Below are 251,164 nucleotides of genomic sequence, written 5' to 3'. Positions count from 1 at the left end.
ACCAGCACAAAGTGATCACGCTGGAGGAGCTGAGGACAGTGGCAGCAGCTCAGCCATGCAGGGGCTTTGCAGGATCACTCCTCAGGCAGCATGTGTGTCCTTTCACCCCCAATACGTGTCCTGTTGGCACACATGTGGGTCTGCCCCAAGCAGCGAGGGTAGGGGAGTGGCTCTGGTGTGACCACAAGCCGTTTGGGGGTCATATTTACTCCTTCAAAGGAGGGGGACACGAGAGAGAAGAGGGTCGGGAGAAAGGGAGAGATGTCAAACAATTTCATGTCAATATACTCAAGTCTTCAAAAAATAATCACAGCCTCCTGCTTTGGTACAAGGCATGGTCTTTTTTCTCCATCAATGAATGGAAAAAACCTTACCCCAGGCCAGAAGGCAGCGTGGTAATAGGCTCCGTGCAAGGGTCTGTTTTTCTCTACTCCTGTGCTGGGTTTTGTTAGGCTGCTCAACAGTTGCTAGGTTTTGTGGTTGGTTTTTTGTTGTTGTTGTCGTCGTTTTGTGTTTTGCTTCAATCATTTCCAGTGATGAGAGCATCTGCTGCCATCTGTGCTTGCCTCTCCTCCCCGGGGCAGGGCTGCACACCCATGGTTTGCCTGCAGAGCCAGGTGCTCTTCACTCTCCAACCTGCCACACATCTCCTGCACAGACCTGACAGCATCCAGGGATGGAGAGGAGGGAAGAAACAGTTTCTTTAGTGACCTGTTCTTCCCTTTTATCTGCTGATTGTATCCATTTCTTCCTGCAGTCGCACTGGCTGCAGGATGCCCCTGCTGCCAAGGTTCAAAGCAAGCCTGGGACATGGTGGCTGTCAGCAAGGTTCCAGTTCTTCCTCTGAGAAGCCAAGAACGGATGAGAATGTGTTGGAAGAGAAAACACAGAGGTGAAGAGACTTTGGTGAAGTCACCCAGGACATCAGCACATGGCTGAAAGCTGCTAAAGGGAGGACTCCTCCTCTGGGCCCACAGAGCACCTGAGAAGCAGCGTTAGAACAGCTCTGTCTGGTGCTGACTTAAACACCCCGCAGATGAACAGCAGTTGCCATTTGCTCCTCCAGTTGTTGGTTTGGGTATCCAGGCTGATGGCTGCTCCAGCCCTGACTCCCTGTGCTTTGCCTCCATGCCTGGCACCTCATGGCTGGCATGGGACCCGCTGTGTGCTGGTGCTGGGCTGGAAGGCCGTTCCCTGAATGGGCATCTGATCGCCATCTTTATTACTCCCGGTCCCATCGCAGCGTTGTGCCCGAACCCAGAGATCAGTCCATCCCAGCTAGGGACCCGCTACGCAGAGTCCTGATTCCCGCCCCGGCCATGCTTGGCCCTCAGCCCCCTCTCCCTGCCCGCGGCTCCCGTGTGGCAGCGCCCGGGGCCCGTCCTGAGGCGTGGGCCTGGCTGGCGAAGGGAACATCCCTGCGGGGACCGGGGCTGTCGCCTCGCACCCACTCTCCCCCTCCATTTGTCTCCTCAATAGCCACCCCTTACCCTACGAGGGGGCTCGCACTTTCCCGGCGCTGGGACGGAGGAGCTGGGGGAGTCTCGGCTGCTCGGGATGCCGGGAGATGATGGAGCCCGGCGCCCTTCACGGGGCAAGGGGCACGGAGGCCGCGGGCAGGCCCGGAGCCCTCGGTGGAGCGGTGTGAGGGGGCCCTCTGCCTGCAGCCCAGGGCTCGGCTCCTTCCGGGCAGCTCCGGCTCGGCTCAGCCGTCCCGATCCTTCCCTGAGCTCCCCACAGGTGCTGAGGCTCCCGTGGGGGTGCGTGTGACTCCCCCCCCCCCACTCCCGGCGCCATTTCCTGGCTGGGAGACCGAGCCCTGTTTGCGCAGTCCGTGAGGGAAGGCTGAGAGAGCTTGGGTTGCTCAGCTTAGAGAAAAAGGAGGCTGAGGGGGGTTTGTAAAGGGTTTATCTAAAGGGTGGCTGTGAGGAGGATGGGTCTGGGCTTTGCTTTGAGGTGACAGAGCACAAACTGGCACACAGGAAAACTTCTCACTCTGAGAGGGTAACACAGCCCTGGAATAGCTTGCCCAGGGAGGCTGTGGAATCTCCATCCCTGGGGACATTCAAGACCCGTTTGGATGTATTCCTCTCAAACCATCTCCGGGGGATCCTGCTCTAGGGGGATTTTGAACTAGATGGTCCTCAGAGGTCCCTTCCAACTCCTGAAATGTCAGTGATCCCCTCCTCAGGCAAGCACACCCCTCACGGAACTGAATCCCTTTCGTGTATCACAGGGGCCTGAAACCAGCAGCAATAATTTGGGCAGAATCTCACAATGTCTTCAAAAAGTGACCATCACTTCCCCCCCTTCCCTATTCATCACCTCAAGCTAAAGAAAAAGCTGAAAGAAATTCTCCTCAAGCTGTTGAGCTCAGGTTGCTGAAGGAATACAATTAAATCTCTACGTGGCAACGTGACCATCTCCAAATGGATCCATTTTTCCATCTCCAAAGATGCTGCTCAAGCAGTGTTCGGCTGTTCCTCCCTTCCACCCCCTCCTTTGGGCTGTCTGTCCCACTGCTGACTGTAACAGAGGCTGTGGCATCGCAGCCAAAAAAAGGTGTGATTTGGAGAGAGCTGCACGGCGTTGTGAGTGGCAGGAGTGAAAAGGCAGAGAAACAACCCTCGAAAGCTTGCCTTCTGCTGCATTGGATGTCAGCCTTGGCAAAACCTGAACTTCCAGAATTTTCCTGCAAAATTAAAAAAAAAACCACAACAACAACAAAAAAGAAGGCGGATTACAGGACCTGTTGGATTTGGCTGCTGGTTTTCTTTCCTTTGTTCTCTCAGGATGAAAAAAAAAGTTATTTTTTGCTCAGCAGCACAGTTTGGGTTGCATCTGTCTGCCTATATATATATGTAAGTATGTATATGTGTATATATGTAAGTATGTATGTATTTCAAAAAGGACGAGTGCTGGTTCTTGCACTTTGGCCACAACAACCCCATGGGGAGCTCCAGGCTGGGCACAGAGCAGCCAGGCAGAAAGGGAGCTGGGAGTCTGGATTGACAGGAAGCTGAACAGGAGCCAGCAGTGTGCCCAGGTGGCCAAGAAGGCAAATGGCATCCTGGGCTGGCTCAGGAACAGTGTGGCCAGCAGGTCCAGGGAAGGGATTCTGCCCCTGTGCTCAGCTCTGGTGAGGCCACAGCTTGAGTCCTGTGTCCAGTTCTGGGCCCCTCAGCTCAGGAAGGAGATGGAGGTCCTGAGCAGGTCCAGAGAAGAGCAAGGAGGCTGTGAAGGGATCCAGCAGAATTCCTGTGAGGAAGGGCTGAGGGAGCTGGGGGTGTTGAGGCTGGAGAAGAGGAGGCTCAGGGGAGACCTCATCACTCTCTACAACTCCCTGAAAGGAGTTGTAGAGGGAGGAGCCAGGGGGGGTCAGTCTCAGTAAGACAAGAGAGCACAGTGTCAAGTTGTGCCAGGGGAGGTTTAGGTTGGATTTAGGAAAAAATTCTTTCCAGAGAGGGTGCTCAGGCATTGGAATGGGCTGCCCAGGGAGGAGGTGGATTCTCCATCCCTGGAGGTTTTTGAAAAGAGACTGGATGTGGCACTCAGTGCCATGGTCTGGGAACCACAGGGGGAGTGGATCGGGTTGGGCTCAGAGGTCCTTTCCAACCCAAATAATTCTATGATTCTGTGATATGGGGCCACAGTGTTGCCATCTCAATTTGGGGATCCCCAACTGTGGCAAGGTGGGAGGAATGCAGAGCACCATGGTGCTGCTGTGCTTGGGAGACCTCTGCTTGAATAAACAAATCGTTTTTTTTTTCTTTTTTCCTAAGCAGGCTGGGAAATCTATGTCCCCTCATAATTTTCATCATTTGGGGGGTGCTTTCCTCCTGCTGTGAGTCGTGAGAGGCTCCATTAAAACGGAGAGAGGCACTAAGAGAGAGGAAGGGAAGAGTGCAGGAGTTTTGCTGCTCCCAGTCCAGAACTGCAGGTGGAGCCAAGCAGAGAGCTGTGGTGGAGCTGAGCATCCATCACCTTATCTTCATTCCTGCATCCTCCCCCCCTGTCCTCTTTTTGTCCAAGGCAGGTCTGAGTGGACCTCTGACCTGCTACAGCACAGCTAGATTTAAGTTCACACTTCCTACAACGTGGGCAACAAATAATAAATATGCTGGTTACTAATAATAACCCACTCTCTCCATCCCTGACAGTTTCTGCATGCAAAAATGCTGCAGAGTCAGTTCAGTATTCCCCCTGGTTCATTAAACCAGCATCCATTTTCCTACAGATAAGAGGGGCCATCAGGGGAAAGGATGATGATAACTCATTTGTCACACTAGTTTAATGTAGGTAAGGCTGGCTTTGGGTCACTTCCAATTTTGTAAAGGCAAAAAGCTTTGCCTTTAGCTGAGCAGCCCCATGCCTGCATGCCAAGCAGGGCAGCTCTCTCCTGCCTGGTGGAGGAGATGTGGATGGCAGCACCATCCCTGTAAGATTTTATAGGGTTTGGGGGGTCTCTTAAGTGCAAAATCCCTTGCCACGTGGCTCCAATGAGTCCCAGCTCACAGGAAAATGCTTGTTATTGTAAGAGGTGCCAGATGTGGAGGTTTAATGACCTAAACCTGTGGCTTTGTGCCCCTGAAACTGGAGGCTGGGGTCACCCTCCTGTGTGAGTTGTCCCCCAGAGACAGTCCTGCTAGCCTTTGTGCTGAAAAGTTTGAGAGGCACAATGGGCACCTGGATGATGAAGGACATCGACCCAAGATGTTGGGAATGGGCAATGTGAGCTCAGTGCAGGTAGAGGGAGGAAAAAAAGTGATGCAATCTCATTTGTGTGCTACTCCTAACCCTGGGAGGGCTTGGGGGTGAGTAGTCAGGATCTTGCCTAAACTAGCACAGAGAGGGCTTTAATTTGCTTCAATTATCAGGTGCCAGCTCAGGGTGGCTGCAACATGAGTCACTTGGGCTGCACCCTCTTTGGAGGCACTGCCATCATCATGGGCCACCTCCTTCCTCTGCCAGGGACAGAGGTAACAGCCCCTGGAGATGTTAGGATGAAAATGCTGATGGCTGTGGCCCCTCAAATCTTGCTTCAAGGAAAGGAGCAAGAAGTAACCAGGGGAGTTTGGGAAGAGTCTTCACCTCTGGATGAGTGGTCATATAGCAGTTAATGGCTCAGATACTCCTAGGGCACCATGTACTGCAGAGGTGTCAAAAACATCAGCACAAACCAGAGCCCTGTGATCTGGTCTGGTGTGGAAATGCCCTCCAGTGAGTGGGGAGCAGGTAGGAGAGCAGCTCTTCCCTTCTCTCCATGAAATCCAGGCTGGGGTTTGGACAGGAAGGAGGTAACATCTCATGGGGCTTTCAGGGAAGCATCCTCATGGGCTGTCCCCCTGGCTCCCTACGGCACTCACAGCCCAGAGGCATCGTGTTAATTTAACCACACACTCTGCAGAGGATAAAGAGGGATCCCATGGTGGTGTTCCTGCATTCCCCAGCTCTTGCTGCACTTTGCCTTCCATGAGGGGCACAAAGCTGAATGTTGGAGCCTCCTCCCTGAGGCAGCTGTGGCCTATGAGATGAGACAAAGGCTCAGAGGAGCTGAGAAGCTGTATTTTAGTCCCAGTTTTCCCATTTATTTGTGGTGTTCTCAAGCCAGGGCGTGTTGATTTGCAGCACTGCAGGCACCTACTGGGCTTCAAGCTCCTGCCTTAATCAGGGGCAAATGTGCAGCATCTCCCAGGTCTGGCTCTTGGGAACAACCCTGGGAAGTGCTGCAGTTGCAGCAGGTTCAGACTCTGATGATTTATTTCTGTCTTCAACCTTGGTCCCAGCAAGGGAGGGGGGACCTGCCTGCTCAGCTGCATTTGCTTCCTTGGGATTGATGAACCCTGATGGGAGTTGCTGAGGTCTCTGCTTGTAAATCTTTATTTGTACCCCCTTTTAGGGCTGTGTGCAGCTCAGACTTGCAGCAGCATCCCTTACTCCTTTTTTAAATCTTTTCCAAGCAGCCATAGGTGACATTAACATTTTTTTCTTCCCAGCCTGTAGGGACCAGGAGCCCAGCCCCTCCTGAGGAAGGAATTGACCCAACAGCATCAGGTATCAGAGGTATCTTTATTGACCATTTACAGAAATACAGTAGCACTCGGTTTTGGGGGCTTAGTCAAGTTCTCCAGAGGGTACCTTCCTTCTCAGCACTGCCAGGAAATCCTGAGGAGAAACCTGCCCTTTAATGCTTTGGGGTTTCTCTTGAGGCTTTGGGGCTCCCTAACTTCCTAACACCCTCGGGTGGAATGTTGGGAGTTATTGGAACCAGGGGATGAGACTCAAGAGAGGAAAAGAAACCCCTACATGTCAGGGGTGATGGGGTGGTCTGAACACATCTGATATGTAGTGAGCCAGCTCTGCTGTGGTCACCATCCATCACTGCACGTGTGTCCCCTTTGCAGGACCCTGCTGCTCCCCAGAGCTCAGCTTTCTGCTGCCAGGCCTGTGTTGCTTTCAGCTCTGCACACTCCTGTCACACAGCTTGTTGGACACAATATAAATATTTCTTGGTCTGTTTTTCTCCCTGTACACATGTAAGAGTGAGACTGTTTGAACAGCAGACCACAAACTGGGAGCAGGAAGGGTATGCTCAGCTGGGCTGATAAATCATTTAATTGTTATGTGTGTATTTTATTTAATTGGCGCTTTTTAATTTTTTTTTTCAAAGTGGAGTGGCTTTTGGGGTTTGTTTTTTTGCATTCTTGCTACAAGAAACAATTGCAGACACTTCTGGCATAGAGGCATTTTGGCGGTGGCCACTGCTCTTGGCCTCCCCCTAGTAGTCAGTGAGGGGGTATCGCAGGAAGATGAAGATAAGGATGATACAGAAAGTGGCAAGGGCTGAGCTGGTGATGTTAAAGAGTCGGGCTGTCTTGGCATCTTCAACTGCTCCATTTAAGTCATTGAGGAGTTTCTTATCCCGGACCTGAGATTAAAAAAACCAAGAAATTAAAAAAAAAAAAAAAAGGAGATGTAAAAAAGACAACTTGTTTCAAGCAGCACCCACACTGGGGGGGGGGGGAACCTGTGCCCCAGATGGGGCTGGACTGTTCCTCTTTGCATTTGAATGCTTGAAGTGTCTTGAAGCTCCCCAAGGTCAGGTTTGCACCCCAGCTCTGCAGTGAGTGGAGCCTGTGAAGCCAAGCACTGTAATGCATGTGTGCTGGAAACTCCTGGGAGTGGAGAAGACCGAGAAGAGTTCCCTGTTGCTGCTACCAACCAGGCATAAACCAGGTTACTTGTGGCCCCTGGAGTGTGGGGCAGTGCCACTGGGAGCCTGAGGCTGCAAAAGGGAGCTGAGGTGCTGTTGTGCACCCCACACCCATGGGCACTAAGGCATCCTTCCCACCACCTCCCAGCCCTCTGGCTCTACAGCACTCAGCTCCAGCTCCCCCAGCCCCTGAAAGTCCCTGGCTGTGGCTTTGGTGTGCATCCCTGTGCCTCTGTGCTGAGGGGGTGAAACCTGGCACAGCATCTGACTGCAGCTCCAGGGCTGCACACGAGCCTCCAGCATATTAAGCAGCCCTGGGTTAATGAGTTCCTTTTGCAGGTTTTATGCAGCTGGTGTAGCATCTCTGCCACTGGCAGTGTTCAGTCCTGACAGTCTGTAGTCTGCTCCTTCCATCATCCTGTGGGATGGAACCTTATGGGCTTGCCTAGGGACAGCTCTGCAGTGGGTAAGGGTTGAGCATGTCCATGTCACCAGCACTGCCAGGCAGTGGATGGCATCACCAAGCAGTGAATGGCATCTCCAGGCAGTGGATGTAACCAGTAGGTAGTGGATGGCACCAGTAGGTAGTGGATGGCATTTTCAGGCAGTGGATGGCACTGCAAGACAGCAGTGGCAGTAGCAAGCAGCAGATGGCACTAGCAGGCAGGAGATGGCACAACCAGGCAGGAGGTGGTGGTAGGAGGCAGGGGACTGCCCAGGCAGGCAGCAGTGGCAGTAGCAGGCAGCATTGCCAGGCAGCAGAGACCACTGGAAGGCATTGCTGGCAGAGCCAGGCAGTGGCTGGCACAGCCTGGCAGCAGCAACTCTGCAGCTGGAGCTCAGCAGAGGAGTGCTCTGGCTCCATCTCTTGCTATCAGGGATGTGCCCCACCCCCAGAACTCCCTGCTCAGTAGACCCAGGCAGCTGGAGCCACGAGGATGTGGGATGAAGGGATCAGGAAATGTTTCCCCTCTTCCCTTTCTTGTTCCTGAGCAGGGTACCCAGGGCCTGGCACAGCCTGGCACCACCTGCTTTGCTGCACACTGGAGGGTTGGAGGCTGTGGGCCCTTGGCAGCCCCCCTGCCCTGCTGGCTGTAAGCAGAAGGTCAGTGGCAGCAGCCCCAGAGTTCTACCTGGAAATATTCAGAGATTTTACTGACCAGAAGCTTTCCAAGAAGGCTCCTGTGATGGATTTAAATCACCTCCTGGTGACTTTATCTCTCTCCTGCTCTGCTTACCTATGGCTCTGTCCTGGAAACATTCTTGCAGCCTGCAGGATATGGGGAAGAGCTCCTGAACCCCTCATTCCCACAGTGGCTTATGGGACCTCTAAACCCGTGTCTCAGGCCCTCAAGCAATGTCTCTTCCTCCATCACACCAGTTGAGACCAGTTAATCCTGGCCTGTGGGGAACGAGGCTGCTGCTGACATGAGGCCCACAGGACTTGGAGGCACTTAGGCAGGAATGAGAGCTGTTTTCCTGCTCACATTAAATCCTGTGGTGCTGTGCCCTCTGTTATGCCTTGCTCCTTGGAGCTTATCATAGAACCATAGAATTGGCTGGGTTGGAAGGGACCTCAGAGATCATCAAGTCCAACCCTTGATCCACTCCCCCCATGGTTCCCAGCCCATGGCACTGAGTGCCACATCCAGTCTCTTTTTAAGTATCTCCAGACACGGAGAATCCACTACTTCCCTGGGCAGCCCATTCCAATGGCTGATCACCCTCTCCAGAAAGAAATTCTTTCTAATCTCCAACCTAAACCTCCCCTGGCACAACTTGAGACCCTGCCCTCTTGTCTTGCTGAGAGTTGCCTGGGAAAAGAGCCCAACCCCCCCCTGGCTCCAACCTCCTTTCAGGGAGTTGTAGAGAGTGATGAGGTCTCCCCTGAGCCTCCTCCACCCCCAGCTCCCTCAGCCCCTCTCCTCATAGGATCTGTGCTCGAGTCCCTTCACCAGCCCAGTTGCCTCCTTAGGACCTGCTCCAGCACCTCAATCTCCTTCCTGAGCTGAGGGGCCCAGAACTGGACACAGGACTCAAGCTGTGGCCTCACCAGTGCTGAGTACAGCTTGCAGCCTGAGCAAGCCTGGGAGCCCAAACACCTTTCAGTGTCAGCTGCCTGTCCAGGGTGCCTCACCTTGGGAATTATTCAATAGGTTGAGCATCCTCCTGAAGCCTGCAGGGTGCAGTACTGGGCACCCAGCACCTCCTCACTCAGCCCCGAGAGCCACAGAGGTCCCTGCAGGCAGAACCCCAGGGGTGCTGGAATTCAGCCCAGAAATCCCACCCGCTGCTCCAGGCAAACTCTTTGAAATGCTCCCGGGCTTTCTTCTTCCCAGTGGCAAACCCTCCGCTGAGCAAATGCCTTCTGCTTCTTCCTTTCCCCCCCCCCCCCCCAACGCAGCTGGGGCTGGGAGGGGTTTGTTTTGCTGGAGGCAAACTGGTGTTTGCTGGTTTCTCCGGTGTGGCCGGAGCACCGAGCTCTGCAACCTCCGGCCCCCGAGCTTCTTGCTTGCTTTTGTGGGCCCTGTTCCCCTTGGCCCCAGGAGCTCTCCCCAGCTCCTCGCCTTCTGCTCCTCCTGTCCCTGGGGCGTCCTCCTGCCCTAATTTCTGTGCCCAGCCCTCTCCCAGTGCTCCCAGCAGCCTCTCCCATCTGACACCGGCTGGCACTCGTGACTGACGCTTCAGCTCTTTCCCACGATGTGTTTCAGCAGCCCCTGCTGCTGACTTCAGCACAGCTTTTCCCCCAGCCCTGCTCCAGTCTCCTGCTCCTCACCATCTCCAGCCAGGGGTGCCTGGGGCTGCCCTTTTCCCAGTGCCACCATTTGCTCCCAGTTCATTTGGTGACCTTCACATTTCTTCTCTTTCCTGCTGTTTGGGCCCAAATGAAGGGACAGACAGCAGCCTTCAGCTCCTGCCAGAGGGTACCCAGCAGCCTCCAGCCAGTCCCTCCTGCTTCTCCTGCCAACCCCTGATGCTCTGCTGCATCCCCCATCCCTGGCAGCCCCTGCCCTTTCCCTTCCTTCACTCTCCTCCAGCTGCTCTGACCTTGGATGCCTGGATCCCCCCTCCCTACTGAGTCCTTGGTCCCCTTCCTCTTCTCCCTTATTATTTCCCCTTTTTGCTTCAGTGGTGACTCTCATACCAATCATCCCCTCTTGTCCATTGTAATTTATACTGCACTGGAGCCTCCAAGTGCTGACCAAGTGCCTGGGTCCCTGCAGCTCACACACACCATGAAAAGGTGTTTCTCCTTCCACACCACTTGCACTCCCAGCCTCCCCCATCTCTCCAGGGTGGCCTCACCTCCTCCTCTCTGGCCTTGCACCCCCAGAGACTCACGGATTCCTCCTTTCTGTGCCTGCTGCAACACCCAAGCTGGGCCCTGGAGAAGGAGCTCTCCTGGAGAGCAGATACACATTTTGGCTCCTTCCCTGCTCTATCCTTAAGGAGATGTCAGTGTCTTTCTCATAGCCAAGCCTCAGCTTTTCCTCTTTTCATGCTCCTGTGGCCACCATCACCATAATGTGCTGGCAGCTGGTGTCTGAGCTTCTGGGAGCCCTGGAACTGCTTCCTTCCACAGCTGAGGAGGAGAGACAAAGGGATGAGAGGTCCTCAAGGTCACAAAGCTGAACCTCCTCAACCAACCCCAAGTGTGGTGTTTCCTAAGTCACAGACTCTTCACTCATTGTCACTTTAACCCTTCTCACCTTGCCTAAACTAACTTGGGGATTTTTGGCCCTGCTTTGCACTGAGATGGCTGGTGTGGAAGGATAATTGTTCTGCATCTGCTATCCTGGGTTTCCCCAGGCATCCCAGAGCACTGTCTGGTGATCCTTTGGGAGATTCCTTCCTAGACAATGCAGAGCTCATCTCTGGGCCAACTTCACAACTTAAATGTTTCCTTTCCTCCTCCATCCTCAGCCTCCCACAAAACACAATCCACACCACATTCCTCCTGCCCTCTCCCACTAACAAAAGGCAGTGGTGGCCTTTCCCTCTGCTCCTGCCTGGCTGTCACCTTCATGCTGGTGCTTCACTGACTTTGTCCTCCAGCACCTCCAGCTCACTGTGTTCTCCCAGCACCTCCAGCACCTGGTACCTGAGGGCTCTCTACTCCCTCTGACCTTCTTTTGCCCTTCTTCAAACTTCCCTCAGCTTCCTCACCAAGCTCTATCCTGGACTCTGCCCATCCTGGTCCTTCCCAGTCCCTTGCTCAGCACCCACCTTCCCTTTCTCTGCTGTTCCCCTCTCATTTCTGGGAGCAGGGAACTTGCTGCATGGGTAGAAAGTGCTGGTTCAGCTTGGAGGAGGAGACAAATGGTTTGTTGATAATGAGCCTAATGAGGCTGTATTGAAGGCAACCCAGCTTTTAGCATGCAGGCCCCAGCTGGCTGGCTGTACACCCATTTCCAGGCAGAGCTCTGTGTCCCTGCACATAAGGAGCTCTGGAAGGGATCCTTGGATTTATTTGCTCTTTGAACTGCCCAAGAGCTCTCCAGCCCACATTCCTCCACCTCTGTGGCACTGGCATCATGGGGCTGTGGGTTCTGTGTTTCATCCACCTCCATAAACCATTGCTCCTCCTGAAAAGCAAGCTGAGAACCTGCCTGAGAGGTTGAGTGCCACTCTGCTTCTTGAGGTTAATAAATAGCTAAGGATTGGGGCTGGTCAGCTTCCACTTGACATGGGGAAGGTCAACACACAGCAAGGAGGGAAGGCAAACAGCCATGCCCAGAGCTCTGTGCCAAGGGCCAGGCACAGAGAGGGGAGGAGAGCTCAGCTCTTCAGGAGTGCTGTTACACCACGAGTTTCAGTGGCCTCAAGAGGCAGGAAAAATCTGCAAGCAACCCTCTGCACTGCTGGTGGGGCTTCAAAAGTCAGAAGGGCTTCTTACCATCTCTGTCACTAAACAGCCACAGTGTGGCATCCAGAATGTGGGATCCCAGCTCCTGGGATCTCATCTATTGCCTCATGGCATAATAGGAACCTGGAAGAACTTGGCTCACCCTGCTGGGGTGAAGATCACCTGTGGAGATGAACCTGCTAACAACTGCTGGATCACTCATTCCTGCTTGGAGCTGGGAAAGAGGAGGGGAGGGAGCTGCTGAATGTCAGGGCATGGCATTTGGTCCTGCAGGAAAGCACTGAATACAAAGGACTGCTGCTGGAATGATTCTGGCATCTGTGCTGGGCTGAGGTTAAGGTTATTTTAGTGTCTCTGACCTCCCTGGTCCTGCTCTTTATCCCTTCTTCCCCAGCACCATTGGATGCTCACATGGGAGCACCGTGCTTGCACTCTGGGAAGCTGACCTTGAGAATCTTGAGCTGCTAGAAATATTCCCTGGAAGGATAAGGGAGTCGTGCAGCTCCCCACAAGCTCCATCTGCTGAGGATCTGGCCCACTAAGGGTGTAAATAAAGATGGGGTGTCTGTCACACTGTTCTTCAGAGGGCCTGGTTGGGGTGTCTGTCACACAGAGGACTTGGCTTGGATGTCACAGGCTTTGCCCTCACCTAACTTAATGTGTTTATTTGAGGAAGAGCATAAATTATTTGGTGCTGGGGTGTTTTGGTTTGGTTTTGGGTTTTTTTTCTGCATTTTTTAGTAAATGGTGGTCACTGTGGGAAAAGATTTCCCTGCAGAAGGGAATGGAGAAGGCTGGAGCTCAGGTGCAGGCAGACATGGAGGTACTGTTTTACCAGCTGCAACCAATAAAAGTGAGCATGGGGAAGGAGACAGCTTTATGGTAACATTCAAGAGTACTTAACCATCCAGCTGGTGGCTTCCAGTGTGGCCACTGAGCTGCTGAAACTGGTGGAATCCCTAGGATGTGCTAAGGTCCATAATGAAACTGCTCCTGGGCTTGGAGCACAAAGGAGCTACTGCTTCATTAATGGTATGAATGGTATGGTATTAAATTAAGGGTATGAATCTGGCAAAAGCAGGTTGTGCTTATGATTGAGTATTGAAAATGGCATTTCTGGGAATGGAAATGATGATTCCTGAAGCTGCTAGATGTTTCAGTTCTTTAAAGGACATGGGAAAACTGTAACCTAAGAACTGTTTAATGCTATCAGCATCCTGGTGGCCCTTCAACTAGGAAACCTGTGCTAAGGGCTCTGCCATCAGAGATGCCAGAAGGGGCTCAGAGAGGGGAAAGTGCTGCTCCCTTCCCTTCCCTCACTTGGACTCTGCAGAGTATTGACACCCTAGAAAGGCTGGGATTTAAGTTATATTCTGCTAAATTGTCTATACATTTAGTTGCAGAGGAATGAGAGAAATCTGTTTAAAGGGAAATTTGTTCCCAGGGCATTCCTTGCTTGCTCTTTCTCTGAACTTCTGAGGAAAAACTTTATTGACCGTAAAAGAGATGAAAACAACAGGATATGGAAAAATGACCCTAACATCCAGCCTGGCTGGGATGTTGTGAAGGTCTCTGCAGTAGCTGTGAGTGAGGAGAGATCCTGTCTTGTCTCAACGTCCCAGTGATCTTCTGAGATCAGAGCTGCTGCCCCAGCATCCCCATTGCCTCCCACAGCCTATCCCACCAACAGCCTCTAAGAGCATTCTCCATCCCTTCAGCCACTTGCTAGCTCTGTCCTGTGCCTCTGAGAAGTGTTCTGGTTTTATTTCACTCCTACCATAGAGTCACAGCCACTGGGGAGCTCCAAGACCAGAGCAGGGTTATTTCTATCCTCTCAGCCCTGCATCTGTCTGGGTGCCACCATTATATCTCAGCAGCTCTTGCCTCTGCAGTCCAAAAGCCAAGGCTGGGTCTTGACAGCCATCTTCTATTTTCCTTTCCCTGATTTGGACATATTAGCCTGTTTGCTTTCCTTCACTACTGCCTCTTTTTTTTTTTTTCTTCTTCTTTTTTTCTTCACACACTGGAGTTCATGTCCTCTAGACCTTAGCCGCTGGATGCTGAGCCCACACCTCTGGGTTACTTTTCCCTCCCTTCTACCTCGTGTCAAGGGTAGTGAAAGGTCCAGCCTGAAAAATCCTTGTAGGTGGCAGACCCCAATCCATCCTATCCCATGGGGACTGCTCCTCAGGCTGTCCTGCACCCACTGCTGGCTCCAGCTGAGGGACCACATCTCCCCAGATCCCCAAGTCCCTGTGATGTGAAACCCTTTCTCAGCCCTCTGTGACTGTGCCTCTCGCGTGGGGAAGATGCTGATCCTTTGAGGCAAATTCAAATGGGAAACAACAAAACAAAACAAAAAAAAAGAGAGGAAGCCAATTTCTTCCCTTGCTGGCTAAAGGAGTGGGAGTGTTAAGGGACTCCCTGCCCCCCCAGGCTGCCTCTGCCTGGATTTGCCCTTACACAGTCCTGCTGGTGGTGATGCTCAGTTAAGCTGTTAAATGCCTCTCCCAGGCAGCAGTGAAGCAGATGGGTGTTCATCTCCCATCTTGGGGAGGGGGAAACTGAGGCAAGCACCACTGTGCCAGTGCTGGGTGAACCCAGGGTGTGGGTCCACAGACTTTTAAGTCTGAGCTTTTCTGCTGGAGCCCCTGGAGCAGCCTCCTTGCAGTCCTGGGCACTGGCAGAGCAGCTCACAGGAGCTGGATGGGGTTAATTGATCTGCTTCTGTGATGAAGGCCATCTGTGCACTGGCCTTCCTCTAAACACTGCCTGCCAAAACAAATCAGCCAGCTCCTCACCCAGCTGCCCCGGGCTCTCTGCACATCCATTCAGCTGGTTTGAAGGCTGGCAGGCTGGGAAGCAGAGGGCAGCCCAGGCCCCTCTCTCCTGGCAGTGGCTGAGGGGCTGCTGAGCATCATCCCTGCCAGGTTCTCCTTTGCAGCTACTGGGAGTAACCCAGTCCCATCCCCTTTCCTGGCTGTGCTCCCTGTCATTGCCCTCTCCATCAACTCTACTTCCCCTCAGTCCTGGTGCTGTGCAAAATCCCCCTGCACTCTTTTCCTCTTCCTCAGCTACTCGGGGCTTGTTCCCACAATGCTGGTAGGTGTCCAGGGCTTGCCTTGGGATTTATAGGGTTTGGGATGGGGGAGCTGGCCACAAGCTCTGCTGTTTTAATTAGGGAGAGGGCAAGAAGGAAACAAGCAGGATTGCCCTGCACCTTAGCAGCCTCTTCCTCCCTGCACCTTGCTGGGCACCAGCTGATCCTGGGGGGCTGCTGCTTGATTCTGCCTGACCATCCAACCCTGCCAGACCCTACTTTGACAAGATCTCTAACCAACAAGATCCTGAAGAAGGGACTGAGTGCCAGGGTGCCAGTGGGCACAGCACAAGCCAAATCAGCTCTGTCTTGCCTGCCCCATCACCCTCCCACTGTGGTACAAGAAGCCTTCCAAGGCACCCAAAGTCAAAGCACCTCTTCTACCCCCACCCAGAGCAACACCCCTGACTCCAAAACACCCCATGGCTCCCCCCCATCCTCAGCAGCTCCAACTTCTCATTTGGGTGGCAAGGATGGGATTTACATCAGGTGTGACCCCCAGACACTCCCCCCCAACACCTCCCCCAGCTCCATCCACCCACCCACCCACCCCTGGCCCTGTGCCTCACGCTCAGTACTCACTTTCAATGAATAGGCCAAGGCAATGAAGCCCAGGCAGCAGAAGTTGAGGTATACGAAGTTGAAGATGGACCAGAGGTAGTAGTCATTCACCTCGGTGGTGTCGGGGTAGATCTCGATGACAGTGGTGGGGTTGGTCATTGTCTTCTTCTCCACTGAGTGCTTGCACGGGACTGGTGGCCGCAGGCTGTCCCCTTTGCAGCTCTTGCTCTCCATGAGATAAACGGCAGAAGAAGGAGAGAGGACAGGAGAGGCTTGCTGGAGAGCTGGGGGCTTGGAGATGCAGGTGAAACAGCCCTGCGGAGGACCCTGGGGTGGTCTCGGGCTCCAGGCCACCCCCTCGAAGGGGCAGGGTGGGCCCAGGAGGGGGTCCTGCGTCCTCTCCGTGGTGGCTGCCACGGTGTCACCGTGCTCTGCCCTGGCGAAGTGAAAAAGCCCCCCTCGTGAAAAATGGGGGTGGGAGGATGGCGAGGTGGGATGGGGTGGAGAAGAAAAAAGGGGTAAGGAGAGGAAAAGGGGAGACGTGGGGAGGAAAGCGGGAGAGAGAGAGGGACCGGGAGACAGAGGAAAGAGCGGGGAGAGGAGTGAGGAAGTGGGCAGAGGAGAGAGGGAGGAGAGGAGGGCAGGGGGAGGGGGAGGAGGGAGCACCGCTACGCCCGGGGACCACGGAGCCGCTGCCTCGGCGCGGAGTTGTCGCCGGCCCCGGCCCCGCGGCGAGGGGCAGAGGAGCGGGCGGCAGCGGGCAGCAGCGGGCAGCATCCCTCCCCCTCTCCCCCATCCTCCCTCCCCCCTCGTCCGCTGTCCTGCGTGACCCACGCACGAGTCACGAGTGGGGAAATAAATAAATAAATAAAAATAATAAAAAGGAATCAAAGAAAAGCAGAAAGAAACACTTGGGAGGAGCTGGGGGTGGGGGGGTGTCCAGGGGAGTTGCCAAATAGCTACGCTGCATCCCTCCCGCAGTCCTCCCCGCCCGCCTGTCGCTCTGTCAGTCGGTCTGTCAGTCGGTCTGTCTGTCTGTCAGGGTCTTCTGCTTTCTGTCCCACTCCGGGATGGGAGCGGGTCTCTGGGCTGTAGGGCGGCGGGCGGAACGGGTCTGCTGGTGCGGCAGAGTAGCCTGGCCCCTCTCTCACCCTCCCTCTTGGGTTTTTTTTGGTGGTTTTTTTTTTTTTTTTTTTTTTGGTTTGGTGTTTAGGTTGGTTTGTTGTTGTTTTGTTTGGTTTTTTCCCTTTGGCTGACTCCTCATCTCTGCGGGATTCCAGATGGGATCGCATTTCCCGATTCTTTCCACCTGCCAGCAGGTTCCCTTCCTTTCCCCCCCCACACCTTCCCCCCACCCCCTCCCCGCCTGTTTCTTTTTTGGAGAATATCGTGGTCGGAGAAGAGGATGAGGGGATGAAGAGAGAGGATGGGGAAGGGGATGTGGGAAGAGGCTCCCCCCCCCTCCCCAGCTTTGCAAATAGGAGAGACCAGCCCACCTCTGGCTGCCCGTCCATCCGTCTCCTCCGAAGGCATCAGGAGGAGCGAGGGATACTCACAGGGAGGGATGCGGGGAGTCGCTGCATATCCGGCTCAGCACTGCCTCCGGCTCGGCTTCCTCGGCGCTGGAGTTGCGGGAGGAGGGGAGGGAAGGAGGGGGGGCACCCATCGGCTAGGGGTGGGCGAGGGGGGAACAGTTAGGGGCTGGGAAGGTCAACCTGCAGCTTCCCTTCTCCCTCCAAACATGCTCCACGCACGACAGCTCCTCCGTGTTTCAGCCTTTCTCCGCTTGTGTCCCCCTACAGGGACGTCACCTCCTGCTTGGAGCATCCTGGTAGCTCCCGGCTGGAGAAAAGCATCTCCCGGGCCCGGCCGAGCAGCTTCCTGGCTTGGCTGGAGGAATGCTCTGCCCCACATCCCCCCAGCATCACTCCCAGGGACCTTAGCAGTGGGGACTTGCTGCAGCCCGGGTTGTGGGTTCCCTCCCGTGGGCCTGGGTAAAAAACCTCAAGTGAGGATGGCAGGGGGTGTGGGGATGATGGGAACAGCCTGGCAAGGGGAGGTGGGGGCCGTGCAGCACTGGGGGGATAAAAGTGCTATGGTTGTGGGGGATGGATGCGAAGGGAACAAATCCTGCCTATGGGACAATAAATCCTGTCAGCACTGAGCAGAACCAAGTGCAGGCAGAGGTGGGAGCACCCCAAGATTAGGATGTAGGGCATGTGGCTACTTTAGGGGAGAGAGATGGGGGTTTCACTATCTGGCTGTGCCCAGGCTCAGCACAGGATCAGGAAAATGCTTTCTTGCTGCCTCCCATTGCCAGCAGCTCCTGGGAGCTGCATGGAAAGCTGATTCTGGGGTGCTGTGGCAGCATCCCCCGAGGGAGGCAATGCCGGTGAGAGCAGCTGGTGCTGTGCAGGGACAGCTTGCAGGTCATCTGAGAGGACACTGCCATTCCATGGGGAGGGTAAAAGGACATGAGGACATGCTGTGTCACCTCGCAGCAGTGCAGGTGGCCTGGAGGCAGCAGCCAGTTTGGTTGGGGTGCTGGGGGCAGAGATATTTCAGAATACAGGAAACGGGCCAGGCAAAATAAAAGTTAATGTGAGCACTACCTGCAGAAGAAGGGAAATCCACTGGAAATGCCTTAAGCCTACCTGCAAATTGCTGAGCTGAGAAATAAGGATGGCAATTCACTCAGCTGTTTGCAGACAGGTTTGGCTCCTGCTCAGGGGCACCCACCCTGCGTCCATCCCCGTGGGTTGAAGGGGGCTTCTCATGCAGCCACAGCACTCCCAGGTTGGATGGGGTCCAGTTTGCAGAAGGCCAGTTTTGTCTATCTGAAGGTGCCTGCACTTGTTAGAAAAGGACAAGTTGCCCTTTGGTTTGGGATTTATTGCTGCCAGAGTGGTGTTGGGTCCTGCCAAAGCAAAGAGGGTTTTATTAGTGCTACGGTTGCCTGTGACAAGACCCAGGTCTCTCTCCAAAAAGCTGCTGGAGAACAGAAGCAGCTCCTGTGGTGTTCCCATGAGATTCAGATGTTTGCAGGAGAGGCAGAGCCATGGTCAGCTGTCATCATTTTTTTCTGGAGGGCTTGGACATAATGGGGCAACCAGGAGAAGCAAGGAAACCCCTTGGATGCAGATTGCTGTATGCTGTGGGAAGTGCTGCTGTTCATTTGTCTGGGGAAAGCTGTGTGGGTATGACTGCTCCTCTTCTTAATGCTAGGCAGGGATGGAGAGTGAGCAGAGAAAAAGACCAAAGAGGGGGTATGAGAAGGCCAGAGGAGGCAGCAGGGTGGTGTAGGGGGATGTGGGACCAAGAGAGGTGGGTGTATTCCCTGGTGTGAATAGGATTGAAAGGTCAGGGAGGTTGGATGGCTGCTTTTTCTCTTCTCTGCCAGGTCAATTCTGCTGTTTGCAAAGCACTTTTGGGCCTTTGGGTTGGTAATTAATTTTTTTTCTCAATGCTAACAGTGAGCACTGAGAGGTTCGTTACTGGGGACCACAACTGCAGTGTCACTGGTTCAAAACCCATTCATGTGACCCTTCAGAGTTAGGGAACTAGCTTGAAAAAATGTCACAAGGAATAAAAACCCCTTGATATTCTGCATTATTTTAACACTCCTGTTTTCTGGGAATCTTTGAAGGTCATTCTTGACCTTTAAATGGTAAGCCCTGGCAAGCTCAACCATAAGGTCCAGGACCACTTGCCTTTCAAATAAAAGCTGGGCTGAGTATGAATAATCTCCTGTATTCCTGTGGCATCAAGGCCTGCATTCCCTTGTGCTAAGCATGGGATGAATGGAAGAGAAAGGTGTTTCCTGCCCCAAAGCAATTCTCTTGTAATCGTGTTACAGCCACGTGGGCTGTAGCACAATCAAGTGCTGTAAGACTCGTGAGCAAGTCTTTCCATCTCAAATCCTACTCCAGCTCTCTGGAAAACCATTAGCAGGACCTACCCTTGCATTTTTATGAAGGAGAAAGCCCCAAACCTCCTGAATCCCCCTACAGAATTCCTCAGTGTGTTGCTAAGCCCCATAAGGAATAAAGTGGCCTGAAGATCAGAGGGGTAAATCCCATCTCCCCACTCTCCCCTGATCTTGGTCTCCTGTCCTCTAAGCTTGCAGTCTGCACTCCACTTCTTTTCCCTCCCAGAGGAACCTAAAAATAAACCCAAGAAAGAGCAGAAAAAGCCACCAGCCCCCAAAACTGTGTTCTTCGTCACTGATGGTGAGTAAAAATAGTTTCCCGAAGCAGCAAATTGCTGTGCCAACCAGATGAATAAATCAGCTCCATAAACAAGGGGTCTCATCCTCCTTCTCCTTGGGCACATCCTTGTCTGAGTGGGCTTTTAACCAAGCCCTGAGCAGAGGGCATCCAGAGAAGGATGAGGCCCATGAGGACAGGGTCAGGGCCAAGTGCCCGACGACTCAAGAGGACACAGAGTGAAAAATTTTATCTTCTTTGCATCGCTGGAGACATTTAATAGAGTGAGCTATCCAGCTGTCATGTGCCTGGAGTTCTGCAGAGACAGTGCAGTGAATTGGGGGCCTGGTGGAAAGCTGAGGATTTGCTGGGCAAAACAGGCTGGGGGTGTGTGCAGGGGGCTGGTGGGGTGGGGGATGCTCTGCTCCCTGATGGAAAAATGTGGCTGGATAATCTTAGCTCTTGGTTTCTCCAATCTCTTGGCCAGGATCAAGCCTGTGATTGTCCTCACTGAGACAGAAGGTTCTGTGGTCATGGCAGGAATAAAGGCTGAGGGACAATCCCCCCAGCAGATACAATGCCCTCCTGTTCCTGGATTTGTTCTCCCCTTGGGCTATTGAGGAATTTTCAGGACAAAGCCAGCCCTTCTGGGTTAAATCCATCTCTTTAAGGTAGGAGAACAGCTGATCAGGGCATTAAAGCATCCTGGGGGAACAGAGGCTTGGGATGTGCCAGCCAGGAAATGAGTTGAGTTCTCTGTGTGCTTAGATCTGTGCTCAGAAAATGGGATGGAACTTGACTGCGTCTTGCTTATGTAGATGATGCTTTTTTCAGAGCAGGGATTAGCTCTTATCTTCCACCTGGCACACGGGGCCTTCATTCTGCATCACTCTGTCCCTCCTGCACAGCAGCACTAGGACTAAAAACTGCACAGCCAGGCAAGAGGGATGCATTTTTTCCCTACATTAAAAAAAAACCAAACCAACCCAGCACCTCATGTTCTTCATCACCAGGGTCATAAACTCCACATCCCAGTAGGTTTTGGGTTGGATTTAGAAAACTAGAGCCATGCTTTAGCTGTTACAGGACCACTTTATGTCCCAGGTCAAGCAGAAGCTTGTTCTAAGGAGCACCCTTGGCAACAGCCAGGGAGATGTGGCCCCAGGAGAAGGTTGTAGGGTGGGAGAGATGCTGGAAGCTATCCTAGTGGTGCTGGCTCAGGCAGGTGACACTGTCATGTGAAGAGGATGACACATTCATACATTTCTTCTTACTAGAGAGAAGGGATGGAGCCTTTCTGAAACATGTATGGGGCCCTTGAGTGGGCACCCAGACCCACTGACCCAGCAGGTCAAGGAGACACAATCACTGGACACCAAGAGACTGGCATCTCAACCTGCTCTAAAGGAAAGACCACTCTCAAGAGTTCAGGGGGAAATACTGTATTTTCATTTCAATTTTCTATGATGAGACAGTAATTCTGACAGCAAATTAAAATTTTTAAAAAAACACAGTCACACAGTTAAAGAGATTGGTTTAAAAATGCAAATAAAAGGGGAGGAGACCCATTCAGGATAGACTACAATGAACTGCTCCTCCAGCTTATCCTAAGGTATCACTCAGGGCATCATTTTGGGCTGTGCAGTCTCCTGCCTGAAGCCAGACATCCATCAGCCCAGCCTTGCCTTCCCATGAAGGCTATGACAGCATAAGGCATTACATGACCAGAACCAGGACCCAGTGCCTTGTTTCTGGGCTGTGCTCAACATCCCACTTCAATCTGATGCCAAAGATGTTCAGCCAGCTCCATGCCAAGCTTCCCCTTCCCATCAGACCTGGTCACAGGGTACCCAAGAGGCTGTCTCCATCTCTGGGCTGCAGAAATCCTGCAGCAGGACTTGGAGGAGCTCCGAGGGTGAAACCAGGGCTCTCGGGAGAGGTGCTGGAGTATCTGCTGATTTTGGAGTAGCTATTGATGTGGTTTGGTGTTTGTTTTGGTAACATGCTACTGTTCTTTTGCAGGTTGCAACAGATGTCCTCAGGTGTCCAGATGCAGGGTTGCAGGTGAAGCCTACAAGCTTTGGGAGCAGCATTTGTGGCATCCAGGGGTGCAGGGACAACACAGGCATCAGAAATGTGCCTAAGACTATTCCCCACTGCCCATGCCAAGCCTCTCCAAGGTGTGAGGTATGGTTCTGAAGCCAAACTCATCAGCTGCAGAAAGTGGGGACAGGAGACACAGGCTGTGTGCTCACCATCCTCCCCCAGCTCACCCTGGGACCTCCTCCCCACGCATTCCCCTGATGCTTGTGGTGAATTCAAATCTGAGGATGATGCATATGCATTAGACTCTGCATAACCAGCTACTCACCCACTGCTCAAAGACATTTTTGAGGAGTTTCCTGTGCTAGTACTGCTGGCAGGATCACCAGTGACTTTTGGTGAGCCAGGATTTTACCCTCTGCTTTGTGGTGGGCTGGTCTTCTGGCCCTCCCTCAGCTTTGCCCCTCACCTGCTGCTGCTGCTCCCTAACTTCAGGACCTGATCCAGCATGCTGGGAAAACAAGGAGTCTTGGCAGACCCCCTTCTGCTTTCCAGTGCTGCTTAAAACTCACTTTATGGTACTCCCAGCTCCACCAGTGTTTGCCTACTGACGCCAGCCCAGTGCAAGAGGCTCCCTGTGTGCAGATCTTGGCTCTCCAGGAGGAGCTGTGAGCACAGCTACCCCATCTCCAAAGCATGACTGTGCCTCACTCTGCCTGCAACATGGAGTGAACATGAACAGAGCTCTCAGCAGAGTTAGTAAGGTGGAAAGCAGGTAAGGAGGGTGTTAAAGGCAGTTGGATTTTGGGACAGGGCAGCAGGGAAGTGAATGCAAGTCCAGCAGCTGCCATGGCATCCTCCAGCCTGGGAGGCTTGCTGGCTCTGCCAACTGTCTCTTGAGTTTTGGGCAGTTCAAAAGTGCTGTGAATAATGTTTCCAAAAGGTTTCACACGGCTGACAAACACCTATGGGTTTGATCAGCATGATTTCAGACTGTAAATCAGTTGCTTTTGGAAACATTACTCTCAAGTCACTGGCTGCAGATGAAGCTGAGAAGATCTGTGGTTTGTGGAACCCAGGAGAAGTTCCCTGAACTTGAGAGAATCTGCATCAAGTGGCTTTGCTGAGCAGAAAGCCTTCAGGCCATGAACTGAAGTGGCCTCTATTAAATCTTATCTTGACCCCCTTTACATTCTTACTCCCTGAAAAGTACCCCTGGCTGGAGCTCCCCTACAAATCCCTGCCTTGTTAGGCCAGGCATGTGGAAATCATGCCCCACACTCTCCCACTGGTGCCACCACAGCCCAAGCACACAGCACTCAAAGCCCTCAGGCTCTGAAACTCAACCTCTGGGCTCACTACTGCAATCCACCTGGGATGTGTTCTCCTAGGATCAGCACAAACCTGTTGAGCAATGGCCTAGAGGTTGCTGCCTCAACTCATCATGGAAGGGTGAAGGAGACAGACTCCCCCCTTCTGTTCTGCTCCCCCACTTCCTCAGAGAAAAAGCAGGGAGTCAGGAAGATGCTGGGCAGCCTTCCCTGGCCCTCTTCCCTAGTGCAGAAGCCCAAACCCAAGAGCAGCCCCACAGCCTCTCTGCAGGAGCAGAGCTGCTGGGGACTGGCTCCAGCCAGCTGCCTCCTCAGGGAGGACACCAGGGCTGTGACATCTGAGAGGGTCTTCTTCAGTTCTGAGAATCATTCTTAAAAACAAAGACCTAGCAGTAAAGCAAGGGGTTACTCCAGCTAGAGTTGTCACCTAGAGACCTCCCAGCACCACTTACTGAAAGGAAGAGGAAAATTAGCTAGCAGGGCACTAATGACTATTTCCCATGGAATTTTAAACCTAGTTCCATTTTTTTTTCCCCTCTTATCTTTTTTTTTTTGTTTTTTTGTTTTTCTCTCTTTCCTATTTCCACTCACTGGGTTTCTAATCCTGGAAATCTTTCTCTACAGCTCCTGTGGAAGTGTGGAAGTGTGTATGTGTGTGTGTGTGTGTGTGTGTGTGTGTGTGTGGCAGAGGCAGTGGGGGCCAGGCTCTTAAACACATTTGGCAAAGCCAACAGAGTCATTATCCCTGTCAAAGACAGTGTAGTAGGGGCCAATGAAAACATCTCCCAGGATCCAGAGTGGGCCCCCAGGGGGTGGGATGTCCAGGCCTGAAAAGCCACTCAGGCAGATGGTCTCTCCTTGGACAGTAACCTAGGGAAAAGAGTGAGAGCTTCAGTCTGAGGAGGTTCTCTCCTTCCCTCAACCTCACAGCCTCAGCTCTGCCAGTTCCAGCTTTCCTTCAGCCTCTCCCAGCCTCAGCTTCACACCTTGCAAAAATAATTCCCAACTGGCTGCTCCCACAGCTCCAAATCCAGCTCCTCCACCCCAAGCCCTTACACAGCAAAACATCAAGTAAAGCTGAACCTCCCAGCCCACACAACTCTTAATTAGAGCTGTTGTTGAAATGCTGCTAAAGATGGTCCTTGCAAGTTGACTTGGATGGCTTAAATGCCAGCCTGGTGGCCACTGCTATGACAAGGCTGGCTTCACAGCACCAGAACCCAGACAGAAAGGGCAAAATGCTTGTGGTGCAGCTTCCTGCCTGACCTTTCTCTCCCATCCTCCTGTTCCTCATGAGCATCATGCAGGAGAGCTCTTCCCTGCAGGACTTTGGTGAGGTTGCCTGCACCCATCAGCCAGTGCCACCACTCTGTCACCCCAACCTTTCAGCCTTTTTCCCCCTCCAAGTGCCAGCTCCAACCTTGCTTTTGCTGCTTGTGCATTTTGGATTTGAGGTTTGACTGGAGAAGGCAAAAGTTGGGCCCTGGGGGAGAAATGTGAGGCTCCCAAAAGCTGCCTGTACACACCTTGAAGACATACTGCTCTCCAGTGAGCTGGTAGGGCTTCCCTCCTAGTGTGAGGGTGATGACAGGCAGAGAAGACACCTTATCACAGGGGATCACATACTGAAACAGAAACAGAAAAGGTTTTAGACTTAGATGGCAGCTACCACCCTCTCAGGAAAAGGCACAGTCTGTCCCCAGGCAAAACCACATCTTTACTGTGGTTTCTCCCCCAAAACACTGCTCATCTCAGGGTGCAAAAGAGGGTGAGGAGGCTGCTCCCTGCCCAGGGCTGTAAGCTGAGGGGACAGAGGGTTTTAGAGACAGGGATGAAGCCACAGGATGGTGGGTTCAGCTTTAGGCTCTGCTGAGCCCTACACTTGGTCCAGCAAAGCTGCCCCAGGAGAGGAGATGTGACTGAAAAGAGCCTGGTGACACAGACAGGGACTCCTGGTGTAGTAAAGTGACCAAGGTGGTTTAATTAACAGTGGTGTTTTGGGATGGGTGACAGGTCTAAGCCAGTTGCTGCTGCAGCATGGGGCCTCCTCACACTGCAGAAAAACCCTACAGGTCCTCGTGTCATCTGGGAGGGGTTGGAGGGAAGAGCATCCTTCCTAGAGGATTCTTATAATCCCTGTTCCTCCCCAATTTCAGGGAGAAAAGATAACCTTGGGAGATTACCTAAGATGGTCAAAAACTTCACAGGGAAGGGTTGTAATTTTAATTACATATAATTGGATCCAAGTGCCTCTGGACTCATATTAATGTAAATTCTTGACCTCAGCTGCAACTTGTTCCTCTTCCTCTGCCTCCCAGAGACAGGTGGCAGAGAAGACCCAAAACTTCCTGAAGTTCACAGGACTTTTGCTCTTTACTGAAGCATGAGCAGGGTGCTGAATGCTACCCAGAGTCAAAAGATGGAAGGATCCCTGCTATGCTGGGAAGGGAGAGCAGAGGGAGCAGAAGAGGTATCTAGAAGCATCTGAGTGCAAAGCAGGGCATCAGAGCAGATCCCACAATGGCCATGGACTTCTGCTTTCCTGCCCAGCCTCACCTGGCCTTTGATGAGGGGTTTTGCACCAATGGCTGTCTGCAGCTCCTTCACTTCCTTGGTGGGACCCGTGATGAGTGAGGTCCCGGTGTCCACGATGGCCTCACAGCCCCCTTTGCAGAGTGTCAGCCCATTGGCAACATCCACCCTGGGGAGAGAAGGCAAACCTTAGAGGCCTCTCAGCAAAAACAGGGGCAGGCAAAGAACTGAAGATGGCTGAGGGGCTGCAACACACATGGAGGAAAGACAGGCACTCAGAAATCCTGGTGCAATTAAATTTAATTTAATTTAACACCAGCTTAGTGCTCAGAGCCCCTGGGTCCCCACAGAGCCCTTGCCCTTGCTCCCGACAGAGCAGGTGCCTTGGTGTGTTACTGCCCTTCTGCAGGGCCAGATTGCTGCCTGCTGAACACCACCAGGTACTGGGCAAGCTCAGGGTGATGCCCCAGGGCCTCGTGTGAGCTGTGCTGCTGTAGAAGAGGCTGAAGGGGTGGGTGAGAGCTGAAGGGACCAGGGGCAAGGGAAGCTGCTCGGGTTCCTCACCGCGTTTTGCAGCAGTGCAGACAAAGCCTTCCAGCCAAGGGCTCACCAACACTTTGCCAGCACAGCAGGGCTGAGGGAAGATGAGAACTAAAACCCTGCACCAGGGAGAGATGTGATCCCTGGGAAAAGGACACTCTCTGATCACAGGCTGCTTTTAAGTTCCCGTCACGTGGGAGAGCTCAGAATAGAGCGTGGGGCTGGCGGGCCAGCAGCTCAGCCCCTCTCTCCTCCAACAATGTGTGCTGATTGCTGCACCCTGCCCTTCACTCAAGGGCTGCCTTCCTGGGGCCTCATCCTGCTCCTCCAGAGCTTTCTGCAAGGCAGCCACACAGCTCTCTTCTGAAGTTCCTCACAGAGAGCTCAAGAAAGATGGGGTTTAAGCTGTGGGGCTCGCCCTGACTGCAAGGAAGGCACTCCAGCTTTTTTTCCCCACTTTGCAGGGATACAGCAAGGGGCAAACTATAAACAAGAAGGAAGGATTTTGCAGAACATCCATTTGCTGCCTCTCCTTCCCTCCCAGCAAAAAATGACCCAGGCTTAGGGTGGGATTTGCAGGGACACAGCAAGGGGCAAACTAAGCAAGAGGGAAGGATTTTGCAGAACATGTTTGCTGCCTCTCCTTCCCTCTCAGCAAGAAATGACCCAGGCTTAGGGTGGGCTTTTCAGCTACATTTTGCAGGAATAGAGGAAGATTCTTTTTCAAGGAGGGTCTCAGCACAAGCCTGGGTGTGAGGTGTCCCCAGGCATGCAGTAATGTGGAGAGGAGACTCACGCGTCCATGTGGACCTGCCAGTAAGCCTTGCGTGTGACATTGACCCAGCTGAATTCCCCACTGTAATACTTGGGGTCTGTCCCTCCCAGGAGCAGCTCTCCACCAGGCTGAGCAGTGGGGTCTCTGAAAAAAACCAAAAAACAACAAACAAACAATAAACCCAAACCTTTGAACATCAGAGGCAGGGTGAGAACAACCCCCTCTGCATGCCTCCCCCCCCCCCAAACCACATGCCAGGGTGCTTGGTGGTGAAGTCTGGCATTAGCAGGATTGGAGGCAGGTGGCTTACATTGTGCTATGTCAGTATGAAGACAGATATTATGAGACAGGCTGAGGAAATGAGAATATTTCAGCCCATTGGAAGCATCTGCAGCTTTTTGTCTTGTGCTTTCACATGGACAGCTGGAGAAATTTGCAGAGAAGGGGGAGAGCAAAGGGGAACTGAGCACTGACACAGGGATCCCCTGAATTATCAGCTTGTAACAAGCACCCATGCAGGGCTGGACAGGACTGATGCAGCTTTAGGTTATCTGCACCCAACTCCATGTCTGGCAGCAGCCTCAGAGCTGAATCCTCAAGGTTACTGTCAGATAACAGCCTGCTGCTCAGCAGATGGGAAGAAATATGGTGCTGGGGGAGGGCTGGTACTTGAGCTGCCAGCAGCAGTGCTCTCTGCCCTCCCCACTCCAGTGTGCTACTTTTTGGGCTGAAATAGTTCATTCTCTCCTCTGGTGCCAGGAAGAGGATGGGGTGTCCTGGAGGGAGCAGCAGTGGGTGGGAAGGTGCTATGAGCTGTGTGGGATTTCCTGGGGGTTTAGGAAATGTTGGCTCCATCATGAGTGATGACTGGTGCTAAGCATGCTTGCTCAGGGCTTGACACTGCTGGCCACATGGCTCATGGATTTTGGGAACAGGCTGGGGCTGTGTTTATGCCCCTAGCAGGGACTGCACCAGCAGAGTGCAATCTTATGATCACAACCCTGCTTTTTTTTATTTCCTTTTCCTCCAGATACATCCTCTGTCCCTACATCAGTTAAGAAATCTGGTAGCTAATCTACCCTGTTTTGTATCAGTAAAACAGCTGCATTTCTATCTCCCTTCTTTCTCCAAAGCAGTAAACAGGGGAGATTTGGGCCTGACTGCTCCAGCAAGGAGACTTTGACAAGATCTCCCCCATTATTGCTGGCACATGGCAAGAGGTGCTACTGAGAGGCAGACAAATGCTCTAAGCTCTGCCACCAAACCCAACACTACCTGTTCAGGTAGAAGGAGAAGATGTTTTTCTCTATCAGCTTCTGCTGCATGATGTTATCGAAGAAAGGGGTGACCTTGTCCACAGAGATCCTTGGGAATGCCATGCCCAGGATGCCATCGAACTTGGCAGCAATGAAGGTGATGCCTGGCTGCTTCACAGCCTCCCCAAAGATCTGGTTCTTGATTTTCAAGTTCCCAAGCTGAGGAGAGATGGGGAGGGAAAAAGCAGATTGTAAAGAAAACCCACTCAAGGGAGCAGGGTGGAAAGAGGATCTCCCTGAGCACACTGCCACGCTCCTCCTGCTTTCAGCCTTGCTTAGGAAGGCAGCTGCAGACACCAGACACCCCGGTGCCACCCCTCTCAGGGGAGGGCCAGGCCACTGTGACCACACAGTGCCACCTCCTGAGCCCCTGCAAAGCCCAGAACCCCTCTTTGCCCACCTCATTCAGCACTTTCAGCTTTCTGCTGGGTCCCAGCACTGGCAATAGCGTTCTGCAGCAACTCTTATTTCAGCACGGAGGGCCCAGTAATGCTTTGTCACCCTTCCACCCCCTTCTCCTATCGTCCTCTCAGTCTGCAAAGCTCTTGTGCTGCACCTTTAATCCTCTTCCCCACCCTCCTTAAGCCATCTGTGTCCTCCCTCCTCGGGTGCTGCACCCAACTCCAATGGAGAGGCCAAATCCCTCTCACCTCTGCCACTGACCCCTCTGATCTCTCCTACCTAAGGAACATCCCGAGGATATCACTGAAACTCTTGGAAGCCCCTTTAGCCTGCAAAGACCTCCTGTGGGAGGGGAGAAGACCCTAGGAGGAAAGCAAAGTTGAACCTGAAGCACAAAAATAGCAAGTGGAGTCCCATGAATGCAAAGGTCACCTCTCTCAGCAACCACAAGAAGGACTGGAGTTCCCTGCTGGAAAACTGAATGCCCAGCAAGTGCAGATCCCCAGAAAGAAGGGGACAGAGCAGGAAGTAGGCTGTGACAGGGAGCAGAACATATCTGCTGGCTCCTGGCTTCAGCAGTTCAGGAGGTTTCCAAGCTTCTGGCTGACCATGGGACAATTTTAACATCCGTGCTAGGACAATTTCAGCTTCTCAGCCTGCAGCCCTGTAGTGAACCAGGCTGGAGTAAAAAGCTGGGCTCTGCTACCTGCCAGCAGCTAACGATCCCTGTGCATTATTAATATCCCCCCAGGGGCAGACTGGGCAAGGCTGGGATGGGTGGCTGTGGTTTTAATGGTATCAGAACCTTATGTTAGGAAAGGGTGATCGAGCCTTGCAAAAGCTCAAAGCCCCAGGGCAGGATGTGGGGCAACCCAGCTCCCAGCAACGGGCAGTAGCCACAGCTCTGGGTTGCAGGTTTGTAAAAGCCACTCAGCACAGCTCCTCCTGCAGCAGCTCAGAGGCTTCCATTAAAAAAGAAACCCAAACCAACCCAGAATGCAACAGACTGATCAAACTGAGCACCAGGTTTGTTGGAATATTGCTCCAGTTGCCCATCTCAAGAGGGAGGAAGGTGTCTGCCCAGAGATGGGGTCTCAGCAGTCCCTGCCCACTTGTGGACATCAGCAGGACTGAAACCCAGGAGCATCTTTAGCAGGGCACTGGCACCAGGTGACAGATCCTTCAGCTTTGTCCCTCAGCTGGCTCCTGCCCAGACATGAAGTGACCAAAAATCATTACTAGTGGGTGGCTCCTGGTGGTGGCCACCCTCCAGCACTTTGCAGGTGGGTGTTAGCAGCCCCCAGCTCACCCAACCTCCTTGTTAGCAGCCTCAGCTGAGCACCCAAATGGCAACCACAGACCAGAGGGGAGAGCCTCAGGGGCACAGTTTGGTACCCAGGGCACATGGACCCCCTTCTGCAGAGGCACAGAGGAGATGTGAGGAGTGGCATCTCCTGTTGTACCTGCATGGCAGCACCTCAGGAGCCAGTGATGCTTCCTCTGCTGTCCTTGAAGGACATCCCAAGGTCAGGCTGTGCTAAAAGGCTGAGATGCCTGAGAAGCAGTGGGCTGACTGAATCTGCTGCTCTTTGGAAATCGAGCTGTACTGAGGTGTGCAGAGCTATGAGGTATCATTCCCCCACAGAAGGAGAGAGGATGTTCAACATGAGCTCACCACTCTCAAATTCAGGCTGAAGGACTCTGGGCCACCTGCCAACCAATAATTTTTGGTCAGATTTCAGTACCACAGGCTGCTTCTACCCATTAGGACAGCTGGAACTGAGAGGATCACTCTGAAGACTGTTTCAGTGGCTGTATTTCCAGACTACACCCAACTGGGAGCTTGCCTATAGGATGTTGTGCTTTAAAAGAACCATCTTGGTGTCCAAGCTGAAGGTCCTGGACTCTCTGAGTTGCTTATCATCCTGCCTACTGAAAGTGTGACACTTCTTAGGCTTCTCACACAAGAGGTTTCTCTTGCTTCTGCCCAAATTCAATGCTGGAAACCATGCTGGCTGCCAAGAGCCATCCCCACTTCCCAAACAAACTCAGGCACAAAATCCTTCCTCTGAGCTGCTGGAAAGTGGAGAGCTAATTATCAAGCAGGTATTAGGGTGATAATTACAAACAATCCAAAAAAAAAAGCTGGAGTTTTCTTCTGACTGACTTCAGCCCCTGAATTAAGCCTGAAAGTGCCTAAGCCAGCCCACACTCTCACAGGATAATGAAGTTCACTGTTTGCCTCACTGCCCTGCTATATTACTGGGACAAATGCAGATGCTGCTGCCAACTCCATCTGTATTTTGCAAATCTAATGTAAGAGAATCCATTAATGCTATGTACAGGGTGCCTTCATTTGGCAAGAGCTGTGGGAAGGCAGAGTGTTCCTAAGCAAACTGAGGGATGCAGGAAATAAATGGCATGAGACAAAACTTCAGCTGCAGGAGGCAGAGGACAAAACCAGAGGTGGAAAGCTGCTCCCAGCCCACCAAGACTCTCCCCCACAGCCTTGGCTGCACTGCTTGTCAGGGTTCACCAAGCCCACCAAAAGCTCTTCCCCTCAAAGAGGGTCCAGTACCCAGCCTGAGGTTTGGGCACAGCAGAGAGGCAATGGCTGGTGATTCCAGGCTAGCCTAAAATTTTCCTGCTCTAAGGACAGGCTACAGAGTGCTCCTTGTATGAACCACCCGCTGTGGGCTCCTCTAGGATGTTTTTTTTTTGATCCTGGTGAAACTGGTAAGCCAATCCTTTTCAGCAGAACCTAACACAGAGAGTCCTAAATCCCAAGACTTATGTGTTTACTCAAAACTTTTGCTTTGCCAAGCTCCTTCCCCCCCATGAAGCAAACATATGTTCTTCTGGCTTGCCAAGAGACCAAGTAATCTGGGAACACAGGCACCACTGCTGTTCAGTGTCTGGAAAACTCTCAGGAGCATCTGTCCCTGGGAGGCAGCTGCAGAAGATGCTCACCTTCTCCAGGGCAGCAACCTCAGCCTTTGCTCACCAAAAGGGAAAACAGGGAAAAGCCATCACCAGCAACTCCACGACCTCAAGCTGAGCCCTGAATGCTGCTGGGGAATGCTCCCCAGGCAGTACACAACCTTTGCAGTGAGAAGAAGTACTTCTCTCATCAGCAGACCAGGATGGGGGGGTCTGGGCAGCTGCCTAGCCTGGCTATCAGCCAGGAATAAGCTGGGGACCACCAGCACAGCACTGCTGATCTGCACTTGGGCTGGGAAATCTCTGGGCTCAGGGGGAAGAAGGGTTGAAGGGATGGCCAGATCCCAGGTCTGCAGGGCACCAGGCACGTGGCACCCACTCCTAGGCTGCTGAGCTCCTGATTAATCCCTTCCCCCTTCTCTGCCTGCCTTAGTCATCATTACCTCCTCAGTCATCATCACCACTTTGTATCAGAGCACTTAGAAATACAACACTGGAGCACACTTGATGGGGTTGGGACACTCCAGAAGCACAGCTCCTTGAAAGCAAACAGCTTTGAGCACTCTGCTGAGAGCACAGTGGGGCAGCTCAGGGTGAGGGCAGTTGTTACTCACCGTGACAGTGTCCTGGCTGAGGTACCCAGAGAGGCTCCCTGTGCCATAGTGGATGGCAAACTCAGTGCCATTCTCCACGTAGGTGCTGGATTTGGAAGCATCATATTTGTGGTGCAGCACTGCAGGCAGGGAGGGGACACAAGGAAACACACATCAGTTCTCCTGGGTAGCAAAGGCTCCCCAGTATTCAACCCTATACCCTTTGGCACATCTGTACCAACACTCAATAATGTGAAGGTGAGGGCCTGCAACTGGCATTTGCCAAGCCCAGACTGCTCAACAAAGCATTTCCAAAAGCATGTCTGGGGAATTAGGTGGGTAGATCCAATCTGGCTGTTAAATCAGATTTGGCTCCCAGGTATTAAGAGCCTAAAGGTTACATGGCTGCTGTGGCATTAGACAGCAGGCTGAAACATAACCTCCATGCCACAGAGAACCAGGATGGCTGTGAACAGAGCCAGCTCTGGGCATGAATGGTCATTTCTGCACAGAGCAGGCTCAAAATATTCCTTTATGTGCAGAGGAGAAAGATTTTCCCCTGGGCCAAGCTGCTTTTCTCCTTGGAAGTGTTGGGAACTGTAAGATCTCTCATTTTATGGTAGGGCAGACTCCTCCTCCACAGATTCCTCCCAAGTCACAAGTTGGTAGTGAACTCCTTTTCAGACCAGCTCCACAGCTGCTTATTGAATGGGGCAGACAGACAGGCAAGCCCTAGGGAAACCAACATGCTAGATGGGGACTTCCTGGCAGAGCAGCCTGGATCCTCACCTGGCAGGAGCTTAGGCTCATTGCATACTCATAAAATGTGTCCTTCAGTCTCAGAAACACCCTCACTGCTGGCCTGGGAAATCAGCTGCCTGCTAGACACCCCCAGGATAACATGAAATCTGGACCTCACCACCCTGCTGGTGCCCTGAATCTCATTTAAGAGGCAAGAAAAGTGGTCTGTCTCCTCTCTGGGTGCTACAGGGCTGTCCAAGAAGTCCAGATTTTCTGCCTACCCCCAACAAGCACTGCAGGCCATCTTTCAGAGTTGCATTTGTTGGCTCTACAGGTTTCTCTGCTCTGATTAAGCAGCACAGCCAGCAGATTTTAAATGGCATTTTGCCACAGCGGGGTTTGACACCTCCAACTTGCATGGAAACTCCACAGAGGAAAAAAAAAACCCCTTGTAGTCCTAAGACATTCTTATCTTAATGTGTCTACCTGGCTCTTGTTAATTATAAATCCATAAACATGCAGACACATGCTCCATGCAGCAATAAGCCAGAAACTAGGACAGTTTATATCAGATTTGGCAAGAGGCTGATTTTTTTTTTTTTTTTTTTGTTACCAGCCTTGCGCAATGGGGCAAGAGCAGTGTCAGTCTGTAATTTGGGGAGAAACATCACAGCCTGTGATGCTGCTCCTTGGCTGCATGGCTGAGGCAATTGAGGAAGGTCTGAAAAAAAAACAGGAAGGGAGAACTGAAGGCTGTATGCAGGAGGTTGGGGTCCCTGTTTCCAGCTCTGACCCTAAAGAGCTCATCAGCCTCTGGCAAGCCCTTTTCACACTGCTGCCTCAGTTTCTTCTCTTGAAATGCCAGGAGCTGCATTTTGAAGGGAAGGGAAAGGCTGCTGAACTGTGGCTGGCACTGGTGACACTTACAGCAGGCAATGTCCAGGAGATGACAGTGCACAGATGGCACCCAGAGGTTGGAGGAGCCAGTGTCAAAGACCACAGTGAACTTCTGTGGGGGTGTCCCAATACCAATCTCACCATAATACTGGGCCTGCAAAGAAGAAGAAGGGAGCTGTGAATAGAGGTGACTGCTAAAAGCAGGGATTAAAGACCAAAAAAGTCTTCAAAGACTGAAAAAAGGGGACCAGCTTCTTATTTAGACACTGCTCTCCTCTCAGTTTTGGCAAGGCCAGGCTCCCAGCCCTGTCCTCTGGAAGGGAGGCTCCCCTTTGGTGTTCACAGCTCATTTCAGTGGGTGGGAAAAGGATAAATTGAGGAGGAGAAACAGGATGAGGACTTGCGGGGGAGGACTTTCAGGGCAGGGAAACAGGGCAAGGAGAGAGGAGGGCAGCCTGCAGGCTGGCATGCTGCTCACTAGAGGGAAGAGATGAGAGGAAGCCAGACCTGCATTATTGAAAAGCTGAAACTGACTGGGAAGCTGCTTTGCTGGCAGGCTTGCAGAGGAACACGAAGTTGTAGCAAGCAGAAGCTCTGCCCACTGCAGGTGTGGGAAAAACCACTGGGGCTTTTTGGTATGGGGACTGGGAGAGCTACTGGGGTGGAGAAGAATAACCAGATGCCCATCTGGGGGTGTTAAAAAGACACTGGAGGAGCTGGAGGGAGAAAAGGGCTTCAGCAGTACTGCCAGAGAGGAATTGAAGGGCTGTGAGGTGAGAGTTTGAGAGAAGTCCCTGTAGATACCCCTCTGCCCTGTGAGTGCTTCTCTGCTGGGTCTGGAAGAAACCTGAGCAGCTGAGATGTTTGCAGGGCATCCCTCGAGAGGAGAGGATGAATGGGGAGTGCTCAACAGGTGCCAGACAGACCCATTTCTCCCCAGCCCTCCCAAAGGTGCAGAGAGCTGTACCACATCTGGCAAGCAGCTGGATCAGGACCCTGGAGACACCTCTGCCAGGAAGGGAAGTCAGACAGTGGCCTTTCCCAACCCCTCCATGTGCTTAATTAAGAAAAGTGGAAGGGGGAGGGCAAGAAAACAGGATTACAAAAGCTGCTCACCTCCTGTGGGCTTAGTTTGCCAGGGTTCCTTGATGAGTAATTAATAATCCATTGCAATTAGCCATAGTGAGGAGGCAGCATTTGCTTCCAGTGAATCTGTAACTATTGCTGGGGTTTGAAAATCAACCCTGGGTATAAGGGCCCCATAAATCCCATACCTAGACCCATGAGGGGGGGTCCCAGGGGCTGCTGGGGACCATACAGGGCAGTCTAGGGGAGGTTGTGCCTTTCCTCCCAACAGCTCCTTTGGCAGCAAGAACATTATTGGCCAGGCCAGGAGGGACCCAGTGGTCCCTTATCTCCTGCTGCAAGTTGGGCTGTTCCCCCTGTGACAAGGTGACAAGGGAGCAGGGCCCTTCCCTGAGCAGTGGGCACAAGAGGAAAGGCTGTGATGCAATCCCCACCATTCTGGCTTTCAGCACTGCCAATTAAAACATTGGTGGCCCTCCCCAGCACAGCCCTGGCAGGACAGTGCTGGCTGGGTGGCAAGAGGTGGCTTCCTCCCTAGGGAAGGGGAGCAGAGGAGAATATCCTGAATTAATGCCCAGATATCTGGCTCCAGCTTTACTCCTCTGGCCCAGCACTCACATCCTCCCCCACTAAAAGCCATGAGGGTACCTAGTGGAGAACTCAGAAATAGGAAACCCCACGTGTCCAGTAGCTGGGCAAGGGCAAACTTCACGTGTTTAATCTGGCTTCTCCTTTCATTGCTGCTTCACCACGAGGGTCCCTTTGCTCCCCAAGCTCCTGAGAAGGTGCAGAGTGGCTCTTCCCAAGGCCGTGCAGAAGATGAAGGATAATGAGAGGAAGGGTCCTGGATCCTCAGTCCCATAGCAAGCTGGTGCTAACTCCAAGCCCCTTCCCCCTATGCGCTCTCTCTTTTATCCTCCAATGCCTCAAGGAATGGAGTACAATTTTTATGCCAGTGGAGCCCAAAAGGGCCAAAAAGATGCTAGGAACCACACAAGCAAGCAAGCCCCCATTAATCAGTGACAAAGGGGAAAGGAAATGGGTTACAGAAGCTGCAAAGCTCCTACCTGGGTCGTAGCAGGCAGTTTATCATTGTAATTATTGTATTTTTAGTCTAACAATAATGGGACACAACTTTTGGCAACCACCCACCAAGCCATGGGGGGGCATAAAATCTCTCCTAGAGGATCAATACCTTCCCCTCCTCCTCCTCCCCCCCCCACTGGAGGGCAAGGCTGGTATTCCTCACCACCCCCCTGGGAGGGGCCCCCCAAAAGTGACAGCCACCCAGCGGGGGGGTGGGCAGCAAGCTGGGGTTACTTACATCCATGTAGTTCTTCAGGAGCTCTGGAGTGGGCTCGGCCACCTCAGAGAAGCCAAACTTGAACTTGAGGAGCTGGGTGAGGGCATTCATGTCGGGGATCTCACTGCCCACCTCGCTCAGGACCCTCCTCATAGAGGGGAACTTGGTCAGGGGGATCCTGGGGGGGAAGGAGAGAACCCACCTGTTAATTGGGGGTGGGGGGCAGCAGCACAGCTCCACTGGAACCTGCGGACCCCCAACACTTTGGTCCCCCCTGTGCTCTGCCACCTGTGGTGTTCCTCCCAAAGCCAGGGCGTGAAGGATTTGGGGGGGAATTAGGAGACCACCAAAACTTGCTGGGGGGGCATAAGGGGACCAAAACTCACCAAGGGGGGAATAGGGGGCTCACCAAGGGAATAGGGGGCTCACCAAGGGAGGTATTAGGGGACCACCAAAGTTCATGGGAGGGAGGGGATTAGGGGACGACCGAAACTCACCAAGGAGTGGGATTAGGGGACCACCAAAACTCAACGGGAGGGGGGGTATTGGGGGACCACCAAAGTTCACCAAGGGGGGGGCGGTATTAGGGGACCACCGAAGCTCACCAAGGGGAGGTATTAGGAGACCACCAAAGTTTACTGGGGGGGGGTCGGGGGTATTAGGGGACCATCAAAGCTGACCACGGAACAGCAGCAGGGGCAGGACCCCCCATCCAAGCCCCGAACCCCTACCTGGGGGGTGACTGAGGGGGGGTTCCAACCCTTCTCCCCTCCGCATTCAGCATGCTGGGGGGGTGCGTGCCAGCCGAGCCCGCAGCCCACCCGTGCAGCAGCCCCTGAGCCCCCCTTCCCCTCCCCATTCCAGGGGGGGGGGAGGGCTCAGCCAGACCCCCAGGACCCTCCCCGGGCTCACCTGATGATGGCAGCGCAGGGCCCCAGCAGCAGGAGGAGGCAGAGGAGGAGGAGGCCGCGGGGACTCATGGCGATGGCGGCGGTGGCTGCTGCGGGGCCGAGGGGAGATGGGTCGGGAAGGGGGGGGGGGGGTGGGTGCCTCCTATGAAGGCCGCGAACACCGGAGCCCCTCCGCCTCTCCCGTTTTTGTAGCGCGGCGGCACAGCCTCTCCGGAGCTTTTCTGCCGTCACCTGACGGCCTAAAATTGCACCGCCGGCGTCACGTGAGGCCGGGCCGGACCGGGGCGGAACCAGAGCGGGACCGGCGGGACCGCCCCGCCCCGCCAGCCCGGGGGCCCCAGGGCTGACCCCCGGAGCCTAGGGCCGTGACTCAGCCTCCGGGAAAAGGGGAATAAACAGCAGGAGCGGCATCACGAGGTGTCCGCCCGCACCCCGTGCTCGCTTTTCTTTTTGTTTTCTTAGGGTTTTTTTTTTTGTTTTTTTCTCCTTTAGCTTCCTTTCCCTTGCCTGTTTTTCTCTTCTTTCCAGGTTTTCTGGCTTTTCCCCGCTGTCACCAGGGCGGGGGGGGGTTGGGGGGTGGGTGGGTGACTGCAGGGTTGGCCGCAACCCGGGACCCGTTCTTCTCCCTGGTCCCCGGGACACCCCCGGTTTGAAGGGGACTTGTTGCTCCGGGCTGTGTTATTTTGGGGGAGGTGGGCACGTCCTGGTGGTCACATTAATACCTTGTGTGAGAGGGGCTGGGGGGTGCCAAGCCAGACGTTCCAGGGGTCCCCAAGTCCCCTTGAAATGCCATCGTGCCCACTCCCAGCCATTGGGGATGATGCTGGTGGCAGGGGGGATACCTGGCAGGGTGTGGAGCTGAGAATGGGATGCACCAAGATGGGCTCTGAGACAGCCTTGGGGTGGCAAAGGGTTTCGAGGTGACACCCTGGTGGCTTGGGATGGAGCTCATCTCTGTCTCACTTCTCCCTGATGAGAGAGACATGAGACCAACTGGGGAAAAAAATAGAAAATAAAAACCGAGTCAGATTTACATGTGGTGTCCCTTCCAGATCCTAAGGGTTAGGTTTGTTTTCTCCTCCTGCCTGTGCCCACCCTTAGGGACAGGAGAGCAGGGGCCCATGGACCAGCAGGGCATTGCTAGGGTGGGGGATCCCAGACTTTGTGGTGGGGTGTCTGTCCCTGTCCCTTGTTCACCTCCTTCGTGGTCATGCAACTTCTGGAAAAATTGCTGAGTCATGTTGGTGGCATCTTGCTCCTTCCATCTCCTCCCCATCCTTCCTCCTTCAGCCTCTTCTATACTCCCATGGCCTCATGCAGCATCCTGCTGTCCTGGAGCTGTGCCCACCATCCCCCCTGTGCTGAGGGTTTTTAGGGGGTGCTTTAGCCCTGGGTCTGTTCCCACCATCCCTCTTGTGCTGAGGGTTTTTAGGGTGGAGTTCTGTCCTGGTTCTCTGCCCACCATCCCTCTTGTGCTGAGGCTTTTTAGTGGGTGCTTCTGCCCTGGGGCTGTGCCCACCACCTCCATGTGCTGGGGGATTTTAGGGGGTGCTTCTGCCCTGGGTCTCTGCCCACCATCCCTCCTGTGCTGAGGGTTTTTAGGGGGTGCTTCTGCCCTGGCTCTCTGCCCACCACCCCGATATGCTGGGGGATTTTAGGGGGTGCTTCTGCCCTGGGTTTCTGCCTGCCATCTCCTGTGCTGAGGCTTTTTAGGGTTTGCTTCTGCCCTGGCTCTCTGCCCACCACCCCCATGTGCTGAGGCTTTTTAGTGGGTGCTTCTGCCCTGGGGCTGTGCCCACCATCTCCTGTGCTGAAGGTTTTTAGGGTTTGCTTCTTCCCTGGCTCTTTGCCCACCACCCCCATGTGCTGGGGGATTTTAGTGGGTACTTCTGCCCTGGTCTGTGTCTTGTCCCATCAGCTGTCCCCATCACCATGCCTTGGTTGAGCCGGGGGTCTCAGGGAAGCTGCCCACCTCCCCCTGGGGACACCTGGGGACCTGGGTGATGTTTCCTGCAGCCATGGCTGGAGGCACAGGCTGATCCTGGCCAGGTCCCGTTATTGTGGCCAGGCTTGTTGCCAGCCCTGCTTCCCTCCTGCCCTGTGGGTGTGTGGTCAAGCTGAGTGCCACTGACCCTGAGTCAGCAGAACCCAGCACCCTGTGGGCCCCAGGCACTCTGTGACTCAGCAGAACCCCACACTTCTCTTTCCAGGCAAGGGGCCAAGGCACAGTGGGTCCCATGTCTGTAGCCTGACCCCAGAGCCATCACTGTTGCCCTTGGGGGTGTCCTCTTGTCCCCCTGGGTATGGCAGCCCCAAAACGGGGAGCCCACGACTGGGAGCAGCATGTCAGACATAAACTAACCCAGCTGTGGTCCCACTCAAGCAAACCCACCCTCCCCAAGGGCTCTAAACCCCTTGGCAAATGTTCTTTGCAGATAAGAGGCCTGACGCCAGGTCTGGTGCTCCTCTGCACCCTTCCAGGCTCTCCCAAAAGCCGTGGTGGAGCCGGTGAGGTACCAACCCTCCTCTTTGAAGTGGTCAGGAAAGCAGCCTGCCAGGCACCATCACCTGGTCCCTGGGCTGGGGCACCTATGGCAGCTCCTCCATCAGTGTTTCCAGTCTGCCCAGTCTGTCACTGGGAGGCTGGAATGGGCTCCAGGGTGCAAAGATGGGGTGGTGAGGGTATAAAGACAGCATCCCGTGCTGGTCCCACACCATCCTGCACTGCAGAACAAAGGCTTTCAAACAGGGCCAAGCAGTCCAGACCCTGTCTATGTCTGGTTTTTTGCTTTATTTTATTTTTTTAATTCCAAGGGATTGAGGGCAAACCATGCTGTTAGCAAAGCTGTTGTAAACACTCCTTGTGTCTGCAGTTGGAGCTGCTGCCATCCCAATGGCTGCTGCTTTCAGATGGGCTTCTCTGAAGTGACTTCTGCATCCACCACACCAGTGAGCCCAGACACTTCCCAGCTGTTTTATTGGGAAAAAGGGAGGACAGGGCTGGGAATGTTACAATACTGATCCCCTCTTGGGTGCTCATAGAATGGGATGGGACTGGGGGATGTATCCCCAGGGTGTTTAATTCTACTCCAGCACTTGCTGGAGTGGGTTTGGGGCTGACTGCTGTGCCTGTGTGCTGGGAGAGTGGTGGCCACAGCAAGGGCCCAGGATTTCTGCATTCTGGCTCCCTCAGCACATCTGTGGGATGTTTGCCCTGATGTCTAGACCTTGAAAGGTGCAGCGGTGTTTAACCAGGAGCTGAGAGCATGTCTGGGTAGTTACAGTCTGGGGCTGTGAGAGTTTCACCGTGTTATCTTCAAAAGATAGATGGGCAAGAGCCCAGGCTCAGAGGTTTTTACACATTTTTTTTTTTTCCTCTTTGTGGAGCAAGACCCTGAGAGTGCTGTCGGTAAAGCATCTGGAGGAGGAGGCCAAGGTGTGTGAGAGACAGCCGAAGGTGCTGTCTCTCCTCACTCCTATTTTTGACACCTTTCCTTGCTGGTCTGTCTCCCCAGCCAACCACATCCCCGTGTCCCCAGAGGGTGAGCTGGGGTGCTGTCCCTGGCAGCCAGGCAGTGGGTGTGGGGTGACGCTCCCCTGGGAGCGGGCTGCACTTTCGCAACCTCCATCCCTGCTGGAGAGAATTCCCAAGGTGTGTGTGTGGGGGCAAATGACTCAGCCTGAGCAGCTCCCCCCGGGGAAGGTGCACCCCAGTCCCAGCCCTGGCAGACTGGCATCACCCACTTTCTGGGGACACCAGGATGTGCCACCTGCGCTCCCCACGTGGAAGGGACCTGACGCCACTGGAGTTTCAGGCACTTTGTTTGCTGGGGGAGTCTTGCAGCTTCCCACCTGCAGCCTGCCAGGGATGCTACAGCAGCCTCTTTCTGCTTCCATTTTACTCTACATTTGCCTTTACCCTTTTCCCCAAGATCTTGTGGGTTTTTTTTTTTTAATTTTTATTATTTTTCTGTCATTCATGTATCACAGCAGTAGCCCAACCCAAACTGCAACCAAGCTAAAGGGGGAGGAAAGCTCCAATTCAGAAACACTGATTATTTTTAGAGCTGTTCAAAGCAAAGCTGTGGGGATGAACATCCCCACGTTCAGCAAAATGCACTGGAGATTTTGCAGCTGGTTCCTAAAGGAAAAGAGAGAAAACTCTTCCTCGGTCTGAGCAGAGCAGAGCAGAGCCTCCGGGCACACAAGCCCCGGCAGGTCCGCTTGCAAACACCCTGAATCCCGGTGCCGAGGTGAAGCTGTTGGATGCAGCTCCTGAGCAGATCCTGATTCACCGGCCCCCAGCCCCCGAGCAAAGCCCTGGTAAGTTTTTCCCGGCGAGGTGCCAGGACCTCAGCCACACCCAGTGGCATTTCCTAAATCCAGGTACAGTTTGCAGGGTGAGGGTGCATTTTCCAGTTGTGCTGGCTCGTCCCAAATTACACCCTTTTTTTTTTTTTTTTCTGGGAGACACCCACAAAACCCGACCCGAAGGTGCTTTGGTGGCAGCTCTGGCTGATGGGAAACTCGGGAGCAGGGGAGGGGTTGTACTGAGCATGGCAAAAGAAGGAATCCAGGCTCTGCCCATCCTGCCCCGGTGCTGTGGGTGCTGGGTGTGATGTCCTGGGCATCATGGGTGGTGGCAATGCTTGGTTTGGTGGTGGTGCCAACTGGCTGGGGCTGGTTTGGAGGCAGAGCTGGCCAGCAGCCACCATGGGCTGCAGTGACCTTGGGGTGATGCTAAGTGAAGTTGCAAAAGGCTTAAGCTGGGTGGTGAATGTTCCCTGGATGTCTCTCATGCTGCACACCCTGAGCTCAGTGGCAGCCACTGGCCAGGTGACACAGGTGGCTGTCACCATGGGCAGGAGCCCTGAATGTAGCTCCAGGCCCTCAGGGATGTCTGCAGCAGTCTGAGCACGGGATAGTTTTGGCCTAGTGGTCCTTCTCCATCATCTTCTGCTCTCCCAGCCTTTTCTCCTGTTAGTAAACCCCCCCCCCCCAAAAAAAAAAAGGTTTTGTGCAGCACATGGCACTGGTGGCTTCACTGGGGTTTACTCATCCACTGCTGTGCATCAGCTGGCTGCTGCCAAACCCTGCCACTGCCCATCCCTGTGTCCCACATGCTCTGTGGCCCTGCCCAGGTCCCTGCCACCCCCACACCACCTGCCCGTGCCCTTCCGCACCCCCCGGCCCATCCTCCCCCACCCTCAGGGACACACCTGGCACCCACCTTGTGGAGGAGGAGGAGACCTGCCTTACCCTGGCCCCATCTGCTCCTTGGGGCAAGGATCTCGTGGTGTTTGCCTCATCCGAGTTATTTTGCAGCAGCCTGAAATGGCACCTGTGCAGGGAACAACAACCCTGGCAGGTGGTGGCAGCAGGCAGGGTGACTGGTGGCTGACAAGGGGTAATGGGGTGGTAAGTGGCAGTGATGGCATCAAGTCACAATGCCTCCCACGCCAGGATGTGATGGGGAGCACTGGGACACGACTCACCTTGTCATCTGACTTGAGCAATCCCTGCTGTGGTCCCAGGAGCTGCACGAGCCCAGTTTGGGGTGGGGGGGTATCAGCTGCATGAGCCCAGTTTGGGGTGGAGGGGTATCACCTGGTTTTCCTTGCCAGCAAAAGATGCTGTTTAATTATTTCCTTTCATTTCCAGCCAAAGCTGCCTCAAGAAAACCATCATTTATGCAATTACATCTGCTCTGTGTGACCCAAGCAACTCAGCCTTTCGGTCCTGGAAGGAAGGTGGGCTCAGAAAGATGAGGGTCAGCACCCCATGGCAACCCAAAGATCAGCCTAAAATTTCAATGTGTGTCCTTGGAGCAGGAGCAAGCACCCAGCTCCTCTTTGATGAATCAATCCCAAGCTCCTGGAGGAGGTGTTGCTGTGTGAGTAAACCCATAAAATCTCATCATTCCCACCTATTTATTCCTAGGCACTGTCTCCCCTTCCTGCTGCAGTTTGCATTTTCCAGTGTGTCTGCTCTGGGTTAAGATCTTGGAATCCACGTTTAAGCACCTTGGCAGACCTTGGCAAACATGGTCTGCAGCTTTGCAGACCCTCTCTCTGAACTTCTGGATGCAAAACACCCTGTTTATAATTTATTTGCAGCAGGGGTATTGGTGTCACAGCCTCCCTGACTGGGAACCCCTGAGTGTTTCCCAAGGAGCTGTCACTGGTGTGGCAAATCTATGGCAAAAAAATATGGCAAATGCTCTGCCTTGTGCTTGTGGTCAAAGGGCCTTGTAGGTTATGGGTGGAGGGAGGTGTGGGAGCATCCCTGGTGGGTACCACAGCTGCACCTGGATCCTGCAGTCTCCATCACCCTCTCCTGCTGCAGCCAGGAGCCAATAAAGCTGAACTGCTTGGACACTGCCAATGCAGGTGTCTGTTAGCAGCTAAATACCTGCCAATCTTCCTTCCCTGCAGCACCACTGTTTCATAAAGAATCCCTTTCTCTCTCGTAGCCCTAAGTTGCTTATTTTATTTATTTATTTATTTTTAGCTTTGCAACACTAAATGCACTGGTGCAGTAAGCAGGGGATTAAGGGCATGCTCCCGGGCAAAGGTCTCCTGTAAAACTCCTCAGGGCCAGCCAGGCAAAGGCTCCAATCCCTGGGGGTCACACACTCCCCCCCTGAAACAAGAGCTCCTTGTTCAGCACCACCAGCAAGAGCTGAGCTGGGGGGAGGAGCTGCCTGCAGCTGAGGGGACCAGAGGCATCACCCACCTCCCTCCCCACATCAAGAAGGTGCGCTGGGGGTGTCCCATGCAGTGGTGGGTCACCATCAAGCAGGGGGGGATGTGACCCTGACAGCAGAGAGCTTTGGTTGGGATGGTTGTGGGGTTGCTGGAAAGCAATAGCCAGAATTCTTGGAGTCCCCTTTATTTCTTTTCTCAGGGTGGAATTGAATGAAACCCAGCAGGGCCCACCCTGTGGGTGCCATGGTGGTGTGAACTGCTCCTGCTTTGCCCTGGCCCCTAAGCCCTGAGCTGAATATCAAAGCAGCATCCCACAACCAGCCCCAGCAGCAGCAAAAAAACCCCTGGACACCAGCAACCCCTCAAGGGAGGGAAATTAAAATGCCCCAGAAAGCCAAGACCCAAGGAAGACCCTAAGTATTAATGAACTTATTCCAGATGTCTTTAAGACAGAAACAAGTTTGTCCTTGCAGCAGGGTGTGGAGCTGCAGCAGCCCTTGCCAGAGGATGTTTTTGATGCTCCATCTTCAGAGCAGGGCAGAAAAGGGCAGGTTTTGATGCTACACCTCTAAGCCATGGCCTAAAGAAGTTGCACTTGGCCCCATATGATGCAACCTCACAAAACCTAAGCTTCCTTCCCTTTTTCCCCATTTTGGGCATATTTCACCATGTCATCTCCTGCCATGCTGATGGTGCTGGAAGAAGGCACGTGGTGCCTTCCCCTTACCTCAGCAACTCGTGCCCTGCAATGGCTCACATGGTTCTGTCCCCATCACCCTTGACTCAGCTCATTTCCCCTGGCCCAGGGCTCCTGCCACTGTGGTCCAGACATCAGCAAAAGGGAGCTTTGGCAGAGGGGGATGTCTGGGACCATCACTGCCACCAGGTCCATGTCCCCACCAGCAGTTGCCACTGAAGCAGCTGCCTGTGGATGGTGAGTGGGGCTGGAGATGGGGACTTGGATCCCCATGCTGAGCCTCCCAGGAGCTGACCTGCATAAAAGTGGGACAGAACAGCAGTACCTGCTCACCAGGGCTGTTTGGAGCATCCCCTAATTAATGTTTGCTCAGTGATGGAGCCTGATGGGTGCTTAGCATTATTAACAAACAATGAGTAGCTGATGATGTTGCTACCTCCAGACATCTAATTTCAGTTTCTGGATGGAGCAAACGGGCCAGGGGCCAGATTGCCAGTGCCAAAACCCTGCTGGGCTTTGTTGGAGGTGGCTTCCTACCAAAGCCCTGCACACAGCCATGCCTGCCCTCCCCAGGGTGGCAGGGACAGGACCTGTGATGGTGGCACAGGGGGACAGCAGCTTCCCCTGCTAGGATAAGATGTGGAGAGTCCCCAAGCCCAGGGAACCCGGGAGGCGAGAGTGAGCTTGGGGACATAGGTACAAGAAGATACTCAAAGCTTTAATCCAAAGCCCACTGAAGGTTCCTTGTGTATTTAACCCATCTTGAAGCACAAGAACAGAGAAAATAACTGAATGTCCATAAAGGAGCACTGAGTAATCCCAACCCTCTTCCTGTGCTGTTGAGTGTGGGTCTGAGGGCCAAATGCTGACACAGGGATGCTCATTTATTTTTTAATTTACTGGGAGGAAGAAAAGCATTATTGAAAGTAACACGTGTGAAGCCTTTAAAAAAAAAAAACCAACCAACCAACAACCACTTTTTGGTCACACTGAGATTAAAAAAACAGAAGGCCACCATCATCTTCTCTGTCCACAGTCCCACTGCACCCCAGCAGGCACTGCCCTGAGCAGATCATTTGAAGGTAGTTTTTTTTGGGTTTTTTTTATGAGGCTGTTCTGGGAAGGTGCCAGGGCTTTGGGGTGCTCTTTGGGGAGCACAGTGGCCTCTAGTGGCAACCTCTCACCCCCAGCCTTGGGTAAAGAAACCTCCCAGTGAATCCTGAGGGAGTGCTTTCTCCCTAAGAAAACCAGGAGCAGAGTCACAGTAGCCAGAGGAGAGTTGCTTGTGCTGTAGGCAGCCCAGCTCCAGTGCCCTCCTGGTGGGACATCCATGGAAGCTCTGTCTCCTGAAGGGACATCAGACCTGAATTGCAGCCTTCTCCTTGGCCCATCTCCTGCAACTCCAAGAGCTGAATGTCCTACAGGTCAGGGTCTCCTGTGGGCACTCTGTGAGAAGCCTGCTTGCCTAAGGGAAGGTGCCTTGTGCTGTTATCTTTCCTGTAAGGGGGGAACAGCTTTCTCTCTTCAACCTGGGCACCCGTTTCTAAAAAAAATAGAAGTCTTTTACAGCTTTGAAGTCTCCCTTGCTCTTCTGAGTTTGGCTGGAGCTGCCCAAAGGCCTCCTCAGGAAACCAAGCTGAGGGTGTCTGCTGAGGTAGGGTCTCGAGGGCTTCCTTTGGGCATTCCCACATTCCTGGGGATGTATCTTGGAGATTGCCGGAGCAGAGCCAAAGCCAGGGTGTTTAAGTGCTTGGTTTCACACCTTCTGTAGTTCACGTGGGGGGCAATAGCTTCATTTATTTCTCTGAAGAAAAGCTGTCCCAGTGGATGTAGGTGGTGATCCTCAGTCACAGTCAAAGGTGTTCTTCCCTCCTGGAGTAACAGCACTGCTTTGCTTTATCCTAAGGAACCTCATGTCAGGAGCAGAAATGAGCATCAGGTCTTGCCTGGTAGTCTGTACTCTCATGCAATACTCTTGCCCCCTTTCCCTGAGGCTTGCTGGAAATCCCACCCCACCAGAGGGCTTTGCCTTTAAGTGTCCCAGTCCCCTGGGCTGCTCTGAGCCCATCAGCAGCAGGAAGGGACCCAGGCAGAGGGGACACCCACGTCCTGAGCCCCCTGGATGTTATGAAGGCCATCATCAAAGAAAATGTGGGGCTGGATTTGGGCGAGGATGGGACCCTTGGGAGCCCCATCCATGAAGAAAGCCTCATCAATGGCCAGACCCCACTCCCTGAGGGTCTTGATGGCTCTGATGCCCATGTCCCGGCCACTGCGGGCGGTCACCAGGTAGGTGCGGATGGGGGATTCTTCCTGGCTGAACTTCTTGCACATCTTCCCAAGGTGCATGGCAAAAGCCTTCAAAGGACCCTGGAAGCACAAGGAGACACTTGAGAGCAGGTGGAAAAGAGGCATCTCTGCCTCTATGAGGCACTTTGTTCCACTTCCAAGGTTTCTTAGCACCCGGACACCCGTCTGGTGCGGGAATGGGCAGTGCTGTGGCTGGTGCTGTGCACTGGGGTGCTCAGGAGGAGGTGAGCATTGTGGTGATCATCCTAATCCCAAAGTGAGCAGGAAGGCACAGCACAACAAACAGTACCTCTGGATCCAAATTCTGCAGGGACATGCACAGCAAGAGGCCCCAGCCTACAAAAGGTGACACTGGAGATAACCACAACTCTGGTTATTTGGGAGCTGCTGCCCACTTATCAGGCCAGCTCCATCTCCAGCCCCATCCTGGGATCCCAAGGGAATCTATAAGGATTTCTGCTTTTTTGCTTTTTGCTTTTTCCCTGCAGCTCATGGCAAAGCCCTGGCAGGAGATGCTCAGGCTGGGTGCGAAGCCTCTGGATGTACATCAAAGAGGGTGGCTTGCTTACCTCTCCCATAGGCACGGCCTCCATTGCCCTCTCATACTGCACTGCCCCCTCCAGCCCCTGCTCCTGGAAAACCTGGTCTGTCTCATCAGAGAAGAGCACAGCATCTCCATCAAACACCACCCGGAGGGGAGTGCTGGGGGCCTGCACCTCCTGCTGGAAGACAAGCGCTGCCGAGACCCCTATGAGACAGAGCAAGGGGGGGGTTCAGGAGGAACACCCCCATCCTGGGGTCAGCTCCTGCATGGAAAACCCCATCCCAGACTGCAAATGTCAGGGGGCTTTCTGTGGGAGCCAGCCCAGCCTTTCTAGGTCTGTGTTACTCGCCAGTGGGATGGGGATGGATGTAGGAGCACTGCTGGTCAGGGACTGCTACCTGGAGAAATACTGAGGGGTGGTAAGAGATGATGGATGGTTGTACAGGCATGTGCAGCCCTCCTCCTCCTGATACTCACCCTGCCACGTCTGGCTTGAATGCCCAGATTTAGCACTACTTGCTGTTGAGCAACAGGGACTGGCACCTCCAGTTGATTGGGGTAATTGGTTTAATCACAGGTCTCTTCCCACAAGCTGCTCCCTGCCTGTCCCCATCCATGGACCCAGCCCCCCGCCCAGATGAGACACTTGTGAGAGCAAGGATGCTCTTCAAGGAGGCTCCAGCCATGTGCTGTGTATCAGAGGAAAGCCCAGGCTGCAGATGGCTTGCTCCTGACCTTGAAGGACCTTGGCCAGCTGATGTGCTCACGTCCAAGCAAATTAATAAGGAGGCAATTAACCCCATTAGTACTGCACTCCCTCTGATCCAGGTCAGGCATGTGCTTAAATCTATCACTGAGGACATGGTAACTCTGCATGTCCCAAGAAAACAAATTTCTATGGAAATTTCTGATCCGGGGAGCAGAAATGGGCAGCATCTTTGGTTAGAAAGGCTTGCATGTCAGACAGGGAAGGCCCAGCTCAGTGCAGAGCTATGGCCAGAACTATGCACAAAGCCATCAGTGACTTGTGAAGGTGTCTGAGAAACCCCTGGGTGTTTGCAGGCTCCTGGTGGGGACAGAAGAGACTGAACTATTGAGGACTGTACTGGTAATCACCATGTCCCTGGCAGAGCCTGGGCTCTGGCATTGCCTCCTGGTACTGAGCTGCTTGGGAAATGTGTGGGTTTGGGGATGTGGGATGGAGGGGAGAACAAACCTCTGCGGAGGGCATTGCAGACATCTCTCCTGTCAGCTGAGAGGAAGAGCTTGACCCTGTGGGACTTCAGGTACTGTGTGGAGTCCTCATCACTGACAAAGCAGAACTTGGAGATCTCCAGGCCTTCAGGGGAGGGGATGTGAGCAAAGTCTGTTACGGGGCAACATCCCCCCTGAAATCCCCTCCTGCCCCTGGGTCTCACTGCTGCAGAGCCTGGGGCAATTAATTTTTCCAGCTACTCACCCATGTTCTTACTGCATCTTCTTGCCCTGTTGCTCCTACAAAACTGCAGAGACTGCAGCCAAATATTCCCTCCATCCCTCCCCTTAAATGACCACTCCTGGCAGCACTCTGCTTCTTTAGCAGCTGCTTGAAGTGCCCCAGGCTGAGCAAAATGCTTGGCACACCGAGCAAGCTCCATAAGGCTGGCAGAAACTGGGCCTGTTCCCCAAAGAACCCCTTCCCCTGGTACCCCCTGGCTCTGTATTTGCTCCTGATGCTTCTCTGTGCTGCCTTAGCTGCTTTGCAGCCCCCTGGGGAAAAGCAGCCACCTCCGGGGTGTGGGGGGGTCTCCCTTACCATAGTGCTTGGTGCTGTTGATGATGCGAGTGCCACTCTCTGGGCTGTTGTTGGAGAGCACCAGGATGTCAAAGAGGTCCTTCTCTGCTGGGTTGCTCTCCAGGATCTTTTTGTTCACATACTGCACTGCCTGTAAGGGGAGGATGAGGCCCTAGTGGAGCTTTTGGCCAGGGCTCTTTTGCAATCCAGATGTTAGTGGTTTGCTGCATCTGTCAGTTACAGCAGGACCAGCACCTCATGGAGAGCCAGACAGCCCCAACCATCCTGCAAAAGCCATCACTAGGAGGGCAGGGAGCAGAACACCCCACCAGGGAGGAGATGCACATGTGGGTACTAGTGAGGAGCACAGGTCTTGATGCCCTGCAACAAGACCAAGAGGCCAGAACAGGCACATCTACACCCCATGATGGGAGCTGAGACCTGAACTGGGGAAGCTGAGCCTTCCCCCCAGTCTATGAGTGCCTGCATGTGCTCCTGTCCAGGCATGGGTCTCACCTGGATGAAGGCAAAGGCTGTGCCTGGTGGCAGGGGCTTGTCCCGGTTAGCCTGCTGGTGCCTTGTGTACTCCTCCTTGCCCTTCTCCAGGTAGAGCTTGTGTTCCTTCTCCAGGTTGAAGATGGCCCTGGTGGTCACTGCAATGACCAGTGCCTCACTGGGATCCTTCTGCAGTACAGGGGGAAAAAGAGGGGTTGGGGGAAAGCAAAGGAAAGAGATTTGGGGTGAGCAAAGGGACACAAGATTCCACTGAGCAGGGTGATGGGGTCAGGCATTGGAGGCATCACCTATGGCTCCTGATGCCAGAAGGCCTTTGGAGAACAGGTACTCAGCCAAATCTTTATTTCCAGGCCACCAAGGATGGGGTAGGCAGTTGTGAAACCCTAACCTGTTTGGTAAGTGGCATAAGCTTTGAGCTGGCACATACCAGAGGGGATTGCTTCATAACTGTGGTGTTTGTGGGCACAGCACAGCCACAGCCGCCTGTCTGGGTTTCTCTACATGGACTGGTGGTTTTATCCTTTCTGTCTGTTCTGGAGAACCCAATAAAGTCTCCGTGTACAAGAAGATGCTGCTCCCTCCCTGGCCACACCAGGATTTAAGTGTGAGCACATGCACCCATTCTGCCCATGTAACTGGAGGTTCAGCCCTGGGATCTCTTCCCATGTGGAAATCCCATGGAGCTCACTGGGACCAGGTGCCCAGCAGCCCTGGGACAGGTCACTGCTGCTGAAACTGAGGCATGAGCAATTCAGGTCACCACAGCTCCAGGTTGTGGTGCATCCATCCCCTCCTGAGGGAACATTTCCAAACCTGCTTAAGAAATACAGGATGAGCACTTTGTAATGAGCAACCCTTTACCTGTTTCACAGCAGTGTTTAGGACTGTGCTTTCAGGCTCTGCCATCTTCCACTTTCAGCCTTGAAGAGAAAATACCCAATTAAATTGAGACACTTTAATAGAGACAATCCAGAAAGGGGGGGGAAGAGTGGAAAAGACATGGGACATCCTAATCACCAAGTGGAGCACCCCAAATGAACCTGCTTCTGCTCTGAGAACACCTGGTCCAACAGTTCTAATTAAGTATGATGAAAAAATCACTTCATCTGTGGCTTTTCGACCACAGATCCCACACACACCCCTGAAGAATATTTTTCTCTGGATGGAACTGCTGAAAATGGAGCTGCTTTCCTAACAGTGTAAGTCTGTCTTTATGCACTCAGGCTTGGAGGTTCATTGGGTCTAAAAACCCCAAAATACATCAGATAGACCAAAATAGATTTTATAGGTTCACATCCTTACTGCCTTCCTTACTAATTTTTTTTTGCTTGAATGGTGAATTTGTACCCATAAATAAGCAAGTTCACTGTATAAATAAGCAAGTTCACTGTGTGAGCAGCTCATCTGCAGCTGTATAAGGTCTGAGTAAGTCGAGATGTGTGGTTAGGGCTTGGGAAAAGCACTGGTGGGGCTGGGCTGTCCTTCCACAGCCCTACATAATCCAGGCTCTACACTAAAGGTTTGGTGTAGGCTGTGCCTAACCAGGTCTGGCAGATGAAAGTCATGGGGGGGTTTATGTTCTATCTGTCTCCAGCAGCTGAACAAAAAATCCTATTTATTTTTGTAGACCCAGGTCCTGTGGTTTCTGTAAGCCCCGTGCTCCACACTTCCATTTCTGTGCATTAGTCAGTGTTAAAAGTGGACATTTAGGATTCAGGTTGTGGGGTAGGAACTATTCCCAGCAAAGGGGATGCCACAGGGGTTTTTTAACTCAGCAGCTCCTACAAGTATGCTGTGGGGTTTCTCTGGAGAGCAGAGGCAGCAATGATGTCTCTGCACAGATGTGCTGGGAATGGGCACAGAGGTTAAAACCCCATTTATCAGATCCTGCCCTACCTGATTACTGGGGTGGGGGTCTGTGCAAGGACAGCCCAAAGCCCACATGCAGTGTAAAGGCCAGGTCAGGCTTTTCAGAGAGACCTTTCTTTTGCCACAATGTTCTTTAAGTAATTTTTATTATCCAGGGGCTGTGCAATCTGTTGCCTGGGCTGGCAGAAATTGGAATGGTGTCCCTGGGGAAGTGGGGGATTCCCCCACTTTGCAAAGTTTTAAGCCTCAGCTCGGCAGGGTGCTGAGACAGCTCAGATAAAGGATAACATGAGGAAGGGGAGCAGGTGATCCCTGAGGTCCCTTCCAAGGGGACTTGGAATTTCTACGGAATGCACTCGGCTGATGCCAGCCCTGAGGGCTGAAGCCTTTGCCACAGGGGTTCGGTTCTTGCATGTGCCCTCCTCGGGGATCCGAAGTGAAGGGGGGGAGCACCAGATGCTGAGCACCCCCCTCTGCTCCCAACCCTGCTCGGAAGGATTCCAGCGGGGATTTCAAAGGGAAAACGATGCGAGAGGAGGAGAACAGAGCTGGGGAGCCTTTCCCGGAGAGGGAACACCACCTCTGGGGTCCCTTCTGCCTTTTCAAACCTCGCAGACCCCACACTCCCCGACTCCTCCCCCCCCCCGGTTCCGGAGCGATCCGCAGTACGGAGCGGGACCGCCTACCACACACGGACCTGGACCCACACACGGACCTGGACCCGCACACGGATCTGGACCCGCACACGGATCTGGACCCGCACACGGATCTGGACCCGCACACGGACCTGGACCCGCACACGGACCTGGACCCGCACACGGACCCGGACTCACCTCTGCTCCCGCAGCAGCCCGTCCGCCGGCACCAGCCGGACCGGGCCCCGGCCGCAGCCCGTTTATATTTCCCCTCCCGAACCGGCAGGAAGGGGCGGGAGCCGGGGGGCTGGAGCGCAGCTCCGCGTCCTGACGGGAGTTGTAGGCACGGGCGGGTCCGGCCCAGATTCCCTCTGCAAACCGGCACCGGGACTAGTCCACACTCCCTCTGCCCGCCGGCACCGGGCCCGGCCCAGGCTCCCTCTCCGAACCAGCCCCGAACCCGGCCCAGACTCCCTCTCTCAACCGGCACCGGGTCCGGCCAACGCTCCCTTTCAGCCGGCACCGGGACCGGCCCAGACCCTCTCCCAGCGGTGGCTCAGGCTGCCCTGACCTGCTCTGGTCTGGGCCAGGCTGGTGGGAGAAGAGGCTGGGCCCGGTTCTGGTTCAGAAAGTGATTGCACAAAGGCAAAACATATACAGAACTGTCAGGATGTCCGGACCAGCAGAGGGGTGTTGGACGGAACCAAATCTGCCTGGGGCCTGGTCACAGGTGGTGGTTCTGGTGGTCACTGGGTCTGGTTCTGTAACATCATCAGTGACCTGGGAGAGGGCATGGGGAGCACCTGGCAGGTGGTACCGGGTTAGGTGGGGGTGTGAACCTGCTGGAGGGCAGGGGAGCCCAACAGTGGGACCTGGGTGGGTTGGATCAATGGGCCCAGGTTCATTGTGTGGGGTTCGGTGGGGGGCACTTGGGTCATAACAACCCCATGGAGAGCTACAGATGTGGGGATGGGTGGTTGGAAAGGGACCTGGGGGTGTTGGTTGACAGACAGCAGTGTGCACAGGTGGCCAAGAGGGCCAGTGGCATCCTGGCTTGTGTGAGGAACACGGTGGCCAGCAGGAACAGGGAGGTGATGGTCACCCTGTGCTCAGCATTGGAGAGGCCACACCTTGGATGTTGTTTTGGGTTTTGGGCACCTCACTGTGAGGAGGACACAGAAGTGTTGGAGTGTGTCCAGAAAAGGGCAGTGGGGCTTGGAGCACAAGTCCGGTGAGGAGATGCTGAGGGAGATGGGGTGGTTCAGTCTGGAGGAGGGGAGGCTGAGAGGAGACCTCAATTGCTCCCTTCAACCACCACCTCAAAGGGTGTTTGGTGGTCTTCTGCTTGGTGGTCTGACAGGACCAGAGGAAATGGCTGCAAGCTATGCCAGGGGAGGTTTAGGCTGGATATTAGGTTGTCAGACATTGGAATAATCTGCCCAGGGTGGAGTCACCATGTGGTGATGGCTTGTGGACCTACTTGGTCCTTAGGAATGTGGTTTAGTGGGACAGTGCTGGACAAAGGTTGGACTTGGAAGATCTTGAAGGTCTGTTCCAACCAAAAGACATTCTATGATTTTGTGCTGTTCAGGGAATCTCAGAGCTCACTCATCACTCACCACCCGTGGGCACTGTGCCCGTGGCTGTTTCTGTAGTTGGGGTATTTCTAGCCTGCCACCAGACCCCTCATTTCCCAGCCCTTGAGTTACTCCATGGTTGTAGTTTTGAGCAAAAATATAGAGGCACCTGACCAAGGGCAGCTTGCAGAGGATGCAGGCAGAGGCAGGGAGAGGAGCTGGTGTGGAGTGTGGGGTTTGCCACATTCCCAGTTTTACTGTAATCCAGGACCCTTACCTTTTTTTTCCTGGATGCTTCCTGATAGGTGCTGCTGGGCTGATTTTTGGGCTGGGAGCTTGGCCAGGCTGTGCATCTCCCAGCCCTGTGAAGCTTGTTATTTCACGTGCCCTTTCTGCCCTGCAGGTATTTGGGGGGACAGAGGGGGCTGGTGGAGTGGGGTGGCTGCCATCCTGCAGCTTTTCCCTTGTCCAGCAGCAGCACGTCCCTGCCCTACTGCTGGAAAATAACCCAGAGCATCACTGTCCCCAAATCTGCCTGCATCAGAGCTGATGTAGTGTTTTATTTAGTGTTTTCTAGGGTTCTAGAGGTGACTGTGGCATGTTTATATGCAAATCATACACTTCTTTCAATTGTTTTTTGAGGGTAAAACCAGCTTATTCTTGACACTAGCCAAGGAATCAAGTATGAGTGGAATATGCTCAACTATAGGGTGTATTCTGCAGCTTGAATTTTTCATCAGTTACTGAAATCCATTTTAATGGAATTGGGAAACTAAGCTTAATCCTGAAAACAGGCTTCAAGACCTTTCCTTTTAATTAAGAAAAAAAAAAAGTTCTAATGACTGTCATACTAATATATTCTCAAATGCAGAAGTTGGTAAAGATTTTTAGCATTTTTGTGACTGATTGGCTCCTGGCTCCTGCCATAGGAGATATCATAGAAGCATTGAATGGTTTGGGTTGGAAGGGATCTTAAAGATTATAAAATCTCTGCATGCTCCTATAGGCCAACGAGCTGGGTTCCTTGGGACCAGAACTCACCAGAGGTGGATGCAGCCATGGACCTGTCCTCTTACAAGTATCCACACTCTTCCAGGTGTCTCTCCACACTCTTCCAAGCATCTGTCTGTGCACTTTTGTGCTTAGTGCCTTCAGCCACATGGTCCAACCCAGCACCACAGCAGAAATAACCTGAAGAAGCAAAAATCCTTGGGAGGGCAGAGCTGGGCAGTGATGCCTGATGGCTTCAGCAAAAACAGCTTTAGTTTCCTGGTCCAGCAGGGAGTTCCCTCCTGGCTTTTAACCTGGGTGAGCACTGCTTTGGTCACCTTCAAGGAGGGGCTGAAAGAGTTTCTGAGCTGCTGGGTTCCGGTTCCTGGGCTGACAAAGCTGACTTTCCTGTTTGGGAAACAGCCACCATCACTGTTGTTCCCTGGGCTCTGTGCCTGGCAGGTCCCATCTCAGCCTGCAGCATGGCCCTGGCACACAGAGCTGGAGCAGGAGGCCAGCTGGAGGGGAAAACAGCCTGAGACCCACTGGTAAGTCTGGGTTTAGGGTGGGAGTGAGAAGAAGGGATGTCCCAGCTGCTTTTCCAGGAGCAGGGATGCTCCAGTGCTCCCTGCAGAACCCCCTGAGGCTGCACTGCCTCTCCCAGACCGCAGCAGGGCTGTCCCCAGTCTCCACAAAACGGGGGCTCAGGCCACCCTACAGGGCTGGGATGGGATTTTTTAAACCAGGGCCAATGTCACACTGATGTGCCACAGCCCATAGAGGACTGGGAGCAAAAAAATGCTGATTCTGTAGCAGGTGGGTGCTCACCTGTGCTGTTGTGTCCACCCAGAGCCACAGCCCAGCTCCTCCTAAATATCACAGGTGTGTGGGCAGCCACCAATTTCCCTTTGTGGCACCAGAAGGAATTGATCATTAAAGCTGCTGGTGATGAAGCTGTAAGTGGAACTTGTGTGCCCAGTGACACAGATGTCCTTGGTGGCCCTGGACAAGTCACTTAACCTGCACATCACTGACCCAGCCTCAGGGATGGCAGCAATTCCCACATCCTTTGAGCTGTGTGCCTGCACCTGGCAAAGCTCAGTGCTGGAAAACTGGAAGGCTTTGTTGGCTTTGCAGGTTCAGAGAGAGAAGCACAGAGGTGGTTTCTCCCTGGGAGGATCTTCTGGAAGGATCCATGGCCCTGCAGAAGGGGTTCAGCATGGGCAGAGTGAGGCAGTGGTGGTAAAGGGGGTAAGAAGGATGTTTTGGCTATGAGGAAGTGTTCAGCCTTGCTCTGGGGGGAGCAGTAATGAAAACTCCTTCTGCTTGAAATGTGAAGCCTTCCATGAAGCCATGGCAGTGTTGCCATCTGCACTCGTTTGCTGAATTCCTGAGCTGGTGTGCCAGTGGTGTACCACTGCCACCTGCAACATGGGCACCAGCCTCCCAGCAAGACCAGGAGTAAACCTTCTTGCTCTGTGTGAGGGGGAAAAACAGCCAAAAAATGTTGTTAGCTAATGGTGGGGCTTGCCTGGGGCTGGGCAAACCCTTGGCAAGCTCCGTTGCCTGGCCAGGGAGGAGCCAGCACAAAACAGCTCTTGTTTTTTCACCCCTTAAAAGCCAAGTGATTCACCTTGAAAATCAGGGAAACTCCCTAATACATCCCCCCTGCTCCCTGCATTTCTGAATGCAAGCTTGCAGTGATATAAATAAAAAGCCCATGGTCAAGAGGGTGTCTGGCACAGAGCCTGTGGCTCCCTCCTGCTTCATTTCATGCCTCATTGCCCAAGTGGCCAAGCCCTAAATACTTCCTCAGGGCTCTACCTTTTTAATTGTGTTTGCTTTCATTAGAGCCCTGGGCCACCAGCTGCACGCACATGCCTCTGGAAAGGAAATCCTCACCCTCTGAATTTTTCTTGTATCCCCAGGTGATGGCAGCCAGGAAAGGGAGGGTGACAGCCACCCCAGCCAGCCCCATGGCCACCCCAGCTGGGCCAGGCTTCCTGGGCAGCTGGTTTACCCAGGTCCCATGTGAGTATGGTGGTGATTGCCTGGCTCTCCTGGGCTGTGTTGTTCCCAGGCTCTGAGGCTTCATTTCCACTTCTTCCTCTCCTCAGCTCCCTTTCTTTCCAGCAAGATCTGTGGGGGTGGGGATGGGGATGCTGCAGAGCTCCAGGACAGCAGGTTGGTGTGGTGCCTCTTTGGGCCATGGGCTCCAGTTGCAGTCTCCTTTCATGAAACCTATCTGGGGCTGTGGGGAGAATTTTGAAAGGAAGCTCCTTAATGCTGAAGCTCGGGGAAAGGGTTTAAAGACACTGTACATGGTTTTGCTTGTGGTTAACTCCTCTGTCCATCTCCACTCCCTGAACTTTGGACCAGTACCCAAATGGGCACTCATCTCTGTGGCTGTGGCAGTGGCTGTTCTCCTCCTCCTCTTGCTCATCTGCATCATCAGCTGCTGCTGTCACAAGAAGAAGCCCAAGAAGAAGGAGAGAGTCAGCTTGCATCCCATCAGCAACTCCACCATGGCCAACCTGGTGGGTTCTGCTTCCCTCTCTCTTACCTCTCCCTTCTCCCTGGCAGGTTTCCTGCTGTGCTGCGTGGTCCCAGGTGTGATGGGAGCACATCCTGAGGGTACTGCTGCTCTCTGCCACAGGTCCAGCCTGAGATGGAGGATCTGGAGCGGGGTGTGGAGCAGACAGGGCGAGGAAAGCTGCAATATTCCCTGGAGTACAACTTCCGTGCTCAGGAGGTGGGATGCTTGTGGCTATGACATGGGAAGGAAAGGGCTTTGCTCTTGCATTGCCCCTCTTTTCCACCCACTGAGGTCGACCATACCTGCTTGCACCTTCCCCCTGCCCCCAGGCTGCTGGTTTTCATCCCCATGTGGGGTGGAAGCATCCTCCCTGCTGCGTTTGCTTCTTCCTCGCTGAGCCCCTGCTCATCTGGCTTCCTCCTCTTCCACCTGGTGATCTTGTGCATCCCTCCGTTTAAGCTGAAAGTTGGCGTGAAGCAGGCAGCAGAGCTGAAGGCCATGGATAGTGGAGGAACATCTGATCCATACGTGATCCTCTACCTAACTTCTGATACGAAGAAGAAGTACGAGACCAAGGTTTTCCGCAAGACCTTGAACCCTGTCTTCAACGAGACCTTTACTTTCCAGGTAGGGAACTGTGGCTGCTGGTGGTTTTATGGTCCTGTCAGGAGGGTTCCATGGCCATTGCCCCCTGGACACCTGCCTCTCCAGGCAGGGAGTTGCCTTTGCAAGCAGGATGGGGGACGTATCAGAGAGAAAGACCTATTCTTGCATTTGCTGCCCCATGCCATGAGGCAGGGCTGCCACCGAGGGTGAGTTCTGGGCTTTTGGGTCCCCTTCTGCAGGTAGCCCAGGCAGAGGTGCCCGAGTCCACCCTGGTGATGCAGATCTATGACTTCAACCGTTTCACCAAGGATGCCATCATCGGTGAGGTCCGCTTGCCCCTGGCCAGTGTCAGCCTCCAGCACGTCATCGAGGAGTGGGGTGACCTCGTGGCAGCCAGGAAAGTGGAGGTTGGTCCTGGTGGGTGGGAAGCTCTGCAGGGAGGGCTGCACTGTTGCTTTTGCTTCTCTTCCTCTCACCCCCCAAGAAGCAACCCCTTGGGGGTTAATCCTCCAGCCCCAGGGCCAGCTCCTCTGCCTGGTGCTCATTGCTGGCATCTCTCCATCAGGAAGAGCAGCTGGGGGAGATCTGCTTCTCTCTGCGCTACGTCCCCAGCACCAGCAAGCTCACAGTGCTTATCCTGGAAGCCAGGAAGCTGAAGCAGATGGATTCCCGTGGCCTCTCAGGTCAGCAAGGACTGCTGGTGTTTAGATCCCCCCCTTAATGATGACACCCAGAGCTGCAAAGCCTTGAGAGCTTTTGGTGCAGGAAAATGTTTCCCTCTCCCACCACCATACCCAGCCCATGGCCAGCTTCTGGCTTCCCCAGCAGAGATACTCCAGCTTTGGGCAGAAATGGGGGAATATTCCAGGAGGAGACATCATGGTTGGGTGACATGGGCAGCTTGTGGAAGGAGGAGGCAGGAGGAAGTGAGCTCTGGGCTGGCTGGCAAAGGCAAGAGGGGTGGATGCTCACCAGGAGGAGTGACAAGCACAATGCAATGCTCTGCTTGGGAATGGCCCAGGAAAACTGTTTCATGGCTGAGCTCCTCAATGGAAATGGTCACTTGTACCAGCCATGTCCTCTCTCTCTTCAGATCCTTTTGTCAAGGTGCATCTCATCCTGAACAGGAAGAAATGGAAGAAGAAGACAACAAGTATAAAGAAAAACACCTTAAGCCCTTACTTCAACGAGGTGTTTATTTTTGAAGTGCCTTTCAGTCAGATCCAGGTGGGTTTCCCTGCAGCACCCAGGGGTGGACTGGGTCCCCAGGGCAGTGACACCCCCTCCTCCTGACCCTCTTCTTTCTTGTCCCCCCCCTTTCAGAACGTGGATGTGGTCATCTCCGTCTGGGATCACGACAGAGTGACCAAGAACGAGCCCATTGGCAAACTCTTCCTGGGCTGCCGGGCCACAGGCAACCAGCTGAGGCACTGGGCTGACATGCTGGCCAACCCACGCCGGCCACTAGCCCAGTGGCACAGCCTGCAGCCTCCAGACCTCGTTGACAAAACTCTGGGGTTGAAGTCCCAGCTCAAGCTGCCCCTGCCCTCCAGATAGCTGAGGGGCTTCTCCATCAGCCAGTGGGGAGGTTGCAGAGGGATGAGGGGCTTGTGGTCAGCAGGAACTGGCATGTTGGTCCAAGATGGGTGTCAGCAGAGAGGGGACTGGGTGCTCTTTTTGGCCAAGAGATGAGCTGGACTGGCAACCTGGAGCAAGGCTGGATGCAGAGCAGAGGATGGTGGAGGGGACAGCATAGGTCCAGCTCATCCCAGCCACTTGGGAGCCAAGGGGAAATACACAGAGCTCCAAGCTCGTGGAAAAACACAGAGTCTGTTGATGTTTTTGAAGCAGAGGATTGAACTGCCAGCACTTCAGGGTGGGCATTTTCTTTGGGTCTGAGTAGCTCTGCAAGAGGTGAGTTCTTGGGAAATCCTTATGTGTCCTGGGAAGGCTTTTAAACAAGACTGTGAGCTTGAAACCTCCTAAGAGGAAAGAGGATGAGCAGATGAGGGAAGGTGTTGGACATACAAAGCTGTCTCTCCAGTGTCTCTGGGATGAGCATGATCCATGTCCTGGCTTGAGGCTAAATGAGATGGCAAAATCAGCCACTGATTGTCTGCATAGCTTCATCCCCAGTCCATGCTGACTTGTGCACCCCAAGATATGGCTCAGAGGATGGGACTTGCCAGTGGCCATCCCCACGGACCACTCAGATGAGGCAGCACAGTGCTGGCCCCATCCCCCTGGAGTGGTTCTGCTGTGGTTCAGCTCAGTTTGCACTCCTGCAACCTGGAGGTGCTGTCAGGGTGGAGGGGCTGAGGGTTTCATGCCATGAGCAGATCACACAACCCTGATCAAGGCTGGGTTGCAGCCCTCATGTCACTTCTGGGCAGGTTTCATGCAATCTGGAAGGTTTTTGTGGCCACGTGTTCTGCCCTGCCTTGGAGTTACAGAAGTCAAGATCCCTCCTAGAAGGATGGAGACATTGGAGGGGTGGCCCTACCTGTCTTTGGGGACACTGCCTTTGGGGTGGTTCAGGAGCAGCATCTCTGGGAGGAAGCTCTACATTTGGCTGGAGGAGGGAATTGCTCTTGCTCTGTAATACTGGTGCTACCAAGCAGCCATGGCAGACAAAAGATTTGGACTCATCTAATTGTATTTTGGCCCAAAAACCTAAAGAAAAGTATAATAATAACAGCTATTGCCTGGGCTCTGAAGGGGAGAGAGCCTGGTGCATTAATGAAGAGCCATTAATATTGAAAAGCAGTTAATCTGCAATTACTCAGAGCTCCACAGAGCAACCATCTGAGAGTTAAACAAACAGAATAAAGCTGGAGAAGATTGGGAAAACTCTTCAAAGAGATTAATGATCTATGCTGAACTATAAAAAGCTGCTGCATCTGCTTCTTGATAAATATTCTTCAGGCTTTGTCATGGCTGCAATGAGGGAAGAAATGACAGGGTAGTTTCAAGATGGCTTTAACAAGTCAAGTGTGGCTTCTGCTGGGGAAGCAGCATCTGCTGGAGGCTTCTAATGAGATGAAGGAAGAAATCAGTCACCTGAGAAAAGACTTATAAAGGGATTCTTTAAACTCTCAAAATTCAGTCCTAGCCTTAAATCAGGTTGGAACAGCTGATGCAGGAAGGAACATCTCTGAATTGGGTTTTGTGCCTTGGGTAGGGCCATGCAGGACCCAGAAGGGCATTTGAAGGTCTGGGAAACGGGGGAACTCTGTCTGGGTGCTTTTTCCAGCTCCCTTTTTTGAAGTCATGGCATGAGGCTTCACTGCATAATTTCTGTGGCCAGGCAGAAAAGCACATGTACATCAGTAACAACACAGGGGTGCTTGAAGAAGGTGCAGGGACATCCCCTCCTTGGGCAATGTTATCCCCATACCAGTGGCCCAGCACTGCCCCTTCTCAGAGCCAGAATCCCAGCCCAGTCCTGGGGGGCCACAGCTGGTGAGAGAAGGCTGGGGTTGGTTTTGGGGTGAAGATGGGGAACCTGAGAGCAAGCACCCAGCTGGGGCAGCTCCAGGCAGCCTAGGCTGAACTTTGGTGCTGTAAAACTCAGGAAACTCCTGTGTTTGCTCAAGAGGGAGAGGCGAGTGGATGGGGGTGATGGATCTACAGCTCCAGTTCTTAATGCACTGCCAAGGCTCCTTTCTTCCTCCATCCTTGCTTTTCCTTCCCAATCTGCTCTTTCAACAAGGCTTTGAGTGCTCTCCTCGTTCAGCAAGATCCTTTTCCAATCTGCCAGGAGTAGTTTGAAGCAGGTCTGGTGGATCTGGGCTTAAAATTTTGTGGCTGATTTCACTCAAAATGAGTGCAGCCATCTTGGGGGTCTGTCCATGGGAAGGAGGCAAAGGTGGCTCTAGGCAAACACCTTCCCATGCCCTGGTGGCCTTGGCAAGGCTACTTGTCCCTTATCTGCCAAGGAGAGGTGTCTGAACATCTCTTGCCTGACTGATGCTCCTCATGGGCTCCAGGAGGAGGATTCCTCGGTGGAAGATGCAACGAGAAGTTAAAGGAGGGGAAAACCAACAACTCCTCGGTTTGTATCTGTGCTGGGTTCTTCCTTCTGCATCTAGAGGGCAGGGCAGGTACGTGCTCCGAGCTGGGTCTCGGTGTCATCTGATCTGGGCTCCTCCTTAGAGCCTCAGCAGCCAGACTTCCTTCTGCAGATGGAATGGCTGTGCCTGTTCCTGCCCCAGAGGGGCTTTGCTGCTGGGTGAAGAAGAGCAAAAGCAAATGTCCAACCTGCAGAGTCTGTTGTGCCCGGGCAGTGCATGGGGGGTTTGTTTCCACTGCCTCAGGAACAGCCCCCCTGCACTGATTTATCAGCTTTACAGGTTGATTTTAAGACAAAAAACCAAGCAGGGTTTGGGGCAGTCTGTTAAAGGAGACAAGAAGTGCTGAAAGTTGACATGTTTGCCATTAAGATTTATAGTCTCGGTTATTTACATCTAAATCCAAAACCTCTGACCTCCAGAAGTCCCCTCTCTAAGCAAATTATTCCCTCATTCAGTGGTTTTTAGGAGCTTTGTCCCTGCACAGGAGAGCCCCACCAGGAGATGGCCAAGCCTCATAGGTGCTTGTTGCCAGTCATCTGCTGTGAGACAGAAATGATTATGGGCTGTCATCCTCCAGCCTGGCTATGTGCTGGCTGTCCTCCAGCCACAGATTTTTTGGCTAATTTCACAGTTTTGGAGAGCTGGAGAGTGTCTAAGCTTTTCTCACAAGGACCAAGCATGCCTGGTTTATAAATACTCTCTAACAACCATCACTATGCCTCGCTATTTTAGGGCAAAACGTCTACTTTGCCATGCAACAGTTGCTTTTTTTTTTACAAGTCACAACTCCTGCATTCGCAGATTTCTCCGGCACCTTTGATTTCCCTTTTCAAAGCACATTTTGTGGCTGCAGAAGGAGGGGGGGGCAGTGAAACCAGGATGCCTCCAGGCTCCAACTCCGGAGGCAAAACCTGAGGATGCCTGGGGCTTGTTTGAGGCACAGGAGCAGGGGGGACTCTGGGCTGTCCTAAGAGGGGGGGACGGAAACCCTGGGGAAGGAGGGAGGGAAACCGGGACCCGCCCCGGCTGGAGCAGGGGAGGGGCCCTCAATTATTTGGTTTTTGGGGTTTTTTTTGTTTTGGTTTGTTTTTTTTTTTGCTTTTTTTTTTGTTTTTTTGTTTGCTTTGTTTTTTTTCCCTCAATTACTTTCTCGATTCTAGTTTCTCAGTTGCTAGTTAGCAGCTGAAGATCATGATTATTTTTTTCTTTTCTTTTTTTTTTTCCTCTTAAACAAACGAGAAAACAAAAGTCATGCTCTCACAAATTGTATTACAGTAGTCGAATTTTTTATAACCACAGATACAGTTAAAAAAAACAACCAAACCCACAACCTGGTAAAACGGTTTTTGTGTGCCCTATTTCTTTAGTGTTTTTTTTTCTGGTTTTTTTTTGTTTGTTTGTTTGGTTTTTTTTTGTTTTTTTTTTTTGTGTTTTTTTTTTTTGTTTGTTTGTTTGTTTGTTTTTTTTTTTTTTTTTTAGTTCTGTTTTAACACAGCAGCACCTGTCAGTTCTTAACACCCACCAGGGACTTTATGACCAACAGCGAGAAATGTTTCCAGGTTACAATAACAGCCAACGTGATTAAACGGGGTAAAATCAAATTTGGTGGAAAAGGCTGGAAGAGAGCTCAGGGACACGCAGGGCTTCCCTGCCGAAACTACATCTCCCGGGCTGCCCGGGGAAGAGGGGAGGGGGGCAGAGCAGCCCCCCAGCATCCTCCGGCAGAGCCCTGCGGGGGGAGCGGAGGTGGAGGGGGCGAGCATTGCGGAAGGGTCCGGAGCTTTGCGGGGTGGGAGGAGCGGCTGCTGCCGGCCAAGGGGCCTCTGGGAAACTCCGGTGGGAAGGGGAGAACCCATCCCCGCTGGTACCGGTGGGAAAGGAGAGAAGGGAAGAGGTGGTAGCTGGGTGCTGGGGGTCTCTGGGGGAGGTGCCCGGGAGGGGAGGGAGGAGTGGAGGAGTGCGGGGCTGCCCTGCGGGGTGGTTGATTCCTCCTCGACCTTTGTGACTTTAAGTTTCTCAGAGTGGCGATGAGCCCTACCCTTCTCTTTACTTCTTTTCCTTCCTCCTTTCTCCTACCCTTTCCCCCCTTTTTCCTTCTTTCCCCCCTTTTTCCTCCTTCCTTTCCTCAGCCCCCTTTCCCCTGCCCCCACTTTGTTTTTTCTGCCCCGACTGCTGCAGGAGCTCTCACATCTGGGACTCTTCCAGCCCCCGACAGGGCTTGTTTTGCTTTATGATCAGTCTGTGTTTTTAGGTGTTTTTAGGACTGCTTTAATCCTGGTGCCCCTTTGACTGCAGTGGATGGAAAGGGAGGAGGGTTTCCCATGTGTGGTTGCAGCTTCCAGCACCACAGGGTCCCATCAAGAAGCAGGACTGATAAAAACTGCTGTGAGATGGTCCCCAAGGGCTCCTTCTATTGGAACTTTGTGAGCAGACCTAAAAAAAACCCATAAACCTTCCATTTCTCTCTATTTCAAGTTTCAGCAGGATGGAGCCAGTGAAGAAGCAGCACCAGGATTTAATCACTGTCACACTGCCAGGCAAAAGATGCCCCCCAAAGAAACTTGGCATTAGGGGTGAGTGGGTGCCCTTCTGTGATGATTTATTGTGTGTCACCAAGGCAGGAATTCCTTAACCAGCCTTGCTGACTTCGTGTAAAACTGATGAAACCCATGTGGGCTCTTATCTGCTCTTCATTTTGAGCAGAAGCAAACAGGGAGTTCAACTCAGCTGTGATGAGGTCTTGACCTGCAAACACCCCATCCCATATCTTCAGTTTTGTGAGCAGTGTCTGTGGAGATGGTAGATTTGCAACAAGGGTTTCATCAACCTTGGTTATGAACATGGGCATTTCATGGGCTCTCTGAGCCAGTTATCTGGGGGCATCAAGCCCTCTGTGGGAAGTGGGCACTTTGAGTAGTGAATCATTTATCATTCCTGTAGGATGAGAAAGATTGCTCCTTGGGAAGCATCAGTTCTCTCTGAAGGAGGTAGCTGGCTCAGGTGAATCTTCCTGTCCAGTCAAGAGAGTATTTTCCTCTGAACTTGTGTAAAAGAACAGTTTTGCCACAGGAGCCTGAATTTTGGCATGAAGGGTGTCTGATGGACTCAGTTAAAACACTTGGCCTTGGTGTTACAAAAACCTAGCAGGGAACTTCACTCTGGATGTGCCAAAGGAATGCTCACATCTGCAAAGTCCAGAAAAAAAAACTCTCTTGAGGTTTCTCTGCTTTTCTTGCACGCATCCCACACCACTCCTGACATTTGGGTAGGTGCTAAACTCAGCTCTGCCTCCATACAAAAAAAAAAAAAAGGTCCAGATACACCCTGAAGCAAGCAGCATGGGGGTGGTGTTGAAATGTTCTTGATGGGGTAGGGCTTTGAGTTTCCCTTTGAGTTTCCTAATCTGATCTCCTTCCCTCCCTTCCTAGGCCTGATTGTGAAGCACCTTCAGAAGACCTTCCAGAGACCCGTGGCCTTTCAGCTCTATTCTCCCCTGGTCCATTCTCAGTGTTGTGCAGGTAGGGGAAGCTGCTGAGGTTCAGAACCTGGCTGGTTTGTAAGAAAAACAAGTGAGCCTGAAATAGAGAATTTCTGGAGAAGGATTCTCTATGTGTTTGTAGGGCAGTCACTGACCTTGGGGAGAGAAGAGCTTGGTGCTTTATTGCTCTTGGGTTTTTTTGGAGCCTTATGGCTACTTTTTTTTTTTTTTTTTTTTTTTTTTTTTTTCCCTTCTAGTGCAATGTTCTCAGTACTGCTTCATTTTGGCATGGAGAGCAGGGAGATGTTGCAGCCACAGACATCTGAGTACACAGGGATCTCAGCTTTTTCTCCAGACATGTTCTGGGATCATGTGCTGGTCTTCAGCAGGGTTTGAGGACACGCAGACACATGGTGGATTGTGATCAGGTGTTGTGTCAGTGCTGTAATACTATCCAGAGGAAGCCCTGGTGGGAATGCTGGAGGCATCACCTCAGCTGCTGGGCTCTTGGCTTTCCAGAGGACCCAGCAAGTGCAGGCTGGGGCCATGGAGAAAGAGCCACAGAATGTTTAGGTTGAAAGAGACCTCCAAGATCTCATCAAGTTTTGACCAACACCATAATCAAACTACTAAGCCCTGTCTTTAAGGACCAGGTCCAAATACCTTTTAAAAACCTCCAGGGATGGGGACTCCACCACTCTCCTGGGCCATTTCAATGCCTGGCAACACTCTCAGTGAAAAAATGTTTCCTAATATCCATCCTAAACCTCCCCTGGTGCAGATAAGGAATGGATGGGTTTCCTCTGCCAAGAGGTTAAAAACACCCCCATCAAACTACATATATATGCTCCTCAGTCTTTAGAATATTGCAGTATGAGTTGTGGGGAGTTTTGTTTGGTTTTGTTTTTTTTCCAAAGCATTACTGTTAGAAATTTACTGTGCCTACATGAAAGATGGAATTTAAACTGTTGTAATTTGGCCCAGACAAAAGCAATCTTCAGGAGGACACAAAAAAAGCAAGTATATGCTTATTATTACACATTAAAACACACAGACACAGAGCCTGACAGTTCCTTTCTCAAAAGAAATATATTTGAAAGTAAATACATTGCCCAGTTGAGCCAGACCACATCTTGCATCTCTGCTTTCCCTCCTCTGATCCCTACAACAGTGTCAAGGATGTTTTCATCAGCTTGGCTGGGGTAGGTTCTGAGCCAACTTCTGGTCCAAGTGTCCTGGGTGGAAGTGGGAAAAGCTCCCACTGGGAGGAGTGCCTGAGGCTGAGCTGGGAGCTGAGTGAACCCCATTATGAACCCCCCCTTTCCATTGCTGGAGACTGAAGCTCCCATGTGCTACTGTGGCCTGAGGGGGCTTCATCCAAAGGGGTTTTTTTGGCATTTGCCCACTCCCTGCAGCTGTTTCAGTTTGAAATCTTCTCCTTCCTTCTGATTCCAGCTTGCAATGAGTTGCAAAGCCCTCCAGCAGCCCACACCAAAGTGTGTCCCTCTGGAGTGGAAGAGGTCATTAAAATGCCTTGGTTCTCTCCAAGGCCAGTGTTGATATCAACATCACCAGGGTGTGAAAACTTGTGCATGGCCACGTGGAGTTGTTGTGTTCCTACAGGCTCTTGTCCAAACTTGGGGATGAATGAAAGTGAAGCACATGAAGAGAGAAGTGGGGATGTGGTGTCTGTAGCCACGCAGCCTGGCAGGACACCCCTCTCATTCTGCTCAGTGCCAGCCCCAGGAGGGGGTGACCACTCCAGCACCTCAGCACCCCAGGACTGGCAGGGCAGTCTGCAGGTCCAGGTGAGCCTCTGGGGTGTGGTGGGAAGAGAAGGGCTGGGTGTTGGAAAGATTTTCAGGGCCTTTGGTGTCTCCAAGTGGTGCCATGGGCAAAACCAGCTCTTGCCTCCTTGTCCAAGCAGCTGGAGAGCTGAGTTTCTGTGCTCTCACCCATCCTTTCCCTTTTTTCTTTTCTTTTTTTCAGATGGAAGAAGAGGCTGAGAGTGGAGGGGAAGCCCCCAGCACAGAATCCCTGGCACAGGCATCCAATTCTTGTGCCCTCAGATCCAGTCCCACCCCTGCTCCTCTCCTGCCCTGTCCAGTGGACTCCCCCTCCAAACCCAAACTCTCCAGCTGCTTCTCCATCTTCTCTCTGCCATCTTGGGGCTCCAAGCTTGATTCCAACCTCCTGCCCCTTGCCAGCTCCAAGAAATCCCACAGTGGCAGCTGGAATAACCCACATCCTGAGGATCCTTGTCCCAGACCAGGAAAGCTTCCATGTTTTCCTTTCACAGGACCTCTCATTGCTCAGATAACCAACTGCATCTACCTGGGGAACCTCAGTGCTGCCTACAGTGGGCAGGCCCTGTGCACCAACAGCATTGACAGCATCATTGACATGAGCAGCCTGCCCTGTGACCACAGCCTCAGCATCATCCCCTGCACCTGCCAACGAGGAGGCTTCAGACACACCTGGTCACGTCTTAAGGTTGACATCCAGGCTCCTCTCCATGGAGATCAGCATCAAATGAGACAGCCCTGCTTCCAGGACATCAATGAGTGCATTGAAGCCTCGCTGGAGAAAGGGAAACGTGTCCTTATCCACTGCAGGGATGGTTACTCTCTAGCTCCTACTTGTGTCATTCAGTACCTGATGGTCAAGCACAGGATGAGGCTGCTGGCAGCCTATGAGTTTGTGAGGGCAAGGTACCCACTGAACATCCAGGAGTGTCACCAGGACCTGCTGGTGGCTTTGGAGATGTCCCTGCAGCCTGGGGGCATCAACATCAGGTGCCTGAAGCACTCCTTGTCAAGGAAGCTGGCATGGAGCTAAATGGACAGGGTGGTTGTGTTGTTTGGCAGTGGCCCTGAAGAAAAAGAGCCAAAAGCTTTAATTCCATCTTCTGGGTGAATGAGGTGACTGTGGGACAGCACTGGCAGAAGATGAAAAGGCCATGGGCTTCCTTTGTAGCAGTACCTGGAGACTGGAGGTGGCTGAAACAGAGTGTGAGGAGCTCCTTCTGGGATACACTGGGGGTAGAGGGACTGTTCTGGTCAGGAGCTGCTTTCTTTTGGTCTGATACTGATTTTGAGAATGCAAAGGGAAATCAGACCCTGGGTTGCTGCCTGAGCTTTTGCCATGAGCTCAACTGCTGCTGAGCAAAAGGTTTTGTTGTTTGCTAACAGTGTCATCCTTGGAAATAAGCCATAGTGGCATCTGGTGTGATGTTATTCCATAGTGTCTGTCCACCAGAAGGATGTTGAAGAGGAGGCAAGGTGTAAGGATGTAGGAGATGGCCATGAGGGACAGCTTGCATGAATCCATCAGCCTAATCCTTCCAACACAAAGTGGTTCCCTGGAGGAGCCTGGCCAAGCAGTGCCACACCTGGGTCTCTCTAAAGCATAGGGCAGAATGTCCTGTAGAACCTTCTGTCTGGCTTTGTAGGATGGTGAAAGGGCCCTGGGCATGGTGGGCATTCCTCTGGCATGAGTGGATGGGAACAAGGGAAGGGAACAAGGTCATCTGCTCCATGGGAAAGGTTCTCAGGTGTGAGTGGTGTGTCCAGGCACAGTCCCTGGGCAACATCCTCACTCATATTTCATATTCACAGAGCTGAGCACCTCTCTGAAGGACTTGCCTGGAGCTTCCTTATGTCACCCTGGAGTTTTTCTGCAAGGAGCTTGTTCATTCATCACTCAGACACTCAACACTACCACCTTTGGAAGCTTCTGCCTCTTTTGGTGATAACTTTATCTCCTACTTTGTGACATTTTTAGTTTTCTGTTCATCCTGGTCCTCACTGGCTTTCTTCCTCATAAGTCTGGAGCCTCTTTCTTTTTCTGGAAGAGGTTCCCCACAGCTTAACCTCTGTGCAAGGCTTCTCCAGGGAAAGCCTTAAGTGTATTATCACAGCTCCCCATCACTCCTTCCATATCCTACAAACACATCTGGTTTACCTAAAATTTTGCTTATGGGACTTCTTTCTTTGAACTTCTTTATTCAGCTGTTTCAGGCCAACACATCTGTATCCCTAGGTGATAAACCAAAACCTTGGACAGTTTTGCTGTGCTGCATACTTGAACTTCAGGAGGTTCAGAAAGCCTTGATTTGGCAGGGCTGAAGGAAACCTCTTGGGTGTGGGTAATTGCTGAATTTTCCTCCCAGTTTTGATGCCTCCACCAGGAACTGAGCTGCTCTTTGGAGGAATCAACAGTGGCTGGAATGTGTAGCCATGTAGGGAGATTAAAAAAAAATAGCTGTAGAGACTTTGGAAAGAATAATAAAGCTTTGGTTTCACTCTAGAGTCATCCATGGCTTGTGGGGTTGGCAGTGAGAAGTGGCTGAGCTGTCCCTGAATGGGTGATTTCTGCTTTTGAGGATGCTGCTGGCTGTCTGCAAGTGGGTTTGCTTTGGTCTCTGTGATGAGAAATTGGCTTTAGCTGGGACAAGCAGACATTCCTTCTGCCAAGCTGTTCTTAAGTCCAGAGAGGAGATGGGTGCTGGGTGCTGTGACGTCTCTGCCAATGAGACTTCCTGAGTGCTGGCAGGGAGGAATGCTCCTGGGCGGACAGAAGCTGCTGGAGTTTAATTTCTGTGTTTACTAGGGATGCCTGGAGCTGCAGATCCTTGTCTCACCAGCCTGGGGATGTGGATGAGCAGGAGGTGAGTGAGGAGGAGGGTTGGATCAGGCTGCTTCTTGTTCCAGCTCTTCCCAAGCTTGGATCCTTCATCAGGTGCTGCCCCACAGCCACTCCGTGGGAGCCCAGGTGAGGGAAAACCAACCAAAAAGCTGGGCTGAGCTGCACCTTCACTCTTCATTTCCAGGACCCATGGTGGATTTGCAAGGGGGTAACTCAGATCTGGAGCAGACATTGACACTGAGATGTTCACAACCCAAACCTTCTCCCTCTTAACATCACAAAGGATCAAATCCTGATCCCACATTGGAGCTTTGTCCCTCCTCTACCTGTTTGGGGACAAATCCCTGCAAGACACCAACCCTGTCTCAGGGACTTGCTTTTCCTTCACCAGCTCCTTCTGGAGGTGCTACAGGGGATGGTTTTGCAGTTATTGGTTGTAGGGTGGATGGTTGAGCTTGGTGATCTCAGAAGGATTTTCCAACCTTGATGATTCCATGATTCCACAACGCTCAGTGTGGGGAAACGGGAAGTTTGCAGCAGCAGATTTACCTCCATCCATAGGATCTCTGAGAGGCACCTGGAAAATACTGTCAGGGCTATGTCTGAACCAGCCTAAAAAACCCTGGCTGAGGGGGGAGGGAGTGCCTGGGCTGGGGGAGGAGGGCAGGAGCTGTTTGGACTCCTGTCTCCATGGGATCCCCTACACACACACACACACACACTGCATGTGCTGTGACTCTTGCTGGTGAATATTTCCAGCTACATTTCCACCTGCCTCTTTCTCAGCCCCATGGAGATACAGATCTGGGGTGTCTGGCACTGGAGGGGGGGTGGGTTTCTTTTCTTTCTTTTCTTGCTGGTGGTGTGGGGCTGCTTCCCCCATGCCCTTCCCCAGGCCCTACATTGCAGCCTCGGGGTGGGGGGTAGGTTGTGGTCTGCTGAGGCTGCACAGGTTTCATCAAAACCTTGAGTTGTGTTGAAGTATTTCAGATGGGGATGAGCTGCAAATGCTTCCTCTGTGCTAAGTGGGGTAAAAGGACCCTGGTAGGAGGGGATGGGGTTGCTCTGGCACTTGCAGTGGGTCAGGGGGTGATTCCTGAAGGACAGAGCTGCTCCCAAGCCCTTGGGGGATAACGGAGCTGTGCCTCTCTCCATGAAAAAGCCACTTCTTGTGTCTCCAACAGGAAACTTGGATATATCAGAGACCTAGCAGATGGATGGCTGTGTGCAGGCAGCCTGGGCTCCCCGCAGCCTTGAAGCCATATCTAGTGGTGCAGGTTGCTGGGAGGAGGAGGAGGAGGAAGAAGGCTCCCTCCTCAGCACTCCTGAGGAAGAGCAGCTCCCTGGGTGGTTTTTCTTCCCCACCATCTGGGTAGGAGTTGTCCTCCCTCTCCCCACGCCTCCAGCCCCTGCTTGCTGCCCTCTCCTCCAGGGCTGCCTGCCTGGCCTGCCCCAGCCAAGGGAGGTACACAAGAGACTCTTGCACATCATTGGTCTGAGAAGGTCTCCATGCCCTTAAAGAGAAGGTGGATTTTCTGCTGAGCCACCCGAGAAGCCCTTTTATACCTCCTTACTCAGCCAGCTGCCTGCGGCTGCCACTCCGTTCTCTCCAGCCAGCAGCACTCTCTGATTTTCTCCTCCAGACTTGGGTGAGCTGTTTTGCATGACTCTTACTGACCCAGCTTGCTCTTTGAGGGTGAGGGGGAGCAGATAACACTCACCTGAGGTTTAGAGAGAGAGAAGTTCCAGGTGGTGTGACCTGCTGAGAGAAAAGGGGGGGATGCTCATAAAAACCCCCTCCTTTGCCTGCAGGAGAGGGGCTCTGTGTTGAAAAATCTCTCTTTTCCAGTGACCTTCTTTCTCTCTGGTTCCATGCCTTCCCTTCCCATGGTTGGCTTTGCCCCCTGGATTGAGTGGCAAGGGCAAAGGGAGCTGCAGCCTCCCTGGCACTGACCTCCCCAGGGCCATGGGGTCCTTGCCTGGAGCTTGGGGATTGATGCTCCCTGCTCACAGCAACCTTTGCAGCACCTCCTTAACCCAAAACAAGCCGTGGGGCAAGGATGCCATCCAGAAGTTCTGTGTCCCCCACTGAGGAGCAGGTGACTTAGAGCCCAGGTTGCAGGCAGGAAGCTGCAGCCTGGTGTTGGCCCCTGACTTCTGCAGGACTCCCAGCAAAGGTGCTGCTGGAGAGGGGCTGTGTGGGGCAGGGATGCAAGGAGAAAAATAGCTGGAGTGCCTCGGCCACCCTGTCCCTCAGCTGCAGCCCTGCCACCTGTGGTGGCTTTTGCTTTGCATTGCCCTGACCTCCCTTGGCTGGCACAGGGGAAAGGCTCTGCTGGCCGAGGAGACAGCTGCAACTCCTGTAGCTCCCTGACCATTTTTAGAAGCACTTGACTCCCCTCCCCCACCCCAAAATAATGTGATGGGCCTGCACATTTTCCAGGATAAAATTTCCTTGGCCCTGCAGGCTGTGCCTCCTCCCTTGGGCATGAGCCCCTGTTAACACTTCACCTTCCAACAGAGCCTCCCAGGTCTGCAGGTAGCTGGGGCTTGGGGCTTTCCCTGCTCTGCAGACATTGCCTTGGGTTGGGCTTGGCCAACACTCCAGCCTCCTCCCAATAGGAGATACAAGATGGAGAGAAATGCCCTGCTAGGAGAGCAGAATTCTATTTACAGGGAGATAACTGACAGCACAACAAAGGTGACATCTCCCTTGATGTGCTGCTTTGTCCCTGCTGATGTTCCACTGAAAGGAAACACAGGGAATTGCTTGGGGAAACTCCTTCTGCCTTCACCAACAGCATTCAACCCCATTCCATATGCTGAGGTTGTTGCAAGAGGTTCCCATGCCCCACACAAGGGATGCATGTGCTACCTCTCAAGTCCTTCCTTGTCCCTTGGAATTCCTGCCTCCCTCTTTCCAGGTTGTCCCAACCCTCTGCAGCCTTTGGGATATTTCTTGATGAAGTGGGGCAAAACTGCAGGGCCCAGTGAAGCAGTAGCTTCAAAATAGCTTCTTCCTCTTTTTCTTTCATTGCACTGGGGGTTAAAAAAAAAAAAGGTGCTTGCAGGAGCTTCTGTCACACATCTCTGTGACCAAACCAAATGCTGCTGGGCCAGGAGGCCCTGATGCTGAGGCCTCTGTGGCTGTGAGTAAGGTTTGTGTTTGGCTCTCATCCCCAAGCTGCAGTCTAGTTCCCCATATGATGAAAATTTGGAGAAGTTGGGAAATCAGAACAAACCTGTTCCTCTTTTTTTTTTTATTTTTAATTTTTGTTTTCTAGAGGAATCTTGCTCTGTTTTTAAACCTGAGTTCACCAGTGTGAATAGTTGTGAAACTTTTTTTTTCTCTTTGGTTTTCATTGCAGGCTTACAACCACCTGAAGCAAGATGTCTGAGTAAGTTCCCATTTCTCTGTCTTTAACATGTTGGCATCTAAAAGCTTTTTTTTCAACTGCCAGCTTTTTATACTTGATAAAATTATTCTGCTGCTTTCTGATGAGGATGCTAACTGCCTTTTCCTCCCTTTCTCTTCCTTCCCTTCCTTGTCCATCTGCTCCTCCTGAACAGTGAAGAGGTAAGTGTGCCTTGCTGGGGTTTTTCCTTGAGCAGTTCCCATAGTTTTAGTCCTGGTTCCCCATTCCTCCTTAGGAAAAGCAGCTGCTGGGATCTGGGGTGGTGTGGGGTATGGCCTGAGGGCAAGGGGGAAGTTCCTATCAAAGCCTTCTTGCTGACTGCCTGTGATAAAGATGGGAAGCAGAAGGAAAGAATATCCCTTTTGAAGGTCTTTTTTACCTCCTGGTGTGGAGTTAGCTGCTTTTCCCCCTCATTTCTTGTTCCCCTGGCCGGCCACGAGATGGTGCTGGGAAGGCAGTGGTCCAGAGCCTCCTCCATCCCTTGTCTTTACACCCAGCCATTGCTCAAGCATCCTCCTGTCCTTTACCACACCCAGAGCCTTGGTTTGGTTTGTTTTTTGGTTTTTTTTGCCCACCAAGCACTGCCAAATCACTTCTCAAAGTCGATCTGGACTAAGGGCAGGATGGAGGTTGAACCCTTAGCAAGTTCTGGGCTGCCCTTGAAACCTGGGGGTGGCTGTGGAAATGCAAGGGAAGGTGTAGGAGAGTTGTGAATGGCTTTGTCACTCCATCTTAGCAAGCTGTTCCATCCTCCATCTCTCCTTGGCACCTCTCCATATGTCCAGAACACCACAAGCTCAATCTTGTCCTCACCAAGAGAAAAGAGGATTTCAGGGACATACAGAAACTTCACAAGAAGGTGCTGATGTCCCAGCAGATTCTTCACTGAGCCCAGGCCAGGCTGGGAGGACACTTTTTTGCTAAGGTGCCACTTTTCAGAGGGAGAATAAGCCCTGCACTGACAGTGCTCAGGGCATCTGCTCTCTCGTGGCCCATGGCCAGATTCATGATGAGCAAAATCCTGCCAGCTACTGACATCCTGCATCTCAGAGCTGGGTGCTTTGCCCCTGCAGAGCCCTTCAGCCCTGTCAGGAGGGCCTTGGCACCATTTGCATATACAAACCAAGACAGATGTTCTGACATTTAGCTCTGCAGATCCTTATCCACTTCCTCCTCTCTGCAGCACAGACACACACACACACACCCAGTGCTGCTTTCTCACTCCCCCACCAGTATATCACAAGTCAGGGTGAGCTTCCCCTTGCCCCAGCCTCACTCAGCTTTGTTCAGTCTTTTGGGCAAAATGCTGCCAAAACGGCTGCACACCAAGGTTGTGGCTTTTTTTTTTTTCAAGAATTGAGAGCTGTGGTCTCTGTTCCTGCACATCACAGGTGCAGAAGGGCAGGCTCGGTCTTCCAGGCTTTCTCCAGGGAAGGAGGAGCCAGTTTGCATTTGCAGCCCCAGCCTCATGGCCCTCCTGGCCAAAGCAGCCTCCAGAGCTGCAGATCCTGTGGCTGTGTCTGTCCTCCAGCTGGGATTCATCCCTGAGGCCCTGGACCTTCCTCCCCACTGCATGGGAACCCAGTGACCTGGGGAAAAGTTGCGAAAGGGGTTGGTGTCTGTCATAGTATCATGTGCAGCATCACCTACCCTGGGGCTTTTCAGCTCCAGAAATTCCATAGCCTCCATGTTGACACCTGCCTGACCATCTTCTTCACCTTGTGTGCCAGGGACTGCTCAGGAAAATCATCCCCCAGCTCCAGGGTGCCCAGGGGCATCCAGGATTTTGCACTCATCCATGGTTGAGTGCAAAGCAAAACGTATGTCCTAGAGAAAAGGAAGTGAAAGAAAAAGCTAAAAGCCCCAAGAAGCCAAGTTTGAAGCTATACACAGATCTTTATCATCCTCATCATCTTCTCCTGAGGCACTCTGGAGGTTTTTGCTACCTGAGGTTGCAGGGCTGGGTTCATAGAGAGCCTCCTCTTTTGGGTGCTGCTGGTTTGGGGACCAACCATGTGTCGAGCCATAGATCCTGGTTGAAGCCAACTCCCTGGCATGGCTGCAGGTCCTTGGCAGACTGGGGGGTTGTATGGGGAAGGGGAATGGGCACCCTATAACCTGTTGCTCTCTCATTCCTCCCCCTTGCAGAAAAAGAGGAGGGCAGCCACTGCCCGTCGGCAGCACCTGAAGGTATGAATGGCACTGCTGGTTGTCCTGAGCATCCCAATCCCATCCTCAGCCAGCACTCTCCCTCCTGGAAAAGGCCATAGTGCACAACCTGGGAGCCCTTCACACCCTTCCCCACTCCTTATTGGGTTCCCACCACTATCCCTTACGTGGAGATGCTGGTATTGATGTGGAGCTCCCTGAGCTGCCTCTCCATCAGGGCTCTCCCTTCCTTTCCAACCCCCCCTTGCTGTCTTCTCTTGCCTCCACTCCATGCTGACCATCTTCCTCCTGCCTTCCAGAGTGCTATGCTCCAGCTTGCTGTCACTGAAATAGAAAAAGAAACAGCTGCTAAAGAAGTGGAAAAGCAAAACTACCTGGCAGAGCATTGCCCTCCTCTGTCACTCCCAGGATCCATGCAGGAACTCCAGGTAGAGACTTCTTGAATGTTTTCACTCTGCTGGAGCAGAAAAACTGTGGTTGCATCTGGCAGCCTGGTGGATCTAGGCTGTCCTCCCCATCTCAGCCCCCTTCTTATCTGTGGGTGCCCTTGGGGTGGTTGGAGAGCCAGCTGTGGTGTGAAGGGGTCTGTGCAGGAAAGCTGCATTTTTAAGCATGTGTTGAGGCAGCGTTTCCTTGAAGATGGTTTCATGGAGACCAGGAGCTGGCCTATGAGCCACCCTTTGCCATCTGGTCTTGACCCCATCTGGTATTCTGGGTTCTTTCAGAGCCAGAGCAGTCAGGAGAGCAGAATCACACGTGTGGCTTTCACCAGTCAATGACTGTCTCTGTTTCCCCTCCCAGGAGCTGTGCAAAAAGCTTCATGCCAAGATAGACGCAGTGGATGAGGAGAGGTATGACACAGAGGTGAAGCTACAGAAGACCAACAAGGAGGTGAGTTTCTGCCAACACCATCCCTCAGGGGAACCTCCAGCCTCTTCCTGCCCCCCGGGTCCATCTCATGAAACCCACGCCCTGCTTTCTCCCTATTCCCTCCATCCCTCCATCCCATTTTTCTCCCCACAGCTGGAAGATTTGAACCAGAAGCTCTTTGACCTGCGGGGCAAGTTCAAGAGGCCAGCGCTGCGCAGGGTGCGCATGTCCGCAGATGCCATGCTGAGGGCTCTGCTGGGCTCCAAGCACAAGGTCAACATGGACCTCCGAGCCAACCTGAAGCAAGTCAAGAAGGAGGACACTGAGAAGGTACTTCCCCATTTTTCAGGGCTCACACCTCCCTGGGTGACAGGCAGGGTGGGGGGTGAGCTTTTCCCCATAATGTTCCTGCTCGCTGTGTCCTCCTCTGGTACCCACGATGTTGAAAAAGGAGAGAGCAGCCAAAAAAAAAAGATGTACACGGGGGTGGAATTGGGTTCTTCTTGCTGATAATGGGTTTTCCGTGGGTGGAAGGGCAAAGGGCCCCACTTGGGTGGGTTCTCACTGCTTGCACCCCTGTGCTCATCCCTCCCCCAGGAGAAAGACCTCCGTGATGTTGGTGACTGGCGGAAGAACATCGAGGAGAAGTCTGGCATGGAGGGCAGGAAGAAGATGTTTGAGGCTGGCGAGTCCTAAGCACCTTGGCTCTCTACACCCATCCTCTGCTCTCTCCTGTCCCTGCCAGCACCCTGGGCCCAAGGGCACTGGGTGCCATTTTTCTCTGGTTTTGCCAAGAGCTGCCCCCGAGCAGCAGCGGTGTAAATAAAGCTTTGGTGGGAGAGGCAGATGTCACCTGCTTGGGGGACAAGACCCCAACCCGTGCCGTGGGCCAGCAGGGTCTGTCCCCACCGTGGGGGTCCTGGTGGGGTCAAGAAGGCTTTGACAAGGGCTGTGCTGATGGGGTGGGGACAGAGGACACCTCTGCTGTGGGTCTCCCCCTGAAGCTGGGTGTGCACATCCCCCTCACTGCAGGGAGGGAAGGGTGAGGTTGTGCCCTGCTGGCATCCTCCTCCTGCCAGGCTGTACCACTGCCTCCTGGCCATGTCCTTCACCAGCTGTGAAGAGATAAAGAGCCCAAACCCCAGGAGGTTCTGCAGAACCTCCACCCGTGGTTCCAGCATGGGGAAGAAGCAGAGGTAGGCAGGGAGGTGACAGCTGCAGGGCAGAAGCCCCTTTGGCTCCAGGTGGCTTTGAGAGGTCTGGACAACCTCAGCAGGTCCTGCAGCAGGACCTTGGGAGCCAGTGCACTGTAAGGTGCTGTGGTTTGGAGATGCTGTTGTCCCAAAGTGGTGTGGGCAGCTGGGGGAGTGGGGGGGTCACTCCTCTCCCTGCCACAGTGGGGATGTTTGTGCCCCCTCCTTCCCCTTTGAATTACCCCAACACTTTTCAATTTTAAGCTGGTGGCAGAGGAGAAACTTTGAAACAGTCCAAATGGTTTAAAGAAAAAAACAACAACAAAAAAACCCCTCCAACAACAAAAAACCCACAACAAACCAACACACAAAAAAACCCCCCAAAAAACCACCGCCCAAATTTGCCTTCCTTCTGCCCCTCTCCCATCCCCCCCAAACCCTCAGCCCATGAAGTTTCCGGCACATTTCACTTCTGCTGAGCACAGGAAAAGCCAAACAGAGACAGCACCCTTGTTCCCCAGCTGTCTGGGGGCCCCAGAAGATGTCAGACCCTGAGGGGTGCCAGGAGGGTGCAGAAGGCTTAAACCCTGTAGAAGACGAATGCCCCAGGGAGAGTGAGAGGTAAGGATTGGGAACTGGGGACCCCAACATCCCAGCTGCCTCCCAGACCCAGAAAACTGAGGCTGGGAAGCTGGGAGGGGTGATGGTGGGGAAGGAGGATGGTGAGGACAAAATGGTCATGATGAGGTATGAGGCTGAAATGGACCTTTTGGTGAGGTCCTCCAGCTAGGGAGGGGTTTGGCCTCCTAAGGGTCTCATCTTCTTTGGGCTTCAAAGACTTCAGAAGGGGGGGAGATGGTCAAGGGGAGAGCCAGAGCTCCAGCAGCAGGCAAGCTCAGCAAGGGCTCTGGCAACCTGAACTTGCACTTGAAATCAGCCCCATCTTTAAGACCATTGGGTAGAAACCAGCTGCCTTCTCTCCTTGCAGCACCTGCTAAAGTTTCTTGACTCCAAGTTAATGAACCTGATGAGGTTTCAAGCTGCTTGCTGTAGGGTTCTCCACCTCCACCAGCCTACACTCTGGTTTTTTATCAGCAGAGATTGTAAAATCTGGGGTCTGTCTGCACCCTCAGGGACAGCTTTCCATGGGGTTAAAAGGGGATGGACCAGCATCAGAGACCACATCAGTCTGAGGTGGAGGCAGACAGAGATAAGCTGGGGTATAAGCAAGGTTCATCCCCCCCAAAGTGGTTTGGACTAGATTCAGGCTGAGCATCCAGGGGCTTGGAGGAGGGGGTTGCCTGATTTTCTACCTCCAGCTTCAAAGCTTGCATTAGCATCTTTCCCTAGGGCTTCTGAGAGCCAGCACAGTTAGTGCTGATGGGGAAAAAAACCCACTTTGGGTGACAACAGGAGGCGAAAGCTGTGTCATCTCCTGTAGTGCCAGCTTGTAGTTTTGCCTGACATCTGACAGCAATTATCTTTGGCTGAGGGCTTGACTGGAAGCTTCAAAAGGCAGTGGAAGGCTCTGTGCATGGCTCTGCTGAAACAAAGGGGAAACCTTGGCTGCTGGAGGGTTCCTCAGTGTGCTCCATGGTATTCCCAGCATGGCTCCAGCCTGACCATGCCTCTGCTCCAGGCTCAGTTCACCTTGCAGGAGCATGGAGCAGATGGTCCCTGTCCCCTCTTGCTGCTGCAGGTGCAAGGGAGATGGGCAGAGCCAGGGCCAGGTGGGGACACAGGGGCAGCTCCTTCCCTTCTCTGCTTTCTGCTGGAATTTCAGCAAAAGCAGAGGCTGGCTGGAGGGGTCTGGTCTCTACCACCCCAATCCTTACAGCCTTTAGACATTTGTTTTAAAAAAACCAGGGATATGACTGCTGATGGCAGGATGGCACAACCCTTCCTCCTTAGCTGCATTTTAGAATTACCACGAAACAAGAAGCTTGATAGAAAAGAAGTGGCAAGCAAATGGTAACTTCCTTTTTTTTTATTTGTTTGGTTTTGAAATATGGAGAATTACTTTCCCCCCTGACTTGTGTAATAGTTTCATGTGTAGCTCTCAACTTCTCCTGCTTTTACCTGTGTTATTTAAAGGCTTGCTGGTTGGTGCTTTGCACTCTGAAAAGGGAGGAAGGAAACCTTTGGGGTGATCTTTTCTCCCCCTGTGTCTAGCTCAGCTCTCTGATCTCCTCTCCTTGAGGACAAAGCTCTCTGCAAGCTGCCCTGGGTGTGGATGGGGTCAGGAGGGTGCTCCTGGAGAGGTGAGCAGGGAATCCTGAGACAGCTGCCAGGAAAGAAATCCCAGTGTAAAAGCACAGTGAGGAGCTAGGGGCTGAAAAATGCTGTCAGGTTTGCTTAAAGGAGGAACTTTCTCTATTGTGCACAGTGCCCAGTGCATGCAGAAGTGGAGCTTGTCTTAGGAAATGTCCCAGAAATCCTAATTTGGGCAGGGCTTGCTCTGTTTCCCCACACAGATGGGGACTTGCTGGCAAAGCCTTGCTGACACCAGTGTAACACCACCTGAACCAAACTGGTGTTGTGCTCCCTTCCTCAAACTGAAGTGGCTGCATAAGAAACTCCTGCAGTGTAAGCCTGGGCTGAAGCTTTTCCAGCTGGGGTGGGCTCTGGGGAGGTGGCTGCTTGGCTCCTGCTGTCCTGGTGGGACAAGAGGGTGATGGATCAAACCCTGGATAGTGGGAGCCTGAGCTGCCTTCCACCAGGGCTAGATAACCCAGTAGTTATTGGGGCTGTTAATTAGGGCACACTCCATAGAGCTCTGGATGCTCCAAGCAGCCCCTGACCTTAGTTGCTCTCCCACTGCTGTGCTTGAGCTCTGCAGGATATTGGCACCTGAGAGCAGAAACCTGGCTCACCAGCCTGATTTCTCTCACCTGTGGGCTCTGAGCTGAGAAATGGGTTTCTCCCTCATTCCCCCATCTCCTGGGGCTCCCTACCCCATGTGCTGCAGAGAGCAGCCCATGAATGGGCACTGCCTGGGGGGAGGTTCTGCTGGGCTGGCAGCCTCAGGCTTGGCTTTGTCACGTCTTTCCCAGCTGTCTTGGATTCTCCAGATCCTTAGAGGAGTCTGGGTGAGTGCTGTTGCTAAGTATACCCAGGACTGGAAGGAGACTAGCTGGGAAAATTGATAGGTGGAGAATCTTTGGATCCTTCAGCTCACCAGAGTCCTTGGGGGAGGGATGGAGGGATGGAGGGATGGCTGATCCCTGCTCAGTCTGACCCAGCTGGGCTCATTAAAGCAGAAAAATGGTAGGGAAATGAACAGGGAAGCACCAGATGGAGAATTTAATGAAGCTGGGCAATACTTCAGCATTTCCAAATTGGCTACAGGTACCCTGGCAGGGGCATCAGGGCTAAGGAACAGTCTCTAAATATAGGGGAGGTATCAGGTGGCTTCACTGCCCCTTTCTCCTTGAAAAAAAACCAACTCAAAAACAAACCACCCAAAACTTGGCTTGCCTTGCCTCACCTCTGAGCTTATCTTGCAGTGTGAACCTCTGGGTTTGGAGGTATGTGTTAAAGTAGGGAATTGCCCAGCAGCCTTTCTTTGAGCTTTACCTTTTCCCTTTTTTTTTTTAATTTTATTTTAAACCACAGCAGACTCTCTGCTGGTTGGAGGGTTGGCTGTTTCCAAACTCTTGGTGAGAAGTCTGGCTGTGTAGCCTCTGGGAATCCTGGATTTTGGAGAGACCTGGCTGGGAGGAAAGCTCTGCTGTCCCAGGAACCAACCTGGGGAGTAAGGAGAGGAGGTTTTGCCAGACCAGCATTGCTGGAGTGGAATCAGGGAGGTGCTGCTGGACGAAGGGGAGGCAGAGGCAGGGTCCAGCCTGCATCCCTGGGGCACCCACACCCACCCTCTGCTGCACCCCAGAGGGAGAGCTCTTCTGGGGCTGGTTTGGGAACAAAGCAGAGATGTTTGGGCCTGGCAGGACCTGACTGCATCCCCCAGGGTGGAAATAACCCCAAGGGAGAGTTGCTGTTGGAGGATACAGTGGTGCTTAGGGGGTGTCCTGGCTTTGGGATGGAGACTGGGACAGCTCAGGGTTTATTGCACGCAGGGTTTGTGCCACTTTGCATCAGCTGGATGCTTGTCTGCTCCCTCTGAAATCAGCCCCTCTGCCAGGGACAAATTCTGTGTTACCAAAAAGCCTCTCTCCCAGCCCTGTTGCTGTTGCTGTATTGCACAGGCAGTGTGTGCCATGCCTTTTATCAACTCCTTGCCAGACACTTTGGAAAATATGATTTCTTCTTCTCTGCTTGTGCATACGTGTGCTTTTCTGCTGCACAAGCACTTTCCTTTCCATTGCAAGCTTGCTCCAGAGCCATGAGCATTGACAAACCTTGAATTATTGACAGACCCCAAACCATCACCACTGCCAACCTTTTGGGAGGGGCAAAGTCCTCCCTCAGCAAAACTGATGGCAATAATTGCTTCCTCTTCAAACAAGTGTCTCCTTGCAGTTGTCCCCTAGCTTCAGGAGCTGCCAGCAGTGTGTATGAGCTGTGCTCAGGAGCAGACTGATGTAACACAAAAGCTGCTGGGGTTTCCTCCTTCCTTGGGGTGGCATTTCCCTCTGCAGCTTCTTCGCTGCAGTTGCCATCTTCCTGGACACAACCTCAGCTCCCCCTTGTGCAGAGGGGCTCTTCTTAACCTTGGGGTGGCCCTCACTTTGAAGTATTAATGACCATACCCCCCTTGATGGAACCCTGGGTTGGTCTTCAGGCTTTTTAGATCCCTGATGATGGATGGATATTGGCAGGTTGAGATCAGGACAAGGGACAGCTTGAAGTGAGGGTACAGCTCAGAAGCAGGAGCTGCCAGATGATGCTTCAGGATTCCTTCTTATCCATTAGACTTCCCATTGCCATCCTGGCAGTGGGAGGCAGGGATTGATGGATGCTCAAGCTGCTTGGGGTGCAGTCTGGGGCTATAGCTGAGCCTCAAGCCAGCTGCAGGTGAGGGATTTTGTACCAGGCAGAAGATGACCAGGTTCAGGCACAGGGCTGAACACACCCAGCAGTCCCACCCTGCAAAGTGTGTTGTTTGGTTTTGGGTGATACTGAACACATCACACGGATGCCACTTGGTAAAAGAAGGTGGTGCCTCTGTGTCAGATTGAGTCCCTCTCATGTAAAACATGAGAGGTGGCTGAAGGAGTCTGCAGCTGCCCAGTGTCCATCTCTCAGCTGGACCAAAGATCACCCCATTTATTTTAAATGGACATTCAAGCTTTACATTCATTCAGCAGCAAACTGGTGAGCAAAGCTCACCAAGGCAACATGATGGGGCCTTTTTTAGACATTTCCTTCAGTGGAGGGACAACCTCTTGGCACCCAGCTGAGTATGGCTTCTTCAGCCCAACCAAAATCTTTTGTCCTCCTTCTTGACCCTGGCTGGAGGGACATCCCAAAGAGCTGGAGCCAGTCTCTTGTCCTGTAATGACCCTCCTGAGCAGGCTGGGAGTGTCTTATCTGCAGCCATTGTTTTGTCTTCCTGCCTCCCAATGGCTCTGTTGTTTTAACTTAATCTAAAGATATGGTTCACCCTTCAGTGCTGGCTGGAAGTGTTGGACCAGCTCTGCTTCTCCAGGGCTTGGCTGAGTCATTTGGCCTTGGCCCTGGGCTGCAAAACCTGAGTGACAATTCAGGGCAGTGACTCCATGGCATCTGTCCCTGGTTGCACATCCCCTGGCTGATGCTCACACTGCTTCTCTTTGCTTCCCTTCTCCCCCTTCTAGAAATCCAGCTTTTAGTCGTTCCTTTTGGTTCCTTAATCCTTTCCCTCATTTGTGTCACCCCTGGAGCAAAGCAGCTTCCCTTCCAAGGCTTGAAACTTCCACCTCCACTGCCACTGGGAGGTGATTGGGATTTTGGGATTGAAGAAGCCCCATAGACAGGGTCCCTCCTCCATTCTGCACAGAGGAGAAGGGTGGCAGAGGAAGAGGGATGTCCCCTCCAGACCCAGCTTCCTCCCCCTCTCCTTTCTGCCTCTTTGGATGCCACAGGAAGAAAGCAATCATGGATCCCAAGCCAAATACTTCAGATTTAGTGTGACATGGTGTTTGCTGACTTGCTCACAATTCCACATGTTCTTCATGATGCTTTTTTGAGGTTGTGGGCCAGGGAAAAGCAGCTCCCACCTCGAGCACCCCCTCCCTTGGGTCATGTGTTGGCTTGGAAATGCTCCCTCCTGAGTCCCAGCCAGGGCAGAGGGAGATTTGCAGGGAAATATTGCTGGGATTTCTTCCCCTGCACCCTCAGCTAATTGCACAGAACAAAGAATCCCAGAATGGTTTGGGTTGGAAGGGACTTTAAAGGTCATCTAGTTCCAATGCCCCTGCATAGGCAGGGGTATTTAGTTGAAGGTATTTCAAATACCTTCAATTATTTCTTGAATAGTATGACTTTTAAAAACTAAATCACAGACAATTTTAAGACAAAATATCACTTGTAAAACATTTTGGAATATCCCTTAAAATATTTTTCCACCTCCAATCACCTCTAAAGCACAAAAAAAGTCTTCAGAAAAGCAAGACATCTGCTCTAACTTTTATACAAGTTAATCCTACTGACTACTGAGTAGGAAAAAAACCACAGACAAGACTTCACTTCAGAGCAGTACTTAGTTAAAGATTAATTAATTGACCTTTTGGCAGTGTACAGTGGGAGAGAAGTCACAAAGAGAAAGCTGCACGGGGAACTCCAACCAGCCCAGGTTGCTCCAACCCCTGACCTTGGACACTGCCAGGGATGGGGCACCCACAACTTCCCTGGGCACCCTGGGACAGGGGCTCAGCACCCTCATGGCAAAGAATTTCTTCCTGATGGCTAACCTAAATCTCCTCTTTTCCACTTCTAAGCCATTACTCCTTGTCCTTGTCCATGCCCTTGTGAAAAGTCCCTCCCCCAGCTCTCCAGTAGGTCCCTTCAGGTACTGGAAGGTTACTGGAAGGTCTCCCCACATCATTTGCTGAGGTGTCTGACAGCACATTTTTGTTTTAAAATGGTTTTGGTGTGTTTTTTGGTGTGAAAGAGACAAGGAGCTGCTTTTGGCCACGGGACACCCTGTTTCTTGGGATTCTCTCTGCCTGCCTCTTTTGGCCTTTGTATTTATTTGGCAGCCCAGAAGTGAGTGCTGGCAAAATAAGCTAATTGGGAATTAGGGATGAAGGTGAGCTGGGCAAAGCCTGGCCATCAGGATAACACATTAACCACACCATCTATACAACTGAAATACCAGTGGCTGTGCTCCTCAGTGAACTGGGACTCCCAGGGTTAGGGTCTGCCAGACTGGTTTTGAAGTGGGGTTTTCATGTGCGTGGTGAAGAGAGCTTAGGGAGGTGTTGGGCTGGGGTGAGAGGTTTGGGATAGCAGAGGGAAGGATACATCATTTAAAAGGCAAACCAGAGAGACCCCCATTCTGCTCCATCGTCTTAGGAGGCTCCATCATCTTATGGTGGAAGTGCAGGGTCCCCTGCTGAAACAAAGCTGCTTCATTCTTGCTGGGGAGCCAAAGCTCTTCATGCAAGAACATCTTCTCTGGGTGGGATCCCACCACTGACATGGCATGGACCTCTAGAAACCATGCTGGCAGCTGATGGCACATTTAAAGGACTGGCCCTCAAAATGACTGCACCTTGGGGCTCATGCAGTGCTTTTGCATCCCACTGCAGAAAGTTCTTTGGGCTGCTTTTCTGTGCTAGCAGGACTAGAGTTATTTTTTCTTTTTGCTTCTTTTTTATTTTATTTTTTAAATTTTCCATTTTTTTCTTTTATTTTTTTTAGATCATGTGTTAGCCTCCAACTGATTTTGCAACCAGTCCTACATAGCAGAGTGATTGTGTCATTGGTGGGAACTGGTGCAGCCCTATCTCTCTGGGAATTCTGCCCTCCCTCCCTCCTCCATGGAGCCAAATTCACTCCCTCCTGGACTCTCCCCTTCTCTCCTTCCCCTGCTGCAGGGAAGAGCTCTGGAAGCTCTCCTCTGCTCTGCACCCTGTTTCTGGGTGCTCCAGGCATCCCTGTTCCTCTAGCAGGGTGAGGTTTGTGCTGCAGGGATTCCTGGTGCTGCTGCTTCTTTAAACAGTGCTAAAAAAGATGAATTAATCCTTCATTTTGTTTATCCTGGGTCTGCTGCACTCCTGCCTGCTTCCTGGGGGGACCAGGAGGTTTGTTTGTGGGAAAGCAGCTGTAGGACTGATGATGTAGGACACTGACCTCCCTGCCCTTGGTGTGTGTCAGCCTGGTGCACCTGGGCTTGGCAATGAGAGAGGGAGAAGAGGGGCCAGAAGGAGCCCCTGTTTTGCAGGGTGATGGATTTTTCCTCCACTTCTCTTTTCCTGTGAACCCTTAGGTCCAGCCTTTCAGCTTTGGAATAGTGGATTTAAGTGCCCCCTGTCCCACAGAGATGGGGACAGTGACCCTGTTAATGTGCTGCTGAGGGTGCATGGTTCCCTCCTCCTTGCAAACTCTGAGTTTAGGAAGAGGGTCCTGCTCTGTCCTCCTCTCCCTGGGGCTCCTGCAAGGACCCTGGTGCTGTCAGAGGAAGAATAAGCTTTATTGCCATATCTGCTGTCTGTCTTAGAGATGAAAGCCAGGAAGAAGGGCAGGAAACCTCCCAAGAGGTGGAGTAGCACAGCTACCTTGTGAAGGCAGCAGGGAGGCAATGTAGGGACTCCTTTCCTCAGTGCTTCACAATTTAGCACCTTAGATCAGTAAGAACTAATTTTGCAACCTCTCTCTGGTCCTGGATTTCATCACCCAGCAGGGGTTTTATTCCCCCTGGTTACTGAAGGTCCCTGTCACTGAGAAGCAGTCAGTCCTGGGCTTGGGGTGGAAGTCTGCTTGAGTGCTTGCAAGAAGAGGACCTCATGCTGGCAGCCCCCAGGAGACAAATTCTGGTGTCCAGGCTGGGGGAAACAACAGCTTAAGTCCCTCTGCCCCTTTACACAGAGGATCTGGCATCCAGTAGGTAGTGGGGGGCTATCAGCTCAGCCCTTCTCCTGATTCCCCCAGCTCCTCCTCAGCTCCTTGGGGCTCACCTGGCATCTCTGCCTGAAATAAAAAAGCTGCTGGGATATTATTCAGCCCCCAGTTGCTGCTGGCCCATGGCTGCTCCTCTGGTTTGTGTTTTTGGCTGGCTCAGGTCCTGGGAGTCAGTGGCAGGTTTGGACCCATTCTCTTTGCAAGGAAAGAAAAAAAACCCTGGTTGTGCATATTTCATTTCAGCTCTGTGGGCAGTTGTGGTGAAGTCAACAGGAGAGTTCTCATGCTTAAACCTCATTACTCCTGTAAGTACTTGCAGAGCTGGGACAGGCTCTTTTTTTGAGCAACAGATACCTTTTGTGGTGGATTCTTTTGCATCTTCTCACCAGATTTAGAGAGCAAAAAAAAAAAAAAAAATAATATAGCAGTATGACAGCATCTGAGCAGTCCACAGAGAGGCCAACATCAGTGTCTGTGCTTAGTGGGTTTTTTTTTTTGTCGTTCCTGCTCACTTTGGGAGTGCTCAGTAAATATCTGAAATGAAGAGATAGTGAGGAGGAGGGCAGGCACTTCCTTCTGCTCTGCCTTTAATGCACTTTCTTTTTATTGAGATTTCTGGGTGTATTTCATGGGCAACTCCCCCACTTCAGCTTACCCAGGTGACCAAGAAAATGGTCAGAAATGATTGAAAGGGACCATGTAAATGCAGTGAGAGGGGCTGAAAGCAGAAGGAAGGTCTAAGCAGGGTAGTCCCATCATAACTCCTGTGACACCTGTACAGCAGCAGATCTCTTCCCTAATAAAGGCTCATGTGCTCCAGGAGATGCAGATAAGGAAAAAAGACCTTTTTTCTATTAAAAAAAAATTAAAATATTTTTTTTCCTAAGACTGCTCCCATGGTAGCATAAAGAACACTCATCTGAACATATGACAGATGGGCATTATGTTTTAGCAGGTGGCAATGTTGTTAGTCCCTCATCAACCACTCTTGCATTTTTTAAATGAATTATCAGGGTTCCATGGAGATTATTTTTGCCAGATTATTTTTGCCCATTTTGATGGCTAGGGAAACTGAGGCACGGGAGAGTCTGTCACTAGAGCAGGGGCAGATTTAAGAGCTGCATGCAGTTTGCCTGCCCGGTGGCTTCCAGAGAATCCAGCTGCTATCTCCATCCCAAGAGAACATCTTTCATCTGTCTCTTCCCAGCACAAAGCTTTCTCTGGATTTAGCTGGCTCTTGGTTCAGCTCCGAGCCTTTGGGGAGCGTTTGGAGACGAGTCCTTCGAGGAAGAATTCTGGTCCAACGGACCGGGACTGACCTAGAGCCCAAGTTGCCAACCTGGGCTCCTCCTCCCGAGTTTTTTTTGGGTTTTTTTGCGTGCTCAGGAAAGCGGTGGTAAAGGTAGAAAAAAGGCGGTGGAAGGGGAGGAGGATGGGGGGAGGGATTGAACGAGGGAAGGAGGAGGGGGCTGGAGAAGATGAGGGAAGGGAGGGTTAAAGCGGAGAAGGGAGAAGCCCCCCCCTTGCTGAGGAGTGGGGAGCTGCGGGCTTTGTGCTGCGGGACCCAGCGGCTGCGCCCCGAGAGGCTTCCCCGTGACATTTCCACGGGGCGGGGGGGGAGGAGGAGGAGGTAGAGGTGGAGGAGACAAACCGGGGGTGTGGAGCAGGGGGGGGGGCGAGCAGAAACAAAAGGAAACCAGCTGCAGAACTTCCTGAAGGCGGAGAGGGGGGACGCGGGAGCGCGCAGCCGGGCAGCTGCCTGAGGCGCTGGGGAGGGGGCGGCAGCCGGGACCCTGCCCAGAGCTCAGCCCTGGTGCTGGTGATAGTGGTGATAGTGGTGTGGTAGTGGTGATAGTGGTGTGGTAGTGGTGATATTGGTAGTGGTAGTGGTGATATTGGTGGTGGTGGTCACCATGACCAGCGCGATCCTGAGGAGGAACTCCAGCAAGCAGGGTCTGCAGAACCTGATCAGGTGAGAGCCCACCTGCCCCGGGGGGAGCCGGTTCCGATTGGGGTGGGGGCCAGGGGGAAAGAAGGGAAATGGATTTCGGAATAGCCAGGTCTGGGTCCCTTGAAATCAGCTGAATTGCTTTCTCACCGCCGTTCTCCGGCAGACGCGATGCGCTGGGAGGAAGGAAAAGAGATTACACCCCCCCCCCCCGAGCCCCCCCTTCCCAAAAGCAGGATGAGAAAAGCAGATTGGAACTTACTGATGGCTTTTCCAGCAGCACCCAACTGGAATAACTGAGCATAAGTGTCCTGTGACACTTACCTGAGCCGGCTGATTTCTCCCCCCACTCCCACCCCCCCTGTGTCTCAGGATGTGTCTGTTTGTGTCCCCTGAGTGCTGGAGGTTTCTGCCTAGAAAAAGGATTTTTATTTTTATTTTTTCTGTAGGAAATGCACATGGGGCATGGGTGTGATGTGCATTTTCAATTCAGAGCTCTGTAAAGGGCCAGGTCCTCCCAGGGCTGGGAGCTGACGCTGCTTTTCTGATGTGATGAACTGCAATAGTGCTTCCAACCTTCCTCTTGGAATGGGATTGCCAGGGCAGGGAGGTGGACAGGACATTGGATTTATTCCATTCATCAGCTCAGGGCTGAGCCAGGGAGGGCAGCTGCAGTGTCTGCTGGTACTGGGGTTCCCTTCCATGTGTTTTTTCCCTGGGGGATGGAAATGCTGCTTTCCTCTCTGGGTCTCCAAGACCCTCCCCTGGCTGTGGATGTTGGGGGAGCTTATGCCATGCTGGTGGCTCTGACCCATCAGAAGAGAAAAGCGTGTTTAATTGAGGACCTGGATGGCTGAGAGATGGAACCAGGGTGTCCTGGGCTTGTATCCTGTATTTTGGGCACCTCTTGGCTCCATTGTGCTTGCTGGTGCCTGGTTTTTTTCCAGCTGGGATGTAGAAGATGTCAAAGTGGGGGCATGGGGTTCATTTGGAGAGGTGTTTTCCTTTCAGCTTGGGATTTCCCTGCCTGGTATTGCAGCCTCTAAACCTCAGTCCTTGGATGCATTTCTTTGCCTTGCAAGGGGAATTGTCTCCTAGAGCCATCCAGTCCCCCCTGCCTTTTCCTGAGGCCTGTTCTAGACCCAGGGGAGTTGGCAGGAAAGCTCCCACCAATTGCATGGACCCCTGGGATGGCAAGGAAAGGAGGAGCTGACTCCTCTCTCTCTTCATCTCCTGTTTAGTCCTTTGTGCTTCTTCCCTGGTCTCAGCCCAGAGGGACTGGGAACTTGGTTACAGATCCCTGTTTCAGACCAGGGCTTGGTCAGGGGCTGATGAGGGTTGAGGAAACCTCCATTTGCAGTAGGCAAGGATGGGCTCAGATTTGGGGGAAAGCTGTTGCTTGAGGAGGGCCAGGCAGATCAACCAGAGTCAGAACCAGCTGTGCACAGCTGCATGGCAACTTATTTTGCAAGAGGGCAGATGGAGAAGAGGCACATATGCCTCATACACAGAAAAGGGGTGCCCAAAGTGCTGTCTTTGGCACAGCCCAAGCCAGGGGTGTTCTGTCCATAACAGAGTTTCCAAGTTCCTCCTGCTGTGAGTAAGGGACTTTTGATGCCCTTGGGCCTGATGGGGCTTTTCCCAGAGAAACTCTGGGATGAGTCCAGCAGAGGGCCATGAAGATGGTTGGAGGATTGGAGAATCTTACTTCTGAGGAAAGGCTGAGAGAGCTGGGACTCTAGCCTGGAGAAGAGAAGGCTGAGGGGAGACCTTATTAATGTCTACAAATGTCTAAAGAGTGGGTGCAAGGAGGATGAAGCCAGACTCTTGTTTCCTTAGTGCCCAGTGACAGGACAAGGGGCAATGGGCACAAACTGGAACATGGGAAGGTCCATTTAAATCTGAGAAAAAACTTCTTTAAGGGTGCCAAGGCACTGGCCCAGGATGCCCAGGGAGGTTGTGGAGTCCCCTTCTTTGGAGATGTTCAAACCCACCTGGATTCAGTCCTGAGTAATGTGTGCTGGGTGATCCTGCTTGAGTGGGACAGTTGGACTGGATGATCCCTAGAGGCCCCTTCCAACCCTGACAATTCTGTGACATTTGTCCTGCACTTAATCTGGTTGAGGTTTGGCTTTGTGGCTGTGCTTTACAGTCCTGCTTACAGACAGGGGGAGGGGAGATGGGATGTGAAGATGTGTGAGGGATTTCTTCCATAGTTTGCACCCTAATGAACCCCACCAATGCTCCCAGGGGAATCTGCTCCATGCACAGCCCAGCCTGTGCTGCAGTTGTATTTTCTCCCAGGGAATTCCTCTCCTCAGCCTGATCCCAGGGCAGGCTCTGCAAGCCCTGCCAGCCGGGGTTCAGGCACAAACTCCTTCAGTTGTTAAATGGCTTGAGGCTCCTGGCTTGAAGATTCATTGCTGTCAGGATTGCCATGCTCTGCTTTTATCTGTCCCAAGGTGAGCACAGGCAGAGTGGTTCTGCTTCCCAGGGCCTCTGATGTGCCCACTCTTCTGCTGTACCCAAGTGCATTGATGACCTGGAGCAGAAGAGTGAAGATTGCTGCTCTCCAGAGTCCTGTTCACAAGCCCTGGGGATTTTGGTGTGATGCCAAGATCAGCTTGGCCACTCCTGCTGTAGAGCATCAGCACTGATAGCCATGGGATTCCCTTGTCTGAGCATCACTCTGCTAAAAGAGCTGCTTCCAGGCTGTCCTACATCTGGGTTAAGGTATCCTGAGCTGAAACCAGTGTAAAAGTCTTGTGGATTTTGGGTAGAAGAGCTGAGTCTCAGTGCTCAAGCATCCAACCTTGAGCTTGAGACAGAGCCCCAGCATTTCAAGGTGGCTCCATGTATGGAGCAGGAGTGCCTGGCTGCCATCACCCAAATGTTGGTCCCAGGAACCAAATTTGTGGGAAATGGCCTTTCCTTGGACCATGCTGGCAGTGTTCTGCAGGCTGGGTTTCAGGGCAGGTGTGTGTGCTTGAGAGCAGGGGCCATGTCAGAGGCATTGCAGGCTGAAGTGCTGTGTCAGCACTTTAGGAACCATCCTTCAGCTTTTCCCAGCCTGGAAGTGTGCTGAGAAGATTCCCCCTTCTTGTTGCCTTTGCAGAAGGATGTTACAGCTGCAAGGTTGGAGGCTGAGAAGAGCCCAGGGTTATACCTTGGACCCAAGAACAGGAGTGGCTGAATGGGAAAGGTGTAGGGAAGAATGGGCAATTTCAGGGTTATCTTCCTCCCCTCCTCCCATATCTCTGTCAGGATATCCTTGGGGGAATATTTCTCCCTTTGTAGCTTGTCAGCAGCCATCATCCCTCACGTGTGCCCACAAGACTTGGTATTTTTTCAAGCCCCCTCCAATCATCAGAGCCTTTATCTTGTTATCATGGGCTGGTTTTCCTTATCCTTCCCATGACTTCCAATAAATAAGACAGAGCTCCAGCTCCTGTCACGTTGATTCATTCAATTTGTTATCTGCTCCTGCTGGAATTTTACTCTCCCTCTATTGAGCCTCGAGTGTTTCACAAAAGAATATGGCTCTTTAATTAACCTACAAGTCAGCCTGGCTGTAAATCAGCCCTGCTGCTCCTCAAAACTGGATTAGGGGCCTCTGAGTTGACACAGCTCCCACCAAACGTGGTGGTGGCTTTGCTGAGCTCTGGGTGCCTGCCTGGGGGGTGCAGCCTGGGGAGAAGGCTGAGGATGGGGGGGATGTGCAGCAGAGGAGCTGCCACTGCTTTGGTTTTTATCCAGCAGATGGGTGAATCCCCAGGTGTAGGATGTGAGCTGGGAGCTCTTCTTGGGGAGAAAAGCCACTTTTCAAGTGTGCTGCTCTCCTGCTGCCCAGCACAAGGGGTGACCTGGCCCAGAACAGGGGGTCCAAAGTGTGGCTGCTGCACAGGCAACAAGTAAACCCCTGTCTGTAAGTCCAGAGCTTTGCAGTGCTGTAGAGTCTGAGGTGCAAATGATTCTGTGGGGAAGGAGGATGAATCTCGGGGATGAAAAAGCTCAGGGGAAGCAAATGAGACAGAAAATTAGATTGGGTGATAAACCTAATTATTTCCTCTGTAGGGTGGGACTTTTGCTTCTTTCTCTGCTGTGGAGCCATTAACATGGGAAGCCAAAGTGTGAGATCTGCACATCCCTGGGTTTTGGCCTGCCAGATGAGATGCTTTCCATAATCCATCATCATGAGATGCCAGCACTCAGGCAACACCCTGGCAATGCTCAGGACCCCCCAGAATTAGGGGTAGCTTTAAAATCCTTGAATTTTGGCCTATGTCCTGAGTGTAATGTTTAGTTGGATGGTGAACCTCTGTGGGATGCCTTCTTTTCTGCCTGCACGTGATGATTCCTGGAGCTTGCCAGGATGTGTCTCGGCAGGGAAGCTTCAACTCCAATATTTCTGTCTTGACTTCCCAAGTGCTGAGCTGGGAATGAGAAGCTCCAAGCCCTTGGGAGGGCTGGCTGGTGCTTGGAAGGGGCAGGATGATTTTTTTAGGGGTGGTTGGTTGATGCCAGGACATGGTCTGGGCATGATTTGTTGCCTGAGGTTGCTGTCTCCAAGGGCACCTCTTTCCTCCACCTCCCTGTGTTGTGGAGAGGTACAGGGAGTTGGGAGAGCTTGGGGCAGCTCTTTAAGGGAAGATGGGGTGAATGAATGTGCTGGAATGAGCCAGCTGCTTCTTGGGGACAGCAGGGAGGAGGGACAGCTGGCATCAGGGGACAGAGCATCTTCCTTTGTGCAGTTTGTGCTGCCTCAGCCTTTCACCAGAAGCCCATGGTCCTTGCAGGGCTTACCCACCACGATGCTCCCCTTCTTGAGCCCTCCCTATTTTGATGTTTTCATGAGTAGCCAGTTTTTAAACCGCTCTGTGTCTCATTGCTGGGGCACCTTTGGAAGCCCCGTGAGTGGTGGGGAAGGGAGAGGTGAGCAGATGCTGCTGGAGGGGAGGAGCAGCTGGGAAAACCCTTTGGGTCAGACTGAGAATCCAGTGCATGCCCCGGGGCTTTCCACATTCCAGCATGGCTTGGTGATGCCAGCTGCTTGGGGAGTGGTGTCACTGCATTTTGCAGGCCATGAGGGACCAGACTTTGCAGCCCAGCTGAATCCTGGGTGGGAGGGAAAGTGGGAGGTGGTGGGCACCCCATCCCTGGGTGCCTTGTGGGATGCCTGCCCTCTGCTTTCACCCCAAGGAGGGCTGCTCATCTTTCTCTCTCCAGTGGCTCATCCATCCTCTCTGAGTACCCTGTGGATCCATTCCCAGATTTTTCCAGCCCTGGGGCTTGTTCCATCAGAAGTGCTCCACCCACCATTGACTTTTCCCAGAAGCCAGCCACTTGTTTTTGTTTGCTCTCAACCTTGCTGGTGTCAGACTTCTACCTGCTCTCAAGCAATTGAATAGTTAGGGCCTCAACTTCAACCCAGGGGAATTCTGAGGAGCTGTAAGTGAGTTTTGGAGCCCCTTGTGGCTGCAGCTGCAGGTTCTGTGCATGTTCTGGTTAGGTGGAAATGGAGCATCACTGAGCATGGTTTAGCTGGGGATGCTGGGGTCTGAGGGTTTGCAGCTGGGATGATGTGTGGGAACAATTTTTTAGCTTCCAGACTTTTTTTTTTTCCTCCCTCCCCCCTCTTTGCCATCGGTGTGACTTCACTCACTCGATTGCATGGGAATTGCAATCAGTATTTTGGGGCAGAGTGGTTTTTCCCATGCAGACATTCTGCCTTAGCACAGCAGGGACTGAGGGCTTGCTGCTGACTCTGGTTCCTGTTGCAGCACAGCTCACCAGCCATGGCCATAAATGAAGAAAGCTTCAACATTCCCAGGGAGTGGAGCAGAGCATTCCCACGGCTTCCCTGCTGCCTCCTGCCCAGTGCTTGGGTAGCAAACTCCCTCCTGCTGCTGGGGGCTGCAGGGGTTGGGGACACTTTGTCACCCTGGGGGCTGCAAAATGGACTTGTGGCCAAGCTAGCAGTGCTATGAAAATCAGCATCCCTGGTAGGAATTTTGCTCTTCATCTTGGGCTTGAAGAAGGGGTAAGGCTGTTGCTGGCTTCCTCTAGGCTCAGACTTGTTTTCCAGCCTATCAGGGAGGATGCTGGCTGACTGTAGCCAAGGCAAAGAGGCTACAGAGCCTTGCTTCCCTTTGAGAAAGAGAAAAAATCAAGCACAGAATTTGGGTAAGGCAGTCTCAACCTCGCTGACAAGTCTTGATTTTCTCCTCTGATGTGTGCTTTCCCCTTGCAAAAAGAAAAGCAGACTTCCAGCTCTTTGGAAAAAAAAACCAAAAACAAAAAAACAACTCTGATGTCTTGAACCTTGGGGCTGAAATGCAGAGACCGTGAGAAAGGGCTGTGGATCCAGGTCATACCCAGCACTGATTTCTCACACCTTCTGAATACTGTGGAGCTCTGGGAGGGCTCAAACTCCAGCCCTTTCCTCCCTCCCCTGCCAAATTCCTGACCGGTGATGTTCATCCATTACTGCACCAACCTATCTGTGCACTAAGGACCCCCAGTCCTGGGGGTGCAATCCATCATCCTGGAAGGGATTTGTTGGGATTCTGCCTGCCACGATTAAAACCAATAATAAGAACAAGAAGCAGTTGTTCCCACCAGCTTCTACAAGTGGCCTGACTATTACCCACAGCACCTGAAAGCACATCCCATGGGACTTTCTGGAGCCATCATCCCATGAGATGCAGGAGGGGAAAGAAAAGGCTTGTGCTGAGGGACCAGCCCTGTCTGCATCCCTCCTTTGGGGTCTGGTCCTGCAATTTGCCACCAGCTTTCTCAAATGTCTTTTGTTTTTCTGGTGGAAGCTGTAAATGACCATTTCCTGGCCAGTCACACCCCAGTGACAGTTCAGCCTTTGCAGGGAATTCAGTGAAGGCTGAACCAGGCAGAATTTTATACCTGGCCCATTGTGGCTGCGTGGCTGCACATCTTTCTTTGGGCAGAAATGGGAGCTGCTTTTGTGGAGAAACCCCAAGATTAATTTAAAGGGGAAGAGGTTGCTTTTATGCAAGAGTTGCTTGGTATGTCCTTATCACTCCATGTCTGATGCCTTTCCACACCAGCAGCTTGGTGGGGACAGGCTCTGTAGCCTGGGTGTGAAGAGGCCCTACCCTGCAGCTTGCATCTTGAGGGCAGGCTGTGATTTATAGGAAGAACAAGGAGACGTGGCTGAGATAGCAGAGCTATGGGTGGGGAAGCTTGGTATGAGAACAAGGCTGAGGGTGAAGCATACACAGACACTTTTTTTTTTTTTTCTCTCTCTCCTTTTCCCTTCTTGCTCAAACTCTGAAGCCTGGACTCGGAATGGAGCAGTGGAGCTGAGGAATTGCATGAATGTACGGGAGGGAGAGGCTTGTGCAGCATCTCTCTGACTGACAAGCCTTTCAGAGCTGGGATAACCATCTCCCCTGAGCCTGGGCTGCAATAAACTCCAGGCTCTGACATAATAATTTTTGATTCTATTTCTTTTCCAGTCTCCCTGTATCGTACTGTTATCCACACCCCCTTTCTTGTCCAGTGGGATGATCACCCAGCTGTAGCCTTTGCTATCAAGCCACATTACCCCTAAAACACAGAACCTCATCCATCAAGAGGTGTAGCTCTTGCCTGGCATCTGACATGGTGCTGGCCATAACCTAGAGGCTTTGCCAGCCCCTGGCCCTGGTGTCAGCAGCTGTGGTTGCTGGCATTCAGCACCAGCCCCTTGGGCAGGGTGGTGAGCAGGGGCTTGGGGTGCCAGCTGGACTTGCAGCCCATTCCCTACATCTCCTTAGCTTGTACATCTTCTTACCTTGTGGTGACCTTGGACAAGCCCTTGGGTTTAGGGACAGGTTTCTGAAAGCCTATTGATACCTGGGGATAAACCTGGCTCTCAGAGGGATCTTTGGGAAGGGCTGAGATGCTGGATTCTGATCCCTGACACTGGTGTGAGGGATCCCCTGGGTCACTGCTCTGAGCCAGGGCACGTATGGTCTGCAGGGATGGGGACAAACCCAGGCATGGCAGCATCACCCTGTGCTGCACACCAAGCTCTTCAGCAATGACTTCTGCAGTGGCCTAATGCCAGATCATCCTGAATGACACGAGCAGAGGCATTGTCTGGCTCTTTTAGCATACTTGACTCAGTCACACAGCTCCATTCCATGCTGTTTCTAGAATATTAAGAAGTGATTAATTTGTTGGTGTAAGGTCAGGCGGGTGAGGGAGTTGCTCTGTTGGAGTCCTCCGAGGGTGTCCTGTGTCCTGGGATGGGCTGAGCTGCACGTTTCAGTCCCCTGCCAGTTGTGCCCTGGCCCTTTATAAAAGGCTGATAAGCGTAATCCTAAATAAACTTAGACAGCTCTGCTTAGCAGCAGGATGAACTTCTTCTTGGTCCTGGGCCAGGTTCTGGTTCATGTTGCCAGGAACCAACTTTGGCTGCTGGATGGCAGTGGGAGAGCATGGCCTGGAGTGTGCTGTGGGATCTCTCTTGCTGAAGGGCAGCAGATGGATTATGTGGGAAGGGGAAAGTTCCTTGCACAGGCTTCTGGTATCTCCCTTTTCCCCAGTCTCAAGAGAGGGGCCAATGGGGATGGCTGCTGGGGGCTGCTGGCTACCACTCTGAATCCTTTTCTAATTCCTGAAGCCCCATCTCTTGCAAATATTTTTTGAAACTCTACTGCTGAAAAGACACTGCTGGTTTTGCAGGTGATGGGAGCTTTACCCTTGCTGGCAGCAGGATTTGCCTGGGGTAAACAGGCTATGGAAACAGCAGCCTTCATGTCAGGAACTGTGCATGGCTCCTCCTAAACCCATTCCCAAAACCTCTTCCCCCATGAGCCCTGGCTCTGAGGGCAACCTGCCTGACAGTGACCAAAGTCAACACCATCCTGGCCCAATACCCCAGTGAGCTCAGAAGGCAGGAATGTCCAGTGTACTGGAAGAGGGATCCTGGGTTTTTCTGGCACACGTCTGCAAAGTCCAAAGCTTCTGGGAGGCATTTAATTTTCCTTTCTGGAATCAGCCTTAGTGCTGAAGTTTGGCTTTGGGCCAGCAAAACTTCCCTTGAGCCATCGTCTCTGCAAAAGGCTCCCCAAGTGTACAGGGTTTCCCTTCAACACAGCTCCTCTGGTGCCAGAAAATTTCCCTTTCCTGAATATTATAATCTTCTCAAGTAGTGGTGAGGAATTGCCCAAAGGAAACGTGACCTTTCCAGCAATCCTGACTTGTCTGGAGCAGGCGTTCCAGACTCTGTGGAACAGTGGAGCCTGGAGGGTTCTGTGGGAGGAGGAGGAGGTGTTTTGTAGAGCAAATGGAAAGCAAACCCCTCCTTTGCCTGGGGGTCCAGAGGGAGGTGAAGTCAAGACCTGGATCTGAAATGGATCTGAAATGGGCAGCTGGCCCTGGTCAGAGCAGAAGTTTGAGCATCCCAGCTTGGCAAGCTGTAGCTCTGTGGCCAAAGCTGAACTGAGGTGCTTCCAGCCTTTCTTTAGACCTGCAGGATGTCTTTAGAAAGAGAGAAAGCCCTTCCAGAGAGAGAGCATTTCACCCCAAACCAAGACCTCCAGAAGCTGTTTGCAAAGATGAAGGGACTTCTAACAGCTCAGCTTTGTGATGGGGTCCTGATGGAGCCTCATCTGCTCCTGTCTGCCAGGGCAGCAAAGTTGTCTCTCCACCCTCCCTTCCATTTCCAGTCCCCTCTAATCTTTGTGTGAGGAGATGAATTTCCTTTCACCTTGCTAGAAAACCCAGCTCTCCAGGCAGGTGACAGAGTGCAGCTGATCTTGCAGAGCTTCCAACCTTCATGCTTTCCATTTTCTTGTTGGGTAAAATGAGGTGGGGAGCTCTGGGTTCCATCACCACCCATGCCTCTCTTTCTTTCCCAAAACTTCCCCAGCCTGGGGCCAAACTGGGAGAGTGCTGGCTGGAGGTGAAGGCAGAGGTACACAGTATCAGCCCTGTCCTGAAACCCTGGGTAATTATTTCTAGAAACTGGAGAGGTGGTTGTGCAACACAGCCGAGCACGTGGAGTCACCGAATGTGGTCGTGAGCAATTAGAGCAAAGGGGAGACTGCGGCCCCTTCTTCGAAAACGGAACTGTTTGGGAATTAAATCTTTCCACTTTTTTTGCTCTGAAAGGCAATTTACCAGCTGACCTCCTCCTCACACTTCTGGAGGCTTGGGCTTGTCCAGGCTCCAATGGCACATTTGCTTTGCGGTCCAACGAACCCTTGTAGCTGACCCAAAGGCAAAGTTTACTTTCTCATTTGTTTAGATTTTTTTTTCCCCCCCTTTGCTGTTGTTTGTTTTTCCCTGAAGATAAATATTTGTGCTGCTAAGAGAGCCCCAAAAGAACCCTTCTCTTCCCTCTGCTTGTCAACATGGATGCTGAACCCCCAAGTGTTGCTTATTAAACCTTACTCTGCTGCCAGCCTGCTGGAACCTCAGAGAGAGCTCTGAACCTGCCAATAAATGGGTTTTAGGTGTTTGCTGGAGGGTGCTGATGATTCTGGGCACTGGGTGGGGGCTTTATCTGCAGCCCTTGTTTCTGAGAGGAGCAGCTCTGGAGCTCCCAGTGTGGCCCAGTTGCATCCCAGTGGGGCGGTGGGGAGCTCGGGGACCGCTTTGCAGCAGAGGGAGCTGGAGGAGATATTTCCCTGCTTTTGCAGGAAAAAAAATGCTTCTCCCCAAACCAGTCGCCCCCCTGCACTGTCCTCAGTCTGCTCAGAGGATGCAGGGACAGAATAGCGAGCCGGTGAGGTCATGGGGAGAGAGTTACTCACATCCAACTGGGAAAGGGAGAGGGCTGCCAGCTCCTGCTGCTCCTGCACCACGGAAAAGCTCCCATGGTTTGGAGGGGACCCACTCTGGGCTCCCCCATATCCCAGGGGTTTGGTCCAGCACTGTCTCTCTCGTGGCTTCCTGAGGAGCTGGAGGAGATAGCATGGGAATTAAATAGAAATCAATTATTTTATTTTTTTTTTTCTGGCACAGATGTGGACCTTGTGGCTTCTAACTGGGGTGATCTGGGCAAGCAGGGGTTAAGAGCCTGTCTGAATCAGAGACTTTCTGGAGCTGTGGCACAAGGGAGGGAGATCATGGCAGACTTTAATGAATGACTTCATTTTTATATTAAAAAAAAAAAAATAATAAACCCCACAACAACATGGTGGCTTCCTGCCAGACCCAGAGACAAGGGTTTCTATGGGAACCTGGAGGAAAACAATAAATAGGAGTGTGGGACTGGTAGAGAGGGGAGGAGAGGAGCCTGGGCTCTAGTCTGGGTCTTCTTTGTTCCCCATGGAGAGCCAGGTGAAAAGGGGAGACAAGGAGGGAGATGTGGAAAGGGCATCTGAATTTGCTGCTTGCAAAAAACCCCAAACCCCACCCTAAATAAAGCAAGCAGGAATTATTGTATGGGAGTGGAGTGGTCTCTTGGCCAAGTCCAGGGTGTGCTTCATTCTCCTCTAACCTGGAGGCTGATGGGTGACCTGTCCTCAGCTGCCTCTGCTGCCTTGGAGGATTTGGGTGTTTGGGAGGGCAGGGATGTGGGGAGACTCCCAGCTGCCTGGTGATGGGACCACTCCCTGAAGAGCTGCTAACAGGGCTCAGTGATCCAGCAGTGCCACAGAATAAAATAGGCTTGAAGTGACTCTGTCCTGGAAAGGTTCAGAGTGTAACTAGAAAAGTCAAAATTTTCTTCAACAAAGCATCTCAATCCAGTTTTCTTTCTTCATTTTTTTTTCCCCTTTGCTGGGAGAGTTGAAGGGTCTGGCCTGAACCTGAAAGGCAAACAGCATCTGGGTGATGCCCATGGTGAAGTGAGCTCTTCTCTCACAGTTCTGAGGCCAGGCTGTGGGCAAAGCTGGGCAGAGTGGGACCTCAGGGGTCTGCTGAAACCTGCCCCTCCTTCATTCTCATTGGGCTGAAACCAGTCTCAGCTAAGGCATTTCTGTTTCTAGTTTGTTTGGTTTTTTTCCATTTCCTTTTTCTTCCCCCAAGCTCTTTGCCCCAGCCTGACCCAATGTCACTCTGCATCTCCTGCAAAGAGAGATGCACACTTCATCCCTTGGGGACTGCAGGGATTCAGGTTCTCAGGAGGGACCTGAATGAGGCAGAGAGACCCAGGGCAGGAGATGGCTTTCCCAACTCCTCTGTGGCTGCCTTGCACAAGAGCAGTTCTGTAAATGGGCTTTCCAACAGCAGGCAGAACAGCTTTGGGGTCCCTTTGGGACCTGGCTGAACCAGGGGGCTGAGAGGACTGAGGGAGCATCTGCCCCAGCATCAGCCCTGGGTACCACGAGTCAGATGGGCCCTGCCCTTCTCCAGCTGCCACCACAGCCCCTTTGGGTCAGCACTGACCCTGTCACCCTGATGTGTCCCTTTCTGTCCCCATCCCCTGGTGCCTCCAGTCCTGGAGCAGGAGCCAGCCCTGCCTGGAGCCCAACGTTATCACTGGAGGAGGAATGTGGCAGCTGCCTTATCACTTCCTCTGGGATGTGAGAGGCCATTCTGCTGACAGAAGTGTTGATACCCAGCAGCTGAGATGCCTGGGAGAAACCAGGGAAGGTTTGTTTTTTTTTTTCTCTGCAAAGGGGAAAAAGAAGCTCGGCAGGGCAGAGCAGGACACAGCTGCTGGCAGGAGCAGCTCAGCTGCTCAAGGAAACTCAGTCCCAGGGTGCAGATCTTGCCCTCTCTGCACCAAAGCTTGAGATGGAAGTGTGGGATTTCTTGCAGCACTTCAAGACCTTTTGTAAGTCCCTCCTGGGATGCAAACCTGCCTTGCAGGGAAGGATGCTTCTCAGTCAGCTTCCAGCCTGCAGGCAGATGGGTGCTCTGCGAGGTGAGGAACATGAACCCCATCTTCCTTGTGGTGGTGGGGACTCCACCTCTCTCCCAGTCCATGTGTCCCACCTTATCCTTGCATATTCCTGAGTCCCACTGAAGGAACTCCAGGAACTCCTCGATGACCACCACTCATGGTGGGAGCTCTTTCCTTCAGGAGCCTCCTGCTTGACAAGAGGGAGACCAAGCACCTTGGGAATGGGTATTGCCAAGCTTTGCAGATGCTGTGTGATGGGATTAAGGATGTGTTTTCCCTCTGGTCTGGCAGGCTGACAGCACAGTGGAGTGTGGAAGATGAGGAGGAGGCGGCGAGGGAGCGGCGGCGGCGGGAGAGGGAGAAGCAGCTGAGGTCCCAGGCAGAAGAGAGCTTGAATGGCACTGGGTCCTGCCCTGAGAGCACGGGTCCAGCACAGCAAAACCAGTAAGAAATACCTACAGCTAAACCCATCAGTGACATGCCCTCTCCCTGCAGTAATACCCCTCTGCATCCATGAACTGGGGGTCTCTTGTTGGGGATGGTTTGGAGAGAAGTTCCTTAACAGGTTTGCACTGGGAGATTTAGTCCAAAGTAATAAATAGTGTTTCTGGTTTGGGCAGGAAAAGCCAAAATCCTTATTTTGCTTTCTTTTTTTTTTTTTTTTTTTTTTTTTTTTTTGGCTGGAGGCTGGGTGTTTTACTGCCCTGCAAGTTTAAACTAAGACAGCTTGGGTGATGCTGAGCACAGCCATGGAGTCCCCATCCCCAGGAGTTTCAGAAGATGCTTGTGAATCACCCTGTGCTGAAAGCAATGGAAGTTCCTGACATGCTAAACCAGAGATGTGCTTGAGGATGAACCCTGGGCAGATCTCAGTGCTGATGGGGAACAAGAACCCACATCTCCCAGCCAGGCTCCCTGCTCCTTCCTTGGAGGATGCTGGGGGACCATGGAGCAGCTCCATGGGACAAAGTTCATGTGATGCTTCACAGGGCAGGTCCTAAATGCTCAGGAGGCATTTATGGAGACATTATGTATTTATTTACAGCTATCTGCTGTCAGAGAAGGGATAGGATGAGCAGTCTTGCCTTAGCATCTCACCACTGCCTCTCCATGGCCATAGTTCAGCAGCCCAGATGCTGTGCAGCATTGGGGCTGGCTCAAAAACCAGCCTGCACTTTGAGTTGCTAAACTCTGTCCTAAAGACTTCAGTCATCCCACTACTTAGGTGTTCAAGTTATTCCTAAATGTATTAAAGACAATGGGAAAGTGGGAGCAGGGTTTGGGATTGCAGTCAGAGCAGCAGCTTCATCCCCTGTTTATAAAAATCTACTTTTTTTTTCCAGGAAAAGATAATTTTTTTCTCAAATACTTTCAGAATCATCCAGGTATCTTTGGGTCAAAAAGCTTTGCAAAGAAGCCTCAAAATAATTTGTGGAAATACACCCTGTGATACTCTACAGTGTGATCTACAGTTTATCACTCTACTGTGATAAACCCACCCTAAAACCAAAGAGAAGATCTGGAAAGTAATAATGATTGTTACCTTTTCCAAACTCTCACACAAGGGCTGGAAAAAAAAAATCTCTAAAAGTCTTTAAAATGGCCAACAAGATCTCTGGTCCCTGCTTTACTGGGAGATGCTGTGTGCTCTCAGGCAGCATGAAGCAGCCTCCAGTAACCCTGCTTGCAGGGTCTGGTCTTGGGGGGAAACATCTGTGAAGATGTGATGGTAAAACATCCTGGGGTGCTGAAACATCTGTGAAGAGAGCAGTGAGAACTCCTAAAATGAGGATTTTTTTTTTTTTTTTCTCCTGGCTCCACAATGCTTGAGCTTGCTGTGCCAGGCTTCACTGGAAGGATGTTTCTTCTCTGGGCATCCTCTGGTTTCTTCTGCAGCTGCTGACAGCCACCTGGGTTTGCTCATGCAGCCAGGGTCAACCCAGGCAATTAATTTCCTGAAAAGCTTGGGCTCTCTCTGTGTAAACATTGCCCCCTCTTCCTACACTGGGACTCATCCCATCCGTGTCACTCCTGTTGCTGCAGAAACACCCTCAGCATTTTCTTCCCAAGCTCTTCTCCTCCCTTCCCCCACTTAAAAGAAAAAAAAAAAGAAAAAAGAAAAAAAATAGATAAATAACCCCCAGAAGAGTGGGTTTGCAGAAAAGACCCTTGTAGCCTTGGGAAGCAGAGGGCATCTGCACATCAGGTTAGGCTGATGGAGCTCAGTGCTTCCTCTGGGCTCTGGCATGCAGAGTGGCACAGGGAGCAACCAAACAGCATTTGGCCACTTTCTGTCTTTTCCTGAGAGTTTTGCTGATAGCCTGAGCAGGGTAACAAACACCAGAGTGGTTCTGTCTTAAGCATCATCAATGCTGTAGCTCACCTGAAGCCCTGACCTGGAACTTGGCAGCTCTCTGGTCCCATCCTGGCTCTGCATCACAGTTCCTGAACATTATCCTAGGAACTCCACACACTACTGCTACACATACACTGGAAAATAACCCAGTTTGGGTTGTGGTGTCCTGGACTAACACAGTGTCCTGCTCAGAAGTCTTAGGGAAGGCTGAAGTGTGGCAGGAGTTGGGCTGAGGATCCATTTTTGGTGTGCACCCCCTACTACTCTCTCTGCTGATCCTGGCCAGGGAATGTGTTTCTTACAGCCCCTCAGCTCCTGCAGTCTGCAATATGAGACTCCTGCATCTCTAGAGAGTGAGGTTGAAATGAAAATGCCTACATTTCAAGCTGGGGTCCCAGAGGCATCTCCTGACACCTCCTGAGAGCCCAGAAAGGCAAAGAAAAGACTCCCTTTAATTACGTATTTTAAATCTCCGAGTTTTAAACCAATTTGTGGATCCCTAATTCCCAGATGGCATGACTGCCCTGATCCCAAACACATCTCTGAAGTCACCTCCTCAGGCTGATGCTTGCAACACAAATGCCTGTCTAGAAACACCAGCAGGGAGGTGTTTCTCCTTGTGAATGCAAGGAAAGAAACAGGGAAAAACCCCCAAAATCCCCATGCCCAGCCAGCCCACATCTGGCACAGGCAGCTGTGTGCCCTGGCAGGGCTGTGGCTCCAAACAGAAGTTGGGTTTGCACAGGTTGGGAGCCAGAGTCGTATAGGTGGATCTGAGAAGCTCAAAGCTATTGGGGAACAGAAGGATCCAAGCCAGAACTTGAGCCAGTGTCCTAATTTTTGGTTCCTCATCCAGTGGTCTGTTCAGGCCAGGTCCTCCTGCTGATTTCTTTTCTTTGGGGCTGTGCAGGCTGGTTCTCTGTATCTCCACAGGCAGGCAGAGACATGGAGCTGCTCCTTCTTCCTGGGTATCTTCCAGTGATGCCCCAAGAGTCTCCCTTGGTGTGCAAGGATGGTCCTGAGCACCTAGAAAAGACATCTTTCCTGTAAAAGGGGATAAGTGGAATTTGGGAGCAGTCAGAAAAAAGGAGATGCAATACCCGGAGGGAGAGAAGGACAGGATCAGGTTGGGGCTCTTTCAGGCCAGGCTTGGAGTACTTTTTTTTTTTTTTTTTGCATCTCTCTTATTCTTATTTTCCTCCTTGTTTCAGCTATGACTTCAAGCCATCTGGGACTTCAGAGCTGGAGGAGGATGAAGGGTTCAGTGATTGGTCCCAGAAGCTTGAGCAGCGCAGACAGAGGTGGGTAGGACACAGAGAGAGCCAGGGGAGGGGACCTGGCAAGAGGATATCCCCAAGGAATGGGAGGATGGGGCCCACACTACTGGGACAGATGCTCTGTGCCTGCCCTTTGGGCTAGCAGGGAGAAACGAGCTCAGGAGCTGCCCTGAGTTTTGGGGATGTTTGGATTAAACTTTGCAGTCCCAAGCAATGGCACTTGGCCAAGATGCCTGGGGCTGGAGGAGTGACAAGAGGGGATTGAAGCCACCTGAGCTGCTCCAGAGCCTGAAATGGCCTCGAACATAATCCAGGAAAGCTCAAAAAGCTGCTCTAAGTTATTGCTGCTTCCTGGCTCGTTGTGGGTGTTATGACCATTGTGCTTGGACTCCATCAGTGGTGGAAAACAGGCAGCAAAGAGCCCTGAGAGGTGTTTGTGTGCTGGCTGTTCAGTCCCCATCTCCTGTCACTCTCCTCTTGCTGAACTGGTCCCAACTCCTGCCTCAACCACTTCCCCTGGATAACATTCACCACTTGAACTCTGCCACCCAGCTCTCAGCAGCTTCATTTTACAGGGAATTTTACCCTGTGATGACACAGCCTCTCCCTGCCCACCAGATGGAAAAAAATGCTCAAGATTAATATTTACTGCTGAATAAATAAAGCTCACCTCTTGTTTTTTTTTCCCTAAACCATTTTGCAAACTGTCCCTTTCCAGCCCTGACCCCACAAACATTGCTCAGGCACTGCTGATCACAGCTGGGTGAGCAATCAGACATCAGCCCCATCCACTTTTCAGCTTGCTGCCTCTTTTTCCACTTCCCTTTCAAAGAGCTTTTCTGGATAGAGAGGCTGCTGCTGTTCCCTTTCTCAGGCTTTCAAAAGAGAATTCCTTGGAACTATTGCATTATCCTCTCCAGAAACTGCTTCTTGGGTTGTGATGCTTTTGTTTATTGTGTCCTGGGGCAGGAGGGTGCTGAGCTGGGGAGGTGGCACCCCTGGCAGGTGAAACCCATCAGCAAGGGCTGGTGCTTTAAAAGCAGTGGCTGGGGGGAGGTGGTTTTCAGCTGGAGGCTGCTGGAGGACTCAGCCCCCAAGGGTTTGCTGGGAGCAGGAGTTTGGCAAAAGCTGGGCTTGGTTCCTAGGGGTGGCTGTGTCCTGTAAAGTCCCTTCAGCAGCTTTCCCTTTCCTCCCTGCTTCACCTGAAGGACAATCTTGGGGGGCAGCAGGAGCCCAGGTAGGATTTATGTCTGGCTGGCACATCCCATGCTGGGCTAAGCAGCCCTGTGGCCACCTCCCCTCTCTTCCCCTTTACTGAATATGGGGCAAACCCTGCTTTTTCATCTGGTTAGGCACTGGAAGTTAAGGGGATGGGGATGGAAATGGTTGCTCTCCCTTGGGTGGAGCTTGTGCCTCCCCTGACAAAGGCAGAAGTTGTCTTTTTTGGTTGTGTTTTCTCACTTTGTGGGGTAGATCCATGCCCCACCAGTTGCATACAAGAGGGTGGAAGCTGAGTGGGACTGGGTGCCTCCCATACAAAAAATTGCTGCAGAGGAAAAGGCAGCCTATAGACTGCCTGATATCACCTGCCCTGAATCCTTATTGTGAATTTACACTTTAGCTGGAGGCATCCTGGTTTAGAGGAACTGGTTACCTGGGCTGGAAAAAACTTCAGAGCCTGTTTGCTGTTGGTGACTCTGCTCTTGGGGGAGGATTAGTGGGGAGGCAAGTGAGCATCAGGTTTTTCCCTTTGTGGTAGCTTGGGGCTCTGGCCAATGGTTGTCCTGTGAGCAGTGAGGTGGGTGGAGAAGCATCACTTGAACTCTTTTTTATTTTTTTTTTATTTTTTTTCCCATTTTGGTGCTGAGGAGGCAGAAATGGTGAGTCAGTCTTGCCCTTTGGCAGGTGCCCTCTTGCCTTGCTGTCACAGATTTTCTAAGAAATGCCTGGGAGGAGAAAGCTATTCTCTGGCCAGAGAAAGTAAGGTGGCAATAACCTCTTGGTGATGGTTGTGAGCCAGGGAGAGCTCGGGGGTTATTGCTTCTCTCAGCTCTGTGCCCAAAGCCATGGGCTGCTCTGCTTTTGCAAAGCTGATTACTTAACCATACTGCAGCTTCAGAAGCCTGGAGGGAACCTCTTGTACAAACCCTGCTGGGTTTTTTTGTTTTTAACCTAAGCCAAGGGGTGACCCTGGCTGCTTTGGGACTCTGTTTTGCTGTGAGCTGAGTAGAGGTGGAACTTATTCTGTGCAGGGTCAGGTGTGGGTGTAGCAGTGGGTGCAGAGCTCTGTGCCTGGCAAAGAGGAGGAAACCCCCCCAGGGGGCTGTGAGCCCAGGTGTAAAACACCTTGCAAGTTGTAGGCTTGGAGCAGCAATCAAAGAGGATGTCTTGAGACATCCTGATGGTGTCTGTAGGCTCCTAACAACATAATTTGCTTTTTTTACCTCTCTTCCCCCACCTCTAGGTCTCCCCAGCAGTCATATGAAGAAGAGGACAGTGGTGTGAGGGAAGCTGAAGTCAAACTGGAGCAGCTCCAGCTGGATCGGGAGAGCCCGGAGGAGATTCGGGAGGAAAATGCAGATACTGGGGAGGAAGAGAGGCTGGGCCAAGAAGAAGAAGTGATCCCAGAACAGGAGGAAGAGGAGACAGCCAAGCAAGAGGTGGGATCACCAGTTGTGTCCCTGCAATACCAAGAAGGAAAGTGCTGCCACATCTCCAGTGGTTTTGTGGGCAGGGAGAAGCTCCCTGGGAGAACTCACATTGAAATTTTATTCCTTGCTTTCCTCTCTCCAGCCTTTAATGCACCTTTGGAGCACTTGGGCTTGATGTACCTCTAAATCTTACATTGCTCCCAGCTGAGTTTTTCTTTCTCTGCTCTTCAAATTCCTGGTAAACAAGAGAGGCAAAGCTGGAAGTGGAGTGGTGTGGTGTGCGGGTCCATTGGGGTGGCTGAGCTGCAAGGATCAGATGATTTTCCTCCCCCAGATCAACTCCTGAGCTTTTTCTTGGATGTTTCAAAATGAGATGATGATGTGAGCACTGAGACTCGGAGTTCACTTGTTTATTTAGTGTGAAGCACTAAAGCACAGGAAGCTTGGGAGATGGGGGTGGGGAGGGGAAAAAAAAGATCCCTTTGCTTGCACTTTGACCAGCTCACATCCTGCTGTGTTCATTTTCTGCACTCAGGAAAAGAAGAGAAGGAGAAATGAAGAAGAAGAACCAACAGCAGAAAAACGCCAGAAGGCCCCAAGCTCTCCCAGCTTGGAAGAGGAGGAGGAGGAGGAGGAGCTGTGCTCTGAGTACCCTGTGGGATGCTCCACCAAGGTTTGTGTCCCTGGGGCCCCTCTCCTGGCAGTGGCAGCTCTTGTTGTAAGGAATAGTGAGGCAAGGTGACCCAGAGCTTGGGGTAACACAGAATATGAACCCTGTTGTCCCACTCCTGCTACAGCCTGGGACACATCATCTCTTTCTTTCATCTTCCCTGGCTGGCAGCTTCCTCTGCTCCTCCTTTGCCTTCTTGTGCTGTTGGAGGCCTCTGTGTGCTTTGCCAGTCACCCTAAACATCTAAAGTTCATGGCAGGCTCCAGGGAATATAATAATACTGAAAAAGATGTCTGTGCTTCAAGCTTGTGAATTTGGTCAAAGGTGACACATGAGCTTCACCAGAATATGAGATTTCCCTTTAAAAAAACCCACCCCCAATAAGCTGAAGCACTGGAATTTCCTTATCATAGAATAAAAGCAGAAAGTGTGACTTCAGTTTTCAGAGAACTGGGGATTCCTCATCTCTGAAGTACTGTGTCCTTTCCAGCCACAGCTGCCTGCACTGATGCTCTTGTGAAACTCCCATTTTTTTTTTTTAAAGCCACCTGACTTGCATTTCATGATTTCTTCTGCATTCTCTCCAAATCCTCAGTCCTGTGCATGTGTTTTTAAATACAATAACTCCAGATAAGTGGTTTCTACAGCCAATGGCTTTTTGTCTGGTAAGCCCTGATGGTTATAGCAGTAAGGTAAAGGCTGAGGAGCCTGAGCAGCCGGGTAATTCACTGTAGTTATTATCTTTACCTTTTTGCATTTATATCTGTGCTGTTTGCCTCTTAGCCAATATCCCCTGGATGGGGGAGGGTTGTGTGAGCACTCCTCTTGCACCAGAGGAAAGTCACAAGAAGGTTTCATCATCCACAACCATCAGATTCTTGCTCTTTATGGAGAAACCTTTAAAAAAACCCAGAGATTGAAGACAGGATGGGTTTGGATGCTGGCCAGGTGCTGGTGTTAGGTTTGAAAAGTGGAAAGTGGAGTGGGCAAAGCATAGCCCTGGAGTGGGACTTGGGACTTGGGAATGCAGGAAACACTTCCAGTGCTGAAATCCTCATTTTTACAACCCTAAAACACACATAGCTTCTTCACCTGGACTTGACTGCTGCTAGGATTAGGCCAGGGAAAGCTTTAGAAATCCAGTCTCAGGGTGGTGGTGGCAGAGCTCACCAGTACACAAAGCTCTTCAGGAAAAATAGGAACTTGGGATATTTCCAAAGGAAAGGGGCTGTTGACACCCCAACTAGCAGGGCTTTATGTAAACACTAAGAATTAAGCCTACTGACCACCAAGAAGGTGTTTTGGCATGGGATCACTCAGCAGAAACACTGCTTGTAGTGGGGAGATGAGAACCCTGGAGCTTTTTGTTTTGGATTCTGCTCACTGCCTTGGAAAGGAGAAGGAAGGGAATTGCTCAATCTGGGAACATGGGACTGAGTGAGGGATTTCTAACCAAAATCTGGGGGAAGGGAGCAAGGAAGAGAAATGTTTATGGTCAACTAAGCTGACCTACATGGAGAAAAAGTAATCTTTTCATCTTCTCTCTCCCCCTTTAGATCACGGACAGAACCGAGTCGCTGAACCGCTCGATAAAGAAAAGGTATCTCCAGGGTTGGTTGGGCCTTGGGGGAAAGTAAAAAAAAAAAAATCCTTCCTCTGAACAGAGGATGCCAGAGAGCACTGCTGTGGGTGTGGGCAGAAGTGACAGTGACAGGTCCTTCCTTCTGTGCTTCTCCAGTAACAGCATCAAGAAGAGCCAACCTCCCCTCCCTGTGTCGAAGATTGATGACAGGCTGGAGCAGTACACACAGGCTATTGAGGTGGGATGCTCTGCTCTCTCTGTCCCCATTTTCCAAGCAATACACACAGGCTATTGAGGTGGGATGCTCTGCTCTCTCTCTGTCCCCACTTCCCAAGCAGCCCTCTTTGCTGGCTGTTGTTTTCCTACCCCACCTCTTATCCTCACTCTCTGGGAGGGGAATCATCTCCCCTCGGATGGGAGCAGCCCCATCTCCTGTCTTTGTTCCCCTTCACAGTATAAAGCAGGTTTCTTTAGCAAGCTGTCCCATCCTTGCTTCATATTTCTTGCTTAAAGGGTGGAAGCATCCTGCAGGAACTAGCAAAACCCTACAAGTCTCCTTGTATAACCTATAAGGACCTCCAATTACAGGGCTGGGGCTGCGGGAAGTGAGGAACCTCTCACTCCCTCACTTTGTTTTTTCCTTCATTTATTTTCCAGACATCCACAAAGGCTCCAAAACCTGTCCGGCAGCCTTCTCTTGACCTTCCCACCACCAGCATGATGGTAGCCAGCACAAAAAGCCTCTGGGAGACTGGAGAGGTGGCAGCTCAGTCTGCCACCAAGCCCCTGCCCTGCAAGGTACGGCCCTGGCAGGCTTTGCCTTGGTGATGCTGGGAGAGAGGGGCTGGATGTGTGTTGGGAAACTCATTGATGGGGCCCAGAAGATCTAAAAGCACCTCTGTAAGAGCTGCAATCTCCTTGGTCAGCATACAAAACCTTGTACCTTAAAGATTTGCTTCCTCTGTGCTCAGGTTATCCTGCATCATTCCTTGGTGGGACTGCTTGGGAGTCCTCTGTGCTTTGAAATGGGAAGAAATTCAGCTGATGTGGCAGATATCTGTGTCACCTCCAGGGGTTGGGACTGAGCTGCAGTTGTTGAGCAAGTTAGATTTAGTATACCAATGATAAATCTTGGAAAACTGCAAAATGCTGAGGGTGTTGTGCATGGCTCTCAGTTGCACTTTCTGGTCGTTGGCAGTGAGGCTGATTCTGAAACACGTGGGTTGTGAACCTGTGTTTACATGAGCAAATTTCTTTCCACATTAAAAAAAAAAAGGATGTTAGGATGTCTTAAATGGTTACCAAGCTTAAGAAAATAAACATATTGTATCTCTGATCCAGGTTCTTGTTGAAGAGAGAGTGAGAGGAAAACATATGATATGCTGGCAATAGGAAGGAGTTTGCACAGTCGAGGGTTTTAGCTGCAGCTGTTGTAGTTCTGATGATACTGGAAATAAAAAAGAGCAGATATGTAGGTTTGAAAGGGATGTGAGCAAAGGTGCATTCAGCAGCATTAGCACTGAAGGGTAATAAATTTTAGAATCACAGAATGGGTTGGTTGGAAGGGACCTTAAAGCTCACCCAGTCCCAACCCCCTGCATGGGCAGGGACCCCTCCCACAGCCCAGGGTACTCCAAGCCCCATCCAACCTGGGCTGAGACAGTGCCAGGGATGGGGCAGCCACAGCTTCCCTGGGAAACCTGGGACAGGGGCTCAGTGCCCTCAAATTAAAGAATTTCTTCCTAATGTCCAACCTAATGCCTAACCTCATGTCATCTCAGGATATTGTGGCTGGAGACATTGTGAGTAAAAGAAGCCTTTGGGAACAGAAGGGCAATCCCAAACCTGAGACCAACGTCAAGGTGAGTTGGTACCTGGGTATGAAACACTTGCTGGGAAAAAGAAAAGAGCTCTTAGCTGGGCTGGAAAGGCTGAAATGATGGAAGGATCCCTTGGATAGCATGAATAAAACAGGCTAAAACTGATCTGTGAATGTGAGTTACTTTGCTGTTATGCATTTTAATCTTGAGATTAAAGAAACCCTGCAAAGCTACCTGGAACTGACCCTAAGAGAGTATTAACACTTGGGGGCTTGTGCCTATTTGTGGGAATAGCTATTACAGTGCAGCAACAGGAACTCTCCAGGCTAGGATGGGTTTGGCTGTTCCTAGATCAGAGCTGCTGCCAGGATGTGGTACATGGGGCTGAGGCTCTCAGCTGAGCCCTTCCTTGTGATGGATGCATCCCACCTGGATGGATGCTTGGCATCTTCCCCTTCCAGTTGCACAGCCCCTGCTTCCTGGGGTACCTTACACTTGGAGAAAGTGGTGGTCAGCTTGCTCCAAGAGTTTGTGTGGAAGGAGCAAGAAGGGAATACAGAGCAGTCTGTCTCCAGGCCCTCTGGGATGACAGACAACTGGATTGCATCCTCCTCTGGCTTTATGTATTTGGTTGCCTGTTTGAGGAGAAAAAATGCTGACTTGGGCTCTTTCTTTCCCTTCTCTTCAGTCCACTCCTTCTGGCAAAAAGTATAAATTTGTTGCAACAGGCCATGGCCAGTACAAGAAGGTGTTGATAGATGATGCTACAGAGCAATAGCATGTCTGGAGAGCTCATTAACCAGGTAGGTGTAATTAACCTTATGCTGTGTAATGAATTCCTGGGGCTCCTTTATGTTTTTTTCTGCCAACTACACTTTGGGTGAGTTGGATGGTGCTGTATGGTGACAGCAAGACCCTTGGTGCTGGGCAAATCCCTTTGGGGGCTGGAAGGGAGTGGGTGAGCAGTGGGGAGTTTTGGTCCTGGACTTTTGGATGCTGCTAGGAACTGGATACCTGTGTTAGTTTAATCTACAGAATGGGTCCCTCAGCTCTTGCTGCTTGGGTGAAGATGTGTTTGCCTTTGCTAGTTCAAAGGAATAGTCTGTCTGCTGTCTTATGCTCTTTCATGTTGGAAGGAGAAGTGCATGGTTGGAGGTCATGCAGGCTGAGGGTGGGGGCTGATATACTCCTGAAATTCAGATGCTCCTAATTCCCCAGTTTACTGATTTAATCAGGGGAAAAACTTCTAATGATTTCAGGAACTTCTTGGAATCAGTCCATGATAAGGTTGTAGTGGGGAAGTCATGAACATCTGCTGTGCTGAGGAGACCCAACAGGGCAGGAAAAAGTCCCGTGATGGGAAGCAGAGCTGAGCTGCTGCCTCTGCCCTCTTGGAAAGGATCTTTGGATCTCGTGCTTGTGTTGTGTTTGTGTTAATAGATATCCTGGTGTTATCCTGAGTGGCTGCAATAAGGAGGAATGGTATAGAGGAGATAACTGGTTGGATCCAACCAGGCAGCATCTGGCACTCTGAGAAGAGAGGAAGTTGTCAGGGGTGAAAAGAAGCTCATTCTCTTTTTTCCTATGATAAAAAAGAAGCTTTATTTCGAAGCCAAGTTTAGAAATAGCTCTGTCTGCTACAAAACACCTTTTGTTTCTGAGTTCTTATGGGGACTGTGCTTCTTCTTCCATTTTGTTTGGTTTGGTTTGGTTTTTTTTCTCCCCTCAAGGAACTGGCTCCTGAGTGCAGCATATTCTTGTGGTTTGGGTTTTTTTGGTTTGGGTTTTTTCCTTTTTTTGATGGCCACTTAGAAGAGAAGCTCTTGAGTGCCACTTTAAGACTGGTAGCAGTACAAACCCCAGCCTGCCCAAAGCTATGTTTTCAGATAGACTGCACTTGTATCCTCAACTTTCATCTCTCCCTGTGGCTTTTGGAAACCTATTTTAAGCTTTCCTCTATGATCAGTCTGCTTTTTTTTTTTTTTCTTTCTTGAAGTCTGTTTTGATGCACCAGGTGGGATCCTACTGAGCACCAGTTCTTTAGAGCAAGCAGGGTTTTGCTGGGTTATCAGCAGGTTTTCTTTACCCTACCTGAGCATCTGCAAAAACCTCAAAGGGAAGGGCCCTCATCTCTGATCTTTTTCCAGCATCTTTTTTGGAAAGCCCAGTGGCTGTCATAGGATCCACCTGCCTCACAGCACTGTTACCCTGTGGGTTTCATCACAAGGGAGGTTTGTTTTGGTTTTTTTTCCAATTGTGAATAGCAAAATGACTGAGAGCTTGGAGCATCGTAGCTTATTTCTTTTTTTGGGTTTTTAGCTGGCTGTTTTGTGTGCTGAGAGGACCCTGCTCCTCAGCTCCTCTCCATCTCCCTTTTTCCATCAACCTTTTTCCCTACTGCTGGATCCTTTCATGGGGCCTTTTTTGCTCCCAAACCCTTCTGGCTCACTGCTGTCTCACTCACTCACCACCTTCTCAGCTTTCTGGTTACTTGAACACAGTTTTTTTGTTTTTTTTTTTTCCTTTTCCTCACCCTTTCTGAGCTGCAGAGCCTCTGAGCAGGCAACAGAGCAAGAGGTTTTCTGTAAGGAGCAATTTGGGCTCTTACCAACTGCCTGCAGCTGTTGGACACTGAAAAACATCCAAGCTCTGTGTCCAGCAGCATTCCCCTTGAATGGCTCAAGCTGTGACATGATGCTCCCAACACATCTACTGGTGGAGCCCTCCTGCCTTCTGGCACCTCTTCTGCCAGGGATTCTGCTCTTCCATCTCTGAAGGGTTCCCCAGGTCTGCTGGATGCCTCTGCCCTTCAGTCCTGAGGCAGAAGCGCTCAACCATACAGCCAGCCCTGCTTCCCAGCCTCTTCATTGCTCTCTCCACTGGCAATTCTCCATCCTCTGGCCCTGTGCTGGGGGGAAGCCCATCAGATGCAAGCCAGGAGCCTTTCCTCATCACCAGGAGAGCTGCTGCTTTGTCCTGGGGGGTTGCTTTGATCCACTTTGTCCTGCAGAGAGGACACAGTTGCTTCTGAAACCAACTTCTTTGGCCAGGTTCACTTGGTCTCCCAAGTATGATCAATATTGGCTGTTCTGCTTCAGGCTAATGCTGTGGGGCTTTTGAAAGACTCTTGTGTGTGGACATCCAGTATCAAGATTCAACTTGATCACCCTGTGATAAGGTCATCTTTATCTGCATTAGGTGTTCTTCATGTTTTAAGCAGCACTTGGTTTTGGTTTTGTGTTCCTCTTGCAGCACACTGGATTCTCCTGCAAAAGCTGAACTGGGATCCTCCCATGATACTGGTGCATTCCCAACCTACTTCTTCTCAGCTTCTTTCTGGAAAACTGGGGTTGGAGAAATCCAAACCTTGGATACTTGAGTTATATTCTTCCTTCTCATTTTTTTTTTTCCCCTGGAACAGGGAAGTGGTTACAGAAGACAGGACCAGCAAAATGAAAACTCCATTTATATTTTGGTTATAACTGAGCTCTTCTGATAAAACCATTGCAAAACTGGAACATTTCAAAAAGGCAAAGGGGGGAGGTTGTTTTGGTTTTGTTTCTAAGTCTATTTGCAGTTTGGCTTGGGGAAATTTTGGCCAGCTTCAGATCCTTTGCACACTAAATGAATCTAAAGAGCTGTGTATCAGGCTTTCTGTTTGGATTAAACATGGCAATTGTACTGTTGCTGTGTAGGAATATCCCAGCATATTCAAGGGAAAAAATCCCTTGAAAAGCAGAAACAGCAGATCTCCAGTTTTCATGCTTTTTTAGCTTGGTTTGGTGGTGATGGAGATGCAAAGGGTAACTCATTCTAGAAAGCACAGTTGGCTCTGTGGATGGACAGAATTGGAGATATTGTTTTAAACACCTTTTTTTTTCAGGACATAGTAGTTGCATACTTACTGGTGCCTGATGATGCCCCTAAAAATGGGACTGGATGTGATAGCCCCAGAAAACAAAACCTTGGTAAATACACAGCTGGATCCCCACATGCTGAAGCAGACTTGCTGCTTATCATGGATAAGCTCCCCCCAAGCTGTACTTAAAAAACCCACAAAAATACACAGCAGAACTTGATCACTGCAACAAAATCAGTCTTTTGTTTGCTCTGATTTAGCAGACTGTTGGAGGAGGACATCAGATGATGATGTTTTAGGCAAGGAAATTGCTGTTGTGAGAGCAGGCTGGATTTATTCTCTTAACCCTTGCTGGTGCCTTCAGTGACAGGATGAATTCCCACCTTGTTCCCAGCAAATGGGGATGAGGTGCCCCCCACAGCACTTTCAGAGGTGATGTGTCCTTTCTTTGAGTTCAGCTTCTAAGAATCTCTAGAGGAGACGTGGTGGAGCAACCCAGATTCCTTTATGTGGCCTTATCTACACCTGCTTTCCTTTATAGGATTTCTCTTAAACACACTAAAATCAGATTTCATCATCTTCCTGGGCTTTTTCTCCAGGCCGTTTGTCCTCATCACTCTGTGTCCCCCCCCTTCTTTCTCCACCTTACTCCACACTGCTTGTGGTTGGCTCTTTTTAGAACAAATGCACGTTTGTTTTCCTGACCTGGTGTGTTATATATATTTCAGTTTCTATACCTCCAGAGAGTAATCCTTGAGCCCCCAGCATGAGCTGCTGCCTTGGAGGGGTTTTATTTCATTTTTTTTTTTTCCTTATACTTGGGCAGTCAACCTAGACATGGGTGTCTCCTGGAGGAGACTCTGGACGTGTGGAGCAGCCTGGCTTTAGTTGTTTGACCCACCCTGATGCTGTTCTGTTGAAGCTGGTGCTGTGCTCCTCAGGTGGCTTTGGTTTCAATCGTCCCACCTCAAACACAGTGGTGATCTTGGTCATGGGTTTGGCAGCCAACTCCTTCAGCTTTCGAGCATCAAAACGGGGTTTGTGGAGCAGGATGGGCAAACGGCGGGGCAGAAAGCAGTTTGCATCCTTCTGCAGCTTTTTCTCCTCTGCTTGCTGCTTCCTCTCCTTGTTGGTTGCCATCTGGTACAAAATGGCATCCCACATCCTCGTGGCCTTGGATTTAAAGAGGATGCAGGCTTGGCTGGGGCTTGCTTGAGGGCTGTCCTTTTCCTTGCTCTCTTTCTCCTGTCCCAACTCATCCAGGGTTGGGAAGTTGGGTGCTTCTGGCTGCACCATCAGGTGCTTCCTGAGGCGGTGCCAGCCACCAGCATTGCCTCCTCCAGGACCTCTTGCTGCTTTTCCTGATGGCTCAGCAATGGGGAGAGGGCTGGTGTTGGGCAAATTAGGGGTCAAATGAGGTTGGATGACACCTTCTTCCTTGGTGGCTCTGGAAGTGGGCTGCATACTGTCAGCTTGGGCTGGTGTTGCCCTACCTCGGTGTTTTTTCCTCCAAGGAGCACTGGGGTTTGGTGGTTTAGGGATATTGTTGTCTTGCTTGGGTAATTCAGGAGCTCTGTCTGATCCAGGTGGTTCTGTGTCACTTCCATTGGTTGTAGATTTATTGGTGTGGGCACTGGGGGGGGTGCTGGGCTTGGGTGAAGGGGGCCTGATGGACTCTTCAGTAGGAGCAAACTTGGGCTCCTTAGGAGCAGAAAGGAGAGGAGGAGGAGGAGGCTCCAGTGGGGGAGCCTTGATGTCATTGAGTGGAGTGAGTATCTGCCCTGGAGAGAATTCCCAGGAATTTGTTCCAGATGATGGAAAAGGCCTTTTGTCTTCATGGCTGCTGGCTGCTTGGGGTTGGTTTGCTATGGGTGTCCTAGCCCTGGGTGGATTTACACTGTGGAAATAAGCGTGCACCTTGGTGACGTAGGTAACTCTTGGTGCCCTTTCTTTCCTGGGCATACTGGGAGGAGGAGGAGACTGGGGGAAAACAAATATGGAAGTGTCACCTGGAGAGGAAGGGGCAGTGTCCATGCCTGCAGGCTGCTGGGGGGTCTTGGGAGCACCCATCCTGTGGAGCAGGGACATGGGTGGGGAAGCTGTGAGCTGGAGGTGTTGGGCCATGCACCTCTGCTCAGTGACCTTCAGCGTGGGGGGTTTGTCCCTCTGGGAAGGGGAGGGGACCCTGTGGGAGATGGAGGTGGCAGAGAGGTGGGAGATGGAGGGGGCTGCAGCTTCAGGGGGCTCAGCTGGGGGGAGGCTTTCCTCGTGCTCCAGGTCAGAGCTGGCTTCCTTCACTGGGGAGAGGCTGGACCTGAAAGACTTGGTTTGTTCCAAAGCTAAGGCAGCATTTTTCTTGGCTGCCTTCTTCAGCAGGCGCTGGAGCCTCAGGTTGTCCTTCCCAGGCTTTGGGAGGGTGGGAGGAGGAGGAAGGTGGTGATGGATGGGAGCAGGCTGGATGGAGGATGAGACTGTCACCAGCATGGTCATCTCCTGGAAGGAAAAACAAAGCTTAGAGTTGGTGTGGGCTTAGCCCTGGGTGAGGCTTTGAAATGTTCATGCAAAAAGCCTCCTCTTCCTTGCTCCAAAAACTCTGAGTATGGAGTCAGGATTGTGGGAGAAGAGTATCAGTCTTGGGTTCCTGGGTCTTCTAAGGTAGCCTCAACCAGTCTGGAAGGTGATGTGGCAGGAATGTACTGGGAGGAAGCTGTATTGTTAAACCCAGAGCCCCTGCTGCTCCTGGCATTAATGCAAAACCCAGTGAGAGCTCCTTGGGACCCCAGATGTTGCTCTCTTGGCAAGTCCTAACAGGATTTGGAAGAAAATGTCAAGAGAAACAGAGCAGGTCTGAAATTTTGAAGCTCTGAAACATTCTTCAGAGACAGAATCGGGGATGTTTCATGGCTTTCCAAATGACAATTATTAATACTTTGATACCACATTCTGTACACCAGAAGAGCCATGATCTAATTGCCTGATGGTTTGAATCAGAGTCAGCACTGGCTTTGACTGATTTCAGGTGGCAGAAAGAAATCCTAGAAAGAAACTCAGGACTTGGAAGCTGCATTTATCTGATGATGATTTATCTGATGAGAAGGTGCTTTGTTACAACACTGGCTTTGATGTTTCTTTGCTGACTCAAAGCACAGTGCCAACCATCTCTTTCTGCACCCCACTTCAGAAAAAAACCTCCTTTCCATATTGCCACTGTCCTCACCCATTCCTCACCCATTCCTCACCCATTCCTCACCCATTCCTCACCCATTCCTCACCCATTCCTCACCCATTCCTCACCCAAACACAATTAATTGTGCTCTGGGTTTTATCTCCACTGGGAATTACAGCTGGATCCCCTTTGGCCAACACAGCTGTTCCTGGGGGGTACAAAGCTGCTTTTTTTCCTCTGTTTGCTGCCTCACCCCAGCTCTTTCTGGTGTGCACTGGTCAGATTTCCTGCTACTCAGCTAAGGATCTGTGTTTGGGGCTGGAAAGAGAAAACTAGTCTCAGTTTCTAGCAGTCACTCATTCTTTTCCTGCCTAAAGCTGGGGAACACCAAGCTCTGACCTGCCAGGACTCTTGGGCAGCCCCTAAAAGAATTCTGACTCTGCCCTGGCTCTCACTCAGCAGAGTTGCTGAGGTTTTTTGTTTTTTGTTTATGAAATGAAGCATAAATCACTGAGCCTCCTAATCCCTGGTGCTGGATGCAACTGAGCTTCTTGAAACAGAGAAGAGGAGGTGGGATGATGTTTGTCCAGAAGGGACCAGTGCAAGTGCTCTGCTCCTGGTGTGCTCTGTGTTGCCTTTGGGCTCTCAGCACTGGGCTGGGAAGGTGATGGTGTGTCTGCCAAAAGTGATGCTGGGCTGGAGAGAGAATGACTGTTCCAAAAAAACCCCAAAAAACCAGCAGAAAATGAGGTGACACAACCTGCAAAGTCCATCCCCCACCACAGTGGCCAAACTGGTCCTCAGAGAAAGGGCTGTGCTAGGCACACAGCTACCAAAGGATGCATTTTTTTAGGCTACAGGCATAAGAAAACCTCCCTCTGTTTTGGTGGGGAGCTTGAAGTGGGTTTGTGCCAGCTGGGAGTGACAACTCTTGGCCATTCCCTTATCAGCTTCGTGCCTTAGGCACAAGGCTGGCATTAAAACATGTTCTGTTCCAAGAGCTGTTCTTGCAAACAAGCCCACACTGGCCCAAAAAAAAAAAGGCTGAAGGCTGATTTCTTGATCATGTGTCTGCTCTCTTCCTCATCCCTGGGTCAGAAAGCCAAAATACCTCAGTGTGAGAGGTGCCTCCTGGCTCTGGTGCAACATTACTCTGGTTCTGGTTGTATAAGAATTGGTAATTGGGTGATTTTTTAAAAAAAAAATTTATTTTTATCTGCTTCAAGGTGAGCCAGTACATGCATCTGATGTTAGGATTGATTATGGAATGATTTCATCTTCTCCTGCTTAATGTGGACAGGGGCAGCTTGTCCTACAAGATGAGCTGTGGTCTAGCAGCACTGATAAGCCAGAATTCTAAGGCTGACCTCAGGTTTGGTGTGTTGGGAATACTAAAGAGGCAGAGCAGTGAACTTCCCATCTGCTGCTCAGCTCCTGGAGTGTTTTCCTTGTCCTGTGGACTTCTGCAGCCCAGAAAAATGCAGTTTCCACGTGGGGCAGAGCAGGGTCTTGCCTGGGATGTGCTGTGAACTGCCAGAGGCTACTGAAGGGGTATGGGACCCCCTTCCAACAATCCAGTTGTTGGATTTGGAAGGTTAGATATAATCTCCATATGGAGTTTCAGGCCAATCTCCAACTTGCCCTCTGTTTCCAAAGTCAGAGGCTGCTTTATGCCACAGAACCTCAAGATTTGTGGTCTTCTAAAATAGTCTGTGCTTTTAAAATCACCCTTGCTACTATCCCAGCATCCCATCTCCCTTGCAACCTGCTGTGCTGTGCTCCTGGAGACCTTGTGGGTAGTAACTTCCCCAGTGTGTGTGTGTGCCAGAACCTGTGTGTGTCTGCCTAGTGAGGCAGAGAGATGCTGAGAGACAGTAAAAGGAAAGCAGCTTTTAATTTATTTGCCTATCCTGGCATGCTTGGCTTTGTTTGCTGAGTCTCCTTCAAAGCTCTCTGTGTTCAGGAGAACTTCTGCAACCAGTAAGGTTTGTGTCTTGCCTCTTGCCTTTGCAAAGACAAAGGGAGGGGTGGAGTTTTTTTGTTGCCAGCAGAAGGCTGGAAACCCACTTGGAAAACACTGCCTGAGAAACTTGGGTGCGTTTGCAAGAAGCTGGAAGGAAACTGAGCCAGAAGCTGAGCCAAGAGCCTTTCAAAGGGTTAAATCCCCTTGCTGCTGGTTTGAGTGCCTGTGGCTCACCTCTCTTGGACCCCAACTCTTCTCCTGGATCCTGCTCCATCTGCAATGGAGCCCAGACTGGGGTTGGTGCAGAGAAAGTCATTTCTCATGCAATGGGGAAGCTGTTGGTGTTGGATGGAGCAGCTGCTGGGTGTGGAGCAGGTTGGGAGCTGTAGGAACCCAACACTGCTGCAGATGGAGAGCTGCAGTGCCAGGGGTGATGGCAGCAAACTCTCTGCTTTAGTGGCTTTCTTGGCCTTGAAGGAAACCTGTTCATCCTCTCCTTGGGAGGGGATGGTTGGGCAGGAACATGTTCTTCCTCCTGCTTGCCCAGTCCTTCCCTCTGCCAGGTGGGCACCCTCAGCATCTGCTCTGCCATGGGCACTGCTGGCTCTCCCCCTTCTGCAGTTTTATGGGCTGATTCACAGGGATTTGTGGGAATGGGTGGGAGAAATCCACCTGGAATTGCTAGACCAGATGCTAGATGACTGCAGGTGACAAGCCAAAAATACACATGAAGTTGTTTTCTTGTTTTGCAGCTGAGGTTGGTCCTCTCCTGATGCAACGCTCGGTGCCACCTTTTCCTCTGCTCCCCAGAGATACCTGAAGGATTTTTCTCTCCTGCCTGGTGTCAGTCTCTCCATGGGTACAGCCTGAGCCTCTGGGGGGGTGAGCAATGCCCCATGCTGCCTCTGCCTGGATGGACAGAACTACATCAGCTGGCAAAACCTATCCCTGTTTTAACCTTCTTCTCCGTGACTCTTTGGCTTCTTTTTGAATTTTGATTTTCTCTGGCTCTGCTATGGAGGTGGGAGGCTGTGGCTCTGCTCCCTCTCTTCTTTCTGAAGTGTTGGAAGAGAGGGATCTGCTCTGCCAGGGCTTTTGCTCCATGATGAAGAATTTCTACTTTGGTGGGTGGGTGGTGGGAGAGAGGGAGCTCAACAGAAACCTGGTGAAAGAATCTGTGTTTGAGAAGAGGGCCATGGGCAGCTCCTGAACAGGAGGGGACTGCAAGGACTGCTTGTCACCTGGCTGGTGCCAGCTGGGGGTCAAGTTTTCCCCTGTTTCCAGTCAAGCCTCTGTTCCTCACCAACATGTGCTTTGAAGGACTCTCTGTTAATTCTGTGTACATCAAATCACATTCAACTGGTTTTTTCTTTTTTAATTCCCAGTTTATCCTTTAATGCATTCCTGCCAAAATGTCCCTGCCACTTGTCTATCTTGGCAGTGGCAATAGCAGCTTTGTCTTAAATAGCTTCTTCCTCCCTGTCCATCATAGACAGGAGGTCCTTTTTCCAGGTGAGGAGTGCTGATCACTGGCATTCTCTTTTTTCTTTGGGAAAAGGATTTGTTATCTCTCCTGGGCTTCAATGACTGAAACACTTCAGAGGGAATATTATAACCTTCCTGCTCTGTCCCTGGAGAGGGACAGGATATCTAGGAAACCTCTGCTTCTCTCCTGCTGGACACTGCCTTGGTGAAAGAGTTTTTTGGGGAGATCAGGGACTGATGTGAACATGGGAAATGGAGCTGCTGAAGTGTGGTACTCTGATCCTGAACTTAAGATCCTAAAATCAGCTCCCAGGGCTGTTTCTGAGCTTTCCCACATCTTCATGATGTTAGCATGTCCCCCATCCCTTCTTTAAAGTCTTATTTCTCTCCTCTTTCCTTGCCAGCATCATTTTGCAACTTGTTTCTGCTCTCCTGGAGGGAGGGCACCTTCTGGCTCTTCCTGCATCAGTTTGCTTTCTGCTAAAATTTACTCTGTGTCCTGGATTTTTTTTTGGGGGGGTTTTGTAGGCATTTAATAAAATTTGTGAAAGATGTAACAATGGCAACTCTGAGAATTTTATTGATACAGAAGTTTTCCAAGACCTTGCAGCTCTCTGCTTGAGTGGAAAGTGGAGGGGAAGAACCATCAGGCTGAGTGCTAAGAAGAAAAGGAGCTTGATCTGCTTGATCTACTCTTATTTGGGGGGGCTATGGTCATACTGAAACAGGCTGCTTGGCTTTCTGAAGCAGGCTTCAGGGCTGGTTTTTTCCCCCAGCAAGCTTTACCAGCTGATTCTATATGAATATGTGTGAGATGGGAATGAAAAATGTGGCCCCAACCAGCACAGTGCAGATTTCCAGCTCACCATAAACCAACATTATCTAAATTTGGGAAAAAACAATTTTTTAAAATTTTAAACCATTATTTATATTTGGGAAAGCTCAAGTCCATTATTAATGTTGTGGCTTTGTATAGATTGCCAGGAAGCTGAACGTGAGCCAGCAGTGTGCCCAGGTGGCCAAGAAGGCCAATGGCATCCTGGGCTGGCTCAGGAACAGCGTGGCCAGCAGGTCCAGGGAAGGGATTCTGCCCCTGTGCTCAGCTCTGGTGAGGCCACAGCTTGAGTCCTGTGTCCAGTTCTGGGCCCCTCAGCTCAGGAAGGAGATTGAGGTCCTGGAGCAGGTCCAAAGGAGGCAACTGGGCTGGTGAAGGGACTCGAGCACAGATCCTATGAGGAGAGGCTGAGGGAGCTGGGGGTGTTGAGGCTGGAGAAGAGGAGGCTCAGGGGAGACCTCATCACTCTCTCCAACTCCCTGAAAGGAGGTTGGAGCCAGGGGGGTTGGGCTCTGCTCCCAGGCAACTCTCAGCAAGACAAGAGGGCAGGGTCTCAAGTTGTGCCAGGGGAGGTTTAGGTTGGAGATTAGAAAGAATTTCTTTCTGGAGAGGGTGATCAGGCATGGAATGGGCTGCCCAGGGAAGTAGTGGATTTCTCCGTGTCTGGAGATATTTCCAAAGAGCCTGGATGTGCACTCAGTGCCATAGGCTGGGAAACTGCAGCAGTAGTGGATCAAGGGTTGGACTCGATGATCTCTGAGGTCCCTTCCAACCCAGCCAATTCTATGATCCTATAGCACTTCTGCCTTGAGACTGGGGGATAGATTTCATCAGGCTCTTGTTCCAGGTATAACATAATTCTAGGCTCCTTTTTATGCCTATCCCTATGTCCATGAGCTGTTCTGCTCAACCCTTGCTTGCAGCTCTGCCCTGAGCCTCCAGGGAGGTGGTGGACATCAGGATCTAAAGTTTCCAAGTGACTTTCTTCCTTGAGGAGTGTCTGAAGTTTCTGCTCTTGGAAGGAAAGGTCAGGCTTGGAGACACCTGGACCTGAATGTCAGAGGTTCCCCTCCTGCCACCATCACCTTAGGGAAGGCAAATAAACAAGCCCAAAGAGCAGGGCAGCTATAAATAATGAGGTGACAGCTGATATGCTACTGGACAGGGCTCTGAGGGCTCTCAACACACTTTTGGTAATGCTGTGTATGTATATTTTAATGCTGGTAAAGAAGGGAGCTGACAGTGAGAAGAAGAATTGGATCTAACGTTTGCTTCAGAAATGATGGAGCTCTTACAAGGATCCTGATAATGAAACAGACCACAAGTGATTTCCCTCTGATTTTTGCATTAAGTCCCCTGAGGCTTTTGGTTGCAGTGGAACAATTTAATTTAGAGCATGAGTTTCAGAATGGAGCTAAATCTCTTCACAATAACTCTAAGTAGTTGTGGTTTAGCAATGCAAAAAACATGCACTCTTCATCCTTCAAATAATACTTAATAAAAATATGTCAGGGGCTTGAGGCTTTTCACAGCTGGGGGAAGAACAAGGCAGAAGTAAAGTAAGGGGGAAATATAATTGGAATTTGTATCAGGAAGCATGAAAGTACCAAGCTGGGTGGAAAGGCTGTGGTGGCACCTCCTCTGGGGACAGACCAAACCAGCTGGTCCAGGCTCCCATCCTGCTGCTCCCTGCCTCTCTTCTCCATTTAGGTGTAAATAGGCTGAGAATGAGTTCCTGGGTATGTCTGGGTTTGTTCAGCCTGATCCCTTATCTTCTGAGAAGCATCTAACCTAGAGTGTCCAAGGGGGACATCCTGAGGCCCTCAGGGATTTTGTCTTAAATATCTGCAGCAAGCTCATCTCCCAGAGCAAACAGGGGAGTGATGGAGCAACAGCCTACCAGAAAAACTCAGGAATTAGTATTAAGAGGAGAAAGATGAAGCTGAGTACTTACTGAAGTGCAGTTTGTTTCCATCTGCAGTCACTTGCATGTTGGGTTCATCACGTTGCTCAGTTGGGTTCACAAGACAACCAGCTCATCCTTCCTTTGAGAGAATTTCAGGTGCTGTTTTGTGATTTGGTTTGTTGGTTTTTGGTTGGTTGTTTTTTTTTTTAGAGCCCTGGAGGTGAGTTGAAAGAATCGGATGGAAAAATATTTAGCCAGTAAGTACAAGAGTAAAAAATAATAAAAAAATAAATACAGCATGAAAAATTCCATCAAATAGAGCTAGCAAGAAGAAGGGCTATCAAGTAACAGCAGTGCATGCTCCCTAGCTTTAGCCCTGCAAAGTTTGGCATCTGTAGTCCTGGGGAGTTGAAGGGCAAATGCTGATGAAGTTGCCAGGACAGATATTTTAGCAGAGTAGATCCAGGTGATGAAGACAGAGCCTTTTCAAGTTTGCCAGTGAGATTGACTGGTTTGCAAAAGTCAGGGTTGCAAAATGCAAATTTGAAACTGTGCTTTGATTGTTACTGTCCCCAGAGAGGGGGAGTGCAATTTCTGGCTCCATCTCTTGCTTGTTCCTGGCGAGGGATGTGCTGGATGCAGAGCATCCAAGCAGAGAAAATGCTGTGCTGGGAGCAGAGGGAGTTGGGAGGTGGTTGGGTTGCTGACTGCTGGTTGGGGGTTTGCAGGAAGTTTGGCTCAAAGATTGGGGCTGGGACTGCTAAAATGAGCTGGTAAGAATGGCACCAAATACCTGCCTTTGCCCTGGAAAAAAATATGTGAGCTGCTGGAATTCCAGGCAGTAATTTATCACCTTTTGGGCCCTGGGTGTTTCATCCCTTTTCCCAGCTGTCATTCAGGTTTAGGCTTTGTTTTTTCACAGCCTTTCAGGGGCCTTTAGTGTGGGTGCCAAGGCAGCTGGTAGGTTAAATGTGCTCACAGGGAGATGGGGGTATTCAAGAGTGATTTATCTGGAGGTCTCCAAGCAGCTTTACACCCAGGTTAAGCTTGGGCTGCTCCATCTGCCTTTTGGAATGCTGCTGAGCTGGGCCAGAAAGCCACATCTGAAGGCGAGTTCTTGCTTCCTGCCCAGCACCACCCTGCAAAGCCTGGATGCTCATCAGCCCTGGGTGGTAACATGTCCCTAAGCTGCCTTGGAGTCACTTTCCTGTGCATCAAGACAGCGTCTCCCACATCCCTCAGAGCTGGGACCCATCTGATGAGGTCAGTGCTCACGGGAGGGATGTAGCTGCATCTCTGGGTTGGTGTCAGGGGCAAGTTCTCCACTTTTTTTCTCCCTCTTTGTCTCCCTGATGAGATCAAGTTTGGCTCTGCAGGACTCCTGGGAGCAGTGCTGAGCTCTTAAAGGTTTGAGGGGTAGGTTCTCCATCCTCATGGAGATCCCCTAATGCAATGAATTCCTCTTTCACCACTGAACAACTCAAAACTGGAATTGTCTTTAGGAGCACTGAGTGCCTTTGGGTGTTTCTGATGGGTAAAACATTGCTGGGGAAATCCCAATCTAGCTGACAATAATGAGAGCCAACCAACTGGAGACTTGAGGGGAAAAAACCCATTATGGATAACCAAATTTCAACAGAATTTAACAATGCCCAAGGACAGCTTGTACCCTGCTCTGCCACTGTCCCCACCAAAGCCCCAGCAGGGCAGGCAGTGTGTTGCTGCATGGACTGGGTGGGTGACATGGGTGACAAGGGGGGTGCTCACATCCCTTCCCATTTCTTATGCAAACACCTGGAGTTTCTGCTCCTACAGACTGTGAAGGGATAAGCCAGGGGCAGATTCTCCTACTGAGCCAATTCCCCAGGAGGAATGACACACTACAATCTTCCCTGGCTTCCTTCTCTCCAGATGCAAGTAGAAGAGCAAGCAAACAAGGTGGATGGAGGCATACATTGGTAATTTGGTAATGAGTTAATTAAGTCATTTGGAATTAGATAATAAGAGAAGGCTGCTTTGTGGCCCTTCCTTCTCTTCCCTGAACCTCTGAGATATCATGAAGCCCCATCAGGAGAAGGTGTTGGCACCCAGAGGTTCTCAGGTCTCCCTGCAGGATTCAGGTAGGTGAACCCCCAGCCTGATTAAGTATTTTTTCTCCCCTGTAGCTGAGTTTCTGCTGCATGAGGTGCCTGGCAAGCACTGCTCCAGGTGTCTTTTAGCTCCGGGAGGGAGAAACAAACCAAGGACTGACCAACAACCCAAGCCCAAACACCAAGCAGGGTTCTAGGGGAAGCAGAGGAGAATTGCTGGTCTTTGCTCAGCCCCTTTGAGTTGTGTTTTAGATTTCTCAGGCTCCTGTTATCACGAGTGAAGTGGCAGAGGTCTGCTGAGACCTAAAAGAGCTGATTGGAAAGTTTAATCTGATCTCTACTTGACTGGCTGCATAAAACAGATCATTGGATTTTACCTAGGAGCTGGAAATAATGATATATATCCTGTCCTTTCTCTGAGTGCACTTCCTCAGTCACTCCATGATCTGCTTTTTATTGGCAACTGCTTCAATGAAAATGCAAAGAGTGTTTGGGTGAATGTAGGGCATCTGCTCTAACCTTGAGCTGCTGATTCAGCCCCACTGCAGAAACCCTTCTCTGGAGTGGAATAAAAAGAAGAAAGATGGGGAAATGGGATAAGAATTTAATTTGCCTTCCCAAGTGGCTTTTTGTGATTTTTTTTTTTTCTTTCCCACCTGCCCTAAACAGTGGTAAATATAATTGAAAGTGTCACAAGACAGAAACACATCCCTGGACTTCTTCAGTCAAAGGACTTGAGATGTTTTCATGGGTAACTTCAGGTGTTTCAGTGTTGATGCCTTCAGAAGTGAATGAATGCACCAAAGCCAGAATAGCCAGATTGTGCAAAACCCAATCAAAAGATGTTAAATTTGTTCTTTGGCCTCAGAGAAGGGGAAAAAAAAACAAAACCCAAAAACCCCACCACTGGCTGTGAACAATGGAACAGCTCAGGTAAAACACATTTTCCTGGCAAACAATTTCACTTTGCATTACTTAACCATTTTTTTTGGAGGAAAGAAGGTGTCAGTGGGAGTTCCTCTGTAGCTCTGGCATGAAGCTGAAATTCCAGACTGATGGGAGAGTTTGGGTAAGGAAGGACCTCAGGAGGTCCTCCAACCCCCTTGCATGCCCAGGAAGCATCATCTTCAATATTAGATCAGTTTGCTCTGTGTTGGTCAGTAGTAGGTGAATAAGGGATAGCCATTTTTTTTCTGGGTTGTCAAAGAGCACCTGTTTATGGGAAGGATGTAGCTGATTTTATTTACAAACTCTGCAGGCTTTAATGAATGTGAATCTGCAGGTAGGATTGCAGACTTCCAGGGCTGAAGAGGTTTTAGATCCACTTTCAGAGCACTTTTTCAGCTGGGTGCCATCCAGCTAGAGGAGGCAGAGGAAATGCCACCCACTGCCTGGTGTGTAATGAATGAGCAAAGGGGGTGAAGGTATTAAAAGAAAAAAGAAAAAAAAGAAAAAGTGCCCCATCTTCATGCAATCTGTAAAATCACTGGGGCTGAGGTGTGAACACTGTGTTTTAAAGCATCTCCTGCTGAGTGCTCTGGCTGCTGCACCACATCAGGCAACAGCCAGAAAAGGTGAGAATGGGCTGATTACAGCTCTCCCCTCTGCAAGTGGCCCTGCTCTGCTCTATATTCTTGTGGCCCATCTCAAATGACCAACCTGTGTGCTCAAATAACAGCTCTGGGTGCTCCTATCTATGAAAAAAAAAAAAAAAAAGGTAAATGCAATAGTGGGGAAGGTTACCTAGTGGAAACTTCTCTAGATCTCTGCCCCAGCCTCTGGTTCCTGTTCCAGGAGGAATGCTGGTTTGTTCTATCCTTTCCCAGGAAAAGCTGCTGTCCCTGTAAAAGCATTCCAGGCTCTGGCTGAAGGGGGGAAGGTGGAGGGAGTTAATGCAGTGTGAGATGCCCTGGTTGATGCTGTGACCTCCCTGCATGTTCTCTTTGGCCTTGCTGCTGCCTCTGCCTGATGAGCAGAGCCCACAAGGTTGGTGCTGATGCTTGGCTTGCTCTGGCATGGCCAGGCTGGAGTTGTCTCAAAGACAAATCCAAAGTGCTCCTTGTTACTGATGGAGGCAGAGGAGATGATGTCAAAAATACATATCCTAGAGCAAGGACCATCAAGAGAGGCAAAGCCAATGAGAATGTTTCAGGCTGGGGATGAAACTGGGGGTGTAATGGCATCAAAAAGGGATGGGTGAAAAGCACAGGGTAGGTGGCTAAGGGATGAAACAAATATTTGGGAGGGTTCTGGGTGCATGCTGACTGCAGACCTACAAAGGGAGAAAGTGCAAACATAAAAATGGGCTGTGGGGAATGAGCTGTTGGCAGAGCAAATGGAGGGTGGGTGCCCTCTGCCAGGGCAATGGAGCTGATCCTCTGGGTCCTCTGGGGAGAGGGAACCAGGCCATGCTAGGGCTGTAGACAAGATGCTAGACTTGGACATGAGCACCCTGGCAGAGGATGCACAGAGGTCTTTTGGGGCTGTCCTAAGCAGTGGGGCCATGCTCACAGCTGGTGGTGATGGGAAATAGAGAGCAGGGGCATATGATGCAGGATGTAAAGCTGAGTGTTGTCTGGACTGGTTTTATAATGTCTCTGAGCACAGACAGGGCTGTACAAGAACTAAGGGAATGCTGCAGGCAGCAGTGTTTGCATCTCATCAATTTTCAAGTAGAGCTGCTGCAGGTACAAACATCTGGTTACCTGTCCCTCCTGTAGCCTGGATCAACATCCCATTTTTCAAGATGCTTAGGGGGGGGATGTGAGGGCTGTGGGGTGCTTCCCTGCCACTGGTGCAGCAGCTGCACTGCTCTGGCAGAGGCTGTTCCACCCCCGAAGATGCTCACATTCCTCCTGCCAACTAATAGACAGCAAATGAACCAGATGGGACCACAGGAGTGTTCAGCCTCTATGCTGAGATAAGCCCAGCCTTCATATGGGCTTGCACACACATCTTTCCTTTTTAAGTGACTCCCTTGGTGTGGGAGCCCTGAGTCCTGATGTCCCATCAGCAGTGGGAACAGCCTGTAACTGGCAGGCAAGTGAAGGGGGTTGGTGAATACCATTGCCAAACTGGGGCCATGGCAAATATAGAGAAAGGAGAAAGAGCTGGGGGACTTCCCTCCCACAAAGCCCTGCTCTGCTGCCAGTTTGGGAAAGTGCAGGATTTCTTGGAGATGTGCCCAGCAGGTGCAGCACCGGGGGAAAAGGAGAGAGGGGAGGGTGGCAAAAATGCTCCTTGGGGCAGCCTGGAAGGTTGGTTTGCTGCATTAGGGCTTTTGGCAGAGCTGGGATGGGGGAGCAGATGCTACAATACTGACTGACTGTACTGACTTCACATCCCCATGCATGTGCCATTCCCCTCGGCAATATGAGGCACCCACCACACTCTTACCCCAAACCCCCCACCCAAAAAACCCCTCAAACTCCTCCTGGCCAAGAGCTGGCTGATGTGCTGTCCCCTTCCCTTCTGACAAAAGCCATTGGCTTGAGCTGGGATGTGGGAGAGAGGCAAGGGGGGAAGGTGCCAGCCAGGCAGGGAATGCACACTGGAGAGAGGGGATTTTGGCTCATGCAGGTTACCTGGTGACCTGGAGGCTGTAGCACTGCACTCCTGCTCCACAGCTTTAAAAGCTCCTCTCTACATCCTCAGGTGGGGACTCTTTTCCTGCAAATGGCAAGGAAAGAGTGGGCAGGGATCGATCTGTGACCCAGGCCAAAAATAATCTCCTTCCCTGCAGCTCCTAAAGGTTTTCTCTGCTCTTACAGGCTGGGAGAAGGGGGGTGCTGGAGCTGGCAGGCACAGCAGAGGACATGCTCGGTGCTGCCAAGGGCAGAGGGGAGGAGGGATGGGACCTGGAGCCTGGAGGTTCAGTGAAATGGAAACCCTGAGCCAGGGGGTTGTCCAAGACACAGGAATCCTCTGCCAGCAGAGCCGTGGAGCTGCAGAGGGGGCTGGGGTGGCCAAACCCCTCTGGTCAACCAGAGGCTCCTAAGTGGGGTGCAGGGGTTCTCCCTCTTTACGATGTCCTTGCTTAAAGAATGCTTTTGGATCGTGCTCAGAATGGTTCTTGAGGTCGGGCAAGTTCTCCTGCTGCGTTCTTGACTTTTCATCCCAAGGCTCCTCAAGTTCTGGGGCAGGGCAGAGCCCTGGCAGTCTCGGCGAGAGGTGGCACCCCCGCACAACCCCCCCGCATCCCCTGCTCCCCAGTTCTCATGCACATTCCCCCCCCCATCGCTTGTTTCTGAGTGCGGGACGGAGGAAAAAGTCCCTGAGCCCTCCGCAGGCTCTGTCCCTGCAGTGCAACCAAAGCCTTTACAGATGAAGAGGCAGCAGAGCCCCTGCCCGGCTGGGAGAGCAGAGGCTGCTCCTGGGATTCCCAGGGTGCCACGACCAGGTCTGAAGCAGCAACCACGCACCCCAGAGCTGCGGGGTTCAGATAATTTGTTTCCGAGGTGCCTTTGCCTCAGATACCCCTCTGGAAGCTCTGCCTGCTTGTCGAGCCTGTAAATATAGAAATGGAAGCCCTGGAGTTATTTATTTTTTTCCCCCTCCAAACACGTCCCTCCCATCTTAGCATCCTCAGTGCGATTCCTCCAGCTGCTCCTATACAAGGCGTGACCTTTTTTTCCCCGTTCCTTTGCTCCCCCCTTGACCCTCCCATCCCGCCCCCCTCCTCCTCCTCTCCCTGCCCAGCAGGCCTGGGGCCAATCGGCTCCTCCAGCCGATCAAATGTCACTATAAATTGGGAGCTGCATCACCTCGGGACGCTGGCAGATCCCAGTCCTGTCCGTCCCCTGCAGCAGGGAGCTCAGCACTTCTCTCCGCTCCTCCCAGGTAAGTGGGAGCCCTGGAGAGGCAAGTGGGAAAAGCTGGAGAGGGGTTGAGCTTGGGTTTGAATGGAGAAGCATCAGGGGATGTGGGGTCCACGTGGATTGATGATCCAGCACAGGATCCCAAGGAAAAGGAACTTTTCTTTCTTGAGTGGTTTTTTTTTGGGTGTAGTGTCACATCACTCCCAGAGATTCAGGTGCTCTCGACTCCTGACGATCACTGGTGAGAGAAAAATATTCTTCCAAACCCAAGATCTGGGGCTGGGAATGAAGTGGCATCTCTCAGGGCATTTGATGGAACACAATCCAAGAGCAGGAGGGAAGTGCAGACCTTCCCTCCCTTGCCACCTGGAGAAAGAGGTGGCCAAGGCACCATGGATGAAGGGCTGGGGGGCTATAGGGACCCCTGATAAACACATAGGTGGTCATAGAAAACCTCCCTCTCCTCTGGAAAAGATGAAAATTTGGAGCACAGAGGGGTAGGAGGAGGGGGTTAAATTCAGAATGGTGCCTGGGAGCTCCCTGGAGGCAGCATGGTCCTGGCCTTTTAGTCCTCTGGTTTTCCCCTGACAGAGACCCCAAAGGCAAAGAGAAAAGGCACTTTTGGGGCAGGTTATCAGGATTTTGCTGTTGTGCTGGGGGAGCCTGGAGCAGTGGTTGGTTCCTCCTTGGTAACTGGGGTGGACACCTTGCTCTCCAGCCCCTTAGGAGGGAAATGCTGGAAACCACCCAGGCAGGCAGAAACAAAAGGAGGAGGCAGAGGGACAGAATGAACATAGACTTTAAAAAGTATAAGCATATACTTTTTATGCAGAAATGGGTATATTATTTAATAGATCTGTATTATATATCATACTACATATTATAGATATATTAGATATATGATATAATGGGTATATTATTCATACATCTGCATTATAGATAATATATATAAAATATATATTATATTTATGATACAATGAATATATTACTTATAGATCTGCATTATATATAATGTATCTATATAAAAAAAGAGAGACAGTGGTTTTGCAGTAACTCCTGCTAGGAAAGCATGTCCACGTGGTGCTCTGCAGATCCCATCCCTAGTCCTTGCCTGAAAGCTGTCCCTGTGATGTCCCATCACCCGTGCATGGCCACTTTTGGCCTCCTCCCTTGCCTTACTGGACTTACTCCTTTGCCTCCCTTGTATGGGCTGGCTGGGGAGGGTATGATTGATGGGCAGGTTATTTCCAGGGTGGGCTGGAGGTGCAAGGCAGCCCATTCCCCCTCCCGGGTGCATTCTCAGCTGCTAAGAGTCTTCTTGGGATGTGCTGGCTCAGCTCTTTCAGCCAAGGACAAGAGCACTTGGGGCCAAAAGGGTTCCTGCCCAATCTGAAGAGTTCTTGTCCCCACAAAATCCAGAGAATAACCTTTGCTTTCACCTTTGAGGGGTGGGAGCAGGCAGGAAGTTTTTGGTCTCACAAAAGTTTCCTGTGTGTTTTGATTTCCTTCCAAACAGTGGGCTAGTGTTAACTAATTGGTTTTATTACACCCATAAATCTCAGTCAAGACCAGACCCTGGTTTTTCTGCCATTGTGTGAAAAAAAACCACAAACCAAATAATTGCCTTAAGGTGCTACCAGCCTTGATTTTAGGCTGTGTTTGCTGGGTATGAAGTAATTTCCCCCAGAAGGTAATCCAGAGCCAGCTGGAGATTTTCCATTTCCTTCAGGAAATGTAATCCTAATGGCAAAAAAAAAAAAAATTAAAAAAAAATACTGCTCTTAGCAGATTGCTTGCTTTTATTGCCTTCTGGATGTAAATACAGTTTGGGTTTCTGGGCTGCTTTGATGCCAGTTGGTTACATGGCCCCAAGAGCCTTCCTCATCCTGGGATGCTGTTGTTATCCTGCTCTGCCTCTTGCCCCTGGTTTCAAGGGACCTTTCAGATGCCACAGAGTGGACAGATAACTGGTGCTTTTTCAGGCAAAAACCTTTTTGGTTTTACAACCAGAGCAGCCAGCTACAGCCCCAAATTCCAGCTCCTCCAGACAAAACCACCAAAGCTGCCCCTTTCGAGGCTGAAATCTGCACCTCCCCCTCGCCTTAGCCTGGGGGTTTTCTGCATCAGGTTTATCTCTGCGTTCTCTGCCAATGCACTTATTATTAATTCATTTTCGTTGGGCCTCAGGAAACCCCTCAGGGTTGGGGTCTCATGGTGTCAGGGATGCTGGCATCCTCCCTTGGCTGTCACAGCAGAGGGCCAGATGCCACACCAAATCCCAGTCGCATTTTGCAGCGCTGGGATTAACAAATATGGAAGGGTGTAGGGGAGCAGCCAATGTGACAACCCCCAGCAAGATGTCCTTAGAGCTAAATTGGAGCCTGGACGAGCTCATTCCAATGACTTTGTGGAAAGGCTGATTGCAAAGGCTCCCATTAACTTCAATTGCCTGGGAAAGAACAGCAGGGGCTGCAGCGTGTGCATATCCCCCAGCAAACAGACATTTGCTCTCTTTATGCATACTCAGGGCTCTTGAGCTGATTTCTTCTCCAGTATTGAGCAGTATTATTCATCTTCTCACTGGAGTGAGAGGGAAGAAGAGTTTAGCCCAAAGCCCTTTAAAATTCAAGTCCTCTTCTTTTTTTCTATTTTTATTTTTTTCCCCCTCCACCTTGGAGGAAGAAAATGTGGGTTCATAAATTACAGGCAGAATCTGTGGGAGGATTGGCCATTGCTCTGAGTCTTTATAGATCAGGCATTTTGGAAGAAGCCAACAGCTGGCCACTTTCCCCCTTCTGGCTTTTGCTGGGAGAAGCTTGATGTCCCCCTGCATAACCCAGCACACTGTCAAGAGCTATTAGCAATAGCTGGAATATTTTTTGGAGTCTGAAATGAGGTTGCAAAGCTATTACACTGCTGGCTACCATGCAGAGAGCAAGTGGCAGTCTTTATTCTGAAGATTTGATCATCTAGATAAAAAAAGACCAGGGGAGAGGGACCAGAGCTGTTGTAGCATCCCAGTAGGAAGCAGCAGGAGTTGATGCAGCAGATCAGCACTTTGAAGAGCTGAATTTCCTCCCAAATATGAAATTCCTCCTGCCTAGCAGGGTTAGAGTCCCCAAAGTACTCTTTGGGATGGGTGCTGCATTTGAGGAGTGGGAAATCACAGCTACAACCTTAAAAGCAGCCTGGGACCAAGAGTTCACTGACCCCAAACCTTTTGTCCTCTTGCAGGAGATCATCCTCCTGTCCAGCTCCTCAGATTGGGTCATAACCCAGCATTGCTGGCACGGCTTCCAGGGCAATGCTGAATTTCAGAAAGAGGATAAATGAGGAACTAGCAGAAAAAAAATGCTGGCTGTTTGTCACCGATTAAAACAGGGGGGGTTTAAATCCCTTTGGTGCTAACGTGTGGTGCCCAAGGTCATTGCTGGGGATCAGAGAGGATCCCTTATAGGGCAGGGTTGGAGCCTATGGGATTACAGCCTTCCTCTGAAATAGAAAGCTGCTGAGCTGCAGTTGTTCCTTTTGAACCCAAGTCAGCCCACCTGCTCCTTCAAGATGTCTCTCATATGTCAGCTGAGCAATGAAGTCATGAAAGCCAGGGTTCTTCTAATTTAAGACCCACTGGGGATTTGGAGGAAGTTTTGGGGTCCCTTCCCCTCCCTCTCCCCCTCACCTCAGGGCAGAGGCTGCTTTTAGCTGAGCCCTGGCATTGCACTGCTGCTCCCCCACCATCCTGCTGCAGGGGGGATGTGACCAGGATGCTCCCCAAAGAGCTGCACTGCACCCTCTGAGTGGCTGGGGCTTGGCTACACCTATTTTGGGGCTGTAAGGATCAGCAGAGCCCACATCAGCTCATCAGAGGGTCCATATTCAGTCCTTGCACTGCTCTGCTGCAGCTCTCTGGGGGTGATGGGCTGTGCAGAACTGCAAAGGGCCACGGCTGGGGTCATTTCTGCCCCATGGTGCAAGGCTTGGGTGGGATAAATCCAGCTGGTTATAGCCACATGAAGCCCCATTTGGGCAGTTCTCACCCTAAACTAATCAACAGATAATTATTCATTCATTCAGTAGCTCTATAAGCCAGACATTGCTACTTCAGGCCCTTTTGGGTGCTGCCAAAGAAATAGTTATGGCTGGGTATATTGCATCTTCAGTTTTTTTATTTAGCTCTGACTAATGCTTTGGAGCTGGTGCCTTCCCACTTGCAGCAGTGTAACAGCAGAAAAAATTTCTCTGATCTTTCTGGAGTGATGGAAATGTCAGATGGGTGCAAGAGGACACCTGTCTCCCAGAGCTTTGGAGTTTTTGTAACTTAAAGCCAGGTTGCTGGGGCATGTCTTTCCAGTTGATCTTTTCCTCTTCCCTTCTACTTCTCCTCTGACCTGGCTGGCCAAGGTTTTGCTGCTCCCAAATTGGCAGTGGTGGTGGGGAATTGGCTGCTGGGTTGAAAAGCAGGTGCTTGTCTTTTTTTGTCCTCAAATGTCAACCCATCTGCTCCTGCTTTGGCATTTTCCCAGGAGGCACTCCCAGTAATAACACCTTTTTCTCTTCCTTTTTTTTTTCTTTTTTTTTTTTCTTTCCTCTTCATCTTTTGTCTAGGAACTCACTGCCAACATGTCTGATACCGAGGAAGTGTAAGTAGAGAGAAAGCCACCTGCATGTTCAGCTGCTCAGCTTGGCTCCAGGGATGGAGCAAGGGCATCCCCATGGGGAGGAGATGTTGGGTACCACTCCGTGCATCCCCTGAAGCAGTGGGGAAGAAGCAGCTTGGATCTGAGGTGTCCAAGGGTCCCATCAGTGTTCACCTGACAGCCTTCCACCTCTCTCTGCCTGTCCCCAGCAGCCATGGCACTACACCTGGAGGAGGAGGAATGAAGCAGGGTGGGAGAAAAGGCACATCCTGCCCTGGTTTAACAAAACAAATTTAACAAATAGACCAGATGCAACAAATGTTGTGCCCCCCTAGCAGATTATTCCATATGGAATGAGGAACAGGATTTAAAGCAAAGTGCAAACCCTTTACTTTCCTGATCTTTCCACCAAATGGCTGCTGGAAGAGCCCAGGGAGAGGGGGGAAAGAAGAAACAGGCTTGAAAAGGCAGTGCACTGGGTTGCTTCAGTATATGATTTAAAGCATTGCAATAATCCAGAGTGGAAAGAATATTCCTCTCGTTTCAATAACCTTTTTTCCTCTCTCACAGGGATCAAGGAGAGGGTAAGTCTGCAATCTGTCTCTGCTTCCATGTGGGTCTGCAGCATTCACAGGCTGTGTCTGTCTTCTCCTTTCTGCCTAGTGGTGATACTTTACCAAAAGCCATGCTGATTTGGTTAGACAAAGCTGAGATATCTTCTCTTTGTTGTTGTTGTTGCTTGTTGATCTGACTGTCACCCGTGTCTGGTGATTTTACACCCCTGGCCCCAAATTGCTGTCCTGGTTGTGAGGACACTACGGTTTTTGTAGGGGCACTGCCATCTGCTGGCTATTTATTTTGCTGCTTTTATGTGTTTTAAAACATAGAAACCGACAATATATGCAAGCAGTAGACATAGAAATATATGTTTGTTTTCTTTGATGTTTTCTTCTTATACTTTAAGGCCCTCTCTGCCACCTCCTTCCTTCTATCCTGCGTGTATGCCTGAATTCCCATGAGAAAAATCTATACAGTGTTGCCTTCCTCCCCTTTTAGACTTCATCTTTTCTAAGTATATTTATTTGCTTATTTGACTTGGAAGTGGCCTCTCAGAGGCCACCTTGCCCAGCATCCCTGTGAGTGGTCAGGGCTCTGCCATGGGTATCCTATGGGGGCATTGAGGCTGATGGTTGATTTGTTTGACTTTTTTTTTTCTTCCCCCCCCCCTATTTCAATGCAGAGGAATACGAAGAAGAAGGTAACAAATAACCTTGGAATGTCATTGATCTTTCTTCCATTCATGGCCCTGCTTTCTCCTTGTCTGTCTTCCACCCTTCTCTTTGGGGCTTGCCACTAAAGGCCACCTGAAACACTTGATCCGAAATCAGTCGGAACCCAGAAAACAACCAAGCTGGAGCTGGGAGGTTCTGAGCATCCCATTGTGGTGAAGTCCAGTCCTGGTGGGAGCTGTAGGGATGGGCTGTGAAGCTGGAAGCCAACTTAGCCTTAAACTCAGAGCATTTTAAAGCAGGGACTGGCACAGAGCCCACACATCCCAACATTTCCATTTCACATCCACCTCTCGAGTTCCAACTTGGAAAAGAAAAAGGAGGGGGGTGCCCAGCTCCTGAGGAGCACCTGGCAAAGCACTGCCAGGGGTCTAAAAGGTGAAGCAGAGAACCGACTGGCAAAGATGAAGTTTTTTGACATGCTTTTAGCTGGCAAAAGGAGATTTGACAAGCTGTGAGACACAGAACGCAGATCTGGAAAGATGGAGCATGAAAAGCCTCTCTCACCTGGGCTGTTTCAGGTGTTGTAGGAAGCAGGGAGAGGAAGATTTCTGAGGATGTGTCAGTGTCTTTGCTGGGCACTTTTGACAAGTTGGCTTTAGTTGAGGCAAGTGTCACCCTTCATTGTCCCAGGGTGTCTGGGACAGAGGTGAGGGTCAAACATTGGGCTTTTCTCCAGGATCTGCCCTTGGATCTGTCCAAGGCATCTTCTAAGGGGTGAAGAGCAAAACCTGTGGCTGGGAGGTGGAATATTTGCAGGTGGAAGGCACGAGATAGCTCTGAGACACAGACTGAGCCCTGTGTGGAGATGTCTGTCCTGGGGAATTTATAGACAGATGTCTGTCTTGGTGACTTTATACACAGAGGGGAGTTTTATGGCCATGAATTTCTCCAAATTGCAGCAGCTGACTGATTGTCAGCAGCAGTGGTGGGAACAGAGGTGTGACTGTGGCTGAGCTCACTCCTACCCTATGGAACATGGGGATGTTCCTACCCTAAGGCACATTTTTCTCTCTCTGGATGTCTCAAATCCCCCAGTGTTGCTTCCAAGGGAATCAAGGGCTCAAAAAAAGAAAACAGTGATGCTAAGCAGGTTGTTGAGATGCCTTCAGCCCTCATCATGTCTGTAGTGTCATCATGTCAGAGAGGGACAGAGGCAGGGAGGTGAAGGTGATGTTCATGCTCCATCCTTCATGCCTTGTCAAACGTCCAAAGAGAAAGCAAAGGGTGTTGCATCTCCAGACAAGCCTTCCCCAAAGGAGAACCATTCCTTCTTGCCTTTCTCCTTCCTTTGCTAACTGTCTTCTTCTGAGTTTCAAGACTTTAATGATTAATATGAATAGGCAGGTGACTTCCTATTTTTTTAATCTGCATGACCATCACTTTTGAGGTTTATCTTCTCCTTGCTCCCCACTTGTGCTTGACCTTTGTGCTCTCTTCCCAAGTCATCCATTTCCTTTCCATGTAACATCATCCCATCACCTTCTAACCACTTTTTCCTCCAGGCCTGAGCTCACTCCAAGATCAATTTCTAACAGTTTTCTGTTTTCATTTTCCTGCTTTGCTGTTGCTTCTGGTTCCATGACATTTGCCACCTGAAGCTCAGGCAGAAGGTATGTGACATGACTTCTGCTTTCTTTCTCATTTTAGAGGAAGAATGTGTGTGAGAAAACCCAGGAACTGGTTCATACCCAGTGGCTGAGCCTTGGTCCTGAGCCCCAGACATCAATGCCATGATGGACATTGATGGCATTTATTGAGCTGGTTGGAAATCAGGCCTGCTCTTTGGTTTAAAAACCAAACCAAACCATATAGAATATATATACACATATTTACATATATAAAAATACAATATACACCCATGTATATAAATAAAATTATACATATATACTTGTCTGCATATGTATATATTTTTCCATATACAAATATACATATCTGTATATGGAAAACATGTATTTATTATTTTAGCATCTATTTCTTTATTTTGGCCTACCACTTTTACTCAACTGCCTTTTTTTTTGTCACAACAATGTCCAGTTCCTTTCTTTCACTCCAAAAATTGAGATTATTTTTTTTTTTAAAGGTGACACCCTGCAAAGTTTGTGTCCCTCTGCTGAAATTCAGAAATACATTTGCAAAAAAATGGATAAATGTTGGCAAAATTTTTCACCGTTTCAGGAAAAAAAAAAAAAAAGATTCAAGCCAAAAAAAAAGGCATTTTATTTTTGGTTAAAAGTCAGTTTTAGAAACTTTCAGCCAGCTCTAATAAAGAATGAAATATTGGATGCTTTTCTTAAGATAATTTTCATTTGTGGCCACAACCCCATAGTTCAGTAACGTTTAGAACCCCATATAAAAGGTCAGTAACCTTTATAACCCCATAATATGCCCATTAAAAGGTGATTTTTAATCCTCTCTCACCCTGTCATTCCATCATTTCATTTTCTTGCCCATAACTGCCTGGGAGCTTGGTAAACCTCAAGAATGTTCCAATAAGAGATTTCTTGCATTAATTTTCTCCTCCTCTTCCCTTTTGCTGCTGTTTCCCCCGGGCAGAAGAGGTTCAAGAAGAAGGTAAGTGACAGAGCTTCCCAGCCCCCTCCTTCCCAACACCAGGGCTCAGTTTTGGGAAGGTGGGAGAATCAAAACAAGAGGCAGGAGGAGGATGCTGGGGCAGCTGAGCACCCCCAGAGGGTTTGTCTTGCATCTGTTGCACCCCATGAGCAGCACACGGGGGCTGTGCTGACCCCACTGCTGCCCCCCCATCCCATCTGCAGCAGGAGTTGAGATTAATTTTAATTTTATTAATTTTTTTTAATGCCTGCAGACAAATAATTGGTTTCTGTCAGCTGTCAACTGGTTTCTTTTTGCATAGCTTGTGGCTGGATTTTGAAATAAAAATCCATCTGGGGTGAGCTGTCTGTGTAGCCGTATGTTGCATAGCACAGGTTCTATAGCATCTGATGTTATATGGTGTGTAGAATTATATACACTATAATAATGTATGATGTAAAATAATAGGAAAGAATGTAAAATATAAAATGTTTTTATAAAAGATAAAAATGTGAAATAATTATATATAGTGTATATAAGTATATACACTATAATAATATATAATATATAAAATAATATGATATAAAATATTTTATAAAATAAAAATATGAAATAATTATATATAGTGTATATAATTATATACACTATAATAATATATAATATATAAAATAGAAGATATAAAATATTTTTATATAATATAAAAATATGAAAGAATTGTATATAGTGTATATAATATACACTATAATAATATACAATGTAAAAATAATATAAATATTTTTATAAAATATAAAAATAGGAAATAATTGTATATAGTGTATATAATACTATACACTATAGTAATACATAATATAAAATAATATAAAAAGAGGAAATATTTTTTATAAAAATACTATATGAAATAATTATATATAGTGTATATAATAATAATATATTACAATAATATATTATAATAGCTATAATAATATATATTATATAATAATACATTATATTATATAATAATATATCATGTAAAATAATATAAAATATTTTTATAAAATATAAAAATATGAAATAATTATAGTGTATATAATTATATACACTATAATAATATACAGTATAAAATAATACAAAATATTTTATAAAATATAAAAAATATAAAATAATTATAGTGTATATAATTATATAGTGTATATAATGTATATATCTATAGATAATATTCCATGTTACAGATAACATGGAATATTCTATGCTGTGTGTGGCATATAATATATTTGCAGGCTATAATACATAGCAATACAATCTAAACAATATATAACATAAACAACAACACCAGATTTTATTACCTATATTTCTGTAGACAGGAACCCCAGTGGGGGCCCCACTTTGCATGGGGCAGCTGGGCAGGGGGAACAGAAACCCACCCTTTGCACTGAGATGTTTGGGACGTGGTGCTCCGGGCAGAAGGAGCCAAAGGGTGTGTTGGTTCTGGATTTGCAAAGCTTTGTGCCCCAGGGTAAAGCAGGGAACCCACACTCAGGGGTTTTGCAGCACCCAGGTCCTGAAGGTTTTACATTTCTTGTCCCTGTGTGTGTGCTTTGGTTGCTTGCATCCACTTCATCTCCTCCTCTGTTTCTCCATTTCATCTCCTCCTCTGTTTCTCCATTTTATCTCTGTTTCTCATTTCGTCTCCTCCTCTGTTTCTCCATTTCATGCCCCCCCCCCCCGTTTTGTTTTGGTTTTTTTTTAACCCCCCTGTTTCATTCACCCACCCTCCCATTAATTTCTTCTCATTTTCCATCCCATTGCTCTTGCTCCCTGCTGTGTTCCATCTGGCAAAGCCCAAGAAGCAGGTATGTGCCATGGCCTTCTGAACTGCTCCTGCCATCTCCCCGGGGAGGATGGGGGGGATTCGGGGGTGCTGCAAGAGGAGCTGGACCCACTACTTCGTTTTGTGGCTTTTTCATAGAATCATAAAATTTGCTGGGTTGGAAGGGACCTCAGAGATCATCAAGTCCAACCCTTGATCCACTACTGCTGCAGTTCCCAGCCCATGGCACTCAGTGCCACATCCAGGCTCTTTGGAAATATCTCCAGACACGGAGAATCCACTACTTCCCTGGGCAGCCCATTCCAATGCCTGATCACCCTCTCCAGAAAGAAATTCTTTCTAATCTCCAACCTAAACCTCCCCTGGCACAACTTGAGACCCTGCCCTCTTGTCTTGCTGAGAGTTGCCTGGGAGCAGAGCCCAACCCCCCCCTGGCTCCAACCTCCTTTCAGGGAGTTGGAGAGAGTGATGAGGTCTCCCCTGAGCCTCCTCTTCTCCAGCCTCAACACCCCCAGCTCCCTCAGCCTCTCCTCATAGGATCTGTGCTCGAGTCCCTTCACCAGCCCAGTTGCCTCCTTTGGACCTGCTCCAGCACCTCAATCTCCTTCCTGAGCTGAGGGGCCCAGAACTGGACACAGGACTCAAGCTGTGGCCTCACCAGTGCTGAGCACAGGGGCAGAATCCCTTCCCTGGACCTGCTGGCCACGCTGTTCCTCAGCCAGCCCAGGATGCCATTGGCCTTCTTGGCCACCTGGACTGCTTGGTGCAAGGTCCAGCAGAGCTCAGCTTGGTGATAACCCAGCTTCTCCTGCATCTCTAGAGCTTGCCTTAAAGCCCATCCAGGCAACGGCAGGAGGTTCTTACTATAAAATTGGAATTAGAGGGAAATTTCAGCATGTGTCGTTTGACTTTGTTAGGTTTTTTTGTTTGGTTTTGGGTTTTTTTTTCCCCCCCTCCTCTCCAGTATGTTGTTCCCTGTTCCTTTTACATGGTGTATGGCTTCCCAGGCACAGATGCCTCAAAAAATCCCTTCCCCATCTGGGCATTAGTGCCTCCTTTCCTGGGATCAACCTTTTCCCTCTGGCTCAAGAGAATTTTCAGCCTGGGTAATATCAGCCCATGAAATAATGTGTTTTTCATGTTCCTTTGCATCCTGTCCTGTGGCACTTTCCACCTCAAGAACCTCAGGAGGAAGGTATGTGGCATGACTCCTGAATCCCTGCCTTTCAAAGAAAGCTCTGGTTTAGGCAGTGAGCCTGAAGATGGTAAAAGGAAATAGCAGCTATAAATAGGGATATTAATGCAGAATAAAACTGGCTGCCATTTGGGCTTTTGGGCTCCCTTCATGTCCTGTCTTGCTTGAATGCCCCTGCAATGCTCTGTGGTAAATGTTGCATGAAAAAAAACCAAAAAAAAGTATGGAAATTGCTGGGAAATGTAAACTTCTTAAAAGGATGAAGTTTGAAAAGCCAGAGACTGGTTGGGTCTCCCTGGTAGGGTTATTTTGGACTATTCAGGGTGGTTTGGGTCTCTGGCCAACGTGCATCTGTGCCCAGGGTTGCTCTGCTGCCATTGCAGCTGCAGGGAGGATTTGTGCCCCTTTTGGGGATGGATGTTCTTGGGGTGGCCTTTCCTTGGACCCCTTTTCCAGCTGAAATCCTGTTGTTTAAAGCACCATTTCACTACTTTAGCTTTGCAAATGATTCAAGGTGGTTTTCTTCCTCATGCAAGGCAGTGTCCAGGCTCTCGTGTCACAGCAGCCACGTGTCACCAAACCCATGCTGGCCTCAGGCTGGGAATAAATCCACTGGGGAGAGCATCAGGGTTGGGAAGTGAGGAGCATTCTGCTCCTGGCTTTATCTGTATATAACTCAAATGACATCTGATGTGGCCACTTCAATCAGGTTTATGTTATTAACACATCAGACCCTTTGTGCCCTAACTTTCAGGAGGGCTTTTCATATCCAGATTTTTTTATTTCCTTGCAAGATGTTCCCAGGTGTTCCCTCCCCCTTAACTTTGTGAAATCCTGCTCTAATATTTCCAGTGCTTTTTTCTTCCTTTGTGTTTTGCTCTGTGGCTCTTCCCACCTACCACAGCTTGTGAGGAAAGGCTGTGCCATCCCAATTCCTGGGTTTGTGTCCAAGGAATTCTGGAGGTGGTGGAAGAAGGGAGGATGCAAAACTATCCTCTTTATGCTCTCTGATGGCTCCTTCACCCTTGTAGGATAAGGATGAGTCCCAAGCACTAACTCCTGGTTTGAAAGCAATGCCTGAATCCACAGGCTTGTGGATTCCCAGTGTTCCCATTTCCCTAACCAATCTATGGATATGGATACCAGTTGATAGGGGAATAGTGCTCCCCAAAGCATTTCCTCTACACCAGGCACCAGGGCTGGAGGTGGGACAGCCAGACCCTGTGGCAATGCCACATCTCTTGGTCAGGAGCCCCTTTTCCTCCTGTCCCTCCCCCAGTGCCCGGAGAGAAAACTTTTTTTGCAGCAATCTGTGCTTGCAGCTCGAGTCAGAAGCAGCAAGTGACACCACCTCACACCTGGGGTTCTGCTGGGCTAAGGACTGAACTGAGTTGAATAATTCTGCTTGCAGTGCATTTCTAGAAAACGACAGTTCAGAGAAAAATCCCTGTGCTTTTCCCAGAACTCTTGGTATTTTTCTGGATTAACGTGCATGATGCAAAAACAGGGTGGCATTTTTGCTCGACTTCATAATGTCAATTACAATCCAGATCTGGTAAAACAATCTGTGTAATTAACCAACCATGGGCAAGCTTCCTAAAGCATCACCCTATGAGCCCAACCCCATTTCCCTTCCAGTTGCCTTCCTGCCCCCATCCCTGCATGTCCAGCTGGGTTTTCCCTGTATCCTTTCTCCCACAAATCAGCCTTGCACTGAGCTTCCCTCCTGGGTGTGCAATCCTCCCCACCAGTGGTGAAATCCTGGGCACTGAGGAAATCCATGGCAGCTCCATTGGTTTCTGCAGAAACTGGGATTTCTATGCACATGAATAAGAACAGGTTGTATCCCTTTTTTTTTTTTGTTCAAACTCAGGGGTAAAGGATTTGGCTTCTACACAAGTAAATATTTTTGTCAGCCAAAAGCTACTAATGGCCCTTGATTTATTTCATGGTGAATAGCTAGGTCAGTCTGCATCTTTTATCTCCCAGCATCCTCTCACCCCCTTATCCATGAGTTTCTGTTTGACATCCATATGTGCCCTCTATTTCTCTTTTAATCTTATTAATTGTTTTTATCCCTTTAACTCCCCCACCCTGGCTAAAAAAAAAAATAAACAAAAAAATTGTAAGTTTTTTTTTTAAATCATCCTCTGTTTTTTCCTCTGATTCTTTTATCTTTCTTTGCATCTCCTTCCCTGCTACCTCCCTCTTAAAGAAGTCCATGAACCAGGTATGTGACTTCTGAATTCCTCTGCTCAATCTGAAGGGTTATTGTGTGCTGGACATTCACTTGCACTTGGCAGTTTCACAATTGGGTCATGTTCTGAATTGGGACAAAATGGAACTTTTCAAACAAACGAGAAAAAAAAAATAAAAAAGGAAGAACATCTTGTTTGGCAGATATTGAAAATTAATTTTTGTTTACTTGAACCAAAACATTATATTCCAAATTTTTTCTTCCCTCAAGGGAAGAGTTCCAAACTTTGAAATAAATATTCAATTTTAGATGCCTCTGAAAAATTTGTTTTATGGATTATGTGGGGTGTATGTAGTGTAAAGCATGAGCAAATCTGTAATAAGAGATTGACACAAGGCAAAAAACTCCCCAAACCACCCAGGTTTTGTTGTAAAGATGTTAATTTCAATGCAGCCTTTTATGGCTTTGAAACTATTTTTTTAACCAAAATCTTAGCTACATCTACGTGAGTTTTGACATAGTGAAACTGAATAGAACTGTGCAGAAATCCATTTTGGTTGGGAATTGATACCAGTAACTCGAACATTATACTCAGGAATTCAAAGGTGGTGGAAGGCAACAGATAAAAATCAGATATTAATGATAAACTGTAACTTGCAGCTTCCTTACACCTTCCACCAGCAATCATTTCCTCTGCTCTGTGATGCTTAATAATGAAGATAAGAGCTAACTGTTGCATGAGAAGTATAATAACATATTTGTAAAGAAATAGCTCAGTGTGTAAGCTGCAATCACAGCCCTTGAGTGGACTCAGAACCATCCTTACACTGCACATGGGGAGGTTATAAGGTTCCTTCCCTAGGAAAGGAACAAAAAACTTGCAGCATCCTTTAAACTGTGATTACTCTGTGCCATTGGGAACAGATTTATGGAAGTTGTCCCATCCCAGCTGTGTCTCTGCTGTCCTCTGGGGGAGCAGCCTCTTCATTTAGACAAGATCAGAACTTAGAGCAGGGTTGGGGTGAGGTGACAGCTCTCTCCTTGATCTTTTCATGACTTCACACTTCAACATTCACCTGGGCACTGCTGCTCATTTCCCTCTCTGCTTCTCCTTTCACATCCTCCTCCTCTCCTTTTAACCCCATTCTTTAACTGTCTCTTACCTGTCCTAAGGTTTCTGACCTTGCTTTGCACAAGTTATGGGTCATTGCTGCCATCTCAGCTGCTTTGTCTGCCTCTGGCCCTCTTTCCCTTGCTATTTATTGCATTGCTGCTCACTGCTTGTGTGTTGCTCAGGTATTGGTGTCATTTTATTAACAATAAAGCCAGACCTCCAGTCTCCCCATACATTCTTTTCCCTCTGTAACACAAAGCATAACAAAAAAGGAGACTTTACAAAGAAGATGGACCTATAACAAGCTTAAAAGACAAAGTTGTAGGTCAGAAGGAAACTGTCCCAGCTTTTCACATCACTGTATGATTATTAAGTTTCTCTGTTACTAATGCTGTCTTCCTCTGCCATGACTTCTCAAGCACAGCCTTGGTCTGTACAACCTCATAGCTGTTGCTGTGATGTGATTCTTGCCCTAATTCTTTTCCTTTGCTGAAAAAGTTTCCACCTAACCAAGCATCTAAATTCCTCTGTCTTGACCTGAAGCATTCCTGTATATAGGAATTAGGAGTTGTTGAAGCAAGCCAGTCATGAAGAATATTTTTGTGATTCCCTCAAATTTATTTCCCCTTGAGAAAACAAGCAGAGTTAGTGTTTGTAACTGAAGCCTTGCCTTCTAAGAAGCTTTTTAGTGCCCCTGGAAATTTTCCAGGCTGGGAATGTGCTGTGGGCAGGGCAGGAAGCAGGTCCCTGAGCTGCCTGGAAGTTATCACCTACTGCAGCATCCTGGCAGCATCCAGGGGCTTCTACTCCTTTGCAGCAGAGAAAAGCACTGAGTAGATCTCCAGAGCTCCTTGTATTTGCCAGGGGAAGATCTTAGATGGTGGAGCTTCAGCTGCAAACACAGAGATCCACTCAAAGCGTGCCCTCCTTGCAGGAGTTCTCCTTTCCCCCCAGCAGCTAAACCAGCATGTGCTTAGCTGCCACACAGGTGACACTGCCCACTTGTAAAATTCTCTTCCTTGGCATGTTTGCTTTCCAACTGAAGGGTTGGAAAGTGTTCCTACAGTGCCCTCTGTTTAGATATTTGCATGCTTGAAATTGCTGCAATTCATCAACGTTCAAGTTTTATCATTCAATTTCATTTGACCTTTCATTTCTATGCCATCCCCTCCCTGTCTACTTTATACTCCACTATAATTCCTTCCCTTTTCCACTCTTATTAATAATCCATCCCTATAACCCACCTGCAAACGACCCTCCTTCAACCTACTCTTACCAAAGTTTGAGGTGATCCCTTCCTGAATAACTTATTTCTAATTCTTTTATCTTCCTTCCTGATGACTTTCCCCTGACACCTCCTACTAAATGAAGCCCCCCCTCCAGGTATGTGATTTAACTTCTAAACTTCCCAGTGGCTGGCTGGTGGGACAGTGTGTGTGTGTGTGGAGTGAATGCAGGGGGACAGGAGATCCAACCTAGCTGCTCATGGGATCTTGTAACTTGCATTTCTTTGGGGTTGATGTTTTTAGGCTTTAATTTCTTTCTTCCTCCCTCAGCAAAATGCAAGCAGCAGGAAGCAGGAAAAACCCTGTTGGATGAACGTTGTACTAAAGGAGCACATGCACTGTAGGGAAAGGATAGCTCAGCAAAACCTGTAAAAAGGTTAAATTAACCTGTTAAATTCTGAACTGTGATAGGAGAATGAGTGTTTCTTCCTATAGTGAAAGCTTTGTTTCAAATCTCAGGGCAGAATTTGACCCATTGGCTGTACTCAGGGCTGATAAACCCTGCAGTATTTATCTGCCTGCTTTGCAAAACATTCAGCAGTGTGTGGATGAGGGAAAAGCAAAACCTGCCCCTCAAATCCCATTGCTGATTGATTCTTGCATTTGCCAAAAAAAGCCCAAAAGAATAAAATGCAGAACTGCCTGAAGCTTTTCTTCCTATGAAGTGATCTGTTTGTAATTCTACATTGCAAATGGATGTGAAGAACAGCACTAAACTTATATAGACATCTGAGTTGTCTTCAAGGAAGAAAATGGCTTTAGCCATAGAAAAGAGAACTGAGCTTCTCTGGGAATCAGCTCCACACTGAGAAGTTGCAGCAAGTATTTCAGGAGTTCTCTGAACCACCTTGTGTGTATTCCAAATGTCTGAAATGCTGCTCTAGGGAAGGATCTGCTCCTGCTTTGAGAGTGCTGACCATGTTCATGTGCATATTTCAAATTGAGGTGAACCCTGGGACACGATGCTGTCAGTTTTTGCTTTATGTCATATAATGCTCTTGGGTTTTTTTCTCAAGCACTGCACTATCATCATCAATCTGCCTGTTTGACCTGACTGAATTCCTTTCCTGTGACTTCTGTTTGGGAGCTATTTCAAATATAATTAATTCATTGATTTTTATCTGTGGTTTACCTCTTAGCTTTTCCCTACTCCCCTCCCTCCCTCCTTTTCCTCTCCTGCTCCTCTTCCCCCGTGGCTCAAAGCTCTTCAGGTGTGTGAAATAACAGGTTTCTCGTTCTCATTCTCTTATTTTCCATTGCACCTTGTTCCATGACACTTCACACCCGAAGTTCATGAGCCAGGTATGTGACACGACTTCTGATTTACTCCACTTAGTTGCTACACAAGGGTGTGTGTGAGTGTGAGTGTGTGTGCATGCAAGCTGAGAACAGGAGTGGGGTTGGTAGAAGAGAACAAAACATGAGAAACAAATATTAACTATGATGATCACTTGCAGCCCTTTTCTCCTTTAATCTCCATGCTTACTACTCCTTTAACCTTACAGCATTGTTAACTCCTGGCAGCCTCTCCAGACACCTTATCTCCTTGCCTTAATTCACTAATTCCTTTATTCCCCAGCACTCCCCAACCTTCGTGCATTCCCTGGTCTCTTTCTTAGGCTTCCAAAACCTTTAAATATTTTTTTCTTTTGTGTTTCTTTTTTCCTCTATTTGCTGTCTTTCCATCACTGCTCGTCCCACAACACCAGCAGAGGAAGCCCCTGAAGAAGGTATGTGATGCACCTACAGCCTCTCACCCTTTTTCTCTTCCAGTGATGGGGAAACAGTGTTAAAAACACTGTTCAAGAGCAAAGAGAGCAGGGGGGGGAAGTGGTCTCTCTAGCTGGCTTTTGATGAACATGGAGAAAAATCACCAAAAAAGTGGGTTTTTTTGGTTTTTTTCTTGTTTGATCTCCAGAAAGTCTGAAGTTCCCAGAATAGCAGGGAGAGAGAGGGGATAGTAGCTCTTAAAAGAAGAGTGCTGGCTGGGGATTCACCACTGTGCTTTTTCTCTTTTGCTTTTTCTTTTTTCCCCTTCAAGCTCCAGCTGATGAAGAAGGCGAATACAATGATGGTAGCTCAGTGTTGTCTTAGGACAACCAAGTCATCTTTCTAACTCTCTTTTTTCCCCTCTATTTCTTTTTGTCTCTCCCTTGATTTTAACCTCAGGAACTGGGCCAAAACATCTCTGCCTCAAAGAACTGCTTACTGTGGATATCCAACCACCCTTGGGGGGGGTGTGAGGGTGTCACTGGGGAATGGAGAAGCCAGTGCCTTCCATTAGCATAGCAGGTGGTGAAAATCAGGCTCTAGAAGCTTGTTCTGGGTTTCTCTCTTAGTTAGAACCTGCTGTGTCATTCCTCCCTCCCCCCAAAACGAGGAGAGCAGCTCTTAAATCCCAATGGCCTGCTTGAAAATGGAGCTGAGCTCTGCATAAATATTCCTTCCTCACCCAGCCTGGAGAAAGTCCTGGTCCTGAATCTACAGATATTTAAATTTCTGCTCTGCATTTTTTTGGATTTATTCATCCTGGTAGGGCAGAAGTGAGAGTGTTGGTAATAGGGAGCTGGGTGGGCACCCATGGGTTTGTGTCCAGGGACCAAATTAAATGTATGCAGGGTCAGTTCTGCTCTTGGGTGGGGGCAAGATAACTTCAGGCCCCCTGGGCCAGGTTCAAACCCAGTTTAAATGTCTGGAAAGACTCTCGTGACTTTTACAGGCCTTTGAAATAGCTGTGTTCTGACTGCCTCACCAGCTGGCCAGCTCTTTCCAAAGACAAAGCCCAATGCCACTTGAAACCAACCTGAATTTTCTTTGTTTCCTTGTTCCATTTGTAGGGTTTTTGTTTGTTTGTTTTCATTCTCTTGCTCCCTTTTCAGGTTGCTTTTTTTTTTTCTTATTTAGGGAAATATCCTGAGGACTTCTCTGAGCCCCTCTCTCTCCTTTGTTGGTTTTTTTTTCTCTTTTTCAGAGCAGATTGATTTTTATTCTTTTTTTTTCCCAAGGACACACTGCGAGTTACTTCTGAGAAATGGGATTAAGGGAGGGTATTTAGGGATTTCTGAATGAAGTAAAGGCAGTCCAGCTGGATTCACAGGAATGCTGTGAATATCTCATAGCTTGGGCAGGAGAAAGCAAGGTTGTATTCCTGGTGGTGTGGACTCTCCCTGGGCTAACCTTTCTGGAAACCAGAAACTCAGAGTATCCCTAATTCCCAGGGCACTGAACTTGGATTTCCAGTGGCTCTTGCCTTCTTTTGGCAGGGTTGTATGTGGGGATTTTGTCATTGCCCTGTGGTTCATGACCAGAACATCAGTCAAAATCCACCACAGGAACAGGAATTTGTTGTGGCAATTCCTGCTTGTCAAAAAAAATTTGGCCCAGTTCCTTGACTTGGTGTCTTGAAAGAAGGGGAATCTCAAAATAAATCACATCCCTGGGCTGCTTTTGGTGCATCCAGTATGGATCATGCTGGCTCATGCACTTCAAAAGACAGATTTATTACTGTTTGGTTTTTGAATAAAGGTTCCTATTGGTTTGTTAACTTGTTTTCTGGTTTTCTGGAGGTACCTTTCTAGCTACAAACTCTTATTTCAAGAAACACTAACCTGATTTTTTTTTCCCTTTCTTCTTTTTCCAATTGTTTGTTGGTTTAATTCAGTTTCAAGTGCTGACTGGTGGCAGCTGAAACCAAATTCCCCCAAGTCAGGCAGACAGGTGTCAATCCTGGCAACCAAGATCAACAAACAAAAGCAGTCATTTCATGTCTCCTTTTTTCTTTCCCTGTCTCTCTGAAATGTCACTAACTGAGAGCTTTAAGCTTAACAGGAATGTTTCTGTAATTTAGCTGAGTCTGTCACGAGGGAAGGGAGCCCTGTGTGAATAACATCCCGGATAGACTGGTTAATTGTAATTACTTTTCCACCCTCCAGATAAAAAAAAAATGATTTAACCAAGGTGTTAAGAAGCTCACTGGCTTTCTCAAAAGCAGAACAACTAAGAAAATAACAGGAGAAATACAGAAACACACTGCTGGCCAAGGGTATTTTTCTTCAGGAGCAATTTGTGGTTTCCTTTCTGCAAGTGCTCTAAAACACCTCACTTCATGCTGTTTATTTTATTAGCATTGCTTTAGCATCTCAAGGTTTCAATTGGGATAGGTTTTGGTAGGCAGTGTTCTTGCAGTAAATTTCATTCCTGAAACTGGTATGGGAAAATGTGAGAGAAAATGAAGGTTGGTTTCTCATCTCTCACATCTTCCCTCTTAATTCCTGCAGTGACCCAATCCCAGCCACTTCCTCAGTTTATTTATTATCCCACATCCTTCCAACTGATGCCTCCACTAAATATTTTCCAGTTGCTATTTTTTATTTATTATTTTTTCCAGTGTTTTTATTTTTTTCCCCCCCCTTAAAAATATTTAATTTTATTTTCTCCTACTCTGCTGCATGTGCTATTCCCAAATTCCTCCATCAGTCCCAAGCCATCTGGGTCCAAAGAAGCATTTGAAAAACCAGACCAGCTTTCTGTATCCCTATCATGATCCCAGGGCTCCTGAAGGAGACTATTATTATTTTGCCTTTACAAAGCTGGGGTTTTTAGTTGTGGTTTTGTTTTTTTTTTTTTTACCAGCTTCAGCAAGCTGTGAGCTTTTTATCTCACTTGCTTTCTCTGAACCAACCCAGGCTGATCCTGCAGCATTTCTCCAAGTTCAAAGGTGTGGTTATGAAAGTCAACCTGGGTCCCTCTGAGATTGGGCCAGAAAAAACACAGAGGTTTCCTTTACTTCTCTTTCAGTGCTGAATTTACTGGCATGGCACTGGGGTTAACAACTCTGGTTTTAAGAGCATAGCAGGGTGGGGAATGGATCACAAGCACAAATGTTAAGTGAATAACTCCTGAGAGCACAGGGAAAGGTCCCTGGTTGTAGGGGAACTCTTCTGACAGCCAGAGAGCCCAAGCTGACAGCTCTTGGCATTCTCCTGGAGATGCCAAGAGCATTGACACCATCCCCATGGGAACAGTGCCAGGAGGGGATGCTAAGGGAGGATGGGTTTTCCCAGCTGGGTTTGAGGAGTACCACCCAGTGGAGAAAAATCAGTATTCCTCCCATGGCACCAAGGGATGGGAGCTCTAAGCTACCTTGGGAGTCCACAAACCTGGAGGAACTGGGTCCTGAAGCTTTTCACCTCTATGTGAGGTATTTGAGCAAGGCTGGTGAAACCTGGCTGTGCTGGGCACCACTGAAAGTTCAGGTTAACTTTAGCAAAAGAAATATTGATTAAAAAAAAAGCAATGCTTTCTTTTATCCTCTGGCCCAGCTGTCCTCCTTAGAGCTTTGGTCACTGTCACTATGGTCTGAGAAAAGTTATTTAGCATTTACATGAAGCCATTGCCTTCCAGATGCTATGTTTGGGACTTTTATACAGTCTGTTGAGTCTTTTCTGCCAAATTCCATTTCAAGGGTAAAAACAGTTTCACTCTTAGCAAAAGGGGTGTGTGAGTGTGTGTATTTCTTTTGGAAGTGTTTGAGATTTAACCAATTTATCTGGGATGTTTCCCTGAAGATTCAATTTCCCTTCCCTCTTTTTACTTCAGCTGCTGGCATGATCTCTGTTGTTCTAACTGTTCTCCCTCTTTTTCCCCTTCCTCTTTCGTGCCATGTTTCCAAACACAGAGGAGAAGCCCAAAATAAAGTAAGTATGAAGGGCAGGGAGTTTTAAAACCCTGGGATCATTTTTTCTGATGTAGCAGAAGCCCTTAGATTGTTTTTTGGGTAAACTGCTCCTGGGAACCTTTATCCAGTCCTCCCTTCTGCACCATCCACCTCCTCCTGCCTGCTTTTCCAGGGTATCTGCTGCTGCCAGAGGATTCTTTAGCAATTCTTGCTGGCCAGGGTCTTAAGCCCATCTCCTGATAGAGTCAGAGGACTCCTGAACTCTACAGTCATCTCACAGTACCCTAAGTTATATTTTCTACACTAAATCCTTTGGGAAAGTCCATGGCTGAGAAGCTTCCATCCAGCTGGCAGTAGGAAGGATGGAAAGCATGGTGCTGGGCTGCCTGGACCTTAACTAAGGGTTCCTATGGACCTTCTGGCTCTGGGCCCCAGCATCTTCCCTTCCACTGCCTAGAGAGGAGGGGGGAGCACTGTGCTGACAGCCCCCTGGCCAACATCTTACTGGGTGGTGGGGAATGGAAAGAGTTTTTGGGGTGACTTGCTGCCCTGCATCACCTTTCACAAAGGCCAATGCTCCTTGGTGCTATTCTGGAGGAGTTTTCCAGTGATTTATTTCACCCCTCTTGTACCTCCATCCCCAGCTCTCCTTGTCAGGTCAGGTCCAGCTGTGCTATTTAAGATAATTGCTCTTTTAAGATGAAAATGCTTTTCTTTTGTTCTTCTTTTTTTTGACTCTCTGCAGACTGACTGCCCCTAAAATACCAGAGGGTGAGAAAGTAGATTTTGATGTAAGTATTCCTGAGACTGTCTGTCTGTACCTAAACCAAACCTGTGCAAGGCCACATAAATCTTTCTCTCTGGGATAAAACTAAGGAGAAAGTCAAGGACAAAAGTATGGATGTTTTGCCACCTCTTTTCCATGAAAGGTTATTCTCTGCTCCCTGAAACTCTCTGGATATGTCTGTTGCTAACATGACTATGCTAAAAGGTTAATTAATGTATTTCTTCTTTTTCTCCTTGAATCTTTGAAGCCTATATATGAAGAAAGGAGAAAGTGTGGGAGCTCTCATCTCCTGGCCCATGGTGTCCACCTATAAATGGTGTGAAAGTTTTAGGTTGAAGCAAAGCTGAGAAGCATTGCCTAAAACGACAACATCATTTTAATAATAGAGCTCTAAATACCTTCCTAGAAAGTAGATAGAAAAATTAGGAAAATCTAATGATGCAAATCTCCACAGAAATACCTACTTTGCCCCAAAAAATGCAGGAGCATTTTCTAGGTAACATTCATAGGCAGCAAAGCAAAGCCAGGGGTAAAATATGGTGCAGGGGAATGGGAGATGTGGATTCTATTCCCATCTAGGCTCCTGACTGTCACCTGGATGAGCCTCTGATCTGCATCAAAAGCCCTTTAAATTAATCCCATAGAACTCCATGGATATCTGCAAGCAATATCTTTTCTTTCTCTGTGTAGGCAGGGTGCTGGGAATGTTCAGGGCACATTCCTGGAGAAATATGGGCTGGCTCAGTGTCTTTTCCTGCTTTTCTAGGACATCCAAAAGAAAAGGCAGAACAAAGACCTGATTGAACTGCAGGCCTTGATTGACAGCCACTTTGAAGCCAGGAGAAAGGAAGAAGAAGAGCTGGTTGCCCTCAAGGAGAGAATTGTGAGTCCTGGTTCTGCCATTTCCTCATGCCAGACAGAGGGATTCTCTGTAGATAAGAAATTAAATCCAACACTGTTGGGGTTTGGCAGAGAGCTCTATTGCAATGTACAGAACTCACCATTAAATGGCTTTTCCTGCCTCTGTTGCCCTCCCTCAGCCTCATTTCACAGCTTAGCATTGCTGATGAGAGCCTTCTGCATGTTCTGGCAAGGGAGTAGGTGGCTCGTTCTCTATGAATCAAAAGTGGGGGCATTATTCCTGGAGGCAGATGGAGCCACCACAATGACTCCAATGCTTCTACCAATGCTTCTTGCAGGAGAAGCGCAGAGCTGAGAGAGCTGAGCAGCAAAGGATCCGGGCTGAGAAGGAGAAGGAACGTCAGGCAAGGCTTGCTGTAAGTGCCTTTAAATGTCTCTCTTTGTCTCAGTCAAACTGGAAGTGACCTCTAGAGATAGAAAAAAAAACCCAACCCAGAGGTTCTCTCTGTCTGGGCCCAGAGAAGAAATGCCCACCCTACTTAGAATCATAGAATCGGCTGGGTTGGAAGGGACCTCTGAGATCATCAAGTCCAACCCATGGACTTGAAGGGAAGCAGTGAAGGGAAGTGTGGTTGTCAGTTCTCATCAAGGTGTTTCTCTGCTGCCTGCTGAGGAAGCTGTGAGACTCCCCTGGAGTAACTTCTGTGTAACTCCACAGGAGGAAAAGGCACGGAGAGAGGAGGAAGATGCCAAGAGAAAAGCTGAGGATGACCTCAAGAAGAAGAAGGCTCTGTCCTCCATGGGTGCCACATACAGCAGCTATCTGGCTAAGGTAAAAAGCATAGATCAGGGGAAGAAATGGGGAAGGATTAAACCATGGGGCTGGCTGGGATTTGCCTTGACTGCAAGCTGAGAAAACAATTCACCTTTCCTTCCTCCGGATCCCCAGCAACTTGTCTTATGTCACTGAAATAATGTCATTCAGCCTTAAGCTCTGCAGTCTGATGTTAAATGATGTTTTGAAAACAGGCTGATCAGAAGAGAGGGAAGAAGCAAACAGCCAGAGAGACAAAGAAGAAGATCCTGGCAGAGAGGCGCAAGCCCTTGAACATCGACCACCTCAGTGAAGACAAACTGAGGTAAGGTGTTTATCCTGACTCTGTCATCCATGGAATCCACTGGCATTTGGTGTTACTGTCCTGGACTCTTCTCTAGTGAAAAAAGGAGGTAGAGGAAAGGGCCTTCCTTGAAATCAGTCATGGTTCAGTGTTAAGTTGTGGCCTCCTCTGCTCTGGAGAACAGAAGGGAAATGCAGCTGTAGCCATACTGCTGGCAGAACTTCATTACCCTCTCCTCCTAATTAGGAGTAGTCATCTACAGGACAACAGTATCACAGAATTGTCATGGTTGGAAAAGACCTCTAAGACTACCATGTCCAACTGGCAATCCCCCTCTCTCCCAAGAAAAAAGAAACACCAAAACCAAACCAAACAACTTCCCCCTTCCACACCACCACCATCCCACCCAGAGCATCTCCTGAGGTGCCTCATCTACATGGTTTTTAAATACCTGCAGGGATGGTGACTCCACCACCTCCCTGGGCAGCCCCTTTCAGTGCCTGAGCACTCTTTCAGTAAGGAAATTCTTCCTAATAACTAGTCTGGTGCAACTTCAGGCCATTTCCTCCACTCTTATCATTATTTACTTGGAAGAAGCCAACACCCACCTCTCCACAAAGTCCTGAAAGAAGGTTGTAGAGTGACAAGGTTTCCCCTCAGCCTTCTCCAAACTACACATTCCCAATTCCCTCAGCCTCTCCTCACAGGACTTGTTCTCCAGACCCTTCACCATCCTGGTTGCCCTTCTCTGAGCTTGCTCCAGCAACTCAGTGTCTTTCTTGTAGTGAGGAGGCCAGGCACAAACCTCAAATCCAGTGCCAACAAACAAACCTACACATTGAGAGCTGTAGGACTGCCAGGGCTGAGCTGGGTGTACTCACACCTTGTGAGTACAGCTCTGTACAGAGGATGGAGGCTTGGGAGCTGAGTGTTCTGGTGCAGAGCAGTTATCACATGGTAGTTGAGACTCCTAATGTTGGAATTTTACACATAATTGAAAGATGAGGTTGGCTCATCCCATCCCATCCCATCCCATCCCATGTCAGCCCTGAAACAGGTGGGATTGTTCCCTGCTCCTAGGGGTGGCCTTCAGGTTGCTTCTTCCTTCTCACCAGATTGCCCTGGGCTCTCTTGTTTCATTGAGAGTTTGGGGGAAACATGAAGTCTGTAGGAAATGAGTGAGTGTGTGACACTTGCAAGAGTGCAAATCTAACAGGTTTTTAAGGGAGAAAAATGTATCCCTGAAAATGGTGAGCAGCTTTTAGAGGGTGGAAAAGGTCTACAGGAAGAGAAATAAATAAAGCATTAAATAAAGTGTAAACAGCCTCATTACTAATGATGTGGAAACAGTAGAAAACATATGATGTGATGTGTTTCTCCCATATTCTTTTCCCCATAAACACACAGGGAAAAGGCTAAGGAGCTGTGGGACTGGCTATACCATCTGGAGACTGAGAAGTATGACTTTACAGAGCAGATCAAGAGGAAAAAATATGAGGTGAGTTGAGAAGACATTTTGCTGATGGCACTGAGTTTAAATGTAAAAAAAATCTCTGTGACTCCTCAGGCTAAAGCAACGTGGTGACATCATTTGGGTCTCCAATGTCCTTTTTCAATATTTAAACAGTAAGACACTAAGAACTGCTTTCCCCTAAAGTACTTACTTGGTCTGGATTTCACATGTAAGGCTGAAATTGAATATACCACTCTCAAGGTTTCCAGTGCCCATGGAAAGGCAACCCCAACAGAAAATGGACTCTCCACCCTCTGCCCAAACACATCATGGTCTTTCTTGTTTAGCTGTGGCCTGAAAATTCACTCACCTCCATTGCCAAGTAATATTTTTGTAAACTTGCATTTGATTTCACACTTGAGCGTTTTAAGTTTTATTCCTATCCCAGACAGATTCTCTGTGGACTGAGCTCTCTGGAGTCACTGAAAACTGTCTCCAGACAGGAGCATCTGCCTGAACTGTCCTTTTGGTGGCAGAAAGTGGAAATGTTTCCTTCCAAGCACTCACCTATGTCAGGTTTCAGTGGCTGAGAAATCCTACTGGATCTCTCTGTGTCTCGCTCTCCTTTTACTTGCCCATCACGTAGACAGATGCTGGCAGGGAATGAGCAACACCAATGTAATTATCTCAATCTCTCTTAGATTTTAACACTGCGTTGCAGGCTGGAGGAGCTTTCCAAGTTGTAAGTACAATGAACTTGCCTGTGCAACAGCAGCAACAAAGGCTACCAAATGCATGAGCCTGCCGCATGGTCCGAGGCCAGGTGCCAGGCAGAACCTGGCACTTGGCTTCAAGTGCAGAGAGAAAAGAGAAAACCTGGATCTTGTGTCTCTCCCTTTCCTTCCTTTTTCTCTCTCCTTCCATTCTTTGGAAAAAAAAAAAGAAAAAAAAAAGAAAAAAAAAAAAAAAGGGGGGGTAAATAAGGAAAAAGAGGCAGGGTCCAACAGGGATGTGGCTAAAGAGCAGAGCATCCAATTGACTCGGATAATCTCTAAAATGATTCCCTCTCCAAACCTCTGGTGTTGTGCCTGTGGACGAGTCACCCTGTTGCACCTGGGATACATGAGGAAGCTTAAGGGTGCATGTGTGGTAGCTTGGACTTGACAAAAAAGAATGGTATGGAGTTTGGAAAGATTCTCCATCTTGTGGGCACGTGCTTATCCAGAGCCAAAGTGATGGAGAGGCTCGTTGAAGGATAACAGGTCAGCCGGGTGTGGAAGAACAGGAATTAAGGCAGTGCCAGGGGAGATGTGCACACTTTGGCAATGAAAGCTCTGCCTGAACCAAGAGGTGGGTGGCTGCTGCTGAAAAGCAAGGAGAGGGAGTACAAAGAATGAGCAAAATAGATGGAAAAAGCACAGCTGAGATATTAGATGAATAGTGGAAGAAGGGAGGATGATAGCAGGAAAAAAAGTTAAGAGAAAGGTAAGTGAAAACAGGAAAAGGAATGAAGGAGACACAAGTAAAGATGCAAGGGAGAGACAAAGGAAGGAACTGGGACACACAGGAGTGGAGCTGTTCTTCAGCTCTGGTGTCTGTTGCTCTTTGGTGCTGCATAGGAGAGTGAATGTTACAGTCAAATCACAAGGTTATCAGTGAAGGTAAGTCCTAAGGTCTTGGGTCAAAAAGAAGCCAGATGGTTCTCCTTCACTCTGGGGGAAAATACTTGGTTACAAACACATCAATTAAACTGCTGCTGCAGATTTAAAACTTCCATGAGTAAGTACAAAAGCAGGGGATCTTCTGATATTTCCTTCCTTGTGTTGTCCTGGTCTTGCTAATGTTTCTGTCTCTTTTGTTTCTGTTTGCCATGGAAAGACACGAGTCAGAAAATACTGGTTGTTGAGCCAGCCTGAATGGATAATTTTTAAATTTTTTTCTTCCTGTTGCACATGTGGGGAATGTCAAGTGCCTAATGTTGGGTCATCAGTTCTTGGACCTGTAGAGCCAGTGGAGAATTTTAAATTACACCAAAAGCAAAGCATGCATCTTGCCAAGTGCACTTTCCCACCCCAGGAAAACTAGGTAGAACTTTGAATTGGTTAGAAATGAGATGCTAAAGGGACAAAAGTGCTCTTTCTATCACGTCCTGGTTCCTGTGGGGTTTCCCAGTACCTGAGTTGGAAGAGTCCCAGGATTTCAGTAGTGAGTCCAGGGCTATGGGCCAGGACTGAAGGCCTAAGATAGGCCATAAGGTGCTCATCCTGTGCAAGGTAGGTGTTTGCTCTCCCATGCATCAGGTTGAAACATGGAGTTTAGCTATGGTTAAACAAAGAGACACTGTTGTGTAGGACTGACTGGTGGCTTGCAGTCAACAACAGAGCTTGGGAAGGTGTTTAGAGCCCCAGCTCCAACCTTTTCCTCTTGTGGTTACTCAAGCTCTCTTGAATATTTTCTTCTTGAGACCCTTTAAAAGTTCTCTTCTCTTAGAAGATGGGTGGCTGAGAAGGTGGTGACTGCCACAAGCTCTTCACCAACTCCTCTCCCAAGCAACAAAGGTCTTCCAGCAGAAGGTGGCATCCACCTTCCATTCTTCAGGTCCCCATCCAAAGTCCACCAAACTTACACACTTCAGAACGTGTAGGAGTAAGGAAAGAGTAAAAAGGTGAGGCTGACACATGGAGGCAGATGGGGTTATGCAAGATCTTCCCAACTGGCCAAGGTGATGTTCATTCCAGTTCACTTGCCTGCAGTTTGACCTGGGAGTTCACAGGAGATTAATTTCCACACAGAGGAACTCTTCTAATATGGGTTTTAAAATTCTCTCTCTTCTTTTCCTTGGCATACAAAATTGGCTTGCAGATTTCTTGCCAAGGAGCAACATTTCTCTCCTTCAAGCAAGGTTGGAAGGAGAGGCATTCAAAGGAAGTCTTACTCCCTACCACAAACTCTTTCCATCACTTCAGCAGGTAAAACTCCCCTCTCTGTGAGGGAACAAGGTTTCTTTATCTCTAAAAACCCTGGTCATATATGTTATTTGCAGATTGTCACCCTCAGGAACCGGATCGATCAGGCTCAGAAGCAGTAAGTACCTTTATATCCCCTTCCCAACTCCTGGCTTGGGGATATCTCCTCAGTGTTCAAAGTAATCACTTCAGCCTTAACTCTGACATTTTCTTGTTGCAATGAAATGAGGCTGGAGATGGAAGGGCAGCTCCCATCCTGCCTCAGATTGAGAAAATGAAAGGAAAACTGAAGTGAATTTAACAGCTCACAAGAAAAAAACCTGTTTGGGTTTTTTTTTTTTTTTTTTCCCCACACCATGGCTGCAAAATTTCCATCTGCTTATTGTCAGGGTTTTCAAACACTTGACAGAGGTGCTCTGAATACTTAAGAGAACACAACCCTTGTTTACAAAGGACAAACAAGTGGTTGCTAAGATTTTAAGTAATGGTGTGTAACAAGACTAACACCATGGGATTACTGTTGTGAGTTCTTCTCTCTCCTTATCTTTCTTTCCTTTCTTCCTTCCCCACATGACTTTTATTCCAGTAGATTTTCTGAGTCTTAAATCTTTAACTGTTCTGGGTGTTTGGAGTGAACTTATGAGAGTGAAGAGCCAGACAAAGCCTGATGGTTGGGGCATGTAGAAAACTTAACAGAGGCAGAAAATGAAGTGCAGGGAAGGAGAGCTCTGCAGTGGTGGGATTTGCTTTTCACTTTGCTTCTTTATCTCCTCAACAAACTCATGTCAGGAGTGAAGTGGAGGTCTCTGGTGACATCTTTGAATGCTGGCAGTGACCAGACACTGCCCTCCCACTTCCTCAAGCCACCCTCCCTTATCAGATGAATGGGGTTCATTTGTCTGTAAATGCCAAACATAAGGCTTGACCTTCTTGTGGGATTTTCTGTCCAGAGCTGTAGGCTGATAAACCTCAGCAGAATGTACAGGAGGATGCTACGGTATGGCTGGGTGTTGCTGCTCTTCTCAGGGGCATGATCACACCACCTACAAGAAGCAGCAGAATACTGCATGCTTGGTACCCCCAAATATGTGATACTCTCAGGACAGAATCTGAAAAGATTGCACTGAGAAACCTGTGAGATTTCTCTGTATTTAAATTTCTAGCCACACTAGACTAGACCATTCCAAAGCAAAGTCTGCTGATGTGTTATACCAGGATCGAGTGATCTTTTTGCTTCTGACTTTATTAGTCTCCTTAAGAACACTCTAAAGGTTAGGCACAACATCAAACCTCACTGGTGCTTATGGAGATAAAAGGATTCTGCCTTCATTTGAGGAGCTGTGCAGTTCCCATACTGGGTTTTGAACCTGTGGAAAGGCTGGCAAAAGGGACACTGAGATAGATTTAAGATAAGCAGAAAACTCTCTGCTCTCTTTCATGTAAAAGGTCAGTTTTTCATGTCTGCTTTAGTCAAAAGGTAAAGTATCCACTATGTGTATGTTTGTGTCACTGTGTCACTTTCCATAAATATAGATAATGCTCTTGGACCAATCTGTGGGGCAGGAGAACAGCAATCTCCCCAGATGTGTTGTTGTCATCCCCAGTTTTTTCCTGCCCCCTGGAGGAACCAGTGGTTCTGCAGTAAGCCTCTTTGCTGATAGAAAGCCCCCAAGCCCAGGCTTTCCCATGTCAAAGAGCTGCTTCCAATTTGCATGTGCTTTGGTTCGAGGAGCATCATCTCATGTGTGAAATGGAAAGGTTTGGTGGTGTGCTGAGCCCCAAAAGCCAAGGTGCTGCCTGCAGGAGCCAGTGCAGAATCTAACCTAACCTCACTAACTATGTGCCTGGTCCCTCTCTGACTCCAGGCATGCTCAGCCAGAAGGTAAGTGGCTTGCATGGAGGATTGTCCTTCTGTGTGCAAGAAAATCCTATTTGGAGAGAGTGTCCTCAACTGCTTTGCAGGGGGTGGAGCTGGGCTGCCCTCAGACACCCCACGAGCAAGATGGGGATATTGATGTTGAGAGGAGATATTGATATGAGGGGAGTCCTAAAAAGTTGTTACAGCTGGTTTGGAGGCTCTTGCTCTCATGATATTAGGCAGAAGGCACTCTGCCTTGGCTGGAACAAAGCAATTCTTAGTTGTATGTATTTAAATTCTTGCTCAACTTTTTGCCTTCACTACTATATGACCAGAGCAGCTGGAGAATTTGACCTGAGCTCCCTGTTGATGGAGGAAATTTTCTCTAGAAAGAGACCAAAGTCCTAAAATCCAGCTAACAGCAGATTTGAATGAAGAACCTGATCTGGTGGGAGGTGTCCCTGCCCATGGCAGGGGGGTTGGAACTGGACGATTTTAAAGGTCCCTTCCAACCCTGAAAATTCTATGATTCTATGAATTCAGGAAGCATCCAGTCTGTGGCTGGACAGCCTTGCCATTTTCAGACCACCTGGACTTGTGTCCTGAAGATGCAAGAATCTGGAAGGATCCACCTCCCTATTTCAAGCATGCACATCCTGACCTTTCACTAAGAATCTGAGGAGGAATCTCTTTCCACTATATCACAATCTTTTTCTCAGGATGTGCTCTAGGGCAGGCGTGCCCAATATTTGAGAGGTGAAACCAGCTCAATCTTCAGCTGAGAGTCAGAAACCTTGCAGTGGTCATGGAGCTCCACTCCTGCAGCTATGCTGATGTGGTTTTCTTTCCTTTTTTTATTGTAGCAGCAAGAAGGCAGGAGCCAAAGGCAAGGTTGGCGGGCGCTGGAAGTAAAGAACCAGGCAGGATGGCTCTTAGTGGCATGCCAAAACCCTGCTGGTCTCCTTTCCTTCTTCACCCATCACTTGTGTTCCCATGCCTCCACCATAACAAAAATTGCAACATCAGCCTGGGTTGGCTATTGCTGCTGCTTTTCTTCTTTTTCTTCATGGAGGGGTCTGGTGGCTTCATCAGGCAAAAGGAACCCAGGCTCCCTGAGCCATCTTCAGTTCCTGCTGAGCTTATCCTTCATCCTCCCAATTCCAGCCCTATGCTGTCCTGTAGATTGCTGTGTACAAATCTCTGGATTTTGTAAATAAAGCTCAACCAGTGCCTTCTCCAATGACAGCTCTCTGGAATGGTGTTTCATACTTGATTTAATGGCATCCCATTTTCTAAGGATTTGGGAGTTGGTCCAAATCCTTATGTTATCATTGGATCCAGCTCTACACCTGGGAATAAGGCTCAGGGTCATCATCAAAGATGAAGGATCAGAGGAGGGTTTTACAGCCACCATACAGACAGGTAACAGCCAACCCTCTTCTGGGGAAGCCAATAATCCTGGTGCCACATTTAGCTGAAATTTAGTCTGAGTGATGGGAGAAATCAAAGAATTGGGAATAAAGGTACAAATCCATAGAAGTAATATTTTTCAGCACATGGCATTTCTTAAATGAGAAATTATATAGAGAATGATTCCTTCAAATATTTCATTAAAATGTTTATTGACACACTTAATGTACATGTAATATTAAAATTCAATACTGAAGTGTGAATTACTTGGTTAATTCAGTATAGATGTCAAAACACAAAATGTTTTTTGCTGAATTTGGGATGTGAGCTATTCTGCAGGGCTTTTTCTTTTTGCCAGCTCTTGAAATGCCCAGTTGGAGAGAAGCCCACCAGGTTCTTTCCCAAATTTCCAAACTTCAGGTGCCTACATTCCCACTCTGGCTCTCTGTTAGCACATACTGCAGTGTCACAGATTCCTATAAGAGGTTTAGGTGGGAGAAGACCATAAAAAATCATCTTGTCCAACCTCCCTGCTGTGGTGGGGGATAAATGTCCCTAGGTCAGGCTGCTCAAAGTCCCATCCAGACAGACCTTCAACCCTTCCAGTGGGATGGGGCATCCTCAGCTTCTCTGGGAACCTGACCCAGCGTCCCTGTTATTAAAGGTTTCTTAAGTCTGATCTAAACCTACCCTTTCCTCAGCTTAAAGCTGTTGTGCCTTGTCCTGTCACACCTTGTAAAAGACTTGTAAGAAATCTCTTTTCCTAAGCCCACTTTATACATTGCAAGGCCATGAGAAGACCTCCCTGGAGCCCTCTTCTCCAGCCTGAACACCACCAACTCTCTTCGCCTTTCCTCACAGGGAGGGTCCCACTTTTTGTGCCCCATTCTAACACCTTCATGTCCGTCATGTGCTGAGGAATCCTGAGCTGGATGCAGCACCCTTGCTGGGGTCCCACTGCCACCGCTTGCCCAGGGAGGTTGTGGATGGAACTCCCTGGAAGAACTCAAGGCCAAGAACTCAAGAACTGCTCTCCTCCTGCCACCAGGAGGGAAAGACCCCGCCGAACAGCTGCAAATTCTCCAAGAGGCGTCATTTCCAGAGTGCTTCCCTCACCCCTTCACCCTGCGGGAAGTTCCCCTATCCTGGGGCTGTGTCCCCCCTATCCCAGGGCTGTGTGTCCCCTATCTCTGGGCTCTGTCCCCCTCAAGTGGGCCCACTGGGGTCGGGGTGCCGGGGTGAGCTGTGGCTGCGGGAGGTGGCTGTGAGGATGGGACTGAGGGAATCAGCCATGAAGATGGGGTTGGGGGTGTGAGAGGCGGCCATCAAGATGGCGCTGGGGCTGTGGCTATGGCAGTATCTGCGGGTATTAGAGTGTCTGTGGGGTGCAGCTGTTGGTCTGTGGCAGTGTCTGTGGCAGTGTCTGTGGCTGTGGGGTGCAGCCGTGGGGTCGGGCAGTGTCTGGGGCAGTGTCTGTGGGACGCAGCTGTGTGCCCGGGGCAGTATTTGTGGGGTGCAGCCGTGGGTCTGGGGCAGTGTCTATGCGGTGCAGCCGTCTGTGCCCCTCAATCCCCCCGAGGCTCCCACCCTGCCCTCCTCACTCCTCCGCTCCAGCAGGGGGAGATCTCGCCCCACCGCCCCTCGGGGTCCCGCTCTGGGCCCGCGTCGCTTCCGGGCCGCAGCTCGGCCATGGCGACGGGAGCCAAGAGAGCCGTGTGAGCGGGCCGGGCGGGTTCGGGTTGGGTCGGGTCGGTGGGGTTTACGGGGGGATAGGGGGTGTACCTGTGGGTCGGTCAGTCAGTCAGCACTGTCATCTCCCCTCAGGTACCCGCTGTTCCAGCTGGGGGGTCCGCAGCTGCGGATCTTCCGGCCCAATTTCTTCATGCTGGCGGTCCGGCCCGGGGTGCCGCAGCCCGAGGACACCGTCCAGTTCCGCGTCTCCATGGAGTGAGTGCGGGGGGAGCGGGGCTGGGGACGGCACAGCCCCCGCTGCCAGAGCTCTCGGGGGGTACCGAGGGGACCTCCCTGACACCCCCCTCCACCCCCCCCTCAATGCCACCGGGCCCGGCCCTGCCTTGGGGTCTCCTCCCGGGGTCAGGGTGAGGGGTGGGGAGGGGACCCTTGTGGGGTGGGGAAAGCGGGTTCTAAGGCAGGGAGACTTGGGAGAGGGCTGCGAGGACACGGGGTGAAGGACGAGCTGTGCTTGAGACTTCTTCCTGTGTGTGAGTGAGGCTCTGGGGCTTGGGAAAGGCTTGGGAAGGCGTGGGATGGCTTGGGAGGGCTTGGGAGGGCTTGGGATGGCTTGGGAAGGCTTGGGATGGCTTGGGATGGCTTGGGAAGGCGTGGGATGGCTTGGGAAGGCTTGGGAAGGCGGGGTTTGTGGAAACAACCCAGAGAAGAGGAGGTGTAACTGGTATTTGTGAGGACTCCTGCCTCCTGGTTGCTCAGACTAAAGCCTTTGGCAGGGCTTGACAGGTTTAGAAAATGCTCCTTAGAATGTTAGAAATGATTCTTGGCCTGCCCACTGTCCAGACTCTGTCTGAGGTTTTGACTGTTCTGGCTCCAGAATATAAAATTTTTGTCATTGTTACAGTTTATGGGCAATGAATTGCTGTAGCAGGGTGTGATTAATGTTGCATTTATACTTTTGTGCAGTACCTTGGTTAAAAAGATGTATTTATTCCAGCATATCAGTCTGTAAATGCTCTGGCTCAGTTTTATTTTCTATAAATAGGTGAAATATAAATATATTTGTTCCTTTTTTTCCTTCATGCTTTCCCCAAAATTATTTTTCATTGTCTAGAATGACAAAAGTGGATATCAAGAACTACCTTGAAAAAATATACAATGTACCAGTAGCTGCTGTGAGGACCAGGATACAGTATGGTAAGTGCAGCTGAGTCACCCAGAGGGATGAATCCATTTCTGCACAGCCAGAATACACTTTTCCTCTCAAAAGATCCATTGGCTTTCAACAACCTTTGGTTCCAGGGGCTTAGCTGGTGACATCTGCCAGCTTGGTTGTTTATATTCCCCTTCAAATGTTTATGCACCACTTAATGTTTGAGTGCTCTGATTAGATGATGATGTAAGTTCAGTTTTAAAAAGAAAAATCTGAATTTTATAAGGCTTATATTGACAGTTACTGAGCTTGTAGTTGCTACCACTTCTCCTTGAAGGCCAGTGGGTGTCTCATTTCAGCAGGAGCTGCTTCAGGTGTTGTAATAGAATGAGGAGTTAAACTTAATTCACCAGTAGCCTTTTAAAAAATAAAAATATATGCACTGAGATTACCTGGCATGCACGTGGAGGAGGTGTTATGGCTGTGGACTCTATAGTCTATGGCAGAGTTTGTAGAACAAAGGAAAATATTCCATTAAGCCAGTAAATAATGTCAGAAGAGCATCTTGAAACATCTTGGCAAGCTTTCACATTTTCTTTACCTGTTGTTATCACATTTCTGCCCCAGACTTGGATGCTTCTCCTCATGGTGTTTCCCCCCTGTGCCAACCCTACAAAAAAATTTCCAAACAACAGAAAGCAACCCAGAGAAACACCATAAAACCAACCAAAAAAGAAAAAACTTTGCTAGTTTAAGTTATGATGAACTCTGACTTGGAGCAGGAGGACTCACCTCTAACTGGAATAAGCTAAATTTATATAAGGTCACCTTTATGTATGGATACTTCCTTCCCCAGAGCTCCTCCTACTGCAGTTTGGATGCAGTGCAAAGGCAAGAATATAATTCTCATGTTATTTACTGTTTTGATCATCAGACAGTGCATTAATCAAATAAAAAGTGGCTTGTTGTTGTTCAGGATGTCTGTGATAGCTGGATTCTTCTTTTTTTCAGGCAGTGACTAGCAAAGGAATTGATTGATCTGCTCATAGTGGTAAGAGCAGGGATGACTTTAAAAAAGGAAGAGGAAAAAAAGAGCTAAGATAGTGAAAAATGGGCTCTGAACAAAAAAGCTTCAAAATAAGGTTGTAAAACTCAGAACATACAAAAGAAGAATTAAGAAAACATCTGTAATATGCTCATGTGGAAAACAGAAATAAATAAAGTCTTAAATACCAAGCACATGCAGTTCCTAACAGCTCTAAAAAATATTGATGCTTGTGGTCCTTCGTGGTCATTTCCTCCTTGTCTTCTTGAGGCTGTTGATGTTGGAAGGAGAGCTGATCACTCCTGGCCCTCAGGGGATTTCTCTCTGTGCTTCTTTGCAGACTTTGTGTGGGGTGTGAAGGCACAGCAGCTGTCAGGAGCTTGAGCCTGGTGGTGCCTCAGTTGTAGAGGAGGAGAGGAGTGTCTGCCAGTTTTGGTAGATATTAGAAATCCTGATTCTGTGGTGGTGGTGAAGAAAGAAAATTCCTCTTAAGAGTCAGTGAGAACTAGTAAAGTCCTTCTGTCAGCTTGGCCTTGCTTTAGGGTGCTTGGATGTCCTGGGATGTAAAAACTGGGAACTCTCTTCATTTCTGCAGGTGCAAACAACAAGAGGAATCACAAGAATCAAAGAGTGAAGAAACCAGATTACAAGGTTGCCTATGTACAACTGGTGAGTTAATATGGATACTTGTGGAGAAAGAGGAGGGGACCATTAACCAGGCAAGCAATGCTCAGTGAGTTACCTGGCTGGCTGAATATTCCATTAATACATTCTGGAATGTATAGAGAGACTTAAATGACCTAGTCTAAAATTAAAATTAAAATAAGTGGTTAGTTTTCAAAGTTGAGGACTGTGTGTAAGTTCTGGCCTGATGACATCAGGTGCTGCTGTGCCAGGGAGTTTCATGCTGACCCTGGACTCTGTGTGCTGGAAGGTTCATGACTTTTGTGGTTGATTACTTCAATGTCCAGTAAGTGAAAGAATATATTGTAAGGGTAGAGAAGTTCTTATTAAAGCTTTTTGGATTTCAGAGAAGACTTAAGGCATATTCCTTGGAGAGCTTTTAGTCATGTCTACCAAGCATACTTTGTGGCTAAACTGGGTTCTGAAACGTGTGTTGGTTGCCCAGTGGAAAAGGAGCTTCATGTTCTTATGAATTTCTGTCATTAACAGGAGCATATTATAATCTAGACTTCTCTTGGGCTTACCTGCCTCTTTGTAAAGAAGAAGTGCAGCCAGTGACAGAGAAGCCCTTTGCATGCCAAAATGACATTAAAGGGATGCTATTTATAGTTGTAAATTCATAAGCTCAAAATTGCTTTTGGCAGCACAGCCTCAGTGTTACTCCATCCTGGGACAAGGGTTCAGTGTGAGGGGAACACTGTGTGATCTTAAAGACTGCAAAAGAATTCCTGTGTAGTTGGGGTCAAACTAAAGAGACCCAGACAGTGGGAAAAAGGGAGGGTTTTTTATTTTATTTTTCAATTTCAATGTGCTTACAGGTTTTTCTTCAAGCCTCTTTTGGGAAGGAGGGTGGAAAGAAAAGTGAGGAGAGTGGGTTTTATTCTAGACAGCCCTTACCTTTAAAAGAAGAGGATGAAGTACAGTGTTAATAGAAAGCAACAGGGTTGTATTTAGTTGATCACTAACCTATGTACTGTGCTGAAGTTCTAGGCAGCCTTATCTCTGTGAGGATTTTGCATTATAAATGGCTAAAAAAACCACATTCCTCTTTCAAGGAAGAGCCTCTGGTGGGCAAATTCTCTCTCCTGGATTGTCTGGGCCAAGTTTTTGTTTTTGAGAGATCAGGTAGGAATGATTCATTAAGAACAGAGCTGAGGAATTGAATCCCAGCAGTGATGTTGAGTCCCACAAGATGCTGTCTCTGGAGTTGTTCTTTAGTAAGCACTTCCCATTGTCACCACCTTTTGCTGGGGACTTCTTTGCTTTTAGGGACTTTTTACCCCAAAGTGAAGCAGTATATTGTCCTTTGCTGCACTGCCTTGGACTATGGGATCTAAGTTTTGTAAGAATGACATGTTTTCCATCTTATCCATAAAAGGAGGGTCAGGGGACCACCTTTTGGTGATGTGCTTCTTCCTGAGTGAGGGAATCCTGACCATACACTCAACTCTTTTCAGTGAAGCTTGGTCTGTGCATTTTTCCCTCATCTCATTCCTAGTCTCTTTGCTTTTTTTTATTTTTTCTGTCATAGTTGGTGTCTGTTAATGCCTTTAACATTCAGGTTTTTCTATCCTTTTTTTCTTCTTTTTTTTTTTTTGCCTTTTGGTCTTTACTTTTCATCACTAGCTCTGGTGTCTCAGACAGAGCTTCCAGTTCAGTGTTCACACCAGCTTTAAACAGCAACCCAGTGTCATTTCTGAAACTGAAGGGTTTTCCTCTCTTCTGATACATGATGTGATTCAGATCACCCCATTGGTAGTAGCTGCCTAACTTAGGAAAGTCTTGGGCAACCACTATAAAAACTTTATTTTCATGAGAATTACTTTGTATCTGCCATAAATCATGGTTGCTGTGCTTCCCCACCTTTTTTACCAGCTGTGTTTTTTCTCATTAATCCAGTTTCAAGTTCAAACTGCTTATGACTGGAAAAATAAGGCTGTGTTTTTGGAGTTCTGGGTTAAATCTCCTATTTCCCACTAGGTGGGAGTATTGCTCTTTCCATCCTGACTCGGTAGGGACTGTGGTGTGGTTTACCTGAATGAAATTGACTATAAATAATATCATGAGCAGTTATGCTTCTCAGCTTCATGAAAGATCACCTTATGTGTCCCTGAACAGCACACAAATCCATTTACTTCTTGCATGTGTCACAAAGCTGGAAGGTGGATGAAGTCATAGTCAACATAGCCTTAGGTGTCAGATCAGTGCCCCAGCTGTTCCACATGTAAGAATTGTTGTCCTTTCTTTTCCAAATACTATTTCTTGGAGATTCAGAGCTGTTTACTTTATTCTCAGGCTGTAACTGGACAAATACATGATCTATCCAAGCATAATATTTTCACACTAAAAAAATACCTCAAATCACAGAAGGCTGTGGATCAACAATATCTTGCCATTCCAGAACCTGCCTGCTTTTTTTTTCCTCTTTTGGAATGTGGTGAGAAAGGTTTAAGTTAAAGACTTATGGCTTTGGGTATCAAATGCTAGTTTTGTACAGGGTTTTATTTTTTAAATTAAAAATGAAGCTGTAGATCTTTGAGCAGTAGATAAAAGGAGTGGAACACAGCAACCTTTCTCCTTACTACAGTACAGTTATAAGTATCTTGATAATATTGAGAGGAAAAAAAATAGATGAAAAGAAAGCCAGTGGGAAACATTACAGTTGCATCAACAGCAGGGAAATTAAAAAAAAAAAAACCCAACAACATCCCCTCCTCCTCCTGCAGTGTTCTCACTGGTTTAGCTCAACAGGTGTTGGCACCCGTGGGAGCACAATTGCAGCTGAGCTTCTGGAATCCAGACCTATTTTTAATTAAACCTGTTTTGAGAAATCTAATGGAGATGGCTGTAAAAAGGAGTCTGACCTTGTCAACAGGAGGACTAACACCTATTTAGCTTCATGAATGATGGCACTGGAGGGAACATTTTTGCAAAATGTTTCTCTTCAGACCCTGTTTGGAGCGTCCAGTGCATTCACAGTCATTAACCCGTTGACACATCAGCTGCTGGAGCAGTTTTCTTGTGACATGGGGTGAATTCAGAGGAAAATTGGATGTTCCATAAGCTCTCACTCCTGTGTGGGTCTCTGTGTTGCTTTCTGTGCTGTTTTTGCCATACATTTTAACATCAGATGTTACCACTGCAGTGCTAGCAGAATAGTTCAGATGCCCTGGATTATTCAACTTTCTTGCATTTGCTGCTACTGCTGGACTGAATCCCGTGCTGCTGGGAGTCCAACATTTTTTTTTACTTAACAATACTATAAACATCACTTTTCTCCTAATTCTGAAGGACAGTAGGAAGTGCTTCAATTATCTCAGTAATCAGAACATCTCACAGTTGTTTACATGATCAGTGTTTGCTGCGTCATTCCCACATCGGGACAGCTCTGCTGACCTCCCATTCCTAAACTTTTCAAGGGACAAAAAGGTCAGAGAAGTCTTAAGTGAGTTTGTTGCTGGATAATCCTTCCAGCAATTTTCTGACCTGAGGCTCAGCAGCTGAAAGGCCAACACTTGACTTCATCGAGCTAATAATGGTCACTTAACCTCTCATTAAAAGGAGTGGAGGCAATTAGTAGCACTCGGGGTGATGATGCCTTCTAAGGACTCAAAGGACAAGGTGTGTTTTCAGCCTTTCTAACAAACAAACAAAAAAGGCTTGAAATCTTAAGATTTTAATTCTTAGGTCACTTTATGTCTTGAAGGATGTTAGCATTGAACAAATGAATCCTCCTAAGAGCTTTTATATAAATCAGCATTAAATTTGGGTAGAGAAGCACGGATTAGAGTTGTGGAGGAGTAGAAATTCAGTGGCTCCCATTTCTGTAATCTAAACACTGGGCCACACATCTCACTTGTACATAATCTTAGGATTTGTAGGAAAAAGGGAGGTCTCTGAGAAGACTCTAAATAGAGAATAGCAATGCATAAAATCATCACGTTGCCTTTCTTTTTTTATGTCTTCTAATAACTCCTCTCTCACTTGCTTTCTCAGTTTTGTGGTTTTTGTATTTAAAGAGCTCACAAACTCATGCTATGGTAGAGCTTATCCTGACAAACTCTGGAGTATCAGTGTATCACCTCACACTGGTGAAAAAGGTGGTTTTTTTTTGCTGGTGGTGCATCATCCAGTTCCAAGATTGACTTAATTAGCCAAGCAAAATTATTTTTTTTTTTTTTTTGCCAGTGTCTGTCTTTTTTACAGGATTTTCTTCTAGCACAGCTCTGTCAGGTGGGAAGAGGTTCTTTTTTTCTCTTTCTCTGTGCTTCTAAGTGAGATAATTAGGCTGGCAGAAACTCTAAAGGAGAACCAAGCCCTTCTTAGAGCCTGTTTCAGATTGGGTGAATTTAATAAGTTGTTAAAAGGATGACCTTTTAAGGTTAAGTGGCTCACAAAGGGTAAAACAAACAAACAAACAAAAAAGGATGAACAAATGCAAGGTATAGGAATAAGCCAGAGTTTTGTTTTCTGGTTGGATATTCCAGCCTTTCATGTCCCAGCACTTTACAAACCAGATAAAAACCCTGTTGAACTTGGTAGATATTTAGCAGTTTATTTTGGTTAGGATTTCACTCTGAGGTTGCATTTGTCACATGATTGCCAAATGGTTGCTGCATGGCAGGGAAAACTCTTACAAAGTAAAAGTGTGAGAAAAAAGTAGCACTGGATAAAGGAGGAACAACCCCTCCATTTCTTTGGTTTGCATTCTTTTTTTTGAGAAGGTGGCATATGAACTTGAAACTCGGGAGCCTCTGGAATTGTGTGGAAGATGCACTGAATGTAAACATGCCTGGACAGGCTCAGAGTCCTTTATGTAAGCTGATGCCTTTTAGTATTTTTGAAATTTTGAAATACCCAAGATACAGGCTTCTTCTGAAAACCAGCTACTGAGCAAGCATGCACAACAGCTATTTTTCATACAGCTTTCATCACTTCAGAGTCTTACAGTGCAGTATTACTGCAAAGTATTGTTACTTAAGATTTATCAACCTTCAGTTCTCAGGGTGTAATGTCTTGGCTGTTTCCAATCGTGTCTGGCTGCCAGCCAAAATCAGAATTTCTTTACAAAACAAGAGCTGGAAAGAGCCAACTTGTCTCTGCTGATTTTGACTTATTAAAAGACTCCAGATACAGATTGACATTTTCAGCTCAATACTTGACTTTTCACCAGCCTTGAAATGGGAGCTGTGAGCACTTTGATAAACAGCTAGAAGGTTTGTCTGGTTTCACTACAGCCTCTGTGCCTATCTTTTTTTTCTGTTGGTCTTTTTTTTTTTTTTTTTTTTCTCTCCCTCTTTTTAAAATAATAACTGTTTTGCAATGCTTAATGAATTACCATGGATGTTGTTAGTATGCTTTAGGGACAGCTTTCCTTCTTTCTTCAGTCAGGGAAGTACATTTGTGCTGGAAGGATACCAGAATGGAAGTGCTGCATAACAAGAACAGTCCCTTACTACACTGTTACCAATATAAATAGCTCTGAAATTTTCTGTGTAGGTTGTGTGCCTGCCATGTTAGTTTGACTTGGTTTTGGACTGGAACTAAAATATTTTCCTCTCCTGGGCAGATGGGTCCTTAGAATTGGCCCTGTCTGTTCTATAGGTTCCACAGGGCTGAATGATCTGCCCAGAAGTGCAGTTGAAAGGATAGTAAATTTTCTTTTTTTTTAAATCTAAGCAAATTCTTTCCCAGATGCTTCAGTGTGTCAAAATCTTGGGCAGTTCTTGGCCTCCAGGGTGCTTGCTGCTGTTCCTACAGCAGGAAGAGTTTCAGGAAGAGTTTGGGATTGCTCAAGGACATTGATAAGGGCAGCTTCTGTGCCTTGAAGTGGAACTGTGCTCTGATTGTCACAGGACAGCTATTATAAGCATACCTGTTGGTAATTTAAAGGTACAAAAGAGCTGAAACCCCAGAGTGTACACAGTGGAAAGGAAAACCTTGGTTTGTTCCAGTTGATCTTACCCAGACTAGAATTGAGGACAGAGCAGTGTACACAGCAGTTTGCTTCTTGTTTTTGTAGTATGGTCAGGCTCTTAGGAAACCCCTAAGAAGTATGCACTGCAAAAACAACTGAGGCATTGCTGGGCATGAGTTGATATTTCCTAAATTCTAGTCTGGATAAGATCAACTGGGATAAGTCATGTTTTTTTCCTTCCAGAGTGTATGCTTGAGGTTGAAATTCTTTCACACCTGTAAATGACCACGTTGAGTGTATATGGCTAAATGAAACATAGCACACATTCAGCTGGGTCAGGGGTAGGGTAATGTTTTTTTTGGGTTTAGTTATGTCATGTTGCTGATCCCAAAATGTAGTGTAGGCAGCTATGTTGTGGAAGGCTCCTTTCATGTCTTTTGTGGGACCATTCCATAACTGGGCCTCTTTTTTGATTATATTTATTGCACAAATGTAAAGAATGGCTAATCTGAAAAAAACCCCTCTGGTTTCATCTGAAGCAATTCAGTGGTTTTGTTGAGATTTCTGGATGTGGTGTGCTGCCAAAGAAGTTAATGTATGGTAAGGTTTGTCACTATTTTGGAGAGTAATCTTCAGAGTTTTATTATGCAAAGTCCCATATGGAATGGAAGGGCTGATATTGTTGAGTTTAATGAAGTTGTGCTCAGTGCACACACCACTAAAAAGTTAGAAGATAATGTTAATGGGGTAGAACATTTCCACAGAATAATGGTTTCCTGCTGTTAGATAAAAACCAGAGACCAAGCAAATATTTATTTTCCAAGTGGGAGACATAGATCTGGTGATGATGTTTCACTAAAATGACTTCTCTGTTAGGCAGAATGACTGATGCAGATGTAATCACTTTAATCTCATCAGTGATGTAGTACACAGATTGTTCCCACTGTAATTGTTTTACACCATAGCCTTTATTCCTGTTGATAAGAGACCTCTAAGATCTGTTACTCCATATTCCCACATTGCACCCTTCAGTAACAGCTGCCAGGAGTGTTCTTTCTTATCCTTAGCTGGGATCTAAACAACTGTAACCACTGCCCATATCCTGAGTGTTAACATAATGAATGCCTGCTCCACCATGGATTTCCCTGATGGTGTTACTTGAGCAAAATCTCTTATTTTGCTCATCTTGCTTTTACTGGATGATTCATGTAATATCTCTGAGCTGCTTCAGACTCTTTGAAGAGGTCTACATCTCCTGACCATTCATCTGTTAGGAAAAAAAAAAGTCAGTATCTTAATTAGCACCCAAAAGAACAAACTGAAAGTTAGCTTTTTTTTGGGGGGGGGAGGGGGATGTTTGGGAGTGGGTGGGATATATGAATCTTGGGGAGAGGGGTGGAAAGAGATCTGGGGAGGCAAGAGGGACCATTTTGCACGAGGAGGAACTTCAGGGTGGTCTTTCATTGTAAGTGTATGCATCACAGCTACTGCAGAAAGGCTGGAATGTCTCTCTGACCATTTGTTTTCTCTTTAGGGCCAAGGACAAACGTTTCAGTTCCCCAACCTATTTCCAGAGAAAGAAAAAGACACAGAAACTCAGTCTTTTGATGACTTCAGGAATGAATATATGAAGAGAGAGAAGCAGAGGCAGGAAGGTGACCCCAGACGAGGTGGAGTCCCTGATTGGTTTGGACTTTGATGCAACAAGCCAGCTGCCTTTCTTTAGGCTCAGAGGGATTTTATCAGCAGAACTTGCAGTCTTCCCTTCTTGTAATGACCCAATGTTTATTCTTGAGCAGCCCTTGCTAGGCTGTCCTTTTTCCTGGCTGTTTGTGCACCACTACAACAAAATGGCCCTAAAGAAATAAAAAGGTAAAATGAATGTCTGCATCAGATCTTTCCTCTGAACTTGTGGACTAAAATATGGAATTGCTCCTTGTTGTTTCTGTGCATAGCTTCTTCCTACCTCTATTTGTTGTTTTGAGTAGAAGGAGGAGGCATTTGATTTCCCAGGGTAGCTGTAGTGTGCATTGACCAGAATGTGTAAAAACCAAGGTAAGGCAGTTGGAGGTGGACATGAAGGTGTAGATAACTGGACCATGGGGTCTTATTGTCACTTCTGCTGTCCTACTGTCTTGTAAAAAGCCTTTGTTGCAAACTGGAATCCCCCTTTCCTAGGTGTGATCTGATTGCCCTGCTTTGTAAATACTTGTGTGGCATTTTGGGAAGGGGGTTTGGGAAGGGATGCTCCTGTGACCAGGCACGTTTGTGTTTTTGATCCCCAGAAACACCACAGAACAGACAGATGTGGGGCACAGCCTCTCCTTGCTCTTGTGCAGTGCAGGTACCTGCCTTCTGGGGCCTTTCTGCCCTAGGAATGCTCCTTCCCCTGAGCTGCACGAGTCTTGTGTGGACACAGTTGTACTGACATGGAAATGTTTCTCTCAGTGTAGGCTGCTTTGTGCTCAGGACTAATAAACAGACCCTTTTTTTACTTCTTCTGGTGCAGCTCCCTCTACTTCCAAGCTGCTGATGCCAGGGCAGTGGTAGAACCTCTTCAGGCTTTCAGGGCTGTGACGTTCAGGTTTTTAATTTCTTGGCAATGCAGCTGTTTCTCCTTGGTTTGATGAGGTTATTTCCTGGTGTTATTTCTGGTGTGTCAGAGACAGGCAGAGGAAAAGGAGGACCAGGAAGGACTTCACACAGGCAGAAAAAGCTGTGTTTCTGCAGAGCATTGGTGGTACCACCAGCACGTGCAGGGTTAAACGTAGGGTAAAGGTTTCCCCAGCTTTTAAATCCTGCCACTTGGAGCAACTGGCAGGGTAGTGAATGAGCCCATGGCTTGCATGCTTCTGCCCTGGTGCTCTCCTTTATTGTTCTGTGTCTGAACTTCTTGTTTGGACAGCTAGCAAGATGTTTACAAGGAAACAGCTGTTCCCCAGAGAGGCAATCCAAGGAGGATTTTACGAACCCCCTTCTGTTCATTAGTCACCTCTTTTCCCTTGCTACTTCCTTGCTGCATGACAGTCCATCTCCCTCTGTGATTTGTTGCTTCCAACCCTGGTGACTCTCCCACCCCCTTCTTTGTCCATTTTCCAAGGGGGATTCTGCACGATGATCTAAGTTAGCTGGTGCTTCAGCTGAGAGATGCTCTGTGAGAGGAGGGAGATAAGTGAGGATTTGCTACTCCCAGCTTGCCAGCAGAGTGACAATAGTAGATGTGGAAAAATACTGAGTTCACTGGAAAACAGTTCTTACGTTTGGCATATCTGCAAAGCCAACATTCTGGAGTTTTGTAGTGACATGTGAAACTCCAGGTTAAATCAGGAGCTGGCCTGCAGTCTTACCGTAAGATGACTGAATTTGTCTAACTGCACAGGTCCTTCTTCAGTTCACAGCCTCTCCCCTGCCCCCTCCTTTATACAAGGTATTTTCTTAAAGTGACTGTTCCTCAAACTCCCAGCTCAATGTGGAGCTGATCCATTTTGAGGTTAGGGCTTTGTTCCTACAGTCTGATATTTTTTTTTCTCTTCACTTTCCTTTGTGGTCACCTCCCAGTGTAGGAAATTCCATTTTCTTCACCATGGTGAAGATAAAATGAATTAATCTAGTGATGCCATATATCTTCCTGATGGGTTGGCTACCCTTGAGCAAGCAGTCAGGGATGTGATAGTTCCAGGGATGTGCAGTTGCCTGTGTCAGCCAATCAGGTGGGCAAAGAATCACAGAATTTTCAGGGTTGGAAGGGACCTTTAAGCTCATCCAGTTCCAACCCCCCTGCCATGGGCAGGGACACCTCCCACCAGATCAGGTTGCTCAGAGCCCTCTCCAGCCTGACCTTAAAAACTTCCAGGGATGGGGCATGCACCTACCATGAGCTTTGTGTCCCAGAACCACCAGAGGGAACACCCAGTTGCTTTTTTGTTTGCTTGTATTTATTATTTCTTTCAGACAAGCCAGAATGGAACTGCAGAAGCAGTGAAGTGACCCTGTGTAGGAGTTTTGTGCTGTCAGTTCTGCTCACCTGGCTGTTAGGAACAGGTTCCTGCTTGGCTGAAGTGAATCCCAGGAGGATGTGTGGGTGTCTGCAGGTGACAAAATTACTGTGTGTTGTAACCACTTGTCACCTGAGCCTTGCTATACCTCAAAGAGTGCAAATGTTTGTCTTCACAGCTACCTTGAAGTAGGTGGGCAGCTCAGGTGGGAAGAGGTTAGGCACAAAACTGTGTCAAAGATTTAAACATTGCCTGTAGATCAGTGACCAGTTTTATGGTCCTGTGCATCATTCTTTCTTTGTCAGTCTACTGATGAAGAAGAGAATTAAAAAAATAAAAAAATGATAGGAAGGAAGTACAACCTTGTGGGGAGATTCTGGAAGAAGGCATCTTCTAATTCATTCATCTGATGTTCCTGCTCTGTGCAAAGAAAAGCTAGCAGGAAAATTATGTTTATTTTACCCAAGGCCATCTTGCTGTGGAAAATGTCTTCATGGCTGGGGACTGCCCAGTCATTCCAAGTTATCCAAATTCTATCAAAGTTGAGTTTTTTTTGTGTTGGTTTGGGTTTTTTTCAGGAAAATAATTTTACTTACCTGAATTTCTAGGTTGTAGGACAGGCTGTTGCTTCTTCAGCTCTGGCATGTTTGTGGAGAGTGCTAAAGGTTCAGTGGAGGATGTCTGCTTGGTGTGTGAAGCAGGGCAAGGTACACAAAGCGAGCACTATTTTTGTTAGGGGAACTGAAAGCTGTATAACTGTTATCCTGACAATGCTGCTTTCTCCTGTAGAGTTCAAGAACTTCTCAGGGTCCAATTTGAAACAGTTGTCTGAGATTGGCTTTCCAGGGTGGGTTGGGTGCCAAGGCTCAGAGGTACCACGGCTCAAAAGGAATGTTGTGATAATCCCTTTTGACCTCCTGAATAACACAGACCATAAAATTTCATGCTGTAGTTTCTGTGTGTAGTCCAGAAACTTGTGGTTGAATGTTACCTGGGATGGATTTCAAGACCTGAACTTGACAACTTTCCTTGGATAAGTTGTGCCCAAACAGCATGGAACTCAGCAACACGTTGTTGTAGAGAAGTGAGGTGATTTTTGTAAGTCCTGTTTTCTTTAAATGCAAAAGGTTTTAGACAAGCTAGGGTGACATCCTGACTGAGCCTTTTTTATTAGAGTGATTTATGGCTGTTGAGGCAGAATTTAGCTCTTTGTGTCCAGTCCAGCTTATCCAGCACTGCTGCTGTGGACACTTTGCAGAATTCCAGAGATATCCCACAGTCACTTCCTTGGTGGCCTGAGGACACAGTGAGTAGAGCCTGGTGCAAAACTGATTGTTTTTAATTACAAGCCAGAATTATCAAGTCTCATAACCTTTCCTGCCTTCAGCCATGAGTAAATGTTGCAAAGGAAAAGTGATTAAAACTTGGGGGAAATTGCACCATGCAGAATCATTCCCTGCATTTTCTGCTGTGGTGAGTGAGCCTTTAGAGAGCCTCTTGAGGCCACACACAGGGCTCTAGGTAGGCAGCTCTTGCCTGGGATCTGGCCCTCTCTTAGTCCTACCTACCTTGCATTTTCCAAAGTTCTTGGTTTAGGAGTCAGTGATTCAAGGCTTGGAAGGCTTCCTTTCTTTAAAAAAAAACCTTGGGAAACTCCCTCTGTTGAATCAGCATGGCCTGAAACTATTTTGACTGCTGTCTTTCTCTCTACCTGGAAAAGAAAAAATTCCCAGAGGCAGGGCAGAGTTTACTATAGTTAAGCAAGTGCTATGAGCCAACTAGAAAGGGAATGGCAGGTAATCCTATTATAAGTGGAGAGAGAGAGGCCAGGGAGTTGTTCTGGATTGTGCAGTGCTTTTCCCAGGAGCCTGTGCTGAGCACAGAACTGGCAAACTCCTCTCAGGTCATACAGTCCTCAAAGGAAAAGGAGCTGCTGCAGATTGAGCTGTGCCAGTGCTTGCACACATGGCAAACCCAGTGTGTGGTGTGTCACAACAGCTGTCAAAGAGTGGTCATCATACCCAGAGTCTCTAAACATCCTGTTTATCCTTGCAAGGAGGAACACTTGATTGAAAGATAAATACCAAAATAAAAAAAAAAAAGCCAACCCAAAAAAACATCCAACCCCAAAACTAGTGCTAGGAACAACATTTGCCCTTGGGCTAACAAACCTGAAAACAAAAGAAAATAAACATAGGATGGAGGCAAACAGATTTCCACACAAGGCTAGATTCTAAAAGGGATTTAGGAGCTTAGCTTGTTTTGGCATGCTTGAAAAAGAAAAAGCCCTCTGGATGCCAGGATTCTTGGGGCTCCATGTGTGCAGCAGAGGAAGAACATGGGGGAAGATGGGGTGTCTGTGGTGTTGGGAGGGGGGGGAATGGAGGACGTTGGAGCTGCCAGAAAGCTTTTTGCAGGGTCACCCTTAGGGCATAGCTTGCACATTTTAATTTTTTAAGAAAAATCAAACATGCCAGAAAAAGGAAAAAAAAAAAAATCTCCAAGTTGGCAGTGAGATATTTTTTTTTCTTCCTCCTCTGTTTGTTGTTCATTTGTCGCTGCACGGGAGGTCTGTTTACTTTGCTCTAGAGAATGAGGGACCCAAGAGACACTGCTCTGCATGCAAAGCTTTTATGGAAGGGGCTAGGGGAAGAGGAGGGGAGGAACTTCCAAGCCTTTGAAACAGAACTGGAAGAGTTTCTGGGCTGTTTCTTTACCCGGTGAATGGTGGGCGATGGACTCCAAAGATGGGTCCTGCTCTTAAAGGCTGATGAGGCAAGAAAGGTGAAGGTGAGGAGGCCTGAGAAGCTCTAAAACTTGATCTTGAGGCTGTGAGTAGCTCACACCACAGTGCTCCCCACTCTGCCAGTGGAATATCTCCTGGGAGGTTGCTTTCAAACCAGAGCTGGTGCTGCTCCCCTCTCCCACCTCCTTCTTGAGCCTTCAGAATGAAGTGGCCCTGAGGTTAGGGGTGAGTTAATCCCTTCCATAAGATACTCTCATGGATGAGCCAATGCAAGGCTTTCATCCCAGGGATTTAAGTGTTTTAAAGGGGACTTCTCCAGAGCTGTGTGGCAGCCTGATGCTGCTGATCTTTGTAGCTTTAGGTGAGTCAGGCAACTTCTGAATGCTTTGGTTTCTCCAGCTGGGCTTGGATAGTGATTGTCACCTGGCTGGAGATCCAGGAGAAGGAGAGGAAGGGATTTGCATGGCTCTTGCTTGTTGGCATCTCAGTGAATTGGGGAAGCTTTGTCCAACCAGATCCAGTGTTGTAAAGATTAAAAAAGGAGAGTGGGGAAAAAACTTAAGGATGCTGCACCAAGGGGGTGAATGTCTCTGGATTAACAGATGGACACATCCCTGGGGATACTTCTTGGATGTGCAGTCTTCTAGGTTCTGGGCTTACTGCAGTGTGAGGGAGATGGAGGGAATGGATGAAAGCAATGGGTAATTCAGCTGGAGCAGACTCTGGAGTTCTGTGGTGTTCTGCCATTTGGAGTTTTCTTACCCTTTTTGACTTGTGAAAGGGCAGGAATTGATGGCTCTGCCTAGAGCCTCAGTCTGGGCTTTGAAACAACAGATTTCTCACCCAAGTCAGTTCTCTATAATGCCCTAATGCAGAGCAGAGCAGAGAAATTTCAGTTGGCAGAGTGATTTGATATCTTTTATCTCCATGTTTCTTGTTTTGACCAGCAGGGAAGGTGCTCAGCAATCCTGGGGCTTTGTAAGGGATCCCTTAAATACTGGGAGACTCCACTTTGTTTTAGCCACTTTGTCTTTAAGAGCAGAGGGTGCTCAGGAACCAGCTGTGATTGTACTGAAGGAAACAAAATAGGAACTCTTGTGCAAAGAGATGAAAAAGCCTGCAAATAGTTGTTCTAGAGGAGAAGGGAGTGTGAGGCAACACTTTTAGAGATGGGCTCTCCAGAAGGACCTCCCTTTGCCATACATGTGACGAGGGGACTGTCAGTGAGACAAAAAAGATGGCAAGATAGAAACCGCCTCAGAAATATTTTCACTTGACGTTGGGTTAGATTAATGTTGTGCAATTCTTTGCCACAAAATATCCGGGCCAAGAACTTTGCTGGATGCAGACACACTCTGGCTGTTTCTGTGGATAACCAAGATATCAAAGAGCTAATGGTAACATTAAAAGAACAAGAGTTTTGGGAAGTCTTCGGTGCCACATGCGTCAAGGCACAAGCTGACTCCAGCAGATGGAGGTGGGGATAGGAAGAGACTTATTTCCTTGGGAAGCAAAGAAAAAAATAGCCTGCAAGCTGTCTGTTGCAGGGTTTCTTTTTCAGACCTCTGGATCAGTCTGTGTTGCAGAATCCCAGCTGGGATGGAGCTTGGGGAAGATGGGAACTTGGGCGACTCACAGGTACAGAATATTTAGATGTGTGCTGGACCTTGTGGGAAGGTAAAGCACCTTCTGCCTTCTTCCATCTGTGAGTTGGGAAAGTCTTGTTTTCCTCCCCAAAAGAAGGGCCATTTCTGTGGCCTGTGTGAATTTTAACTTCCAAACTGCATTCATCTGGGGATGGGTCAATCCCTAAAGCTCTCTTTCTGCCCTGGTTTTGTGTTATGGAAACTACCTAGGGATGATCACTCTCCTCTGCTCCCCCACTTGTCTTTCTGGCTAACATCTAGGGGTGCTTCGTGAGAAGTGCCCCCTCTGTTCCCTCTGTGGTTGACTGGGACACACTACACAAAATACCAAACTGCTGAATTTGAAGGCTGGTCTCATCATTTGCTTTTATTTAATCACTCTTGGCTCTCTAGAAAAAAAAAAAAAAAACGAGCATAGGAGTTTTGAACACCTTAGCTGTGGAGTTCAGTAACAAGTCATCAGTAAGAGACATTTATTTTTATTCTATTTTCCTTTCACTGCTTTTAATAGCTATAAACAACCTCTGTGTGGAGCGTGTCTTGGAACTGGTGACCAGCTGGGTGAGGGGCCTTGGTATTGATTTCAAGCCTGTGGAGAGGAGAGCATAACAGGTCCCTGACTGCTCCAGCCTCTTCCTGCCTGCCAAGGAATTCTGGAAACAGAGGTCATTATTGCACAAGTAATTAAAGGTTCATCAGCCCTACCTCTCTAATTTCTTAAGGCCATTGTAGTAGGGGACAAATACTCCTGCTTGCCCGCTGTTATTTGTTTTCTCCTTGCTCTGTTTTTCTTGGCTTCAGAAGAGGATTTATGAAGACTCTTGAGTAGGCTGGGAGTGGTGTGGTCTAATGCATTTGGCTGTGGCCCTGGGTATGTTGTGGAACATGCTCGTACTGCAAAGTAGTGTCTTTAGGGCCCTTTCTCTTCCTGCTTCTTCCCCACATCCCAACACCAGAGAGATGGTTCTCAACAAACAGCTCCGAGTTGCTCGGGCCCTGACCCAGATTGGGTGAAGAAGCCAGGCTTGGATTTATCCATAGATGGATGTCTCTGCCTGAAATGCCTCCTGACCTCACTCTAGCATTTACAAGGATTTTCCTACAGCTGAACTGGACTCCAAAAAAAGTGAGACTGGCTCATACTGGGAGGGTTTCCTATAGATTTTTCTCAAGGGGTTTCTTTTTCTGTGGTTTGAACTCTGAAGTCGAGATTTTGGGTATGTTTTCTCTCTACTACTACGCAAGAAATTACTTGGTTTTTATTTAAATAGACACTGAGCTTCACATATGGGCAGGAGCCTCTTAAAAAAGAAAGAACCAAATACTATGAGTCTTCAACAGAATCACAAGAGCAGGGCAGAATGAGCCACCCACCCTTTAACCATCTGTCCCTTGAGATCTGGAGAGACTTTTCTCTCTGGGGAGCACAGCCCACAGACATGAGAAGTCATGTTGCTGTCCTCCAGTTTTTCCTTCATGAGATGAATGATCATCACCACCACCAACTAAAAGAAGCCCCCATTGTACTGACTCTCCCTGTGCTTTGAGAGCAGCAGCAGAAGAGCTGAGAAGGAGAACAGATTGTTGGTCCAGTCCCATCAGGAGTAAGCCTTAGAGGATGGCTGGAGCAGGGTGGGCATTTCCCTCTGTCCTGGGACTGCAAAAGCTTGGGCTGTGCTCACTGCCCCAAAACCTCTTTTGCTGAGGATGTATTGCCCCAGAGAGGTTTGCTGCAGGGGCTCTACTGCAGCTCAGGAACAGCTTGAAGGGCACATGGTGGGTAGGCAGATGGAGATGCTCTGCTGGAGAAGGGGGAAATCTGGAGTGAGAAGGGGAATGATAAAAGGGGCAGCCATGTGGGTGACCCTGTGGGAGTGAAGGAGGGCAATAACTTCTCTCAAAAGGAGTGAGGGGCCCAGCTGCAAAATTGCTCAGAATGAGCAGCTGAGGCAGAAAAGAGCTGGTGGAATGGTGAAGTTTAGCAGACCTGAGGTCATTCTTTGTGTGTGTGTCTGGGGGTGAGTTAACCTCTTGGTCAGCCTGCAGAGGTTGGCCGATCAATAGCCCCAGTGCTGGACACAGCCTGGGGTGCTCCAAGGTTACACTGACCCTGCTGCAGAGCAGAGAGGCATCTTCAGAGGTCCCAGGGGCACTGAGTGCATCCTGACACAGCAACACAGCCCCAAATGCAGCAGCCCGACGACACGCTGCAGAATGGCCTGGTTTGCATTTGAATTTCATTTGCTTCCCATATGGGATCATTTTTTCCCCTTTATTTTCTTTTTAATAGTGTTTTTCCTAGTCATAATAATCAGTATTTCCCTGCCTTCCCCTCCCTCTTCGTTTTTCACAGCTGGCTTTGATTGGTTTCAGTCCTGCAGATGCTCTTTTGGACTGAGAAGAAGGGGCAAAGGTTCCTTTCCTTTGCAGCACAGCCTTGCAGGAGGGGTCAGGGAGGCTGATGTGCTCCCAGCCCAGCCAGTTCTTTGCTGTTGTCTCTTGTGCATCTGCTGAGCTTTGACAAACTGGGAGAGAATTTCCCTGCCAGGAGCCTGGAGCAGAGCAGAAGTTGCTGCTGGTGTGGGTGCCCCTTCCCTTGTGTGGTTCCATACCAACTTTTCTTGGGTGAGAGAGGCTCTGGCTCCCCAGTGCCTTCTGCTCAGAGTCCCTGGGTCCAAAGGAGCAGGGAGCATCAGGGAGCTGCAGAGCACAGCACCAAAAAACCTGGAAGATGCCCGAGGGGAAAGCACCCAGAGTGCATGAGTTGGCATGGGGGGGAAAACAAGTCATTACTGGATGGATGGGTGGATGGGTGGATGGGCAGCCTGTCCTGATTTTTAGGGCATGATTCCAACATGGATGGCAGAGTGGAGAGAGGACGCTTCCCTCTGAGGCAGCCTAATCCCCAGTTTCCCAACGTGGGGTTTCTAGCAACTTCCTTGGAAGCAGCTTGTGCTGGTCACTGTCAGAGAAGAATGGTTGAGTCCAGAGTCCCTCTGCTGATGTGCTATGGCTCTTCTTGCATTCCAGGCACCATCCAAGAGAATGAGACATCATATTGCACAAGACCAAAAGAAAGTAAATGTTTACAGGCACAGCGAACATTTCAGCTTGTTACATGTTCCTGAGCAGTGAAAGAAATGAAACAATAATTAAAACAGGTCCCAAGTCTCAGTGTGTATCTTGGCTCAGAGCACAGTCCTCTTGGAATGTTGCCTCTGCCTTTCTCTGATCCCAGCCTGAGCAGTACCACTGGGCCATTGCATCCAGGTCAAAGTCCTTCCAGTCATTCCAAGTACATCATCTTCTGAGAACTGCAAAAGCCTTTTGATAAGGTGGCTTCATGGCTTGCAATGGATTTGGGTGCTTGGTGTTTTCCCCATGCACAGCAGCAGACAGGGGCATCTCCACAGATAATGAGGAGATCATAGAATCATAGAATGTTCAGGGTTGGAAGGGACACCTCCCACCAGCTCAGGTTGCTCAGAGCAAGAACCAAGCCACAGCCATTGCCAGCACCATCCTTGCTCCTGGCAAAGATCATGAAAGCCATCAAGATCAGTCAGAGCAAACCAAGCTTATTTCCTCTGCTCAGAACACGTAACAATCCAACAGCTCCATCCACTTTATTCCAGCAGGTCCATCTATGAGCCCAAGCTGATGCTGCTTCAATTCCCACCTCCTCTGGTCCCTTTTGTGCCATTGCTCAGGCCTGACAAGTTCTGGATCTCCAAACACTCTGAGGGCAATAAACTGTCTTAAAAGGCCTCAGTCTTTAAAGAATCATAGAATTTTCAGGGTTGGAAGGGACCTTTAAGGTCATCCAGTTCCACCCCCCTGCCATGGGCAGGGACACCTCCCACCAGCTCAGGTTGCTCAGAGCCCCATCCAGTCTGGCCTTAAAAACTTCCAGGGATGGATGGGGCTGCCACCACCTCTCTGGGCAACCTGTGCCAGTGTCTCACGACCCTCATGGGGAGGAACTTCTTCCTAACTTCCAATCTAAATCCCCCCTCCTCCAGTTTGAATCCATCCCCCCGTGTCCTATCACTCCCTGATATCCTGAAAAGTCCCTCCCCAGCTTTCCTGTAGCCCCTTCAGACACTGGAAGGCCACAATGAGGTCTCCTTGGAACCTTCTCCTCTGCAGACTGAATAACCCCAACTCCCTCAGTCTCTCTCCACAGCAGAGATGCTCCAGCCCTCTGATCATCCTCCTGGCCCTGCTCTGGACACCCTCCAGCACATCCAGATGTTTGCCTTGAGTAGCCAAATCGTCAGTGTTTGGGAAATTAGTGACCAATTTATTCCCATGGTGGGAAGAGTGGACAAGGGAGAAGAGCAGAAGGGAGGTGAGCACCTTTCAAATTATTTCTTCCCAGGATTATCCCTTTTTTTAATGGTCTGCCTTGGCTCTGTGTGCATTCAGCAAAGCAGTCTGGGTGGCAGGAAGCAGATGTAGTGAAGGGTTGTGCTGGCATGGCTGGAAGTTATCCAGGAAGCCAACCTGAGGAGGTACTTCTCCTTTCCTGCTCTGAGCAGAAGCTCAGCTTGGAGGTTTTTGGATATTTCCCTGCAGTGAGCCAGGTGGGTGGAGGAGAGAAGGAGACCTCTGCTCTGGCTCCTCTGCCCCTTCTTTCTCCATGGAGAAAAGTGGAGGACCATGGTGGGAGGACTTGTGATGCATGAAAGGATGAAGCAAGGGATGAAGGAGAGCAGGAAATAGGAAGAGAGCAGAGAGGTAACTGAACCACCCTTCTCTCAGAGGTGCTCTTTGGGTGATGCTCCCATTTTTCCCTGCCTCCCAAGCTGTGAAGTCCTTGTAGCATTGTCTTGGCCTTCTAAGGAAGAGGAGAAGGTCACCCTAAAGGTTATTCCTTGGCAAGGGGAAAGACCTTTTTACCAATGATCAGCCCACATGTCCTAGGAAAGGCAACCTCCACACCTTCCTTCCACTGCTCTCAGCTAAAAACTTCAGACCCACTCATGAGCAATAGCCCTGGCTGCTGACTCACTCACAGCACTTCTCTTGCTTCACTTAGTTGAGCAGTGAGCTGGCCAGATATTATTCATTTGACTTGAAATAATAACTGAGATGTCTACTCCGAGTATAAATGTCTAATTTCTGTAAGAACCAGAGCGAAATCCAAAAAAGCCTGTGCAACATCAGAGCACCACTGGCTAATAAAGCCTCTATCAGGCAGGAGAAATGTCCACAGCCAAGGCTGCAAATAGGTGAGATTTGTTGTTTAGTTAGTAATATTTGGGGTACTTTGAAGAAGTGGCTTTTTATATGACTGTGATTTAAAGTTCTTGTTGTTCTGGAGAAATGCTGACTTTTCTATAAGGCAAGTTGCAGCCTGCTTCTATGCAATGCTCTGTGACAGCTTTTTTTCTATCCTTGGGAAAACCAGGTTTGATTTGAGACTTGCTAGACTAATCTGAAAGCAACTGATGATGTTTGAATGAAATCAGGGAAAAAAAAAAATGGCCAGCGTGCTTGTCAGTCACTAAGTTATGAAACATGTTTTTGATTTGAAAATTTGACATTTGTGTTCCTTCCACTCAGCAATAACTTACCAGCAGCTCTTCAATTTTTTTATACAGTTAAATCTCCTTAATAACTTGGACAGCAGCTGTTTTTTGAGGAAAATGCAAAACCACTGAGCACCATGCTAAACACTTAGTGTTGTAGAGAGTGTAGGGAGTCAAGCCTGGGAGTTAAGGTCCCAAACCTAGTCCTGTCCTCTCTTTAGCAACTGAATTTTCTGTGGATATAATACAGGGCAAAATAAATGGGCCTGATGACATTTCTCTAGCTCAGAACTATCAAAAATCTATTAATAATTAATTAATCAACATTATCTGCCTTGGCCTTATTGGCTTGTGCTTGTAAAGTTAAAGAGACAGCTTTTCAGAAGTTGGGTTGGGTTTGTTTTTTTTTTTTTTTTTTTTAATTCTGGGATTTTTGGTCCCCTTGTTAATTTTTCATGCTTTCAGATTCTTGGAGCTAATTTTCATTGACAATAGGAACATTCCTTGAAAAATGCTGATGTAATGAAGTACGTGCTACTTGAGATTAAGAGCTTTACTCAGTGACTCCTCTTTGCAGCTCTTGCGAACGGTCTTAACATTTTTATGTTTCTCCAACTGCCAACAAAATCACATTGCACCACACAGTTTGCAACATTAGTCAGATTTTGACACTGGCTCACGCAAGAGGCAGTTTTCACAGTCAGGAATCATAAAATGTTAAAGGAGTTGCCATTATTTGAAAACTCGACCCAATTCAGTGAAGCAGATGGAGCTGCTAGCGGTGACTTAGGAGGTCTGTAGCACAGCTGTGTTGACATGGATTACAGACAATCAAAATTGTATATAAAGTGCATGCCATAGTTTGAGTTTGAAGGGTATTGCTAACATTTAATGAAGGATGTAACCTTATATGGTTTATGTATTTTTTCTTCTCTAGCTGCAAGTTCTGCTCAGGACTTGACGAAACCTTCCCAGAAAGCTCTCTTGCCATTTATAATGCAGGCACCCAGACTGAGAGTGCCAAGAAGCCTTTGATTGAAGCTTGATTAATGTAAATACATGAAGCCTGTAGGTGCCACTCCAGCCCAGGGAGCTTCTTACAGCTTTTAACCATGACTGCATCAGAGTTAGAGCCCCTTGGAGTGAGATAATTTCCAAAGACCAACTGGAGAATGTCTGGACTCGCTTGTGAAGGATCAGGGATAGAGACATTTCCTGAAGCCCCTGGCTGGCTTGTTTGCAACACCATCCCAATAAAAATTAAGCCCCCGGACAGAAACTTAGGAAAGGAAAGAAGAAAACAGAACTCTGATATGTTTCACAACCTTACTTTCTGATCCCAGGAGAAAGGTTGGGTAAGAAATGCTGTGATCTCTCTTACATGTGTATCTGTCTTCAGAGTTTTCAGCTTGTTCTCCTGCACTCCTCAGGTCTCTTGGGTTAGGTGAACAAGTTGCCTAATTATTTCCATGCTTTGCTTTAACTAATTGGTTCCTCATCTAAGCAAGCAGAGAGAGGATGTAGGAGCCAAGGAACCAAGCAGAAAATGGGATTTGTGGTGGGGGGAGGAAGGCATCACAAAATAGTAGGTTGCAATGGGATCTAGATGGGTGAGATGGATCCAAGCACTGAGTTCTCCTCCTGGCTGGTGCATGATAACATCAGGTGCCTTAATACCTTTTTTTTTTTTTTTTTTTTTTGGTGGGAAATTTTGCAGATTTGAGTTTGACAAGGAAATGTGCTGAGCAGAGAGAATTCCTGTGTGTGGAAGGGGACAAGGCAACTCCAGCATGGGCACAAGCTTCTTCCAAAATAAATCTTTGTGGGAATAAAGCCTAGATGGCTGCCAAGCACTTGCTAGGTGTTCTGTAACTGAGCAAAACGTGATGGGAAAGAAGGAATAACAAAAAGGAAATATCCAATGGGTTTTGTCCTTCCTGCTCAGGTAATGCTCTGCAGTGTCTTCTTCTTGTGGTTTGTTTCATCAAAGTGAAAGCAGTGGATGGAACTCTGAAAGTTGGAGCTTTATGCAAAATAAATTATCTGTATCCCCTCCCACCCCCTTCTGTCCAGGTTCTGTATGTTACAGATAACCATGGGTCAGTAGTACTGCTGATACCAGGAGTCTGCCCTTACTTGCCTTGAAGGGAAAGATGTTCTCTGGCATTCCAGGATTTTACCTGGATAATTCCACCTCTTAGTGTGGTATCTTGTGAGACACTGATAGCAAAGTGCTTCTTTCCAGCCCTCTCCAACTTGCTCTTCCTCCAACACATCTCGTGTCTGTCTTTGGTGAGCACTCTCAGAGATTTTCATCCTCATCTTTTTTTCCATCTCCTTTTGCCTCTTGCCTGCTGTATCCGAATACCACCAGGGTTCTTGGGGCCTCCCTGGCTTTGGGAACCTTTCTACATCAACAGCAAAGAGCAGAGACTGATATCCCGGGTTTCAGGCTGGCATTTGGCTGCTGCTTCAGCTCAGCTTTCTGTGGACCTCCTGGTCCAATGGTCCAAACTCTGCAGCCACTTTCCCAAGCCCCACGCTGCTCTGATCTCTCCCACCTCCTACCTACTCCGGGTGTTTTAGTGGCCTCTGGCTTAGTGTTCCCAATGCTTTTCTGCCTTTCTCTAGGGATTATTTTGGATTTTCTATCATGTCAGCAGTGTCTGAGCATTGGCCATCTGCCACAAAGTTGGTGTTGGGCTGCCTGACTGCTACCCACTTCACCAGAGGGATTTTTTCTTTTCTCTGAGTGGTCCAGGTGCCAGTCATAGTCCTGACCCTTCTTAGAGTCTTAAGCTTCACTCTTGAGGAGTTTAAGGCCCTGACTTCCTCTTTATTTGTACAAATGGGCAGATCCTCAGGAAAGCCTTGTTTAAACCTCTGTTTTTCCAAAAGCCTTTTTTTGTTTTTTTTTATATCTTAGCCTTGTTTCAGCTCTCCTATTGCATGTTGTTTTGTGTTTCTTGGTGCCAAGGAACCAGAGAGAGCCTATTTTACTGCTTGACTTTTCAAGAGCTCCAGAATAGGCCTGTGCTACCTAAACCTCTTTATTTTTAATGGGGCCTGTCCAAGGTATGGTTTCCTATCCTCATCTGGCCTAACTGGGTCACTATTACACCTACTGCTAGAACAGTGCTGCAAACACTTGCAGACTGATGCCAGTATTGTGTGATGACATTTCTCTGGCTGTCCAAATATTTCCTCTGACTTGTATGTTCTGTAACATTAATTTTTTGTCCTGTTTTCTATGGCTTACTGTACACTTCTCTGCTTTCTCTTTCTTTTTTTCTCCATCTACTCCTGCAAAGTGCACAACTGTCAAATATTATTGCAGGCCTTTCTGTGGCTACCTATCTGTTTGGCTGCAAACGTTCTCTTCCCTTGCTTTTGCAAAATAAACCTATTTAATCAAAGAAGAAATCTCCCTGGAAAAGAAAAAAAAAAAAAAAGAAAAGCAGCAATCCTGTCACCCTTTCAAATGTGCAGGGCCTTGATTTGTGGTTCCCATAAAATCCTGTGTCTTCAGCCAGAGTTAAGAGCTGAATTACTGCCTGAAGTGGCAGAAGAAATGACAAATGGTGGAACCTTTTTCTGCCTCTAACGCACATGGTCGGGGGGTCAGGAGTGATGTCAGATCTGCTGCTGTGGCCCTGGGGGCCCAGCTTGTGATTTTGAAGCAGAAAGATTATTTGTTCATCTCAGGAAAATAACCCAGAGAGTGCATTGTGGCATAATTACAGTCTCTGCAGTTGCTGGAGTTCTTCTGGCTTTGGGGGCTGGAGGACCACTGCAATTGTTTTCCACTCCCCTTGATCTGCTGCATTGCCACCAAGGGCTGGCTCATCATGCTGGAAGGCACTGTAGGTATGTTTGTGTGCTTATGCTGATGCAGATGATTCTTTATTATTTTGTGGAGAGAGAGAAAAAAGCCACATGAACCTTTTTGAAAGGTTTTAAAGCCTTAGACTGCAGCAAAGGTGATGCTGCTGCAGCTGGAAGAGGTGTCTGGTCCCACTTGCTCTGCTAGCCAAGGTTTGTACACCATGCCCCAGCTCCTCTCAAAGATTTGCTCTGAGATCTGAGGTTGCTTAGTCTGGAGAAGAGGAGGCTGAGGGGAGACCTCATTGCTCTTTTCAAGCATCACCTCAAAGGAGGTTGGAGGGAGGAAGGAGGGAGCCTCTGCTCCTTGGTGGTCTGACGAGACCAGAGGACATGGATACAAGCTATGCCAGGGGAGGTTTAGGCTGGATATTAGGAAATATTGTTTTCTTTGACAAAAAAGGGTTGTCAGACATTGGAACAGTCTGCCCAGGGCAGTGCTGGAGTCACCATCCCTGGAGGTATTTAAATGGTGTGTGGACCTGATCCTTAGGGACATGGTTTAGTGGTGAGCTTACAGTGTTGGTCAGAGGTTGATCTTGAAGGGCTCTTCCAACCAAAGACATTTTGTGACCCTGGGACACTCCAGAGCACAGTGTAATCCAGACAACAAGGGCTTTTGAAGCCCCTCTGTGCAGTGGCCTTGAGCCACTGTACCAGGGACCCTTCCAGAGCAGGGATGGAAACACCTTGGCAGTGCTGCTCAGCTGCATCATCAGCCCTGGGATCTGTGCTTCACCTTTTCTGCCCCTTTCAGTGTAACCTGAGAATTCTATCTGATCTCCTCTGTAAAATCATAGTAAGAGCTTTAGTGATGCCTCTCAAATTAAATTAAATTTTGCACTCCAAGCATGACTTAAACATTACTCATGCAAAGTTATACCATGTCCTCCCCAATTTAGGCCAAGCATTCCTGGAGTACCAAATGATGCTTCTGAGAGGTTTGTTGGTTTTGCAAGTAAAAAGGGATCTGCTACACGATACAGGGACAGCTTTTAAAAATGGTTTGCCTAAAGCTACTAAGAAAATGCATCTTTTAAACCTCTTCTCACTGAGGTATCTGTGCTCTTCCTGGATTTAATTTAAAGTTTAGTGACCATGGTGGGAAGGAAGGTTCCTAATCACTTCACTCATTTGGGTAAGGAATTTTTTTGCTTTTCTCATTCAGCTTTCCTTTGCTGAAAGCAATGAGAAGTGTTGATGGGGAAGGAACTGCTCTCATCTCCCAGATGAAGTTCAGCTTCTGTCTTCAGTTTAGCTTGAACCTGCTGTGTGAGCAGTTATTAGGAACACCCCACAGGAGGCTGGAGAACGAGGCTCTTTGCTTCAAAGATGGGCAGTGATAGAGCTGGCAATGAACTTCAGTTCCAAAAAACCCCACTCCTATTTTATATTATGAAAAAAACCCCAAATGGGCATCACTTGTGGAACATCTCTGCACCTGGGCTTATCTTTGCCATATCTGCATAGCAAAGCAACTCCAGAAGTGAGTGTCAATTCCATTTGCCCTCACATAACCAGAAGTCAGACCTGAACTTTCTCTGTATGCCTACTTTGAAAGTTTTGGTCAAATCCTAGGCCAGATGCTTGCATGGGATACAGACAGCTACATAAAAACACTGGTCTGTAATGATGGTTGGTGGAGACCACCACCAAAGATGCTGGAACACCAACACCTGATCCCTGCCAGACATTTGGAAAATGGATGTGTCAGGTTGTGATTGGAAGCAGCATAGCTCCTGTCATCTCAAATCTCCTAAAAATAATCCTGTCTCTTTCTTTCTCCATGATATCCATGAGAGATGCTGAACATGCAGTGAGTGTTCAGTGTTTTGTGCTGAGCCTCTGTGTTTATCCCTCACTTGTTAATTAGCCAGCAATTAACATGTACTGGGTTTGATTCTAGTAAACTAGCTGGAAAGAAGCTTTGACAAAAGTGCCTTTGGATCACTTTTATTGGCCTGGCTTGAATGTAGCATTTTTCAGAAGACAAAAAAAGGGCCAAACCATCCAGTGGCTGTTGCATGGTTGTCTCAGTTCAGAGGAAACTTCTGGTGCCTGCTTCCAGGGAAAGGTCTGATGGTCTGTGAAAAAGAGTTACACCATTTTATTCAGGCTGCTGCTTTTAAAGCAATGATTTCCCATCCTGGTGAAGGAACAGCAGTCTCCTCCTGATGGGATGGATATGGTCTGTGCCTTCCCAAGATGCCATCTTTGCAAGCAACACATCTGCCAGGGAATGCAACACACAGATCTTCCCAGTCCAAGCACTGGTTATGATTGACCTATCCACAAATTTACATTTGTTAGAATGAAAGTTATGGTTAAAGAAGTCTGTGAAATTCTTTTTTTTGGTACTTTGCAGGTGAGTCAGGAAGTGGTGCAACCAGACTGACCTGGATCAGACAGATCTTTGCCCTGATGTAACCAAATCAATGTAAAATTCTGCATGAAGTGATACTTAAATTGATGCTTCCATCAGAATATGTGTGAGCAGGTTTGACCCTGCTGGGAAAAATGAACAAGATGACAAAGTGCCCTATCAAATTTTGATGGATTTTTGACCCATTTGTTTTTGAACTTGTGTTGTGCTTTCCTTGTGCTGGGATTCCAGTGGAGCTGGGGCTTTGCTTTGGGAGCAAGGCTCAAAGTTTGTCTGCAGAATGTGTGTCAGGGCTGTGGGGTTTAGTATTCCCTGGGGATGAGGGCTGCCAGAAGGAGCTGGGAGCAGAGTTGCCCAGTTCAGTGAGGACAGAAACAATCTGGGCAGGGGAGGTGACCGTTCTTGGTATGCCAGGAATGCAAGGGAAGAGCCCTCTGTGGCACAACTCCATCTGCTTTTACTTATTTCTCCCTTTCATATTCCACAGGGTTTTAGTTGCTGTTTGTTGTTCTCCTCCTCTGGACCTTCCTCTAGGCTCTGTAAGCTCCAGAGCCACCCCTCCCACTAGGTTTGGAGCCACTTCTCTCCCTCCAGCTGGGAGCATGGCATTCTCCATCCACTGAGTCTGGGGCTTGGAGCCCACAGCACCACCAGGGACCAACATTTGTCCTTTCCTCAGGAGAGCAGCCAGGTTGCCTTCACTCTTTGGGACCTCTGGGGAGGGGACATCATTCCCAAACCCACAGACCAATGCAACTTGGTGTTGTTCTTCCACTTGTGTTTCAGGATTTTTTCCCCCTACTCCCAAAGTCACTTGTGGAAGATATGAGTTTAGCACTATTGTTGCTTATTTTTTGGGGGGTCCTTCTCAGGTCCCACTGAAACCTGTGGAGTGCTTTCCATCAGTGGAAGCTTTTTGATGGTGATAGGAATTGAGTCAGACATTTAATAGCAGTGCCAGAGCCAGCCAAGGAATAGCTGGTGGGTCCCTCTGTGAGACAAGATTGTCTGCATGCTTTGGTGAAGTGAGGAGGGACCAGTCAGGGGGTGGAAACATTTTTGTAATGAATACTAAAGGTCTTCCCCAGACACCAGCTCCCTCATGTGGGATGAGGAGACCCTCTAGGAATGAGGAAGTCCTCAGACATCGCCAGAAGTGGAGCTGAAATGGGCAGAGCATCCTGTTTCCAATCAAGGGCTCACACGCACCCTGGCCTGGCTGCTCTTGCAGGATGCAGGCTGCCTCCCATTGCAATGGATTTGGGAGGCCAAGGGCATCAGTAGCTCCTGCTTTTTGCAAGCCGTTAGCCAAAAATCCTTCCTTACTCTGTGGTCTCCACTGGACAGACCACTCTCAGGCACGTGAGACTTTCCTTTTCTCAGCACACTTCCCTAAATCATGACCTGCTGAGTGCTTCCAAGGTAGAGGTTATCCAGAACCCAGGCTTTCAGGATTCTCAAGACTCTTCTTGAGTCCTGTCTCCTGTGAGGAGTTTCTTTTTTATGATGGACAACCCCAGTTTGTTCCACATCTTTCTTTACAGGTGAGGTCTTCTTAAACCTTTGATTATTCCTGGTGCTTCCCTGTTTCCAGCTGGTTTATATTTTTCCTATTTTACTGTCCTGAGAGTGGATGGGATGCTCTGGCTAAGGCCTGGCCATGCTGACCAGAGCAGAAAGGTCACTCCACATATATGGACTTGTATTTGGACAACTCAGGGCAACCTCTGTCCTTTTTTTTAATTTTTTTATTTTTTTTGTAGCAATGAGATCTACCTTACTAATGTTCAGATTGCAGTCCACCTCAACTCCACAGTTTGCTGAGGAGCTGTGGGCAGATTTTCTCCATCCTTATCTCTACTGAATGGGATCCAAATTATTTTTTTTTTCCCCATATTGCCAAGAGCAGAATTCAAACCTGTCTTCAGGCAGCCCTTCCCAGCTCCAAAGCAGCTGCACTTTTTACAAGCATGCAATCCATCTCGTGGCCCAGGTTCTTAGAGAAAACTTTGAAGAAAGCTGGACTCACAACAAACACAATAAAACTCCACTGGGTTAATCCCTCTGTTTTGACAGTGACCCATGGACAATTTGCTTCCAAGGATCATATTTCCAGTCAGGTTTTGCATCTGTTATGTGAAAGTTTATTTGAGACCATTTATTTGATGTCTTCTGAGGATGTTATGCATCTGAAGCTTTACAAGTCAAGACCTGTAACGTCAGCAGCCTCTCTGCAATCCTCACAGCCTGTCAGAGAGTGAAATTAGCTTAGTTAGATGCAATTTGTTTCTGATTAAATCCATATTAGCCTAAGACTTTGCTTTATTATCTTCTCTGCTTACGAATAGTTTGTGGTATTTACTCATAACTTATTTATGTTTCAGGCTTTCCCTCTGGGAATCATACCTAACCTGACTTTTCCACCTTCTGCAATCCACCAAGCTTTCTTACTTCATTTAGGGCATGAGGTTCACTTTGTTTTCTCTGCTCTGCACCTCAGCCATGGTCAAGGAAAGAGGAATTGGGAACTGCTCATTGCTTTAGCCAGTTCCCTAAGTCCTGTGAGCTGAAGCTCATCATCAGGTCCTGCTCTTTCCCTGTTTTAGGCTGAGGTCCTGCACTTCAGGCTCTGGTTTGAGTTGTACTTCATGCCTCTGTTTAGCAATCACTGCTGCTAAGGGGCTGGGCAGGTTTCATGTTTCTCAGATGCAAGATGAGGAGCAAGTTGCAGGTCTCTCCCTCCAGGCTGGTAACCCAGTAAGTAAACTGGGAAGATGCAGGTTGGAAGGAGAACCTGCAATCACCTTGTAGCTGAAGGCATTTACACGTGGTAGTAACCCATGAAGCTGTCCAGGGCTCTTGCTCCAGATCTGAGAGTCCAGACTGGGGGATGGACAAACAGAGGTGACTCAGTGGAGCAAAGCTGTCCTGGCTTTTCTGAAACCTTCCCTGGGGGAAAGATTGTCCTTAGTTTGGGTCCACTTTGGCACTTTTTTGATTGCTGCAGGTCCTGTCCAGCCTGGAGGTCTTTATTGGACCTCTTGGTCAGAAGGGGTTATTAAACACTGGGCCAACACCTCCTGTGATTTGTCTTGATGTCTGAATTGGTCTGCAGTTCCCCATCTCCTTTTTATTTAATCCAGGTCATGCTGGCTGGAAGCAGATCTTGTATTCAGCAGGGGATATCTGCAGGGTCCAAAAGTGGATCTAAAAGAGATGCAGGAACTTCTACAAAGCTCCAGCTCAAAAGGTTGTTTAGGGGTTTCCATCCCACCTACTCTTTTAGGAGCTGGAATAATACATAACCTGGCTGGCTGTAAATCAAAGTCCTGCACAGAGAGAATCCCACTGGGCTCTAATTCTTTTTTGTGGATTCGAGGGCTTTTGGCTTCCTTGTTGCCTTCTGGCACTTTCTTACTCTTCTGGATAGTTGGTGACTTCTGGCTCTGCTCTTTCCCTCCACTGCCATGTCCTAAAACTCTCACTACCTGTGCTGCAGCCAAGCAGAGAAAAGCTCCAGTGCTAAGGTAAGAGAAGCCTTTCTGGCAAAGGGCTCACAAAAAACCCTTCTTGGGAGCTTAAGACCCATCCCCAATCTCAATTCCTGTTTTTGGCCTGGCTCCAAAGCCCATGAGGAGGGACCAGAAATGTACTTGTTGCAAAACTCTGGGCTAAATAAGCCAAAGAAAGAGATAAACCATTTAGGAAAAAAAAAAATTTAGAAAACAACTTGATCTCCTGATTAATTTTGCTTTGGGAATCCCCATAGTCTTATGTTTCTAGGCCTGGCCTTGTTTCCACTTCATCTTCCCTCTCTGAAGAGCCTTTTTGTCCTTAATTGCAACTATAAATAAATCATTGTAGCCAGAAGTAGTATTTTTCCAAGTCTACAATTCTAGTGTCCAAACCCTTCAATTTCCAGGAATTTACTTCATCTTCCCCAGAACTTGTGACAATGAGGTGCAAACCACACTGAGCCTTTCTAGTGCTTGCTCCAGGATTGCTGTTATTTCACTCCAGGTATTTCTCTCCTAGATCAAGACCTGGCCTGCAAAACAGCAGCCCTCTGTCTCCCCAGCCCAGCTGCTCCCAAACCTTTCCCAGGCAGCCCTGCAAGTGTTCTCAAGGTCCCACAGCACCTTTTCCCTGTGGAATTATCCTCAGGAAGCAAAAAAAAAACATTGACCATGGGGGACAGACCACAGCAAATCAACCGAGCTGATAAAGGACCCTGCCCTAATACTACCTTCATGTGAGCACAGGTAGTATCTGGTTTCTCATCCACTATTGGTTTCTCATCCACTACTGATTTCTCATCAACTATTAATTAAGCTGCACAGGCTCAGATAAGGCAAAATTTGTAAGTGGGCTCTTGGCTTGGCAGTGCAGGGCCAACCAAGTCAACCAGCACCATGGAGCTTGTGCCAGAAGGTTCAACCTTGGGACTGCATCAAAAAAGGGGTTTTCTTGGAGCTTGTAGCACAGTTTTCAGTGCCTGAAGGTGAGTTAAGGGATCTTAGATCTGCCTTTTCAGTGCTGCTGGAGCTCTGCTCTTAAGTTCCTCAGCTCAAAGGAGAGCAAGTGAGTATTTACTGTGCTGGGAGCCACGGAGGGGACTGAAACCCTTTTGTATGTGGGTGGTGGGTATGTAGGGATCTCCAGGACATGGAATAAGGTGGATTGGTACCAATTAGAAGTTTGTAATGTGCTTTCTTTTTTTGCTGGTGGATTACTTCATTAATATCTATGTGCAAGTAAGTCCTTAAGTAAAGGGGGGGAGCACACTGGGAGTGAAAACTGCCTGGTAAGGATAGCCACTGGTCTTTGTTTCAGTCTAATTCCCTCATTGTCACAGGAACATGTGTGATGGTGGTAGTCATCCTTGTGGATTGTCCTTCAAAGACCATTAAACACAATTACAAGAAGAGAGATCTTTGTTTCTGAGCAACACTCAGCTTTTATATAAGTGTTCCACATTTTCTTCAAAACGCTTTACCCTGATCGTGGCTAATTTTAACCATTTGCTTGGCATGAATATAAACCCAGCCCTTTTCTGCCCGCTGATTCCCATTTGGTTTAGTGGGAATTGAGTATCTGGATCCTTAAGTCACCTTGGAATATGCCAGCTTCACATCACATTTGCTTCATGTGGCTTTCTTGCTGCTTCGTGTCTCCAAGTAAAAAAAAAAAAAACCAAAATCCTCCCACTTTGGATAGTGATGGTGAATTCCTAGGGGCCTCTCTGAGGGCTGAATTTCTTATGTCCAAATGGAGAGAGGTTATGTAGTAATGAAACCCATCTTCTTTCTCTGGCCCTGCTGGTGGTGTCCTGAGTGATCGTGGATCATAGGTGCCCTGTGGACCTATGGATGAAGGGGAGTGGGATTGTCTTCCTTTGCCAAGGGGTATTTGGAGAGAATTTTGGGGAAGGATGGGGCTTGGTGGCACAATAAAGAGAAGAAAGGGAGTTTGAGAGCCTGTGGCAGAGGGAGGACTGGGCAGGGACTGAAGTCTGCTGAGGTCCAACTCAGACTTGGCCCTGCAGTTTATATATGTCAGGGCATGGACCTCTTCATTGCCTGTAAAACTCATTTGTAAAGTCCCTTCCTGATCAGTGGGGTTTTAGTGATGGCAGCATTGTCCAGCAAAGGTCTCTGTTTAGAAGATGCAGGTTTTCTAAGCTGGTAGAGGCGATGAAAAAATAATCATGAAAAGGTATTAAAAACCTTGCAAAGCAAAGAGAAGGAGGGCAGAGCCACTTGGAATGTGGAAAGTATTTCCCATGATGAATTATGAAGGCAAAGAAACATATTCCTGTGCTTTGAAATTTCTGCAGCATTTTTTTCCCCCATCAGAACTGCTAAAACCTAAAAGAAATTAAGTTAAAAAAGAAATAAATAAGATCTTAAGCAGCTCCTCCCTTCAGGAAATGAACTCGTCCATCTCCCTTTTCTATGAAAATGTGTGTTTAGAAAATAAACTGGTTTTCTGTTTGAAAATAAAACAAACTATCAAATATAAAAGGTTGACCAACTCTAGGAAAGTCTGTTCTTGTGCTTAAGGCACTGATTTTTTTCGACGGAGAGACCTGGGCTTAATTTCCACTTCTGCTCCAAACTTTTCCTGCCTGACCTTGGGCTAATCCTTTAATCTCACTTTGCCTCTGTTCCTCATCTGTCAGATGAGGCTATGACTTCCCCACCTCACAGGGGTGTTATGAGAGTAAACACATTCTCCATGCCCTGCACCTCACCTTCCAGCCCTCTCCTCTCCCGAGGCAGGGGAAGCGAGGGAAATCTTCTGTGCTCTGGGAGCCACTGAGCTTCCTCCCTCCTTGGCCATCGGATAGACTGATGAAGCCAAGGCTGAGTGGGACCCTCAGCAGGTCCTAAGTGTCCTTGTTGAGCAAGGAAGAAGGGAAAAAAGCTGCTAAAGGATGTGTGAACCACGGGAAGGAGAGATTTGTCGTCGCTCTGCCTTGCTTTGTTTTATCCGAAGGTAGCTCCATCTGTAGCTGTCTAACAGCATGAGAACTGACCCTATGTAGGGCTGGCTAACTAAATTAGTCTTCATTTGCAGCAATTACCTTCTTTCCTTTCTAGTCAAATGTTTCTCTGAGCCTGAGGCCCAGCTAATTTTTTTGTCAGCTCTGGTTGCGCCGGGCAGCCCCTCCCTTCCATAGGGGGAAATATAGAGATGCCATTCAGGCACCTCAATCCCTGCTTTCACTGCCTCACTCGTTAAAACATTCCTTTATTTATTTTAATTTTATTCTCTCCTCCCCACCACCTTTTCTAAACAACCACTTGCATTATGCTTTTAATTGCCTTGAGATTTCCCTTGTGTAACTTCGCCGGCGTCCGCGGAGCCGTAGGCAGAGTGCGCAGCGCCGGGAGCCTCGCACGTGGTCTGTGGGCTCTCTATTGACTCAGTGGCATGCTGTGAATGAGTCAAAGATCCGTGGGGATTGCTGGGGGTGGACAAAAGGGTGGGAGGATCGAAAGCAGGGGTGGAAGGGGGGGTGGGATGAGAAGGAAAAGCCATCGAGACAAACGCGTTCCGGCGGAGCATCTTCCATCGGTGCGAAGAGAAGGACTCTGGCCGGGGAGCCACCAGGGTTGGGGGGCAGTGAGGTCTGGATGATGGCTCTGTGAGCACGAGCTGGAATATAGCATTATAGAGGCATGACTTCATCTGTTTCCATAAGATTGCTTTCTCCCTCTCCCTTTCTTTGGCTGGTAATTGAGAAAGGCATGAGCTCACCTCCTAGGAGCGGGAAATGAGAACCGCAAGAGGAAACGAGCTGGAAAGTATACACGAGGCCAGAAAAAAAAATATGCTTTAGGTGGAGAGGGGAGGGGGGGGAAAGAAGCCAAGACATGGTATGGAGAAAAGGGATTCCTCTGTGCGAGGTCATCACAGCCCCGGTGACATCTGTGTGACCACTCTTCAGCCTTGAAGGGTGAGGGGCCTGGGGGAAAGGGTGGTGTAACACAGTGGTTGTGTCTGAGCTTGGTTTCTTGGTGAAAACAACCCAGCTCTTCCATGTGGTGCAGCTTATGGGGCCTGCTGGTGAGGAGGTATCCTGGTTTGAGAGGACCAGGACAGAAAAACCTGCCTGGGATCCTCCAGGCTGTGGCTGTGGCAGTGATGATGAGGAGCAGCTGAGATGGGAGGAGAGGATGGGCCAGGTGACCCAAATGGATCAGTCCCAGTGCTCCAACCCATGGTGCTCGGTATAAAATGGCTCCCAAGGGAACACACTGGTGGTTTCTCTCCCTGGGGTAAGGCCTCTGTTTGCTGCTCCTCATTCCTTCACTGGAGAAGAACATCATTCAAGAGAGGTCACCTCCTGCCTTCCCAGGTAGGACCAGCTTGGTTGCTCTAAGATTTTGTGAGCTGTCACTGAGACCCTGGGCTTGGGCACCCCCAGCTGCTGCCCAGTCCAGTATGGGACTGTACTGGGCACCCCCAGCTGCTGCCCAGTCCAGTGTGGGACTGGTCTGGCTGGGAAGTCCTTCCCAGCTGAGGAGGGCAAGCTCCATGTTTACATATTTGTTTACACATTTATAATTGGCTATTGCTACCTCATTAAACCTGCCCAAGTTTTTTCTTCCAACCTTAAAGTCTCTCTCCCTTCTTCATCTTCCCCTGGGAAGGTGCTGGGGATTAGCAGAGAGCATCTCTCACTGTCTCAAGCTGTGATGGGAGGGGTGTAACCTAACTGTAAATGGGAGCAGGGAATAAACCCACCAATGTTACAGAGTTTTAAAGGATCTGGGGGAGAAGGAGGAGACAGGAGTGATGTTTTAGCTGGAGTCAGTTCACCTGAGCAAGGTCTCTCTTGGGTTGGCAGGTGAGGGCAGCACATTGCTGGTGATGGCTCTGCTGCTCTGTGCCCTTGAATCAGCATTCACACCACTCCCTCCCTCCCCCTCCAACTTATCTCTTTGCCTCTGTTTTTTCCCCAAAGCAACCATTAGGATTTAGTGCCTTAATTTCTTCCCAGACACTCCCTTTGCTCTCTTTATGGGGTGCCCTGCTGCTGCTTTTGAGGTGCAGTTTTGAAGGAGACCAGCTGCCTCCTCAGGGTTAGTTTTTGAACCTGAAGGACTTAAGTCTTTATCCAGTGGATAGATAGTAGGTAGAGCATCACCAAAATGAATTCTTTACCCTGCCTGAGACTGGGACCCCCCCAGTTTGTTTTCACCCAAATGCAAATTATTGCAACCGAGGAAAAAGAGACAGATAAAATGAGGAATGCTCATTATCCCCAGAAAACTGGGCTCTTGGAAGTCCAACCTGGAGCTGAGGAGGGGATAAAGCTAAAGAGCTGAGTGCCTGAGCTGGGGAAAGTTTGCAGCACATCCTCTTGGCTGCTGCCATTCAGCCAAGGCAGCCTGAGGGGCTTGGAGCTCTGCAGGTTCACTTTTTGTTCATCCCTAGGACCTTGATTTCAAAGTGTAGCAGAATAGAATAGAATAGAATAGAATAGAATAGAATAGAATAGAATAGAATAGAATAGAATAGAATAGAATAGGATAGGCTGGGTTGGAAGGGACCTCAGAGATCATCAAGTCCAACCCTTGGTCCACTCCCCCCGTGGTTCCCAGCCCATGGCACTCAGTGCCACATCCAGGCTCTTTGGAAATATCTCCAGACACGGAGAATCCACTACTTCCCTGGGCAGCCCATTCCAATGGCTGATCACCCTCTCCAGAAAGAAATTCTTTCTAATCTCCAACCTAAACCTCCCCTGGCACAACTTGAGACCCTGCCCTCTTGTCTTGCTGAGAGTTGCCTGGGAAAAGAGATCAACCCCCAGGGATCAGGGCCATCTGTCCTTGGCATATTCATCATCTCCTTCAACCTGTTCCACCTCTGTATGGTGATTCTGGATTTTTATTTTTTTTTTTAAAGCTTTAAAAGGAGCTTTAGCTGAAGGAAAGTCTCTGTGATGTGTTAGGGCTGGCACAAGTGGGTGCCCCATATACGTTATAAACTATTTATGTTTCCATTAGATTTTTTTCCCCCCTTCTCTTCACCTTTTTTTTTCTTTTTTTTTTTTTTTTCTTTTCACAGTTTTTCCTAAGTGAAACACTAATGCAGTAATGTTCAAAACCCACAATGTTTGAATGGCCTCTAAATTAGGCAAAACAAGCTTGCCCAACCCTAGTTGAACAGACTGGACTAATTTTCTAATTCATACACACTCTGTTCATTTTGCCCTCATAAATACATTTCTGTCCTAGACTGGGAGCACTGGGAGACCTTGGAAAGTTTAATGTTAGCAGAAGAGGAGCAGGTGATCAGGGGAGACAAGGAGAGGCTGGATTGCTATCCATGATGCATCCAGATGCATAATAGGAGATGCTATATATCCCAAACATGTGTGACATGGAAATAGGAGTAAGAACCAAGTTCCTTGGATGTCACTCTTATTTTTCAAGGGCTTGTCTTGTACTGGAGAAACCCAGAAGGTACTGAAACTATAGCAGCAGAGCAGCCTGGGGTGGTTTCTGATAACTCATTGAAAATAGGCTGGGTTTGGACCTGGTTTTAGATCTCAGAGCCCAGGCCTAGTTTTGTTGGATCTGTTTGCTTTTATTCTGAATGCAGAGTATCTAAACCCCAGCAAATATGTTCCCTGCAGTGCACATCACTCTTCCTCTGATGGTTTTGGTTAAGTAGAATTTCTTGGGACTCTGAAAAGGATGGGAGTGCATGGACTGCTCTTCCTTCTCCTAAACATGACCACAGTTGTAATAAAGCTTCCAGCTGTGACTTGCAGCCCTAGCAGATCTTAGGAGAGACTGAGATCCTTGGCAAAGCCTCAGATCCCTGTCCTTTGTGTACCTGAACTGAACTGTGGATGCCACCAGAGCTTCTTGCATTTGCTGTCCTGCTTTTTGCAGGTTGCTGGGAGTTTTGGAAGGTCCATGGCCCAGACCTGACAGTCCTCATTCCTGCTGTTAACTTGGGAGTGGGCCATCAAAAAGACAATTCTGGCAGTGGGTGATCCCTCCTGACTGAAATCTGGGATTCTGTACCATGTTTGGTCCTGTGACCCAGCTGTGGCACCTGCCACTTTGATGCCATGGGGAGGAATTGCCTCACCCCAAGGGTTCAGCCCTTATCAGAAGTGGTTTTAGGGCTCAGATGCATTAACTCTGAGTATTCAGTCCTCCAAGAAGGAAACTGAAGGGCTCTGTCTCCCTTGACCTGGAAAACTAACACTGGTCAGTTGTTGTGCAGCTTTTTATCCAGTGGTGGCTTGGATGTGGGACTCTCCTGGGACACAGTAGGTTGGCAGGTCCTAAGTGCTGGTCAGGAAAAGGAGTTTCACTGTGGAGCTGTTTTCTCTGGTGGCCTCCTAAGGAAGCAAACACAGCTTTAGAGTAGGGCACAGCTCTGTGGTGTAGTCCCTGCTCTGAGTTAACAGGTCTAGACTGGTGATGAACCTATTTGCCTCTGTTTAGGCTCATAGTGAACACCTAAGCTTTTCCATGAAGCACACCAAATGATAGCATGGCCTAAAATAAATATTTATTTCTGCCTTCCATGCCTCTTCACCCTTCCTTTCTACCTTCAGGCCATGGGGTATGAATCAGAACCTGTTTGCCTGGCCTTTAAATCTTTGCTTTTCTGACCAATACCTCAATACCTTTGCTTTTGCCCTTCTTTCCTCCTCTTCCCTATCTGGCACATTTTTTTTTTCTTTTTTTTTTTTTTTTTCTGGTAGGCCCTGTGCCTGGAAAAAGCATGCTGTGCCTTCTCCCTTACACACCTGCCCTCATCAGCATTGGCCACTCTGGTATTTTAATTTCTTGGCTCATCCCCTGTGTGTTGATTTACTTCGCAGCTGAGGTCAAGGAATTTCCATGTCGTACTTGGAGAAAGGGTTTCCCCTTCACAGCCTTTGCCTCAGCCAGGCACCAGTTCATGTAGAAATAGCTTGGCCACTCTTGGAAATAGGTCTGTGTGAAATAATATTGTCTTTTTGAGGTCAGGAAAAAAAATATGTCCTTTTATACAGTCATGCATACACTCTTAAAAAGGATCCCACAAAGCTTGGTCTGTTCCCCACTCTCACACTTTCTTCCCTCCCTACCTTTTTCCTAAAACACTGGAGAATTCAGCCTTGGAGCCTGACAGCACCGAGCATACAGCATGTACTGTGCCTTTGGAAATGCTGGCTGCACATAAAAGTCTCGCTTAACACTGGACTCTGTTGCTTTATGATGTTGTGTGCATGGTGTGGTGGGGATGAGTTTTCCCCCTGGAGGGATGAGCAGTGAGAGGTGTGGAGAAGAGACGTTTGGGCAAGGTGGGAGAGATGTTGTGGGTCCCTGAGCTGGGGGCTCCTGCTTCCCAGGCTTGGTTCTGAAGGTTGTGGGCTTGTTTGGGGTTTTTGCATAGTTGTTGTATTTTTTTTCTTCTGGTTGCAATGCTCCAGGCTCCTTGGGAGAAGGAGAGGTGGAGGTGAACCCATGGGAAGGAGGAAGAAAAGGTCCCAGGACTGTAAGACAAGTTCTTACCCATTGCTCTTTGCTTTAAGGGGGGGATGGTTTCAGCCAAGAACCAGGACCACAGCCCAGTGGGCATGTGCTTGTAAATCCCCTGCCATCCATATGTATGATCAGAGAATGAGGGAATGTCTGGTTGGAAGGGACCTCAAGGATCATCTGCTCCAACTCTTCTAATAATCTTCATGTGAGATGTCCCAGCACCCCTCTGGGCTGAGACTTCAAACTTCCCAAAGTGGGAGAATCCACCACTTCCCTTGGGAGACCATTCCAAGGTCTGACTGTCCTCAGAGTGAAAAATTTTCCTCTTGTGTTCAGTCAGAACCTCCCCAGGAGCAACTTGTGCCCATTGCCCCTTTTCTTCTCCATGGGACTCCTTGTACACAGGGGGGGTACTGGAACATCATAATGTCTTCCCTATTCCTTCTCTTCTCAAGGATGCCCAAACCCAGTTTTCTCAGCCTCTCCTTGTATGAGAGGTGCTCCAGTCCTCTGATTATCCTCTTGGTCCATCTCTGGCCCCTCTCCAGCCTGTTTGCATCTATTCTGTAGACTGCTTGCCCGGTGACACCTTTCCAGTTCAGGCCTGTGCTGATCTTCCTGAGTGGGCACCCACACCAGTAGGCTTGCATGGGGAACCCAAAAACCCCACTGCCAAAAGTGCAAAAGTGGGGGAGAGCCCTGCCATGGGCATCCTATAGGAATGTTGATGGACAGAGGAGCAGGAAGCCTTTTCCCTCTAATCCATGTGGCTGGGGCTTTAATGCTTTCCATGTGTTCCCAGGACTGCCCTGCCTGCTCTTGTTGCTGCAGCTGGGGAGAACTTAGGGGAAATCCCTGAACTCAAAGCCAAAATTGCTCTATTTCAGTGTCCACAAGGGTGTTTCTGCCAACCTTGCCCACATACTCATTCTTGAAAAGAGGGGTCAGAGCTCTGGGAAGATTGGGCTGACCCTTACAGCAAAGACAGAGCCCATTCTCTAAATAGGTTTCTTGGCTCCTGTAGGTAGGTAATAGCTGGGACTCCACACAGTGATGTACAAGCAGTGGTATCTGATGGGTTGCAGGTGCCTACAGCTTTTCTGTGCTGTTGTTGTCCCCTGTGGTGGTAGAGGAACACCCCACTCTGTACCTGTCACAGAATCACAGCATGTCAGGCCTTGGAAGGCACCTCTGAAGACCACCAAGTCCAAACCACCTGCCAAAGTAAGACCAAAACTCAGGCAGGTGGCTCAGAAATGCATCCAGATGGGTCTTGAAAGTCTCCAGAGAAGGAGACTCCACAACATCTCTGGGGAACCTGTTCCAGGGCTCTGTTACCCTCACAGTAAAGAAATTCTGCCTCGTGTCAAGATGGAACCCCCTGTGCTTTCTCTTTCATCCATTGTCCCTCATCCTCTCACAAGTGAGAAGAGGTTGTCCCTTCCTTCTTGAAGCTCAGCCCTTGTATATTTCTACACTTTAATTAGATCCCCTTTCAGTCTTCTCCCCAAATACACTTCAAATCTGTGAGATCCACTCCAAGACCTTGAGGCTCTTGGATGGTGGAACTGGAGTCACCTAAAACCAGGTTATTCTGTGGGTAAATGGTTTCTCCCTCAAAGTGCCTGCTGCTGGCTTAGCCCTTCTTGGTGGCCAAGTGCTAAAGCTGCTCTATCTATACCAGACTAAAGCCCAAATGAAGCCTCAAATCTGCAATGCTGCCTGAGATGTCCTGGGCCTCAGGGTGTTCATTTCAGAGGTTCTCTGATGCAGCCCAGCAGAAATTTCATTTCATTTTCAATTTCCCATCTCTCACGTGAAGTGTGAAGGAGGAAACCCCCCCAAAACCACCTCCTTTTTCCCCAGATTGTTACACGGGTTTTGTCTCCTGTTTTCTGGGTGCCTTTTTTTTTTTTTTTCAGCCTCTCCCTGCAGCCCCAGGTTCTTCCCTGACTTGCTTCATTGCCTTTGATTTCTCCCTCTCTTCCTAGCCCCAGGAATTCAGTGCCTGCCCAGGTACCTGAGCCAGCAGCCACCTCTGCATCCTATACATTTTTCTATATATTTGTATCCTATACATTTCTCTGTATATCTGTATCCTATCAATTTCATTCATCCTCAGGTGAGGGCATCATGATATCCAGATTGCCCTCTGGATATCAGCTTAACTCTTAGCCTGGGACTTTGCTGCTGCAAGTTCCAGGTGTGACCAGGGCAAGATGCAAAACATGGATGAACTTTCTTTTTCCTGTTGTAATGATATTTTTTGGAGTGGTTGATGTGGCCACTCTTTCTTCAGCATAAGAAAGGGCACATGGAGAAACCTTCACTCTTCCACTCATCATATTATATATTTATTAGTGCAAGATTTTTAATTTTTATATATATATATATTTTAAGTCTGGACCTTATTCTCTCCTCCTGGTGACCTCTGAAACCTTGAACAATTTTTTTGACATTCTTTTCTGGCCTCTGTTCCTAGTATCCTCAGTCTAAAACAGGCTGAGAGACTTCAACCAACTTCTCAACATGTGAATGTGTCATTGATTTATGTGGTGGCATTTGTAAAATTTTTGGTATTGTTCTTTATCCTATTCAACCTTTTTTTTTTTTTTTTTTGATGGCCTCTGTGCACAGAGCAGATGTTTTCATTGAGCTGTCCACAGTGCCTCCTAGATCTTTTTTTCCTGAGTGGTTACAGTTAATTTAAAACCCATCAGTGTATTACCTCAGCAATCCCTTGATGTCACTGGTTAGAAGATCCCAGCTGGCTGCTGCTCTTAATTCTGCTGCCTGTCTGGTTCCTATTATTTTTTTTATTCTGCTTACATTTACTCACATGCTGGGCTGGGTTTTCAAGCACAGGGGTTTTACAAGTGGCTCACCCCCAGGTTCTTCTGTTCACCTACAGAAAGGCAATGTTTTTGCTGAGGTTTTTTACAGAGAATGGAAGCACTTTTCCTCCAGCTCATCCTCCTGAGTGATGCTGGCACAAGAAAACAAACAAACCTGGCCAGATGTTTGCCTGGCTTTGAAAGCTGCAACCTCACTCACTGCACACCAAGGTGGATCCCTGGATGAAAGAGAAGCTTTGTAGAGGCTGATTTTCTGCATCTTGCCAGCAGGCAACCCATGATGGGCAGCCCTGGAGACCTGGTACTGTGGTCTTCCAGGAAAAAAATTACATGGCTTCAAGGAACTAAGAGGGAAGGGGAGGAATCCTGGATGCACGGCAGGTTGAAAACTTCTGGGAGATCAGAACTGTGCCCTTGGAGATCTCTGTGGATGGGTTGGTTTGGCTGCTTATCTGCTGCACGGTTCTGAAGGTCTTTAAAATCCTGCCTGATACTTTTCCAACTTGTGGAAGATCCTAAATAATGCCCTGGGCCCCACAGTGCTAAAAGCAGCAGACCAAGGGGTTGCTGTGGTCTGCCATGGTCTCTGGGGAAGTCCCATAGCCCAGAATAGGGTTTGCATGGGCATTTCACAGGGTTTGCATTAGAAAACTCCAATTTTTCATCCTGGAAGGCAGTGGAAATTTCACTCTTGAGTCGCCAAAGAGCAGCAGTGTTAATGAGAGGTACTGGGAGGAGCCAAATGCTGGAACTGCTGAATGATTGGAAACTTTGTGAAGTCCCCTCTTGGTCTGAGTGGCTTTGCAAACAACCTTTGGCACCATTTTATCTCCTGTTTTGGAATCCATGTGCCTCAGCTACTCTGCCACTGAGGAGAGGGTTGCAGGGAGATGGGATGGTTTAAACAGGAAAGCAGAAAGACAGCTGCAGTATGTTCAGTTTCCTACTGTGAGGAAGATGAAACCAGTCTAATTTTGCTGAACTATGAGTCAGTTCAGTCCAGAGATTCCAATACCATTCAGTAAATGCTATAAACTCCTTTGAGAGAGGGGGAAAAAAAAAAAGTCCCTCCAATTCAAAGGCATGGGGAGGAAGTGCCCAGTAAGAGACAGAGATTAAATTGCCAGTAATGATGGATGAGGAAAGCCCAGTAGGGTATTGCTGAGCAGGAGCTGAGAACAAAAGAGATGAATGGCCCTCAGTGACCAGGCTCCCCTGAAGTCTCTGTGGTGTGGGTAAGAACAAAAAACCAACCCCACTCAGCTCCACGTTGCAGGGAGGGAATAGTGACCCACGCTGCAGAGCTCCTGGGTGGGTGATGGATGGTGTTCCCAAAGGATGAAGCTGGGGTTGATTCTTCAGTTCCTGAAGGCAAAACTCAGCTGGTCCCTCCCTGTGAAGGACAAGCAGCTTCTCTGCCTGCATCAGTCCAACTCCTGCCTAAAAAGATGGCAAGAGGTGTGCTCTGCCCATCAACCTCCATGGAGAAGCTCTCCCATTAATCCTAAGGAAAAACAAGAGCAAGCCATCTGATGGGCCAGCATGCTGGGGAGATGAGCTAAGTGCACGGATGTAACCCCAAAGAAATGCTGCACCAGAGCTCTGCTTTGCAGCTGAGGTTCTGGATGGGATGGGGCTTCAGTAATCAAGCACCAGCAACAGATGGAAAGGGATTTTTTGCAAGCACTTCAGTCCCTGATGTGCTCCACCACGTTGCTGGTGATCATGGCAAGTTTTGCTGATTCATAATAACAACCCAAAAGAGTGGGAAATGTTTTCCCAAGGCATTTAAGCTGGCAAACCCAAGGCAGGTCTGGGGTGGGTGCAGTGGGTCCAAAGCCTCTTGTCTAAGCCAGGCCTTGGATGCCAAAAAGTTGGAAGAGAGAGAGCAACCTCCTGCTACACAGGGTAAAGGATTACAAGGAGGGGATTAAAAAAAGGTCAAGGGTTGCTGATGTGGTGAGACTGTGACTGAAGAGCCATGTGCTACAGAGGCTGCAATACCCTGGTCTTCTGCAATGAAGGGACAAGAGCAACTGTGCCTAGCAGGTAAAGGAGGAAGGGTGACTGTGGCAGCAAGCAGGAGGCCCAAAGAGCACAAGGACAGTCAGGAGAAATCCTCTTGCTCTTCTTTACAATCACATTGCCCACTTTTTCACTGCCCAAGGGACCCCAGGCTGAGGCTGCAATGGCCTGAGCCAGGCAGGCTGTCAGCAAGGGCAGGAGAAGAAGAGATCTGCAAGAAGAGCAACTGGATATGGGAAGATGAAAGGCAGTGCAGGAACTTGGAGGCAGTGCTGGCTTTGTAACTTCACTGGAGGGAATACATTGGCTTCACTGGTGCAAAAAGTCCTATAGCAGCCCAAGCAATGCTGTGCAAGAGCTGTCAGACCAACCCTGGCAATGCTGAGGCTGAACTATGTGGACTCCAAAAGCAGCTGAAATGCTCTCACAGGCCTGGAGTGTGTGGTGGGAAGCACCCTGCTCACTTCCAGTCTGAAGCCTCTGTTTTTACTGGAATAAAGCAGGAGTTCTTTATCAGCTTCCTTTTCCCCACAGACAGAGCTGACTTTCCTGGGGCGGTTCTTTCGCGGATGTTACTCTGCAGCAGCACCATTTCCAGTTCCCCCTCTTCAAGCACTCAGTTCTCAGTGAATCAGCTCTTTGCTAACTTCTTTGTAATCTGAACAAGAGCAGAATATTCCTAATCCAGAGCCAGACTCCTCACAGTTTTCTGGTTGGTGCCCAAATTCAGAGGCTGCAGCAGCTGAGCTCCATGACACTGCAGGACTCGTTGCCATTTTCTTCCTTGGGAAGTGCTCATGGGCTGCCCTGGGATGGCAATTTTCAGCCTTCCTCAAAAGGGAACACACTCAAGGGCTTGCTGAGCTGCTCCTTGGTGTAATTTGCCTTTTTAGGAATTCTTTAAGAGCCCAAAACCCCGAGAACCTCTGTTCCTTCCACACCTTTGCCTGCCTACTTAACCCCAGCACTCTGTGTGTGTGCTGAGCAAACGAGGATTTACAGATGCAGTCCCAGGGGGAACAACGAGGATGAGGAATGTACTAAAGCCAGAGGCATTGTAACCTAGAGCAATGCTGAACAATGTGGAAGAAATCTTGTCAAATCCCTGTCTGTGGGAGCTATTATATTCCCAGCTAAACCCCCTCCAAACGTTTGCTCAGCATGCTGACTTTCCAGGAGCTTTCTTAGTGCTTGGAACAAGTCACCTATCTCCTGCCAGAATCAAGAGAGGAACACGACTGGCTGACAAATACCATATGTTCCAGGCTGGCCAAAGGAAACCTAATTGTATTTTGTTTACCTTGTCTACTTAACTGGGTTTCTGTAACAGTACTGGGTTGGTTGGTGAGGTTTTTTTCCTTTTACTTTTTTTTTTTTTTTTTCCTTTCAGATAAATGGGGCCAATCCCTTCTACACAGAAACTGTCCTGGGACATTTCTCTGTTCTGCCCTGGATTACAGGGCACAGCCTTCTGCCACTTCCCTAATTGAGGAGGTCAGGGGAGAGCCAAGGAAAGGGAAAAGCAGTTGCCAACAGGACTGATCAGAAACTGCAGGGCTAAAATCTCATGCAAGGCAGGGAACATCCAGTTCTGAGAATGCAACAGGAATGCTTATGCTGACCAAAAGATTCTTTCCCCATCCTTCGTTTTTTTTTTTTTTTTTCAATTCTTGTTGTTAGTGCATCAGAACAGGAGATGTGTTTGCTTGTGACCTGGGGATGAGAGCACAGAACTCTGGATATCCAGAATCTAAATGTCATGTTGCCTTGCTGAAAGTGGCTCAAAATTAAAGATGCTTCAGTCAGTTAAGGGCTCATCTCTCTTCTGAGACCACTAGGGCAGAGTAATACTCCTAAAGGACACATCTGAGTTTACAGAAGTGTGGTCCCTTTTGAGGAAGGCTGAAAATGGCTGAAAATTGCCATCAAATGGCAAAGAAAATGGCAACGAGTCCTGCAGTGTCATGGAGCTCAGCTGCTGCAGCCTCTGAATTTGGGCACCAACCAGAAAGCTGTGAGGAGTCTGGCTCTGGATTAGGAATATTCTGCTCTAGTTCACCTTGCAAAGAAGTTAGGAAAGAGATTGGGCTGATGCTGAGGAAGGCTCAGTTCCTTGAGACACCAAGTCTTGGATGGAGCTAGAAGAGGACTTGTTCCCTCTTGTCTCCTCTATTCCACTTCACTGCATCCCTTGGAGTTGGTCACTTCTCCCTGATGTGCCTTGTTCCTCCTGAGCACCCTAAAAGCACCACCTTAAATTGTGTGATTGTGTTCCAGCCTCCACGTGAGGAGGTGATGGGGACATCATTGGGCAGTGTCACAGTTCCTAGAACAGCTTTGGCTTCTGTTAGACAGGAGCTAGCTGGAAACCTCATGCTCAGTCATCTCCAAGTTTTTGGAGCATGTAGACACCTTCTCCTCAATTTCCTGGACATCCTCAGCTATGGTGTTACAGGGATGTGCAGAGGGTTGTGTGTTGGCTATGGGAGAATTGTAAATGCCAGGTGGGTGCTGTCCTGACCAGCAAGCAGGAAAGGAGCCTTCATCTTTAGCTGAGCAAGAAGGGGCAAAATGGAGCTATAAAGCAACTGTCACTTTAAAAAGATCTCTTTCCTCCTCATCTCTTATTTATCTCATGCCTTCCTGTTTACACCATCATTTCCTGCAGCTCCTGTTCTGCTCACTTAGAGCCAAGGTCAACTCAAGGTCTGCCCTGGTTTTGAGCACCAAATCAGTGCCCGAATCTTCATCTGATGCCACCCAGGAGTTATGGGCTCTTGGCTACTTTGCCCTCCACTGGCTTTGTGCTGTCGTGCCCCAGCAAAGTGTTGGGACATCCCAGAGTGAATGGGAGAAAGAAGTTGGCAGAGCTCTTGCCTTGTCTCTGAGCAGGTCCCATGCTCTGCCGTGCCCTTTCACTTCTGCCCCATGTTTCTCCAGGGGCTGCCTGCACTCTCTTGTTCTGCCATGCACTTTCCTGCCCACACAAGCACATTCAGCTCAGGGACCCACCCGTCAGGAGCTCCAGAGATGCTGAATCACCCTGCCATGAACACTCACAGCCATGCTCACAGATGGACTCTCATCCTCACGAGCCAGGCTTGAGTTCTCTTTCCATCTGCCACCCCCTTGTCCTCATGACAGGGGATGCTCTTTCCTCCTGGAGAAAACACAGACTTTTGGAGTGTGTTTGCTCACCCAACCATTTACTGTCAGGGCCATTTGAATAAGATGATGGTGTCTCCAGCCACGTGGAAGGAAAGGGTGAATGCTGACACCTCGTTTCTCCAGCCTACACATGCTCTGAGATCTGCTCTTGAAGGATGCCAACATGCTTAACACAAAAGCCACCTTTTGGTGGGGTGAGAGACTGTCTGAGTGTCCTTTCCTAGCTTGAATTCCCAGTGCTCTTCCCCTGGGCTGTCATCATTGTGTCTGTGATGACCACCATGAGAAATTTCAAGGCTGGAGGCTGTCACACACACACACTGCCCTAAGCCTACGCACACTTCCACTGATGCTCTGACATCCATACATTGGATAAGACACTCCCTGAACCAGCAACACCTCCAAAACAAAGCAGCCCATGGTGGGGATGTCCTCGGTGACTGCCCTGTTCAGTGTGTTTGCTCCCTTCCAGTCCCCCCCCCTTCAACTCCTCTCCCCACGTTGGACCATTTAAGAATTAATGAAGTCCAGATGCATGTTCTGCAAATGTAGGATCACTGCATTTTGGAGTAGATGCTGGCTTGATGCCTCCTTGTCCTTCAAATCCTCAGTACAGCTAATAACAACCAGAGCCCTTCTTGCTCTGAGGTAGAGCCCACCTCAGCAGTGACGTCTCTGTGACCACAAAGGATTTCTCAGGGACCTGGAAGGGGACCAACTTTTGGCCCTAGAGCCTCAGAATCTGGTTTCATCTCTCACCAGCCTTGGCAGGATGAACTTGGAGTGACTGAGCTGTCCAACAGGGAGGTGAGGAGCTAGGCCAGCACTGGATTTCTAAAGGGGAAGGAAGGAATTTGGTGTATTTTGGTGCATGGAAAAAAAAAAGGGATGGATCATGTTGATGGGAGCTGTCCATGGGTTGGGATAACGGAGCACAGGGATTGCAGCTTCATACTAAAAAGCCTCTCATGAGCTGCTAAACCCTCTAGGGAAGGATGGCTGAAGGCAAGCTGAGGGTGTTGTTTTTCAGACTTGCTAAAATGCTGCTGTCCCAGCACTGAATGTCAGGGCTTGCAAGGGACCTCTGAAGATCATCGAGTCCAATCACCCTGTCCAGAAGGCCCAAAATTAGGGCAGGTCACTCAGAAATGCATCCAGACAGGTCTTGAAGGTCTTCAGAGAAGGAGACTCCACAAGGTTTCTGTGCTTCCCAAGCAGAGCTTAACTTCTCATCAAGTGAAGTTAAGCTTGGCCATCTCTGCTTGGCAGAGGATCTAGGAGGTTGTTTTGGCCATCTTGATGCAAACACATGGGGTGTGCTGGGGGTCACCTCCCTGGATGTGGATGTCTGCTCAAGTTCATGTGTGAGGGGGTTAGACAGAGGAAAGGGATGTCTACAGGTTGCAAAAATTTACTTTGGTGCTGCTTGGAGTGGGAGAACCTGTAAACCAAGTTCTTAGGCCTAAACCTCAGTCTGATTTGTTTATGGAACGACACAAATTTTTGCACCTGACTCTTTTACCCAGTTTTGCCCCCTGGCAGGAGGTTGGTGAGAGGAGATGATCTGCAGCAAGGTATGGTGCTGCTTTGCTTTACTGATCAAACTTCTGCCACCATAATTCAGCAATGATTGGGCCACGACCTTATTGTATGTTCATGACCCTAATTTGAGTTTTCAGTGATTTATGGGAAGGCTGTGTGGCTGCTTGCAGCAGTTCATGATGGATATTTCCACCACCCATCAGGCTCTGGCACTCTGGGTTTACACAGTTCCCCAGTGGTGGGTGGGATTTCTGCAGAAAAAAAAAACAACAAAAAACAACTTCATCCCCAAACAAGCCCAAACTTCTCAGATATTCAGCACAGAACCTTCTCTCTTTTTCCCTACTCTCCTCATCCCCTTCAAACATACCTGTGGGTAGAGGTAGTGTTATTGGAGCAGCCTATTTGACTGCTATAATATTTTCCACTCGGATCAATTGACTTCTATTCTGTGTTTTTGTTGGATCAACACCTTTTGAGAGCAGTTAAAGCTGCTTGTATTTGAATAGTTGGAGACAGTGTGTCACCCTGGTATCTTGGTTTCACCTCTAGAAGGCAGTGATGCTGTGTCTATATGCAGTCACCCAACTGAAATGTGTGACTTGAAGTCCCTCTCAGTGGGGGTCTGAGTGCCACCAAATGTGCCCTGAAGTAACACAGCATCTTAGAGTGGCTTTAGGGCAAAGGAGGAAGGAATCCCCATTTTTCAAAGTGCTTTTCTAAGAGAGAAGAATTTTTTGCTGCCCTGATGACAGAAACCAAGGAGGGGCTTTGTTATAAATGGGGGTTGTTCTGATTTTATTTTTTTTCTCTTCCTTCTCTCTGCTGGTCTGGCAATAAAATAATAATAATAATGAAAAAAAGACAAAACAAGAAGTAAAAAGATCTCCTGTGCATTTTGAGAGCCCTGACACCTCCCACTAAAGGCACTGTTGTGTTTTGAGCCCCCAGAGGTGGTACTGAGCCTCCCATTCCTCCCTCTCAGGGTCCCTTAATTTCCCAAGAGTCTGTCCCCAGCCCCCTGTCCCTGTCTTGCATTGGCTTAGGAGGGACAAACCTAGGGGCACCCAAGAGCTGACTGAACAGCAACAGACAGGAGGGATAAATGTAGGACTCTTGATGCACGTTTTCTCATTAAGACCATCACTTGGGTTTTTTTGAGCCACTGGTTTGCATGAAACTTCCAGGAATAAAGAATGTTGACTTGACAGATAGGATTATACCCTCTGCTCTATGTTAAGGAATTGTTTTGTTGGCCCTGGAATAAACACTCTATAGGAAGAGAAAAATAACCCCAGAAGATGAGGTGAGGAAAAGGAAATAAAACCAGACCCAGCAAGGTGGGAATTGTCATTTCATGCCTCTGAACATTGCCATCTCCTGTTAAATATCATCGTGAAGCTTGTGATGTTTGTGGATGTTATTTGAGACTTGTGGTCTTTATTTGAGCTCCTGGAATCAAGAGGCTGAATGAGATTCTCAACTTTCTATTTATTTTTATTTTTATTTTTTTTTTAAACTAGCATTTCCAGCTCTCTTGATCCTGGAAGAAAACAACTTCATTTGAAAATATGAAGCCTCAAGGGTCCCAGTGAGAAAACAGATGAAAAATACTCTGAATACTTTTGGGTTGGTTAAGTCTTATTATTTTGAAGCCTATATCATTCTGTTCTAGGGCCACACACAAAATTTTTGAAGGCTGAAAGCTGGCAACTCTCTTGCTTTCTCTCCCAAGGATTTTACCAAGTGTCTGACTCTTAGTGGCTATCCTGAAGGGGGGTGTGTGACACTGCAGGAGGGACCTCACAGACCTGGGACCTCCTTGTGCACAGCAGCACCCAGCCCTGTGCCTTGAACCCATCCTGAACCCATCGTGGTAGCCAAGGGTGTCCAAAGCATCCTTTGCCCCTCTCCTGTTTTCAGTTTGCTGTGGAAGGAGTGGGGATGCACTTAACAGGATGATGGTGCTTGGTGTTGTTCTGGGGTGAGATGGGAGGTTGGTGCTGGTAGACATGGAACAAGAGGGAATGGACTCAAGCTGCACCAGGGTAGGTTTAGACTGGGCATTAGGATGAAAAATTTTCAAAGAAAGAGTGGTCAGACACTGGAATAGGCTGCCCAGGGAGGTGGTAGGGTCACCATTCCTGGATGTGTTTAAGGGTTATTTAGGTGTGGTGTTGGGAGATATGGTTTAGGGGAGAACTTTGGAGAGCAGGGATGATGGTTGGACTCAATGATCCCAAGGGTTTTTTTCCAACCTGAAAGATTCTCTGACAATGGTTGCATGGGACAGAGCAAGGATGAGAAAACAGGGGAAAAGCAGGGGCTACACAGCACCAATCACAGACCTCTTCAGCACGGTGGTTGCTGTTGTTGTTTTTATTTCTGCTTTCAAAACAATGTGCAAGGAACCATCCAATATCTCAAGGCTTTTGTTTATCTCAGTTTTTACGAGGGAAAAAAGGAGGAGAAAAAGAAATGAGAGGGGGGAAACACAAGCATTCCTTCCAACCAGAATGCCATGAGCTTTGATTCAGTCTAATTGCACAAGTGATATTTTTATAACCTCTGTGAAGTCTCCTTGCTTTCTTGGTGTGGCTCCATTGTTTATGTGAGAGTGGCCAGGTAGCCAAGGCAAAGCAACGTTGCAAGAAAAATTCCCTTGGCCTTGGAATATGCTGCTCTCTCTTTCTGGCTTCATAAACAAGCTTGCTTTCCTGGCTTCAGAGTTCTCTTAGGTTCTTTTGTTGCCTTCTTCCTCTCAACCAGGGTTACTCATATTCTGCCCAGCCCTGGGCCCTGCTGGCAGCTCCACAGCATCCCTGAAATATGCCCCAAGTAGTATAAATAATGGGGCCAGATCTCCAGTAAAAAAAATCATCATTGCTCCCCCTGCTCTCCTTCTGTTTGCAGTGATTCGTCACCCAACCCATGTGGACCCTGCACAGGTTTCTGGGGGCAGCCCTCACCCTGCTGTAGTTTTGCTCAGCCTGTGCACACAAAGTCCTTGTGTGGGTACCAGGATGCTTGGGAGGCTGCAGGGTGGAGAGGAGGAGCTGTGAGGGGGGTGAAAGCCAAATCCTGAGTTCTGTGTGGGTTTCTCCTTCTGAGCATCACGGATGTAGCCAAAAGGTGGGAGTCCAGCTGCTGCCCTGCCCATCCTGAGCAAGCCTCACTGATAGCTCCTGGATTAGCAAACCACCCAGCTGGCAGCTGCAGGTTGTCACCTCTTTTGGAGAGCTGCTTTTGCTCCTTTCCCTGAGGAAAAGGACTTGGGGGTGCTGGTGGATGAGAAGCTCAACATGAGCCATCAGTGTACACTTGCAGCCCAGAAAGCCAACAGGATCCTTGGCTGCATCAGGAGAAGTGTGGCCAGAAGGTTGAGGGAGGTGATTGACCCCCTCTATTCTGCTTTTATGAGACCCCACCTGGAGTACTGGGTCCAGTTCTGGAGCCCCTGTTACAAGAAAGACATGGACATGGTGGAGTGTCCACCTTCCTTCTGCTCTTCTTTGTCCACTCTTCCCACCATGGGAATAAATTGGTCACTAATTTCCCAAACACTGACGATTTGGCTACTCAAGGCAAACATCTGGATGTGCTGGAGGGTGTCCAGAGCAGGGCCAGGAGGATGATCAGAGGGCTGGAGCATCTCTGCTGTGGAGAGAGACTGAGGGAGTTGGGGTTATTCAGTCTGCAGAGGAGAAGGTTCCAAGGAGACCTCATTGTGACCTTCCAGTATCTGAAGGGGCTCCAAGAAAGCTGGAGAGGGACTTTTTAGGATGTCAGGGAGTGATAGGACATGGGGGGATGGATTCAAACTGGAGGAGGAGAGAGGATTTAGATTGGAAGTTAGGAAGTTCTTCCCCATGAAGGTGGTGAGACACTGGCACAGGTTGCCCAGAGAGGTGGTGGCAGCCCCATCCATCCCTGGAAGTTTTTAAGGTCAGGCTGGATGGGGCTCTGAGCAACCTGAGCTGGTGGGAGGTGTCCCTGCCCATGGCAGGGGGGTTGGACTTGGATGGCCTTAAAGGTCCCTTCCAACCCTGAAAATTCTATGATTCTTTAAAGACTGAGGCCTTTTAAGACAGTTTATTGTCCTCAGAGTGTTTGGAGATCCAGAACTTGTCAGGCCTGAGCAATGGCACAAAAGGGACCAGAGGAGGTGGGAATTGAAGCAGCAGCAGCTTGGGCTCATAGATGGACCTGCTGGAATAAAGTGGATGGAGCTGTTGGATTGTTACGTGTTCTGAGCAGAGGAAATAAGCTTGGTTTGCTCTGACTGATCTTGATGGCTTTCATGATCTTTGCCAGGAGCAAGGATGGTGCTGGCAATGGTTGTGGCTTGGTTCTTGCTCCTTGGAATTGTTTTTTACCTTCTCAGGGGTACAGGTGATTTTGTGATGTGGAGTTTCACCTGGCTGGAGCTTCCCTTGCTCATCACAGGGTGGTGTTACTGTGTGGATGTGCTGGGGGCTTCAGGGGATCTGGTGTGGGGTGTGATAGGAGCTGGAAGGAAGATGTTAATCCCTGCAGATAGCCAGAATTTTCTGCCACAGGTGGGCTGCTTTTAGCATGATAGCAGAGCTGTGTGTCAGGGATTGGCTGACACTGAAGTTCAGGCAAAAAGTTCAGGTGGCCAAAATCTTCTGCTTTGTAGACCTTCTTTCTGACCTTCTGGTTCAGATGGTAGCAAGGTACAACCATTCTGCAGGGACTGCCAGCAGGGGAGGGAGGGATCTGCTTCAGGATCTCTGGGCTGTTATGTGCCCATGTCCTCTCTGCCCATCTGCTCAGGGACCTGGGGGTTGGGTTGCAGGACATACCTGAGGTCTGCCTCTTCTGTGAAGAATGGTGTTGCTCTCCAGGAAGGGGATGTTTAATTCACTGGTGGGTTGTGAATGAATAGAAAGGAAGATCCCACTTCAGCTACAGCTGCCAAAGCTCTCTGCAGTCTGATGCAGCTGGTACAGCAGGTGGACTTCTCACTCTGGGTGCACCCTGGTCTCCCTGCATTTCTCACAGGCTTTGCCTTCCTGGCTCTCTCTCCTTGTGCTCCCATTAATCTGGAGTACTAAGCCCTGTGGGGCTTATTTTCTGCTGTATTGACTCAGCTGAAAAACCTGAAGCAGTGATTCCCACAGGTTTGCCAGGCCTTGGATGCTCTCCCAAACTTGTGATGTTGCCCCCTTGGGTGTGCTGCTTCCCTGGGGTGGCTGTGGGCAGCCTGGGCTCCTGGTCCTAAAGCCCACCTGCAGTGATTATGTCCTCACTCTGGTTTATAGCATCTCTCCTATGAAAACAGACTGAAGGAGTTGGGATTATTCATCCTGGAGAAGACAAGGCTCCAGGGAAACCTTAAAGAAGCTTTCCAGTACCTGAACAGTCTGCAGGAAAGCTGGGGAGGGACTTGTTGTTAGGTCATGGAGTGGTAGGACAAGGGGGAATGGTTTCAACCTGAAAGAGGAGAGATTTGGATAAGAGATCAGGAAGCAGCTGTTTACTCTGAGGCTGCTGGGAGAGGTTGCCCAGAGATGCTGTGCCTGTCAACTCCCTGGAAGAGTTCAAGGCCAGGCTGGAGGTGGCTTTGAGCAACTTTGTCTGATGGGAGCTGTCCCTGTCCCTAGCATGGGGCTGGAACTGGGTGATCTTAAAGGTCCCTTTCCACCCAAATCACTCTGATTCAGTGCTTGTCCATCTAACTTTGCCTTTGCACCCTGCAAGCCTTTTGAAGAAGGCTTCAAAAAGTGGCCTTGATTTTGCCTGCTCAGTGAGTAATAATGTGACAGCATTCACTGCAGATGCTGTTGCTCCTGAGATATTGCCTATTGCCTTGTTAGAAAGAAAACTTGACTCAGAGATACATCACTCCTCCTCTAGTTTTTCCTCAAGAATTTGAGCACCATGGTCACTCCAGTGGTTTGCTGCTTGGACCTCCCATTGCTGCAACCACTCTGCTGCTCCTTTGTAGAGTCCAAAACTCAGATGGACCTTTTTGTGTGCATGGGTCTGCAGGATTGCTTTGATACCATCTCCACAATAACCTTCTCTGTCCCTTCCATCCCTCATGGTAAATGAAGCTGAGGTCTCAGGTGCTGTCTGATTAGCACTGGTTTCTTGCAAGGTGTCTCCCAGCTCTTGTGAACTCGTGAGCTCTTCCCACATCTCCTGCTGGCACTGGTTGTTCTGAGGGGCTCTCAGCCATGCTTGGATCAAGTCATGCTAATTCTCCTCTTGGGTGGTGGTTTGGATGGTGTGGAAATAAATAAATGTTCTCCAAGTGTAGTTTTGTCAGGGGGCTGCCTGAGGAATGACCTGGAACTTTTAGTAGAGAGATGGAGAGTGGTGATGGGTGGGCTGAGGGAAGAGAGAGAGACAAAGAGAGGAGAAAAAAGATTGGTAAAGCTTTGAGGATGGCACGGGAGTTCCTGGGCTTGGATGTGAGATGTGTAAAGCAAAGATTCACTGAAGAATATGACCTGGAAGAGAGAGTGCTCACGTCAAGGAGTCCACCAATAGGAAAGTTCAAAACAGGCCATGATAGGAAGAGACAGAAAAATGGTATGAATCAGGGGCAAGGTGAGGCAAGTGCCTTTTAAACAGAGGAAACTCCTCTGACATCTCACAGCTTCAGTCCAGTACCAGCAAAGCCATCTGGGCTGGAACTTGGGCAGCATAAATCTACTTGGAGGCCATTGGCATCAGCACTGCCACATGGATTTATGCACATGGGAGGTTTGGCCCTCTCCTTGCCATCCTGCCCTCTGCTTGCTTTTGGGGTCTTTCTGGGGGTCGAGGCTGAGGGTTTCCTGGGAAATGAGAAAAACACTGTCCTTCCATCCTTCTGGGTCTGCTTGGGATTTCCGACTGAAAGGCACTGACTAATTCCATCTGGCAGGCTGACTCTGCTTCAAAGACTGCAGATCCTGAGACTTTTAACTTACAAACAAAACCATGCATTAAAAAAAAAAAAAAGAAAAAAGAGAGAGAGAAAGAAAAAAAAAAAAAAAAGACAGCTCTGTCCCCAGGGATGGTCTCTACAAAATCCAAAACAAGGTCTCAGTGCCTGCCCTGGTGCTTCAGCTGACGCCAGGTTTTTTTTTTGTTGTTTTTTCAGTCTTTTTTAAAACTGAGCTGGAGTGTTCCCGGCTCCTCTGCTCGACACCTCCGGCTCCCTTATTCCCCTCGGTGAGGAGGGAGGGAGGAGGAGGCTGGAAGGGAAAGGCCAGAGCAGAGGAGGAAAGAAATGCCTGGTATTGATCCACCAAGGCTGGCTAGACTGCAAGAAATTCTGGTTTCTGAAAAATGTTGTGGTTTCAAGCATTTGTTTTCCTTCCATGGTGGGATGAAACCAAGGCTTTCTGGAAGGAGAGGGGGAGATGCAGGGGAGAAGAAGAAGAAAAAAAAATGACTTTTTTTTTGCTGGTTGTTGTTGAGGAGTTGTTGTTGCCTTCCTGTGGTAAGGATGCCCATGCTTCAGAGCTGGGGAGTCAGTCCTCTCCTGGCAGCCCCTCAAGGGCTTCTCCAGCAGGGAAGAGCAGGGACTGGGGTAAAACCCTCATCAGAATGGGAGGAGAGCTCCTTCTGCATCCAGGTCATCATATACTCTTGGTGGAACAGGATCACCAAGATCTTCAGGACTTCAGGACCTTGCCATCATGACACTGGTGATGGAGCTTGGCAGCAAAACTCAGTGGGTGCCCCCCCTTTCTGCCATTGTTGAGCTTTTGTCCCCCCAGCTGGACCAGTTTCCCCAGTTGCACAGCTTCTGGGAGGTGAAGAGGGTCCCTTGACTTCAGCAATGGGAAGTAGGCAGCCCCTGTCCCATGAGATGCTACAAAATATCCTTGCAAATGGACCTGTTGGGTTCTCCCACAGCTCCCTGGTCTCAGGTGAGGGTAATTCCTTGCAGGGCAGTGTAGGAGGAGGAGAACACCCAAGCAGAGCTGGAACTGGAAGCCCTGAAGATGGCAAATAGTAGGACAGAGACACAGCATGTGGCTCCAGCTCCTACAGCCTGGGGAAAGGAGATTTGGGGTTGCCTTTAGGGGAGCAAAATGTCTTTGAGCAGAGCAGGGATGAGCTCCCCCTTTGGCATCCATCCCTGAGTCAGGGAGGACACTGAGCAGCAGGGCTGGGAGATGCCCTGGAGGGTGCCATGAAGGCCATGATCCAAAGGAACCCTCTTGCTATGACTGAGCAGTGTCAGTCAGCTCCCAGATCCCACCACCAGGTGCCTGATTTTCACCTTGTCCCCACAACCCCAAAAAACCAGCTGACCAGCTTGGGGATGGAAGGACATCCTGTGCTTGCAGCCCTTGAGAGCTGCACTGTCTCTTTTCCAGGAGGTAAAACCCCTTTTTCTGGATGTCATCAAGCAAGCTATGAAGGGGAAAAGAGAGAGAAGGAGGGGAGGGGGAAAGGGGGGGGAAGAAAAAAAGTGTTTGCTGTGAGTCAGAGGGTTCCTCTGGGGGGTTGTGGGCTTGTGGGCAGTGGGGGTGAGGTGAAGGAGTGTGACTGCTGCAGGCAGCCCTATGTACCACCAAGCCACAGGCATGAGGTCTTGGAGCTGACAGGCCCAGGAGTACAATGAGACCTTCATCAGCTCTTTCCAGGGCAGGAGGGCTTGCAATAAAACCTGAAGTGTCTGGTATTTTGATTGTCAAGGGCCACATCTTCCAAGCTGAATGCTTTGGAGTGGCCACAGAGATTAGAGCCAAGGTTGCTAGGTGAAGGCTGCTAACAGAACAGGTTTAGTCCTCCAAAAGGGATTTCTTGGCAGTGGCTTCATCCAAAGTTTTTTTTTTTCACTAGTTGGGAGCCAGGCTGGGTCTCCCAATTCCTGGCACCTACTCCTTTCACCCAACAGAGCTCTCAGCACCTTCAGCCACACACCTGTTCCCCTTGCTCTGCAGCAAAAAGGTTTCAAACCTGCCAGGAGCCAGGATCTAAGGATTTCCCAGCATCTTCAGCTTCCCCCATCGTGATGTTGTATGTTCCTTCTTGTAGAGGAGGGTTTCCTATTGAATGAGACCAATTATGGCTATTGATTTTTAATTCTGTGCCTTGGTTATTAATTATGGTTATTGCTTTAGGGGTAAGATGGCTGAGTTTTGGCTGCCAGAACATCTCATAGGCATCTGGTCCTGAAGATCAGGGCTGTCTCAGCTTGAGAGGCATGTGTAAAGCTTTCTGGTGTTGTCTGATGACATCCAGAAGTATCCACCATGTTATGGCTTTCCCAGCTTGCATATAGCTTATTCTCTTCCATTTCCTACTGGTAACAAGAGATTTAGAGCCTGTGAAGACATGGATGGGACTCACCACCCTGGCTGGGTGTTTTACTGGGGCATTGGCTTGGTTTGAGAGGACCAGGATGGAAAAAACCTCACTGGGACCCCCCCAGAAGCTTCCAGGCTGTGGCTGTGGCAGTGATGATGAGGAGCAGCTGAGCTATGGGAGGAGAGGATGGGCCAGGTGACCCAAATGGAGCAATCCCAGTGCTCCAACCCATGTGCTCAGTATAAAATGGCTCCCAAGAGAATCAAATGGGGGTTTCTCTGGCTGGGGTAAGGATTTCTGCTCCTCATTCCTTCACTGGAGAAGAACATCATTCAAGAGAGGTCACCTCCTGCCTTCCCAGGTAGGACCAGCTTGGTTGCTCTAAGATTTTGTGAACAAGGGGAAGTGTAGAGTCTTGCATTTAGGGAAGAACAACCCGATGTCCCAGTATAGGTTGGGGGCTGACCTGCTGGGGAGCAGTGTAGATGAAAGAGACCTGGGGGTCCTGGTTGACAAGAAGATGACCATGAACCAGCAATGTGCCCTTGTGGCCAAGAAGGCCAATGGCATCCTGGGGTGCATTAGAAAGGGTGTGGTTAGTAGGTCAAGAGAGGTTCTCCTCCCCCTCTATTCTGCATTGGTGAGGCCGCACCTGGAGTATTGTGTCCAGTTCTGGGCCCCTCAGTTCAAGAAGGACAGGGAAGTGCTTGAAAGAGTCCAGCGCAGAGCTACTAAGATGATTAAGGGAGTGGAACATCTCCCTTATGAGGAAAGGCTGAGGGAGCTGGGTCTCTTTAGTCTGGAGAAAAGGAGACTGAGGGGTGACCTCATCAATGTTTTCAAATATGTAAGGGGTGAGTGTCAGGGAGATGGAGTTAGGCTCTTCTCAGTGGTGACCAGTGATAGGACAAGGGGTAATGGGTGTAAATTGGAGCACAGGAGGTTCAAGTTGAATATTCGAAAAAAATTTTTTCCTGTAAGGGTGACAGAGCCCTGGAACAGGCTGCCCAGGGGGGTCGTGGAGTCTCCTTCACTGGAGACATTCAAAACCCGCCTGGACACGTTCCTGCACGATGTACTCTAGGTGGCCCTGCTCTGGCAGGGGGGGTTGGACTAGATGATCTTTCGAGGTCCCTTCCAACCCCTAGGATTCTGTGATTCTGTGACCCTGGGCTTGGGCACCCCCAGCTGCTGCCCAGTCCAGTGTGGGACTGTACTGGTTGGGAAGTCCTTCCCAGCTGAGGAGGGCAAGCCCCATGTTTACATAGAGTCATAGAATAATTTGGGTTGGAAGGGACCTCTAAAGCTGATCTAGTCCAATTCCCCTGCAGTGAGCAGGGACACCCTCAGATGTTTGTGTGTACACTTGTCATTTGCTATTACAACCTCAGGTGTCCCTGGTGCCATCTCCATGTGCAGAATGGCACCCAGGTAGGCTTTTTTCTTGTGCTTTTTCTTTTTTTTTTCCCCATTGATTCTAGGATTAGGTGTCCCATGGCTGATGCCTGGGTTGCTGCAAAGCAATTCCAAGTAAATCCATCACCACTGAAGCACCTGAGCTTAAAGCTTTAACTCCTCTCTCACTGAAGCTGTAGGTAGGGCTGAGCCTGCAATGCTGCATTTCATGACTTATTGTACTCAACAAAGGAAAAGAGGTTGGGGGAATGCTGTTCCTTGGTCTTATTATTTAGCTTCAGAACACAATCAAAGTTCACTTTTCCCCCTGGTGAAGCACCCAGATGTGCTGTGCTGGAAGGAGTCACTGTCATCTCTTCTGAACACTTGGCAGCCCCCTTGTTACCTGGCAGAATAAAAAGGTGGCAGAATGTCACTGTCAGGGAGATGTATCCATATATCCCAGAGCACTGGAAGAACTGTTGAATCCTGTAAAGCTCTTGGCTTTGGGAAGTCTCTTTTCAGGTGTGTTTTTTCCTTGTAGTTGAATTCCATGTTTGTTACTGACTCTTCTTTCTCTTCCAACCCTCCTCCTCCAAAAGGGACAAATGCTTCAAGGAAGCTGTAACCATCTTTGTGCTGTGTTCTTGTCCCTGAAGAGGAATGGAGGTGACATTCTGTGCCTTGAAGAACAATTGCAAATGACAATTGCAAGAGTTTCCTTTCTGTATCCTACAGGAGCAGTAGATGGGATTAGTACCCCTTGGGAAGTTGTTCAACACTTCCAACCATAAGGCCCTGTATTCAGTTTCTGGTGATTTTTGCCAACTCTTCTCACTGGCATTTTGGTGACTCAAGCTGGATTATTCTTGGGGTGGTGTAAAGTGAAATGGTTCAGGTAGTTCCACAAGCAAAATGAGGAGGGGAAAAAAAAATCCATATTTTTTTCCTTCCAAGCTTGAAAAAAAGACAAAAAAGCAAGATTGCTTTTTTCATTTCACTGAGGAACTCTTCTGATTTCATCCTCCTGATTAAGAGGCTAAGAAGCTGCTGAGGGACCACAGGGACTTGGAGCTTACCTCATTTTTCATGCTACCTGTTTCTTAGCCCTTCATTCCAGGGCATTCTTTTGGAATGACTTCCATCATTCCATCAGCTTCCTCCATCCCCTCTGGAGTGAGATGGGGGTGTTCAATCAGCCCATCTGAAAGTAGGGACCTGGTAGGAGTGAAATGAGTTACACCCTGGAGGTTAATGCCAGAGTTTAGAACAAATGTTTTAAATAGATTCCTCATTTTTAGACACATTACTTCATCCTTCTGAGGTTGAGGAAGAGCCTACTGTTATTCCTGGGAAAAGCTGACTGTTTTCAGCTGGGTTGGGTGTTTTGGAGAAAAACAACCCCAAAAGCTATCTCAGTTTGCTCGTGGTGCTGAGTCTGGTAAATGCTTTGATCCACTCAAATAATTCTTTGTCGTGGCATTTATCCCAGAAGAAAGAAGGTGAATTTCATCCTAATTACCCTCATGGTTCTGTGATCCTAGGCAGGAGGTGAAAAAAACTTTCCTATAATTTTGGTGGCTTCAGCTCTGCTGTATCCAGGAGGCAGGGAGGGGCTATGAGACCAGGCCTGAAATGCAGAGGGAATGGTGGGGGCCAAAAAAGGTGGAGAAGGCAGCAAAGGGAGGAGATAAGCAGCAGAAATCTGGGACTGAAAGACAAAGGGAGAAATGAGGACTGGCAGGAGGTCTGGGACTGAGGATAAATGGCAGGAAAGCCATGATCAGCCATGTCAGGGTTTAATGCTGGGCTGGCAATGAACCCAATGCCAGATGATCTTTATTAATCCCCCTTCCCTCCCTGATAAAGAGAGGGACCTACAGGTGGGAAACTAAACCACACAGCTTTAATGAAACAGTCATGATAAAAAAGGAGAAAATGTATATACAAATATACAGGAAAATGATACCAGGTTCCTCCCTCTTCCCCCCAGCAATGCTCACATCACCACCAAGGCTGCAGAGCAGCCCTGGGAAAATCCAAGCTGGAATCCTGGAGCTGGGAGCTAGAGGCAGGGATACCCAGATTCAGGCTGGAATGGATCAGGATCACAGGCAGAGGAACAGATGGAATCCTCCCAGGATACCAAAGCAAACAGGGACAGGTGAAGAGGAAGGGGTCTGGCCTTTGTGATCCATCAAATTTATCCTGAGTATGAGGTGTATGGGATGGAATACTCTGTTTGGTCAATTTTGGTCACTTGTTTTGTCCACTCCTCCCTAAAGGAGGGCTGCAGCTGGGACCTCTTTACTCTTTTTCTCTTTCCAGAGCACAAGATGTTCCTCAGAACCCAGCAGTGGCCTTGGTTCTGCAGAGCAATCTCCAGCTGTAACTATAATATCAAGTTTGATCAGTCCTAGAAGCTGCCACTGACTGAGAAACTCCCTGTTAATTCCAGCAAGTTACTGACAAGAAGCTTAGCTGAAAGCAAAAGTACAAACCAGAAAATGAGCTCTATCCTGGCCTAAACCAGAAGAAGCCAGGAGGGTGATGATCAGGAAAGGAACTGGAATGATGGGAAGACAAAATGGGACTGAGAGATGGGGAGAGCACACGTAGGAAGGGAAAGCAGCTGGGGCTGGAGGGGAATGTCAAAGGTTTACAATTCAAGGGAGACCAAGAGGACAAGAAGCTCAGCACAAAAAGGCAGAACATGGGCAGGCTGCAGGAGACAGAAAACTTCAGGGTTGGATGGGGACCAGGGAAGAATGATCTGGGATGTCCTGTGGAAAAAACTGGCTGTATCACAATGACTGGTTCAGGAGAACCAGTTACTTCTGTGTGAATAACCTGGATTTTGGCACTTACAGGGCTTCCAGCTCCATACAACCTCCTTTGTGGCTATAATACTGTATAGACTGGATGTATTTTTTCATCTGGATTTTTCTCTCTGCTCTATTTCTTGTGCTAACCTTTCCTTGGTGTTTTTCTCTACTGCTTTTTTCCAGCCTTTCATGTGCAAACTTTGGTCCCATGAAGGTTTATGCTGAACTCCCAGACATATGGTGCTCAAGTGGTTTGAAATAGTGAGTGAAGTGTGTTCATCTTTCCCTAGCTGGAGTAAAGATACGTAAGAAAATAGTTTTCCAGGAAAAAATACCCTTGGGGAAGGACCTACCATCTGTTTATTAGGACACAAGCATTCCCTTCTGCCTGTCAGCCCCTGTATTGGGTATCTACACTTTGCCTGGATCTTTATCTAGATGATATTCCAGCAAACAATTAAAATTAAGGGAGATCCATCAGCGGATCATGTCTCCTCCAGCTCAGTGAGACCAAGAGGACTGCCAAGGTCCAAGGTACCACTTGACTGAAACCACTTCCTTCAGTGTTTCCTGGCATTCCTGGGTGGCAATCTTCCCTTCCCAGCCTTGCAAAGGGTCAGCAGAAAGGGGCAGGGTGCTTTTCCTGGCCTTAGGGTCTACAGCTTGCTCTTGGGCTGTGTCTGGCAAAGGGTTTTTGTTTCAGGCTCTGTCTGATGCTGCGTGTGCTGCTTGGCCCATTCCCCCTTTTTACGCACTTGCTGTTCCCTGGCTCCCTGGCAGGGTTTCCCCCCCCCCATTATTCATCCTGACACAGTTTGTAATGTGCAGAGCCAACCTGTGGCATCCAGCCTGCAAATTCCCTCGGGCTGCAAAAGAAGAAGAAAAAAAACCCCACAAACCAAACCAAAAAAACCCCTACCACGTAAATCTGCATGCGTAAACACGTGTGAGCAAACGTGCTCCTTGTGTGCTTGCACGGGTGGGTTTAGCATCTTGGTCTGCACACACATCCAGCTTGTGACTATTTGTGTCCTGGTGGGCATTATAAGAGGATGGAGAATGTTTTTTTTTTTTTTGAAGCTGGAGTTTGCAGCTGCTTTCCAGGGTTAGGAATAGGAGAGGGAGAGAAAAAGGGAGGAAGGAAGGGAAAGGGAAATGAAGTTTGAGGCAAGGGGGGAGGGAAAGAAAGGGAAAAGGTAGGAGAAGGGGAAAGGGGAAAGGTAGGAGAAGGGAAAGGGGAAAGGTAGGAGAAGGGAAAGGGGAAAAGGTAGGAGAAGGGGAAAGGTAGGAGAAGGGAAAGGGGAAAAGGTAGGAGAAGGGGAAAGGTAGGAGAAAGGGAAAGGGGAAAGGTAGGAGAAAGGGAAAGGGGAAAGGTAGGAGAAAGGGAAAGGGGAAAGGTAGGAGAAAGGGAAAGGGGAAAGGTAGGAGAAAGGGAAAGGGGAAAAGGAGAGTTGAGAGAAAAGGAGAGGGAGGAGAAGAGGAAAAAAAGGAGGAAGAGAGGGGGAAAGAAAGGAAAAAGTGTGGATTGCAATCCTGCCAGAGTTTGCATACCTTCAAATCTGTGAGGTCCAAAATTTCTTGACCTGTGTTCCCAGATTGAGAAGCACAGTACAGTAACACACCACAAGGTGTTTAAAACATGGCAACTTGACTTGAATTTTGTGTTTTGGAGAAGGCTGTCACAACGGTGCTGAGGAGAGAAAGCAAAAAGATTTTGCTGTTCCCCCTTACTATCTCCCTCCCCCTGCCTTTTAGCATGCTTGGAATCAAACCCAATTCTTCTGAAGTACTGTAATATTGTTTGGATGGAGCTAGGCTTTTATCAGAACTTAAATAAATATATATAGTAAAAATCCTCAAATCCACTGGAGGCAGGATGCTATTATTTCTACTGAGGTGGCTTTATAGACTGAGTGATTTGACATCTCCAATGCAGATTGGTGGAAGTTCATTCTGCAGAGCAGCCATCATGTGGCGTTCTGACCCATTCTGATGGAGTTTGATTTCTGTTTGATGATTTTTTTTTTCTTTTATCTTTTCCTTCTTTTCATTTTGAAGGGGCAGAGTCGAGTGCTCTGGTGCAGGGTCTGGTGCATTAATGGAATAAACAGCATTTTGGACATGTTGGCAACCTCTCCATTTGACTTGGCTTCACCACTCTCCAAAGAATTCTATTATGGGTTATTTATGACTATGGGGATGACCTTTGAGCAGTGGGGAAAATGTTTATGAACCTTAAAGGCTTCACAAACTTCAGCACAAAAGCTTGTTTTGTCCCAAACCCCATGAACTGTGAGTGACTTCTTCATCATTCAGTCTTGCTTGTTATTTTAAAAGCCTTTGGTCATCCAGTTGAGCTGTAGAATCCAACCATGGAGTGCAGATGAACATGCAAGAGCAAAAAGTGAAAACCCAAGTGGAAAACCAGCTGGTTTTGTTCAATGGGCTGGGAAAGGCTGAATTATTCAAAGAAGTCCAAGGGAGAGTTAGGTGGTGCTGACCCATTACATTTGTGGACTTCCTCACCCGCAGGGTTATGCTTTTGTAAGTTGTAGATTCACTGGGGAAAAATTAGGATCATTTTGTGAACAATTTGTAAGTGGGAGAGAAAAAATGAGCCAGTGGCTGCATGTCCACTCAGTCCTTACTGATAATGAATAATGTGGTGCAGTTCTGCTTTCTGAAACAAAGCTGGGCTTGTCCATTTCTCCACGTGTCATTTCAGGACATTTAAAATACTCTTCTTTTCTGAAAGTCATCAAAGTTATCCTTAATTTTTTTTTTCAGTGCTTTTTACTTCTCTGCTGCTAATGGAATTGAGTGATGTTCCAGGGTTAGAGCTGGAAAAAGGATTTTCCTGGAGCAGTTGGTGCATCCTGCTTGCAAAAAGGCTGATTCCTTTTTACATGCTGCCTGGACATTAAAGTTGTGCTCTCTTTGCCCATTGTAGGTGAAGGATTTGTAATGTTTAGGGTGTTTCTCCCCTAATGAAAGCCAATAAATAGTGGGTATTTACCTGCTTTGCACCTGGCTTCAGCTCCCAGAATAAATCAGAGCAACCTCAAGCTTATTAAAAATGACCCCTGGTTGCCAGTGGGGAGTCAGGGAGGGATCAAAGGGAACACAAGCAGCCCACAGGTTGTTTCCTTTTCTGTGGCTGATGCTAAGTTTTGGTGGCATCACTGCAATAGCTCTGTACCCTGATGGGTCCTTTGTTTTAAGGAGGATCCATCACCTCTGGAGTAAGGCAGCATCTCCCAACTTTGTGCTCTCTGGTTCTCATTCCAGCACCCTGCCTCTCAGTTCCTTGAAGATAGACAGCAAAATTCAAGCAATTCTGAATCCTCTTTAAGGCACTGGCACCCTGTTTGTAGCCTAGAGAGTCCAGAAGTCCTTCCTGGGACTGTGCTTTTCATTTCAGTGCCAGGCATCTTTTTTTTCCTGACTCTCTTCATTGCACCAGTGCAAGGCTGGACAATTTCTAGAGCTGTCTGGTGGGACAGAAGCAGGAATGAGAGCAGGGTTCAGCCTGATTTCTCCAGTTACCAGTGGTCCAATTGCAATATTACAAGGAAATCAGGCACACTCAAGTGCTAAAAGGATGGATGTGGCTTTCATAATCTTACCATGTGTGATGTGGCTTGAAATAGTGGAAGGAGAGAGAACGTTTGGGGTGAAAATGTTGATTTTGTTATTCTGATACGTGTATTTGAGTGTTCCTCTTCAGAACCTTTTCCTAAATGCTTGTGCATCCTGGGTAGCTGTGGTCATATGATGAGAGCAACCTGTGACTTGCTCTCAGAAAGATATAAAGTAATTTATTGGGAAGGAAACTAGCAAAGAGGGCTGTCAGTTCTGGAGCAGTCTTCTTCTATTTGGTGTTTGGAATTCACCAAGACTAAGCTCCTGGAGTCATGGGATATATATGAGACCTGTAATTTTGAGCTTGGAAAAAAAAAATAAATAAAAGCCAACCCAAACGCAGCCCTTATAGATGCAGAGCTTGACAGCATAAATCTTAAAACCTCAGAAAAACAGATGGCAAAGAAAGAAAGGTCTGTCTTTTGGGGTTTGAAATAATAAAGGGATTGTGATTATTTAAAGCCAGGCTTGATGTTTTGAAGGTGTCTCGTGATATTTGGATGTGTGGAGCTGGCAGCACTGACCAGGCACTTAGAAAATGCCCACATCACTCCCTAGAACACCCCTTGTCATATGCAATATAATAACACCCAGGATATAAAGCTCACCTATGTTTCACAACTAGATTAAAGAACCTCTCAGAAGACACCTTCTTCCTGTTATGTTCCATCATTCCAGGAGGGAATCTTGCCATGGAGCTATTCAAGCATCAGTATGGCTTGTTTTCTTTCTCTTTTTTTTTTTCTGTCTCTTTGCACAAAATTGGGGCTGGAAGAGAAAAAATCCCTTGGGGCTTTTCCCACAGGGAAAGAGGCAGCTTGGGGATGCTCTGCTCAGTTCCTGAGTGCTGAGATGTATTTGCTGGTGCAGAGGGAAAAGGAATAGGAGAAAAGAAGCTGGAAAGGATGGGATGGAACAGGGAGTTGTGCCCAGGCTCCCCACAGCCTTTGCAGCTGTGATGTCCCAACTTTCTTCCCTTAACCTCCATCTGACCATGGCTTGGCTGGGCCTAATATGGGGCTGAGATCCTGAGAACTTTTAAACTGGGTAAAAATAAAATAAAACAATAATATTAAAATTAAATAAAAGTTAAATAAAGAAACCCAACCAGGCAGGAACCTAAATTCTGAGATCCAATGTAAAAGTCAGATTTGGTGGCTCTCAGAGTGACACTTGAGGTTTTTTGTGGGGAAGGGTGGTCAGGGGGGATGGGTTCTCTTGTTGGCCTTTTGTGCCTCACTGGTTTTCATCCCCCACATCCTACAGTGCTTCTTTATTCTGTTCTTCACCATCACCCTGCATGTCTGAAGTCCATAGTGTCAGATTATCGTGTAACAACTGCACGATAAGTGTAGAGTCCTGAGGATGCCCCCAAGAAAACATCTTGGGTTTGTGCTGCTTTTGGGGGTTCCTGGCACTGCCATCACCTTGCATGCAATCTCCTGCTCCTTTCAGCCACTGTCCCCACCTCCATCTGGGAGGTGATGCTTTACTGGTGGCACTCCAGGGACAAGGAGCTGCAGGCTGCCCTGAGCAAGAGGACAGAGGTCCTGTGAGTCTGTCCCTGTGCTGTTCAGCTCCTGTTCACTCCTGGAGCAGGTTTCCTGTATTCTGAAGTGGCTTTAGCCCCATTAGTGACCAGAGAGAACAAACCCAGCCAGGCTGGCAGTGTTGGGATGCACACAGCTTGTAGCCCTTGCCTTTCCCTCTGCCTGGATGGGGTAGGAGCAATCCTTGTCCTGCCAAATTTTCCTTCTGCTTGCTCCTACCTGTACGGGTGTTGTTCCTCACAAAGGGGGGGAACTTGTGCCTCTTGGCTGTCTTGCTCCATGTTCCTGTGCCATAGTGTTTGGATACAGCATCCTGGCTTGTGTCAGGGGTAGTGTGGCCAGAGCAGAAGGGCAGAGATGGTGCCCCTGGGCTCAGCACTGGTGAGGATGCTCCTTGAGTTCTGAGTTCAGTTCTGGCCTCTCACTGCACCAAAGACCTTGAGGTGCTGGAATGAGTTCAGGGAAAGGCAACCAAGCTGGTGAGAGGTCTGGAGAACAAGTCCTGTGGGGAGAGGCTGAGGGAATTGGGAATGTTTAATTTGGAGAAGAAGATGCTGAGACTTTATCACTCTCTACAGCTACCTGAAAGGAGGCTCTAGGAGGGTGGGTGTGGAATTCTTCTCTCAGTAATAATGATAGGATAGCAATGACAACAGGGATGGAGGAAATAACCTCAAGTTTCCCCAGGGGGTTTAGACTGGATATTAGGAAGAATTTCTTTACTGAAACAGGATGCTCAGGGAGGAGGTGGAGTTGCCATCCCTGAAGGTATTAAAAAACCCCTGTAGATGAGCCTCTTCAGGACATGCTTTAGTGGAAATCATAGAATCATAGAATTGGCTGGGTTGGAAGGGACCTCAGAGATCATCGAGTCCAACCCTTGATCCACTCCCCCCATGGTTCCCAGCCCATGGCACTCAGTGCCACATCCAGGCTCTTTGGAAATATCTCCAGACACGGAGAATCCACTACTTCCCTGGGCAGCCCATTCCAATGCCTGATCACCCTCTCCAGAAAGAAATTCTTTCTCATCTCCAACCTAAACCTCCCCTGGCACAACTTGAGACCCTGCCCTCTTGTCTTGCTGAGAGTTGCCTGGGAAAAGAGCCCAACCCCCCCCTGGCTCCAACCTCCTTTCAGGGAGTTGTAGAGAGTGATGAGGTCTCCCCTGAGCCTCCTCTTCTCCAGCCTCAACACCCCCAGCTCCCTCAGCCTCTCCTCATAGGATCTGTGCTCAAGTCCCTTCACCAGCCCAGTTGCCTCCTTTGGACCTGCTGTGGGATGGTGATTTTCTAAATATTTTTTTTCTCCTGGGTTAAGGGTTGGACACAGTGATCTTAGAGGTCTTTTCCCTCCCTGACAATTCTGTGTCATCTTGTGCTTCTGGGAAGAATTTTGAGGCTGCTCTCTGCCTCGTTGCTTCACTGCCATACATTACAGTGGCACCATGGCTGGATCCTCTCTTCTGCCTGGCAGATGCTGCTGAATGGTTTTTAGAAGTTCTACCCTGAGCTGTAAACTTACAGCATGGTAAAAATGAAATGAAATGGTTTTTACTCTATCTCTGACTCTGCCAAAGCTTTGCTGCTGGTTTTTACTCAGGAGAGCCCTGGAGGAAACCATCCCTCACTTTCCTTTCAACCCTTTTGTAATCCTTTGTATAATAAATGTGTTAAATAGCTGGTGTCTGAGGAACATGACATTTTTAAGTGCTTAACTCAACTAAGCCTGCTTTGAATGATGGCAGGGGCTTGCTGTACCAGTTAGGGTGCTGTTCTAATATATTCTGAGATAACTCCACCAGGTGTCACAGGGATGCCACTGAGGTCACCTGTGCTTTGGGCTGCCCTGGCTGCTCATTCCTGCAAAGACCATTCAAATATTCTGAAATTAAAGTTGCTGGCATCCACCTTGGCTTTTGCAGACAAGGAAGTGTGAGGTCTCTGGAGATGCCAGGGCAGGGAGTTCTGCAAATCTGCCCTCCCAAATCACCTCACACCCAGCACTGAAACCCAGGAGGAGAGAATTTTCTCCTACAGCAGCTTGAGATTCATCTCCAGCAGCTGAGAAAGGGATCTGTCATGTTTACAGGCAAGCAAGGGATTTGTGGATGCAAGTGTCTGGCTGGCTGCTGGCAACTGCATCTCTTGGAGTGCTTGGTGGGTCCATCTTTGTGCAAGATGCTTTTCAGGCATAATTCTGCTTTTTATTAGAGCAAACTGGCAGCAAAGGAAATGGGGATGGTGTGTTCTGTGTTACTGGGGTAAGGGAAGGAAACTGGTGGTAATTCCTCCTTTAATCAGAACCATCTTTGGAATAGACAATGAAGACCTTGATAAACCTTTCATTCCTCCAGAGGACTCTGTACAGCTTTCCCCTTGGATCCAACCCCTCCTTTTGTCCCAGCTGAGTTTTGGAAGCTGTGTTCTCCTGCATCTGCCAGGTAGCTGCCCTTCCTCACCATGGGTAGCAATGCTGAGGATGAGATTTTATCCAACCTTTGCTATGGGAACTTTTTAATATTTCAGAGGGCAGTTTTCTGGTTTGTGAAGTTTTGGAGAATTGCAGGTGAGGTGTTTCAGGCAAATGCTTTGCAAACTGTCTTTGCAAACATGCTTGGCATGGACTCCCATCACTGCCCTCACACCTGAGATCCTTAATCCATGAAAATTATTCAGTCTGACCTGGTGCAGCACTGATGAGAGGGAGAGGCACGTTTGTATCAGGGTCAGGAAGCTTTTCCTCTCTTCCTAAATTCATCCTGGGCACCTGCACAGTTTTTAAAACATCACTGGGGAAGGATCTGCCTCCTGAGGGGGTTGGTTGGCATTGGAGTGGCCCAGGAGAGTGGTGGACTCACCATCCCTGGAGGTATTTAAAAGGCATTTGGACCTGGTCCTTAAGGACATGGTTTAGCAGCTGATTATGGTGTTGGTCAAAGGCTGGACTGGATGAGCTTGGAGGTCTCTTCCAACCTAAATATTCTGTGATTCTGTAAGGTAAAAGGAGATGGGAGATGTGGCTGGTTGGGTTGAGATAAATCTGGGGATGGCAGGCAGCCCTCTCTTAAGTTTTAGCCTTATTATAAGACCTCTCCTTACAGACTTTTTTAACCTGCTCCCAAAGCCTCTCTCTTTTCTCTTCTCTTCACTTACCAAGCTGTTTTTTCCCCTCCCAGGGAGCCCAGTCCAGCTTTGGTATAGCCACTGTGTCTCTTCCCTGTGCTCAGGCAGGCAGTAGCCAGGGGCAAGTGGGAAGGGGGATGGAGTTGTTTAGTCTGGGATGCTGGTAGTGGAGGCCAGCAGCAACTGGAGAGTGTGCTCAGGGGCTGAGGAAGGGGAAACATCTGGTTTAAGATGGAGCAGCTTGAGGGAATGGGTGGGACTGATTTTTTAACTTTTTTCTTTTTCTCCCCGTGAAGGAGAAAAATATAAAGAAAATTGGGTCTATTTGTCTCCTGGCCACCAGTCCCTAGGGTTAGTCCCCTGTCTGAAGCATGTCCAAGGGGTTAGGAGGAAGGGATCTGGGGCTTTTTCGGCAAGGTAAAGGGAGAAGGAAGAATTTAATTGTTGGGTTGGTTTTTTGTTGTTATTTTATATTTATTTTCCTGGGAGGGAATCAAGTACAAAAGGGTCTCCCAGAACTCTTGGTGGTGAGGAGAAAACTGCCTTCTGTATAGAATTGGAGGCGAGCTCCCATTCAGCTGCCACAGTGCTATCTATCTTGCTTTTTCCTTATTTATTTCAGTGGGATATTGGGATTAACAGCACACCCAGGGGCAGCACAGAGCACATTTGCCTGCACTGGGGCTTTTGGCTTTATCACAACAGCAGCAGTGATGTCTTCTCCTGTCCAGTGTATGGATGCAAACTCCTAGAGATGCTGGACTGGAGACCTCCAGGAAGGGAGAGAGGACACAGCATGGGCATTGAAACAAAGTTTGTGCCCTGAGATTGAGGGTCACTCAGCCTCTAATTATAAGTGACAAGGGGGTTGTGTTTGTTGCTGTGCAGTTTCCCTTCTTTCTGCATCTGAGCTCTGTCACAAGCAGATTAAATGCAGGTTCTGGCTCCTTTCACAAATGCAGGTTTGTTTTGTGCTGAAGATGTAGGAGGGAAGTGTGTGAGCACAGGGTACCATGAGGTTGGCTGGAGTTAGAGAATCACAGAATGTTTAGGTTGGAAGAGACCTCCAAGCTCATCCAGCCCAACCTTTGACCAACACCATAATCAAACTACTAAACCCTGTCCTTAAGGACCAGGTCCAAACACCTTTTAAATGCCTCCAGGGATGGTGACTCCACCAGTTCCTGGGCCATTCCAGTGTCTGACAACCCTCTCAGTGAAAAAAAGTTTCCTAATGACAAAATGTTTCCTAATTTTCATTTTCCTTTCAAATGTTTCTTAAAATGCTGTGTACCTCTGGAAGCAGAGGAGCATCCTGGGTTGGAGTTTAGTCCTTTTCTCTTAGAACCATTCTTCCATTTCAGTTGTTGCTCAGCTAGATCTGGAGGTAATGGCCCTTGGCTCTGAGTTGGTGTGGCTCTTCTTCCATGGTAAGCAAACTGGTGCAGTTGGAAAAGCCTCAAGCATCTGGGATGCTGAGTGCCCCAAAGTGCTCAAAGGGAACCTGCATCCTCAAAACCACAAAAGGGTTCTGGCAGCCCTACATCAAGTGTGCATTTTCACATGGAAACCTGAACCCAGCTGGGTGTTGCACAACTTATTTGCTTTCCCAGAGCCCTGCTAACCCTACAAATAGGCTCACACCCACCATATCCTTCTCTGGTTGGGGTTCTGAGCTGAACTGGACTGAACTGCCCACCCATGGCCAGTTCAAAGAGACTTTCAGACCTATGTCCCCTCCCCTGAGCTTGCAGACTCCATGATGACCTTCCCAAGGGTGCTGTCTGTGTGTGAGGCTCTGTCTCCAGCTGCCCATGGATAGAATTTGGAAGAGGATCATTTGGGGAATAAAGTCCCATGACAGCAAAGGGTTTGCTGCCCCCCTATGGAATTGACTGGAGTGGCTTGGACCTGGGCACCAGGGAGGAGGAGGAAGAGGTGACTGCTGGACGCAGTGCCACTGTCCTGTCCCATCCTCCTCCTTCCAGCTCTCCCTGTGCTCTTGTGCAGCTGAGAAGTTGAAGTCTGGGTTCCCATTCAGCAAACTGGAGCAATGTAGCACAGGAACAAGGTTACCCCAAAGAAAGTCCCATCTGGTCAGGGCACTTGTGTGCTTTGCTGGGGTTGGTGCCAAACTCAATACCTGCAGTTTAAAAATAACATTTGGGCTCCATTATTTACCTAGAAGCCAATGTTTTCTGGTAGGCAGAGGCAAATGGCTGCAAGTCTGGCATGAGAGGTTCTCTTCTCATCTCCTGCTGCCTCAGTTTACCTGCTGGTGACCAAGGGCTAATGGAAAACAGCTTGTGATAAGTTTGCAAGGCTGAGATGCTTCAAGGATCTCAGTCAGGACTCTCCTGAAGAGTCCATGAGGAGTGTTAAGGCTAAGGCAGACCAAATAGTTGTGCTCTTTGTTGGTGACCAGACTTTGGAAGAAGCTGTTGACACAGAAAGATGAGGTAAGGTCTTCAGCCTTGGTTGGCATTGCTGGCCAACCCTTTAACCCCAGAAAAAATCCTTGTAGACTCTTCATTTCTCAACACTGGCTCAGTCTGTGCTTTTGATTTCAATGGCAGCTCAGTGCCAGGCATCTTTTCTTTTTCCTGACTCTGTTCTTTAATGATGTTTTAACCTATGGAAACCACTATAACATAAATGGAGGCTCACTTTGTGTAGTTGTTTAGTTTGGGGGTTTTTTCTGAAAAGAAGTCAAACCTTAGAGATTTTTCTTTAGTGTCTGAGAATCCTCATTCAAGTAATGGACAGATGTGCATTAGGAGGCTTGAAGCTTGTGACAGCCTCATCTGGGACAGCACAAGCTTGGGATATGTCAAGAAGGTGGCATCAAAATGCTTTGACCTCTCATTGAAACTAGAAACAACACGCTGTGATGGAGCACTGTTCTGCCTCCAAATCCTTCCTTTCCTCTCCACATTCCTCTGGAGTGGTTTAATATGGTGGGCAAAAGCTGTCTGATAGACCCTCAAGTAACCCAGCTCAGACAAGAGCAGAGGTTGTGTATTTCCTTGCTCCTTTAAAATGTACCAAAAACATCCTGAAAAGTGGAACTTTGTTTTGGAACTCTCTGCAGGAGAGAGTTTTTGCTCTCTGCTTGAGCCATGCCAAGCCCAGCAGGGCTCAGGTCCCCAGGTGATGCTCCTGGGCAGCTATGCAGGACCTGAGCTTGCTGGAGGACTTCTTGGGAGCTCTCATGAGTGTTGGGAAGGCCCTTCCACTGTAAGCTGAATCATAGAATCATAGAATTGGCTGGGTTGGAAGGGACCTCAGAGATCATCAAGTCCAACCCTTGATCCACTCCCTCTGCAGTTCCCAGCCCATGGCACTGAGTGCCACATCCAGGCTCTTTGGAAATAGCTCCAGACACGGAGAATCCACTACTTCCCTGGGCAGCCCATTCCAATGCCTGATCACCCTCTTGGTAAAGAAATGCTTTCTAATCTCCAACCTAAACCTCCCCTGGCACAACTTGAGACCCTGCCCTCTTGTCTTGCTGAGAGTTGCCTGGGAAAAGAGCCCAACCCCCCCCTGGCTCCAACCTCCTTTCAGGGAGTTGGAGAGAGTGATGAGGTCTCCCCTGAGCCTCCTCTTCTCCAGCCTCAACACCCCCAGCTCCCTCAGCCCTTCCTCACAGGACTTGTGCTGGATCCCTTCACAGCCTCCTTGCTCTTCTCTGGACCTGCTCCAGCACCTCAATCTCCTTCCTGAGGGGCTGAGGGGCCCAGAACTGGACACAGGACTCAAGCTGTGGCCTCACCAGAGCTGAGCACAGGGGCAGAATCCCTTCCCTGGACCTGCTGGCCACGCTGTTCCTGATCCAGGCCAGGATGCCATTGGCCTTCTTGGCCACCTGGGCACACTGCTGGCTCATGTTCAGCTTCCTGGCAATCCAGAAACGAAGGTCCCTCTCTGTCTGGCTGTTCTCCAACCACTTTGTACTCTGAATCCATAGAGCTGTTGCATTTTAATAAATGTCAAGTTTTCTGTCAGGTGTCATGGACTTTTCAGAAAAAGACTTGATTCTTGGGTGCTATGAATCTGTGTGGTTCCACTGACTGCCCTGCAGCTGAGCCAGATTCCTGCCAGCTGGGAAGCAGCCTGAGGAGCTCCAAGCATCTTCCCTAGGACTCACTCCCAGCTCCCCCTGTCCTGCAATGAGAAGTTTCCACTCCCATTTCCATTCTGCAGGTGGCCAACAATTTCTGGGCCAGGCAAAACTGGAATTTCTAGGATAGCTCAGCTCAGACCTTGACTTAAAGCCAAACTTTCCAGATGTTTGGGGCCATCCAGTAACAGTTCTACCTCCTGAATCTAGAGCAAGCAGCAGGGTTTGAAGGGCTTCCCCATCACAGATCTGGTGGGCATCTAGTAGGAGACAAGACCACCCTTGCCTCATCCCTTGGTACTGTGGAGATCCCTGACACAGGGCAAAGTATTCTTGATGGAATAAATTTTTTTTCTTTTCCAAGTTTTAAATTTTTTTTTTACCCCCCTCCCTCCTGACCCCTTGATTTTATTGTTATCCAGGCAGGGAGTAAAGAAGAAGAAGAAAAAAAGAAACAGTAGAGTGTGCAGGAGAAAGGGAGTAAATTGGCCAAGGAACTATGAAAACTATGTGTGGCTTACATCTAGGAGAAGTTGTTTTCATTTGTTTTGGTTTGAGTTTCTACTCCTTGCCCTCAGGTCAGGCTCCAGGAGAAGGGGCAGCCTGGAAGGAGGCTTCAGATGTCTGTGCAGCTCATAAATGCTCTGAATCCTGATGAAAAGTAAAATGAGGGAGATGGGTGACACCTAGAGAGGTGTGTGCAGCACTTTTGATGGCTTTTTGCTGTAGAATCCTTGTTGCCAGAGGGTTAAACCTTCCTGGAGATGGCTGGGGAAGGTCACAAGGGGAAGGTGAATCTCTGTTAAGCTCTTCAGTGCTGTGGTTCCCCTGTGATGGTTGCTACCTGCATCCCAGGAGAGCCTCAAGGTTGGGTCCAGGTGGTCTGCACCCATCTGTGTGTTATAGGAGAAGATTGCTCTGTGTCTAGGGGAGGTGACAGAAGGGCGAAACACACCAAGAAAGTTCAAGAGCTCTCACTTCTGTTGAGGAAAACCCAGCTTGGGTGATTTGTAAGCAGTGAATTGATAAACTTTTAACATGCCAGTGATCCATGGCATGTGCAACATCAATCATAAGCTTAGTAAATGCTTAGTAAGGGCTTTTCTGGGCTGAGTGAGGAATTCTGATGTCCTAAGGCAGAAGCCAACTCTGAAAAGAGTTAGGAATTAGCAGCCTGAGTGGATAAAATTTCTTATTGACTCCAACAAGAGGGAATTTTTGCATCCTTTTTATGTCCAAACTGCTTAGTCCTGACTGCTGAAACCAGGTTCCTCTTGGAGATCTCTCCCTGGTTCGAAGCCATGTGGTTGTTCCAATGTTCTCTGTCCTGTAAACATCTCCTAGAACATGGCACACTGCTTCATCTGGCTCTCGTTAAGTAGAGAATGTGATGATGATGATTATTATTATTATGCACAGAGTTGTCAAACCAATCTGGCATCTCCAGACTTCACCAAGGATCAGGCATCTTCACCAAGAGATGCTGGGCAGCTGATACAGAGAAAGTGATGAAATGTTAAAAAAAATTAAAAAAAAAATATATATATGTAAATATACTGTACACAAGAAAATGTGCCAGAGTGCATGTCAGGCCATTATTTACAGTGGCTGAGGTTTGAAATCTATTGAGGCTGAAGTTAAAATATCAGCTGGGATCCCAGCCCAAGCTCGGTCACAAACTGAATGCATCAAAAAAGGGCTCAGGAAATGAGCAGAGGCCCTGCTGAGCTCACAGCTCTTCTGTGCCTGCTCCCTCCCACTCCCAGCTCCAGCAGAGGAAGAAAAACCCTGCTAAGAGAAGGGGATGTGGAAGGGAACAAGTGTCACTGCAGTGCAGTGTCCCATGGAGAGCCAGGAGGCTGCTAAGCAAGAGCACCCTGGGCAGTGATGCCCTGGGAAGCTGAGGGGCCTTGGAGCAGAAGTGGTGGTGCTGGAGGTTGGAATTTGTAGCAAACCTCATGTCTACCATACAGTTGTTGCAGGTACTGATAGCACCAAAGTGCATTAAAACATTCAGGGTCATTTTGCAGGTGTGAATTTTTCTTTCTTCACTGGCTATGATATAGCTCCATGGTTGGGAGAGGCTGAATGAGGAGCTGGTTTGTTGGCAGCACCCTGTAGAGCACCTTAGAGCAGGTGCAGGGAGAGGTTGGAGAAGGCTGTGCCACCTTGGTGGTCCTGCCTTAGGCACAGTGCATGGGGAGTGATGTGTAGGAACAGTTTCACCAGGGCAGGGAATAGGCAACACCTATTGAGTGGCTCATGGGAGCTCATGTAGGTGACACCATCAAACCTGGGTAGGAGATTCTGAAATCACTGCTTGTGCAAGGGCTCAAGGCAATAAGGGAAGTGTGAAGGGAAGAGGGTTTGCTTTTGTGGGATCCCTGTCCATTGTTAAATTCCCATGAACACACACACAGACTTGTAGGTCCTCCCAAGACAGGAATGCTTCCCCTTCCCAGCTCTTTGGTGGGTCTCCCAAGACAGGCAACAGCAACACCATGTGTTCATCTGCTGCTGCTGCCTGGGCTTCTGGTGTCACTGTCCCCACAGATGGATTTGTCTTCCCATGAGACAAAGGTGGAGATTGCTACAGGCCATGGACTGGCACTTGTTGCTCCCAGTGGAAAGAAGAGTGGGACCTGCCTGTCTTTTGTGATCTATGGTTGGATCTTTCCTTTGGAAGTGTTAGGTGAGAGCAGTGTTAGGTGTCCTTAGTGCCCAGCTGCTTGAGCTTCCCTCCTGCTGGGTCTGGGTAAGTTCCTTCAGGAATGGGCACAAGCAAGGAAGGGACCTTGTTGTTGTCACCTACAACATCTTTAACTGACCTGGATAAAAAGCAGGATTGGATGTGATCAGCTCATGGACTTAATGGTGAATGCTGCTGCCTTTCCATCTGCAACCATCCTAGATCAAAGCTGGATACAGGATGTAAAATCTCTGAACTGGACAGAGAACTTCACTGATCTATCCAGTATCTTCTCTTCCAGTGGCCTCACCTGGGGCTGGGGAATATTTGCTGTGGAGGAGAATCCTTCCTGGAGATCCCTCCCCACCCCCACATCCATGATGTCCTCCTGAGAGTGCTGGGAGGGAGGTGGTAGAGGGCGATGCTCTGTGATGTCCTGTGGAGCAGAGCAAGCTAAAGGAAGCATTTCTGCTCCCCAGGGAACACTCACACACTCTGAGGAGCAGCAGCAGTGTGAGGATAACCCCAAGTGTGGGCAGGGCCCTGACTCATCTCTCCAGAAGAGGCAACACTGTTTATTAATCACTGCTCCTTTGAAGTGGAAAACTGGATGAAACCTCTCATGGCCAACGTTTTGATTAACCATCTAATTGTTCTGCTGGTATGTTTGCTTAAGGGGTTTCCTTTGCTCTGTGTACATTAAGAAATAGTTTCTCATCCTATCGTTGCACCCAGCTGATAGTCATTAGCAGTGTACCAGACAGACCCATTGTGTGTGCCTTGTCCTGATGATTTTTTTATTTACTTAATCCCTGGGTCCATGTATGTTGAAATGACTTCAGTGTTGGAGGGGGAATGGCAGCTCTTGGTAATGAAGTCCTCTGTTTGTTCCCTAAACAAGCAGAGATTTTCTTCATGAAAGAGAAATCAATTCTTCGTCCATGCCAATAGATCCATCAGCCACCTTTTCCATCATGGGAGATGGTGTCAGAAGTGATGGAGAGAGCCTCAACATCCTTTGCTGGGAGGACACCCCTCAGATTGGGCTGCAAGCCTTGGCTTGGCACTCAGCCCCTGCTGAAATGCAGCCCCACAGCCTCTGAGCAAATCCCAGATGGGGCTGATGTAGAATACAGGATTTTGGAGGGAACCTGCACACCGAGCCATAGCTGTGGGAATGTCACTTTTTCAGTGCACACAGGTTTACACGAGGGCTTTAACTTTCCTGATGCTCCATGCCTCCTGGACTTTGCTTTTAGACAGGACTTAAGTCTTGCTTGGCAGAGGGTGTTTGGGGGAGCTTTGGTTTGGGCTGCTGTAGGACTAAGAGAGGAGGTTGCTTTGGCTTTGCCTGCCTTGGTATCTGTAAAGCAGGAATGCAGTTCACTGAGGAAACTATGCAAGGAGATGGTGTCAGTGGGGATAACGAGTTCTGGAAAATTAAAAGTAAAAATTTTAACCATCCTTTCCAGGTCAGCTATGTTTCATTTCAGGTACAGATCCCATACAGATACATTTCAATAACTTCTCAACCCCTTTTTTTTTTTTTTTTTTTTTTTTTTTTTACTGCTATATCCAACAAACCAAAAGGAATTTTTGAAATGACAAGCAGCTTAAATAAGGCCAGAGAAGCCTTTTTCAGTCTCCCTGACACTGCTGCTCCCTTTAGTGCCTCCGTGCACGCTGGGAGCTTTACCAAAGCACAGATTTCCTCTCGTGGAAATCCACGCAAGTGTTGGTGTATTCATCAGCAGACCCCAGAACACTTTAGATGTCCCTCTACGTCGTGCCCCAAGCCGTGGGGTCCGTTCCGAAAGGAATTTCCATGTACTGGAAGCTGCGCTGTGACTCTGGGGTAGCCCCGGTTCCGTTCGGTGCTGCAAGGCTGTGGGCTGCAGCTAGAGGGGGTGAGCAGGCAGAAGATGGTTCCAGCGGCTTGAAACTCCTCGTCTTGCCCTTCTCTTTCGTCCTTCTCTCATCCCAGTGGCACCTGCCTTAGTGGCACACGTCTTGGTCTCCAGCAGACTTCTACTCGCCTGTGCAGATGCTCGAATGCACAGAATCATAGGAAGTGAGGGCTTGGAAGGGACCTCAAAAGGTCCCAGAGGACTCAGAGCAGGGTCACCTCCAGCAGGACACATCCAGGGGGGTTCTGAATGTCTCCAGAGGAGACTCCACAACCTCCCTGGGCAGCCTGGGCCAGGGCTCTGTCACCCTCACACTGAAAAATTCTTCCTAATATTTATATGGAACCACCCATGCTCCAGTTTATAACCACTGCCCCTTGTCCTCTTGTTGGTCACCCCTGAGAAGCTTTACTCCATCCTCCTGGCACTCACCCCTTACTCCAGTTTATAACCACTGCCCCTTGTCCTCTTGTTGGTCACCCCTGAGAAGCTTTGCTCCATCCTCCTGGCACTCACCCCTTACACATTTATAAACATTAATGGGGTCACCCTCATCCTCCTCTCCAAGCTGCAGAGCCCCAGATCCTCAGCCTTTTCTCACCAGGAGATGTTCCACTCCCTTCAGCATCTTGGACTCTTTCAAGCAGGTCCCTGTCCTTTAGGAACTGAGGGGCCCAGAACTGGACAGACTATTCCAGATGTGACCTCACCAGGGCAGAGAAGAGGAGGAAAAACTCTCAACCTACTGACCACCCCTTCCTAATGCCCCTGGGATTCCATTTTGTGGCTTTTTTGGCCACAGGGTCACATTGGTGGCTCATGGGCATCCTTCCATCCACCAGCATCCCCAGCTCCCTTTTACCTCTGCTGCTCTCCAGCAGCTCAGTCCCCAACCTATACTGGTGAATGTTGTGTGTACACACGTGGATGTGTGTGTGTGTCTGTGCATGTGTGACACCTCTGCCAGCTGTCACTAATCACTGGGATTTGTGATGAGCCACAAGATGAGATCTCAGCTGGTGGCTGAGGTTGGAGTGCACGAAGTCCTCTGCCACACATCATGAGTCAAGGGCCCTTTCCTCCAGAGCTTGTGCAGTCCAAGTTCCATGATCAGGAACAACAGATGGACACCACAACCAGGCAGCCTGGGGGGGGGAGGAGCACAGAAAACCACCCAGATAATGAAGATGAATGATTAATGACAGGAAGGGGGAAGCAGAGCCCAAAACATGTTAGCTGAGTGATGCTCCACAGGAGCCCCAGCAGAGGTAGACGACAGAAATATTGTATTTGGGGCTTGCTCATCATCCAGACTGCTGAATTTGTTCCCAGTCTATGTTTAGCTGTTCAGCTCTTATGTTACACTGTAGCTACACTGTAAGGATGGTGTAACTACAGTGTGTTCTGGATGGAATACAAACCCAACCACACTGAAACACAGTCCTTACAGGAATTTTGATCTCATAGGATCTGATCCAACACCCCCTGGAGTCAGCGAGCACTTGACCCATAATGGGATTTGGGACAGTCCCAGAATTTTAAGTGGGCTCCAAACTGGGCAGAACAATCAGGATGTGTATTTTAAAATTATAAGAAGAAATGCTGTGTATGAAATGAATTTGATACATTTCTGGTTGCATGTAGACATTTTTACTGTGTGAAATCAGCCTGGAGTTTATATCTGCTGCATCTATCTTGCCATGTGGTGCATGTTACAGTGCACTGATCAGTTACATGATTAAAATACACGACAAACAGATTCACAGCATGCTTAGCACTACAAGTTCCATGTTTTAAAAGTGATTTTTAACCCCAGATTTTTATTATGGTTTATTTATGTCTCATATTCCATTATTCATGTGGTATCTGAGTGGCTGGAAAGTCCTAGGGTTCTCCAAACAGGTTGGATACTGGTTGAAAAGGATCATGCTTGGCATCTCCCCTTGGTGTACAGAAACCCAAAATGTCAGTGCTGGAGGGCAGGAAGGTTCCATCCCCCCCAGCATTCACTTAGAAGGAAACTCAGGGGAGGAAAGATGCAGAAGGTGCCAGGGAAAACTTTCTTGCTTCATCAGGGAGGATTTGGTTCTGGTTCTGGTTCTGGCTCTGGTCTGCAGAAACTCTTGTGTAGATAGGTGGCCAGGTGGGATTTCAGACCATTTGACTCAGCTCTGGAGAGAGTTACACATCCACAGCTTTGGACCATTCTCCTGAGGGAGCTCAAATAATAACAACCTCATTTCCAGTAAGTCCCTGCCTCTGAGGCTGGGGTGATTCTGTCAATCAGGGGTGGGAACTGAACCTGCAATCTCTGCATCTGGAAGGACAAACCTCAATTGTTAGAGCTGAAATCCTTTTCCTACCTCATCTGAAATCCTTTTCCTACCGCATCCTTCTGAGGGAAGGATGAAAGCTCCACCTGGCAGGCACGTTGGGCTGGGACAGAGGTGATGGTCCAGCCTGGTGTCCAGAGATGCTCTGTGTGTGTGTTCCTTTGGACTTCCAGATGTACCTGAGCTGACAGCTCCATCTGTAAATGGGTCCATGTCCTCACAAGGAGGTGCTGTGGACTCCCAGACTTTCCTCAGGGCCCAGGGGTTTATTGTACCTAGGAACACAGGGTGTATTTTCATCTGGGAGTTCAAGGGAACATGTGTTTGTGTGCACCTTAGGGACCTGGAGGATGGGGGGGGGAATATTTGCAGCTGTTGCCACAAGCATGTGAAGAAATCTTCAACTCCTTTTCAGACAGCCAGGCTCGGCGTGAGGATTCAGAGAAGGATGCTGGCCCTGATGCCAAGCTTGTGGTTTTCTCTAACTCATTTTGCAGGGCCTCCTTTGGCTGGCCAGAAACTCTGCAGCTGAAATGCAGTTGCCCAGATGTAGGGAACAGGCACAACCCAACCATGCCAGAAAAGAGGAAATTTCCTCAGATCCCCCCTTTGCCATCAAAAATGGCCCATTTTCTAGTTTTTCCAGATAAAGAAGGAAAGACTTGGCCTGGATCCTTGTGTAAATGCATAGCAGCAGAGTTTGGTCAGAAAATCTTAAAGCAGAAGAAGGAATAGTTACATCTAGGGCCAGGTACAAACTCACCAGCAGTGCAAATCAGTATTTTATTTGAGCCGATGAAGCAGTCTCAGTGGAGAATGTCACCTTCTTATGTGCACCCAGAACATTTAGTGAGTTTCCCCCTACAAAGTGCCTTCCTTTTGTTAGCTCTTCAACTCGTTCTGATCTGCCATCCTTCTAAAAATTATTTATTTATTGTGATGCATTGAGAGGCTGGGCTCTCTTTGACATTTTTAGGTCACGTATCCTTTCCCTTCATTTCTTCACCTGTGTTTTCCCTGCTTCTTTTCTACCTCTTCAACCTTTTTCTGCCTTCAGCAGTGCATGATAGTGGGATTAACTGAACTGAGATGTTCCTCCAGAGCAGACTGACAAATATGTTTGCAAATACACAGTTTGTATGGCTAGGGATGCTGAAGCTGCTGTGGATGAGGGGGGGAGGTGAAAGCAGAGATGCTTAAATAAAATCCAGGGGTGGGGGCTGGCTGAACACTGGGTGCTGCCATCATTCCCAAGCCCCAGGCAGGCTCAGAAGGCTGTGGCTAGCAGTTATTTTATGAATTTATTAATTTATTATTAATATTATTAATTATAATATAAATATATAATTTATAATATATAGTACTAACATATAAAATATATTCTAATACATAAATATTATATATTATATATGCTTATATAATATATAACATTATATATTATTATTATATTAATGTATAAGTAGCAATCGATTGTTAATTATTTATTAATTTATTTATGAGTTTATTTTATTAGCAGTTTATTTTATGAATATCTGGGGCCCTCAGCTTTCTGGTAGCTGCACTCTGAAGCTGGTTGGAGTCTCCTGCTTGTATGGGGTTGCT

The 251,164-nt window shown here is 49.0% G+C and overlaps 10 protein-coding genes across 34 annotated transcripts; 6 read left to right on the top strand and 4 right to left on the bottom strand.

Annotated features, from left to right (window-relative positions):
* Positions 1-6,066: 6,066 nt before the first annotated feature.
* Positions 6,067-17,622, bottom strand: IFITM10 (interferon induced transmembrane protein 10). Its single transcript, XM_030451398.1, has 3 exons — positions 17,298-17,622; positions 15,763-16,177; positions 6,067-6,928 (listed from the first exon to the last, which is right to left on the bottom strand). The coding sequence occupies exons 1-3, from the start codon at positions 17,405-17,407 to the stop codon at positions 6,779-6,781; spliced, it is 675 nt and encodes a 224-aa protein (XP_030307258.1). The 5' UTR covers positions 17,408-17,622; the 3' UTR covers positions 6,067-6,778.
* Positions 17,623-21,489: 3,867 nt separating this feature from the next.
* On the bottom strand, positions 21,490-37,644 carry CTSD (cathepsin D). Its single transcript, XM_030451397.1, has 9 exons — positions 37,358-37,644; positions 36,467-36,623; positions 34,087-34,210; positions 32,440-32,558; positions 28,443-28,642; positions 27,189-27,311; positions 25,877-26,021; positions 24,847-24,945; positions 21,490-24,190 (listed from the first exon to the last, which is right to left on the bottom strand). The coding sequence occupies exons 1-9, from the start codon at positions 37,423-37,425 to the stop codon at positions 24,029-24,031; spliced, it is 1,197 nt and encodes a 398-aa protein (XP_030307257.1). The 5' UTR covers positions 37,426-37,644; the 3' UTR covers positions 21,490-24,028.
* Positions 37,645-45,857: 8,213 nt separating this feature from the next.
* Positions 45,858-52,702, bottom strand: LOC103538339 (cytosolic 5'-nucleotidase 1A). 2 transcript variants are annotated; one of them, XM_030451484.1, is made up of 7 exons: positions 52,607-52,702; positions 50,766-50,824; positions 49,905-50,072; positions 49,410-49,539; positions 48,831-48,953; positions 47,640-47,818; positions 45,858-47,130 (listed from the first exon to the last, which is right to left on the bottom strand). In XM_030451484.1, exons 2-7 carry the CDS (start codon positions 50,808-50,810, stop codon positions 46,828-46,830), a joined length of 948 nt encoding a protein of 315 aa, XP_030307344.1. In that variant the 5' UTR covers positions 50,811-50,824; positions 52,607-52,702; the 3' UTR covers positions 45,858-46,827. The 2 variants fall into 2 exon arrangements, with proteins under 2 accessions (XP_030307344.1, XP_030307345.1); XM_030451485.1 differs by lacking the exon at positions 48,831-48,953.
* Positions 52,703-55,430: 2,728 nt separating this feature from the next.
* Positions 55,431-59,674, top strand: SYT8 (synaptotagmin 8). The gene is made up of 9 exons (XM_008504689.2): positions 55,431-55,523; positions 56,827-57,006; positions 57,355-57,512; positions 57,632-57,727; positions 57,971-58,138; positions 58,357-58,524; positions 58,683-58,800; positions 59,211-59,344; positions 59,441-59,674. The coding sequence occupies exons 2-9, from the start codon at positions 56,853-56,855 to the stop codon at positions 59,672-59,674; spliced, it is 1,230 nt and encodes a 409-aa protein (XP_008502911.2). The 5' UTR covers positions 55,431-55,523; positions 56,827-56,852.
* Positions 59,675-64,640: 4,966 nt separating this feature from the next.
* LOC115598408 (dual specificity protein phosphatase 7-like) lies at positions 64,641-68,506 on the top strand. Its single transcript, XM_030451543.1, has 4 exons — positions 64,641-64,763; positions 65,619-65,708; positions 67,292-67,476; positions 67,658-68,506. The coding sequence occupies exons 1-4, from the start codon at positions 64,676-64,678 to the stop codon at positions 68,504-68,506; spliced, it is 1,212 nt and encodes a 403-aa protein (XP_030307403.1). The 5' UTR covers positions 64,641-64,675.
* A 3,350-nt stretch (positions 68,507-71,856) lies between these two features.
* On the top strand, positions 71,857-77,615 carry TNNI2 (troponin I2, fast skeletal type). Its single transcript, XM_008504691.2, has 8 exons — positions 71,857-71,964; positions 73,684-73,713; positions 73,886-73,892; positions 75,880-75,921; positions 76,200-76,328; positions 76,702-76,791; positions 76,924-77,100; positions 77,368-77,615. Exons 2-8 carry the CDS (start codon positions 73,706-73,708, stop codon positions 77,464-77,466), a joined length of 552 nt encoding a protein of 183 aa, XP_008502913.1. The 5' UTR covers positions 71,857-71,964; positions 73,684-73,705; the 3' UTR covers positions 77,467-77,615.
* Positions 77,616-78,456: 841 nt separating this feature from the next.
* LSP1 (lymphocyte specific protein 1) lies at positions 78,457-122,922 on the top strand. Of its 3 annotated transcripts, none has more exons than XM_030450952.1 (11): positions 78,457-78,584; positions 102,026-102,178; positions 105,302-105,391; positions 107,832-108,027; positions 108,554-108,691; positions 110,245-110,288; positions 110,427-110,508; positions 110,928-111,068; positions 112,052-112,132; positions 112,779-112,893; positions 121,831-122,922. In XM_030450952.1, exons 1-10 carry the CDS (start codon positions 78,505-78,507, stop codon positions 112,866-112,868), a joined length of 1,095 nt encoding a protein of 364 aa, XP_030306812.1. In that variant the 5' UTR covers positions 78,457-78,504; the 3' UTR covers positions 112,869-112,893; positions 121,831-122,922. The 3 variants fall into 3 exon arrangements, with proteins under 3 accessions (XP_030306812.1, XP_030306814.1, XP_030306813.1); XM_030450953.1 differs by lacking the exon at positions 78,457-78,584 and adding an exon at positions 88,684-88,938; XM_030450954.1 differs by lacking the exon at positions 102,026-102,178 and having other exon boundaries at positions 78,459-78,584.
* On the bottom strand, positions 116,781-131,860 carry LOC115598407 (verprolin-like). Its single transcript, XM_030451542.1, has 4 exons — positions 131,816-131,860; positions 130,979-131,063; positions 125,353-125,518; positions 116,781-118,442 (listed from the first exon to the last, which is right to left on the bottom strand). The coding sequence occupies exons 3-4, from the start codon at positions 125,371-125,373 to the stop codon at positions 116,781-116,783; spliced, it is 1,683 nt and encodes a 560-aa protein (XP_030307402.1). The 5' UTR covers positions 125,374-125,518; positions 130,979-131,063; positions 131,816-131,860.
* Positions 131,861-132,142: 282 nt separating this feature from the next.
* Positions 132,143-164,254, top strand: TNNT3 (troponin T3, fast skeletal type). 22 transcript variants are annotated; one of them, XM_030451352.1, is made up of 20 exons: positions 132,143-132,233; positions 136,817-136,851; positions 137,419-137,432; positions 139,739-139,750; positions 140,694-140,711; positions 142,475-142,519; positions 143,678-143,692; positions 145,908-145,922; positions 148,375-148,386; positions 149,580-149,591; positions 149,999-150,019; positions 153,967-153,985; positions 154,712-154,757; positions 155,520-155,636; positions 155,953-156,030; positions 156,333-156,446; positions 156,644-156,753; positions 158,140-158,230; positions 158,887-158,927; positions 163,873-164,254. In XM_030451352.1, the coding sequence occupies exons 2-20, from the start codon at positions 136,832-136,834 to the stop codon at positions 163,919-163,921; spliced, it is 849 nt and encodes a 282-aa protein (XP_030307212.1). In that variant the 5' UTR covers positions 132,143-132,233; positions 136,817-136,831; the 3' UTR covers positions 163,922-164,254. The 22 variants fall into 22 exon arrangements, with proteins under 22 accessions (XP_030307212.1, XP_030307197.1, XP_030307189.1 ...); XM_030451337.1 differs by having other exon boundaries at positions 132,150-132,233; positions 142,508-142,519; XM_030451329.1 differs by having other exon boundaries at positions 132,150-132,233; positions 150,002-150,019.
* A 1,798-nt stretch (positions 164,255-166,052) lies between these two features.
* On the top strand, positions 166,053-176,802 carry MRPL23 (mitochondrial ribosomal protein L23). The gene is made up of 5 exons (XM_030451140.1): positions 166,053-166,134; positions 166,244-166,366; positions 167,223-167,305; positions 168,902-168,975; positions 176,442-176,802. Exons 1-5 carry the CDS (start codon positions 166,109-166,111, stop codon positions 176,604-176,606), a joined length of 471 nt encoding a protein of 156 aa, XP_030307000.1. The 5' UTR covers positions 166,053-166,108; the 3' UTR covers positions 176,607-176,802.
* Positions 176,803-251,164: the final 74,362 nt, after the last annotated feature.

Source organism: Calypte anna, chromosome 5, assembly GCF_003957555.1.
Source record: "Calypte anna isolate BGI_N300 chromosome 5, bCalAnn1_v1.p, whole genome shotgun sequence".
NCBI classification, from domain to species: Eukaryota; Metazoa; Chordata; class Aves; order Apodiformes; family Trochilidae; genus Calypte; species Calypte anna.
Note: the sequence above shows the minus strand (reverse complement) of the source record. Positions and strands in the feature narration are given on the sequence as shown.

Coding starts and splice junctions, on each gene's coding strand:
- IFITM10 (XM_030451398.1), bottom strand. CDS start 17,407: ATGGGTGCCCCCCCTCCTTCCCTCCCCTCCTCCCGCAACTCCAGCGCC. Junction 16,178..17,297: donor GACTCCCCGCATCCCTCCCT/GTGAGTATCCCT, acceptor TCACTTCGCCAG/GGCAGAGCACGGTGACACCG. Junction 6,929..15,762: donor CCTTGGCCTATTCATTGAAA/GTGAGTACTGAG, acceptor TTTTAATCTCAG/GTCCGGGATAAGAAACTCCT.
- CTSD (XM_030451397.1), bottom strand. CDS start 37,425: ATGAGTCCCCGCGGCCTCCTCCTCCTCTGCCTCCTCCTGCTGCTGGGG. Junction 24,946..25,876: donor AACCCCTCATCAAAGGCCAG/GTGAGGCTGGGC, acceptor TTTCTGTTTCAG/TATGTGATCCCCTGTGATAA. Junction 24,191..24,846: donor GAGAGCAGTATGTCTTCAAG/GTGTGTACAGGC, acceptor TCTTTTCCCTAG/GTTACTGTCCAAGGAGAGAC.
- LOC103538339 (XM_030451484.1), bottom strand. CDS start 50,810: ATGGCAGAGCCTGAAAGCACAGTCCTAAACACTGCTGTGAAACAG. Junction 48,954..49,409: donor CAACAGCACCAAGCACTATG/GTAAGGGAGACC, acceptor CCTCCCCTGAAG/GCCTGGAGATCTCCAAGTTC. Junction 47,131..47,639: donor AGGCCGTGCCTATGGGAGAG/GTAAGCAAGCCA, acceptor TTGTGCTTCCAG/GGTCCTTTGAAGGCTTTTGC.
- SYT8 (XM_008504689.2), top strand. CDS start 56,853: ATGCCTCTGGAAAGGAAATCCTCACCCTCTGAATTTTTCTTGTATCCC. Junction 57,513..57,631: donor ACTCCACCATGGCCAACCTG/GTGGGTTCTGCT, acceptor TCTCTGCCACAG/GTCCAGCCTGAGATGGAGGA. Junction 58,801..59,210: donor GGATTCCCGTGGCCTCTCAG/GTCAGCAAGGAC, acceptor CTCTCTCTTCAG/ATCCTTTTGTCAAGGTGCAT.
- LOC115598408 (XM_030451543.1), top strand. CDS start 64,676: ATGGAGCCAGTGAAGAAGCAGCACCAGGATTTAATCACTGTCACACTG. Junction 64,764..65,618: donor AAAGAAACTTGGCATTAGGG/GTGAGTGGGTGC, acceptor CTCCCTTCCTAG/GCCTGATTGTGAAGCACCTT. Junction 67,477..67,657: donor AGGGCAGTCTGCAGGTCCAG/GTGAGCCTCTGG, acceptor TCTTTTTTTCAG/ATGGAAGAAGAGGCTGAGAG.
- TNNI2 (XM_008504691.2), top strand. Junction 75,922..76,199: donor CCCGTCGGCAGCACCTGAAG/GTATGAATGGCA, acceptor CCTGCCTTCCAG/AGTGCTATGCTCCAGCTTGC. Junction 77,101..77,367: donor AGAAGGAGGACACTGAGAAG/GTACTTCCCCAT, acceptor TCCCTCCCCCAG/GAGAAAGACCTCCGTGATGT.
- LSP1 (XM_030450952.1), top strand. CDS start 78,505: ATGTCAGACCCTGAGGGGTGCCAGGAGGGTGCAGAAGGCTTAAACCCT. Junction 102,179..105,301: donor GGTCCAGCACAGCAAAACCA/GTAAGAAATACC, acceptor TCCTTGTTTCAG/CTATGACTTCAAGCCATCTG. Junction 108,028..108,553: donor AGGAGACAGCCAAGCAAGAG/GTGGGATCACCA, acceptor TTCTGCACTCAG/GAAAAGAAGAGAAGGAGAAA.
- LOC115598407 (XM_030451542.1), bottom strand. CDS start 125,373: ATGGAAACAAACTGCACTTCA. Junction 118,443..125,352: donor TGGAAACAAACTGCACTTCA/GTAAGTACTCAG, acceptor TTTTCCTTCCAG/GAGATGACCATGCTGGTGAC.
- TNNT3 (XM_030451352.1), top strand. CDS start 136,832: ATGTCTGATACCGAGGAAGT. Junction 155,637..155,952: donor TTGCCCTCAAGGAGAGAATT/GTGAGTCCTGGT, acceptor TGCTTCTTGCAG/GAGAAGCGCAGAGCTGAGAG. Junction 156,754..158,139: donor CTCAGTGAAGACAAACTGAG/GTAAGGTGTTTA, acceptor ATAAACACACAG/GGAAAAGGCTAAGGAGCTGT.
- MRPL23 (XM_030451140.1), top strand. CDS start 166,109: ATGGCGACGGGAGCCAAGAGAGCCGT. Junction 166,135..166,243: donor ACGGGAGCCAAGAGAGCCGT/GTGAGCGGGCCG, acceptor ATCTCCCCTCAG/GTACCCGCTGTTCCAGCTGG. Junction 166,367..167,222: donor CAGTTCCGCGTCTCCATGGA/GTGAGTGCGGGG, acceptor TTCATTGTCTAG/AATGACAAAAGTGGATATCA.